The 243793-nt window shown below is 40.0% G+C and overlaps 6 protein-coding genes across 20 annotated transcripts; 5 read left to right on the top strand and 1 right to left on the bottom strand.

Annotated features, from left to right (window-relative positions):
* The first annotated feature begins 649 nt into the window (after positions 1-649).
* Positions 650-56480, top strand: dtna (dystrobrevin, alpha). Of its 8 annotated transcripts, XM_057857752.1 has the most exons (23): positions 650-1174; positions 26950-27017; positions 33338-33418; positions 33498-33711; positions 34856-34941; positions 37905-38059; positions 38235-38340; positions 41373-41539; positions 41705-41829; positions 42561-42569; positions 42807-42890; positions 42994-43047; positions 45832-45927; positions 47016-47097; positions 47392-47486; positions 50558-50671; positions 50885-50981; positions 51940-51963; positions 52738-52897; positions 52987-53076; positions 53162-53388; positions 54560-54598; positions 54795-56480. In XM_057857752.1, exons 1-22 carry the CDS (start codon positions 1158-1160, stop codon positions 54575-54577), a joined length of 2169 nt encoding a protein of 722 aa, XP_057713735.1. In that variant the 5' UTR covers positions 650-1157; the 3' UTR covers positions 54578-54598; positions 54795-56480. The 8 variants fall into 8 exon arrangements, with proteins under 8 accessions (XP_057713735.1, XP_057713736.1, XP_057713742.1 ...); XM_057857753.1 differs by lacking the exon at positions 42561-42569 and having other exon boundaries at positions 652-1174; XM_057857759.1 differs by lacking the exons at positions 42561-42569; positions 51940-51963 and having other exon boundaries at positions 656-1174; positions 54795-56479.
* A 539-nt stretch (positions 56481-57019) lies between these two features.
* On the top strand, positions 57020-78998 carry mapre2 (microtubule-associated protein, RP/EB family, member 2). Of its 2 annotated transcripts, none has more exons than XM_057857762.1 (7): positions 57020-57128; positions 67255-67382; positions 68224-68369; positions 68447-68663; positions 71944-72086; positions 76109-76267; positions 77763-78998. In XM_057857762.1, the coding sequence occupies exons 2-7, from the start codon at positions 67262-67264 to the stop codon at positions 77865-77867; spliced, it is 891 nt and encodes a 296-aa protein (XP_057713745.1). In that variant the 5' UTR covers positions 57020-57128; positions 67255-67261; the 3' UTR covers positions 77868-78998. The 2 variants fall into 2 exon arrangements, with proteins under 2 accessions (XP_057713745.1, XP_057713743.1); XM_057857760.1 differs by lacking the exon at positions 57020-57128 and adding an exon at positions 64736-65023.
* Positions 78999-82397: 3399 nt separating this feature from the next.
* spidr (scaffold protein involved in DNA repair) lies at positions 82398-158164 on the top strand. 6 transcript variants are annotated; one of them, XM_057857747.1, is made up of 20 exons: positions 82398-82540; positions 83059-83214; positions 83301-83364; positions 93441-93614; positions 93715-93845; positions 103821-104044; positions 104431-104534; positions 110726-110933; positions 127286-127484; positions 127574-127812; positions 138886-139044; positions 143622-143712; positions 144505-144633; positions 144716-144775; positions 145624-145822; positions 150378-150521; positions 153462-153555; positions 153621-153729; positions 156138-156197; positions 157807-158164. In XM_057857747.1, the coding sequence occupies exons 1-20, from the start codon at positions 82400-82402 to the stop codon at positions 157924-157926; spliced, it is 2805 nt and encodes a 934-aa protein (XP_057713730.1). In that variant the 5' UTR covers positions 82398-82399; the 3' UTR covers positions 157927-158164. The 6 variants fall into 6 exon arrangements, with proteins under 6 accessions (XP_057713730.1, XP_057713729.1, XP_057713728.1 ...); XM_057857751.1 differs by lacking the exon at positions 82398-82540 and adding an exon at positions 82683-82904 and having other exon boundaries at positions 157807-158098; XM_057857746.1 differs by lacking the exon at positions 156138-156197 and having other exon boundaries at positions 110729-110933; positions 157950-158164.
* Positions 158165-158180: 16 nt separating this feature from the next.
* cebpd (CCAAT enhancer binding protein delta) lies at positions 158181-159531 on the bottom strand. The gene has a single exon (XM_057857763.1). It carries the CDS (start codon positions 159392-159394, stop codon positions 158543-158545), a length of 852 nt encoding a protein of 283 aa, XP_057713746.1. The 5' UTR covers positions 159395-159531; the 3' UTR covers positions 158181-158542.
* A 4136-nt stretch (positions 159532-163667) lies between these two features.
* mcm4 (minichromosome maintenance complex component 4) lies at positions 163668-175900 on the top strand. Of its 2 annotated transcripts, none has more exons than XM_057858442.1 (17): positions 163668-163761; positions 164891-164965; positions 165063-165224; positions 165297-165436; positions 165519-165617; positions 167912-168007; positions 169809-169904; positions 170049-170187; positions 170295-170515; positions 170591-170711; positions 171726-171985; positions 172066-172431; positions 172504-172631; positions 172707-172914; positions 175066-175294; positions 175374-175507; positions 175584-175900. In XM_057858442.1, exons 2-17 carry the CDS (start codon positions 164905-164907, stop codon positions 175677-175679), a joined length of 2556 nt encoding a protein of 851 aa, XP_057714425.1. In that variant the 5' UTR covers positions 163668-163761; positions 164891-164904; the 3' UTR covers positions 175680-175900. The 2 variants fall into 2 exon arrangements, with proteins under 2 accessions (XP_057714425.1, XP_057714427.1); XM_057858444.1 differs by lacking the exon at positions 163668-163761 and adding an exon at positions 164079-164106.
* A 2956-nt stretch (positions 175901-178856) lies between these two features.
* Positions 178857-198384, top strand: ube2v2 (ubiquitin-conjugating enzyme E2 variant 2). Its single transcript, XM_057858055.1, has 4 exons — positions 178857-179018; positions 197109-197257; positions 197402-197527; positions 197605-198384. The coding sequence occupies exons 1-4, from the start codon at positions 179003-179005 to the stop codon at positions 197746-197748; spliced, it is 435 nt and encodes a 144-aa protein (XP_057714038.1). The 5' UTR covers positions 178857-179002; the 3' UTR covers positions 197749-198384.
* The last annotated feature ends 45409 nt before the right edge of the window (positions 198385-243793 follow it).

The following is a 243793-nucleotide window of genomic DNA, read 5'->3' as shown; positions in this document are numbered from 1 at the left end:
ACTGTACCAAATATTGACATTGATTTTCTCAGGTGTTCAAATACTTATTTGCAGCAGTATAATACACATTGTTTAAAAAAAAAATCATACACTATGATTTTTTGGACTTTTTTTTAATTGTCTCTAACAGCGGTCAAGCACCTACCATGAAAATATCAAACCCGCTCATCATTTCTAAGTGGGACAACTTGCAAAATTGCAGGGTGTTCAAATACTTATTTTCCTCACTGTACTGTATAGCTAAAGACTATATTGAAAAACTATAAATGTGAAAAATAGAAGTTGAAAGCTTGTTGATGTCATTTCTGCTGACTCATGTGACTCACTTTCTTTCTCTTGCTTGAAATGGCTTAAAAGGGTTTCTTGACAGAGAGACACAATCATTTACACGGAGTACATAAAATAATGTCTTAAAATCTGTTTTAAATCATTTTATTCTCTCCCTACCTGTTATATATGTAAGTTGTGCGTTAGAAAGATTTTAGGGGTTGCTCAAAAGCTTTTTTAGAGTATTTTATTAGAAGCCTCTGTACAGAAATAGTTTGCATTTATCTCAGGACCACTGTAGTTGACTCAACAAGTGCTCGTTTGTTTATATTGTGCATGGATTAAATGGTCGGGTGTACAGAAAATATCCTCCAATGACCCATCAATAATTTGGTGTAAACTGTTGTCTAATTTTTGCCCAAGTAAAAAAAAAAAAAAAATCACTCCACGTTCCTTGCTGTGCCTCTTGGCAGGATTTATACCCGAGGCTGTCTGTAGTTAATGGTATGTATGCCATGGTTTTCTCTTTTAAGGGCATTTATTTTCCAATGCTGCCAAAGTGACAGTAGCACAGAGAAAGAAGTGGGTTGAGGTTGGGGAGTGGGAGAGAGTAATGTGTGTTGGGCACATGCCAGGAACGAGGTTTAGGGTCTTGCAACTGGAGCGCCAGTAAAGCTGCACAAGAATGTGGAGCCTTCTCATTTGATAGTTAAAGATAGAGGCAGCACAGGCCGCGTCCGAGACATGTTCTAATTTCAGACGTATCTTCGGTCCAACAGTCCAGCTCTTTAGTCGTAATGTTTCCTCCTTAGTGATTTGGCCTTGTGTGTGGTTCTTTCTGTCAGGACTTAGTAATAAGTCAAGGCAAGGCAAGCGGAAGGAGTCACAGCATGGTGTTTTATGAGAGGTACAGTGCACTATGATTTGTTTTGACTACTTTAATATCTACTCATGCGTTAGATTATATCAATCTCTGTTATTTCCCAGAATGAAAACAGTCTGGCGAAGGTCACATGGCCTGGGCGTGACGTGTGGGCACTGCTATCGTTGTTAATCTTTTCAAATTGCATATGTTTGCATTTATATTCACCCACAGGAGAAATGATGAATTGTGCAGTCTTGGAGTTTGACATTGGGCTACTGGCTGCTTGAGGTGGCCTCAATGTGTACGCATCTAGAAGCACATAAACTATAGCCTCACAAAAATCAAGCACTACATACCTGCAGAGTCTTGTCTGAGAATTATGCTCATGATATTCAAAACAGTTCTGAATGGTTAGCACTTCTGCCTCACACTCCAGAGGTTTGGAATCTAAGCTTAGCCTTCTGTGTGGAGTTTGCATGTTCTCTCAGTCCTTGTGTGGAATTTCTGTACCTCTCATAAGTATGAATGTTAGTGTCAATGCTTGTTTGTGCTCTACGATGGGCTGGCAACTCTTCCGAGATAAACACTGTGTCTCAGATAGGCAGTCAGATAGGAAATATTCCAGCGCACCCCTGACCTTTACGAGGATAAGCTGTTTAAAAAAAATGGATGGATGAATGGATGAATATAGGCAACGTGAGGCAGTCTTTACATCCTACTTGAGAATTAGCACAGGACATGTTTTAGTGACCTTGAACATGATTCTAAATACAGGGTACCCGCGGGTTATTAAAATTATTAAAAAAGCATTGAATATAGTTTTCCATTACTAAAGGTATTAAAAGTATTAAATTAGCTGTTGTAAGGCTGGAATTTTTTCACCGTGGTCTTAATTTTCAAGAACATCTCTGTGCAACCTAAATTATATCCGTGACGACGTTTTTTTTTGTTTTGTTAGGGCCCGAGCACTCAGCGTGCGAAGGCCCTATTGTTTTGCAAAGGATTATTATTATTATTATTATTATTAGGGCCCGAGCACTAGGCGTGCGAAGGCCCTATTGTAATGCAAAGGATTATTAGGGCCCGAGCACTAGGCGTGCGAAGGCCCTATTGTAATGCAAAGGATTATTATTATTATTATTATTATTATTATTATTCTTCTTTCTTCATGGCAAATGAAAATGGCCAATTTGGAGGCCTGAACATGCACGAAAAGTCACCAAAATTTGCACATACGTGCAGATTCGCGTAAATTTCGATAATCTTGCGTCGTTTTGAAAAAATGTCAAAAAATGGCTCAGTGGCGCCCCCTTGACCCTTAAAATTTTCAAAAAGGCCTCTCCTCTCAGGTTTTCAACGTAGAGCAATGAAATTTGGGGAGTAGATACCTTATGCCTAACTGCTCAAAAAAGCCTCTTGCACCCATATTCCAAATCCAACAGGAAATCGGTTATTTTGGATCGAATCTGAAATTTTTTCGGTTCACAGTTGGAGTTCACATTTGGAGGCCTGAACATGCACGAAAACTCACCAAAATGTGCACATATGTTCAACTTTGCGTAAATTTTGATAATCTTTGAAAAAAATTAACAAAAAGGCTCAGTGGCGCCCCCTTGAAATTTTCAAAAAGGCCTGTCCTATTAGGTTTTTTCAACGTAGAATGATGAAATTTGGTGAGTCGATACATTGTGTAAAACTGCTCCAAAAAGTCTCTTGCACCTATATTCCAAATCCAACAGGAAGTCGGAAATTTTGGATCAAATGCGAAATTTTATTGATTTACATTTGAGACCTTGTCGCTGAAGAAAATAGTTGGATCGTCTTCAAAATTGGTCAGACTATTCAGGAGACATATGAGATCTTAAGTTTTCAAAATGGTGAGTTTTCATCCAAGGGTCTGGCCTGGGCGTAGTCCCAAAGTTGGCCATTTTTAGGCAAAATACCAAATTCAGAAAATGATTAAAAACTCCGTGATACAACGTTCAATCTTTTTCATTTCTAGCATGTATATGAGATATCCCAGCCTGAACACGACTGCATTGAAATATTACTCATTAGGCCTGGCGCCCCCTAGTGGGAACAGGAAATGGCATTCTTTACGAGAGAGGATCCTCCTCCAAGGGAAAAAAATCTATTGACCTCAAACCTGTTTCAGGGGAGCCTCAAGACATGTGTTCAGGTGCCTGATGAAAAATATTTAGGTTTCGTTGAAGCGGAGAGGTCCAAACTGGAAGTGAAAATGACCGTCAACAATTTGTCTCGCCAAAAACTTTGAACAGTCATAACTCGGCAGATATGCAACATATCTGCGCCAAACTTTCCGTGTTTGTTGAGAGTCATACCCTGAAGGTTCTTGTAGGGGTCATTTGCATCAACTCTACAGTGCCAACTAGTGGCGACAGAAAGAAGTTTTAAAAAAGGCCTTTCCTATTGGGTTTTTTCAACATAGAGCGAGGAAATTTGGGGAGTAGATACCTTATGCAAAACTGCTCCAAAAAGTCTCTTGCACCCGTATTCCAAATCCAACAGGAAATCGGGTATTTTGGATCAAATGTGAAATTTTTATCGGGTTACAGTAGGAGTTTACATTTGGAGGCTTGAACATGCACGAAAACTCACAAAAATTTCGACATACATGCGGCTTTGCATAACGTTCAATAATCTTGCAACGTTACGAAAACATGTAACAAAATGGCTCAGTGGCGCCCCCTTGAAATTTTCAAAAAGGCCTCTCCATTTAGGTTTTTCTAACATAGAGTGATGAAATTTGGAGAGTCAAAACTTTGTGCAAAACTGCTCCAAAAAGTCTCTTGCACACACATTCCAAATCCTACAGGAAATCGGGTATTTTGGATTGAATGTGAACTTTTTATCGATTTACAGTGTGCACATTTTACACCTTGGCACCTAGGGAATTAGTTTGATCATTCTCAAAATTGGTGAGACTGTTCATGAGGCATATGAAATCTTAAGTTATAAAAATGGTGTGTTTTCATTCACGGGCCTGACCTGGGCGGGCGGCCAAAGTCGGCCATTTTTTCGCCAAAACACCGAATTCGGAAAATGACTGATAACTCCCTCATACAACCTTCAATCTATTTTAAATCTGCCATGTGTGTGAGGTATACCAGCCTGAGCAGGACTGGATTGAAAATTTACCATTTGTGCCTGGCGCCTCCTAGTGGGAACAGGAAATGCCCTTTTTTACGGGACACACTCCTCCTCTAAAGGGAAAAAATCAATCTACCTCAAACCTGCATAAGGGAAACCTTAAGACCTGTCTTCAGGTGCCTGATGAAAAATATTGAAGTTTCGTTGAAGCGGAGGGGTCCAAACAGGAAAGTGAAAATGACTGTCAACAATTTTTCTCTCCAAAAACTTTGAACAGTCATAACTCGGCAGATATACAAGATATCTGCGCCAAACTTCCCGTGCTTGTTGAGAGTCATACCCTGAAGGGCCTTGTAGGGGTCATTTGCATCAACCCTACAGCGCCAACTAGTGGCGATAGAAAGTCACTCGTTTTTCCAAAACATGTCCAGTTCTTTTCATGTTGGTCATTGTAGTTTCAAGACCTATTAAAATACTTTTTTACGGCCCATGTCCACGTGTCTCTGTCTGTTGCCGTGACGACCCTTTGTTCGCCATTTAAAGGAAATATTTTTTTTCAGAGACTCAGGGAGGTTATAGAGCCACAATAGTTGGCACACTTGGTCGAATTGGCCCAGTTAGAAGATTAATTTTGGTTTTGAATAAGGGCTTGGCTGCACAGCTCAGTAGTGGCTCCTTTTTTGTAGTACTCTCTCCAATAGGGGTTTTTATCTCTTGGGTGTGGGAATGTAAATAGGCGACTTTCGAGCATGTTAGGTTCTAATGAGATGATTAGAGAGGAGGATCTCCCACCACCCTGACCTGCACACAGTCCGAGTTGCGTGACGTCCGAGTTGCGCTAGATTGCGAGGGCCCGTTCAGTCCTGCTTGCAGGCCTAGTTATTATTATTATTATTATTATTATTCTTCTTTCTTCATGGCAAATGAAAATGGCCAATTTGGAGGCCTGAACATGCACGAAAAGTCACCAAAATTTGCACATACGTGCAGATTCGCGTAAAATTTGATAATCTTGCGTCGTTTTGAAAAAATTTTTTAAAATGGCTCAGTGGCGCCCCCTTGACCCTTAAAATTTTCAAAAAGGCCTCTCCTCTCAGGTTTTCAACGTAGAGCGATGAAATTTGGGGAGTAGATACCTTATGCCTAACTGTTCAAAAAAGCCTCTTGCACCCATATTCCAAATCCGACAGGAAATCGGATATTTTGGATCAAATGTGAAATTTTTTCGGTTCACAGTTGGAGTTTACGTTTGGAGGCCTGAACATGCACGAAAACTCACCAAAATTTGCACATACATGCAACTTTGCGTAAATTTTGATAATCTACAAAAAAATTTAACAAAATCGCTCAGTGGCGCCCCCTTGAAATTTTCAAAAAGGCCTTTCCTATTAGGTTTTTTCAACGTAGAATGATGAAATTTGGTGAGTCGATACATTGCGTAAAACTGCTCCAAAAAGTCTCTTGCACCTATATTCCAAATCCAACAGGAAGTCGGAAATTTTGGATCAAATGCGAAATTTTATCGATTTACATTTGAGACCTTGTCGCTGAAGAAAATAGTTGGATCGTCTTCAAAATTGGTCAGACTATACAGGAGACATATGAGATCTTAAGTTTTCAAAATGGTGAGTTTTCATCCAAGGGTCTGGCCTGGGCGTAGTCCCAAAGTTGGCCATTTTTGGGCAAAACACCAAATTCAGAAAATGATTAAAAACTCCGTGATACAACGTTCAATCTTTTTCATTTCTAGCATGTATATGAGATATCCTAGCCTGAACACGACTGCATTGAAATATTACCCATTAGGCCTGGCGCCCCCTAGTGGGAACAGGAAATGGCCTTCTTTACGAGACAGGCTCCTCCTCCAAGGGAAAAAAATCTGTTGACCTCAAACCTGTTTCAGGGGAGCCTCAAGACATGTGTTCAGGTGCCTAATGAAAAATATTGAGGTTTTGTAGAAGCGGAGAGGTACAAACTGGAAGTGAAAATGACCGTCAACAATTTGTCTCGCCAAAAACTTTGAACAGTCATAACTCGGCAGATATACAACATATCTGCGCCAAACTTCCCGTGTTTGTTGAGAGTCATACCCTGAAGGTTCGTGTAGGGGTCATTTGCATCAACTCTACAGTGCCAACTAGTGGCGACAGAAAGAAGTTTTAAAAAAGGCCTTTCCTATTGGGTTTTTCAGACATAGAGTGAGGAAATTTGGGGAGTTGATACCTTGTGCAAAACTGCTCCAAAAAGTCTCTTGCACCCATTTTCCAAATCCAACAGGAAATCGGGTATTTTGGATCAAATGTGAAATTTTTATCGGTTAACAGTAGGCGTTTACATTTGGAGGCTTGAACATGCACGAAAACTCACAAAAATTTCGACATACATGCGGCTTTGCATAACGTTCAATAATCTTGCAACGTTACGAAAAAATGTAACAAAATGGCTCAGTGGCGCCCCCTTGAAATTTTCAAAAAGGCCTCTCCATTTAGGTTTTTTCAACGTAGATGGATGAAATTCGGAGAGTCAATACCTTGTACAAAACTGCTCCAAAAAGTCTCTTGCATGCGTATTCCAAACCCAACAGGAAATCGGGTATTTTGGATTGAATGTGAATTTTTTATCGATTTACAGTGTGCACATTTTACACCTTGGCACCTAGGGAATTAGTTTGATCATTCTCAAAATTGGCGAGACTGTTCATGAGGCATATGAAATCTTAAGTTATCAAAATGGTGTGTTTTCATTCACGGGCCTGACCTGGGCGGGGTGCCAAAGTCGGCCATTTTTTCGCCAAAACACCGAATTCGGAAAATGACTGATAACTCCCTCATACAACGTTCAATCTATTTTAAATCTGCCATGTGTGTGAGGTATACCAGCCTGAGCACGACTGGATTGAAAATTTACCATTTGTGCCTGGCGCCTCCTAGTGGGAACAGGAAATGCCCTTTTTTACGGTGACACACTCCTCCTCCAAGGGAAAAAATTAATCGACCTCAAACCTGCATAAGGGAAGCCTTAAGACCTGTCTTCAGGTGCCTGATGAAAAATATTGAAGTTTCGTTGAAGCGGAGGGGTCCAAACAGGAAAGTGAAAATGACTGTCAATAATTTTTCTCTCCAAAAATTTTGAACAGTCATAACTCGGCAGATATACAACATATCTGCGGCAAACTTCCCGTGCTTGTTGAGAGTCATACCCTGAAGGGCCTTGTAGGGGTCATTTGCATCAAACCTACAGCGCCAACTAGTGGCAATAGAAAGTCACTCGTTTTTCCAATACATGTTCAGTTCTTTTCAGGTTGGTCATTGTAGTTTCAAGACCTATTAAAATACTTATTTACGGCCCATGTCCACGTGTCTCTGTCTGTTGCCGTGACGACCCTTTGTTCGCCATTTAAAGGAAATATTTTTTTTCAGAGACTCAGGCAGCTTATAGAGCCACAGTATTTGGCACACTTGGTCGAATTGGCCGAGTTAGAAGATTAATTTTGGGTTTTGAATAAGGGCTTGGCTGCACAGCTCAGTAGTGGCTCCTTTTTTGTAGTACTCTCTCCAATAGGGGTTTTTATCTCTTGGGTGTGGGAATGTAAATAGGCGACTTTCGAGCATGTTAGGTTCTAATGAGATAATTAGAGATGAGGATCTGCCACCAGCCTGACCTGCACACAGTCCGAGTTGCGTGACGTCCGAGTTGCGCTAGATTGCGAGGGCCCGTTTAGTCCTGCTTGCAGGCCTAGTTATTATTATTAGGGCCCGAGCACTAAGCGTGCGAAGGCCCTATTGTTTTGCAAAGGATTATTTTTTTTTTTTTTTTTTTTATTTTTCAGGGCAAATGAAAACGGCCAATTTGGAGGCCTGAACATGCACGAAAAGTCACCAAAATTTGCACATACGTCCGGAAAATTGTAAATTTCGATAATTTTGCAACGTTGCAAAAAAATATAACAAAATGGCTCAGTGGCGCCCCCTTGAAATTTTAAAATTGGCCTATAACATTAGGGTCTGTCAGCGTAGAGCAATGAAATTTGGGGGGTCTATACCTTGTCCAAAACCGCTCCAAAAAAGCATTTACACGCATATTCCAAACCCAACAGGAAATCGGTTATTTTGGATCAAATATGAAATTTTTATCGATTTACAGGGTGCACATTTGAGACCTTTTCGCCGAAGGAGTTTGTTGGATCATCTTCAAAATTGGTGAGACTGTTCAGGAGACATATGAAATCTTAAGTTTTGAAAATGGTGCGTTTTCATTCACGGGTCTGACCTGGGCGTGGTGCCAAAGTCGACCATTTTTTCGGCAAAATGACAAATTCAGTAAATGACTTATAGTTCCTTGACACAACGTTCAATCTTTTTCATATTTGGCATGTATGTGTGGTATCCCACCCTTAACACGAGTGCATTGAAATATTACCCATTAGGTCTAGCGCCCCCTAGTGAGAACAGGAAATGCCTTTTTTTACGAGACAGGTTCCTCCTCCAAGGGAAAAAAATCTGTTGACCTCAAACCTGCATCAGGGGAGCCTTAAGACCTGTGTTCAGGTGCCTGATGAAAAATATTGAGGTTTCGTTGAGGCGGAGGGGTCCAAACAGGAAAGTGAAAATGAACGTCAACAATTTGTCACGCAAAAAACTTTGAACAGTCATAACTCGGCAGATATACAACATATCTGCGCCAAACTTCCCGTGTTTGTTGAGAGTCATACCCTGAAGGTTCTTGTAGGGGTCATTTGCATCAACTCTACAGTGCCAACTAGTGGCGACAGAAAGAAGTTTTAAAAAAGGCCTTTCCTATTGGGTTTTTTCAACATAGAGCAAGGAAATTTGGGGAGTAGATACCTTATGCAAAACTGCTCCAAAAAGTCTCTTGCACCCATATTCCAAATCCAACAGGAAATCGGGTATTTTGGATCGAATGTGAAATTTTCATGGGTTCACAGTAGGAGTTTACATTTGGAGGCTTGAATATGCACAAAAACTCGTAAAAATTTGCACATACATGCGGCTTTAGATAACGTTCGATAATCTTGCAATGTTACGAAAAAATGTAGCAAAATGCCTCAGTGGCGCCCCCTTGAATTTTTCAAAAAGGCGTTTCCTATTAGGTTTTTTTAACAGAGAGTGATGAAATTTGGGGAGTCGATACCTTGTGCAAAACTGCTCCAAAAAGTCTCTTGCACCCGTATTCCAAATCCAACAGGAAATCGGGTATTTTGGATCGAATGTGAAATTTTTATCGGTTCACAGTAGGAGTTTACATTTGGAGGCTTGAACATGCACGAAAACTCACAAAAATTTGGACATACATGTGGCTTTGCATAACGTTCAATAATCTTGCAACATTACGAAAACATGTAACAAAATGGCTCAGTGGCGCCCCCTTGAAATTTTCAAAAAGGCCTCTCCATTTAGGTTTTTTCAACGTAGAGGGATGAAATTCGGAGAGTCGATACCTTGTACAAAACTGCTCCAAAAAGTCTCTTGCATGCATATTCCAAACCCAACAGGAAATCGGGTATTTTGGATTGAATGTGAAATTTTTATCGATTTACAGTGTGCACATTTTACACCTTGGCACCTAGGGAATTAGTTTGATCATTCTCAAAATTGGCGAGACTGTTCATGAGGCATATGAAATCTTAAGTTATCAAAATGGTGTGTTTTCATTCACGGGCCTGACCTGGGCGGGGTGCCAAAGTCGGCCATTTTTTCGGCAAAATGACAAATTCAGTAAATGACTAATAGTTCCTTCACACAACGTTCAATCTTTTTCATATCTGGCATGTATGTGCGACATCCCACCCTTAACATGAGTGCATTGAAATATTACCCATTAGGCCTAGCGCCCCCTAGTGAGAACAGGAAATGCCTTTTTTTACGAGACAGGTTCCTCCTCCAAGGAAAAAAAATCTGTTGACCTCAAACCTGCATAAGGGAAGGCTTAAGACCTGTCTTCAGGTGCCTGATGAAAAATATTGAAGTTTCGTTGAAGCGGAGGGGTCCAAACAGGAAAGTGAAAATGACTGTCAACAATTTTTCTCTCCAAAAACTTTGAACAGTCATAACTCGGCAGATATACAACATATCTGCGCCAAACTTCCCGTGCTTGTTGAGAGTCATACCCTGAAGGGCCTTATAGAGATCATTTGCATCAACCCTACAGCGCCAACTAGTGGCAATAGAAAGTCACTTGTTTTTCCAATACATGTCCAGTTCTTTTCAGGTTGGTCATTGTAATTTGAAGACCTATTGTAATACTTATTTACGGCCCATGTCCACGTGTCTCTGTCTGTTGCCGTGATGACCCTTTATTCGCCATTTAAAGGAAATATTTTTTTTCAAAGACTCAGGCAGCTTATATAGCCACAATATTTGGCACACTTCGTCGAATTGGCCCAGTTAGAAGATTAATTTTGGTTTTGAATAAGGGCTTGGCTGCACAGCTCAGTAGTGGCTCCTTTTTTGTAGTACTCTCTCCAATAGGGGTTTTTATCTCTTGGGTGTGGGAATGTAAATAGGCGACTTTCGAGCATGTTAGGTTCTAATGAGATGATTAGAGAGGAGCATCTGCCACCACCCTGACCTGCACACAGTCCGAGTTGCGTGACGTCCGAGTTGCGCTAGATTGCGAGGGCCCGTTCAGTCCTGCTTGCAGGCCTAGTTATTATTATTATTCTTCTTCTTTTTTCAGGGCAAATGAAAATGGCCAATTTGGAGGCCTGAACATGCACGAAAAGTCACCAAAATTTGCACATACGTGCGGCTTTGCGTAAATTTCGATAATCTTGTGTCGTTTTGAAAAAATGTCAAAAAATGGCTCAGTGGCGCCCCCTTTACCCTTAAAATTTTCAAAAAGGCCTCTCCTCTCAGGTTTTCAACGTAGAGCAATGAAATTTGGGGAGTAGATACCTTATGCCTAACTGTTCAAAAAAGCCTCTTGCACCCATATTCCAAATCCAACAGGAAATCGGATATTTTGGATCAAATGTGAAATTTTTATCGGTTCACAGTTGGAGTTTACATTTGGAGGCCTGAACATGCACGAAAACTCACCAAAATTTGCACATACATGCAACTTTACGTAAATTTTGATAATCTACAAAAAAATTTAACAAAATGGCTCAGTGGCGCCCCCTTGAAATTTTCAAAAAGGCCTTTCCTATTAGGTTTTTTCAACGTAGAACGATGAAATTTGGCGAGTCGATACATTGTGCAAAACTGCTCCAAAAAGTCTCTTGCACCCATATTCCAAACCCAACAGGAAGCCGGAAATTTTGGATCAAATGTGAAATTTTATCGATTTACATTTGAGACCTTGTCGCTGAAGAAAATAGTTGGATCGTCTTCAAAATTGGTCAGACTATTCAGGAGACATATGAGATCTTAAGTTTTGAAAATGGTGAGTTTTCACTCAAGGGTCTGACCTGGGCGTGGTCCCAAAGTCGGCCATTTTTGGGCAAAATACCAAATTCAGAAAATGATTAAAAACTCCGTGATACAACGTTCAATCTTTTTCATTTCTAGCATGTATATGAGATATCCCAGCCTGAACACGACTGCATTGAAATATTACCCATTAGGCCTGGCGCCCCCTAGTGGGAACAGGAAATGGCCTTCTTTACGAGACAGGCTCCTCCTCCAAGGGAAAAAAATCTATTGACCTCAAACCTGTTTCAGGGGAGCCTCAAGACATGTGTTCAGGTCCCTGATGAAAAATATTGAGGTTTCGTTGAAGCGGAGAGGTCCAAACTGGAAGTGAAAATGACCGTCAACAATTTGTCTCGCCAAAAATTTTGAACAGTCATAACTCGGCAGATATGCAACATATCTGCGCCAAACTTTCCGTGTTTGTTGAGAGTCATACCCTGAAGGTTCTTGTAGGGGTCATTTGCATCAACTCTACAGTGCCAACTAGTGGCGACAGAAAGAAGTTTTAAAAAAGGCCTTTCCTATTGGGTTTTTTCAACATAGAGCAAGGAAATTTGGGGAGTAGATACATTATGCAAAACTGCTCCAAAAAGTCTCTTGCACCCATATTCCAAATCCAACAGGAAATCGGGTATTTTGGATCGAATGTGAAATTTTCATGGGTTCACAGTAAGAGTTTACATTTGGAGGCTTGAATATGCATAAAAACTCACCAAAATTTGCACATACATGCGGCTTTGGATAACGTTCGATAATCTTGCAACGTTACGAAACAATTTAACAAAATGGCTCAGTGGCGCCCCCTTGAAATTTTCAAAAAGGCCTCTCCATTTAGGTTTTTCTAACATAGAGTGATGAAATTTGGAGAGTCAAAACTTTGTGCAAAACTGCTCCAAAAAGTCTCTTGCACACACATTCCAAATCCTACAGGAAATCGGGTATTTTGGATTGAATGTGAACTTTTTATCGATTTACAGTGTGCACATTTTACACCTTGGCACCTAGGGAATTAGTTTGATCATTCTCAAAATTGGCGAGACTGTTCATGAGGCATATGAAATCTTAAGTTATAAAAATGGTGTGTTTTCATTCACGGGCCTGACCTGGGCGGGGCGCCAAATTCTTCCATTTTTTCGCCAAAACACCGAATTCGGAAAATGACTGATAACTCCCTCATACAACGTTCAATCTATTTTAAATCTGGCATGTGTGTGAGGTATACCAGCCTGAGCAGGACTGGATTGAAAATTTACCATTTGTGCCTGGCGCCTCCTAGTGGGAACAGGAAATGCCCTTTTTTACGGGACACACTCCTCCTCTAAAGGGAAAAAATCAATCTACCTCAAACCTGCATAAGGGAAACCTTAAGACCTGTCTTCAGGTGCCTGATGAAAAATATTGAAGTTTCGTTGAAGCGGAGGGGTCCAAACAGGAAAGTGAAAATGACTGTCAACAATTTTTCTCTCCAAAAACTTTGAACAGTCATAACTCGGCAGATATACAAGATATCTGCGCCAAACTTCCCGTGCTTGTTGAGAGTCATACCCTGAAGGGCCTTGTAGGGGTCATTTGCATCAACCCTACAGCGCCAACTAGTGGCGATAGAAAGTCACTCGTTTTTCCAAAACATGTCCAGTTCTTTTCATGTTGGTCATTGTAGTTTCAAGACCTATTAAAATACTTTTTTACGGCCCATGTCCACGTGTCTCTGTCTGTTGCCGTGACGACCCTTTGTTCGCCATTTAAAGGAAATATTTTTTTTTCAGAGACTCAGGGAGCTTATAGAGCCACAATAGTTGGCACACTTGGTCGAATTGGCCCAGTTAGAAGATTAATTTGGTTTTGAATAAGGGCTTGGCTGCACAGCTCAGTAGTGGCTCCTTTTTTGTAGTACTCTCTCCAATAGGGGTTTTTATCTCTTGGGTGTGGGAATGTAAAGAGGCGACTTTCGAGCTTGTTAGGTTCTAATGAGATGATTAGAGAGGAGGATCTGCCACCACCCTGACCTGCACACAGTCCGAGTTGCATGACGTCCGAGTTGCGCTAGATTGCGAGGGCCCGTTCAGTCCTGCTTGCAGGCCTAGTTTTGTTTTGTTTTTTTAAATCCATAACGAAGATGACACATAGAATTTTTACGATGCACTGCACTACAAATCGAAATGCAACTCGTGCGTGCCAAACCACCACAACCGGCAAAACGGGGAATCCATCCACCTCTGCATCGGGAATGCGTCCGTTTGTCGGTGGAACGAAAACCCTGCAGGCAGAAGTATTGTGGATTCTGAACACCAAAACAGACCACCATTCATATACTTCAAATGAGTCCATTGGTGATCTGTTTCGGATATTACGTCATTTTTGGTCGGCATCGGCTGTCACAATGTTGGTCATATTGCGTTTTGTTCCAGAGGGAGCGTTCCCAATGTCTTAACTGTCTTTTGTAACGAATTTTCAGTTGGCAGGGAAAAAAAACGCACATTTTCTTAATGTTTAAATAGTCTACATATTTTTATGACCATTATAAATGCATTTATTTGCACATGCATTTTGAAATAACGCTGAAAAAGTTTGTTAAACATAATGTTCCTCAAATCGTGTTTTTTTTTTTCTGAAGGGAGCATTCCCGACTTCGTAACTGCAACCAATTTAAGCTCATGAAGACATTTAGAGGTAAAATCGGGCCTAAAAAGTCCAACCCGACCCGAACTGGTCCGCGGGTATTAAAGCCCGACACGCGTTTTGTGTGATAACATTTGTGACGATATCTGCATAGAAGCTTGTCTTCTATAACGAATTCTCAGTTGGCAGAAAAAAAACGGACATTTTCTTAATGTTTAAATAGACTACATATTTTTATGATCATTATAGATTATTTACACAACGAAATAACGCTGGAAAAGTTTGTTAAATATAAATAAACAGATGTGGTCTTGCGGACTTGCAGAGGGGAAGATTAAAAAGGGCTTATAGGCACGCTCTGGCTCTGCAATGACCATATAGTGCCTTCTTTTTTTTTTTTAAATCCAAATTATTTATTTTATAACAAGTATTCCTTAGTTTATCATTCATACATCGTTAATATATTGTTATTTCAAAAAAATTGCGAGAAAGAACCCTGCCCCGGCCCGACGTAATAATTGACATTTTAATTTTGGTCATGTTTTCAGTTTAATTTAGCTGTTTCCAGCTTGCTATGTTTATAATTGTGATGTTTGTTTACCGCTTTTCCTCTTACTGCGAAGAGGGAGGAAGTTACATCGGCCGCCGCTATATTTAAGTCATCAGCCATCTGCTGTGACCCGGGAATTTAACGCCTGCTTTCACGCACACTGTAGTCGACACTGGAAATTGTTTTCACACACAACTGCTGCACGGTTAAGTCCCGCGATATTCCCGTTGTTTTGGAGTATGTGATAGGGGCTCAAGTTACATCCAGATACTTTAGGTTGCAGTTTATGTCCTCCTCCTCTTTTTGTCCATAATTATTGTGTGCGTGTGTGTGTTTAAAAAAATTCTGACAGACTTTATAATGTTACTTTAAATGTGTTTTAATTGTATCTTCAATATATGTGCATTCTTTGGTTAAACACACTTAGTAATTGAGGTTAAATTTGATGTTCAGTGCTTTATTTATTTAATATGATTCATTATGATCTAAATAATGGGTCCAAGAAAAGTATTAATTTTCAGTTGAAATGGCATTAAAAAAGGTCTTAAAAGTCTTGAATTTAGATTTATCAATCCTGGGGGGACCCTGTAAATCAGACATGTCCAAAGTCCGGCCCTGGGGCCAAATGCGGCCCCTGGTCAAATTTCATCCGGCCCCCAGCCTCTGTCATAAAATCAATAACGTCTGGCCCGCACACAGAATTAATAAATTGGTCAGAAGTACTGCAACCAGCATATGAAGTAGCTTACACACGAAATGCTGCTCCTCATTTACCCACTAAAAGGCAGCAGCACTTTAACCCTTTATTGCCAAATGTATCATATTTGATACACCTAAAATTTCATGATTTTGAGACTAATTTAGAATTTTGACATTTCTTTTTGGGAAAAAAAAAAAAAAAAAAAAAAAACGATGGATACAAGTCAACACATGCATTTGCAGGTTCTATGAGAAAAAAAAAACATGATTTAGCATGGGTTATAGATATTAGAGCGCTTATTACACATATTCATTTTGACTTATTACAAATTTGAAAAAAATGGTTTCATTAGGACCTTATTTTTCAAATTTTGGGATTCTCTGATAATTGCTTCATGTTGCAGGTATTGAAGGGCTAAGAAACATTACCCCGTGTGACCCATTACTTCCATTTTCTAATATGGGGACAATCAACAAAAAAAAAGAAAGTTGACTGTGATGGCCGACGCTTCGAGAATAGGGGGAAATTGGACTAGTTATTCACTAAAATACGCAACAACTGTGTCTGCCTCATTTGCAAAGAGACAGTCGCTGTTTTTAAAGATTTCAATGTTAGCCAGTATTACCAAACAAGACACGCTGACATGTACGGCAAGATTACAGGGAAGATTCGCAGCGAGAAATTGAAGCAACTTGAAGCTAGTTTAATATCACAGCAGCAGTATTTCGCAAGAGCCCGGGAGTCGAAAGGGAACGCCACAAAGGCTAGTTGTAAGATTGTTGAAATTATTCAATTTAAAAAATAATAAAGCAAATGTGACACACTGAATGGCTTGCTAAAATTTGCCCAAGTATATTGTTCTACGTAAAGGACGTCAGCCAAGGTCGGCCCCCCTCATTTTTACCGCACCAGATCTGGCCCCCTATGCAAAAAGTTTGGACACCCCTGCTGTAAATACTAGCCCATCCACTTCTCAAAAGCTCTAGATGAGCAGTCTGGCACCTTGTGTCGAAGCCTTCACCACAAGTTAATGAATAATCTTGGGAATGTGTTAGCCTCTGCAGTGAATGCTTGGTAAACGAAAAGCGAGGTTCTCATGAAGGCTGAATTTTTATTTTGCCTTTTGAAGGTTTGCAATGCACTTCAGTTTGTTTGCATAATAGCATATTATATTAACATTAAAAAATACATTTCACAATACTCTGGAACCTCAAAGTTTCCAAACATGATCACATAATACCAAGGGCGTAGGTTTGCATAGGGACGGTGGGGACACAACACTACCAACTTTTCAGGATGCTCAAATTGTCCCCACCATTTAAGCAACCTTATTTTAATTGTATAATGAGTTCAGTTGTATAGGTAATGTAGATTGTCTTCCCATACAGTGCTGGCCAAAAGTATTGGCACCCCTGCAATTCTGTCCGATGATGCTCAATTTCGCCCAGAAAATGATTGCAATTACAAATGCTTTGGTAGTAATATTGTCCTTTATTTTACCTGCAATGAAAAAACACAAAAGAGGGGGAAAAAATCATTATCATTTTACGCAAAACGCCCAAAAATGGGCCGGACAAAAGTACCCTCAGACCAATACTTGGTAGCATTACCTTTAGACAAAATAACTGCGAACAACCACTTCCGCTATCCATCAATGAGTTTCTGAAATTTTAGACCATTCTTCTTTGGCCAACTGCTCCAGGTCTCTGATATTTGAAGGGTGCCTTCTCCAAACTGGCAGATCTCTCCACAGGTGTTCTATGGGATTCAGGTCTGGACTCATTGCTGGCCACTTTACAAGTCTCCAGTGCTTTCTCTCATTGTCCTGCTGGAAGACCCATGACCTCTGAGGGAGACCCAGCTTTCTCAAACTGGGCCCTACATTATGCTGCAAAATTTGCTGGTCGTCTTCAGACTTCATAATGCCATGCACACGGTCAAGCGGTCCAGTGCCAGAGGCAACAAATCAACCCCAAAATATCCGGGAACCTCCGCCATGTTTGACTGTGGGGGCCGTGTTTTTTTTTCTTTGAAGGCCTTGTTTTTTTTTCCCTCTGTGAACTCTATGGTGATGCCTTTCCCCAAAAAGCTCTACTTTTGTCTCATCTGACCAGAGAACATTCTTCCAAAACATTTTTGGGTTTCTCAGGTAAGTTTTGGCAAACTCCAGCCTGGCTTTTTTATGTCTCCTGGTCAGAAGTGGGGTCTTCCTGGGTATCCTACCACAGTCCCTTTTCATCCAGATGCCGACGGATAGTACGGGTTGACACTGTTGTACCCTTGGACTGCAGGACAGCTTGAATTTGTTTGGATGTTAGTCGAGGTTCTTTATCCGCCATCCGCACAATATTTCGTTGAAATCTCTCGTCAAGTTTTCTTTTCCATCCACATCTAGGGAGGTTAATCACAGTGCAATGGGCTTTACACTTATTGATGACACTGCGCACGGTAGACACAGGAACATTCAGGTCTTTGGAGATGGACTTGTAGCCTTGAGATTGCCCATGTTTCCTCACAATTTTGCTTCTCAAGTCCTCAGACAGTTCTTTGGTCTTCTTTCTTTTCTCCATGCTCAATGTGGTACACACAAGGACACAGGACAGGTTGAGTCAACTTTAATCCATTTTAACTGGCTGTAAGTGTGATTTTAGTTATTGCCACAACCTGTTATCTGCCACAGGTAAGTAACAGGTACTGTTAATTACACAAATTAGAGAAGTATCACATGATTTTTCAAAGGGGGCCCGTTTTTTTAGTTTTATGTAAATTGAACACGATTTTTTCCCCCATCCTCTTTTGTCTTTTTTCATTGCAAGCAAAATAAATGAAAGTATTAATACCAAAACATTTGTAATTGCAATTATTTTCTGGGAGAAATTGAGCATTATCTGACAGAATTGTAGGGGTGCCAATACTTTTGTCCAGGATAGAATAGGACAAGGATAGAATAGACCTTACCATTATTAATAATTATTAATAATTAATTATTAAGTGAATTATTGTCAATATGTTCAGACTTACATTTCTGCCTTTTCACTTACTGAATGTGACGGTCCATTTTTTCCCCCTCAAACGCATGTTTGATTGGCTGATGACTTGACCCCTCCTGCCACACAGACACGCACACACACACCCACCCACACAGCCCTAACAGATTAAAGACAACATGATGCCTCCTCCGCCCCCTTCAAAAAGGAGGGATATTAGAATTTTTTTTTTCGGCCAGCAGCTGCATCAGCAACAGCAGCCACTGTAAGTAATGTAAAAAGACGTCAATGTAGTGAAGGCGGGGAACACAACACTAATTTTGCTACTGAAAGTCCAACTTGCATCAGAGTTAGCATAACATTAAACTGTGTGAATTTGCTACACTGCAAAAATTGAGTAGGAAGCTGCTTAGAGAGAAGTGTCCTCCTGTATGTGTTTTCTACTGTTAATTAGGGATGCAACGATACAGTTCAGTCACGGTTCGGTACGATTTTCGATACAGAGGACACAATTTTAGATTTGATTCAATACATTTAATGCTCTGAAACAAAAAATACAAGTGTTACTTTTTTTCGATGTTTTTTTTTTTTTTTTTTTTTGCTAACAAGCAAAAATAACAATGCTATCATATAAACATGCATTTTAGCCCATAATATTTATGTGTTCACTTCTTACTGATCTGAAAAAAGTTTGTATAAAAGTGCTGGGAACAATCTTTACTGTTTGTAAAGTGAGGCGGGGCACGATGTTGATTGCTACAGCTCTCTTAGCAGCTAAGTTTACCACATGAGCAAAACATCCTATTTGTGGTCCGAGTCTATCTATGTAACATACTGATTTAACAATATTTGCAGCATTATCTATAGTCACTGGTATGGATTGATTTGGCCTGCTTAACTTCCATTCAGTCATGGTGGTTTTTAATTCATCGATGTAAACAGGACAAGTTTGAAGGACAGCGCTCTTTATTTACCACTCATTCAGTTTCACTCAGTGTCCCGGGTGTCCAGCTGTCTGTCGTCAAATCGAGTTTGTTCATAGCAGCGAAGTTGGTAATAATGTTTTGGCGGACTTCATTGTAAATATCCGGGAAGACAGTCTATGTGAAATATGTACGAGAGGGGATAGAGTATCAGCAAACCCAAAATGCTGCCACACAGCGGATCTGTACGATGCTGAAGCCACCTCCTCAAACTTCTGTCTTTCCTCGCTAGCCATGATTGTCGTGTCTGTTACCTCTGACACAAACAAATGCAGCGTGTTTCACTCCGCCTGCCGCGCAGTTTGGGGGAGGAGAGGTGGAGGGCTGCTCGCGGGGAGGACCTGTCTCAGAGTTTTTCAAGGCATAGCCCTCAGTTTTCGATGCATCCCGGGCTTATTAGAGAGCGTACACAAGAAAAAAATTCGGAAATACATTTTGGAAGCTTTTCATTAGCATCGAATATTTTGGCGGGTTATATCGATTGAGGGCGTATCGAACGGTTCAATATAAAACCGGGTATTGTTGCATCCTTACTGTTAATGTTAATTAAATTGTGAGAAATGTAGTGAACCAAGGTTTACCCCCTTCTCCCTAATTTTCATTTTTGTTTTATTTATGTGGTCTTAAAGCAGCCCAAAGGAGATTTATTTATTTATTTTGGCTTTGCCTGTGCTTGTGGACAAAAGAAGTAGTGTTTTACCTGAAGGAAGGCTCCATTTTATTTATTTTTTTGTTATTCCTTGACTTAGAAGATTTTACAGTTATATTTAATTTCTTTATTTAGATAATGTTCAGTGGTTTTTAGACAAATGCTTATTATTTTTGCATTCCTGAATAGTTAAGAGATTATTAACAAGTTTCTATTTATTGTGTATGTTAAAATAATTATGTCCAAATATTGCAATTTCAATTTGCTCATAAAATCTAGACATTTATTCTAGAAGTTTTCAAAACGTTTCTTTAGTAGTTTTTTAAAACAAATGTTTGAATGGAACGGCGTATCACCTGAAGCAATACATATGAAAGGTTGTATAAGTCAATACAGATTGATTTTTGCTTTGCTCATTTAGCCTATCAATTAATTAGGTTCATATGCGTGATAAATGTAGCCCTGATCGCCGTTCACCCAATCTGTTTCGTGTTATTAATGTCCCATCCCCTGTAAAAAGTGTACATGCAGGTTAAGGCAGAAAACACTCAGGTGACTTGAAGTTCCGCTCTGACGCCCCCAATTTGGCCAACTTTCAAAATTGTCCGATATGCATGTGTGATACATCATTGGAAAGTGTAAAATCTCAATTTTCTGGGAGAAGAAAAATTTTGAACTGAAGGGCATTAAAAAAAATTTTTTTTTAAACAGCAAAACCCTAACTGGAGGTGAGAGCACGCGAGAGCAGAATTAAAGACACCATGGTTTTAACGACATACTATCGCGTACTTACCTCATTTTTATCCAAAAACTCCATATAGCATGTATCATCGAGTGTTAAGACAGACGTGAATGGTCACAGCTGGATTTTTGGGGGATTTTATGGGTGAAACATGGTAATATAACAAGGGTCGCAATGCAGGAATCACAGACATCAAGGAGTAATCGAGATTTTCATTTTTATATATTTAACCTTTTAAACATTTTTTTTCTTTGTTTGGATCGATTATCATCTATAATATTGGGGAAAATGCGACAGTATGAAAAGAAATACAATTAAGCGATAGTTATGAGGGATATATCCATGACTTTTTTTACAGACGCCAATTTTTTCATTGTGACTAATTTGTTTAAAACTTTAAAATATGCGAGTGCAAGTAAATAATTTTTTAAAGTCGTTTTTTTTTTTTTTTTTTTTTTTAACGAAATATGAGACATCAATTAATGATTCTAAGCTAAAGATGACAGACATTTTGAATAATACATAGAATGACTTACCTTCTTTTTATGCCTGGGTTGAAACAAAAGCGGTTGCGCGATGTCTGTAAACAGGGGTTTTCAGGGTAAAACGGACAAATTAAAAATAGTTCGGGGACTTAATCGCCATGAATCTCCTATGGCAGCATTTAGACATATTGTTCTATCAGACACAACAGTTCTTTTGGCTTAAAATACAGCAGTGTATTTTATTGAGGGGCACAAGAGCACAAGCTGCTTTTTCAGCCTTGTCTGTGTTTTCGGCCTTATGCTGTCATATTGTCCGAACCAATGTTGAGACCAAACCTACGCCCATGCATAATACTCATTGACCTCCAAGTTGTTAAAATATTGAGTGTTTTGCCAATTGTGCCAGGTATACTGTGACCATTAATAAAAACTCATAATCCCTACAAATTATGTTTTTTTGTGCCAATGTAAATACCTTAAATACCTTCTGGCAGCAGTTTATAACGTGCAATAAGTGCAGCAATGCACACAAGAATAAACAAAACTGTGACATGCTAGTGGTATCCATAGCGAAATGGAATGAAACACGTGCAAAATACTACATTATGTACATTTATGTTTAAAGAAAAAATAATAATGGCTTGAACTTTTTTTAACCATTTGACTTTGGAAAGTAAAAATTCCCCTTTGCTGCTTGGCACTGAGAGTGTTGAAAGCTGATCTTTAAACTTCTTAAATTTGACCTTGAAAATTTGTCTAAATCCTCTTTAAACTGGGTAAATCCATTCTAACAAATTACCACATTCTTTTTCAACTCCACCCGCGGCTCAGAACCTACAAGTCACTTTTTGCTATGGCTGGGATAAGAAAAAGAAACCTGCTGATTTTAAATCCTGATATTCTTTTAATTGCGCCACATGTGTGTGTGAGCTGAATGTGGCTAATTACTGTCAAAGTAATATAAAATAGTATGCCTGAATGATTATCTCAAGCCGTTCGCCCAAAGAAATCAGTCGTCCCCACTGAGCTTCATCTCATAAACGATATTTATGAGTGAAAAAACTTTCCTCAAACTTTGCCTGTGTGCAGGAGGAGGTGTTGGTTCAGGCGTGTGAAGGGTGTGGGGAGGGTGTGCGTGTGTGTGAAAGGTTTGCTGCCATGGCAACAATGCACATGACTAGGTGTATTAGATTGCCTCGGACAGTGTGCGGCGAGGCGTGGTGTGAGTCGTCTCTTGGCTGCTCTCTCTGCCCCGTTTCTTTGAAAGTCTTGTCCTTGTCTTAGTTATGTTTGCTCACCTCCACTTGGATTGCGTGTGTGTGCTGTACATTCAATTTGGAAATATAGTAAAATCGGTGGAAAAAGTGAAGTGGAATAAGAAGATGCAACAAAACAGCTTTTGTCTTTCCTAATCCGTGCACTTTTTGTACTGATTGTTTAGCTCGACTCTGAAAATAAACTCTTGAATATTTCAAAAGGAAATGTTTTTATTTATTTATTTAATAACATACTGTATTTGCCAAGCTTACCTCAAGGACCAAGAATTGTGTACCACTCCAGAATCCTGTTTTTTCTAAAAAAAATTTTTATGTTTACTCTGCTCCATACACTGCTAGATCTGGGGGGCTAAGGAATAGTCGTTAATTGTCTTGGACTATCTGAAGCAAAATGCAGAGCACTGTCGTGCTTGATGGCAATATATATGTGTTTTTTCTTAATGTTTTTAATTTATTTCATTTCAGACAGTTGCATTCATTCAAGTGCAGTTCATCAGCTTTCAACTGGTTTACATTAAAGTAGTAATGTGAAGTAAGGTTGGCCAACCATGTTTTTGAATAATATCAATGGCTAAACAGTTATAAGCATATTTTCGTTATTTTTTTTTAACGCAACCCTTCCAGATTCTTTGTTTAACCCATAGCAACGCCCTTGACAACGGAAATGCTTTTCTTCGGCAATCTTCGGAAATCTTCGGAAATTACGTCACACCTAGAAGTGCGAAGGAAGTCCGCCATAGAACAGTATTGTTTGTTGCATTGCTTCTCGGCAAGATGCCACGGCGGTGTGTGGCAATGTTTTGTTCTCACTCAAACGAAAAGTTGTATGAGTGGCCAAAGGATAGCAGGGCACGTAAATGGACATCTTTCGTTCGCACGAAGTGAATGAATTTCACGCCATCATCGAGTAGTGTTCTCTGCTGCAAACACTTCGAAGATGCCTGCTTCCTTAACCGGTCTGTTTATGATCAAGGATTTGCCAAAAAGTAAGTGTTATTTTTGGATCGATGACTGATGACTTTGTCAAAGCAGAGCTGCCAACTGTTGTGGAATAAACAGTATAAGCTAGCGACCTTAGCCGAAAGTTAACTCGTGGCAATCCCCGATCATAGTTGTTGTTACGTTCGCTAGGTTAAAAACGTGTTTAAATTGTGCGTCATCTACGATGTTGTCCGAAAGGGTTAATCCACTGTCAATCGGGAAAGAGGTGTGAAAGTGCATATAAGCGGGTCGGCGTCGCGGTAATTCACGGTCACGTTGCAGTAAGAAACACACACCGCCGGTGAGTTTGTGCACATTTATTTGTATTTGTATTATGTATTTCCACATTCATGCTTCAAGCATTGCATTGCATTTGTACGGTTCGGCGTTTCTTTCACGGTGATCGCTTGATAGCCTACTAGTTTGTGTTTTACTGTACGAGAGCCGCTGACAGGTGACCCCAACAAGCGTGTCTGGCAGCGAATCAGCGAGCGCGCAGGTCACGCAGTGAATCATGGGAAATGTAGTCTCGGGACAACACTGAAGTGGTGCTTTGTAATCTGTTCGCTTGTGTGAAAAAACTACATTTCCTCACGCCATTAGAAGCCAATACCTCCCGAGAGCCCCGAGCTGTGTTGTACTGTTAGCTCCATATGTTAATAAAGAAACAAAGTTGTCAGCACGTCGTGTGTTCGATACATTTGTAAACAAAAAGCTCATAACAAGACACTATGCACGATCCGTTTAAGAGACGCTGGAGTAGTAGGAGGCGAGGAGGACATCAGCGAGAAGTAAAACTTCATGGTCGAATGCGGCGGCAGTCCTCTATTATTTTGTTTTCTGATTGTTGCCACAATAAAGTGGAGAAAGCCATCAACGACTCATCTCCTTCTTTCCCCCCATTGTTTTTATATTATTATTTTATATGCACCAGAGGTGCCGGATCTGCCAAAATGAACATGAAGTCTGATTATTATTTTTTTTTAAATGTCATCAGATAGACAAAAACATAAAATTATGTGTAAATGCCTGCATCTTCAAATCATGAAAATAATAACAGCCTATATCTTACCAATCTTGTAATCTCGATTGGTCTTGTATCCATTCCATGTCAGGGTAGTCCAGGCACATTGTTTGCATCCTGATTAGCGTCTGGCTAATACATGTTAGGTCCAACATAAAATTCCAACCTCTTCTTCTTCCTCCAACTCTTCAAAAACTTGGATCACCTCCCTTGCGCTCGATCTATCGCTTATATCGCTGTTTGAATCATTGTTTGAAGGGCTTTGTATGGCGGCCGTATGTATGGAGCTGCCATCGCTGTTCCCGGTGTGACGTATCACTTCCGGGTTCGTCCCCTTTCAGGCTCGAACTTCAGAAACGCGATTATTTTGTCAAATATACAACATATAAATTATTTTTTTCATGCTTTATTTGTTGGACAATGTTTAATTACTTTAATTGTGACCCTATTTGGCATGTTATGAAATTACTTCACATTACTGCTTTAAGTAACAAAGGCAAGGCAAGGCAAATTTATTTGTATAGCACAATTCAACACAAGGCAATTCATGGTGCTTTACATAACATGAAGATCCACAAACAGATAAAACGATTCGTAAAAATCACATTAAATCAAAAAGAAAGTTAAAAACAAAGACGAATGAAACAGGAAATAAAACTATACATAAAAATCACATTAAATCATCGAGAAAATAATTGAAATCTGAAATTTAAATAAAACAAGCATACAAAAAAAAGCAAATAACTTGAAATCTGAAATATATGGCGGAAAACACTCTGGTGACTTGAAGTTCTGCTCTTTTCGATCCAAAAACTCCATGTAGCTTGTATCACCGAGTGTCAAGACACAGCTGTGAATGGCCACAGCCAGATTTTTGGGGGATTCTATGGGTGAAACATGGTCTTATAACAAAGGTCGCAATGCAGAAATCACAGACATCAAGGAGTGGTCAAGATTTTCCTTTTCATATATTTACCATTTTAAACTTTTTTTTTTTTCTTCTTTCAATTTTTCCTTGTTTGGATCGATTATTTATTATCTCAAATAACGGAAAATGCGACAGTAACAAAAAAAATACAATTAGGCAATAATTATAAGGTAGATATCCGTGACTTATTTACAGACATCATTTTTTTCATTGTGACGTAATTTGTTTAAATGTTTAAAATATGCGAGTGAATACATTTTTAAAGTAGTTTTTTATTTTTTTATTTTAAACTAAATATTAGACATCAATTAATGATTCTAAGCTTAAAAATGACAGACATTTTGAGTAATAAATATAAGTACTTAGCTTCTTTTCATGGCTGGGATGAAACGAGCGGTTGCGTGACGTCTGTAAATGGGGTTTCCAGGGTAAAACGGACAAATTAAAAATAGTTCGGGGGCTTAATGCGCCATGAATCTGCTATGGCAGCATATATACATATTGTTGTATCAAAAACAAACGTTCTTTTGGCTTAAAATACAGTTTATTTTAAAGAGGGGTGCAAGAGCAAAAACTGCTTTTTCAGACTTACCTTCAGGTAACTTGTTCCAGAGGTCAGTAGCATTAACCAAATTGCTGCTTCACCCCGCTCGGTTCTTGTTCTTGGAACAGACAGTGGTAATCGGCACATGTCTACTTACAACTATATAAATTATTTTTGGTCAACTACAATATTTTTTGCCCAATTACTTTTACTACTTTAACTTACTATTTCCTACACATTAATCTTTAGTACAACTACTGAGTTGCTCTCGCTTCAACATTTCTTTTATATCTTTTTTTTTTCCCAACTAGAAATTACTTCAATGCAAAATTTAAATTAATAGTTTTTTTTCCCAAAATTTCCCAAAGGTTTCACCAAAAAACCACAAGACCACAAGTGACTAAAAATGCAAAATCAACACTTGAGCATATTCGTGCATCAAATTTTAGGTGTATTTGTAAAGGTGGAATTTTCAATACAGTTCTCATATTGGATCTCATTAGATTGTGCAGGTGTACCTAATGAAGTGTACAGTGAATTTGTGTGATATATGTAGAAAAGAAAAACAAGTATATAAATTTCAGTTGTAGTCACGCAGAATGGCTGTCGTCTCATTATGTCTGCTTGTATTAATGAAGTGGTTAGAGTCTCGCATGCACAATGGTTTTATCAGTTGCCTTCTGACGCTTCAGGGAATTAAGTCGAAAACATTTCGTGTTCAGCCATCAAGCCGTGATTTTTATGAGGACGACGCTAAAAATCAGGAGTGCGTAGATTGACTTTTACTCTCACTCTCTTGATCAGAATGATTGAAGACTGCGGGTGGAGCGAGGACAACATGGCAGACAGACGGCAACTGCTTGTCGAGATGAGTAAGTACCAAGGCGCACATGCTTGCATCCTGATCTATACTGGCCTCCTTTCACCTGCTGTCCATTAAAATGTCCATTTCTCCCAAGTTTGCGTGTAAGGCAAATATGATGGAGATTAAATGGTTCCACTCACGTCATATCCAAATTGATGATGAACTGAAAGAGGATAAAATCACGCCCTTTTGTACACCACTGCAAACTATCTGTACCAAATGTATCCATTTTCTTTGGACGGTTTGCCTGTGAATTGCGTGGCACATACTAAACAAGCATTTACATTAATATTCACTGCTGGCCAAAAGTATTGGCACCCCTGCAATTCTGTCAGATAATGCTCAGTTCTCCCAGAAAATAATTGCAATTACAAATGCTTTGGTAGTAATATCTTCATTCATTGTGCTTGCAATGAAAAAACACAAAAGACCCAAAAAATTCAATCATTAACATTTTACACAAAACTCCAAAAATGGGCCGGACAAAAGTATCGGCACCCTCAGCGTAATACCTGGTAGCACAATCTTTAGAAAAAATTACTGCAAACAACCACTTCTTGTATCCATCAATTAGTTTCTTACAATGCTCTGCTGGAATTTTAGACCATTGTTCTTTGACCAACTGCTCCAGGTCTCTGAGATTTGAACGGTGCCTTCTCCAAACTGCCATTTTCAAATCTCTCCAGGGATTCAGGTCTGGACTCATTGCTGGCCGCTTTAGAAGTTTCCAGTGCTTTCCCTCAAACCATTTTCTAGTGCTTTTTGAAGTGTGTTTTGGGTCATTGTCCTGCTGGAACACCCATGACCTCTGAGGGAGACCCAGCTTTCTCACACTGGGCTCTACGTTATGCTGCAAAATGTGTTGGTAGTCTTCAGGCTTCATAATGCCATGCACACAGTCTAGCAGTCCAGTGCCAGAGGTAGCAAATCAACCCCAAAACATCAGTGAACCTCCGCCATGTTTGACTATGAGAGCCGTGTTCTTTTCTTTGAAGGCCTTGTTTTTTTTCCTATAAACTCTATGTTGATGCCTTTTCCCAAAAAACTCTACTTTTGTCTCATCTGACCAGAGAACATTCTTCCAAAACATTTTTGGCTTTCTCGGGTAAGTTTTGGCAAACTCTAGCCTGGATTTTTTTTATGTCTCTGGGTCAGAAGGGTCTTCCTGGCTATCCTACCATAGAGTCATTTTTCATTCAGACGCCGACAGGTAGTACGGGTCGACACTGTTGTACCCTCGGACTGCAGGACAGCTTGAACTCGTTTGGATGTTTGTCAAGGTTCTTTATCCGCCATCCGCACAATCTTTCATAGAAATCTCTCGTCAATTTTTCTTTTCCATCTACATCTAGGGAGTGTAGCCACAGTGCCATGGGCTTTACACATATTGATGACACTGCGCACGGTATACACAGGAACATTCAGGTCTTTGGAGATGCACTTGTCACCTTGAGATTGCCCATGCCTCCTCACAATTTTGCTTCTTAAGTCCTCAGACAGTTCTTTGGTCTTCTTTCTTTTCTCCATGGTCAATGTGGTACACACAAGGACACAGGACAGAGGTTGAGTCAACTTTAATCCACTTTAACCGGCTGCAAGTGTGATTTATTTATTGCCACCACCTGTTATGTGCCAAAGGTAAGTAACAGGTGCTGTTGATTACACAAATTAGAGAAGCATCACATATTTGCCAATGCCAATACTTTTGTCTGCCCATTTTTGGAGCTTTGTGTAAAATGATTATGATTTAATTTTTTTCCCCCCATTCTCTTTTCTGTTTTTTCATTGCAGGATAAATAAATGAAGATATTACTACCAAAGCATTTGTAATTGCAATCATTTTCTGATAGAAATTGAGTTAACCAATAAATTTGATTAATTTTAACCTTATCATACACGAATTATGATTTGTTTTAAACCCTCATAACATTTAACTCATTGGGTATCATTGACAGTGCTAAACCCCCAATCCTTTTTGACTGGACGGGTTGGATGAACATTTGTTCATTCGCCCTTCCCAGTCAAAATGGATTGGATGTCTAGCGACGTCAATAGCACTGAAACTTGAGCTTTCACAGCCAGTCAGTTTACTGTAAATGAATTGGACGTTTATCGATATGAGTAGAATGCAATGAGTTAAAAACTAGGAAAAATCATATTAATAATATTTAAACTTTTGTAATTGATCAAAATTAGTCACTTGCCCTATAAAGTGTTATAAATCTTACAGTGTCAACTTTTGAATAGATGTCTAGAGTAGTGAAAAAGTTTAATTGTATCATTATAATGTTGAAGTACAGTTTTGTTCATTTTCCTGTATACAATATCGGGGATGTTCTGATCCAATCATGTGACCTGAAATTGGGCCCATCGCGCCATTTTTTAGGGTATTGGAATCGGGTGAAAAGGATTGGGTTTTTGATTGAAAAAATATATTTATGTTTTGGTGCTTAGAGCGGAAGTTCAGATTTTTTTACATTTGGCTTAATCTTCGAGTTAGCGGGGGTTTAATTAGTCGGTGGAGTTGATCTCACCAAATTCCGTGCAGTTTGTTATTTATTAATTTCAGGGCTCTGGAGTGGCTAAGCTAGCACTAGAGTCAATGGTCCTATTCTAGCATGCCAATAAAAAATGATAACAGATCTAACATAGTCAAATAAATTCAAAATGCACATCATTATTCAAAATACCCATGCTGCCAAAACAGTGTCACACCAGACTTCCGTTATTCATTTATTTCTGCAAGACTATTTTTCTAGATTTGTAATGCGATCACAATAGAGAGGAGTGATTCGGCCACTCGTGCTCATGCTGCATTTGAGGAAGGTGGGAAGTCGGACTTATGCCACTCAAATGGCACCAGTTGCGACCTCAGAGCGTTCCAAGCGTTTTTTATTTTGGCCATCAAAACACATGTTGACCTCCAGCAAACCTGCCTTCTCGTAAGCGATCAAATAGTCAAATAGAGTCGGGTCGCGGGGCCAGCAGGTTTAACAGGGAAGCCCAGACTTCCCTCTCCCCAGCCACTTCAACCAGCTCCTCTGGCGAGATCCCAAGGCATTACCAGGCCAGCCGAGAGACATAGTCTCTCCAACGTGTCCTGGGTCGTCCCCGGGGCCTCCTGCCGGTGGGACATGCCCGGAACGCCTCTCCAGAGAGGTGTCCAGAAGGCATCTGAATCAGATGCCCGAGCCACTTCAGCTGGCTCCTCTCAACCCGGAGGAGTAGCGGCTCGATGCTCAGTCCCTCCCGGATGACTGATATTCTCACCCTATCTCTAAGGGAGAGTCTGGACACCCTGCGGAGGAAACTCATTTCGGCCGCTTGTATCTTGGATTTTGTTCTTCAGGTCACGACCCACATCTCGTGACCATAGGTGAGGGTAGGAACGTAGATCAACTTGTAAATCGAGAGCTTCGCCTTTCGGCTCAGCTCCCTCTTTACCGCCACAGACCGGTTCAGAGACCGCATTACTGCAGGCGCTTCACCAATCTGCCTGTCAATCTCCCGCTCCCTCCTACCCTCACTCGTGAACAAGACCCCAAGATACTTGAACTCCTCCATTTGGGGCAGGATCTCATCCCCGACCCGGAGAGGCACTCCACCATTTTCCAACTGAGGACCATTGTCTTGGATTTGGAGGTGCTGATCTTCATCCCAACCGCTTCACACTCAACTGTGAACCGCTCCAGTGAGATTTGGAGGTCACGGCTTGATGAAGCAAACAGCACCACATCATCTGAAAATAGCAGAGATACAATGCTGAGGCCACCAAACCGGACCCCCTCAAAGCTTCGGCTGCGCTTAGAAATTCTGTCCATAAAAATCATTAACAGAATCAGTGACTTGTCGAATATTAAGCCTGCTGTCAAAAACTCTGAGCTTCCCCTTTAATTTTCGTACAGCCTCCAACTCTCCCTCCTGCTGCTTATTTTGGTCAGCAGGCAGCCAGAGTTTGCTACTCAAAGTTAACGATGATTGACAGGTTTGTAGCTTTGATCTGGCAAGTGAAGGGTCTGTAGCTCTACAATCAAAGGGCACAAATGTGACAATCATTATTTAGTCAATCTTCGTTGTCTAGAGCAGGGGTCACCATCTGCCGGGCCGTGGACCGGTACCGGTCCGTGGCGCATTTGCTACCGGGCCGCACAGAAATAATAATTTAATAAACATGGCATTCTGGCTGAAATAACCCTGTGCCCCTGCTTAACACACCAATATCTCTGGCTACTCTAGATATAATACTAAGGGATAGATTAAAATGTGGTCATGGAAATCCATTGATTGGACAGCTAGTAGTACATCTTGTTTATGTATATAATATATCTATGTGTACTTGTCCTTGATAATAACGTATTGCTAGGCCGTGGTCGCAGCACATTTGTTCTCGGAAATAATTAGCCCCGACACGAGCGAAGATGACTGAAAAACAGACGTCTTTGGAGATATTTTTACGGCGAAAAGGGCACATGACGAGCCTACAACCTCGAAGACCCACGAACTGCGAAGGAGTGGATTCCGGACCCGTTTGTGAATAAACCGAGTGATTCGAGCATGTCTGTGCAACAGGAAAATCAACTTGTAGAGATCGCAAATGACGGCGACCTTATTAAGCGTACATTTGAGACAACAACTCTACCGAGGTTCTGGATTAAAATCATTGTGGAATATCCTGACATCGCTACAAGAGCATTGAAAACCTTGCTACAATTTCCAACATCGTATCTTTGTGAAGCGGGCTTCTGTTTAACGACAATGCGACGTTGTTAATGGTGAGAGCGGTGTGCAGTTGTGTGCAGCGTACATGGCAGGATATATCTGAGGAGAACTTTTCTACAAGTCCTTCCATGATCAAACGTAAGTTAATATTCCTTTCTTTCAAGAAAGTTTGTAGTGTTTACTTTGGAATCGCTACATTTGCGCATTTTGCGGCTATGTTTAACGTTACGCGCATGTGCATAACCGCATCGTTGAATTTTTGATGGGTTGCAAAATTTGTCAGAACACCGGTCCGTGAAAAAAAGACCCAAATAACACCGGTCCGTGGTGCAAAAAAGGTTGGGGACCCCTGGTCTAGAGGATGTTCTTGGCAGTGTGAGCGTCAAAGTGTGAGTGGATTTGAGTGGTCTCATATGAATTATATAAATGTTATGGAGAGTGATTAAAAAATGTGAGCGCGCCTACATTTTATGCTGGTGCCCCTTGAGAAAAAAGGTAGGCGCACCAGTGCAACCAAACCTCCAGCTTGTTTATAAAAACGTAACCCCTACTATGATACTACAATTTAATGTTGGTCATCATGGTGGCAGTACTTTTGTTTCAAGAGACACTCATTTGAAGTTTTCTCTGAAGCACAACCCACAACCACGACAAAAACAAGTCCTCCCCACAAAAGAAGACTCTGGACTAAGATTCAAACCCAAGAACTCTGAGGCAGGGGTCCTAACACTAGGACAGTACCCTGCCTCGGCCGCAAACAACCACATTACTGCATTGTTAAACTAACCATTTTACCAATTGTTTATGTGTGTTGTGTATTTAATAAATGTCTTTTGGTCATTCTGAAAGAAGTATCGACTTGAGGAAAAAAATGCAGGAAAAAATATATTGCTGTGAAAAAGTGAACTCATCCGATGCATTTTTAAGACCTTTCACAATAAGGGCTGAAAAGCTTGACTGAACTTTAGTTAATTGCTGCAGCTCTAGTCGTCGGCCCATTAAAAAGTAACTTCACACTAGACTGAGAGGCAGCGCCACGCTTGTATCGCTTTGGACGGCACCCAAGGTCCTCGACAGGCTTGGTATGAAGTGTTTTGAAAGCTTTAAAATTTGTTTTTACATTTTTATATCCTAAAATATGCTTAACTTGTTCGCTGCCATTGATTGTCAGTCACAGCCAACCCTTTCAATTAAATTGCATTGTCTATTTCACAGTTATCGCTGTCAATGGCAGCCAGTGAATTGACGCAATCACTTCCAGTTAAACTGTATTTGATGTTTATCGTTTGCTTTTGCTGACTTTGAAAGTAACAAAAAAATGCTCAATTTAGGGGCTTCCACAGTATTTGTTTAACCCGCGTGAGGATTTGTAATCGTAAATATTGAACAGATTTAATTTAAATTATAATTGTTAGTGAAGATTGTTTACCAAGTACATTGGGTTGAAAAATTCAGGCTCAAATATAGACCCATTATTTGGTCGATGTGTATCCCACCCCACTGACAGTCAACAATCCAAATTATGATCAACACCAAATTTGCCAGATTCATAAAAAAGGTTAAAGATTATTTGATTCTAAGATTATTCATTCCAAAAATCTTCCGCAGGGGCTCAAGATTTGGACTCCATTCGATTGTCAACATACAGGACGGCCTGCAAACTCAGATTTGTGCAAAAGAAATGCAATTGTGAGTACAACGTGTCCCCTCATGCTTCTGCTCTCATTCCTCCATGCAACCTGTACTTTATTCCCCGCTGGTTCCCCAGTGCATTTGATCGACATCTGGAACATCATTGAGGCTTTCCGAGAGAATGGCCTCAACACTATGGAGTTAGACGCTGAGCTCCCTGTGACCCGCCTGGAAGTCGTGCTGTCCACAATACTGTACCAGCTGAACAAGCGCATGCCCACTACGCACCAGATCAACGTAGAACACTCAATCAGTCTGCTGCTCAACTTCCTTCTGGCAGCCTATGACCCGTGAGTCACGCGTCTGGTCTTTATCACCTGAGGTGGGGAGAAAATACAGTCTGGAAGGGAAACCGCGAACTATTGCCTGAAAAAGTGTTGCAATGAGTGCAAGTAGGGAAAATGTGAAGACTGAATATCTCATTAATTAACAACAGGGCCGAGAACCAAAAGTGGTATTTGCCATGTTGCAAAATTGATTTTGCCATGTGGCATTTTTTTGCCATGTGGAATGTTTTTTGCCGTGTGGCAGAATAGATTTTGCCGTGTGGCAGAATAGATTTTGCCATGTGGCATTTTTTCTTTACCATGTAGCATTTTTTTCTGCTATGTGGCAAAATTGAATGTATTTTGCCACGTGGCAAAATGGATTTTGGTTTGTTTGTTTGTTTGTTTTTCTGCCATTTAATATGAATGGAAAATTGGAACATGCATAGCTGTCAATGGCATAGCCTGACTTGGTTGTCAGTTGAATTTCAATGCGCTGTAATGTGAAGTGTATGGTCAAAAATCACAGCCACACATGTTTTTCTGCCATTTGATATGAATAGAAAATATGGACGTGCATAGCTGTCAATAGCATAGCCTGACATTGGTGCCAGTCGAATGTCAGTGCGCTGTAATGGTAAGTGGATGGTCAAAAACACACGTTTTTCTGCCATTTAAAATGATTGGAAAATGTGGACGTGCATAACCGTCAATGGCATGGATGTGCATGGTCTGCAAAAATGCCAGACACCCCAAAAAATGCCACATACCAAAAAATAAATAAATGCTACAAACCAAAATCCATTATGCCACATACCAAAAAAAAATGCCATATGGCAAAATCAATTTAACCACATGGCCAAAAAAATGCCACATGGCAAAATCAATTTAACCACATGGCCAAAAAAATGCCACATGGCAAAGAAAAAATGCCACATGGCAAAATCAATTTTGCCACATGGCAAAAAAAGTGCCAATTGGCAAAATCCATTTTGCCACATTGCAAAAAAAATGCCACATGACAAAATTCATTTTGCCACATTGCAAATACCACTTTTGGTTCTCGCTGTCTCTCTTTATTAATGTGACTACTTATTTCAGTCTTTAACCTCTGATTTCATGTGTCTCTCTATGTGAATGACTATCAGTTTCTAATCTTTGTTTCTAGAGAGGGCCACGGCAAGGTTTCTGTCTTTGTTGTAAAGATGGCCCTGGCAACATTCTGTGGAGGGAAAATTCTGGATAAATTAAGATGTAAGCTACATTTTTCTCAGTAATAACAGTGTGTATAAATGTATAAGATTTTGCAAAATTTTTCAAAAGGACGTAATTGGTTATGTTGTGTCATAGGACTCATAAAAAAACATGAGATGAACACCAACATTACATTACCTGGTGTATTGGTGACTATTATTCAAAACATGGTTGAAGGTCTGGTTCAATTTTTTCATCTACCGTGTTTTTCGGACTATAAGTCGCACCTGAGTATAAGTCGCACCAGCCTTAAAATGCCCAACTAAGAGGAAAAAAACATATAAGTCGCGCCAGAGTATAAGTCGCATTTTGGGGGAAATTTACTTGATAAAATCCAACACATAGAACAGATAAGTCATCTTGAAAGGCAATTTAAAATAAAAATACAATAGAAAACAACATGCTGAATAAGTGTACAGTATGATAATGTTACATGATGCATGAACAACGAAATGCGAACGTGGCCGTATGTTCACGTAACTGGGGCGCCGTATAGGGGTGAAAAGTTAGACTGATTCTAAGGGCCCATGCCCTAATGGGGGCCCACAAAGAAAATTAGAACATTAGGTAATCGTTAGCAAATTTAAATATTAATCATTATCATTTTAATAGGAATAAAACAAAGGATTTCGTTTTCTTGTTTTGTTTTTGGCAAAAAGTAAACACCCAGAGAGCATATTTATTGCCAGCCCCCCCAAATAGCAAAGAAAAGAAAGCAAAACAGGACATGGGTAGAAAAGGCCAACAGGATTTGACAAAGTACTTCACAAAGGAAGGTTGGTGTCTTGTGTCAGTGTAGTGCTGAAAATTAACCTGTTATCTTAGCTCCGAAGCGAGGTCCCAGCTCACGCCGTAAGAAATACGGGATTTTCCCGGCCTCAATGAGCGACATGCACCTATTAAAAAACATGAATTCCAAATAATGACGGCATTTTTGGGTATCCTACAGCTGTTGAAAGTTGGTGTAGAAATGTTCTTTTTTAAAATCGGTTCGAATCCACTTTGTCAAGAATTTATTGAATTTAGTTTGTCATCAATTGAATTTAGTTTGTTAACAAGGGACCTCGCTTCGGAGCTGTAGCCTATGGTGTAGATCACAAATTTCCAGATGAGGCTAAGCCTACTCCATAATGAAATACTGTAACTGTTTGCTAGCTAGTGTTTGCTTCACTTTTAGCTTATATTTAATCATTACAGCAGACAAATCCTTAGCAATCTCTTCATACAGTACTAAAACAGTTTTATACTGTATACTGTAATGTATACTGTAGTATAGTTAAGTCCAAACAAAACATTTATTCTAGTCATTCATTTTAGTATTTGCTTTGAGAATATTTCTAATAAAAATATTAGGGCTGTCAAACGATTAAAATTTTTAATCGAGTTAATTACAGCTTTAAAATTAATTAATCGTAATTAATCGCAATTAATCGCAATTCAAACCATCTATAAAATATGCCATATTTTTCTGTAAATTATATATATATTCTGTAAAATAATTTGTTGGAATGGAAAGATAAGACACAAGATGGATATATACATTCAACATACGGTACATAAGGACTGTAGTGGGCATTTCACTCTACTGTCATTTAAATCTGTCTATGCTGTCCTCACTCCGAAGCGTCTACTTTTTCCAAAGCTAGACAGCTAGTGAATGACGCCTTAATAATCAGACTTCTTCCTTTTTCATCTGATTTATTAATAAAATGGCCTCAAACCACTGTCCTCTTTAGACCGTAGTGAAACTACAAAAAAAAGTACACAAGCATTGCATTAGCAACAACGTTAGCTTAGCACGCTATACAGGTTCACTAAACATAAACAAAAAGCGTCTCATACAAAAAATATAACATTTCGCTTACTAACATAATATGTACATTCTTTAAAACAACCATACTTACGGACAAATCTTGTCCAAGGATCATATAAGCACAACATTACAACGTAGGCGTCAGCCCGAGACGTCATGCAGCCATATTGAACTGGCAAGAAAGCAATAAACCATGTCGCAAAGCGACCACAAGAGTTCGCTGTTAGACAGCACAAAAAACCTTGCTGTAGAACTTACCAAAAGGCAGAATACTGTCTGAGCCGGACATGTGCGTTAATTGCGTCAAATATTTTAACATGATTAATTTAAAAAATTAATTACCGCGCGTTAACGCGATAATTTTGACAGCCCTAAATAATATATTTAGATTGTAAAAGATGGCTTTAAGTACATTTCATATAGATGATATCAGTCTATTCATTATTGCTCTATGCGCTATATGTTTACCTAAATATATTTTCATCTTAAATTAATGCAGAAAATGTACAAATTAGTGTGTAAAGATTCACCAGAATGCAGGGAATTACGTAGTTGATACTCTAAATGTGTGTGTGTGTCCGGGCACTGGTGGTGGGGCCCAAAATCCCTGGCAGCGCCCCTCCGTAACATAGCTATTAAGAGTTATTCAGATAACTATAGCATAAAGAACATGCTGACAAGTTTACCAAACCATTAGTGTCACTCCAAAACACCAAAATAACATGTGAAATGATATAATAATGTGTTCATAATTTCACACATAGGTCGCTCCGGAGTATAAATCGCACCCCCAGTCAAACTATGAAACAAACTGCGACTTTTAGTCCGAAAAATACGGTACTTGCATTTTTAAATGCATGAGAAAGCCCAGAAGACTCCCTGTGGGAGAAATTGCTGTCAGGTATAACCCTGTATTCCCTGTTATCTGAAAGCGATAACATCATCTAGTGGCTGGTAAGCACTAAAAGAAGGTGATGGATTCCTTGCTGTTTGTGTTTTTTAAACAAAACGATTTGAACAGCTGCCTCTCTTTAATTTGTTTCTCTCAAATAAGTGGGCTAATTGCATTGTGTGTGAGACGCCGTAATTAGCAGACTGCGTTGGAAGCCGACAATTATTTTTGATTCGTTCGTGTGATGTCGCTCCACAGATATTTTTTCACAGATATCCGATCCGGCTGGAATCATGGAGTATGCGCAGTTTGACATGTTCCTGAAGGAGATTCTGAAGCTGCCCATGGCAGTCTTTGAGGGGCCGTCATTTGGCTACACGGAGCAAGCGGCCAAGAGCTGCTTCATGCAGCAGGTCAGGCTTCTTGAAATTCATTCACTGGCATTGACGGCTATAGACGGCCAATCCATTTGAACTGGAGGTGGCTGGTAGTAAATGATCATTTTTATTCCGACGCCAAAATTTATGCATTTCCACTTTTTTCTCGACCTTCAATATCACTTGCTATGCATTGTTATACTGTATGCAGAAAAAGGTCTCTCTCAACATTTTCCTGGACACTTTGATGTCAGACCCGCCTCCTCAGTGTCTCGTGTGGTTACCGCTCATGCACCGGCTGGCTAATGTGGAGAATGGTAGGTTTTCAGAGGCGATTCCCTAACAATACAAGTTGTTTATTGTTTTTCACTCATGTAAAACTGGGTGGCGGATTGACAACAATAGGAACATCTGCATCCTAGGTTGATAATAGTTAAGAACTAATGCTTAAGAAGTTCGTCTGTATTTTTATCTTGTTTGTTTCTGTGTATGATGATTAAATTGTTCTATGCATCATACAAGTCATCACACAAGCAAATGTGTGCACCTCAGGCAGAATGAATTATTAAGACTTAACTCACAAACTTTGTTTGAGTTTGAGTTGAATGTTTTGGGGATTTTTATGAATCATAGCCCTTTGAGGATGAATTATTATCCCTATTTAATGTAAATACAATGCACAACTTTTAAGAGAAATACCATGAATTGGAGGTGTTGTATAATACATAGGCATAAATAAAATGAAGAAAAATGGTCATATTGTGTTGAAGTTTACCTCCAGCTAGAGCCCATGAAAAATGTGTAGGCATACTTTTATTCTTATACCATGTGCAATGTTTAAGGTTACAAATTGATAGATAGTAACATTTTGCTACTCATTGTGAATCAGACCATGTGTGTTTGTCTGCGTTGATAACTGCTGTCTTATTGTAACGTGGCTTGTATCCCGAAAGAGCAACTAATCATCATCCAACCTAAAGTACGTATATCCTTGTTCACTTTAGCCTCTTAAAATATCACAATAATAATCCAGATTTTTCATCCAATGTTTCAAACTTTTCACTTTTGAGCACTGATCTCGCTTGCTAAGAGAGTGATGTGTTCATAGGCTCAGAAATGTCAGTACTCCTAGGACGTATCAGATTAAAAAAGAATAGTATTTGTTATTTAAAAAAAAAAAAAAAAAAAAAAAAAAGAAACTTTGAAAACGAATAAAATAAAATACACATTACTACGCTGATAATACTGTGCCTCATTTGTCAAACTTGTATTAAAAGAAATTAAAAACTTACGATGCATGATTTCTCGCATACGTATTATACAGTGCCTTGCAAAAGTATTCGGCCCCCTTGAATCTTGCAACCTTTTGCCACATTTCAGGCTTCAAACATAAAGATATGAAATTTAATTTTTTTGTCAAGAATCAACAACAAGTGGGACACAATCGTGAAGTGGAACAACATTGATTGGATAATTTAAACTTTTTTAACAAATAAAAAACTGAAAAGTGGGGCGTGCAATATTATTCGGCCCCTTTACTTTCAGTGCAGCAAACTCACTCCAGAAGTTCAGTGAGGATCTCTGAATGATCCAATGTTGTCCTAAATGACCGATGATGATAAATAGAATCCAAATGTGTGTAATCAAGTCTCCGTATAAATGCACCTGCTCTGTTATAGTCTCAGGGTTCTGTTTAAAGTGCAGAGAGCATTATGAAAACCAAGGAACACACCAGGCAGGTCCGAGATACTGTTGTGGAGAAGTTTAAAGCCGGATTTGGATACAAAAAGATTTCCCAAGCTTTAAACATCTCAAGGAGCACTGTGCAAGCCATCATATTGAAATGGAAGGAGCATCAGACCACTGCAAATCTACCAAGACCCGGCCATCCTTCCAAACTTTCTTCTCAAACAAGGAGAAAACTGATCAGAGATGCAGCCAAGAGGCCCATGATCACTCTGGATGAACTGCAGAGATCTACAGCTGAGGTGGGAGAGTCTGTCCATAGGACAACAATCAGTCGTACACTGCACAAATCTGGCCTTTATGGAAGAGTGGCAAGAAGAAAGCCATTTCTCAAAGATATCCATAAAAAGTCTCGTTTAAAGTTTGCCACAAGCCACCTGGGAGAACAAACATGTGGAAGAAGGTGCTCTGGTCAGATGAAACCAAAATTGAACTTTATGGCCACAATGCAAAACGATATGTTTGGCGTAAAAGCAACACAGCTCATCACCCTGAACACACCTTCCCCACTGTCAAACATGGTGGTGGCAGCATCATGGTTTGGGCCTGCTTTTCTTCAGCAGGGGCAGGGAAGATGGTTAAAATTGACGGGAAGATGGATGCAGCCAAATACAGGAACATTCTGGAAGAAAACCTGTAGGTATCTGCACAAGACCTGAGACTAGGACGGCGATTTATCTTCCAACAGGACAATGATCCAAAACATAAAGCCAAATCTACAATGGAATGGTTCAAAAATAAACGTATCCAGGTGTTAGAATGGCCAAGTCAAAGTCCAGACCTGAATCCAATCGAGAATCTGTGGAAAGAGCTGAAGACTGCTGTTCACAAACACTCTCCATCCAACCTCACTGAGCTCGAGCTGTTTTGCAAGGAAGAATGGGCAAGAATGTCAGTCTCTCGATGTGCAAAACTGATAGAAACATACCCCAAGCGACTTGCAGCTGTAATTGGAGCAAAAGGTGGCACTACAAAGTATTAACGCAAGGGGGCCGAATAATATTGCACGCCCCACTTTTCAGTTTTTTATTTGTTAAAAAAGTTTAAATTATCCAATAATTTTGTTCCACTTCACGATTGTGTCCCACTTGTTGTTGATTCTTGACAAAAAATTAAAATTTTATATCTTTATGTTTGAAGCCTGAAATGTGGCGAAAGGTTGCAAGGTTCAAGGGGGCCGAATACTTTTGGGAGGCACCGTACATGATAGAGTATTATACATTAGAAATTAGGGTAAATAAATGTCTTTTGGAGACCTAAAAAAGGCAGGGAACCCAAAAGTCTATATCCTGGTGAAAGTTCATGTATTATAGGTGTCCTAACAACCCCACTTAATTCATGTACTGCCACTGACAGAGACAGAAGACCATTTAAAAAGGATTTAATGTCACTTGCTCTCAATCGAAATGAATGAGTTAGATTTACATAAAGGGCTAGATAATATTCTTTCGGGGGTCATAGTTTCCTCATCCTTGGACTACAGCAAGATAAATGTCACCACTTGTGTCCTTACATGACAATAACGACTTCTATGGGATATTCTATGCAAAAAGATCTGTGTTTAATACCACAATTACTTATATGTGTGTTCTCCCCCCTGCAGTTTTCCACCCGGTCGAGTGCTCCTACTGCCACACTGAGAGTATGATGGGCTTCCGCTACCGCTGCCAGCAATGTCATAATTACCAGCTCTGTCAGGACTGCTTCTGGAGGGGGCATGCCAGTGGTTCCCATAGCAACCAGCATCAAATGAAGGAGTATACATCATGGGTAAGGAGTGGGGAGGGGTAAGGGAGGTGTGTCTGCAGCCGGACCAGTCAATGCGGCTATTTTTGCACCGTGACATAAGGGTCGCATTCAAGCTGTGTTTGTGACCGCCTTATGTGTGTGTTTTTAAAAAGAAATGAGTGTATACCTCTTGTCCTCTGTCCTCAGAAATCCCCTGCAAAAAAGCTATCCCATGCCCTTAGCAAGTCCCTGAGTTGCGCATCCAGCAGAGAGCCTCTTCATCCTATGTTCCCCGAAATGCCGGAGAAACCTCTCAACCTCGCCCATATTGTGTACGTTTTTCTTCTTCAGTTATTTTCCATACATTCTCCACTAAAATTGATCTAGATACTGCCTCCTCTAAATCTTGAGTAACTCCAGTCAATCCCATAGGTCAACTAATCAATTACAGCCTGAGAATGATTGCAATCTACAACAATGTCGCCATTGTTTCCTTCGCAGGGGATTTTGTGTCTGTGTGAGAGTATTTCTGGTGTTTTTTTGTTAAATTACATTGCCCACCCAACACAAATCGCCTCAGGAAGGCAAAGCATTCCTATGAGAATTTAGTAGGAAATCCTATGAAAAATCAGGTTTAAATATTTTTTTTGCAGGCACAGCACATAATCCAGACTTTGCAGTCAGAACAATGAATTCATAAGTTGTCAATGACGGCAATCGACTTTTTTAAAATCACATTTTAACTTGGAGAACTGGCCAACTCTTCTCAGTGCAAATGGATTGGATTTCTATCACTGCCACTGGCACTGAAACATCATCATTTATTGCCAGCCTGCCCAGATAAATTATGCTCAACTTCTATTGCCATCAATGGCAGATAATGAATTTAACAGACTCTTTCTCAGCACATTTATCACTTCACAAAGTTGTCAATAAGATGTACCACTAGTTGGCATTTACTCTTTTAATACAAAGTAGTTATTTTCATATAAAAGTATCTGTACTGCTTGTTGATATTAAACAAGTGACTTTTCTCTTTTTCCTTTCCTTTGTTCTCTGTTAGAGACACGTGGTGAGTGTTCTTTGATTCTTTAACACCTCCCAAAATGTGTCCTTTTGAATCATAGTGTATTTTTTTCCTCCAATGCTTTGTAATCACCCACTACTCACCCACTCTTTAGCGGGTGTTAAGTTCTTTTGCTTTGCTGTTCATTTCATTGCATGTATTTGGTAGTTTGTGCTTCTATAGCTTAATATTTCACAAATGTGATTTTTGTATTTGAAACCACAAACCTTGTGCTCTCCCTAGGCCACCAAGACCAATGAACATCCCCAGTGAATACTCGTTTTCCCACTCCATGCCAACATCAGGGAACCCGTACTCTACCAAAAAGTGAGTAGAGCAATGGCTGTCCTGGATTTTTTTTTTTTCAAGAGTTCATTTCAAAACAATTGCGTATGCCTGTATATTACCTCCTCTTGCTGAATGCACCTAGTTTGCCTTACACCAGGAGTCATGATATTGCTCAACATCTGTTGAAAGGCAGGGGGTAAGTGACACAGGTGTGTGAGAGTGCTCTGATGCGTGTGTGCAGTGCACTAACATGGGTTATAAAAATAAAATAGAGATGCAACCCAGTTGAAGATGCCTGATAGATTGGTCAAAGTAGAGCAATATCGTCACCAATTTGTTTTTCAGGTATTGTCAGAATAAAAGTGCATAACAAATGTATTCATAATTTCTGCTAGGTGAATTAGTTACTACCTACCCACATACCTACCCGGTCCGTGTACCCTTCGGCCATTCATTGTTCGTTTCTAATTTTAGAGAAAAAAACTAGCCCAATTATGTTTTTTGTTTTTATGTGTGTTAGCAAAAAAACGAGAAATTAATCATCTCCCGTTTCCCTATTAAAAACTAGGTGTTTCCATAACAGAAAACAATCCTTAATCTATTTTTCCAATATAAGTTTATTAATCTGTTTTGATTTATAAGAAGAAGAACATTGTCTTCGGGGTTCATTTTAAAAGCGATCTTGGTGGAAAAGAAATATTAGGTGCATTTTGTTTTTCGACTTCTGTTCAATAAACTAAAATTGTAAAAACACGTTAAGGCTCATTTTCCGTTACTGAATGACCGGTTTTTAATGGGGAAACAGGAGACGATTCATTTATCCTTTTTGGTTAATACAAATAAAAACAGAAAATGGAATTGGGCTCATTTGGTGTGTTTTGTTTTCCAAAATTTAAAGGAAAAACGAATGGCCGAAATGTACACGGAACCTACCCACCTACAAAAGGCGATTGCTCTAAGACTGCAAGGGAAGCTCACCTGTTGTGTGTACAAAATATGCGCTACCATGTGCTCAACTTTTGTTAAGAATCAGCTTCATCATCACTGGTTACGACGCAGCTTACTTTTCCTTCATTTGCGCAGCTTCACAGTCCTTTAAACAGTGTGCACGCTGCGCATCTCCAGAGATGAGATTGCATTGTTCCACTACTGCGAAACGAAACAAGTCATTGCCTAAAGGCTGGGTTTGTCCAGCCCATCAGACGCGGCACGTCTCTGGAGGTTTATGGGCAGGGCTTGGCTGGCCCGGATACTCTGCTTCTCCACATGATGATTGGTTAATCTGTCTGCGTCCACCAAAATGACGCCAAGAGTTCAGGGCAGAATACTCAGGGAGGTAAAAAAGAACTCGAGTGATTGCTAAAGACTTACAGAAATCACTGGCACAGTCCAATATATCTGTGCACACATCAACTATATGTCAAACTATGGCAAAGAATGGTGTTCATGGGAGGACTCCACGGAGGAAGCCACTCCTGTCTAAAAAAAAAACACATTGTTGCTCGTTTAACGTTCGCAAAAAGGCACTTGGACACTTCACAGAAGTTTTGGCAAGATATTTTGTGGACTGATGAAACCAAAGTTGAATTGTTTGGCAGTAACACACAACGTCATGTAACAGCTCACCAACATGTACACCCCACCCCCACTGTGAAAAGAGAAGATTGGGCCAAGATTAGTCCTGATCGATGTCCAGACTGATCATCAGCTACAGAAAGCGTCTGGTTGAAGTTATTGCTGCCAAAGGGGCGGCCACAAAATATTAAATGTGATGTTCACCTTCTTATTTTCCCCCTTTCTGTCATTGTTTGCATAATATCCTCATTCAAATCTGAAAACATATAAATGTTTGGGCGGTTTTAGTTAAAGCAGACAGTTTTTTTCCATTTGTGTGATTTTGACAGTCAGATCACATTTGATGGGGATTTTATGCAGAAATGTCAGAAATTCCAAAAGGTTCAGATACTTTTTCATACTACTGTAGGTTGTTTTTTTCTGAATCAGACGTACATGGCAAGTCGTGTTTGACTTCAGTTACACCTGCATTTAATATAAGTGCTTCCCCAGGGAACACTTCTCCCTTTCAAAAATAGAAATATACAGTAGGATCATGTGATGAGTGAGTGGTATTCTGTAAGCTTTTGAGCATGTTAGAGCATCTGGGCAGTCTGTATTGACACAGCCTGCCAAGTAATTTATTATATGTCTGTGTGAGCTTATGCAACTAAGACTGACAGTGCCAGCAGGTTTAGGAATTCCAAGTTTATGCAGCATAGATAATGGCACATACTGAGAGAATGATTATGGTGCTACTGGTGAACCACACTATTGAACTCGACTTTGTATTGCATGATCTGCTTTCAGTTGTTTTGGTTTAAAATCGGAACATTTTCAGGGGAATCTTCTGTAATGTACTGTATGGCTCAGCCAGAAGTATAGTCCTGTTAACATGTAGCCACCTATTTCATTATGTGCATCACCTGTGCTTTACCGTGGCCTCAAATTCTTCGAAGTTTAACAATAGAGCAACCATTGTTCAGTCGCTGAATGCTTGCAGTATCGAATTAAACTGCATGCTTGTTTAACGCAGCCAGCTTTCTGGGATGAAACAACTTTGAGCCGGAACATTGAAGCCTTTAGTTTTTTGGGTTTTTTTGCCTTATACACAATTTATTTGCATTGTGTTTGATAAAATTGCATTATGTAGTTTTGGATGGGACACTGCTTCAATACATGTAGTGTGTAAATAGTGCACGCAGCGTGTAGTGTGTCTGCAGGGCATGTCCTTAATCACGCTGGAGGCAGCACGCATAAAGTGGCCTTGTTCCTCTTCAGTCACCCGTGAATGGCTGCTTTTCAGGCGTCTCCTCAAATCTCTTTTGTTGTTTTTTACTCCCTTCCGTTCTTGGGCCAGCTTTTCTTTTGTCACCTGTGTCATTTTTTTGTCACTATTTTGTTTATGAATTCCTGCACGCGTCAGGTTACACTGCAACCTAGATGCCGTTGACAGACTTGCTGACGAGCACATTCTGATTGGCCTCTATGTGAAACTGCTTCAAAACAACCCCAAGACATGGTTAGTGGGTGTGTGCCTTTCTCTGATGAACCTCACTGTGTGAAAAACCAGCATGCATACTATTCAAAGTATTTTCTTCTAATACATTAACCAAAACAATATTTTTACAGATTTACGCTCACTGGCTACTTTATTAGGCACAATGTACCCCGAGTATTAAAAAAGGAGTATACTCATACTCACGCAGGAAATAATTTTGTGTTATCGGAAGATTGCAACTATGAATGCATGATTTATAAGATAACAACTTTTTTTGTAGTCTTGTAAAAACTGACTTTATCTCTTAAGATTTTAAGTGGTTTTATTGTCCTAAAATAACAGCTCTTTTTGCCTCAGAACTTTATTTCTAAAAGATCACATCTTTCATCTAGTAAAAACACTTCTTATATTGTGAACCTATCTATTTTTCTCTCTGACATGTATATAATATAATAATCATTTTCTGATTTTATCTTCATAAGAGTTGGATATTATCATGGAAAAATATGACTTTTCTCATTGGAGTAATGCATTTTTTTTTTTTTTACAGAAAACCATGACATCACGCCATCATTCACATGAAATCAAGATTTTTTTTGCTCCTATTGTCACCCATTCTTATTAGTTCAGTAAAAAAAAAAATTCCCATCATATCATGTTAAAAATTTGACTAAGCATCATTACTTTTCTTGTGAAAAAAACTTTTTTTTCCCCTCACTATGTTGTGATGGGTTAGGCATTGCGGTGAGTTGAGTAATCTTCCTCAGACTAAATTTGTTTTATTTTTTTGTCAGACAGGTTACATAATCTCTCTCTGTCTCTCCCTTTCCCTCTCTCTCTCTATTTCTTCACTTACTAACAACATAAAAATAGAGTTGCCTGCGTGTACACTAATATGTCTGGCTGCATCTTAATGGAAGTTGGCTCCATTGTTATATCGACGGCTATATTAAATTAGTAACTCAGCAATAACATATACAGTATGGTTCGTGTATAGAGTGGTTACGAGTGCTATGCCGGCGCTTCTTTTATTTATTTTTTTAAATGTGTACATATTGTGTATTCAATGTGTTATTTTATGATTGTATCTCTTTTCCCCTCTCCATCAGCTTGCTAGAGAGCACCAACCATCAAGACGAGGAGCACAGCCTCATTGCCCGCTACGCTGCTCGCTTGGCTGCAGATGCTGCGGTTAGACTCATGAACATACAATACACTGGGGAAAATCATTATTTGATCCCCTGCTGAATTTGTGAGGTTTTTCACTTCAACTTGTATACGTAAACACTCTCCAACTGTATGCTTGGTCATTGGTCATAAAACACTAAAAATGGCAAAAAAATATATATAATATTTGATTTAAAAAAAAATTGACTACTCGGTACAATTTACGTTATTTTGTCTTTCATTGTTGGGTTATGTTATTTTGTTTTTCATTGTTGGTTTTAACAAAATTTTGGTTTTAACATGGTATCTCTGCTTTAGGCGCAGCAGCACAGAGTCCCCGCAGACCTGCCGTGCTCTCTGGATGCCAACAAACAGCAGAGGCAGCTCATAGCTGAGCTGGAGAGTAAAAACAGGTGAAGTATGTCTTTGGGAGTGTTACCTAGACCAGGGGTCAGCAACCCAAAATGTTGAAAGAGCCATATTGGACCAAAAAACAAATATGTCTAGAGCTGCAAAAAAATTAAAAGCCTTATACTGTATAGACCCTACTCACCTACGTCACAAAATGACATGTCGCTGTATCCGGCCGCCATTTTGTACCTATTTTTTAGACCTATTCTCATTGTTTTCAATTAGTCGTGCAAGTTATAGAGCAATTCATGGAAGCCCCGGTGTTATCTGACGCTGTAAACTCATTGGATGCGTTGCATAAAAGGCGTTACGTGGAAAAGCTTCAGTTTATCCATTCGCCAGATCCGTATTTGATGCCTAAATCGATGTTTTTCGACCCGCTGTCTTCGCCATCTTTGCCTGACCCTGATATTTACAACTATCTTGTCCACACAAAATCAGCATATTCTCACGAAAGTTTGAAAAACTTTAAGAACTTGGAGGCTTATAAATGCTACGTTGCTGGTTGGGTGAAACAGGTCGTCGTACACGAAAATTCGGCAGGAATCTTGTGCTCCGAAGGTGAGTTACGAAATTTTCAATTCAAAATCTTTTGTTCTTGCTAACATCCACTGTCAAGTCTAATGTATTTCATGTCATTTGTCAATGGAGCTAGGGCTTTTAATGTTTATATGGTTTAGCGATAGCACTCTCACTACATACATATATAATATGTAATAAATATGAAGTGCGATAGCACTACTCCAGATTGTCCCTAGTTGAATTTATTTTTTGGCTTTTGACCTCAATAGTGAAATTGTAAATTAATTGTATGACAACTGTCTGATTATCCCCTTATAATTATATATTTTCAGGTAGTTCATTCACAACGTCTGAGTGTATGTTGTCGGCGATTAGCCTAGCAATGATCTTAATTGTGGTTGTCAGCCCAAAACCCTCTAAATATATATTAAATGCATCTTACCAGATATAAAATGACTACTACATAATCTGTGGTAGTCGTTTGGAGCCCAGTTTTCGAATTGCAGCAGTCAATCTCGGTCTCCTCTCCGGGTCTCTCGGAATACGGTAAAACTTCAAGTCTCTCCGTCTATCTTCTCTGTTTTTGCAACCAACCGCCACACACGACTTCACCATTTTGATTATTAATGTTAACGAGCAGAAAAACACGCCATAATAGGAGGAATTTACGAAGCACTAATGCATTAACATGACGAGTATACGGACAACATGGCGCGGGGGCGTGGCTGTGACGTCACGTGAGTAGGGTCTATAAGCCTTTTAATGAAGGCAACACATATTGTATATATCTATATTAGCCTACTATCAAAATGACTAAGTTGGCTTCAAATACATAATGAGCCTTCATGATTAAATGTTAATTTTCCCTGCAGTGCATCCTATAGAGCAGGGGTACCCAGACCGGTCCTCAAGGGCCGATGTGGGTCCTGGTTTTTGTTCCTACCGATTGAGAACAGATTGCTTAACCAATGAGGTTTCAGCTAAAACAAGCAGCACCTGACTACAATGAAATGATTACACTTGAAAGACACCAGATTGGTACAAAGGTCTCGTCCTGTTTTGTTGGAAAGAAATCCAACACCCACTGCGGCCCGATGTGGAATAGTTTGGGGACCCCTGCTATAGGGAATGATCCACCATGTGACTACTCTGTTGTAGGATGCCGGCTGTTTAACTTCATTGCAATATTAATGAATTAGATATATGTTTGTCATGTTTAGTCCTCCCACAGAAACCATATTAAAACAAAAATATATTTCCCGCCCTCATATTTTTCCATTTCCAAACATTTGTGAAAAAGCTGCAGTGAGGCACTAGGCAGTGCTAAAGAACCGCATGCGGCTTTAGAGCCACGGGTTGCTAAATGCTGACCTGGACAAAGTTGCAGTTTGGAAAATGCAAACCTTAATAATATTAGGCATGAGCATATTTTAAAATTGAAACTATGTTAATTTGATAACGGTTGTATATTTGTTTCCTGTAATGTGTCAATTCAACTGTGAAACTCAGAAATTCTTTACGTGCATCACATACATGAACACGAGGACGCGGGTGCACGTTTTAAAGTCAAAATTCTGCTGCCCCCTAGTGATCAATGAACAAATTTCTTTTTTCTCTCTTCTTTTGTATCCCATTCGAATCCTTTCAATTTTGCCTCTACTGTAATGTTGTTACACCAATTCACAGCAGAGGTTAATCCCCAAAATTGGTTGGCCACCCCACTGGCCACCCCGCTTGCCAGTATATCGTTAGATTGTTGCAGCATCAGGTTATGCATTTCATCCCAAATGAATGCATTTATTTTGTTTTGTTAACTTAAATGTACACCTTATGCCTAATATATACATAACACAATAAAACAGAATTGTTGTGGAACTCAAAATGTTGACTGGGCAGTTATGGACGATGCACATTAAATCATTAGTAACATCAAATATTACACAATACACCAAAGCATATCAGTAGCCGTGTCCTTAAGTCTTTTTGATAGTTTTCCCCTGACCTTTTTACTGCAATAATATAATGAAAACCTGAAATTATGGTATTTAGTTTTGGCCACCCCAAGATTTTAAGTGGCCCCATCTGGCCACCCCTATGAAAGATTTCTGGAGGCGCCACGGGAGGTTATCAGTTTTTAACTTATACAGTATTCAATTGGATACACTTAGAAGACTAGACATATTTGTCTGCCTGTTCAAACTGATGAGAAATAGTTTTTTGTATTTTTATTTTATTTTGTGGGGGCGGTGGGCAGTTAAATTTACACAAATGTCCACAACTTAATTGAAATTGTGAATTTAATTAAGTGTAGCTATAGTTGTTTTGAATGTAAAGGTTTAACACTGCATAATCTTTCTGGCAATATTCCAGTGACACCCAGCTAAGTCTACAAAGTTGCACATTCATCCATTTGTCATCCCGACGGGAGCTCCTCTTGACCCTCGTAACAGTCATTAGTTCTAAATCATACCACTAAAGGGGTTTAAGAGGCACAATCTGACATAGATGTAATCCTTTTCTGAAAAAAGTCTGTTTTGTGCATGTCACACAGAGAAATCTTGCAGGAAATACAGCGACTGCGTCTCCAGCATGAGGAGGCCTCGCAGCCGCTGCCTGACAGGGGTCAGCAGAACCCCACTCTGCTGGCTGAGTTACGACTTCTCAGGTAAGCCAGAACCTCTCCAGTCACCAAAATACACAATACAACTTAAAGGGGATGAGACATATACAGTATTATGGAAAATTGACTCCTTTAAAGTGAATAAAAAGTTAAGTGCAGATTCTAACTGCTTGACTTGGTCTGCTTTTTTCCCTTCATTTTGCTATGAATGTGACATAATAGCACTATCAATCTGTACCTTTTTTTTTTTCCTGTCAGGCAACGGAAAGATGAGCTTGAGCAGAGAATGTCGAGTCTGCAGGAGAGTCGCAGGGAGCTCATGGTGCAGCTGGAGCAGCTAATGATGCTTCTCAAGGTAGCGCAGACAAGAGCCCTCCATCTTTTTCACGGCTTCATCCAGTCACCTTACTTTTGTGCAGTCGGGAGGAACGTTTTTATACATTTTGTTTCTCGTTGGGAAGTTATGGTTGAGATAACTGCATTCAAATTGGTTCATTTTGTGTCTGGGATTTTCAGGTAGTGTCACATAACAAATTACGCTGGCAATATTTTCCAATATTCCAATCTAGAGTTTCATTATTTGAAAAATGTACAATTGTTTAAGTAATTTTATGTACCGGATTTACCGTTCAAAAGTTTACACACACTATATAATAAAAGACGAGTTGAGGAGATTGACAGGAGAACTTGAGTTTGTTATCTTTTGTGAAGTGCAGCAGTCCCTCCTGAAGCAAGACAACCCCACAACATGATGCTGCCACCCTCATATTTCACAGTTGGGAGAGTGTTATCAGGCTTGCAAGCGTCCCCCTTTTTCTTAGTGTGGTCAGAACACACGGCACGAAAAAAAAAAAGGACTGCATTTGCAAACGGTAAACCTTCTGAGTGACCTTAAAGCCCATGTCAGTGCAGACTCATTTAACTGTGGATAAAGATACACTCTTAGCTTCAACCAGCATTTTCACAAAGTATTTTACATTTGTTCTTGGGTTGATATGCACATTTGATACCATAGCTGATTAATCTCTGGGACTGTATGTTTTCGGAATGTGGGCGGTGGTCAGAGTACCCAGAGAAAAGCCTGCGGAGAGCATGCAAACATTATATATGTACTGATGTATTGTACATTTTAGAGTGCTTAGAGATGCACATTACTTGCTAGCTACACTTTCTTTAAAAGGATAGGAAACCTTTCTACATTGTCTAAAGGGATCAATAAGATTCTATCCAAACATGCTCCAGATGAATGCATGCTTATTACATGCTAGAGTAACTCTAAACACACTTAACATTATATGGTTATTTTTTCACAGCTTTCTGAGGAACAAAAACAAGCTGTAAGTGCAAAAAGTGTGAGGGATGAGAAAACTATTTAGCGCATGTTTTGAAGTAAACATATGCACTGTTGTGAAGTGAGCATCTTGTGTCAAAAAATAAAGATTTTCGCATCAATTTCAACAGATTCAATATCCAATCTACTGCATTTTCTTAAGTTGTGGCAGGTTTTTAATCGTCTGGAATCTTTCCTTTGTCGTTGAATAGACAAAAAAATCTATATTAATTTATACTCTGCATACAAATCTCTGATGCTGCCATTTTTGTGGGATTTCTGTGTGAAAGAGGCAACAGCAGAAGTAGTTGCAGATTTCAAAATTTCCCCACATAAAAATGCAGCATTTATTGCTTCTTTGGAGCATGTCGTCTACCAGCAGAGGCCGCTATTTTTGGATTTACAGTGTGAGCCTATGACGCTTCCGTGACACAAGGTGTTCACTGTAAGCAACCACAGCTCGTAGATGTGTTTACAATGTAAATAGTTAAGAAAGTGTAGAGACTTAACAGACTGACTATATTCCTAACCTGTTTAATGCTTCAAGACAAAACAATAGAGGTGTGCACAGAGCTTAACACTGAGTTTCAGAGCTTAACACTGAGTTTTTTTTTTCATCCCCTGCTAAATTTTTAAGTTTGCTCACTTATTAGGAAAGAAAAACACGTACATGACAGACCATTAATTTCCTGGTAACTGAGCAAACTTACAAGTTCAGCAGGTTTCTCTAATTTTCCTTTTAATTGAGAACGATAATATTATTTGACAATATGTTTTTCAGACTCAGGGTACTGGCTCTCCACGCTCATCACCCAGTCACACTGTCAGCAGGCCCATCCCTACACCTATTCACTCAGACTCAGCTGGCACCACTCCAACTCACACACCTCAGGACTCCCTCATGGGCGTGGGAGGCGATGTTCAGGAGGCCTTTGCGCAGGGTAACTAAGCAGGTTTCATTTCCGAAAAGATTGCAATTAAATGTAAGTCATGTTTTCATCTCATTACTATATTTTCTTCATCAATGAAGGTCCCAGGAGAAATTTGAGAAACGACCTCCTCATTGCTGCTGACTCCATTACCAACACAATGTCATCGCTGGTCAAAGAGCTAAATTCAGGTACTGGGGAAGTATATAATGTATATTGTGTATGTTTTTCATTCCTCTCACAATTACACAACTACACTGCTATGTTCATTCTTAGAGGGCGGCAGCGAGACTGAGAGCACTGTGGATTCCGATTTGGGCCGCGGTGACATGTTTGCAGTAACAACAACAACCTCAGATCCCTTCCTCAGCATGAATTCCAGAACGGCTGTGGCAGAACAGGAGGAGGAACGTTATGGGAATGACCTGGAGCGGCAACTAGAGGATGAGCTCAAGTTCGAGGAGCTCATGAAGCACAGGCAGGATTCAGACAAAACCTGCATGGTGAGCTCTTTTTCTCAAGATGTAAAGGTTAAATAGTGCATTTTTCCCCATACGGTGGCCAGTTGGGTATTTAGTTACTGTTAACTGTACATTAAGACATAGACTTCATAATGATATTGACAGGTCAGGTCGCACCTTCACTGTGCCACGCCTTCAAGTAGGAGGCCATTCCACAATCAGCTTCCATTTTTCGCAGTCAGTTGCAGCGACTCATGCAGCGATCCAATGCCCGATTTAGGTTAACAAAGTACGAAAGCTGTACCGCATACAAGCAGGAAGGAGTGTCTCATGAGTGATTTGTTCAAGGATTCAAGGTAATTATTCTATTTTTTGTTTTTTCACAATAATTTTCAACGTAAAAAGCTATTTGTTTTAAGGCTGCCGCCTCATTGTCTAACAGACTAGCATCATTCTTCAACATATTTACATAAAATAAATGCTAACTGCCCGGTTTCTTGCTTTTCTAACCAAGAATCTAGACTGTTTTACATCCATATCTATAAAGAATTACGGGATTTAAGCATTTATTCACAATAATTTTCAACGTAAAAAGGTCTTTGTTGTGAGGCTGCCGCCACATTGACTAACAGAATAGCATTGTACTTCAACATATTTACGTAAAATAAATTCTAACTGCCCGTTTTTTTGCTCTTTCAAACTAAGAATCGAGACTGTTTTGCTTCCATATTGATAAAGAATTCAGGGATTTAAGCATTTAGCCACAAGAATTTTCAACGTAAAAAGCTCTTTGTTTTAAAGCTGCCGCCACATTGACTAACAGACTAGCATTGTACTTCAACATATTTACGTAAAATAAATGCTAACTGCCCGTTTTTTTGCTCTTTTGAGAAAGAATCGATACTGTTTTGCATCCATATCTATAATGAATTCAGGGATTTAAGCAATTATTCACAAGAATTTTCAACGAAAAAAGCTTTTTGTCTGTGATTCCATTTTGTCAGCTTTGACGGCCACGCCAAAAATGCAGGCCCCCTATTAATCCGCCCCATGTCTCTTCAATATCATTATGAAGTCTATGATTAAGAACAATGAACGTCTACTGTACTGTGAATAATTTTACTACTTTTACTGTACTTTCATAAATCTAATTAAATGATACAAGTACATAGGCTTAAAACCTGCTGTGTGTGGTGTTGACTTTATGCTACAGGTGACACTGCAACAGTGAAAATGCTGGTCCAGGAAACTGGTGAATATGCACAATTTAATTTTTTAAACTTAAAAGAAAAACCATTTTAAGTAGCATGGAATTAAACTGTTTCTTCATAATTAACTCTTTACAAACTTCCCATTTGTTGCTACTTGTATAAATACAGTATGATTGAGATGAGAATGTTGAATATTATTACATGCTATGGGTGACATCAATGTGGTCTTGTTTGCAGGTGAGCAATATCAAGCGCAGCAATGAGTGACGACACTGGACGTGACAACACTGGCCAGGATCTCCTCGCTTAGAACAGGGGTCCCCAAACTATTCTACATCGAGCCGCAGTGGGTGCAGGATTTCTTTCCAACAAAACAAGACGACACTTTTGCACCAATCTGGTGTCTTACAAGAGTAATCAGTTGATTGTAGTCAGGCATTGGTAAATGGTCTGTGCTTGATCGCTAGGAACAAAAACCAGGATCTACAGTGGCCCTTGAGGACTGGTTTGGGCACCCCTGGTTTAGAATATACATTTGTGTAAAGAATCTATATATTTTTAACCAACCTCATTTAAAAGGTGAAACTGTGAGCCAATGAATAAGTCAAGAGATTAATAATAACCAAGCGCTCTATTATTATTATACCACAGGTGCCATATCAACCACATAATTATTTTTGCTCTGTATTTGACTCATCAAGCCGATGTAGAACGGTACTGTTTTGTGTGTATATGTCTGTCTTGTTATGATAATTATGTTTTATGTTGCGTTTTTGATGTTGTTGGGTTTTTTAAATGTACAATGCCTATCTGGTCAAATTTTACCACTACTGTGGAACCTTGATTTTCGTGATTCAGGGTTTGAGGTCACTACATTGGACAGCTAGTTGATGATTTCTGATCAAGTTCTAAAAACAGTTGAGAAAAGAATCCTGATCATAATTTGTGGAAATAATGTCAATGTAATAAATCCATCCTAGCTAACCAAAAATACAGACAAAATAGATTTTATGAAAAGTAACTGCAGTTAAACAATGGAATTATAGAAATGACTACTGAAGTTGAGATGAAAATAAAACACCTTTTACACTTTCATTGAACACGCTCTCAAAATAACAAATCATGCAAAAGCTAGGGGATACGAAAACAGGTTCCACAGTATTTGCATTTCTTTCTTACCCTTATTGTATTGTGTTGTTTACGAAACTTTATTTGCTACATTAGTGATGATAATGCACACTGCCTTAGCTTCTTGGATGGCATTTCAATGAAGTTCTATTAAGCTGTCCTAGGAGCAAGTAGCCAACAACAATGTGGAATTAAAAAGTAAAACTTTTTCGCTGGAAAAGAAACACTGGAAAAGCTAAGATGTAGTTAAACAATGTACGTAATTACTTTTTTGTGATGATTACAGTTAGTTCTGCTCACCATGGCCACTTCTCATCTACAGAAAGCAGAAGCATTAGATTGCAATTTGTTACATGAAACAAGTTACCAAACAAAATACGCAACATTGTGGACTGAGATTGGAGAGTTTTTCTATTTGTAATGGCCACTAATCAAGGAAATGCTGTAAATTATATCAATGAACATATTAACCAAATTTACTTTGCACACTGTTTTACTATCAGGTTTCTAAATGTCATGCTGCCCTATCTTTTGTCAATGTATCATGTGCTCCACAGTTAAAATGCTGTAAAATTTGGCCTACTGTCCAATCTGGGCCTCCAAAGGTTATCTGACATAAGCAGTACGTTGTGAGTGGTTGAGTTAATGTAAATTTCGGGTACTGCACTTAAGAGCGTTGAATAAACATACGTGCAAGACACAGCTCAGTATTTCTTTTTCATCAAGTAAAATAATTAAAAATGTTTCGTAACATTGATAGTTTGGACACATCACGACATTTTTGCATTTTATAATTTCCTTTTTTTAGTCGCATGATGGTGATAAATATTAAAGTGTTGACACTTTACAATAACGCTTGCCTGGCAAGTCCTTTCTATTTCATTTGAAGCCTGATACACTTGAGTTGCTCTGCTTCAGCAGTGCACATTTATTAGCTGTCGTAAAAGCAGTGCAAGCTGTCACAGGACATGCGACTGCTCCCTAGTGTCCAATATGAAAGGAGTGTTTTTTTCGGATTATGTACTATGCTGCCATGCATATGCATTTTGTTTACGTAAAAAAATAAATAACTGCACTTAAATGTATTTAATGTGTAAAAGGACTTACTTTCAAGGAATTTCAACTTACAAAGCTTAAAAGCCGGGGAGGGGGGACAGTGATGGGGGGTCTGTTAATTAAAGAAGGCGTTCTTTTTCCCCTTTCAGACTGTAAAATTAGTCTGTTACAAGTGATAAACGCACTCGTACGCGATTGGTCAGTCTGACGACAGATGTTATCTAACCGACCAATCGGGAGCGACCTCAGTGGAAGGCTGTCCAATTTGGTGAAGCTATTCCACTCAGCGATGGTGAATGGGCGTTAAGAGGGGTGGGGTGACTCAGCCGGAAAACAGCCTTTTTTCCTCAACTACACCTGGTAAACCCGCAACTCAGGAGTTCACGGGTGAGTTCAGTCTGTGCCGTTGTGTTTTTCTTCTTTTCCATCTCTTGGAAAACAAACAAAATGCTGAAAAAGACAGGTATTAGAGCACATGTCCCTGTGCGTAGCTGTGTTAGCCACGGTCTCGACATATGTGGGCTGTCAGTCCGTCAAGTGATGCCCAAAAATAAAATAAAATAAGCATTTAATCTGTTTTTTGCCAACTAAACGCTACCGTACCGTAGTGTGTGATGAGTTCCTCGGAGATTCGGTATTTTTTATTTTTTAGAGATTTTAGCTCCTTTATTGTGAAGTTAGCTAGCTTCCTTGCTACGGCTACATCTGGCTTGAAAACTACAGGAACTCCACTATCGCATTTCCCTCCAAAGGGAGAAGGGCCAATCTATTTTTGAGCAGCGGAGGGGTTGCTGACTACTGATAAGACGGGTGTCCATTTATGCATGACGAATACCCGGTTCTATTTTGAGATTAAACTTGAACTCTTGTTTGTTTTGTTGCTTCACTTCACTGACTTGTTGAATCGTCATTAGCAGGCTAATCAGCCCGATTAATATGTTTTGTACTCCCCTGTTGGCACTTGGTTTGGTTACGTCTGAGTTACTAAAGTGGATGTAGACGTGTACAACGGAGCTATCGCAAAGCCCCGCCCCCTTGTAAAACTGTTAACCCAAGGCTCTGTCAAATTCTGTCTGTGACAGTGATTGAATGAACGAACGATTTATGGATGAAGGCGGGGATTCAAATGTCCGATTTGCACTACTACGGCTGGCAATTTCTTTTGTTTAAATAAATGAATTTCGTCTAGAAGCAGTCAGAGAGGGTCGCAGTATGCAGTGGAGCGGCATGTCCATGGTAAAAAATTTTAGAGACAAGACCATTATTATGTTCGAGGCGAAATGCTACCCCTCGCAACTTATAAATGAGAAATCCCACAGGCCGAAAATCTATAACGTTTGCTACTTAGTAACGTTATGTCAAGTGTTCGGTCAAAATTTTCTCCCGAAGCTTTTGTGGTGATGAATAAACAGTCTTTTACGTTCAGTTGGATTCTCAATATTATTCAGAGGTGTTAAATAAACAATTAATTCATAAATATACACATGCAACATGAATACGACGTAAATGAATACTCAAGTTTGAGAGATGCGTTCTAGTTGACCCCAGCCAAATACTAAGTGTGTGCTTGAGGAGAACTTTCCTTCGTGTGCGTTGGTGAGCAAACGTAAGTACATCTGCCTTTTTTATAGAAAGTTTGTGGTGTTCACTTCAGACTTTCAGTGCTGGGGTCTTGACATTTTAAATTATATTTTAAAATCGCCAGCTTCGTCAGGTTTCTAATCATTTATTCCATTGACTCGCCTAGCGTCCACTGCTGTTAATGCCAGGATCGAAGCAGAAAGTCAAATACCGATCTGTTGCTTACAGTCACGTCAGCCCCATGGTGCGTTCAGGTACAGCAAAAAAAGTCCGCCACATTAGAACCCGATTCGTTACATTATTACAGGTATTATTATTATTATTATTATTATTATATTATTGTTATTCTGATTTTTATTCATAATTTATTTGTTTTGCTCTTTGTAATTGCTATTTGCAATAGTAACAGCAGTATTTATTAAGGATTTAGAGTAGGTTTTTGGGCTGTGGAACGAATTAATGGAATTATAATGTATTCTTATGGGAAAATCCGGCTCGACATACTACCATTTCGACTTTCAAACAAGCTCCTGCAATGAATTAACTTCATATGTAGAGGTTCCACTGTAGTTAAGTCTAAGTTTTTACTACATGCTATCAAATATTTTTTTTACAAGTCCATCATTAACGTACCTTTGAGCAACCGTAAGTGTGACTATCTTGGCATTGCTGTTAATGTGGTCGACGATAAAGCCTTATCCATAGCGTGCATTTGACTAGTCTTCTTTTAAACTTTGAAAAAGGCACACACACAAAAATTCTCCCCCCAATCTTTCAGGGTACCTGGTGTCGGAATTACAGGTACCCCACGCACAGCATTAAACAAGCAGGTTTGTACTATTCTAGAGTTAGATAAAAGATGTTTTAAGTCACAACCACTTAGTATTGCTATACAACTCTACGGCTAGGTGACTGACTTTTGTGATTTGGGTGCATGGTTTTCCGATTGGTCCATTTGAGGGTTTTTGGTCACTCACTGCTGCTTGATCATTTTAGTTGTACAGCGCCCCCCAAAACCAAAGCGGGATCAGTTTAGTTTGCATTCAGATGGCTAAAATATCACAACTTACTGGAGCAACTTTGGGTAGTGTCTTGGGATATTTCGCCATGACGTCTACCGTTCTTCCTAGTGGCACATGCCAATTTTTCTCACCGGACAACCAAAGGTCAATCTCTGTTGTGGGGAAATGAAACCCCAGATGTGTTTATAAAAGCCCTGCAGTACCAGAGCTTGCCACAGGAGGCTGTTTTAAAACGGAGCAATCCTTCATGGGGATTAATTATATAACAGCTGATTTAGCCATCATAATAAATCTGTTTAAAGTCTGCTAAAACTTTGAGATTGAACTCTATGCAACACCATGGGCTCACGACACAAGGTTTATGTTTTTTTCCTGTAATTGTTAAATCATAATCTTTAAAAAAAAAAAAAAAAAAAAAAAAAAAAGGCAAAATTTATGACTTTGCTGCCTACTGCAGCCATGAGAGTCTTGCTGTCAACTCATCTTTCTTGGAGCCGATCAGAAGTGGCAAACGAGCCATTGCGTTCCAGTTATTTATTCAAACTTGAACCCGAAACGTTTGGAAACCGGGAGCAAAGGGAGGTCTATGGGCAAACAAATGGGTTTGTCCAGTTCTTTTATACACTTGATGGGTACCCATAAACATGTCATTTCAGAAAATTGAAGAAACATAACTTAACCTCATTCAGGCCGACAATTTAATTTGGCTAGCATGCCATATTATAGCATGTCGTATAGGGATGGGAATCGAAATCCGATTCCAATTCGGAACCGGTTCCTAGTGTTTCGAGGCCTCGACATCACAATGAAAAAGCCTTAACGATCCCTTTAACGAGTCCTGAAGACGCATATTGCATCGTGACTGTCTTGTAGTCCAAACGCATCAAACTAGCATGGCGCCAAGAACCACCCGCTCCAAAGTTTGGCTACACTTCACCAGGAAAGAGGGTGAAAATGAAAGGTTACGATGGTTTAGCACGAACATTGCAGCCGTAAACATAACAATTAAAGCACGTAGGTTCAAACGCTTGAAAGTGTGTCTTCACTTCACGAGGAAAAATTACAACAAAACGACTTGAAATCATTGCAAGGTGGAGATAACTGCATCAGGAGGGAATAGACTGCACTGTCCTCACCGAGACAGCTATACAGCTAGCTAAACTCCGAAATGACGATACAGAAGACGTTGGTATAATTTGCTTTCTTTATTCAACCATCACTTGAAGAGTGAAACTAAAAATAGAAATGAAACAAATCAATTTCTTCCCCAATAACAAACAGGTTTGCATCAGCGTAAATCAGCGATTATTAGCTGCTAATTCAGTAACAACAAAACAGTTAGCATGCGTTCGCTAGCATTAGCACATCGTTCAAACCACTACACAACTGGATTTGAGAGTCCGATCGCGAGTGGAAACGCACAACAACAACAACACAAAAGATGATACATATAGGCGTTGCCTCTGTAGATATTTTACGAGCATTAACAAAGAACGTAGGGTCGTAGCAGTGCTTCCCTCTCTCACTAATTCGCTCACTCGCTTGGATGCGGCATTTGTTCTTCACGTGTAAACGCGCTCTTCTGCACGTGAGCGCATTCTTCTTCGCGTGAGGAAGCGCAAGGGCCCCCCCGCTTGAGCGTGAAAGCACCATAAAAACTAAAAGGCATGCATTTCAATATACTGGTAAATAATACACTTTAACAGGGATCCCCAAACTACGGCCCGCCCCGACATTTGGTCTGGTCCCCTGAACAATACCGGAGAGCATTTTGATTTTTTTTTTTTTTTTTCTCAATAGTGTTATTTATTTTCTGGCCTTTTTCTGTGAAGAACTCAGAGGGGGTTATTTGGTTATTATCTATTTGATTAATAGTGTTATCATTATTAATTATTATTATACTATTATTTTATTTTATTTACTTTTGTTCCGTGAAATATCCAGAAAGGTTTATTTGATTGTGGCTTTCTGAAAAACAATATATTTTTTACATTTAGGCACTCCTGCAATCGTCACACTTTTTCTGTTACAAACTGACACCAGCCCCTCATCAGAGAAGGGAAAAGTTCTGCGGCCCTCACTGGAAAAAGTTTGGGGACCCCTGCAAGTTTAACACATATTGCTAACGGCAGACCAACGACCTATATGCCAATATATATACCAATATTTTTTATTTCTATGTGAAAAATGTTTCAGTAAAATGTTACACATTCTTGTGCATTTGCCACTTATTGCCACAGTTAATATTGAAGCTTTGGGCCTCTTTTGACCTTGTTGTGAGTTTGTAAGCTTGTGACTTCCGACTAAACAAACTCAAAGCCAATCAAAACGTTTGTTCTTTTTCCCCAAATTAGAATCGATAAAGAATCGAATCGTCAAGCAATATCGATAATGGAATCTGAATCGTAAAAATCCTATCAATTCCCATCCCTACGTATATATATTTTCTGTTGAACCTCTAGGGGGTATTGCACAAAAGTATGATTAAGAAATCACAGTTTTTTTTTTTTTTTTTTTTTTAATGTCTTTTTCGCATATGCCTTTTTAATTCATAATGTCTTTTTTAAGAACAATGAGCTTTAACATGATAAAAAGCGGTTTTTCACAAAGTATATTTTTAATTTCAGAAAGTCTTTTTCCACAATGGTCTCTTAACTTCATACTGTTCTATTTCAGCACAATTACTTGGTCTCTGTCAATTAAACACATAAGGCAGAGAAAATGCATCCAATAGCAGAGGGGCAGGCATACTAATATCAGTGCTGGCAGACCGTTTCGGCGGAAGGATACACACAAGTCACAGCTTAGGAAAGCTTGATAAAAGTTTTTTTTTCTAATGAAATTTGCGAGCTCTGGGACACTTAAAAAATGCATTTCACATTTCTCCTTGCTAGGCTAAATTATATATCGATGCTCGTTTGTCTGGAACTCTAGTTCACAAAAAAAAAAAAAAAAAAAACTATTCACCTTCTCACTGAAACTAGTAAAACCCTTTACACCACTATTATAATCTTCCCTACTCCTTACATAAGGAAAACTCGCTGTTGTCTCGTGCAACAATGACAAATAAATGAATTGGTGCTTAGGACTATAGTAAATGGGCTTGCTGGAGTCCCTCCGCTTTTCACTTACTGGCAGCGTCTATGTCAGCCTACGTTGGCTCTCAGCATGGTATTTGATTGTAGTGTAATGAATTTGATAGAAAGAGACAGTCGTTGTGCTGAAAATCGACATTATTAAATAAAAAAAGGCCATTAAAATAATTGTGATAAATGCTAACTAAACTTTTTGCAGCCCTCCCCTCTACACAGTTTTTCCAATAAATCTGCATATGCTTAGCTTGCAAACATTATTCCTGAGGAATCTACAAAAACATGGACAAAAAACATAAATCAGTCACTGCAGTGGTCACATTTACAGTTGAAAAATTACACTGGCGAGTTTAAACAAAAACTTTTTTTTCCTGCTAAGATTTAATGTCTTAAATTCCTACGGTTATTGTTTTGTCTTGGGCCGAAACGTAGAATTCATAATATATTGACGGGACACTGGGCAGATTAATAGGGGGCCTAGCTCTGTCAAAACTGACAGAGTGGAAACACAAAGAGCTTTTTACATTGAAAATTCTTGTGACTAAATGCTTAAATCCCTGAATTTTTAATAGATAAGGACGTAAAACAGTCTCGATTCTTGGTTAAAAGCAGGAGAAAAAAAACAGTCGGCATTTATTCTACGTAAATATGTCGAATGTGCTGCTAGATTTTAAGCCACTGTAACGCCGCCTTATCACCACAAAGAGCTTTTAACGTTGAACATTCTTGTGAATAAATGCTTAAATCCCTGAATTCTTTCTAGGTATGAACGTAAAACAGTCTCGATTCTTGGTTAAAAGCAAAAAAAAACGGGCAGTTTGCATTAATTCTACGTTAATATTATGAATTATGACGCCAATGCCGTAGGTGTTAATTTCTCCCATTGATTTTTTTTCAAAATGCACGCATAGTTCGAAAAATATAACAATTACCTTGAATCCTCGAACAAATCACTCCTGGGACAATCCTTCCTGTTTGTATGCGGTACAGCTTTCATACTTTTTCAACCTAAATCCGGCGCTGGATCGCCGCGTGTCTGAGAATAACTGCGACCGACTTCGACCGACTGAAGTGGAGTGTGGGACAACGGCCCCCATATTAAGGCGTAGCGTAGTGTCTGGGGAATCTTGTCCTGTCAATATCATTATGAAGTCTATGGCCAAAAGAAATTAAACCTTCCAATATACAGTACATATCTAGCAGCGCAAACGCAACAAATCCAGTCATTGTTTCTTTCAGGTCAGAGGTCATCACTTATGTGCACCCACCTTATAGTATGCTGACACCGATTGTTTACAAACAATATGAAAATGCTGCACGCTTTTATGTGCCTTTAAAAAAAATATACAAGACATCCTATTTAAAAATATGTATTTTTATTGATTATTTGGATCGTGCTTTAAACTTTCCGTTAACATGAATGGTAATAAGGGTAATGTTGTTTTAATCTAATAGGATCAGGAAGGAGTTTATCAGGGGGACAGCGCATGTTTGGGGATTTGGAGATCAGGGAGGTCAGATTGAGATGGTTTGGGCATATCCAGAGGAGAGATGGTGAGTATATGTGCAAAAGGATGTTGAATTTCCATATGCCAGGCAGGAGGTCTAGAGGACGACAAGAGAAGAGGTTTGTGGATGTAGATAAAGAGGACATGAACGTAGCTGGTGTGAGAGCAGAGGATGCAAAGGATAGGGTTAGATGGAGACAACTGATTCGCTGTGGCGACCCCTGAAGGGAAAAGGCGAAAGGAAAAGAAGAATAAACATGTTTTAATCTAATAATAAACATGCATTGAGCAGAAAGACATCATTTCTGCCATAAAAATGTTGTAAACAATTTTAACAGAACGACAAAAATAATTGTTTATGTATGTAATTTTTTAATGTGTATCCTTGCACTCTTTGGTGCTTTAATCGAATCCACACAATGCATTTAAGTCTGTTCTTTTTTAAATTGTACGTCAAGCAAGGAGTAAAATCAGTACTTCTCTTACGAAGTTTGTAACACGCATCTGTACTGCCTGATTACAGTGTGAGATATAAATATACATTTCAATTGTTTTCTAATTAAATCAGCGTTCTCTTTAATGGGCGTTGCTGGTGAATTGTGAATGATTGGTCATTGTTGCTGTTGTCAGAAGGAGTGATTAGGTCGTGCTAATTGTTCTTTTCATGCTCTCAGCACCACTGAGTAAGTAGTGATTACAAGTGCTCAATGCCTTTTGGATCTGAGTGAACCAGGCTGCCCACTAAGCGAGTTCGTCACATGATCCAGTCTGCCAGCTACGTCATTTTGGCAGATTGGCATAGAATAAGCAGAGCGAAGGGGGGAAAAAAGAGAATCCCTTACCCGGAGTCTCGCCTCCTCCGCGTCTTTTCCGTCTCGGCCCAACCCCTGTGTTCGCGTGTCTTTTTTCCCGGCTGAGAGTGTGCGAACAGAGCGTCTGTTCAACGATTCCGAGACTCAAATGCCCGGTCCCACCCAAGCCCTTTCCCCGAATGGAGAAAATAACAACGACATCGGCCCGGATGGCTCCAACATTATTCCGTATAGGAAGAATACAGTGCGAGGGGAGCGCGCCTACAGGTACAATTTAACTAATTTAAAAATGCAAAAAAAAAAAAAAAAAAACATGTATTGTTTTAAAGGGTAGGCCAGGTTGTTGTGGCCTCGTCCTGCTGCTCTTGCTGCTGTCATGTTGGCTGTGTTGGCTAGCAACCGCGATTATCTTGCTACCTCGTAAAACTGCATCTTTTTTCTCTCATCACGCGCCGTCGTCATGTGCGCTTTTAGATCTAAGCTAAGCACACACTCGTAAAAAAGCGCCTATTGTGGTTTTTGTGTTGTCGTTCTTATGTTTGACGTCCCCCGACTCATGCTTTCACCGGGAAGACATCAGGCCGGGCCGCGGTGATCTCGAGCCGGCTAACAAAGCCTGCTAACGCCGCTTGCCCCCTACTGCTTTGTTGTCAGGCTTGTCCTGCTGTGTTTAAGCGTGCCGTGTAACCTCATTGCCTGTGATTTAACAGTTTATTGTTGGTCAATAATATTGGAGGGTCAATGGAAACTAGAAACAAGTAGTGAAAACGTCATTGACCTACTAAAAAGGTGTATTTTGCCCATAAATACCACAACGTAATGGAAAACTGCTGCTTTTTGTCCAAATTAAGATCAGCAATTCCAACATACATATGTAGGGCTTGACCTAAATTAGTTCCATGATCACACATGTGAGTTAAAACACAATTACTGTATTATAAAACGTATTTACCCATTGAAATCAATGAAAATAATTGTCATTCATTCACGCACCACATTGTGCGCCCTCTGCTCCTTAGTAGCCAGTTAACTCATGTAAAAAAATTGTCAGGTTTAAGTCAGGTCACTCGTGTGTAGGCACCACGAAGGTTCCTTGGCACCAAAATGGCAGAAAAGCTTAGTTTTTCAGGTAATTGATAGGTTATAAAGTCTGAAAATTGGTAAACATGCAGAAGAACACTGCAAAGTGGTCCTCTGTTTGCATTGTTCTTCTGCATATTCGCCAGTGTACTTATCGAAGCGTAGCAATTGTACTTAAATCATAGCACAACTGATGCTGTTTTTTTTAACGCTCTGATTGCACTTTGAACACATACAAGCCTAGGTAGATGTTAAAATGATATGTTTCAGAGGCTATTTGAACCATCCTTAAATGCATATAAAAGTAATTACAGCTTTAACAAATAGGAAATGTGATGACAACAATTGAGATTCCACTGCACAAAACCTATACCTGCAGTCATAGGTTTTGAGACTTCACAATTCACTTAAATGAGAAAAAGTCTCAAAACTTTTGACCAAAGATATTTGCTAATAAAGTAAGAGCTAGAATTACAGGGACTATACAGGATTTTTAGTTATTTAAATACATTATCCATGCATGCTCCACCTGATGAGTACACAGAGCCCTGACATTTTAACTGACAGTTCCCCAAAAAGCCCTTTTTCGTACATTCTGGGCAAACATCCCCATGGCAGCAGCGCTATTTCAAAGAGTCGTCACTTGGCAAAACACTTTTTTTTTAAAACCCAAACCCACGTAAGACTTGCTACAAACTGTTTTATGTTTCTGTTGCTGTTTTGATGGGCCAAATGTTTGTTGTTCTATCTTTGTGCTCATACAAGCATGCGCACCATGCACAATCTGCAGTTACGCTTTAGGCTGTAAGTGGCAGTCGCAAGTACAAATGTGACAAATTCTGTATAGTCCCTTTTAGATTAAATATTTTTATAAAAAATACTTGCCACACAAATTAGAAAAAATACAAACAAACTAACTACAGCTATAATTGAGAAACGTGTTGTCCCCTGTGACCATGTATTCTTATGCGCTACACAAGGTAATTCATTGCATGCCATTTATAACTTCAAAATGTCCTTTTTGGGACTGTCATAAACTGAGGGCCTTCTCCTGGGCCACATTACTACAAGACACAATTGTGTTGTACTGCTGCAAGTCATTTTAGATGGGAGTCTGGTTATCTCCTGTCAAACTGATTCTGAATGTTGTGAGCTGCAGCCTAAGTGGACAGAACAGTTGAGATGTAAACATGACTCAGCAGCAACGTCACACTAAATTTTGTCTCTTCTGCCTTGTGAAATGTATGGATTAAATTGCATTTCCTGTACTCTACTGAAAATTCCGAACATTTCCTAGGTTGTGAGTAGCTTCCATTTCCTGTGCTTGGGTTGTCATAACACTGTGGCACCAGTAACGTTTATTTTGCATCGCACACTAAAACAGGGTTTCTGAAATGTTGTTATTTTGTGTATTTTAGCTGGGGGATGGCGGTCAATGTGTATTCTACCTCAATTACCCAGGAGACTATGAGCAGGCATGACATCACGGCCTGGGTTAATGACATCCTCTCCCTGAATTACACCAAAGTGGAGCAGCTCTCCTCAGGTAAGGAAGCGTTGCCATCTTCATGCATCTTTTAAAAATGACCACTGTCTGAAAATGCTCACCTCTCCACAAGTGTTTATTTAAAAAAAAAAAAGAAAAAAAAAAGACTGAATCGCTCCTTCCATGTAAATGTATTAGATCTGGTTCTACATGTTGTGGACTACTACACATTGTAAACACGTTAGTTTGATTTGAATTGCCCCTTGAATAATTCCAATGAGTAATGAATAATAACAGGTGGCGGGCGGTCGTCCCCTGCTGTGACCAAGTAGTAATCCAATTCCTAGCAACTACCATTTAAGATGTCAACTAATTCTTAAATCTTGATGAATCTTTATGTTCCCTAGAAGTTGCTTGTTTATGATTGTTAGTTGCCCTCAAGGTTACTTCATTGTTAATCAGTTTTGAGGTCTTTCATGGCATTGTGTGCTTTTCAGTAGCACGCTACTGCAATAATTCCTTTTAAGGTTGGTCATGTGCTTTTTTCCCCTGATACAACATGTCCCAGATTTGTGATGCATTTCAAAATAGCCCAAAAATTACGAGTCAGAGAAAACGTACATCCAGTTTCTTGTCTCATTAAAATTAATAGATTATTCAAAAAAACAAAACTGGGTGTGGGTTATCATGTAAATTAACCCTATTATTATGTACAGAAGGGCACCATTTTTGAGACATTTTCAAGAAATAAATCCCAAATTTCTTTGATAGTTTAATTTCACTCATTGCATGCACTACAGAGGTACAACTATTCTGATACGAGCCATGAAAAAGCAAACGTTCCATGATCTGCCTCCTATATGACTCAATCTTATTTATGTATTTTCATTATCATTTTTAGGAGCAGCCTATTGCCAGTTCATGGATCTTCTTTTTCCGGGCTGCATCAGTCTGAAGAAGGTTAAATTTCAAGCCAAGCTGGAACACGAGTACATTCACAACTTCAAGTTGTTACAAGCATCTTTCAAAAGAATGAAAGTGGACAAGGTGGGTTTGATTATTCACTCGGATAAGGATTCTTTACGGCTGTTACTACAAAACCTCCCTTCCAACTCTTCATTCAGATTATTCCAGTGGAGAAACTGGTCAAAGGCCGATTTCAGGACAATCTTGACTTTATCCAGTGGTTCAAAAAGTTCTATGACGCCAACTACGATGGCAAAGAGTACGACCCTGTGGATGCTAGACAGGGTCAGGATGCCATCCCCCCACCAGACCCTGGAGAGCAGATCTTCAACCTGCCTAAAAAGTCCCACCATGCCGCCAGCTCTCCAACTGCAGGTAAACAACACTCCATATGGGATTTCTCAATCCGTTATTTCCAAACCCCTCCCTGTGAAAAGAAGTAAAAATACATTTTTGGAACTGCGTGGATGAATTTGACCATGTCAGTGCTCCTTTATCTGTGGCCTGCTATTTCAAAATGAGTCGGGAGTTGTGCAAGAGATTCTGAGATTTCAAAAATATAAAATCTTTAATATGTAATTTTTTTCTTCAAAATTGACTTGTCTTTATTCAATATTGCATAAAGTTTTGCCGATTTTAAAGTTCCATTGTCATGAAATAAAAATTTTGTGTTTTTTTTTTTTTTTTTTTCGTAAATATCCACTACTAGGAATCCCTAATTTAAGGGTATCTACTAGAGGTGTGCGAAATTTCCGATTCACAAACATCCAAATTCCGAATATTGAATATGTCAAGTAAAGCGGAACTAAGACACAGTGTGGTCTTCGGGACGCAATGAAGAACTGGCCGCATTGCGTCCCGAGAGTAAACATCATGCTTGTCATTACCCGGGTAATGACAATGCTCAACTCACGGCTCTGGCTCAACTCATGCCGCGAGATAAAAAAACAATAATACCTGACTGGTGGCGACAGCCGCTACAAACTATGTCCACATCATGCTACGGTAGGTAATAGATATCAAATGTATATAGAACTGGATGCAAAATGACAGACTCAATGGCGTTAGCAGCACATGTATTGAAAACTAAATGCGAAATGACAACACTTGCCAGAGTTAGTAAACAGCCGCCATCTTAAAGCAGGAGACTTTTCTAGAAGGCTCGGTTGTAGCGAACCTAATTAACTTTTTATCTAAAATACTCCTAAATCGGCAAACTTTTGACTTGAATCTAGCAAGTAAGAAGTAGACAGAAGGGAAATTATGGAATAACGGGAGCAATTTTAACAACTTTAACTATTGATTCACAACACTAAATTAATTGAATGTAGTTTAAAGCTGCTGATACAGAATGGGGACTTGAGTATTTTATTTACTGTTTTGAACCGTTAACTTGATACTGAAATAGAGGCTTTTTGTACAATTTTTGTAACTAATGTACGAAACAATGAAAGCAGCTAATAGTTTGGCGGGTTTGTGGGTGTCATCGATAATCGATTTATAATCTAATCGTTTGCTCTGAATCGTAATCATAATCGAATCGTTAGGTGCCCAAAGATTCCCACCTCTAGTATTTACCCATTTTGATATTTCTACGTTGCTTTGAGCTAAAATTCGACAGGAAATGTGTAAGAATTTTTCAGAATATACCCATTTAAGCATTGACTTTAGTCTATTGTTTACTGGCCTTTTGATTGGACTATTCACTGCACGCAGTGCATTATGGGATGCCTGGGACTCTTGCTTAAACACAGACTCGAGTACAAATTCTCAAAATATAAACAGATTATAAAGATTTAATAGTTTTTCGGAAGTAGACAAATTGATAAGTCGAATCAACTGCTGACTTGCAACTTGAAAGATGCTGCAAATGCTCACCAGTGGACTGAACTGGTGTCCAAAACGTCTGTGACAATAATGGATGTAAAAACAGCGACTGAAAGGAACCAAAAAATGATGATGGCTCTGGTGAAATTGAAAATTACACTGGTAATGATAAAATCGATCAGAATGATAATAATGGTTCATATTTGGACATTGCTCAATCAATCCCCTTTGATTGTTGATGAGGGTTAAATGCAATCCCTTCATGTGATTATTCCATGACTCCAATGTACTTGTTTCTCAGTATGTTCCAAGTTTCTCTGAGAAATTTGTGGGTTTTCTAGCCTCATTAACATGTAGATTGCAAAGGAAGTGGTAGGGTTCATATAAAAAGTGAAGTACCATTTTCAGAGTTGGTTTTCTCCCATTATTGGAACCCCTGGACAACCCAATTTAAAGTCGCAATTTCTCGATGATGAAAAGTAGCAAAATGGTTGGTATGTCATTGAAAAGCTGATTTTTTTTTTTTTTATTGTACTAAAACAAGTTTTGGAAAATAGATCACTGTGGCTCATTTTTTAGTATTGAATCGCAGCCCTTTGATTGACTGGCTACCAGTCCAGAGTCTATGCTTCTCTTGCCAAACTTTATCTGAAATTACTTAAGACTCTACATTGTGATAGATGTCACTGGTTATGTGCCTTGTGATTGACTTAACACCAATCCCAGATGTACATCTACTTACCAAAGTCTACCATTTTCCTTATTTGGACAAGTGTTATAGAAAATTGATGGATAGATGGGGTGTGAGGCAGTTAGAAACCATGTTGCAGACAAGAATTACTAATACAGTGGTACTAGTGCTGCAACGATTAATCGATTAACTTGAGTATTCGATTAGAAAAAAAATATTCGAATTAAATTTTGCTGCCTCGAGTATTCGGTTAATTAAAGAGGGGTTGTAATGGTTTATTTTGAAAGTGTTTGCATTGAGTTTTATTGAATTGGGTGGCTACACTGCCCTCTAGTCTGCCTCATTTCACATGACTGAATCCAGCTGGTCCATGTTAAGACCAACATAAGCTAAGTTTTTGTTTGAGCTCATGTTTTCTAATGCATTCGGAATATGGTTTACAGGTATATTTCGCCATTTTCTGTTGGAATATGTGTCCGAACAATTTGCTAAGAGCACTGTTTAAAAAAAAAAAAAAAAAAAGTTAGCGTTTTATAGCATTTAAGCTAGCAGACTTTCTCGATTATTCTAACTAGTTCATCGATTATTCGACTACTAAAATAATCAATAGCTGCTGATAGATTTGTATTTCCTTCCAATGCTAAATCTGAATTTATACATTGAACTAAAAAAAAAATGTATACATGTGTGTATATATAGTTTGTTTTTTTACTGATGCGCTACTTTGTGTTTTTCACTTATCGCGGCAGATCCTGGTCCCCTTTAACTGCGAAAACGAGGGATCACTGTAGTATATTATTATTCCGATTTTTATTTTTTACGAATTAACTTCGTATGTGGAGGTATCATTGTACATCACAGGTCCTCAAAGGGCCGCAGTGGGTGCTGGATTTCATTCCAACCAAACAAGATGAATACCTTTTCACCAATCTGGTGTTTTACAAGCGTAATCAGTTGATTGCAGTCAGGTGCTGCTTATTTTAGCGGAAACATCATTGGTTGAACTGTCTGTTCTGGATCTGTTGGAACAAAGACCAGGACCTACTGTGGCCCTTTGTGGAATCTGTTTGACACTACTATTGTGCATGTATGATTACTCTTCACGCACTTACGTCATTATAATTTCACTCCTTACAGGAGCATCGAGGTCGAGCGCCACAACCCCAAAGTCGGCAACTCCAACATCAAGACCCTCCTCAGCCAAAAAAATCCCCATGGCATCAACTCCTGCTAAAGGAGAGAAGGAGCTGGAGGTGCAGGTCACACAACTTACTGACCAGGTAACCTTAACCCAGTGTACCAATAGTAAAAATAGTGTAGCTCAATACACAGATGTTCGTTAGTGGCGTCCCCAAATTGTCCTTGGGTACGTACAGTGCCCTCCATAATTATTGGATTTATAATAATTACTTATTATAATTAATAATTATGTGTTTTTTAGCGTCTAATATTTTTTTTCTAAATAATATGGGACCTTAATGGAAAAAAAGAGAAAAATCCAACCTTCAATACAAGTGCATTTATTCAGTGGGGAAAAAATCCCACATAAAGAAATAATAATTTGACATCAAATAATGTGTGTCACAATTATTAGCACCCCTGGTGTTAATACTTTGTACAACCCCCCTTTGCCAACAAAACAGCACCTAATCATGGGAAAAGACAGAAAGAAGGATCTTCAGCCATTCCTCTTTGCAGAATCTCTCTAAATCATCCAGAGACCTGGGTCCTCTCCTCTGTACTCTCCTCTTCAGCTCACCCCACAGGTTTTCAATTGGGTTGAGGTCTGGGGACTGAGATGGCCATGGGAGGAGCTTGATTTTGTGTCTGGTGAACCATTTCTGTGCAGATTTGGCCATATGTTTAGGGTCATTGTCTTGCTGAAAGACCCAGGTGCTTTTCAGCATGCGCATCTTTCGTGGCACGCCAGACCCACTTAGACTGTTTGTTGCCAAAAAGCTCAATCTTGGTCTCATTTGACCAACGCACATGGTCCCAGTTGAAGCCCCAATACCGCTTGGCGAACTCCAGACGTTTGCGTTTATGATTGTAAGTGAGGAAAGGTTTTCTCCGTGCATGCTTCCCAAACAGTTACCAAACTGTTTTGCTTCCAAAGGCCCTGGGAACCTTGTTAGGGTGCATGGCATCATGAATGGTTTGAAATACCAGGACATTTTAAATCAAAATCTGTTGCCCTCTGCCCGAAAGCTGAAGATGGGTCGTCACTTGGTCTTTCAGCAAGACAATGACCTTAAACATATGGCCAAATCTACACAAAAATTTGAACTGTGAAGCATGGGAGTGGAAACATCATGCTTTGGGGCTGTTTTTCTGCAGAGGGACCAGGACGACAGATCTGTGTAAAGGAAATAATGAATGGGGCCATGTATCAAGAGATTTTGAGTGAAAATCTCCTTCCATCAGCAAGGGCATTGAAGATGAGATGTGGCTGGGTCTTTCAGCGTGACAATGATCCCAAACACACAGCCAGGGCAACAAAGAATTGGCTTCGTAAGAAGCATTTCAAGGTCCTGGAGTGGCCTAGCCAGTCTCCAGATCTCAACCCCATAGAAAATCTGTGGAGGGAGTTGAAAGTCCGTGTTGCCCAACGACAGCACCAAAACATAACTGCTCTAGAGGAGATCTGCATGAAGGAATGGGCCAAAATACCAGCAACAGTGTGTTGAAAGCTTGTGAAGAGTTACAGAAAACGTTTGGCCTCCGTTATTGCCAACAAAGGGTACATAACTTTACAGGGATTCCCCTATATTCAACAGATTGTGGCGCACCGCCACACTAAAATGAAAGCCGCCACGCCTGGCAAATGAGATGTATTTTATTTATTTATTTAAATAAAAAAAAATTTTTAAGGCCGCTTCAAACTAGCGGCAGCCGAGTGGGAGGAGTACAGCGGACACCTATTCATTGTGTATTGTAGCCTAATGTTCGTAACTATGCAGGCCCCCCCTTAAGAGACGCAAGGGGAACGAGTAGGAAGAATGGGAGAACGAGCGAGATAGCGAGAGATAGCGGTCGCATGTCGTAGCAGCCCGCTGTTATTTTGTTATTGTTTTTCTTTATTATTGTTACCACAATAAAGTGGGTAAGCAAATACAGACTTCTCTCCTTCTTGCCCATATCCGGGGCATTACAATAATTTGGATCGGACTTTTCGGCGAAAGTGAGCGGTGGACGGCCGTCTTGGACGGAAAGCAAACTTTGACTAACTTGCGCTGAGAGACTGCGGAGAGGCGGGGCCCAAAATAAAGCCTTGCTCTATTTTCAGAGCGTTGGTCACAGTAAACGATTTATCAGTTCAAGCAGAGTAAAATGATACATATTCACGGTACAAGAACGTCGTTTCTGGTTCCATCGATTGGTAAGAAAAGGCTGTTTGTACGAGTGACGTGTGGGCGCTCCCGTCAGGGGAGACATTTCACGTGGAGTGGCTATTTTTCGGCACAACACCGGCGCGCCAACTTCAGACAATTACGGCTGACGAAACTTTGATAAATGCGCCCCCCCCCACCCAAATTTCGCGAGCTCTGGGACACTCGAAAAATGACTCTCATACCTCTCCTTGCTAAGTTAATGGTACCTCGACGTGCCTTTGTGTGGAAATTTAGTTTACGAACAACGGGGAAAAAACTATTCACCTTCTCACCGAATCAAGTAAAACTCTTTACACGGCTATTAGAATTCCCCCAGTGCTCTAAATGGGTCAGTTGACAGAAGGACTGTTATTGTTGTGGTAATGTAGTACTTATGAGGGTCAAATAAAAGGAAAAAGGAGGACTACGACGGTGGTCTGCAACCCGCGGCTCTCGGGCCGCATGCGGCTCTTTAGCGATGCTTCGGAGCTTTTTTTTTTTTTTTTTTTTTTTTTTTTTATGGAAAAAGATGGGGGAGGGAAATATATTTTTTTGTTTTAATAGGATTTCTAGGAGGACAAACATGACACAAACATTCTTTCAATTCATTAATATTGTAATGAAGTTAAACTTGTGGTGGCATAGTACAACAGAGTAGTCACGTGGTGCGTCATTCTCTATAGGATCCACTGCGGGGAAAATAAACATTTAATCATGAAGGCTAATTACGTATTTCTAGCCAACTTAGTCATTTCTATAGTAGGCTAATATAGCTAGTATCGATAATTATAAGGCTTGTACAAGGCTTTTAATTTTTTGTGGCTCCAGACATACTGTATCAGTTTTTTTTTTGGTTTTTTTGGGGTCAAATATGGCTCTTTCATCAGTTTGGGTTGCCAACCCTGAGTCACTACGAGATGTAAGTCGTACTATTCCCACGAGAAAAAAAGTCGCATTAGTACATCGGGTAACGTAGCTGTAATCAGCTACGCATTTTACATACATGTACTGTAGCTGAGAGGTACAACATTAGCCTGGCTAATGAAATATTTCAAATATATCTTTGTTATGGTTCTTCTTGGGGGAAAAAAATGAAGAAAAAAAAATTCGCTGTGGCACGACATGGTGAGGCTGTCCGACTCCGATGCAGCCCACCACCACAGCTTCAAAAAATCCTAGGGGAAACACTGCAAAGTATTGAGATAAACTTTTGGTATTGACCAAATACTCATTTTCCACCATGATTTGCAAATAAATTATTTAAAAATCAAACAATGTGATTCTCTGTCCCCCCCCCCCACATTCTGTCTCTCATGGTTGAGGTTTACCCATGTTGACAATTACAGGCCTCTCTATTATTTTCAAGTGGGAGAACTTGCACAATTAGTGGTTGACTAAATACTTATTTGCCCCACTGTATGATATGCAACAGGGTAATGTTATGTAATGTTCAATCAATAAATGCATTTAAAAAGGCTTAGAGTAACTGTAAACCATTGGGCCTTTGAGGACGGCTCCTGACCTCCAAAACATGTGCTGTGCAATGTCGTATCAGAATACTTCCCAGAATCAGTTCGAGGTGGCAGTGAAGATGTTGGCACATGTGACTGCTTTTCCAACAAAAAGTTCAACTTTTGTAATTTCAAATGAATGTATTCTTGAAAATGGACTCATTTAATTGCTTGTGAAAAAATAGTTGAGAGTGGCTGCCTGACCATGAAGTGTGAAATTACACAACCACTTTGTTCCTGTAACATCTGGAGGCATGAACCTCGCAAATGAGTTACTTCTACTTTAAGAACTACAGTATGTTAGTGTACAAAAAGCCATTCCAGTTATTACATATTTTATGATAATGGGAAAAAAAATGCATGTTGACTCCTCGAAGATCTGTAAACTAATCAATTTGTGATTGTTGTTGTTGTTGGTAGGTGAACATGTTAAAGGTGGCCCTGGAAGGTGTGGAGAAGGAACGGGACTTTTACTTCAGTAAACTGCGGGAGGTGGAGCTCCTATGTCAAGAGCAGGGTCAAAGTGATCCTCGCTTCGTTGAGCAGCTTATGCAAGTTCTTTACGCTATAGATGATCAGGTCAGTAAAGCCCCAAATCAGTGCTTTTCGCAGGGTGACTCATTAAAATATAAAATAAAATTTAAAAAACAATTAACTTTTTTTATTTAAAGAAATGGTGATACTTTTCCATTAACACTTTTTTAAATATAGAGTTCGCTGATATTATCAGGTAGTCGATAATAATAGCCGATTGAAGCACTTCAAAATGTCGCATAATGTCAACACTGGATTTTCACTATTGTTTATGGGCGACGATGCATATTGTCTTCAAAGCGAATGTAGAAGCCATCTGCCTTTGTACAAGGGCTGGTCACAGCTTAGCACAGCAGTTATGTTAAATGACATTCAGAAGGCTCCAAACTAAGATGCTTGAGATTGGTGGATGATTAATAATAAACTCTTTACATAAACTACTGTGTTACCAGAAGGTCACTAAGAAAATAAAAGTAATAAAATACAAAAATTTGTGCAAAAGCCCAGCAAAATGCATCTTGGGAATTGTCATTGCTTTGGCATGTCCTGTGATTCCTACCTGTATTTTTAATCATTTTGTCGCCCCCCTCGTGGCTCCTAGGGGTACCTGCTGTAAACGGGATTTAATTGTGAATGATTCTTTATTTATTTAATTATGGACATTGTGGTTCATTTCAATTTACATCATTTATGTGGGACATTTATTTACTGGAACTTTAGTTGAATTTGTTCTCTTGTTTTTCACCAAATGTTTATTTTATTTGGAAGGCCTTGAAGTTGTTACATTTATCATTATTAAAGCATCCAGTGGGGTATCACGATACTGTTAGCAATAGCATGTTCAGTGCACGACCGCATATTATCTCTATACTGTAAATCTGTTTGGTATAGGGTTTTTGGGGGATTTATTTATTTAGTTTTTCGGGTAAAATCTTGGGTATCGGTTAAAAAGTAATTATTGGACAACTTTTTTTTTCATCAATTATTTTTTTTTTAGTAGCATGAGCTAAGTTCTACGCATGGAACTGACGTCCTGGGGGAGTTTCTGCACAGACGCCTTGGTTAATATTGTCCTTGCAACCGCTTTTATTTACACATGTTGCTATTTATATTATTAACATTACATATTTACATTATTAAAAAATTAAAGCATTTTAAATAGGGATGCCCCCTAACAGACTGTTTAATCAGAATTTGTTATTTTAAAAAAAGCATTTTAAATAGGGATGTCCCCTATTGGACCAGTTTCTCAGAATTCAGGACGGACATGTGATAGGAAATCGGGCTCAATCACGTCATTTTTCGAAATCAGGTGAAAAAGAGTGGGCTTTTAACATGTATTTATTTACTTTTATTTTTAAGGAGGTCTATAAAGCAACAAATTAGTCAAGATGTACTAGGATATTGTCAAAAGAAACACAATAAAATATATGTTCTGTACTACGCAACACGCCTACATTAGAATTGGGAGTTCAAAACACCTGCAAAGCCTAAATAGTTGGGAGAATATGGCTGTAATTATCAGTTCTTTCTTTCTCAGGAGAGAGGTGACGAACTGGCGGAAGGAGACGGGCCTGATGTTGATCAGGAATCCCATGAGGCGGTGCCTGATGAGCAGCAAGAGGAGGAACAGGATGAATACTGACTGAAACACTCATTCTTCTATTTAATATGTGAGAAGGCTTCCTCTCATGGTTTTTTTCTCTCTCAAAGACTGAGCAATTTGAAGCCACCTCCTGAGTTGAGGCACCGTCACCATTTTTCTTTTACACACTTATTTTTTAATCTGTCCCTCCCTTCACTGTACAATGTTTTCTGACTTTTTGCTGTGGTCACAAAGTGGAAATCAGATCATCACAAGGACTATCAAATGTTTTATTCGATGAAAGGCTGAAATTGTTGCTGTTAGCGTTCCAATTTTTTATTTTTTAAAGATTGTTTTGATGTCTATATTAATGATCCACAAGATTGCAATAAGCAAAAAGCCCAGAAAGGGCTCGTAGTAGCTCTTATTTAACCTTCCTTCCAGCACATGTTGTTGCACTGACATTTTGAGTGTATTGGACAATCTGTCCAGAGACCCTCGCCATATTTATTCTTTTTCTGGAGCCTTAGACGTAGATTCTGAATTCTGTGTCCGTGTGAAGGCGGACACCAATAGACACATGAATTGTAAATACAACACCACTGTATGACTAAACTAGTATGTGTTTGCAGCAACGACATGCCACACCACAACAACGGTTATATTGATAAAATGCCATAAACGTCAGGAAGGAAGAGACATTCTTTTTTGGCATAGTCTTACAATGCAACATTTTAAGTTTTCAAACCTCATTTTGTGATAATTCTTAGCGGTTAGTTTCTGGTGTTAACGGTCAGTCCACTGAGTGTTTTGTCACGCTATATATTCCAGTAAGTACATTGTATACTCTCCTTAGTATTGCATTATTACTAATAGACAGTAAAGCAGTCCACTATAACGCTTTAGTCATATATTATTGTGTAAATGAAAAGGAATGTAAAACATTTTTTGCTGTCTATAAATAATGAATGGTAAATGTATTTTTTTTCTTCCATGTCCTACTTTTGATGCATTCCCTGGAGAGAAAAAAAATCTTTTTTGCATGTTTGCATTTCATTTGTGAATAACTTGACCTTTTTATGTATTTAATAAGAAAAGCAAGTATGTTAAGTGAGCTTTTGTATGTTTAACCTGCTATTTGAAACTTGTTGAGATTCGGATGGATTTGCTGTAATAAAATGTTTGAGTCCATGGAGTCAAATTAATGAGAAATATTTGACATCAATGGCTTCACATCAAAGGAAATCTTTATGAATAAGAAAGTTAATTGGAGAAACTTTATTCAGACGTGTATCAAACTGATAAAAATGTACTTTCCATTACACATTGCCTAGAACAGTGGTTCTTAACCTTGCTAAAGGTGCCGAAGACCACATGCTTCAACATGTGGATTCGCCGAACCCTTCGGAATTAGATACCGTACATTTCGGACTATAAGATGCACCTGACTATAAGCCGCGACCCACCAAATTTGACACGAAAACTGCATTTGTTCATAGATGAGCCACACTGGACTATAAACCACAGCTGTCCTCACTGTATTATGGGATATTTACACCAAAATTTATTGACCGGTAACACTATATCGCATCATAAGGTGGAATGAACCACTATGAAGCTTTGAACCAATTGGCTGCAAAGCTTCAAGAAGCTTCATTTGGCCATCACTGCTCCCTTGGGGGGGCAGTCAACCTCTGCTGCCACCTGCTGTCAACATAGTTGTTGTCCAACATGCCACCTAACATGCATTGCAGCGCTGCAGACAATCAAACTCCTGTGCTAATTATTTCTTCAGTTACTGTTTGTTTCATTAATTGCTAGTTATGTATTTGGTAACACTTTATTTGACAGTGGCGCAATAAGTATCACAAGACCATCATAATTATGACACTGCCATGAGCATTCATGAATGCTTATGATGTCATTATGTGTCATCTGGCAAATTATGTTTTGAATGGATGTAAATGGAGTTAGTGACACAATTCATGTCATTAATGCCCATGAGAGTGTCATGGTCACAATTATGATGGTCTTATGGCAATCTTTTGACACATCTGTCAAAGTGTTACCTATTAATCCAAATAAATAAGATGCACTGGACTATAAGCCGCAGGATTCAAAATGAAGGAAAAAGTAGCGACTTCAAGTTTGAAAATTACAGTAATAAAGCTTTTTTTTTTTTTTTTTTTTTCGAAAACCAGTCTATCCAAGCTAGCAAACTAATAATTTAGAATTCCTGTTCAAAATTCTCATTTTGACAGTATGATTTATAAACAGTTCAAAATTTGAGACCATGCTGCCCATCTGGTCTGTTGCATCCTCTCATACTAAGTGAAAGTTCACCTTCCACTGAGCAAACCAGTTCCGGCTCCCGTCAGTTAGAGTACTAGCAATTACAAGAAATGTAATTTGGGAGCAAACGAGTCCAAAACTTTGTCTAAAAAGCCACTTGGCCTAGATTTATAATATATAGTCAATATACGAAAACAGGGCTCTGCGTTTCTTTACCTTCGCTGAACCCTTAGACTTACTCACCGAACCCCTGGAGTCCGGTCGGACCCAGGTTAAGAAGAACCACAGCCCTAGAAGCTGCTCTAAATTTGAAAAAGTTTGTAAACCACTAATCTAAACCTTTGAAAGAACAAGAAAATACTGTCGATTCGCACTTGTGGATAAAACACTTCCTTTTGATGTTGAGAGAAATGGTGGAGGAAATGTTTTGTATTCATAAATGTGTCCTCAGTTGATGTTGAAATAATGTTCCTATTGCTTGCTATTATTGACATATTATCTTTTCGCCACAAGATGGCAGGATGGGACTTAATTGTCTAAAGTGCTACTTTTATTACTTATTTGTGTTTGACTTTGATTACTTTGATTTGTGGGATTGCCTGTGAAGACAGCAATGAGAGAGGATGTATCCGCATGTCAATGGATATTAAACATGCCAAGTTTTGGCTAAAAGACAACTTATTCTCCGTCAATTCATCCTACGAATGCAACGTTGAGCTGCAACCACCTCAACAGGTTATGGGCCCAGGAGTCATTCGAAGGTAAAGTCAGTTTCCACCGTGTAGAAGGTCGCGAAGGACAGCGTGCTCACGGACTGCTGATTAGCAGAAAAAGCTAACAGGCAACATGGATCCACGAGGAACAAGTAGGTTGACTCGACTGGCATTTGACGGAGATGAAGCTAAATATGAACTCTTGGAAACTAAAATGTTGGGACACTTTCATCTGATCGGGCTAAAGAACACAGTGCTGATAGGACCAAACACTGAAGCCGAGAGAGAAAATGATGAAATGAAAAATGCGGACGCGTATGCTGAAATGATACAACTTCTTGATAAAAGCCTCTCGTTAATAATGACAGATGCGCCAAATGACGGAAGAAAAGCTCTGAAAATATTAAGAGAATATTATGTTGGGAAGGGAAAACCCAGGATTATAAATTTGTACACCATGCTAACATCTCTTCAAAAGGGAACCGAAGAAAGCATAGTGGACTACATAATAAGAGCTGAGACCGCCATCACAGCATTACGAAATGCAGGTGAAACAATGGCAGATGGTCTACTTATCGCAATGGTCTTGAAGGGGCTACCAGAAAATTACAAGCCATTTACAATTCATGTGGCGCATACCGATGAGAACATGACATTTGCAGAATTCAAAACCAAACTCCGAAGTTTTGAAGAAACGGAAAAGTTAAATGCAACAGAAACAAGCGACAGAGTGATGAAGACTAAAGCAAGAGCTTCAAAGCAAACCACAAAAGCAAACGCTCGTGACCGGATCAAAGACGACACAGAGTTGGTGTGCTTCAAATGTGGGATCAAAGGCCACCGTGCAAAATCATGTCGACAAAAGACATGGTGTAGTCGTTGTAAAACTGACACGCATAAAGACACCACTTGCAGACGCAAGGAAACACCGGACGGAGCGAGAAAATTTGCTGAAGATGGAGATCCTGACTTCGCGTTCAAGGTGAGAGATGAACAGCCCGACACCAGGCGGCAGGATACACACAGCATCCGGGAACGAGGTCTGATGGTGGACACGGGAGCGACATCTCATATCACCACTGACGTGACCAAGTTCAAAAGCTTCCAGGAGACGTTCAAACCAGAGAACCACAGCGTCGAGTTGGCAGATGGTACCCGGTGCAGTGGAGTCGCACTCAAAAGAGGAGATGCGGAGTGCTACCTGATTGACAACGGATGACATGATAGCTGATATCATGACAAAACCTGTAACAAAGTTAAAATTGAAGAAGTTTGACAGTGTTATTTTTGGAATTTGAAAAGTAAAATTTCATTTAGTTGATAAGAAGGCATCAACATGAGAACAAGTGGGGGTGTTGAGAGAAATGGTGGAGGAAATGTTTTGTATTCATAAATGTGTCCTCAGTTGATGTTGAAATAATGTTCCTATTGCTTGCTATTATTGACATATTATCTTTTCGCCACAAGATGGCAGGATGGGACTTAATTGTCTAAAGTGCTACTTTTATTACTTCTTTGTGTTTGACTTTGATTACTTTGATTTGTGGGATTGCCTGTGAAGACAGCAATGAGAGAGGATGTATCCGCATGTCAATGGATATTAAACATGCCAAGTTTTGGCTAAAAGACAACTTATTCTCCGTCAATTCATCCTACGAATGCAACGTTGAGCTGCAACCACCTCAACATTTGAATTATCAAATAAAAACGAACAATAATTCACAGCAGGTAATAATACATGAAGAATTAGTGATTTTCTAATTTAACTATATTCATCACAGATTAGAGCTCTAGTCAGGTGGATTTATTTAGGGGAAACTGCAGGCGTCAACCACCACACGGCGCCATGTTGGCTCTCCTTATCCGTAGTGTCGGGGCACGCTGGTAAATAAATCCAACGCAACGCAGCTGTAGCTAATGTTGTGTAAAGTCACTGCAAGTAGTTTCGTTATCCACCATTCAGTTTGGATTCTAAACATTGCGGGACTACAATGTGATTTCTCATCAGTAAGAATTATGCGGTACCAGAATCCTTACAAAGCAGCATTAGTCCCGGGTGAAACTTTAGTTATAAAGCATGTCTTCCAGAAAGGTGAGAAACTAGCTTGCTAAAGTTGATGATGGGTTTACTTAGCTTCTAGACCTATGACCTGTTGCATCTCACATTTAAAAGGGCTTCAACGCCAAAATGTCGGTTTAATGAAAACAAGTGGTATGTTCACCCCTTTGTGCGTTCGTTCGTGTAGCGTAAGTGGACCAAGGATTTAAAGTGTGTGTACTTCCCGGATGATATTGAACGCGGTGTGAGAGAAGTGAGAAAACCATCCACACTTTCGTCAGCCTCTTCAGGCAGGAGCTGGGAGAAATGCGGAGAGAGTTTTTTGGACTCTTCGCTCATGAAGGTGATGTTGTTTTTTTTTAAAATTATTTTATTTTGCTTAGAGAAGACATTACAATGCTTATGATGGCATTTTCTTCTTTGTTGCAGGATGTGAAGACTACAGGAAGAAAACTGTCTTTTGTAAGAAATTTGGCCCATTCGCCAGCCTCAGGTACAATATAGTTTTGGCAAAAAAAAAAAAAGTTCATATTTAGGATTTTAAACAACGTAGTAAACAACAACAAAAATGGTATTTACTAATTACTGATCGAGCTACCAAATTTAATATAAATATGTACAAGGAGGGCGGCACGCATAGGCGGAGTTTGTCTTTTGGGGCGGGGGGGCACTGTCAAGTTCAAATACGAATTTACCATTCATAGGTAGACATTTATAATATTACCCAAAAATAAGGAGAGTAGTCACTCAATTTAGTTTAAACGCTTGCAAGGAGAAGGAGGGGAAAATATACAGCTTCCGCAATCGTTTTAACTAGCCCCTCCTTCACCTCGCTTTTTATTTGGGATGGCCCTAGCAACAGACGGGTGTCTTGCCCTAAAAGAGAAAGGGGAAGCAAACTGGCGACACCCCTTGTATTTGTTTGGCTATGTGTGTGCATGTAGGTGGAATTATATACATGTGTGTCAGCACATTTAAGCAAAGCAAAGCTGCATCTTTTGACTCTGTCCTTGAACAGGCAAGTGGCCTCTTCAAGGCTTTTTGAAGACAAAACATTTCTTCTTAGTAATTAACAATAAGCAGAAGCATTTCTTCATTGCGAGCAGCAATTGATTAGAGCATATATACATATTAATTATCTAGTTAAATACATTTCATGAAGCAATAGCATTTGGCAAATAAAAAAATGCAACAATGATTTCCTAAATGTCCCAGACAGTTTAATTTCCCAATGTTTGTGGCTTGTCCTCAAAGTTGACCAGTGGAGCCTAGGCCGGTTTAAACCGGTCAGAATGACAAGGCAGTTTTATCAAGAACTAAACATCCATTAGTAAAATGTCTCTTTACGGCAATCAATTATGGAACATACTATTATAACAATCAATAATTTATTTTGAGCCTTCATTGGTAAAAGCAAATATTTAATAACCATTTAATAATTATCTTATCAGCCACAACATGTTGATGACCTCGAAACGCAGTGTCAGCAATAAAATTAACTTTCAAGAATACGTATTTATAATAATAAATTGAAATTTTGCGTTTTTTGTTTCCTGTCATTCTTGAGAGGAATTCTAAATCAGGCTGCTTAGGACAGCTATACCTTTTCGCCAAGATTGTTATCCATTGACTATGGAACGCCCGCCAGTGCCGTGCCAATGTAGTTACCCCCGTCAGTCCTCTGGTCTGTCCCAGTGCGCTCCACTGATTTGCTTGATTTCCGTGTTTTGGTGATGTAGTTGGTGTATCTATGAGGTTTTAAAACATGGCACACCCATTAAAAAAAAAAAAAAAAAACTACAGTATAACTGTTATTACTGTAATTCAAGTCCTGTATGGAGTTTCTCCCGATTAATAAACGTCGAGGTCCAAAATATATAACTGTGGTTCTTTTCGGGCTTAATTGAATTAAGTCGATATAACTTGTAACTAATTTGCGTGTGTGTGCGCTCCCGTGGCCAGGGGATACAATTTTTGACTGGGGTAACCACATTGGCAAGACCCCGGTGGTGGCTCTGTTTAAAAATATCTTTTTCTGTTTATTTCATTCATTTTTGTTGCTTGTTTTATTGCTTTACAACTCTTATAGACAATATTTTACCGGAAAACTTTTAATTTTAAAATCATATATAGGAAAGTCAATCACATGCAATGACACTTTTCGGCCATCAGGGGCGCCTGGCCCCCCCGCCCCCCCTTAAAGTCTGTGTATGTATGGCAGCATGGTGTGAGACTGGTTAGCACGTCTGCCTCATAGCTCTGAGATCAAAAGTTCAATCCTGCTCTCCAGCCTCTCTGTGTGGAGTTCACATGTTCTCCCGGTGCCTGCGTGAGTTTTCTCTGGGTACTTGGGCTTCTTCTCAAATCCCCAAAACATCTACTTGAATACTCAAAATCCTCCATTGGTGTGATTGTGAGTGGTTGTCTTTCTGTGTGCCCTGTGATTCGCTGGCAACCAGTTCCGGGTATACCCTGCCACCTGCCCATGGTTGGCCGGATAGGCGCCAGCACTGCTGCCACCCTTGTGAGGATAGATGGCACGGAAGATGAATGAATATGTGCAAGGAGAGCCAAAATACTTTTACGCACTGTTGGCATTGTAATAATAATACATTTTATATCTAGAGCGCTTTCCATGCCACACAAGACGCTTCACAAGAAGGATGGAATCATAATAGCTCAAAAACAATAACAGCACGACAATCATAACGTTAGATTAAAAGCAGGATAAAAGTAAAAAGAATAAGAAGTAAAGATAGAACAGAGCTAAGGATCATGATGGATAAGAAAGAGTAAACAGGTGTGTTTTGCGTCTAGATTTGAAAAGTGAAAGGATAGATATATGGTGAAGATTGGGGGAGTTTAGGGAGTTCCACAGCTGGGGGGCACATTGACTAAAAGCTCTGGAACCAAAGATGGTGAGACTGACATGGGGGACGGAAAGGTGGAGGATAAAGGAAGAGCGAAGTGAATGGGGGGGGGGGGGGGGCTGTTAATACAGAGGAGATTGACATACATAGGGAGGGGCCAGGCCATGGAGTGCTTTGAAGGTAATGACGAGGATCTTGTAGTTGATTCTTTGTTTGACTGGGAGCCAGTAAAGTTCACGGAGCATGAGGGTGATGTGGTGTGTGGTGGGGGTCCGAGTAATGTGGGGTGCTGCTGAGTTTTGGAGGAGCTAGTTTTTGGGGGGACTTATTTGGGAGATCGAAGGGCAGTGAGTTACAGTAATCTTGCCGGGAGGTCATTAGACTACAAACCAGAGTAGAAGCGGTATGGTGGGTGAGAGAACGGAGAAAGCGAGAAATATTGCTGAATGTGGAAGTAGGCTGATCTGGTGTTGTCTTTGATGTGGGAGAGGAAGGAGAGCGTGCTGTCGAGGATGACACCCAAACTCTTAACCTGAGTAGAAGAGATCGGTACATTGTTGATGGTAATAGAGAAGTTATTGACATGAGATAACATGGCGGTGGTTTAAGCCTGTCGCAATATGCAATAATTCCATTTATCGCACGGTAAATAAAAATGAAGGCGATAATTTTTCCGCTGCGATTTATCGCCTCGCGTGCACCTGCGTGCGCGCGTGCGGCTGACGTGCTGTTAAAAGTTCGGCTTCCTTGTTACCAGCTACGCAAAATGCATTTTAGTTCTGTTTTTAGTTTAGTGCAGTTTAAGTTTAGTGCAGGTGGACAAAAAGAAAAGAAAAGGTGACGCTTACCATTGAAATGAAGACGTTAATGATAGCAAAATATAAGTGTGCATCCATTAACTGGGTCGTAGAATGCCGATCTCGGCCGGTGTGGCGGTCCCCCTTCGTTCGCCAGTCTTTATAAGTTAGTGACAGTTCTTATTGTGGTAACATCGCCTAAGAAAATCGCCAGCTTCGTCAGGTTTCAAATCATTTATTCCATCAACTCACCGAGTGTCCACTGCTGTTGACGCCAGGATCGAAACAGAAAGTAAAATAGCGCTCTCCTGCTCACCGTCAGCCCCGCGGTGCGTTCAGGTACACTAAAAAAAAGTCCGCCACATTACGCGGTGCGTTCAGGTACACTAAAAAAAGTCCGCCACATTAGAAGCCGATTCGTTACATAATTACAGGTACTGTACTGTATTATTGTTATTATTGCTATTATTATATTATTGTTATTCTGATTTTAATTCATATTTTATTTGTTTTGCTCTTTGTAATTGCTATTTGCAATTGTAACAGCAGTATTTATTTAGGATGTAGTGTGGGTTTTTGGGCTGTGGAACGAATTATTGGAATTATAATGTATTCTTATGGGAAAATCCTGCTTGACATACGACCATTTCGACTTACAAACAAGCTCCCGAAATGAATTAACTCCGTATGTAGAGGTACCACTGTATTACACATGAAACGCCATAGCAGAAGCTATGAGGGGAAACGTTTTCATTTGCCGAGATGCTTAAATTATTAAGTGGAATTTTATTTTTCTTAAAAAACACATTTTATTTCTTCTGTGTTTGTGTGCAGTATTAATATTGTTGTCTTTTCCTAAAAAGTATTTTTGAATTTAAGAGTAAACATTTATTGCATTTAAATGGGTGTACATGATCTATTAAAATATACTGTATTCTCACAGTGTTATTGTAATTTTTATTTTTTTTTAATTGGGGGGGGGCAATATCGCATATCGCAATAATTTATTAAATAAATTATCGCACTCTAAAATTTGTTATCGTGACAGGCCTACGGTGGTTCCAACTAGGAGGACTTCTTATTTTGAGCTATTGAGTAAGTTAGAGGAGAACCAAGAGTTAATGTCTTCTAAACAGAGGATGAGGGAGGAGGATGGAAGGGAAGATGTTGGTTTTGAGGAAATGTAGAGCTGGGTGTAATCCGCGTAACAGTGGAAGCGAATGTTGTGTTTGCGGAAGATTAACCCGAGGGGGAGAATGTAAATGATGACGAGGAGCGGCCCCAGAACAGAGCCCTGGGGCACGCCAGCGGAGAGCGGGAGGGATTTGGATTTATGAGGGCCGAATTTGACAAATTGTGTGCGGTCAGACAGGAAGGAAGTGAACCAGGAATGGGGTGTGTGGGTGATACCAAGGGAGGACAGCCGGTCGAGAAGGATTGTATGAGAATTGGTGTCGAAGGCAGCAGTAAGATCGAGAAGAACAAGGATAGATGATAAAAAAAATAAGAAGCTATGAGGAAGTCTTTTGTAATTTTAAGTGGCATCAATAATACAGTGGTACCTCTACATACGAAGTTAATTCATTCCAGGACCTTGTTTGTAAGTCAAAATGGTTGTATGTTGAGCAGGATTTTCCCATAGGATTTTCCCATAAGAATACATTATAATTCCATTAATTCGTTCCACAGCCCAAAAACCTACACTAAATCCTTAATAAATACTCCTGTTACTATTGCAAATAGCAATTACAAAGACTAAAACAAATAAACTATGAACAAAAATCAGAATAATAATATAAAAATAGTAATAATAATAATACCTGTAATATTGTAACGAATCGGGTTCTCAGAAATAAACATAAAAATACCTCCTGTTTTTCCCATATTACTTATTACTTATTATAAATCCAATGTATCAGGCGGTCGGTCGCCTGTCGCGTGCAGGATAACGACATTCAACAGTCACTCCAGATTTTCCACTTGTGGAAACAGGTTCCGATACCGTTTCAGGTTCCGTTTGTGCATTGGTTGAATTAGACACAATTACAGCAGGATTCTTTGAGTTTGACACGATCCGGTAAGCTAGACATTTCTGGTATTTTTGGCACATCCGGTAAGCTAGACATTTCTGGTATAATTACACTGCTAGCATCATCACAATTAGGCATGTGCCGGTTACCGGTTTCAAGGTTTACCGTGGTATGAAAACGTCACGGTTTCAAAACCACTAAAATTTTCCGTCATACCGTAGTACGGTATTCGCTATTTTACAAGTCTCAAAAATGCAGCCAGAAGTATCTTGGAGCAGCAGCGCTCACCCCTCCCTCTCCGGTTGTTGATGTGTGTGTGTGTCAGTGACGCTATTCTGCTAAACACCAAAAAAGAAACACTCCAAACAAAAGGCGTACTTTTCTTGAATTTATGGAGGTCTCAAATCATGGTAACTGAAATATACAGTTTTAAAACATTGTACAATAGTATTTTACACGTGTGAGTAGCTTAATTAGCACAAACACAACAGAATGTCAGGAAGTCATCCATGAAAAAGTTTGCCAAAAACAAAACACACATTTTCCTTTCAAATTCAAAATACAAATTAACTAAAAACTTACAAAGACGAATGTTAGCCTAGTCTTAGCTGGGACAGCAACTTCGTCGAGGTTATAAATCTCACGGCAACTGAGATATTTATATATCTCATATATATATAGATATAACTAAGTTATTGACATGAGATAACATGGCGGTGGTTCCAACTAGGAGGACTTCTTATTTTGAGCTATTGAGTAAGTTAGAGGAGAACCAAGAGTTAATGTCTTCTAAACAGAGGGTGAGGGAGGAGGATGGAAGGGAAGATGTTGGTTTTGAGGAAATGTAGAGCTGGGTGTAATCCGCGTAACAGTGGAAGCGAATGTTGTGTTTGCGGAAGATTAACCCGAGGGGGAGAATGTAAATGATGACGAGGAGCGGCCCCAGAACAGAGCCCTGGGGCACGCCAGCGGAGAGCGGGAGGGATTTGGATTTATGAGGGCCGAATTTGACAAATTGTGTGCGGTCAGACAGGAAGGAAGTGAACCAGGAATGGGGTGTGTGAGAAACAAGCTTGAATGAAGGAAAAGGGATAACATCAAAGATCGGTAATTGAGACAGATGATCTTGCCCTAAGCACAAATGGAATAAAGAGGTGTTGTTCCATTTAAGTCTCGGCCTTACATGTACTTAGATTAAGGAAGTACATGACATAAGTGAGGAAGTTCCACCAGTATTTGTATGGAAGGAAGTTAACTCTATTAACGGATCACAGACCACTGACAACGATTTTGGGACCTCATGCAGGAATGCCTTCGCTGGCTGCTGCACGTCTTCCGAGGTGGGCTTTGTTGTTATCAGCTCACTCATACGACATCAAGTATCGTAAATCTGATTTGCATTGCAAAGCTGATGGACTTTCGAGGTTGCCGCTTCCTGTCACGAAACATGAACCTACCTCAGTGGACATATTCTATTTCCGAAATGTTGACCATGCACCAATTTCAGCTTCACAAGTGAAACGTGCAACTCGGAACGACCCCGAACGGTCAGTCGTCATGGACATTGTAATTAAAGGACAAACCAAGTGTGAGAACACCGCTCTCAAACTTTTTTTGGATAGGAGGTGGGAACTTTCTGTTCAATCGGGTTTTTGGTGGCTAGGATTAGATAATCAGATCGAGGATACAGTAAAAAACTGTTCATCTTGCCAGAAGATTCGCAACAATCCACCTGCAGCCCCACTTCATCCTTGGGATTTTCCTCAGGACCCTTGGCACCGCATTCATATTGACTTTGTGGGGCCTTTCGAAAATCAAATGTTTCTGGTTGCTATCGATGCCCATAGTAAGTGGCCAGAGGTAGCTATTATGAAATCAACCACATCGGAAAAGGCAATTGAGAAGTTAGGAGAGATGTTTAGTCGTTTCGGAGCCCCTGCACAACTCGTGTAAGACAACGGGCCCCAATTTGTGTCAAAAGAAATGGTTGAATTCCTGCCAGTGGCAACCAACAACAACAGCAACCAACGGCTTGGCAGAGAGGTTTGTGCAGACTCTCAAACATGTTCTCAAAGCATCACAAGGGCAAAGTACAGTCCATCAGAGACTACACGAATTTCTCCTCAAATACCGAACATCTGTGCATGTAGCTACTAAGGTATCGCCAGCGAGCCTAATGTTTTCTCGAGAGATCCGAACTGGCATGGATGAAACCACCAACCCTGAGCGAGATTGTTCAAATGGATCAACGGAAACAAGTACAGAGACCTGCATTCCAAGAACCGAGTTTTTGCACCTGGTGACTCTAATGGCACGGAGTTATCAGAGTAAGGAAAAGTGGGCCCCTGCCACCATCATTTCTCAAACTGCGCCTGTTTCCTATACAGTTCAGACAGCTGATGGTGTTTGGCGTCGCCATGTGGATCAATTGTTGGGAACACGAGACACTAGTCCAGAACTGTCTATTGTGATTAAGCATGTGCCGGTATGAGATTTTGACGATATGATAACCGTGAGCAAAAATACCACGGTTTTACAGTATCACGGTATTGCAATTATAGCTCCAAAATGTGTTATTTTGAGAGGTATGGGTTAAAAATAATTTAAAAAAAAAAAAAAAAAAAAAAAAAAAAAACTTTTTTTCCGGGATTTTTTTATTTTTCAGAAAATATTTGCAAATTGGAACATGAATATTATGTTAAAATAAATAAATAAACAAAAAATATTTTAAACAAAATTAAAATAAATAGAACTTCTAGACTACCCACAACCACAGCTATGGTTGCTCAAGATTGGAGCAAGAACTAAATTAATTGCTATAAAAAAGTAAAACACTTCTAAATAAAATTGAAAAATATTGACTGTACTTTTTTTTTTTTTTTTTTTTTTGAGGGGGCAAAAGCTCAAGTGAAGTTTCGCCATTTTCAGCCTCTGTGTCAACTCTAGTCTACATGTCATGGCTTTGTGTTAAAAAGACGCAGAATTCACAAGTTAATAAGTTAAAAATGGATAAGTTAGTTAAAATGTGAATGTTGTTGTGCAAAGGTTTCATCTAAAAACACTGGGAGTTTTATTCAGTGTGCTTCTCAGCATATGTGTCACCAACACATGAAGATTCCTTTTATACTGTGATACCACACCCCCAGGAAGTGCACACTATGGCAACGGCAGTGTGATATAAATATGTCACTTTACTTTACACTTTACTTCCTGTTTTGATGCTGGTGCCAGTGTTGCACAAGTTGATGGAATAAATGATTAGAAACCTGGCGAAGCTGGCGATTTCTTTGGCAATGTTACCACAATAAGAATTGTCACCTTAACTTATAAAGACTGGCGAACGGAGGAGGACCGCCGGCTGAGATCGACATTCTAAGGCCCTATTGTCGACCCAGTTTATGGATGCACACACCATGCTGATATTTTGCTATCATTTACATCTTCATTTTAATGGCAAGCGTCACCTTTTCTTTTTTTCAGCACCTGCACTAACCTTTTTGGATCCAATGTTGATTTCTCTCACAAGAAAATCAGCCGTGCTTCCTCTTTCGGTAAAACCATGAAACTGCGGCGATGTCAGAAATCGTCGTATTTCGAGCATGTCGTCGGATGTAGAAACAAATGGCGAGTCAAATTTTACGTAGGATGTCAAAAAGATCGTGTGTCGAAGCGATCGTATGTCGAGGTACCACTGGGCTAACCTAAGCGGTAGGCACAGAGCCGATCAGACAACAAAACAAATACACTGAAATACCAGCACAACGTAGGGGATTTATAAAACAAGGGCAGCAGATAAACAAGCTAGCTGGCGCCCAACAAGGTAATATCTCTGCACCCTTCTCTTGGATCGCCTGGGTTTACATACAGTCTTGATGAGCTTGAATTGGCAGCAGTTACGACGTCGGGAACGCTCCCACAACGGGCTTTGTAACAAAACATGATCTGAGCAACAGAATGTGATAGCCGATGCCGACCAAAAATGACGTTATGTCCGGGTTATAAAATTGTGCCAGCAGCCCTCCCCTCACAGAGAACGCCGAGTGGGCAACACGGGACAAGTCTGTCAAAGTGTCCAACCCGCTTCATTCCGGGGATATCTCTCCATGCGTGAAAGCAATGACGCGAGCAAATCCCGCGTCACCTTACACGGGAATTTACCGGGATATATTTGTGAAAGGGGCTCGAGAGTCTCAGGGTGTGGTCAAACAATAAGCTAAAGCTTCAATGAATGAGGCAAGCACGTTTCAGAATCCGACTCCAATCCAACATCTCACGTTTTACAATCCATTGGGCGTTTACTTTAACCATTCAAGCCATCGGTCAACGAGGAACATAATATTAGGGTTGTCTGTAACTTCTGCTAATTTTATTATCACTCAAAGACTTTGGGGAGAGGGAGGGAAATGTTACACCTTTGTGAGAGCTGTCAACTCTCTCATTGCTAACATGTAACCATTGATCTTGTTGCATTATTGTCGCTGCTAATACTATTATCACGGTCTGCTGCTTTTAATGATTCCTGGTTATTAATCTATTACATTTTTCTCAACACTGTACTTCTTTTGTACACTTTCTAGTGGTTTTATTTTATTTTTTTAAGTAAAAATGTTGTTATTTCTGTATTGACATTAATTCATTGTGTGAGGCACTGAAAGGGAGTTGTATGTATAATGACAAAGTATATTGTATAGTTTTTTATTCTATTCTATTAAATTAGGGTTTCTTGCTTGGTTTAGGGTTTCATTTCAGCAAGGGCCAGAGTTTCAGATTGGGATTCAAGGGCTCTGTTAGTGGAACCATGAGGAGAACAGGCAAAGTTATTACTAGTATATTTGCCCATAACATCAGATTCGTCCTCCTCATCTACTGTAGACCGCCGAAATGAGGACCCGGTGGACATTGCATGGAGCTCCTCTAGTGACAGTGAACAGTCAGAAAAGGATGACGCCCAACAGCAGCGACATCACCGGCCTCTGATTGAGAAGAGACCCCCGGTGACCACTCAGTCATACCCCAAAGCACTTCATACACTTAGCTCTGATGAAGGTACAGTTAAATCTATGAGCACCAGTTTGAAATAATATTTTTTTGATAAGTTTTTTTTTTTTAAATCACAAAAATCATCTTGCATCTTTCTCCGTGGTAGATGACATGGCTGTCATAGAAACAGATGGGTCGGAGCAGGACATAGAAAGAGACAGCGATCAGCAAATCTCTGACTGTGAGTCGCCATCCTGGGATGAGGAACTCAAAGAAATACCCGCTGAGCCTATAGATGTGAGTGAACTACTTGCATGTCAAACTACATTTTCACCTCACAAACAGAAGTTGTTATCAAAAACATGTAACATTTAATCTTGTACATACAGAAAGAAGTTATATTTTTGTCTGAAAGCAGCCCATTAATATAACAATCTTTAGTTATGAATGACCTTCATGTGAAGGTTGTTGCTCAAAGAGTTTAAAATATGCAAATCACAAATTTCTTAGAACTATTATAACAGCGAAAATGATGTTTAACCACAGACAATGACACACTCCCTAGCTGCTGACATTTTGGAATGAATGTGAAGTCAGATACACCCAAGTTCTTTTGTGCCGGAGGTAATTTACAGACTGTCAACCAGGATGTCAGAACGTCAAAGAAGGCTATGAGTTGATATATTTGAGCTGTGAGGCAAATTAAAATGGTGAATGAAGATCCTTAGTTCAAACTATGTATTGGATGCGAGAGCGGTTGCAGGGTGTAGCCTGGGCGAGGCCAGCCGTTGGATATAGCGTCTTCATTGGGTGAAGAATCAGCGTAATGGACAAATTGTTTATCATACTTTTATTACACACTGTTACATATGAATGACAGATATTCTGATGTTTGTGCACAATGTTAGCCGTCACTGTTGGCGCAATAAACACTGATAGACTCGAACACGGCAATAAAGAAACAAAAATAAAATAGGGGCACGCTACTTAAAGCAGAAATGTGAAGTAATTTCATAACATGCCAAATAGGGTCACAATTAAAGTAATTAAACATTGTCCAACAAATAAAGCATGACAAGCATTTGACAAAATAATCGCGTTTCCGAAGTTCGAGCCTGAAAGGGGACGAACCCGGCAGTGATACGTCACACCGAGAACAGCGATGGTAGCGCTCCATACATACGGCCGCCATACAAAGCCCTTCAAACAATGATTCAAACAGCGATATAAGCGATAGATCGAGCACAAGGGAGGAGAAGTTTTTGAAGAGTTGGAGGAAGAAGAGGAGGTTGGAATTTCATGTCGGACCTAACATGTATTAGCCAGACGCTAATCAGGATGCAAACAATGTGCCTAGACTACCTGACATGGAATGGAGACAAGACCCATCGAGATTACAAGATTGGTAAGATATGGGCTGTTTTTATTTTCATGATTTGAAGATGCAGGCATTTGCACACAATTTTATGTTTTTGTCCATCTGATGACATTGTTTAAAAAAATTTTGGCAGAGCCGGCAGCTCTCGTGCATTTAAAATAATAATATAAAAACATTGTGGGGGGGAGAAGGAGATGTGGCGTTGATGGCTTTCTCCACTTTATTGTGGCAACAATAAGAAAACAAAATAATAGCGGACTGCCTTCACATTCGACCGCGAAGTTTTGCTTCTCGCTCATCTCCGCCTCGCTTCGTACTACCAGCTACTACTACTTCCAGTCCCAGCGTCTCTTAAACGGATCGTGCATAGTGTCTTGTTATGAGCTTTTTGTTTACAAATATATAGAACACACGACGTGCTGCCAACTTTGTTTCTTTATCAACACATGGAGCTAACGGTACAAACAAAGCTTGGGGCTCTCGGCAGGAAGTGGCATCTAATGGCGTGAGGAAATGTAGTTTTTCACACAAGCGAACAGATTACAAAGCACCACTTCAGTGTTGTCCCGAGACTACATTTCCCATGATTCACTGCGTGACTTGAGCCGCTCGCTGATTCGCTGCGAGATTGACTCAATGCCAACACGCTAGTTGTCACCTGTCAGCGGCTCTCTAAAACACAAACTAGAAGGCTATCAAGCGATCACCGTGAAAGAAACGCCGAACCGTACAAATGCAATGCAATTCTTGAAGCATGAAGGTGGAAATACATAATACAAATAAATGTGCACAAACTCACCGGCGGTGTGTGTCTCTTAAGGCAACGTGACCGTGAATTACCGCGACGCTGGCCCGCTTATATGCACATCCACACCCCTTTCCCAATTGACAGTGGATTAACCCTTTCGGACAAGATCGTAGATGACGCACAATTTAAACGCGCTTAACCTAGCGAACACAACAACAACTTTGATCGAGGATTGCCACGAGTTGGCTTTTGGCTAACGTCGCTAGCTTCTACTGTACATTCCACAACAGTTGGCAGCTCTGCTTTGACAAAGTCATCAGTCATCTATCACAAAATCACACTTACTTTTTGGCAAATCCTTGATCATAAGCAGACCGGTTAAGGAAGCAGGCATCTTCAAAGTGTTTGTAGCAGGGAACACTACTTGATGATGGCGTGAAATTCATTCGCTTCGTGAGAACGAAAGATGTCCATTTACCTGCCCTGCTATCCTTTGGCCACTCAAAACAACTTTTCGTTAGAGTGAGAACAAAACATCGCCACACACCGCCGTGGCATCTTACCGAGAAACAATGCAACAAACAATACTGTTCTATGGCGGACTTCCCTCGCACTTCTAGGCGTGTCGTCATTCCGGAAGATTTCCGAAGATTGCCGAAGAAAAGCATTTTCGTTGTCAAGGGCGTTGCTATGGGTTAAACAAAGACTCTGGAAGGGTTGCGTTAAAAAAAAAAAAAAAAAAGAAAGAAAATATGCTTATAATTGTTTAGCCATTGATATTATTCAAAAACATGGTTGGCCAACCTTACTTCACATTTCCGCTTTAGATTTACTGTACCTCTTCTCGTGTGGTGCCCCGGCCCCAATATTGGACGCAGACGATGCCTTTTGGTCTGCTAAAATGGAACTCTGTTTAGCGGTTGACTTTCTTTGCTCTAAATATTGTATTTACTCTCTGTTGTCCTCCTGTAGACAAAAGCTGCAAAGATGCAAATTTAGATAGAAATTATGTAATCTCTGCTTGTTTGCGCTGTAAAAAGTTTTGTTTGTTCTTTTATAAGTCAATCTGAGGTCATCCAGACCCACATTTTGCTTTAAAATGGTTCAGGTCCATTTTGCCGTAAATAGGGGGCTTAAGATATTAATTTGGAGTGATGACGTGACTCTCAGCCCCCCGTTTACTGCAAAATGGACCCGTGCTACGTTTGCACTAGTTTTTGGATACGCCTGTTATTGCTAGAGATGGTACAAACCTAGCACAACCGATTGCTACCATTGCGGTTCCATTCCGACGTAGATGGGGGGCTGCGCGATGTCATCACTCAAAACTAATTATCTCAAAAACGATAGCAGCATAAACGATTGGCCCAATTTTTAGCCATTTTAACCAAAATGGGGGGCAGGTTGACCCCAGATTGACCTATAAAAGAATTGTAAATATCTCAAAAATGATAGCAGCACAAACTATTGACATCATTTTTATATAAATTTGCGTCTGATAGGAGGCCAACTTCACGGAGGTCTGAAGTGCCCCTGTTCCCATTTAAGTCCAGAGCATGGCAATCGGCGAATCCTTTTTTTTTTAAGTGAGAATGAGATGATGTTGTTTTCCCAGGTATGGTAAATAATAATGCTGCTTTTTGTGTTTGTGTTTGTTTCCATGTATTGTATCCTTACTTACACACAGTATGATTAAATTCGAAGTATTGCGAACTTTACTGGTTGCATATTGGCTTGTTGACCAAAACAAATACTGAACAAAGATGGTAGCAACACTTGGCCCCTGAGGGTTACATTTGGCCCCTTATTGGCCCCTGTTTCAGAAAAATCCTTGAACTGATACTGGCCAAAAGCTTAATAATATGGCGCATTGGTACTGCCTTCTTTGCATGTACAACTATATAGGTGATTACTTGCAGGTAAACAACATTGCTATCGCAATAGGCTAGGAAATTTGGGGTGTTTCCGACATCACGAGCAACTATCTGAAATAACACTGGCATGTAAATATGGCCAGCTTCCTGGAATTATTGGGTTTTATTGACGTTTTCCCATATTAAACAGCAAAAAAATGAAATCCTGTCAATTTTTATATTCTTAAACAATATTATTTCTGCTGGGAAGCACTTGATCAAAAAGATTACATTTTCTTTAATGCAGATAAATGGTGTAAATTGGCAGCAGCACAGAAATATTTCAAAGCCTTTGCTATGTGCGCACAATAGATGGAGCTATACGCCTGTTTAAGCTTGCAAGTAAACTCTTCCTGCCAGAAGAGGTTTACACGCACTTTACATACCATATTCTTTGCACTATGTGTATCGTAAGATTTTATTAATTTATTAAGGGATGTGATATATATATATATATATATATATATATTTTTTTTTTTTTTTTTTTTTGATAGTTCCATGCTTTGTGTGTGTTTGTGACTTAAGCAGTTCTTCCACTAGGTGAAGCACTGTACTCTTTCCTACAAAAGAATAATGGAACACTGCCTACTGTGCACTTTTCTAAAATCTTCTGGTTGTGTTCCATACTGTCAAAGTTCACGAGCTGAAATTGCAATAAAACGCTGGCCGACACTTATCCACTACAGCTATCCTGCGTAGTGAATGTTTGCTGGGTAAAGAAAATATTTTTGAGATCATGAAGGAGTTCAGCTGTGATGTTGATGACATCTGATATTTAAAACACATTGTTTTTGTGATGATTATGAAACACATTTATATTCAGTGGATATAGACAGTAAAATACCAACTTTTCTTCCCTATGTTCACCATCTGTTTCCCGTCTAACCACAGACCATTTATTTAGCTATCTAGTTGGGTCTGAATGTTTATATTATCGCAGCTGCCCATTTTAGCTGATAATTAGCTAGGTCTGAATGTTTACTATTTGGTTCCTATTTATGCATATACAGTAACTAGTGGCATAGTTTGTTTCCATTAGTGCCGAAGCCGGCTTCGGCAGGTCACTCGTTGGGCTCGAATGTTTCCCATTCACATAGTAATAATAACTACTTTAATGGTTTCTGAATGGGAGGATAAGCGGAATGGAAGATAAATGAGTGTTTACTAAAAATTTTCCTTTATTTTCCTCATACTGGGTTTTCAGTTGTAGTGTAACCAAAAAAAATACATTTACAAGAAGCAAAATGCGCAAAGGCAAATCTCACAATATGTCCCGGAAATCACTTAATACGGCCTCTTTCGGTCTGAATGGTTAATATAACTCTTTTCGGGTAGCCGCTTATTTATGAAGATAATGAACTATCACCAAATGTCTTGTTCCTTTCGTATAGCTGCATATTTATTCATCAAATTACCAATGCAGTCCTTTGGTTGGATGAGAAAAATTACTATCAGGTTATATTCTTAAAGCAGTTCTTTTCAGCAGTTAACTGTTATGTCTGAACATTCACTCTCTGTTTCCTATCTTACGTCATCCCGCTTTACCAGTTGACCAGTTGGGTCTGATTGTATGCTATCAGGTTCCCTTCTGAGAGTAGCCCCTTCTTGCAGATAAGTATAGAAGTTTTACGCTGTTTGGTCTGGACATTTGGATTGTTTCCATATTCACAGCAACCCTTATAACTCATTGGATGCCACTGACGGCAATAGACGTCCAATCCATTTTGAATGGGAGGGCTTTCTATGATGATTCACTGCAAGCCCTTCTTAGTAAAATGGATTTGACATCTATCGCGGTCAATGACAAGAAAAGCGTTTAACCAGCAAACACATTAGCTGTCTTTTTTATTATTTTTTTATTTGTATTTTTTAAACATAAAATCCTGGTATTTTAACAATTGTTTACTCTCAGTATATGCTGTATGCATCAGTGTCATCAGACCTAAGTGCTGGAAGCTTTGCTTTGTTCGCAGGTGCAGTGTTTGTGAAAGGTTGGGCTGGCATGGAGAGAATGTGCAAGGAGTGGCGTGCACCAGCTCACGACTGCACAGTGTTTTTGTTGTTTCAAGTAATTGATGTGCCTCATCAGGACAAATTAGTGATGTTCTGTGGTAGTTGTTTGAATTTTATCAATAAGGGCTCTTGCCATCAATGCTGCCTTTGTGGCGACGGTTCCACAATCCTCTTCTTTCATCTATCTCATTTGGCTCACTGAAATACATGATTGCGTGTACTGGACAAGCTTTTCTGGCAGACTTAACCGTTTTTAAGACCAAAGTAGAGTGTTGGGAGGAAGTTCTCGAGTTTGTTGAAAGGAAATGCATGACAGATTAGCATCCCTCCCTTAGAGCTGGCTACTTCCCCTTGTCAAACTTATATTTTTGCTGTTGTCAGCACTCTGGGGTCAAGTGAAATTAAAGATCATGATCTGTAAGCACGTGGTCACATACTGTCGAGAAAAAAAATACTTTGCTTGGATCTAAACTAATACTTCTAAATAAGTATTTAAAAAATTGATAGCCTGTTAGGACACTAATTTACCGTCAATTTTAGCGATTGGAAGTGCAGTGCAAAACTGTGTATACAGTGGGGAGAACAAGTATTCGATACACTGCCAATAGGAAAACCCATTGACAGTGTATCAAATACTTGTTCTCCCCACTGTATATGTACAGTACATATCCTAGTTTATACAATGTGGAAAACAAACATAATAAGAAATGGCTACTCACAACTGGGGAAATATTTAGATTGTGTATACAGTGGAAACTCAAAAGTCAAACATTTTAGTTCAGTGAAATTGGCTGTTCTAATGCCCAAACTATTTCCACCCCAAGAAAAAAATGCAATATTGCAGCCTCAAACTACTGCTGTATAAAAAGACATAACCTTAAGTAACTTTTTTGCATTCCTAATGGTCTTACACATACAACCACAGCAAAAAAGCAAAATTACTTACTGAATGAAGATTCCTGACAGACACAATGGAGAGAAAATGAAAAGGACTTTGCAGAACTCTTCTGTCACTTGGCATTTCATAATTATTGAAGTAGTGTAATTTCAGTAAGTACTCCTCATGTTGCACTGTACGATTCATATGACAGCAATTAATTTCAACAGATAAGTAACTTGCTATAGGTTTGTTGGTCTGATATTTATGTACCCATGATCACGATTTCACATTTAAAAGGAAGAATAACCTTTCTCACTGATCTGAATCCTCAAGAGATTGGTGAACATCATGACGTTGCTTTGAACTCCCACATTTCAGTTTGTCCATGTTTTTAATTGTGTGGATTCCAAAAGAACAGCACAACACAGCTGTTTGCTTCACATGCAGTTCCAGTGCTTACTGGAAAGCTTGCAGGGACCCTGCCAATCCTAAATCAAACCGGATCTAACGGGATCCAGACGGACAGGTCCAGATCCCAAAAGTTTATGATTCCAGATTAATGCGTTCCTGACTCACTAGAGCAAACCGTGCCAAATTTGTGTGTTGTTGTACTTGCGTTGGAAGTGAACAGGCGGAGTTGTGAGGCTGGTGTTGAGTTTCAAGGACCGTTTTCCAAGCCCCCTGAAGCCGGACACTTGAGGTTCACTAACCTTCACCACATATGGCTTAACTAGAGCCACTCCGTCATTGCAAAACTGTAAACATCTTTGTTTTTTTACTACTGTTTGTTCAGGGAAAGTTGCTCGAGGATGCTCACTCTGTGTACACAGAATGGTTTCAGCGCTGGGTTAAAAGACATTTTTGATCCGGGGCCAGGAACAAAGTGTTCCTCCCTCTTGCTCTCTCTCTTGCTCTCCCCGGCTGGCTACGGCGTGACGTCGCCTGGCGCTCAGCCTAGCAGGGTCAAGTTGATTCAAATGGGAGAGCTTGGTATGCTGGTCTTGCCTACACATGACAGGAACTCTGTTTTATGTGGATTTTTCCATGAGATCTGATTGCATCAGTTGCAATGAGCTGTGACCCAGCAAAAAAGAAAGAAAAAAAGAAAAGGCTTGGGAATAATGCTATGAATAACCTGTGTGTATTTGACATTAGAATATTTATTATTTTTCTTTAAAGAATGAAATCTCATTTTGTATGTACAACAAGGATGGGCTTACAGCCTACGGTGAATTTAAAAAAACGTATTTCATAGGTTTTTAAATTGTTTAAATAAAGGTATTTCTTGTTGTCTATTTGCTTACTATGCATTTTTCTGACCCATTTTAGTAGCTAACCACTTGGTCTTGAATTTTTGTGGCCATGTTTACAGCGATCCATTTAGGCAGCTACAGTAATTAGCTATCTGATAGTTCACTAACAAATAATCAGTTAATTAGTTGAGACTGAATATTTACTGTCTCCCTTCTTGCTGTAGTCTATTTAGGCATCTGAGTAATTGGGTTTAAATGTTTGTTTCCTTTTACATAGCTGCACGTTAAACTCATTTAGTGCCATTAATGGCGATAGATGTTTAATCCATTATAACTGGGAGGCATGGCAATGAATGATCATTTTTCTAATTGAGTCTGAGGCCAGGTTTAGACACAAACGGTCTGAAGCAAAAATTGTGTTTGTTGTTACTTTTATTCAGTGTTTAAACGATAGATTGGTATGGGGAAATCTAGGTGCACGCGGAGATGCAAAACTCCTTGAGATTTCGTTTTTCAGTGTAATATACGTACCCAATGTTTAGGTGGCAGCACCTCCAAAACTATTTCATCTCTGCTCTAAATTACGCAGTGTGATGAGTGTAATCAATTATTGACTTTACATCTGTAAGGCTTTTAACTGCTGCGAAGGCAAGTTTACCGTAAGCTTTTTACATGAAGCAATGTTATTGTTTTCATGAATTGACTTGCGATTGTGACGTCATCAGTATTTTCATTCTCTTCACTGGCAAACATATATTGGAGCATTACCGCCGCCTACTGTTCTGGAGTATTGAAGACAGATGCCACATAAACTCGGTTTTGTGTTTTCAACCATTTGACTACAATGACATGGTGAGTAGGGTTGGGCATTGTTTGAATTTGAACGGTTCCGGTTCTGATTCCACGTTTCGATTCTGGTTTCAAACAATTCTCGATTATGATTCTTTTAATAGGCAGGGTCAAAAAATTGCACTTTATATTAGTTTCTTAACTTCTAGATTATTTTTAAATTGTATGAACTTTCAATTAACTATAATTTCTCATAGGGCTATTTTTAACTTGTGTATAAATTTCAGTCCTTGAGCTTGAATAGGATGTTTCTTTACATAGGAGTGCACTTTCACAAAGATGTTTATTTTTCAAAAGCTCACGGAGAAAGCATTTACACATATTCTTTTGCTTATGTTTTAGAGTGTCTCATGCTGCTAGCATTTTTACATGTTATTGAGGTCCCACTAATGGGCTAACCTAGTGCAGAATATCAAACAAATAAAAAAAGCAACTAGTAAAACCCAGTCCAAATTAGCATCGGGTACAGTATAAATCACAAATGGTTTTTGTTGAGGAAAATGATCATACTATTCCATCCATCCATCATCTACCGCTTAATCCGGGTACGGATCGCAGGGGCAGCAGAAGGCAGACGTAATTTATTGTTTTACTTACCTGGCTCTGACTGGTTAGAGGATTGACGCAGCGTGTCAGATATGCGGCACTCAGCTATGCACTACTCAGCTACTACTATAGCTGTGTCGCAAATGTTGCACTGAGCTGACTGGTCATTTTTCTTTGTGAAGTTGAGCCAAACTTCGGATCGCCGCCACACCGTGTCCTTGATTGAAATCAACTTGCAATGGACAAACACACGCTTCATGTGGCTGCTTCTTGGTGGTGTTTGGCAGCTATTTTTTTCCCGATCGGTGGGCAGGGCACCGAAACATGGAATCGAAATTTAGAAATTCAAACGTTTCTGGGAGAATTGGAGTGTTAGTCCCAGATCCCATTGATGCTCGATGCCCAACCCTAATGGTGAGCGTTGTCAAGATTTCCACTGTGCAACAAGTTTTTAGATCTTTGTGATTTCAGGTCGTCAAAACGCAGTCTCCGTCTAAATGATATGGACATCTGGGGAAGTTTAGTACGTTTTCCCCGTTACCGGTGTCGCATGTTTTTGTACAGTGTTTTTCTTCTCAAAGTATGAAAAGATCTAGTTGTGCTTATTTACATTATTATTCCCTAATTCCCACTAATTTAGGCACAAAGTGAACTAGGTAATTGATTGTGCGTTTTCTATCTGCATGACTCAGTTGGACATCTCAGGCTTCGCATCTGATGGAGAGGCTGGTAACCTACTGACCACTGGCAGACTAAACAGTAAAAATCTTCAAGGCAGCAGTGACGGAGGTAACAAAAGGTCTGTCAGTGAATGGGTCCGAAGTGCCCATGCCATGCTACGGACACCTAAGAAACCACTTGACCGGCAGTCCAAGACCCCAGAAGACTCGGCAAAAAAAAAAAGGAAATTTCAAACGTAAGTTTTTATACTCTGTAAATCCATGCCAACAGGTGAAGTGTAATCAAATCCCGTGTGCACTGAGTGTGAGGCAATGCAGCTCTGGTTCAATAACGCTGAATCAAAAAGTATCCAGATCTATTCAAGCATGTTTGATGATATGCCTTTACAAAAAGGCACAAACATAATATGAGCGAGTGTGAAAGACATCAGGCTGATTACTTGGAGGTGATGTTTCTACATTTTGATAAAAGTGACACTTGCCTGAAGGTCACCAGCACAGTTAAAATCATTTCAATCTGTGGTTTGTCGTCTTCCTGAGAAGTTTCTTGAACTACAAAATGTAGCACATATCGCACTTCACCATCTCTGTGTGATTTTGTATTTGTGTGTATGCTGCACAGTGGAGGTCTTGCGGAGCGGCTGAATCGACTCCATTGCAGGCAAAGGTCAGCTGTGAGCTTCTGGAGGCACTGCTCCACCTCCAACAACCGGACAGAAATCGAAGGTATTGTTTGTCCCGTTAACAATAGAGCCTTTCATACAGTTTGCACAAAATTTGTAGCCTGGCTCTGCCAGACTATTCTCCCTGTATTTTTCAAACAGAGAGAAATAGTCTGGGACCCATCCCATTGACGGCCTTTTCGAGCAGATACAAAATCAATCGACAAATCAGATTCGTTTATTTGCGTGACGTGTTCTTCACGAGCAACGTCACTCTTGCGCGTCGAAAGTCGTCCCTTCAGCAACACAGACGGTGAACGGCAGAGCCGAGAATATGTTCCAATCCACGGTAAAATCAGTTTTAAATGACCAAAAACACATCGACACGAGTCACTGACAACAATCTGTCTCGCGCTAGCCATGTCGAATAAACTCCGCTCTCTTCATATGTTTACTTCCGCGCGCAAGTCCGTCATCCTGAAGTCGCCATTTTACTAACGTCACGTCTGCCCGTCGCTGATTGGTCCACTCCGCTGTCTGTATGCTGTGGCTTGCTCCGCCCTGGAAATTGTTTCCGTGGGAAGGGTGGCCAGACTCAATAGCTGGAACAGCGTTGAGTCTGGTGTACCAGGCTACAAAATTTGAGCTGTGAAGACATTACAGTACATAATCTAATATGTGTCACACTTATGGTCATCAAACTTTTTTTTTTTTTTGCCGAGAGGTCAAGCTAAGGCAAGGCAAGGCAAATTTATTTATATAGCACAATTCAACACAAGGCAATTCAAAGTGCTTTACATCACATGAAGATCATAAAAATCACATTTAAATCAATACAACATAAAAACCAAGACAAAAGATCACATTTAATCACAAATAGAATAAAAATAAATAAATAAAAATAAAACAAATAAAAATAAAATAAAAACTACTACTAATAATAATTGAAATCAGCAATGGAGATAAGCACAAGAGGAATAGAAAGCAGGTAGATTGAAGTATATAGCCAGTTATGGATATGCAGTGCTAAACAAAAGCGTTTTTAGCCCTGATTTAAAAGAGCTAACAGTTTGAGCATACTTCAGACGTTCAGGTAACTTGTTCCAGAGGTGAGGAGCATAATAACTAAATGCTGCCTTTCCCTGCTTTGTTCTTGTTCTTGGAACATGCAGAAGACCGGTTCCAGACGACCTTAGGGGTCTAGATGTCTCATAGGAATCTAACAAGTCAAGCATGTATTTTGGTCCAAGGCCATTAAGTGTTTTGTAGACGAGCAGTAGTATTTTATAGTAATGTAGTCCAGCTTCCTTGTACTTGTGAGGACTCTGGCTGCAGCATTCTGTACTAGCTGCAGCTTCCCGACTGATTTTTTATGAAGACCTGTAAATATACCGTTGCAATAGTCCAATCTGCTGAAAATGAATGCATGCATAAGTTTTTCCATGTCTTGTTGAGTCAGAAGCCCCTTAATTCTGGTTATATTTTTTAGGTGGTAATAAGCGGATTTAGTGACGGACTTTAGACGGCTATAAAATTTTAGGTCCGAATCAATAATTACGCCAAGGGTTCTGACTTGATTTGTAGCTGTAAGTGACATTGTGCTAAGTTGCCTGCTTATCTTTGACCTTTCCTTTTTTGGCCCAAAAATGATTGCCTCTGTCTTCTCCACATTTAACTGGAAAATTCTGGCACATCCATTCATTGATTTGATGAATGCATTTATTGAGGGAGACTAAGGGACTATAATCATGTGGGGACACAGAAATGTACAGTTGTGTGTCATCTGCATAGGCGTGATAGGAGATGTCATACTGTTCCATTATCTGAGCTAACGGAAGCATATAGACCCTACTCACATGACGTCACAACCACGCCCCCGCGCCATATTGTCCGTCAACTCGTCACTGTTGATGCGTTACCGCTACGTAAATTCCTCCTATTATGGCGTGTTTTTCTGCTCATTAACATTAATAATCAAAATGGTGAAGGCGTGTGTGGCGGTCGGTTGCAATAATAGAGAAGATAGACTGAGAGACTTGAAGTTCTACCGGATTCCAAGAGACCCGGAGTGGAGAGCGAGATGGGCTGCTGCAATTCGACGAGAAAACTGGGCTCCAAACGATTACCATAGATTATGTAGTAGTCATTTTATATACCTGGGAAGATGCATTTAATATATATTTAGAGGGTTTTGGGCTGACAACCACAATTAAGATCATTGCTAGGCTAATCGCCGACAACATACACTCAGACATTGTGAATGAACTACCTGAAAATGTATAATTATAAGGGAATAATAAGACAGTTGTCGTACAATTAATTTACAATTTCACTATTGAGGTCAAAAGCCAAAAAATAAATTTAACTAGGGACAATCTGGAGTAGTGCTATCGCACTTCATATTTATTATATAATATATATGTATGTAGCAGAGGTTGCGCTAGACTTTTTCCGTTGTCTGTCATTTTGACTGACAGTGTCATAAAAATCCGGTCATAATCTATTTTTACCCGTCACTTACATTTTTAAAAAGATAATAATGACATATTCAATAGTATTTAGTTTTCATTCATTTTTAATTCATATTCTGTCCGAACAAGCTTAACAAGAGGCAAACAGACAGCGGAGTGCACCAATCAGCGACGGGCAGACGTGCCGTTAGCAAAGCGACGAGGGCAGGACGAGGGACTTGCGCGCGGAAGTAAACATACGAGGAGAACGGAGTTTATTCAACATGGCTAGCGCGAGACAGACTGTTGTCAATGTCTCGTGTCGATGTGTTTTAGCTAATTTAAAACTGAATTTACCGCGGATTGGAACATATTCTCGGCTCTCCCGCCATCCGTGTTGTTGTAGAGACGACTTTCGGCGCGCAAGAGTGACGTTGCTCGTGAAGAACACGTCACGCAAATAAACAAATCTGATTTGTCGATTGATTTTGTACCTACTCAAGAGGCTGTGTCCCAGACTTTTCTCTCAGTGTTTGAAAAATACAGGGAGAACAGTCTGGCCGTGCCAGGCAAACACTCAGTTGCCTTGACATTTTTCCGAGTAAGGCCAACGACGTCATGCATCAAGAGAGACAATAGCTAATTAATATGCTCACTCGCCACCCTGTGGTCTGGGGTGTGAATTGCAACCTGTCAAAATGACGGACGGACTTCAGTTTTTTCCGTCACTAAAAAAACGGTCAACGACGGAAAATATTCGGTTAACGCGACCCCTGATGTAGTGAGAGTGCTATCGCTAAACCATATAAACATTAAAAGCCCTAGCTCCATTGACAAATGACATGAAATACATTGGACTTGACAGTGGATGTTAGCAAGAACAAAAGATTTTGAATTGAAAATTTCGTAACTCACCTTCGCGAGCACAAGATAGATTCCTGCCGAATTTTCGTGGACGAGGACCTGTTTCACCCAGCCAGCAACGAAGTATTTATAAGCCTCCAAGCTCTTAAAGTTTTTCAAACTTTCGTGAGAATAGGCTGATTTTGTGTGGACAAGATAGTTGTAAATATCAGGGTAGCAGATGTCAGGCAGAGACAGCGGAGACAGCGGGTCGAAAAACATCGATTTAGGCTTCAAATATGGAACTGGCGAATGGATAAACTGAAGCTTTTCCACATAACGCCTTTTATGCAACGCATCCAATGAGTTTACAGCGTCAGATAACACCGGGGCTTCCATGAATTGCTCTATAAATTGCACGACTAATTGAAACCATTGAGAATAGGGCTAAAAAAAATGACGGACAATATGGCGGCTGGATACAGCGACACGTCATTTTGTGACGTAGGTGAGTAGGGTCTATAGATGTTAAATAAGAGTGGTCCAAGAATTGACCTTTGAGGGACTCCACACGTGAATTTGGTTCGTTCTGACTGATAGTTTCCGATTGACACAAAGAAATCCCTATCATGTAAATAGGATGTGAACCACTGAAGAATAGTGTCAGTAAGCCCTACCCACTGTTCCAATCTGCTTAGCAGTATGTTGTGATCAACCGTGTCGAATGCGGCGCTGAGATCCAATAGTAACAGAACAGATGATTTGCCTGCATCGGTATTACGACAAATATCATTTAGGACTTTGATAAGCACGGTCTCGGTGCTGTGTTGTGGCCGAAATCCAGACTGAAATGAGAGCCCGAGCATGAGATGTTATAAGCCACCTTTGCCTTCTATACATAACACAACACTCACATGATAGAATAGCCACTGTATACAGTTTCACACAGAGACCTGGCATCCCCAATTAGGGAATTCAATGCTTCAGGAGGGTTGGCGGCGTCTCCTGTTTTATGCTTCAGTCAGAGCTAGGCTTTCTGATCATTCCTTTATCACACCATCCCACCTCCGTTTCAGCTTCTTATGCTGCTTACGATAGTCGGGATATTCGTGGCTCACCTTCACCCCGTCACCCTTCGTTTCTCTAAGTAACCTCCAGGTGGAACAGCGACGCTGAAAATACACTGCTTGGATGTTCTAAATTGTCTGATGTCAACATTTGCTTTCAACACAGCAGCATGGAAGAAGTGAGTGTCTAGTGTTAAAATTGACACGCCTGTCCTGGATTTTCACAAGTCCTTCCACATTGCCGCCATCCAAACTGTTTTGCTTCGGATAAATTCTCAACTCAACGTCATTCTCTGTTCATACTTTTCATGCAGGGCAGTTACATGGAAAAAAGGCTTTGACAGAAACAAACCATTGGTTCAACAGATTCCGCTTGCTAATCTCATGCTACATCTCACGACCCTGCGATTTGAGGCTCAAGTTGAGAACGGATTCTGTGTAAAAGGCAGATGAATGTTGGATACACAGTTACATCTTTGATGCTTCATATTTACAAAAGTCCTGTGTAAAAAGGACTATCATATACATTGAAGTTGTTGCGTTTTTCCTGGTTGTCTGTCCCTTGATTGAGTGAGAGTTCAAAAATACCATGAGAGTTCAAAAATACCAATCAACTATAGGCACTTGTGTAGCTCAGCCATGCTGTGGAAGAATGCTCTGAACTCTGAACTCACTATAAGTTACAGGAAATTGCCTACTATTTATTTTCCTTCTGTGGTATACCAAATTACCTCTCTGGTTGTCTACAAACGGTGACTTATAGTTGACAGTTGGTAGTGGAAAAACAAATGAGGCATACAATTGGTAGCTCAGATTTGTGTAACAGTACATGCACGATGTGCCGCAGCTTGTGAAATGTGTTAGACATGCATGTATCTTGTCCACTTCCAAAACGCAAGGATTTATGCTATACATTGAAATGTTTACACATTATGTCAAACGATTACTACATGATTATATTCTGAAATGTTAGACAATTTTAAAAAATGTTTACCCAGAAGTAACCATTTCCACTGTTTTCATATCAATTGCTTGTATTTTAACATTTCGGCCAGATATTGTATCACAAAAGCTATTGCCAATTGACACGTTTGACCTCATTTTTCTTTTTAGTGACCCAAATTTGGTAACGTCTCAGTCTCACTGCTTTTATCTAGAAGAATTTTGCTTGCAGATCAGTGATATCAGGGACGTGATGATGATGACTTCACGCTACTGCAAACTAAAACCACAACTAAACATATCAATTACATCACTGACAGTTTCTAGCGTAACTCATGTTGTGATCAATTTATGTTGGCTAGAAAATATCTTAACGAAACAGCTTAGTTAGCTTAAGTTCTCTGCGAGAACATTTTTTTCCTACAAATTGCTGTCAGTTGCATTATTCTGACAGGATTGCTATGTGGCATTTAAACCACAGGTCAGAAATCCAGCCCAGGTTTTGAAACATGTAATAATAGGTCTCTTGTTTACTCTTTGATATTGTTTAAAGATATCACACTAAAATACCTCCCTCTGGCCATGCTCAGTAAATCGGTAATACACACAAAGCCGCATTGTATTTAAACTGTCAAGCTGCCATTTCACAAGCAGGCGCAATCAACTTTGCACTCCAAAGCGTGCACCTTGCCAAGATACTTACTTTATTTGGCCGCTCAGAGGTATTATTTGATTGGCTCTTCTCTCAATCAACTAATGATAAAAAATGTGACTCACAATGGCATCTGAAGTACTGCATTTAAAAATGTGCTATTTCCAATCACCTGTTCTGTTCAGTGAATGATAGGATCAAAAAGTGAACAATTTACCCTGATCTCCTTTAGAGGGTTGACCCTGAGTGTACAAAAACTGCATATACTCAACATCTGTGTTGTTGTTGCTGTGCTCTCCAGCAGACAGGCCTGGTGTGCTGGTGTTGGAGGTGCTAGAAGTTCAGGAGGAGTGTGGCGCGCAACTGGTGCGCTGCCAGCACCGCCTGCCACCTGGTCACACCAACCCCCTCCTCAGAGAAAGCGCTCATGTATTAGTGATGCTCTGCAGGGAGACTGCAGCCCAACTCGGCCCGCAGCCTGCAGACATCATCCACATATCCCCACCCTGGTGAGCTTATAACTCTATATTTAAGGTTTCAAAATTTTTTACATTAGGCTTAATCTTCGAGTTAGCAGGGTTTCAATTTGTCGGAGTTGATTTAAACAAATTCCTTGCAGTTTGTTTGTTAGTTTCAGGGCTCCGGAGTGGCTAAGCTAGCGTGAGTCAATGGTACAATCTTAGCATGACAATAAAAAAACGGCATATGCTCGCATGAAAATCACTGACGACTCCTGCAATCAATAGTGTTGGCTATGTTTTCGGTATTAAGTTATTAAAACTTACCATTCCATGTCGATAATTGTAGTATTAACAGCAACATTTGTAATCCAACAGTTCTGCTAGGAGCAGGGCGGAGTGATATCACATTGTTTGTTTCACTGCTGATATTTTATGTCATAGCCAGAAGCAGGTAACCACAGTTTATGTTGTTCCTTGTTCTTCACCGGGAATTTGTGGAATCTTTCCTTTGCCCATTTTTTCTACAGTCTCTAAATGCACATTTCTCCATGTTGCCGTCCTTCAGTCAACTCGGCAGCTGCTTCGAGGAAGGTGGGAAGTTGGAGTTTCCAACCTCCGACCTGGAAATATATCATTGAAACATCACTCAAACTGGGAGGTCTTAGTTACAAAGTTGGGGGAAAAAAAGTACCCTGACGTCACTAGTTGCTTCAATCTGGCGTCACTTAACTAAATTGAGCTGCCTGGTCGAAAAGCAAACGGTCAATGGTAAAACTAAAGAAGGCAGTTTACAGTGTGTGCTATTTATCTCAGCTGTCGTTTTTCCTCCACTATTTCATCACTTATGAGAAGGCAAGTTTGCTGGAGGTCAGAATGTCTTTTGATAGCCAAAATAAAAAAACGTCGCGATCAGCCATCTTTGCTGTTTACTGTTTGCTTGGAACGCTATGAGATCGCTGTTACCATCCGAGTGGGATAAGTCCGACTTCCAACCTTCCTCAAATGCAGCATGAACACGAGTGGCCGAAGCATTCCTCTCTATTGTGGTCTCATTACGCATTTAAAAAAAAAAATCGTGCAGAATGAAATGAATTACGGCAGTTTGGTGTGACATTGGTTTGGCTGCATGGGTATTTTGAACAATGATCTGCATTTTGAATTTATTTGACTTAGATCTGTTAATATTTATTTGTATTGGCATGCTAAGATTGTACCCTTGACTCGCGCTAGCTTAGCCACTTCGGAGCCATGAAACTAACAAATACCTGACAAATTGCATGGATTTTGTTGAAATCAACTCCACCGACTAATTAAACCCCTGCTAACTCGAAGATTAAGCCTAATGTCAAAAATTCTGAACTTCCCTTTTTAATGCTTTGCCAAAGCCAACACAAACCTACACAAACCTAAAGTACACAGCATTCGGTTTGATTTCGGTTAAGGCATAATTTACACGGAGGGCTAATTTTGACTTAATGCCTATGTAGTATCAGATTTGTTTGAGGGTCTTGTTTTATCAAGTACAGTTCAAATTACCTAAGTCAATATATTTCAACGAGGTTAAGCATGTTTTTACCAAGTGTGTCCGATTAGTGCATTTGTGCAGCACTTTTATTTTGATTTATATCCAAAATGTTAAGGAAAAAAATCCTTGCACTCATACCTGCAGAAAAATAATCAGTAAAAAAAATGTCAGACTCATGCAAAGATTCCAATGGGTTCTAACACACTAAGTAATAAACATTTATGGCAGGTTGAAATGCTCAAAGGGTTTGAATAAAATACATAAAAACACATTATTTTAAGAGCACGACCGGCCATTTTCTACTATAGTGTACATAATGGGTGCTTGTTTCCATTTTGTTAAAAGGTTCTATAGTCCAGTAGTAGCATTCCAAAGGTGAAAGATCTCATTGGTAGAGTAGAAAATATGGCAATAGAAAATGCGCAAGTGTTAATGGCAACTGATATTGTATATCTATGTATATATTTGTGATGTCTGTCAAAGTATTGGGCTTACTTAACATGCAGATACCCTGTCTTTTGGAAGAAATGATGAGGTAATGTCAGTTTTTTTGTATTTGCCTGGCAGTAACAAGACCTTTGCCATAGTATTGCTAGCACACATTTGACGTCGGAGTACATGCGTTATGTTTGAAATTGACGACATCTCAGTGTCGGTTAAAGAAAGTACACTCTGTGAGCTGAAATAAGAGGAACAACTTGCACCAGCATGACAGAAAAGTGTGTGTTCAGTAAAACACTTTCCTGTGTTTCCCTCTTTTGGATTTTTTTTTTTTTTTTTGGTATGGGACAAAATCGTTTCTTGGCAGCAATTAAAGACACTTGGAGGCAATTGCACAACAACACATTGAGTGACATGTTGACTCACAGCATGCTAGACAAAAGGGGAACAAGACGCATTGAGCGAGTGCAGTTGTTTCACCGTGGACAGCTAGGATCTATGCACAAATATATAGCAAATCATAAATTAATCATTAAGATTCAAGAAGTAACAATTTGTTCTAGTGACACTGTTGCATTTTTTTCCTCTCAAGGGATGCACTTGGTGTTCTTGTAATGTTGGCGTAAATAAAGACACATGGAATTGTATATTTTCCAATCTAAGTCAGACCTCTTCTAAATGTGGTTAATTTTCTATTCATAACTGACATTGTGAGTGCAGCATCAATACGATGCATAATCGAAAATATACCAATTTCACCTATATCTGTATAAATAACAGATAATACCCACTGTAACCCAAAACCAGATTAAACACAAGCACAGACAAATAATAAAAATGGTCACAAATTAAATCACATATGAGGTAACTTAAAACTTGAGTAAAAGCTTAGACAAATAAAAAATGGTCACAAAGTAAATCACATACGAGGTATATTACTTCAAATGCAGTTCATGCATTTGTGCGTGTAACGTCTTTCATTTGTTCCGTCAGCATAAAAAAAAAATTGGGGTGTCTGAGGTGTCTTTTTTTTCTTTTTATTTCAGATAAGACAATGCTAACCTAGCTCTGACAATAGACCCCAATCACCAACGTCACACAATCACGTGATCGCTGTATTGTGCCGCCATATTGTCCGTCATTGTGTGTCGTATTGTCAGTGATCGTAGTTTGTAAAGGTGGATTCACTTGCAAATTATGGAAGCCCCGGTGCTTTCAGACGCTGTAAACTCATTGGATGAGTTGCATAAAAGCCGTTATTTGGAAAAGATTTGGTCGATCCAGTCGCCAGATCCATATTTGGTGCCCAAACCGATGTTTCCTCCCGTCCGGTCCCGTCCCGTGTGTCAGAGCTCGTCCTGAGACCACAAAATTTCCAATCATACTCCGGTTTATGTCACGATGAGGAGTCGGGTACCCAAAATCGGCACCGGCCCGAATATAAACCGACATTTGGTCAGCTGAGCGTCACCGTTGTCACGATTGTAAAATGAAATTTGATCGACAACGGGCCGGTGTGTGCCGAAAAATAGCTGGCCCACATGAAATGTTCCCCCTGCCGGGAGCGCTTATTTATAACGCTTTATTGATGTGAAAACATCAATAGTGTTAATGGACGCATTACAGTAATGGATTTACGACTGTAAGATCAGTTTTGAATAATTAAATTACACAAAGATGGCGAGATAATGTAAAGCGCTTTGAGCGCCTTGAAAGGTGGAAAAGCGCTCTATAAGTATAACACCAACAAAATATTAGTAATGTATTTTAGTAACAAATCGTGGACTAGGCCACATAACCATCTTTGAACAGAAATGTATTAGTCTACAGGTTTTCACGACCATATCCCAATGACAATCACACAGGTATGACATTTATTAGTTCAAGCAGAGTAAAATAATACATATTCACGGTACAAGAAAGTCGTTTCCGTGTGGGCGCTCCCGTCAGGGGGACATTTCACACAGGGCGGCTATTTTTCGGCACAACACCTGTTGTTGCGCTCACCTTCTTGCTGCGCGACCGTGGCAATGAGCTTCGTAATCTCCGTCTGATGTCTGCGATCGTGTTGGCATCATATTGATGTTTTCGCCGCTGTCTAACGGCTGTCGACACAAACGCATCATGGACCGAGATAAACAAACCGTGCTGCTTTCGATATTTGCCCTTTTAACAATGGGCACACAGCAACTACTAAAATTACCGTTTATCTTCTCTGTCATTTCAACCAACCGCCACACATCCCTTCACCATTTTGATTAATCAATGTTAACGATTGTCAGGAAGGTTTTTGTTTTCGTTTGCTAGGCGGTGATTCCTTAGACAAGCAGAAAAACACGCAGTAATAGGAGGAATGTATGTAGCGGTAATACCGTATGTAAACACGATGAGCTGACGGACAATATGGCGGCACCAGTCAGGGGGGCGGAGTTTTGACGTCACGTGATTTGAGTCTATATAGTGGAAAAATTAAAAATATAGTAAAATATGTGTTATGTGCTACTTGAAATGTACATGGAAATCGAAATAGAATGTACCATATTTTCACGACCATTGGATGCACCATACTAAATATACTTGGGACAGTGTTTCCCACAGGATTTTAGGAGACTGTGGTGGGAGGGTCTCTGACCCTCGGGGTAGGGTGTGTGTGTACATTTTCAAGCCTGGTGTATCTCTTTAGGGCATTTTGAAACCACTGAATGTAATATAAATTGCTGTATGCGGTGTCGCCGGATCGCGCCAAATGCAGCAGAATGCAGCAGACAGTAGTCCCGTAGCCTGGTACACCAGACTTAGCGGCAATATGTTCCAATCCGCGGTAAATTATGTTTTACATGACCAAAAACACATCGAGTCGCTAAAACCAACAGTCTGTCTCGCGCTAGCCATTTTGAATATGTTGAATATGTTGAAATGTCTCTTGCTAGTTTCTTGTCGCTTTACCGACGTCTAGTCAGCCCGTCGCTGATTGGTCCGCTCCGCTGTCTATTTGCTGTGGCTGGCTTCGCCCTGGAAATTTTTTTCTGCTGAATGGTGGCCAGACTCATATTCTCATAGCCAGGCATGAAAATGGGTCAGGGGTTAAAAAGGTGAGAAGGGTGTGGAGGAAATATGTTCCAGTACACTGTACACCCCAACAAAATATTGAGCTCTGTTGACCCACACTGTGTTTCAGCAGGGCCGTGCAGAGACCGGCGGAGGGGCGGGTGCTTGTAGATCAAAAGGGGCACATGAGTATTTAATAAGTATTTAATACACCTTAAAACAACATAACTTCAATCTTAACCAGCTTTAGGTAATAATTGGCTGCGACTGTGACATACTTTAATTGGGAGGGGGTAACAGTGAATAGAAATCAAAACTGTCATCAACACTTTCTGGCTGTGACTCAGTCAGTCTGCCTCTTTTCTTCCTTCAACCTCTGCATCAAAACTTCCTTCCTCAACTGGTTCATCTGAGAACAAACCACATCAGATGGTCACTGAGCCACCAACAGCACAGTTTTTTTCTCAAAACTATTATTTCATTATTATCCATACTTAACAACTCTAGCACCTAATGATTAATAAAGCAATGACATAAAATCTTATAGAAAAATAACATTGTAATTGTGTTTATAATTGTATTTAATACCCGACTATCCTTGCAAAGTTGTTCTTACCAGGTCTGCTATTCACCCAGCTGATGAGGTATCCACTGCCTTTAGCAGCCTCATCCAACTCCTTTTTTTACCCCTCAATCTCCTTTCCCTACGAGGCATGTCTATGTAATGAAATATAAATATTTAAAAAAAAAAAAAAAAACAGACTCCCCGGTGGCTTTTAGTTGTAAAGCTTTCTTAATTTCTTTCTCTCTCAATAACGATGGAGGTAGATTTGTGTTTTTGTTATTCAATCAAAAAACAAAGTTACTTCTATCAAAAATAAAGTTGCTTCAATCAAAATACAGAATATACTTTTAATCCTAAAGTCACTTCAACAACAAAAAAATGTTTTTGATTGCAAAAATAAATTTGAGACAAAAAAAGCATTTGAAAACTATTTTTCTTGATTGAAACAAATTTTTCCATTGAAGTAATGTAGTTTTGTGTTTGGGCCACATTTTGGCTAGGACATTTTTGTCTTTATTATTCAATCAAATAAATTGCTTCAAACAAAAAAATATATATAAAAAGAAAAACTTTGCACATGTGTCAATCACCGTTTAACAAAGCCTGAGAGGGTTTGAGTAGACTCACTATGAAGCATTTAATAAAGCCAAGCATTTTCTTACTACTTTATTCTTGTTTAAAAATAATTCGGTGGGGCAGTAACATGTTTGAAACTGATCATAATTCTTACATTTTGAAGTGCTTGAAAACCATTTATAAATGATACTTTGGTGAAAAAAGTGAAAAAAACTTGTCTTATATATATATATATATATATATATGTATCTTTTTTCCAATGTAAAATCTGAATAAATACATCGAACACGCACAACAAAATGGGGGGGGGCTACTTCGCGGTTTTCACTTATTGCGGCGGGTTCTGGTCCCCATTAATCGCGAAAAACAAGGGATCCCTGTATTTCTGAAAAGCTTTAAGAAGCAAGAGTCATTCCCACCACTCGTCAGCTCAAGTCCCAACCGAAAATAACGTGTCTCAGGCGGACGACGGGAGCGATGCGAGGCGCCCCACTCCATCCGAGAGCATGCCGCTTAATTTGACTCAACAGTGCGTTTCTTCGTTAATATAACCGCTAAATACACGAGTTTGACGCCAATTTAACGGGAGCTATTTTTTCACGGGAGATTTGGCTAGCTCTGGCAGTGTTCAACGCAAGCTGCAACGAATGGCAGTAACTTTATTATATCGCAAAATATGAAAACGATTGAAAGCATTATGTGACATATTTATGTCACACTGCTGTTGCCATAGTGTGCACTTCCTGTGGGTGTGGTATTACAGTATAAAAAGGAATCTCTGTTATGTCTCTGTGACATATATGATGAGAAGCACACTGAATAAAGAAGTGTTGTTCCATTCAAGTCTCGGCCTTACATGTACTTAGATCAGGGAAGTACATAACAAAAGTGGTGACGAGGATGTCTGGACCTGCGTCAGCTTGGACGTGCTGTTTTTGGAGTTTACTGCGGGTCGCGGTGCTCCTGGGGACAGACGGCGCCGACCTCAGCTTCCACGTCGTGACTTCGTGGGGAGGACGAGCGGAGTTTTCAAAAGGAGCTTGAAGGTGCTGTATAACCAGGCGCTATGGCGGGAGTTATCGGCTCTGTTGGTCCTTTTGATGAGCTTGTGGAACAGTGGAGCTCGTACACAGAGCGGTTCGGCTATTTCGTGGAAGCTAACGAAATAGCGGAAGAGAAAGTGGTGCCCACGTTTTTGAGCGTTATTGGGCCAAAGACTTTCAATTTACTGAGAAACTTGCTTCAACCCGATAAACCTGGTAGTAAAACGTACAGGGAAATAGTGCAAACTCTTAATGGACATTTTTCACCCAAGCCCCTTGTGATAGCAGAGAGATTCCGATTTCACAGGAGAAATCAGGAAGAGGGGGAATCTGTCACTATGTTCGTAGCGGCGCTGTGGAAGCTGGCTGAACATTGTGAGTTTGGCGATGTTTTAGAAGACACATTAAGAGACAGATTGGTATGTGGACTGAGAAACGAAGCAACACAAAAGTTACTCTCAGAAAGTGGACTGACATTAAAGAAAGCCTTTGCTGTAAGCATGGCTATGGAAATGGCTTCAAAGGAGGCTCAACAACTGAACATTACGAGCAGAATACACCAAGTGGCAAGTACCCAAAGCAATGTTGCTGGTCCCTGTTTTAGGTGCGGTAAAACAGGGCACCTTTCCTCCACCTGCTGGTGCAAAGAAATGAACTGTCATCATTGTGGGAAGAAGGGTCATGTTGAGCGTGCCTGTCGGAAAAAAACAAGCACAGACAAAGATAAGGAAATGAATGACAAGAAGAAAACAAAGAAATATGTCAAAGCGGTAGAGAGTGCCTCTATTTCCGAAGATGAAAGTGACGTGCACACCGTGCATGTAATGAGCGTGGACGGGAAGTCAGGGTGTTACTGGGTCAGACCAAAGTTAGAGGGTCACCCAGTCAAAATGCAAATAGATACTGGATCACAGGCATCGCTTGTGTCTTACCAAGTCTATAAACAGTGTTTGAGACACCTTCCATTAAGACCATCAGACACTGTGTTCAAAGCGTACACTGGACACAAAGTGCACATGAAAGGAATGACTGACATTACTGTGCAATGCAAGGATCAAACTGCTAAACTTCCAGTGTATGTCACAAAAGGGAATTTTGCTTCCATAATGGGACGACTGTGGATTAATGCACTTCGTGTAAATTGGCTAGAAGTTCGGCAGCTGTCAGACAGTTCTTCACAACTACAAGTCATACTGGACAAGAATGAAGAGGTTTTCCGTGAGGAATTGGGCAGCATGAAAGACATTACAGTGAAATTGCACATTAAACCAGGAAGCAAACCTGTGTTTATGAAGGCTAGGACAGTGCCGTATGCTATGGACCTGGATGCATTGGTCAAAAGTAGGGTTTTGGAACCAGTCACCACCAGCGAATGGGCGACACTAATTGTGCCGGTTCCAAAAAAGAATGGCGGAATTCGCACATGTGGCGATTTTAAAGTGACTTTGAATCCGGTGCTTTGTGTGGAGCAGTACCCACTTCCATTGATCGATGATTTGTTTGCAGGTCTGAGCGGTGGTCAAAAATTCAGCAAAATTGACCTCAACCAAGCTTATCTGCAGATGCATGTGGATGCAGAATCACGGGAGTGGCTGACAATTAACACGCACAAGGGACTTTTCAGATATTGCAGATTACCTTTTGGCATCACATCTGCTCCTGCTCTGTTTCAACGGGCTATGGATCAAATTTTGAGTGGATTGCCAGGAGTACAATGTTACTTGGATGACATTCTCTGCACCGGTGCCAATGACGAGGAGCATCTTCGCAACCTGGATGCTGTCTTAAAAAGGCTAAGGCAGTATGGTCTTCGAGTGCGCAAGGAAAATTGTGAATTTTTGAGACCATTGGTGGAGTATCTCGGGCATGTGATAGACCACGAAGGACTACACAAGGCTCCATCAAAGACAAAGGCAATTGTGGATGCACCCGCCCCAGAATATGTGAGTCAGCTTAGATCTTTTTTAGGTCTATTGAACTATTATGGACGGTTTATTCCCAATTTGGCATCACTTCTTAAACCATTGCATGAGCTGTTGTGCAAAGATGTAAAATGGAAATGGACGAATGAGTGTAACAAAGCTTTTCGAAATGCGAAAAACGCCCTGATTTCATCAGATGTTCTCACTCATTTCAACCCTTCATATCCAATACAGCTGGCATGTGATGCTTCACCCTATGGGGTGGGTGCTGTCATCTCCCATGTGTTCCCGAACGGAGATGAAAGACCAATTGCTTTCACATCGAGAACACTTAACAAAGCAGAGTCAAACTATGCTCAATTGGAACGAGAAGCATTGAGCATTATTTTTGGTGTGAGGAAGTTCCACCAATATTTGTATGGAAGGAGGTTTACTCTGTTAACGGATCACAGACCACTGACAACGATTTTGGGACCTCGTGCAGGAATCCCTTCACTGGCTGCTGCACGTCTTCAGAGGTGGACTTTGTTGTTATCAGCTCACTCATACGACATCAAGTATCGTAAATCTGATTTGCATTGCAATGCTGATGGACTTTCGAGGTTGCCGCTTCCTGTCACAAAACATGAACCTACCTCAGTGGACATATTCTATTTCCGAAATGTTGAACATGCACCAATTTCAGCGTCGCAAGTAAAACGTGCAACTCGGAACGAGTAATTAAAGGACAAACCAAGTGTGAGAACACCACTCTCAAACCTTTTTTGGATAGGAGGTGGGAACTTTCTGTTCAATCGGGTTGTTTGCTGTGGGGGAGGAGAGTGATTGTGCCACAGTCATTGCGTGCTAAAATGCTTGCGCAACTGCATGCAGGTCACAGTGGTATTGTTAAAATGAAAGAAATGGCAAGAAGTTATTTTTGGTGGCCAGGATTAGATAAACAGATCGAAGAGATGGTAAAAAGTTGTTCATCTTGCCAGAAGATTCGCAACAATCCACCTGCAGCCCCACTTCATCCTTGGGATTTTCCCCAGGACCCTTGGCACCGCATTCATATTGACTTTGTGGGGCCTTTTGAAAATCGAATGTTTCTGGTTGCTATCGATGCCCATAGTAAGTGGCCAGAGGTAGCTATCATGAAATCAACCACATCGGAAAAGGCAATTGAGAAGTTAGGGGAGATGTTTAGTCGTTTCGGAGCCCCTGCACAACTCGTCTCAGACAATGGCCCCCAATTTGTGTCAAAAGAAATGGTTGAATTCCTGCAAGCCAATGGGGTTCAACACATTAAGTCGGCTCCCTATCACCCGGCAACCAACGGCCTGGCAGAGAGGTTTGTGCAGACCCTCAAACATGCTCTCAAAGCATCACAAGGGCAAAGTACACTCCATCAGAGACTACACGAATTTCTCCCCAAATACCGAACATCTGTGCATGCAACTACCAAAGTATCGCCAGCGAGCCTCATGTTTTCTCGAGAGATACGAACTGGCATGGATCTTCTGAAACCACCAACCCTGAGTGAGATTATTCAAACGGATCAACGGAAGCAAGTCAAGTACAGAGACCTGCATTCCAAGAACCAAGTTTTTGCACCTGGTGACTCTGTTATGGCCCGGAGTTACCAGAGTAAGGAAAAGTGGGCCCCTGCCACCATCATTGCTCAAACCGGGCCTGTTTCCTACACTGTTCAGACAGCTGATGGTGTTTGGCGTCGCCATGTGGATCAATTGTTGGGAACATCAGACACTACTTCAGAACTGTCTATTGATTGTGATGATGCTAGCAGTGTAATTATACCAGAAATGTCTATGTCGGGGGACGAGACTGTGACGGGCCACCACAGTCTCGTTCATTGGTGGGAAACACTGCTTGGGGGCATAAAAAACATATGCTAGCATGCATGCTAGCATGCGCACTTTTGTAATTTTTTTATTTTTAAAAAGGCTGCGGGAGCAAAACTGAGTTCAATTGTACTTTACTAAAGAATTAAAGTACTCACATTAAAGTCCACATCTTCTGCATCCAAATTGAACAGCTGGGCTAGGTCTCCATCAAGAACGGCAGGTTCCCTCTTGTCATTGTCAGAGTCAGTCTCCTTGCCGTGCGTCTCCTGCTCCAAAGAAATTCCGGCTTTGGCGAAAGCATGAACAACAGTGCAAGCAGACACCTTAGCCCAAGTTCCACAATCCATGTGTAAATTGTGGCATAGCTCACCCCTGGCGCTGCCTTCCAGTCTTTGTAAAGCTGCGTTTGCCATTCGTCATCCATTGTTCCCAGGCCGTTTGCAACTTGACGTTGAACGCCTGGTTTACACTGACATCTTGCGGTTGGAGTTCCTTCGTCAAGCCTCCCGGAATGATGGCAAGCTCATCAGATTCACTTGGGTGTGAGTTGGGTGCGCATGGGGTCCTAGATCAACAGGGATAATGACGCGTGGAAAAAACATCTGGTCGCTTGATGTACACTGCTCTTCGTCCATCTAGCCCTTTTGATTGGCCTTCATGATGACTCTGGCGGTAAACTTTTCTTTTAGGCAGCGCCTTCCTCTTAAAAATCACCATAGGTGGCAGTCTCTTTTTTTTCGTGTCGGCGATAGCCTTGAGTTTGAACTGGGCTTCGTATGCGTGTCTCTTCGCACTAGATGTCATTTTCAAGGGTCCTTCACCAAACCAATGTCGTTTAGCCTGGGCCTTAGCTACTGAGGGTATGCCCCCTCACTGCAACCTACTCCCTTTAAGGTTCTCATGCAGCTCTCACGTCGCCTTTTCAAAAATTACTCAGTCAGACAGAAGCATTTTGGGACTCAGGCGCACCACATTATTTGGCGCACTGTTCATTTTGGAGATTTTTTTTTGGTACTTTTAGGTGCGCCTTATGGTTGTGAAATTACAGTATGTAAAATTGGATACTGGCATTAAATCAAAACTTGATACTTGAACTTGGAGCTTAAATCCCATAACAGCTGTGTCTCCTCAGTGTAAAACCCTGCCTTTTCGCCCTGTTCACCCCCATATCAGCACCAAAGGCCCAGATGTGCCTTGCAGTCGCTCACATGGAGTCCAGATAGGTGGGGGCCATGTATGTTTGAGGCTTGTTTTAGAGTAGGAGCGAGGCAGCGGTGGAGTCCAGCTGTTGGGAGTCGTGAGTGAACTCTGGAATATCCAGGCTGGCGGAAGCGCTGGGGCCTCCTCAACGCGCTGACGTCACGGACAGCTCCAGGGAATGCTTCACATTCCTCTTCCTGGCAGTCGTTAGGTCATTTCCAGCAAGCTGAGGGGGGGAAAAACACTCTATTATTTTCTGGAGTGTTTAGGGAGTGCGAGTTTGAGAGGGAGCCAAAGGAAGGTGATTGGAAACACATGGTGGCTTCAGCACCTTTCACTTTAGTAAATCACGTTAGAAGAGGGGGCCATTCAAGTCCTCCCAGCATTTTTTCTCAAATAACCACTAATTCTTTTAAGCATATTTATTGTACAGTGTATATGTAGAATAATTCTTCGTACTAAACCAGGATCCCAGGGCTATTTACAGTGGGGTGGGGGGGCGCACAATTGAGGCATCATTTTGTCGGGTAAAATTCCACTTTTAAAGCTTGCTGCGTAACACCCGGGGGGGGTTTATCACCCCTATCATTCCTGCTGTGCGGAGGCTCATTCCACCCACACCTCTTTGCTATGTGCCCCTGAGTAGGCTGCGGTTGAAACGGAAATACCTGTGAGCATTATTCACTTACGTGCTGTGACGCCAGCAGCCGGGCACTCCTTACCTGTCAGCTGCCCACTCACCTGTTCCCGAATAGGAAGGAATTTCCTCTTCCTGTTCCACTGTACAGGACAAATTGTTCAGCTTCAATAATACACTATAGTCCACGCTTATGAAGATGACTGATCTTTGGCCAGATGATAGGTGTGATAAATGGTGTCATGCTAAAACATTCTTATCTAATTAGTGTGACGGGGTTTTTGAATAGGCGGCGGATGTCCATGTTTGGTAAATACCTGCTGCTGTGCACTGATGTGTTCATTTAGACATTTGTTTGTCAAAGGACAAGTCTCTTTTGGTGGAAGTGGCCTAGAAAAGTATTCTTTAATGCCTTAAATCTAGCTCACTTGAAACCAATTATGCACTGTATGGGTAAAATAAAAAAGTTGATTTCAGCCATTTACCCCAGAGGGTTCATTGTTTGGATGAAATGAAAGAGTTTTGGTTTGGAGAACTTGTACCATTACTGCTTTCTAAAAGGACAACAATGCAAAGTCATCTTAGTGTGGTTATAATTCGAAACATGATGCTTAGTGGTAGGGCTGAATGATGACCTTGGAATAAAATCACAAAAACCTGATTCCTGACATTCATCGATTTGCCCCCCCCCCCTTTTTTTTTTTTTTTTGACTGCCCAGAAGAGGGTCTCAAGTTTGAACTTGCTTTATTTTTGTTCTACTTTTTTTCTTCAAGAGGACACTAAAATTGCTACTCCTGCATTATTCTTACGTGCATCAGAATGTAATCTGGTACGTATTTTCTAGGCACGTTTACCCAGTATATAACCCCTTTTTTTTTTTTTTTTTTTTCCCTTCCTCAGCGCTGACCAATTTAGCCAGTACTATGTGGTGGGTGGCTGTAGGTCATTTTTGGGTGTTATTTTCATTTACATCACAATTCAGCGATGAATGTTAAAATCATTTTGAATTCGTTTTGTTTGGGTGGTTGATTAAATTTATGTCACAGTTCAAAGATGAAGAAATCCATTCACCCTTCTTCTTCTGCTCACGCTTATGTAAATCACTGCTGTCGAAACTTCAAAATGGGCACCATGCTTTTGGCAGTTGACCATGTGGTTGACTCTGAGTTCCCATTATTGGGCTACTTTCTTGTCATATGCAAACCAACGATGGGTAATCCTCTGCAGGATTGAACTTTCAAATGACCTTTTTGGGGAAAAAGTCGCCCAAGTGATTAGAAAAGTGATTAGTTATTGCTTATACAGTGAACGAATTGAAAACTTGATACAATGTAAATTGCTGTTGTTACCACATGCACAAGCTCCACTTTCTTCACAGCCATGTTGTTGGGGGCAAACCATCAACATCAATGGACTACCACTTTGAGGGTGTGAGCCCCACAAAAAAAAAAATCTATCAGAATAGTCCTGAAATAGTTTGGTTACAAAACCGTTTGTGCACCTAGCGGGTTGTTCAATTGTTTTATTGTTATTGTTTATAATTATTAACATACGAACAATTTAGATTAAAAACCAATGGTCAAGGATTGATTTTGACGAACCTATCCATAAGTTTTTTTTTCCCCTAAGAGGCAATTGTTTGGACAGAAAGAAAAAACAATTGAGTTGGACGATTTTTAAAACTAGAATGCAAAGTCATTGATCAAGTTCACGCATCAGGCTTGGTGGACACCCAAATGCTGTCTTTTAATTGTAGCCCTCCCTGAGTCTAGCCTACGTCCAAGTGTCTACAGATAAACGATACAATAGCTTATGCATGTACAGTGTGGACAAAACAAAATACATGTGTTAACTGGGGCATATAGCACATGCCTGAAGCATTGATTGCCATTTTTGGTCCTCGGTGACATCTGTTGCTAGAGTGAATTTGGACACAACCAAGGACTATAACACTGTATTTAAGAGTGAACTTGATAGGGGAAACAAGCACAAACTACAGCAGTCCCATACCATTACAATTTTTGCAATTGTCAATATCAACAATACATGCTGTATACCTTCCTGTTGTATGTGTGCATCATCTTGCTGCTCCATTTGCACCCATGTCAGAAACATGCTGCAACAAGCAGGGCAGATCCAATCAGAGTGCAATTGGCGCTGACTCAGCAATAATCTACCATTCTATTCTATTCTTTATGTCACATGTGGAAAGACTTAGTCATAAATCAGTACTACTATAAACAATGTGCTGTGTAATTATAAGAGCTGTTTTTCAAGTTCTCTAAATGCTCGGGAGAGGTGCTGCTCGCTCCCTCCCTCCCTCATACACGTACGGGGCCATACCAGAAAGAATTTGCTTGAGTTTAAGAAATCGGGGAAGACTGTCCACTTGGGCATATAAAAATAAATCACATATGCAATGAAAGTTGAGCCAATAAAGATAAAGAAGAAAAAAAACGCCTCGACCAACAATCAGTTACCTGATTGTGAAAATCGTGGATGTGTTTTTCTGATGATGTCACATTTGTAAGGTTCAAACCCCACATTCAAACATGTAGTTATACCTGAATGCATGTAGTAAAAGTTTATTCCAGTAAAAGTTTATTCCAGGGGTCGGCAACCCAAAATGTTGAAAGAGCTTTATTCGACCAAAGAAACAAAAAACAAATATGTCTGGAGCAGCAAAAAATTAAAAGCCTTATATAGGCAACACATGCTGTATATATTTATATTAGCTATATTTGTCTACTCTCCAAATGACTAAGTTGGCTCCAAATGCATATTGAGCCTTCACGATTAAATGTTTTTTTTCCTGCAGTGCATCCTATATGACGCACCATGTGACTACTGTTGTACAATGCCGCCTCAACTTTAACTATTAGTGAATTACAATCATGCTTGTCCCCCTACAAAAACCGTATTAAAACAAAAAAATATATTTCCCTCCTCCATCTTTTTCCATTTTCAAACATTTTTGAAAAAGCTCCAGGGAGCCACTAGGGCAATACTAAAGAGCTGCGGGTTGCTGACCCCTGGTTTATTCTAATCAAATGTTACCATCATGAAGTGTTAGATTTTTTTTGTAACAGATGTGTCAAAATACTATTATTTTTCAACTCCTGAAGTGCTGGTCACGCCACAGCAATGTGTGACAAGGAGTAGGTATTATTTTTGTGTGTCTGTATATGGAGTTGAAAATGAATATACTGCTACATAATCAATTCAGATTTTTGTTGTTACTGACTACAATCCTCCAGCCCTCCAAGAGCACAAAACGGTCAATAGCAACATACTTGGCACATTTTGCAAGGGAGAATTGGACATACTCGGTTGGACTGTGTGTCACACAAATTGATGTTCTTTATGAATGTTGCAATGTCAGAAAGCAAAATGAACAGGCTTTCCAACTGTATAAAATTTATTGGCAAGAAGCATACATCTGTTCCGCATTCTAACTTTCCGTGAACATATCATATATCACAGTTAGACTACATGCAAAGCTGGCATTCTTTCAATCTTATTTCTCTAACCTCTGTTCCTTGTTTTACATGATGGTGCACATGTATGCAAACTGATGAACTTTTTTTTTTTGCAGGCAACGTCTCTCCATAGAGAGCCTAGGCTGTGATATTATTCTCAACACGCACTTCAGCAGGAAAGTTAAAGCCGCTTCAGAAGTAGCCAATGTGCCACCAAGTGTTTCTGTGGCAAAATGTCTCACGCCATACCCTCTGTGTCGGACGTTTGGAATGCTTGAAATTTGCAAGGATGCTAAGGAAAGTAATATGGAACAGGTGTGTACAATGCTGACTAATGTAATTCTTCGGGCTTTTGACTCCATGTCAATGCATTTGTCAAAATCCACAACTTTATAAACCCTCAGGTATCTCCCTATGATGGTGCTAGCAAGAGGGTACTAAGCTCAGGTCTCAAGGCAAAGCAATGCCATTCTCTCCTGGAAGCTATAGAGGGCTTAGGCCAGGCTGGTTCTATGGATCAAGATGTGCGGGTGGTGGTCCAGAGGGTTTACTCCATCCCTGCACCTACTGCATCCATTGCTAGCATCAGATTGCCCTTCAGATCCTCCTCCATTTTTCCTCCTGCAGAGCAAGGCAAACGCAGGTATTGTTAAGCCATTTGTTTCGCCATCTAGGCCTTACGTTTTTTTTCGTTAGTTAAATCTGGAAGAGATTAAACGGAGATCATGTTTTTGGATGCTTTCGGGACCACAGCATGGAGAACTCCTTGGTGGCACATTGTGTCCCAGTGGTCAGGCTATTGTTCGCATCCCCAAAGGCTTAACAAAGTATGTGCACTGTAGCCATATGCTCTTGTTTGACAAAAGGATAAAAACATGTCTTATTGAATCCAGCCGCACTGCAAGTGATGCGCGCCAAATTCTCCACCGAAAAAAATAGAAAACAAAACCAGTGTGATGTGTTGGATCACATGTACCAGCAAGCCAGTATTGAATCATTGCCCACTTACTGGCTGAAACAGGTTTGTAACCGTTACCTCAATGTTCCAAAAACAACAAAAATGCATAATTGTATGAAAGGGCACTTCGTTTATGACTTTTGTGGTCGCCTTTCAGTATCGCTTTAAAGTGCAATGATTCAAAAATCTTACGTTACGAAAACTACACAGTGTTAATCAAACAAAATGTATCCCACTGGAGCAATTCCAAGTGTTTGTGATACTGTGATATTTTGGCGACATGGCCCAGAAATTCATACATTTTCACATTTTATTTTAAAGCTCGATTGCAACTAGAACGATTGTGGTACAACGAAATCCACCCCCATCCTAATCCACCCAATTATTTTGTAGCAATGTTGTTGCCTTACAGACCAAATTCCAAGTTTGTACTTGGCTGTAAACAGGCTTATTTTGATGATGAAGTTGAACGTTTTATAATGCAAGTGAATGGGACATTACTGTGGTACCTCTACATATAAGTTAATTCGATCCAGGACCTTGTAAGTCGAAATGGTCGTTTGTTGAGCAGGATTTTCCCATAAGAATACACTATAATTCCATTAATTCGTTCCACAGCTCGAAAACCTACACTAAATTCTTAATAAATACTGATATTACTATTGCAAATATCAATTACAAAGAGCAAAACAAATAAATTATGAATAAAAATTGTACTAATAATATAATAATAATAATAATAATAATGATACCTGTATTAATGTAATAAACTGGGTTCTAAGGTGGGGAATGTGTTTGCATGGTGTACCTGAACGCATCGCGTGGCTGACGGAGTGTGCCATTTTTACTTTCGTTTTGTTGACTTGCTGCGGGGGACACGAGGCGTGTTGTGTTGCACAAGTTGATGGAATAAATGATTAGAAACTTGATGAAGCTTGCAATTTCTTTGTCGATGCTACCAAAATGATAATTGCCACCTTAACTTATAAAAACTGGCGAACGGAGTAGGCTGTATTGTTGAGCCATATCACTGACGAACACCCCACGCTCATATTTTTCTATCATATCCATCTTCATTTCAATGGTAAGAATCACCTTTTTCCTTTTTTTCCACCACCTGCACTAACATTGTTGGAACCCGGAAATCTGCCACGCGTCCGTCTTGGGGGGAAAACAAAGAAACTGCGGTGCTGTCATAGATCGTCATATTTAGTGCATGTCGTCGGATGTAGAAACAAATGGCGAGTCAAATTTTACATAGGATGTCGAAAAGATCGTGTGTCGAAGCGATCGTATGTCGAGGTACCACTGTACTCTGTTTTGAAGCCAGCCTCCAGTGTCATTCTATGGTACTGCATGGTTTTATAACCCTTGTAGTTCAATTTCCACAAAGAAAGTTGCCCCTCAGGAGTTTTGTCCAATAGTGACAACGGTATGCAGGAAGACTTGCTTAATTACCATGACAATCTTATTATTATGAGCATAACCTGAGAGTGTTTTCATGCAAATATTTAGCATAATTCTGGCTTTGCGAAGATATTTGTTGCACTTCAGAGTGCTTTTTGAATGGCAAACAAAATCATGTTTGGTCACTGTCATAAAGTGAAACTTCACTTTATGAAAAGCTTGATAAACGACCTGCTGTACTTGTATTAATTTTAGAGACTTTGTAACGTTTTATAGTTCAAACGGTAAGTCAAATTGGTCCAAAGATCTACACTACAGGCTGTTAAAATCGCCTGTGACTTTGAAATGACACACCGCAGTGCTGTTGTAGTTAATGAATTAGTGAATGAGCTATTTGAAGTCAAGCAATCCACTGTGACCTTTAGTTGTCTGGCCCTCCCCATGCTTGTTTTTGTTCTGCACTGAGTAATAAAATAGTGGCTTTAGCATTGGGTTTGGTCAGAACAGGGTCCGGCGGCGGTAGCGGCCGCGGTGCAATGACGCCAGGTCAGCTGACAGGCACCGAGCCTGTCTTATGGTTGTAATCCGACACTCACTCCTACCATGCTTCCTCTGTGGCTGGTAAACAAAAGCCGCCCTCCTGAGCTGGAAAGACTTCCTCCCTTCGTTTTCGCGCCTCCGTACTTAACCAGAGTCAACAGATTGAATTAGTAGTTACGGGATGGAGGTGTGGCACACTGATAACAATGACTTCAGGATATTTCTCAGACTGCTCATTGTTACATATTTACCAAGGGACCGTATCTTGACCCACACTTTATATTCCCTTCGCTTCCTGACATTTCTCGCGGTGGTTTCTTAATGGAAAAGAGGTTTTGTCATGCCACTCTTACTCTGATTGAAAGAATAAACAGAACAAATCAGCTAAGAAATATTTCAGGGTGGCCTTGCACTACATGGTTATCGGTTTTTAAAAATTAGATTTGAACGCTGCCAATTTGCTCGCAGGAGCGATTGTGACTGCTCGCTGCCACTGGAATCATTTAAAAAAAAAAAAAAAAATTTTTTTTAACCATCTTGATATGGCTACCTTTGGAGCAGAGCAGCGGGCAAACAAGATTTGTTCGCACATGTCGGCGAAGTGATTCCATGCTATGAAAGAAACTAGTTCCAAGCATTCCTCTTAAAAACTACTGTCTTAAATTTGAATTTTTTTCACAGCGTAGGAGCTGCGCAACCTACCAGTTGTCAACACAAGCTGCCAGTCTTCCTTGTAAACAAGGAATTGGATGTTGATAGCCCCTAAAGGCATCGATTGAGTTAACTTAAAATTGTGTTGCACAACCATTTGAGGAAATCACTATAATCAAATAATTTTTGTACCTTTTAAGGCATCTTAATGACTGTCTGTTTGCATTCTAAATGAATAACATCATTCAGAATCTGAATGAATCTGCAACTTGAATCATAAAATGCTGTTTCCACAAGAAAAAAACAAAACAAAAAACAGGCTTTTGTGGTCCTAAATAAGCCCTTTACATGAGACGACCAGGACAGCCCTGAAAATCCTGAATGAGAATATTCACAGGTAAAACTAATCATGATAAACTGATTTTTAATCTTGTAACCGTATTTGTCGCAAATGGCTTTTAAAAAAAAAATATTTATAGTGTTTTAGTGGATAACTGATTGAAATATTAAACGTGAATGCTGTTAATAGGGGGCAAATTGCAGTTAATTACATTTCAGTGCAAAAAAGTGGAAAAACGATTAGAAAATACACCGGGCTAAATTGATTATACAATGGGGCAAATAAGTATTTAGTCAACCACCAATTGCGCAAGTTCTCCTACTTCAAAAGATTAGAGAGGCCTGTAATTGTAAACGTGGGTAAACTTCAAACATGAGAAACAGAATGTGGGGGGGGGGGGAAATCACATTGTTTGATTTTTAAAGAATTTATTTCCAAATTAGAGTGGAAAATAAGTATCTGGTCACCTACAAACAAGCAAGATTTCTGGCTGTCAAAGAGGTCTAACTTCTTCTAACGAGGTCTAACAAGGCTCCACAAGGCACCCGTTTTAACTCATTATCGGTATAAAAGACACCTGTCCACAATCTCAGTCAGTCACACTCCAAACTCCATTATGGCCAAGGCGAAAGAGCTGTCGAAGGACACCACAGACAAAATTGTAGACCTGCACCAGGCTGGGAAGACTGAATCTGCAATAGGTAAAACGCTTGGTGTAAAGAAATCAACTGTGGGAGCAATTATTAGAAAATGGAAGACATACAAGACCACTGATAATCAACCCCAAAACATCACTGCTCTAGAGGAGATCTGCATGGAGGAATGGGCCAAAATATCAGCAACAGTGTGGGAAAAGCTTGTGAAGAGTTACAGAAAACGTTTGGCCTCCGTTATTGCCAACAAAGGGTACATAACAAAGTATTGAGATGAACTTTTGGTATTGATCAAATACTTATGTTCCACCATGATTTGCAAATAAATTCTTTAAAAATCAAACAATGTGATGTTCTGTTTTTTTTCCTACATTCTGTCTGTCATGGTTGAGGTTTACCCATGTTGACAATTACAGGCCTCTTTAATATTTTCAAGTGGGAGAACTTGCACAATTAGTGGTTGACTAAATCCCAATTTGCCCCACTGTACCTTAGGTAAAAGGGCCTTTTTAGCACAATTTTATTCAGTATCGCCTTGAATTAAATGGTATGAAAAATAAATAAAATCAGCATGAAGTTGCACATTTTTCTTACCCTGGTAACCTTTCTCTCAGGGTTAATGAATCAGTACTTTGGATATTATCAATTTACTGCTTTATATTAAAGATGCAACTGTTTATTTTACTTTCCTCTCGCAGCTATTGCGATTGAAAATATTCTCTATTACCATACCTGGTGACATGGAAGATGTATAAAAACAGAATAATTAAGTAACCCAAAAACTTTGTATTCAAAAACTATGCATAAATAAATGTAATTTTACTGCTAAAATGTTAAGCCCAAAATATCACCTTGAATTTTGATTTACATCATTAATGAACATTTCAGAAATACTGGTACATGCTGTAAAGTTTAAAAAAAAAAATTATTAAACGTTGCTAAATTTTCGAAATTTTCGCGAAGCCGGATGTATGTGCAAATTTTGGTGAGTTTTTGGGCATGTTCAGGCCTCCAAATTAGCCATTTTCATTTGCCATGAAAAAAAAAAAAAAAAAATAATAATAATAATAATAATAATAATCCTTCGAAGAACAATAGGGCCTCGCACGCTGAGAGTGCTCGGGCCCTAAAAAAAAAAAACTTTTTTTTTTTTTTTTCTTTTAATACTTTGCCAAGGTATCAGTTCGGTTGACTCGGACTCGGGTGCAAAAATGTGATCGGGACATCCCTATATAATAGTTTTAGTCCTGAAGTCGGTCATTTATCAGAGTTTGGTTTACAAATCTTCTTGTGCAATTGTACAAATCCACATTCGGGGCTTCATCACTTTTTTCCACTGAAAATTGCCTCTTTAATAAGACGTATCCTTTTTTGAAGCCATCAGCCAAGTTCTGATGTACACGTCAATGTAACCGATGTACTGGGATATCACATACTAACAAAGTTTCTGTGTTGTTTGGAATGAAAAATGTGATTACAATGTGTTCATTTTTTTCCAAATATATTCTAATTAATCTTCATTAACGTGTTAAAGAACCACCCTCAGTATAAATGAATTGTGTGTATAACCTCATAGCTCATTACGTTGTTCGTAGTACTTTTCCAGGATGTTGGAGAAGTTAAGAAAAAGTTTAACTAGCATTCTGCATGGTGGTCCTTTTCAGTGTGACGACAAGGACACTTTGTGCCTCTCATGTCAGGTCCCCAGCCTCAATGACTCACTTCTGCGCTCACAATGTTTTTGATACTTTTGTTGTTAACACACCCAGGAGAGAGAAGATGAGGGCAATATTTACGCCTGGAGAAGATTGTGAGTTCCTGTAAATTTGGAGTAGAATAAACATGAAGGTTAACTGTTTGCAGGAAGTGAGAATAGTCTTTATATTCCACGGTGGTGAAGGAACACAATGTGCTGCAAGGATCCTGTTTCATCCATGTTTATCAGCTTGCTTGCACCGATTGGTGGACAACACTCAGAAAGGAATCCCGCCTGTCCGCCCCCCCCCCCCCCCCCCCCCCCCCCTCCACATACACATACACCAAAGAGGCCTCTCTGCTGTATTCTTAAAACGTGGGTCACTTACTTAGCGCGTTGCCAAGTAATGTGCTTGTGCTTGCTGTGACTGCGGGTGGATGTGTGTGTGTGTGTGTGTGCGTGCGTGCGTGCGTGCGCGCGCGCACACAGAGTAAGTGGATCGCGGTTCCTGGAAGAAAAGTAGTGCTGCTAAGAATTCTGTGCTTGCTCACAATAACAAATTCCTCAAAACAGCCTCTGACTGAAAGAGCCAAGGGTCTCGATATGAGGAAGTGGGACTGCGAACGGCCAAAAGGAGGAGGCTTCTCGAGAAGTTCGTGTCTCGCTGGTACTACCACCCGATTTTGTTATCTGTCAAGTGTTGGATCAGATATTCAGTTTTTTTTTTTTTTTTTTGTTTTGCTTCAAGTTAAGACAAGCTGCAGCAAGAGAAAAATAAAATATTTGTTTTAACCGCATTTGGCTCCAACAGCAGCAGTTGAATACTGTAAACATTTCTAATTAAGGATTATATAGGGAAAAAAAGTCCAACTTTTACAGTTAAAATTAAACAATGCAAATGAAGAGTGACAGTTTTTCTTTGTCAGGGGTTGCCACAGAAAATCTGACGCATAATTTATTTGTAGTAAAATTCAATGCAAAGTGAAATGCTATTGTGGTACCGGGAGTTTGAATCGTCATCAAGTGTAACTTAATACATGATTTCAGTTAATCCTGTAAATTCTAAACTAGGGCAAAAGTGTGACAAGCTTATTAAATCAGTCATTCTTTTTACTCCTAGCCTTTCATTGACAGCAATCAGGGCTGTCAACAGACTTGCAGGGGCCCGGGGACAAGAGACCATTATACGGCTCCCCCCACCCCACCCCTGCCACCGGCTTGTCATGACAACATACGCAGTACTTTTTACGCTTTGCAAGCAATGACCGTGTAAATTTTCAAATTATTTGAGATGGACAGTTACGTACATTTAACAAACCGTAACATGATGTGACACAATATAAACAATTTCCATCGATTGTCCTATGTAGGCTACAGTACAATACAACTGAAAGTGCTGTATCTGCCTGCTAAGCAACAAAACAATTTAAGTAAACATCCTGTACCTGCCCCCTCCACATCCCTGGGGTTATCAAGCTCTCAAACAGTGATGCGGCTAGATTGCTTTTGACAGCAAAGTCATTTATACCAATCAGTGAAATCCAGTTTTTGAGCAAGCTCACGCTTAATGGAGAGCATGGCTAGGTTGTTAAGCCTGCCCTGTGATATGGTGGAACGTAGGTAGTTCTTTTTTTTTTTCATTTTACTGAAGGCTCGCTCTCCTCCAGCTCCAGTCACTGGCAATAAGGCGTTATATTGCTGCCTCTATTCTTAGCAATAATGGATTTTGAGCACAGAAAACACCCCTCCTGCTCTCGCTCAATTTCTGCACACTTGCTTCTGAGCGAGCAAAAATGGATTTTGAGCAGACCTCCTGACCTCGCTAAATTTCTCGACTCCTGCTCTCGTCAGTTTTTTTCCCTCTGAGCGCTCAGTTAACACACACATGCTACTAACGTGTCACGAAGCCAACCAATCAGAGCCAGCAGAGAGCAAACAGCCGCTACTTCCGCTAGCTCTGATTTTCTGTACTCAAAATCCATTACTGCCCGGTCAGAATAGAGGCAGCAATATGACGCCATATGGCAAAGACACAAAAATGCGTAGCAGTGTTCTACGTGTGTGACGTGTGTAACAGTGTGCTTCTTATTAGTGTTTGCTATAATGCACAGTGGCTTGTAAACCCAAGATAAATCCAGCCACCGGACCAGAGTCTGTTCAGCCAGGCGCACCTGCTCCCCAACATATATCTCTGATCTGCCATCACCTTCTCTCTCCTCAGTTCAACGCGAGCAGCATGCCTTGTCATACCGCAGCTCAATAGGCTGCTTCGTACGTAGTGTAGCCTTGAGTGCGCCAGAGCGGGGTCAAACCATTCTCTGCTAAGACAGATGGAGTTGGGCCGTTGTACAAAAAGGGAACATATATATTTTTAAATGATTAATAACGTTTTTAAGTACTGTATGAGTACGAGTAGAACTTAATATTTAATCAGACAATGGTTTTAATAAAAAAGAAATATGTTAATGTAAAGTCAAATAAGTTAAGGGTCATTCAGGGGCCCCTATGGTCCTGAGGCCTGGGACAACATACTTGGTTGCCCCCCCCCCCCAACCCCCGTCGACGGGCTTGTCAGCAATAGATACCCAATTAATTAGAAATGGAAGGGCTAGCAGCTCGTATGGACAACTTAGACGTCTGTAGCTGTCAATGGCAGTGAAACATGTTTATTCACCGTTTACTGCTGTATTCCTTCAAGTTTGAATGATTTGGACGTCCATTACCGACGATCACCATAGGTAAATATAGGGGGGGGGGGGGGGCTTATGCTCCACTCTGATAGTGCCACTGAATAAGTGTTGTTTTTCCATTTCATTTTTTTAAACAATGAACTCCTCCTTTTAAGGCAATTTTCGGAAAATGTAACTTTCATGAGGAACAAAATGTTCTGTTTTTCTTGACCACAATAAAACATTAGTGAAATGTTCATATTTTTATGTTTGAGTGACCAGAAATGATCCTGATGCTTTACTCATTTGGCGTGAGCTATGTTCTGTCAGTGACACATTTTCAAAAATGAGTCCCAGACTGGGTGGGGTCTGTTCATTCTGCCCTGAGCCGCAAGTCAATTCATATGTTGTCTCTTTTAAGATGAATTTAGGTGTTGCATTAATGCAAACGATTGGGAATAACCTTGGTTAGAATGCTGGCGTCCAGCATGATGTGGAGAATGTTGTTTTCACATCTATTTCTAGATGAACAAACACAGGCCCGACCTCATGTTTACCAGCGTGCACGTTTATAGTTCCAATCAGGTTGAAAACTATCTCCAAACTTTCTCAGTGCCTGGAATTTTTCACAAGCATGCACATACATGACGAGCCCTCTGAAAGTTCTCCCTCCCTTTTTTCCCAGTGTTCTACTCCTCTTCCCTGACTCGTCTCAGCGGGGGATTTAACCTCCACTGTTTACTCCTGCGAGTTGGTGCGGTAGGCCCGTGTCTGGACTTGACTGCCAGAGATAGATACCAAGGGCCTGTCGCGGTTCCAGCTCATGAATACACAACACTTAGGCTTGTGTGTTTTTAGGCCAAAGGTTCTTTCTGTCAGCAGCAGCCTGTCAAACCAGCCACCAGCATAAACACAGCGTGTCACCAAGACAGTTTTTGCACTGCGTTATTGCTGGCTAACTTGGACTTTTTTAGGTCTGTCATTCTAAGAATGGAAGCTGGTTTAGCACTCTGTTAGGAATTGCAAAACAATGAGGGGTGCTTTCAGGACATCTGCACATGCTCAAACGTCAAGTTGACAACACAGAATTTTGACAAAATCATAGAGGGCAGGAGAAATGGCATTTTTACCATTTTTGTCATGCAGGTTCCTACACCTAGCATTAAGGAAATGAGGTTGTAATTTGCAGTGATCACTACACAACACAGTATTAGTAAATACCATTTGTATGTGAACTAACAGATTTACCGGTTTGATTAAAATTGTGACTGTTCTCGAAAAATAACTTTTCCAGGAAAAAAATACATTTTGCCACTTTTACTAATTTCATTAATAGTGTAACATTAAAATGTCATTTGTTTTTAGTTTCCTATATTTATCATAACACACACAAAAAAAAAAAATGAAATCAGAGGTGGATAAGCCAAAAATTGTACTCATGTAAGAGTAGTGTTGCTTCAAAATATTACTCAAGTAAAAATAGTCATCCAAAAAATGTACTCAAGTACAAGTAAAAAAAAATATTTGGAGAAAATACCCAACAGTAACCTTGTGAATAACTGCTTGCGATGTTGGATTAAAAAAAAATTTAAGGCTTTTTTTTTTCATGGCACAAAGTTATCTATATGAACTGTTATTATTATACTGTACAGTAACCTATTACATAACCACATTGAGCCAAAGAAATACAAAAAAAATCCGTCGAGAGAAAAAAATCAACAAAACTGAAGCATCATTCGCCCAAAGCACATGAGTCCCTACTTGTGGAGAAAGTAGTTCCTAGTTTGAATAGTTAAGTGGTTCATTATCATAGTTACTATTATGAAATTAAAAGGATCTTATCTGCGGTTTTCCGTAGTCAGTCGATGCCAAATAAAAACTGATAGAGAGGTTAAAATCTGCACTTCTGAGTAAAGGCTAGCATGATCATAGAAAGGCAAGCTAGAGTCTGATTGGTGTGATGGAGTGTGATTATTGTTGTGACGTCTCATTGGTGAAACTGGTAGAGTTACTGTTGGCATCTGGCAACAAAAAAAAAAAAGAAAATCTAATATGTGGAATAAAGAAGAAAAATGTAATGACTAGTGTAGCCCAAAGTATTGGCATAACAGTAGCGTTTCTTCACAAATCTACTCAAGTAACACTATGGCTTTGTAAAACCATTCTTTGAAGTACATTTTCCTCAAAAAGTCACTGAAGTAAATATAACGGAGTAACTATAACAGGAAATGTAACTCGTTACTACCAACCTCTGAATATAATGAATGACTATGGAAAATTTGGAACCCAAAACAATAATTTTACTTAATATTAGTTGTTATTGTTTTTTATATTCTATATAAATGCTAGTCATGTGGCTATTTTCAAAATACTGTTTATATTTAATATTGTGAGAAAAAGTGGTTATTTTTTTATGTAATTTTGTAGTTGGTTAACAGTCAAAATGTAATCTACTGTTTATTGTCTAAGCATGATAGAAACATGCAATGTTTACTACTATGGATAAAAAGCTAATTGTGGCCTAAAACAACTAATACTTGTCACCAACATTTATGTGAAAATACTCTTAAGTACTCATGCCCTCTTCAGTATCAGAGAAAATCTGGATGATCACCCTAATATTTTGTGTCATGAACATTATGGACCGTCTCTCTTCCAAGTACTGTTCCAACCTGCGAGAACAGAGTATGTTCAAAGGCTTCAAACTTTTTTTTTTTTTCTTCAAAATGGAACATTTATTTTATGTGTTTTGTGATATGGCACAACACGGAAATGAAGGTGTGTGACGCTTGCCATTCTCAGGCTTTGTCTGCTGGTCCAGGACAGCTTTGGGATGTTCAGCGTGGTGCAGCTGCACATGCTGGCCTGCTGGGACGATTTAGGCAAGTACTGCCGGGCGTGGCGCGGGCGAATCTGCGTTCTCAGAGGCATCAAGGTGGTGCAGCGTGTCACTCGTGAAAGGTGAGACTTTGGTATTTCAGACGAATATCAACATAACGGTTGTGCTCTTAATTATTTAATGGAATTTTATTGACATCTTATCTCAATCTGTTATCTGTCTGGCAAATAATGAAATAACCACAGCTTGGATAGAAGCGAGGAGGAACACTTCTTGGAGCTAACTTTGTCACACACGTCTTTGCCACTCTATATGAGATGCCGAACATCCCTTTGCTGTCAGACTTCAGCGGTCATGAAACTTGTTATGTTGCTGTCCCAGTTGTGCTCCTGTGTTTATATGTAAGATGATACTGAAGATGCACACTCACGAGTCTCATGTGAGCCACCATGGTCATACTCCCAGATTAGCAGTTACAAGAACCGACACGAGAGCATTTCACAAATGGGTGGGGGGGGGGGGGGGGGTTGAGTTTATGTCCTCAGACTATATAATGTTCCTCGAAGTGCTTAGTGATGGATGAGCCCATCTTTAGTGCTAAAACATGGGCCAAGTTTATAGCTGTTGTTGGCTGTCGGGGAAAAAATAAAAACATGTGACACTGGTTTGGCATGGTGAGGCTTTCCATATTCTTAGAACTGTTTTGGTTTAGTTCTTTGCAGCTAAGTCTTAAGCGTTTTCCATCATCGCCACTTAAATGTAAAAAAAAAAAAAACGTAAAACATTCAAGGTCCAACACCATTTAGAATTAAAACTCATTTTTGCTCAAGGCATTTAATCTTTTTCAGTGTCAGGTGGTATAGTGGCCCAGAAGTTGGCACACTGCCTGACAGTTTGGATTTTAGTTGCAGACTCCTTTTCTGGAGTTTGCATGTTCTTAGAATGCTTTATTCTAGTCACATTCCAAGACCATGGATTTTATCTTTGTAACTTAAGACTTGAAATTGAGAAATAGACAGTCTGCATGCTTGTCTTATTTAATTCAGCCTGTCATTTTTACTTTATTTACTTTAGGTACAATAGAAAATGTATTAAAATGGAGCCTTGTGAGGCTAAGTGGCTCAGAGGGCGAATGAATGAAATTGGAAATCCATTTTATCCTGGGTCCGACTCCCAGACGAGTCCCCATTTGTCACTGATCTGGACCAATAGACAATGAGATCAAATTGAATTAAGCCAACATGTTTATTTCCAAAAGAATACAAATAAAATAACAAGCGGGTGTTGCAAGGTGGCCATGGTGCTGGCTGATGACAGTGCTGAACCTCACACCGATGCAGATAATCATCTTAAGTACGAGGCAAGTCTGGAACACATTGGTGTGACTCATCCAGGTAAATGGATGCAATAGAAGGGGTGACGCCCACACCTGAGGAGGAGGTGACAGAGTAGCAGCCGCACAACCAGGCACCCACAGGTTGACACAAATTTTATATTTTACTTTGTGTCCTCTGATTGCCTGAGTGTTATCCAGGAGCTACCCTACCTCCACTTGGATTGGCTGAAATTCACACATGACCCTAATGAGGACAAACGCGAAAGAAAATGAGTGAATGAATGGATGTTCCAAAGTCAAACAGTTGCCATTTATTAACCATACGAGCAATGCTTTGTGTCACATTTTAACATTCCTAGCCTTCATATAAGTGTAGCTTTAACCTTACCACATGCTGTTAACGTTGCAGGAGTGTTGTTTTTGCCCTAATTTTCGTCCAAGTCTTAAGGCTAATTTATGCTTCTGCGTTGTGGTGACGGCAAAACTACGCCGTTAACGCAGACCCGATTTGCAACTCTATGCGGTAGCCTGACTTGCGCCTCCAAAAGATCCTGACTATGCGTCATGTCAACGCGTGGTGACGTGAACGTAAAGGACTGATTGGTCCACTCAGAACGTTGTTTCTGATTCAGCACAACAACACCGCTGTTTTCAGTTCGGCACAACAACACCGCCGTTTTCAAACATTCACAAACGTCTTCTGTGTCGCCTACGCTTCAACATTTGAATTAACAACATTTGTTGTTCAATATTGATTACACACAAATACACACGTTCCATCTCCATTACCATTGCCTTCTATGACCGGAGGAAAACTAAAGGAATTCGACAAGTCCCCCAAATCCATACAAAGACACAAAAGCCGCACCCCTCCAGTGGCTTGGTTGGCAGTGAATTACACAGCAACGCGTTCCCTTGACGCAGAACTTTCGAATGCCCAATGACGACATAGGGTCTACGCCATCGCTCCGCTGTTTACGGAACGCAGAGGCATAAGTGAGGCCTTAGTCTTTTGGATGATACTTATTAGTCTTAGTCATAGTTGAGTCCTATCAAAAAGTGTTTGTCCTCCTCTAGTTTTTGTTGACGAAAATTAAAAAAAATAACAAAAAATAAAATATTTTCGTCTGTAAAGTATAAACGTTTTACTCCAAAAATAAGAGACGAGCACATATTGTAGCCTCTACAAGGGTAACGCCTGATAATACACACTCAGCAGGAAAACAGTACATTGTTTTCAATTAATTCTACCCATCTGGACGCCACGAACTGTATGTTAAAAAAAAAAAAAAAAAGTTGTCAGTGTTTAAGAGGACACGCACCGTTAGCATTAGCCTAATGCTAACGAGAACAGGAATCCTACCCTCATGCTACGATTTATATTTAGTGTGTGATCACTCAGAACAGACATTTAAAGGCTAACAAAATATTGCATATTCGCTCTTGCCAAGAAAAAAAATCTTACTGTGTGTGCAAGCCTGGAGACTGTAGAGGTGAGTCAGGGTGAGTGGGGGTGGCGCAGCACGTCACATGAGTGACACAACCAAACTCTGCGACAATGCTGGCTAACTATACATAAATGTCACACATGGTGAACATTTGATTGAAACTATGGGGCATTTTTGTCCTTCTTATCTTATCAGACGAAAACTGGCATTCGTTTTATGTTTTAGTCTCCCAAGACATGTTTTTAGCTTGTTATCGTCTCGTCATCCTCATGAAAAAATTGTTCTCTTACAAAATATTTTCGTTAAAGGCATTGTTGACAAAAATATCACTGCGTTGCAGAAATGCAGCAACATTAATATTAGTACATTAAAGCAATAATCAGTCCTTAAAAATTGCACTTTGTACCTCGTGTTTATTTTTACATGTTATGCAAGTGTAAAAAAAGCGAACAACCTCAATATTATAATACATTTTACGCCACACTAACATTGAAGCATTGTAGCACTAGCAGTTAAAGTGAGCAACTATTACATATGTTAGGTTTCCTCAATTGTGGAACTAGTTCAAAATATCCTAAATAGATTAACCACAAACAGAATTTAAGTAATTATTTTGATAATGTAAAAACAAAATTCCTACCACAAGAAGTGGTAATAATCCTTTAAAAAGGATGTCTTTTACAAAAAAAGGTGGGATGGCCTTTTAAATATTAATTTCCTTTGTTGTTATTAATGAATCTCTAAAGTATCAGCTTCACTGTGTAAAATGAAATTCTGGAGAGAGAAAAAAACCACAAACTCTTCTATTGCGTTCTAATTTATGGAGTTGTATCTAAAAATATTGGTATCTTGTATCTGTAGTCTGTTGTTATTATTGTTACTTTTTATATCTCATGGCTAAGAACCCCTCCGAAAGTTGAAGATGCATATTTTGTTCAAATGTCAAGTGTGAGGTGTTGTAAAAGTCAGGCACGAGGCCTGTCTGGCTAGGACGCCAGCAATGCGGCTTACTCATGTTCCCATCACGGGGGTAATGTTTTCTACCCGAGGAATATATGTCAAGCACTGTTTGACGTGCGTTTCATGAATTTAAAAAAAAAAAAAAAGTCAAACCCGTTCCAAGGAGCCGGCTTTGCTGTGCGATGAATAGAGAAAGAGATATTTTTGAAATGCAAAACTCGAAATTACCTGAAGATGAACCTGACAAGTGTGGCTGCATGCATTGTTACTCATTGGTAAGCAGTCTCACCGGACTCGAATGGGCGGCAGAACCAGTTTCGTACAAAGGACGCCTGTGATTACAAGGTTGACTAAGTCACTGATAAGATGGCACAGCACACAAATGAATGAGCAGGATGTACCGACTACCACAAATACATACGATGATAACGTTACTTTTCTCCCTTCTGACAATTCTTCCAAGTTTCGGTTTGACAGCATGAAGCATGTCCAAGCATGAGTCGTCTGTCATTGGTGGGATTAAGACTAATCATGCAGTACAAATACATCACGTCATTATCTAAATGTTTTGTATGTGTGTGTGATGGTCATTAATAAATCTGACTCATTTTAAACTTTCCTCATTAAATTAAGTCCAATTCATTTTTTTTCTAATCTAAGTCAATACTGTAGTTTAATTTCTCACAATAACATGGTAAGCAAATCTGTATCCTTAAGTACTTATTAACCCCAGCAACACTAGAAAAGCAGGAGTGGATTGCCAGCAATACGTTAAACTAGCACCAACAACAGTCATAAGCGGTTGAGAATGCGTTGCCTTCCTTGTGTTTCAGTGGAAGTGAAACTGCTTGCCAAAGTTCCACTGAAGTCCATTATTCAGCAACAACAACACCCCCCCCCCCAACCATCTGCCCCACCCTCCTCTCACTCCTTCTCTACATCGTGTCTCACTCAGGCGCTCCAGTCTTTTCAGCTTGATAGACAGTCTTTGGCCCCCACTGAAGCTTCCCCTTGAGTGCCATGGGAACGCACCAAGCATGGCCAGTGTAAGTTCCGACCCTTGCCGGACAAGTTATTAGGTAGACGTTCGTGCACAATCTAATGTTGCAGCAAACAATGTGGAAAGACAACTAGGCTTTAATGGTGAGAGGAATACATCAAAGCAGCAAATAATGAGCAGGCTTGCATGAAGATGCTAAACCAAAAACAGATTTAGGTTACTTCACCACCATATTGGTGGTGCTATGCATACAATAGTCAATTTCATGTTTTAATTCAATTATTCCGCAATCATTTTTCTCTTAAAGTTTCAAAGGAAGCCATTCTTTCTGGATCAAGTCAAAGATTTATTGTTAAATTGTTATGGCCTCCACGGAACAGTCTATCAGCAAGAATCACAATGACCACACTCGTTCTATATGGCCCACCATGAATCAGGATACAGCCTGTTAAAACTCGTTCCGCTCATCCCTTCCCAGTTAAAATGTCTGTTTGACATTCAAAGCTGCAATGGTTTAAAATAACGGACACAAAGTGACTGCCTGGAAATGCATGTGTTTGGTTATCTCGCTACCAAAGCACAGTACATAACTGTATATTAGTACGTACTCAAGCTTTCCAATTGTGCTGCACAAAAATATTATAAAACAATCAATGTTGTTTAAGCCTGACTTGATTGGGCCCAATGACTTCCTCAAGGGTGGACATTGCTGTTCGGTCGACAGGCATCCAGACTTAAGAAAATCCTAAGCAATTAAGCTAAATTTGCAACGTGTTAAAGTGTTTTCATGTGCCTCTTCTGAGAGAAGCTCATCATAAATTTCCTGGTATTCTCCCAGAGCCGTCCTCCAAGCTTCTGCTACTTCCTGTCAGGTCAAGAGAACTCAGTTGAATCTGTGGAAGAAGGTCCAAGCGAGTCCCTGCTGCACCTTCCGTCCACAAGGCAAATGCTGCAAGACATACTGCAAGTGAGGCCATTTTATCTATTGCAGAAATGTGAACACTTAAGTTGCTCAGTTGCCAAAATGCAACTTTTTTTTTCACTTGCAGATTGACCACAAAACATGTTGCTGCAGTTTTTTTGCCACCGTTATTTACAAGAGAATACAGGTAGGATTTTCTTTCTCTTGGAGTAGGAATGTGACTTGTTGCCATCTTTGTAGGTTTTTCTAAAAGGAAACAAATACAGTATGGAAAAGGCACTTCAATCATATAATATTGCACCAAAATTTAATTGTTCTTATTCAGGCTTCAACTTGAAAAAGCGGGCCTATGACCTAAAAACCCTATTGCAATTCTACTTAGTAACAGGAAATTTGGTCTCAGAAAGTTGTCTCAAGCCATGAAGAATTTTGGTTTGACCAAGCAAATTCCAAGGCTTGCACTCTGACAAATTCGCACTGGGGAATTCACTTAAATGAACCTAAATCAGCAGTAATAATGTGAACAGATAGGTGTTGCTATATTTGAAGCTTTTTGGTGGCATAAAAGTTTGATGACCATTTTAAAAAAGGGGGTGCGAGAGCCAGTTCATTGCAGCAGCTTTAAAACAAGTAGGATGCCAGATGCAGCTCAAACCAACCTTTATGTTAGCTTACTTGACCTCCAAACTGATAAGATTGGCCTCTGACGTTGAGAAAAAAAAAGCTCATATCGCCGCGAGTGATAATGTGCGCAAGGCTCGGCCATTCTTTGCCATTGATTGGCTAAACCTTTAAACTTTGACCAAGATGAGATATCAGCTGCAGGTGGACTTTGCGCACTGCCGCGCCGATTAGACGTGTAAATGTGACTGCGATGGCAAAGTGCTGCTGTGTGTTTAACGGGATAAGTGAATCATCCTGTTGACCTGAAGCAATTACAGACATTAACGGAAGAACCAAGATTATCTAATATTTCCCTTCTAGCACTTTTCTTTCTAGGTTACACTGTAAACATATGCCTTTTTGTACCCTCAGAGCAGCGATATAGGTCAGGGTGAGGTTTGGCTGGTGGTAACAGACCAAAGCCTGCAGGATGCCTTTCCCAATAAGCTCTGCAGGCGAACGGTGGCACTGCATGTGAATGCATCCTGTGGGCTCAATTCCCATGTCCTACAAGCGTTGAATGATCCTGCTGAGTGCTGCTTGTCATTCACAGATGTCATCAAGGAACACGGTAGTACCTTATCAAGTGTTTTTTTTCCCAATCTACATTATCAGGTTATTATTTTTAGACCTACTAACGTTTTACAATACCACAATGCATATCATAATAGCACTTGAGAGAAAAATAATCACTTGAACCATACAGTATAAATCCAGTCTGATAGGCACCATTCCCAAATTCGTCACTGTCCGCTGAAGACAAATAAGCATCTCTTGTCCTTTGAGTAAGAATAACAGGTTCTACCTGTAATTATCAACAATCATATTTAAGATAATATCGTTCGCACATTAACTGCTGAGCCCATTTGAACTCTGTTGCTAACCAAAACCGCAATACGCAGAGACTTGTATGCATTGTATCTGTGTAATTAAAGTGGTAAGCAGAGGTGGGTAGTAATGTGTTACATGTACTCCGTTACATTTACTTGAGTAACTTTTTGAGAAAAATGTACATGTAAGAGTAGTTTTACTAAGCCATACTTTTTCCTTTTACTTGAGTAGATTTGTGAAGAAAAAACGCTACTCTTACTCTGCTACGTTGGGCTACACAGGAGTTGTTACATTTTTCCTCTTTTTTTCTACATATTAGATTTTTTTTTTTTTCCAGCGATGCCAAGAATAGCTCTACCAATTTCACTAATGAGACGTCTCAGCAATAATCACATGACTACAAAATACCAATCAGAAGCAAGCTTGCCGTTCTATAATCAAGCCAGCCTGTTCAATCACATAGCATATTTAAAGCACCGTAAAAAATGAAGTATTTGACATAGAGTGCTGCCCTCAACATGGATCGAAAGCATGGATTTTAACCTCTCTCCTAGTCTTTATTTGGCACCGATTGACCACGGAAAAACGGACATATGATCCTTTTAATTTCATAATAGTTACCATGAAGGAACTATAGTATTCACTATCCAAACTAGGAACTATTTTATCCACTAGAGGGCAGTCATGCTCTTTGGACGAATAATGTTTCATTTCTGTAAATTTTTCTCTCACCGAACCCCCCCCCCCCCCCAATTTGGCTTAAAGTGCCTGTGACACGAAAAAGCATGTTTATTTCATAATACACTCGGTATTTTATGCTCCTGACTGAAATGGACCGCTAGGATGTGTGTGGAAGCGATCGCTATATTTAGTTAGTTTTTTGAATCCCGCCATGAAAATGAGTGACTTCCGGCAACAGTCTCGAGTGAGAAAGAGGGCGCTGTGACGTGTACGGAAGAAAGAGTCCTCTTCACTATACAGCCGTACTGTTGTATGAGTAGGGATGGGAATCGAAATCCAATTCCAATTCTGAACCGGTTCCTAGTGTTTCGAGGCCTCGACATCACAAAGAAAAAGCCTTAACAATCCCTTTAACGATTCCTAAAGACGCATATTGCGTCGTGACGTGTCTTGTTGTCTAGACGCATCAAACTAGCATGGCGCCAAGAACCACTCGCTCCAAAGTTTGGCTACACTTAACCAGGAAAGAGGGTGAATATGAAAGGTTACGATGGTTTAGCACGAGCTTTGCAGCCGTAAACATAACAATGACAGCACGTAGGTTCAAACGCTCAAAAGTGTGTCTTCATTTCACGAGGAAACATTACAACAAAGCGACTTGCAGTCATTGCAAGGTGGGGATAACTGCATCGGGAGGGAACTGCATCGGGAGGAAATGAATACGACTGCACAGAGAGGCTAAGGCTCAGTCCTGGCTATACAGCTAGCTAAACTCCCAAATGACGATGCAGAAGACGTTGGTATAATTTGCTGACTTTATTCAACCATCACTTGAAGAGTGAAACTAAAAATAGAAATGAAACAAATCAATTTCGTCCCCAATAACAAACAGGTTTGCATCAACGTAAATCAGCGATGATTAGCTGCTAATACAATATGGTTAGCATGCGTTCGCTAGCATTAGCACATCGTTCAAACCACTACACAACTGAATTTAAGTGTCCGATCGCGAGTGGAAACACACAACAACAACAACAACAACACAAAAGATGATACATACAGGCGTTGCCCCTGTAGATATTTTACAAACATTAACAAATAACGTAGGCTCGTAGCAGTGTTTCCCTCTCTCACTAACTCGCTCACTCGCTTGGATGCGGCATTTCTTCTTCGTGTGTAAGCACGCTCTTCTTCACGTGAGCGCATTCTTCTTCGCATGAGGAAGCACAAGGGCGCCGCCACTTGAGCGTGAAAGCACCATAAAAACTAAAAGGCATGCATTAATGATAAATAATACGCTTTGCCAGTTGTCCCCAAACTATGGCCCGCAGGCCGAATACGGCCCGCCTCCACATTTGGTCCGGCCCACCGAACATTTTTTTTTTTAGTCGTCGTGTTATTTATTTCCTGGCCTTTTCTGTGAAGAACTCAGAGAGGGTTATTTGGTTATTATCTACTTAATTAATAGTGTTTTTATTATTATTATATTATAATTTCTATTTTATTTACTTTTGTTCCGTGAAGAATCCAGAAAGGGTTATTTGATTGTGGCTTTCTGAAAAACAATAACTTTTTAAAATTTAGGCACTCCTGCAATGTCACACTTTTCTGTTACAAACTGACCCCGGCCCCTCATCAGAGAAGGGAAAAGTTATGTGGCCGTCACAGGAAAAGGTTTGGGGACCCTTGCGTTTAACACAAATTGCCAAAGGCAGAACAACGACCTATATGCCAATATAAACCAATATTTTTTATTTCTATTAGAAAAAAGTTTCAGTAAAATTGTTACACATTCTTGTGTATTTGCCACTTATTGCCACAGTTAACAATGAGGCTTTGGGCCTCTTTTGACCTCGTTGTGAGTTTGGAAGGTTGTGACTTCTGACTAAACAAACTCGATGCCAATCAAAATGTTTGTTCTTTCCCCCCAAATTAGAATCGATAAGAGAATCGATAAAGAATCGAATCGTTAAGCAATATCGATAATGCAATCGGAATCGTAAAAATCCTATCAATTCCCATCCCTATGTATGAGAAGGACTAAGGATTTAGCTGATTTTGCGGATTAATACGTTTATTTTTCGCTGAGTTCGTGTTGACCATTTGGCAGCTACACGCTCCTCCGACGTCGGTCGGTTTGTTCAGCGGTCATTGTCCAGCTGTTTCCCCGGCGAGCTCTCCTGTCCATAGTAGCAGGGGAAAGAACTGTAAATTGCTCTCCGCCGGGCGGGTTGGTGATCGGCGAAGACAATCGACAACCCAGTCGTCATGTGAAATGATTCAGGCTAGTTATGTGTGATTTTCCACTTGGAAGACTTTGAAACATCACTCGGTTCGGTTTAACATGCCGGCTAGCTGTCACGCCTCTTGGTTTGTTTACATTCTCCGAAGCCGGGGAAGGGAAATGACATAAACCCGATTTCGGTGGCATAAAATATCGTTCGGGAGGTGCAACAGTAAAGGTGAAGTCGACAGTTTTGACCATTATGGAGTAATTTTGCCATGTCGTCCTGAATAAATGCATTTTTATTATTTCATATTCCATTTAGCACAAGACTGTTATTTGTCATGACCATGCCATTTATTTAGCTATTGGGGAGAAATACTTGGATAGAAAGAATATCCTGTAAAAATATTGGAGTAGAGAGACTGAAACAATGACATTTTGCGGCTCTCTTCGTCACGTTTTCCTTGTTCTGAATATTCCCCCTCAATGGGCTGACTGGTCCTTCTCAAGCCATTTATTTAGCTATTAGGGAAAAGTACTTGAATAGAAAGAATATCCTGTAAAAATATTGGAGTAGAGAGACTGAAACAATGACATTTTGCGGTTCTCTTTGTCGCGTTTTCCTCATTGTGAAGAATTCCCTCTCAATGGGCTGCATGCTAAATCAGATGAAATCATGACTCCGCTGACGCCATCCACCTGTTGGGGACGCTAGAGCCCTATAATGGTAGGCGTAGCTAACCGGCAGATTAAAAGACTTAATTTCTCGTCATCTGCGCTTTGCTAAATTGTTGTATATAGTCGAATCGTCTAAAAATATGACTCTAATTAACATAATAATCCTATTTAAGACTTTTTTTCTCCTGTCGTACGCACTTGAATGTGGTTATGTAATGGGTACAGTTTCATTGTAACAATAGTTCATATAGACAACTTTGTGCTGAGAAAAAAAATACCGTTGTTTAAAAAAACTTGAGTACATTTTTTGGATGACTACTTTTACTTCATTAAGTTGTGCTACTCATACTTGAGTACAATTTTTGACTCCTCTACCCACCTCTGGTGTTAAGTCTTATTACAAGTTTCCTATGCAAGTCTTTCCATGTACATGTTACACTTTTACCACAAGTTTTAAAAAAATGTAATGCTAAACATTAAGCCACTGGTATGCTCTTGTTATGTTTGACGTGTGAAATTCCCCTGACACTCATTGGCCACCACATTGATTACACCTGCTCAAGCTTTCCTCTGGAGATCTAGTCCTTTTAACATATTTATTAAATTAAAAATGTTTACCTAAAGAAGCTTGACTGAAATCATTTTAGCATCTACATTTTTAGGAAATTTCCCTTCTCACGTGCCATTTACGATTATTTACTGCATTCAGGTGTTTTGCAGTGTGTGGAACATTCCATCATTGATGTCATGGACTCCCCAGTCTCTCACTTGATGCAGGAGCCCCCAGCCCGACCAGCGAAACTGGATCTACTCGATGTAGAGGTCACACCCAACTCGCTGTGCACTTTCACAGGTCTGTCCCACCCCCCATGCTTGTAGCTCTCTCAGGGAAATAGATTTCTAGACAATAAAGGTCTTTAAGCTCGCTTCAGTAAAAACACATCAAATGGTAATTTTTCATTCCTCGCCTCAAGGTCCAAAACGCACTTTCAAATGCACCCATTTTTCAGCACTTGTTCACCAAATTTTGAATGTTTGCTATAAACCAACAATAACACATTTAATTTGCCTAGGGAACATGGCAACCAAGCCATCAGTGAAAATTGTTTGTTTTCTTTTATTCCTTCCAACTGTGAAAATGTGGCTTATAAAAGAAGAAAAAAGCTTAAATCAGATAAAATGCATCTGTTAACTTGTGCATGTCACAGTTCAGGGGCAAAGTGCACGCCCGCCACCCCGCTTGCCTCTTCTGTCCACACATGTTTGCTCAGGTGGCCGAGAAAATAAATACAACATTATCTTTAGCGCTCAAGTGTGTATGGTATCTGGTGGAATTGATGAGAGGAGAAAGCGCCCGGAATGTGCTCAAACTTATCAGTTTCTTATTTAAGGCGGCTTACGTGCATTTTTTCCTGTCAGATGTTTCTGAATTATGTCTCATCTCCATGTAAGATTACAGTTACATGTAAAGCTGCATGCAGCAATAAACTGTTTTTGCGCCAATTTTCTAAATGAAAAGTTTTGCCATGTTCCACCCACATTAGATGGCATACAGTGGTAAGAAAAAGTATCTGAACTTTTTGGAATTTCTCACAAATCTGCATAAAATCACCATCAAATGTGATCTTATAGTTGTCAAAATCACACAGATGAAAAAAAACATGTCTTCTTTAACTAAAACCAGCCAAACATTTATAGGTTTTCATATTTTAATGAGGATAGTATGCAAACAATGACAGAAGGGGGAAAAATAAGTAAGTGAACCATCACATTTAATATTTTGTGCCCCCCCGCCCCATTGGCAGCAATAACTTCAACCAGACGCTTCCTGTAGCTGCAGATCAGTCTGGCACATTGATCAGGACTAATCTTGGCCCTTTCTTCTCTACAAAACTGCTGTAGTTCAGTCAGATTCCTGGGTTGTATGGCATGAATTGCTCTCTTTAGGTCATGCCACAGCATCTCAATGGGGTCCAAGTCTGGACTTTGACTTGGCCTCTTCAGAACGCGTATTTTGTTCTTCTGAAACCATTGTGAAGTATATTTATTTCTGTGTTTTGGATAATTGTCTTGTTGCAGCACCCATCTTTTTTTAGCTTCAACTGTCTGACAGACGGCCTCAGGTTTTCCTGCAAAACATCCTGATGAACTTTTGAATTCATTCTTGTATTAGTGATTGCAAGTTGTCCAGGCCCTGGGGCAGCAAAACAACCCTAAATCATGATGCTCCCTCCACCATGCTTCACAGTGGGGATGAGGTGTTGATGTTGGTGAGCTGGTCCATTTTTCCTCCACACATGACGTTGTGTGTTACTCCCAAACAATTAAACTTTGGTTTCATCAGTCCACAAAAAATGTTTCCAAAACTTCTGTAGCGTGTCCAGGTGCCTTTTTGCGAACATTAAATGTGCAACAATGTTTTTCTAGACAGTAGTGGCTTCCTCCGTGGAGTCCTCCCATGAACACAGTTATTGGCCATAGTTTTACATATAATTGATGTGTGCACAGAGATATTGGACTGTTCCAGTAATTTCTGTAAGTATTTAGCAAACACTCAAGCGTTCTTTTACCTCTCAGATTATTCTGCGGCAAACTCTTGCCGTCATCTTTGGTGGACGGCCACTCGTTGGGAGAGAAGCAACATTGCCAAACTCTCTCTTTGTGGACAACTTCTCTGACTGTTGATTGATGAACATCCAGACTTTTAGAGATGGTTTTGTATCCTTTACCAGCTTTATACAAATCAGCATTCCTTAATCGCAGGTCTTGAGACAGCTTTTTTGAACGAGCCATGATGCACATAAGACGGTGCTTCTCATCAAGACATTTCTTACCAGGTGTGTGTTTTATAGTGGGCAGGGCAGCTTTAAACCACTCATCAGTGATTGGGCACACACCTGACTTAAAATGTTTGGTAAAAATTGGTTTCAATTGCTCTTTAAGTCTCCTTAGGCAGAGGGTTCACTTACTTATTTTTCCCCGTTCTGTCATTGCTTGCTTGCTATCCTCATTAAAATATGAAAACCTATAAATGTTTGCATGTTTTTTGTTAAAGCAGACACTGTATTTTTATCTGTGTGATTTTGACAACGATCAGATCACATTTGATGGGATTTTATGCAGAAATCTGGGAAATTCCAAAAGGTTCCGTACTTTTTCATACCACTGTAGGTATAGGCGAATTATTTGTGTAGGATTCCTGCTTTCGTTTGAGCTTAATTTGGGAAAATCCGTATCAATAGTTAGTTTAGCTTAAGTACGAGCACTGGAATTTTCCCAAAAGAGCTTGATCTTTGATCCACGGTGGCTGACATCCTGTTCAATTTCAGAAATGGCATCCGTGAGACTTTTTTTGTTGTTGCATCTTGTCATGATTGTCCCTCCGCTTTTGTATCAATCTGTACCCCCATTGCGTAATTAGTTCTAATTTTGCAGAGTTCATGTGACTGACTGAATTTTTAGGGGTTTTGTATGTGTGTTTAGTGGGTGCTGTTTGTTCCTCCTGAGATTCCTTAATAATCAAAATGCTCCGCCTACATTAGCCGAGTTCAAACAAAATGGTAAACCCTAAAATTCCTCAAATGCATTGTTGTCTGTTGGTCATCCTATAATTGGGGCCTAGTTTTTCCAACTTTTAGGGGCTGCATACATTGCATACATTTTGCGTTTTGCAAAAATTGGGGATATTTCTGCGGTTTGTCAAATGATTTCAAGGTTCTTGACACATCCACTAGTTTCGGTCATTCATTTTAAAACATGTTTGTAAATGCCAACTTTCAATTTCGCTTTACAGGTGTGATTGTTGGCGTGGATGAGACCACATCTTACTCGTGGCCTGTATGCAACTACTGTGAAAGCGACAAATTAGAGACAATACCTTTACTTGGGTAAATTTTCAATTAGACAAAAGCAGCCTCAGATCCAGTTTTCGTTGACTTGTTTTTTTCTAAAGGTTCCACTGTGGCTCATGCAAGTCGACAGTAGACAAGCCAGTCATTCAAGCGCAAATGGAAGTCTTCCTGAGCTCTGCTTCTCTACAAAACTGCACGATAAAGGTTAAGGTGAGTTGTTTCGCATATTTCTGCAAATCCCCAGGAGTGATACAATTTATGTGAAAAAGCATTCCTCAAAAGCAAAACAAATCTCAAATCATCTCTTCTAAATCCTACAATACCTCAGACCATTAAAATGTTCAAACATGGTCAAATTTGACAGTATCTTTTTAAAGTTTTATTAATTTCTGCAAATGCAGAATGTATTGTATGTACCAAAGTTGTCGGCTGTTAAATTAAGGCTTGGTACCCTGCAAATAAGTAAAGAGCCTGTAAAATTGGGCTTTGCATCAATTAAACTTTTATTTTGCAATGTACAGTGTATCACAAAAGTTAGTACACCGCTCGCATTTCTGCAGATATTGAAGTGTATCTTTTCATGGGACAACACTGACAAAAATGACACTTTGTAGTCTGTGTGCAGCTTATATAATAGTTAATTTATTTTCCCCTCAAAATAACCAAAAATATAGCCATTAATATCTAAACCACTGGCAACAAAAGTACACCCCTTAGAAACTACGTACATCCCTAAATGTCCAAATTGAGTACTGCTTGTCATTTTCCCTCCAAAATGTCATGTGACTCCTTACAGGAGTGCTGTCAGCATTGCTGCAGAGATTGATGAGGTGGGGGGTCAGCCTGTGAGTGCTCAGACATTACGCCGCACTCTACAACAAATTGGTATGCATGGTTGTCACCCCAGGAGGAAGCCTCTTCTGAAGACTGTACACAAGAAAGCCCAACAGTTTGCTGAAGACATGTCAACAAAGCACATGGATTACTGGAGCCTTGTCCTATGGTCTGATGAGACGAGTGGGCTTCCTCCTGGGGTGACAGCACTCCTGTAACGAGTCACATGACATTTTGGAGGGAAAATGACAAGCAGTACTCAATTTGTACATTTAGGGATGTACGTAGTTTCTAAGGGGTGTATTCACTTTTGTTGCCAGGGGTTTAGATTCATTCATTTTCCATGCCGCTTTTCCTCTCGAGGGACGCGGGGGTGCTGGAGCCTATCCCAGCTGATATTAATGGCTATATTTTGAGTTATTTTGAGGGGAAAATAAATTAACTCTATTATATAAGCTGCACACAGACTACTTTTCATTGTGTCAGTGTTATTTTGTCAGTGTTGTCCCATGAAAAGATATACCATAATTTCCCGACTATAACGTGCATTTTTTTCCCCCCAAATCAACTTGTAAAATCATAGTGCGCATTATAAATGGGTACATGGATGGAGACAGAAATATATATATATAATAAATATATATAAACAGACTTTTTCTTATTGACACGGCCACATTGTGTTGAAGAAACGTATGCGGCGATGCGTTGCCGACCATTACGGTACGACCATTTTGTTTCGGTAATACTTCACTCTGATCGGCCGAATGATTTTGTCTGTGTTAAATTCTGCTTTTTTTCACTCTTCATAAAGCACAGAATTTAGTTTCTTGAACTCATTTGAGTCAACGTTTATTGCAGCTCCGCAACTCGGACCATAACAAACGTAACAACACAGACTTCCTGTGTGTGTCCGTCAACTATATCCGTCCCTCGGGAAACTCAAACCCAAATAACATTAGTTCCTATTGTTACTGTCGTGTCGACAGCGATGAGCGCTCTCGGGTTTCTGACTTACGTTCTAACTTTCATTTTACCGTATCAATCCATGGAAGAAACATTTATTCATCATGATGAAACGAGCCAGTTATACAGCAGCCTTTAAAAGAAAAGTCACATCTGTTTTGTTTTCTCCTAGATTCTGGTAAGTTGGAGAAGTTGTCAAATCATATTATTACCGTAAATATTGTCAGTTTATGGTAATGTTTTGAACTACCAATATACTATGCTTGTGCTGTTTCACCAGTCAGTAAAATGACATTTCTGTATCTGTACACGAGCTCTGTTTTCTTGTATTCTTCTATTTATTGGTGCTAAAATTTTACCCGTTATAAACGGGTACAATAATTATCCCTAGATTTTACAAGTCAATTTGGGCTGCGCATTATACACGGGTGCGCCTTATATTCGGGAAATTACGGTACTTAAACATCTGCAGAAATGCGAGGGGTGTACTCACTTTTGTGATACACTGTATGCCTTTTTGGGAGGACAATGAAAGAATTGTTTTAAATATATGTGCACACCAATAGGGACGTACAGTATATTGTTATTGTGTAACTTTGTAATCAGTCTTGCAAAGCGATAAAACCATCAGCACTCTCTGTGCTGATACGCACTATATATTATTTAAACTTGGGTCAATGTGTCACCCAGCATCTGGTTCACATTAGTGGTGTGTCATTAGTTTTAATTTACAGCCTTAAGAGGACTATTAGCAACATTAATGTCAACATACCTTCATCTCCCCTCCCCCCCCCCCCCCCACCACCACCACCACCACACAGCTGCAGCAAAAAACAATCAAGTCCCTTCTTGACACGGCCATGGTGGAGCATAAGACAGCGGTAATTTTTTTTTCTGAATTTTTGTTGTCTTTGCTTTTTAACTATACACACAGTGTTACATAACACTGGACTGAGGCAGGCGTGCACTGCGCCGCATTGATCTTCTGTAATGTCACATCTGGCGATAAACTGAGTTGTTATTGGCTATTGTTGATACATTCAGGTTTTCACTACCTTTGCAATAGTTATGTAATTGACAGAATATCTTTGGAATAGTTAATATTAATAGCATCCTTTAAAGGTTCAGAGTAAACAGCACAGAGCTTGGTACACAGATACACAAGTACAGTAGAAGTATGCGCACACCAGCAATTATGATGATGATGATGATCCTGATCTGAATGTTACTCAGTGTACATTTCATTCTTGTACACGTCAGCAATCATTTCATTCTTGTACACGTCAGCAATCGTGATGATTAATCAATACAGCTAAACTTTCAAGTTAAAAAAAAAAAAAAAAATGGAACAGTTGGCTTTTCTATCTTTACTGACCCCAACCGCTGGATCCACGCAGTAATTTCATTGGTTTTGATGTTGCGTTTGTTCATAGTTTGGCAAAACTACCATCAACTACCAGTATGCCCCAGTGTTGCTCAGATGAAAAAGTGAAAATTGGCATTTTCTATGCTAATTTTTTTTGTTTCAAATTTTCCGCATTAAATGGAGGCCTACAGAGATGAATCCCATCTAACGCTACTCCCAGAAACACAAAGTACAACTGTGTAAAATTTTGTCAAAATCCGCCTAGCCATTTCGCCATCCATAAAACACAAACACGCAGACACCCACACAGACAAACTCGCCTTTATAGAGATTATAAAATATCCAGCCTAAATGAATCCGTTAGTAATATTTTGGAAAACTGTTTTTTATTTTTATTTTTTTAGTTATTTCAGCATCTTATTGTAGGGCACTCAAGGCTGTAACGAATCATGACAGCAACTTTAAATTTGTACACGAAACCTAAAAGTTCGAAAGCGAACTTCAACATTGCAAATGCAAGAAACCGGGTCTTTTGTCGGAACGATGGCGCTGTCGCTTCCACAATCATTGATTTTCTATGCTAATTTTCGGAGTTTCAAATTAATTTTCCGCACTAAATGGAGGCCTACAGACATAAATCCCATCTAAGAACACTCCCAGAAACAAAGTACAAATGTGTAAAATTTCGTCAAAATCCTTCCAGCCGTTTTGGAGTCCATAGGGAACGAACAAAGGGGCACACACTTAAAGTTCTATTTTTATATAAGTATAGATATAGACACAGACGTTGTGTCAATATTACAAGATCTTTCTCCTTCTGAATCTCAATCATAAATCCAGCAAGGTTGCCGTTAGTTGACTGATTGCAGTTTTAGTTGCGCGGACAATTAGGTATGGATTTTCATCGGTGTCCTTATGCTAAACAGTTAAAGTTAAGTGTGATTAGTGTTTATAGTAATGGTAACTATTGTATGTATTTATCGTATTTTGGACAGGTGTTATAATTTTGCAACAGCAGCTAAAGAGGGCTCTTTAGTTTCCCAAATGCTATTGATTTCAATTAACTGAGATAATTTGTTTCAAGAATGCAGTTTCAAATATTTCTTGCATGTTTTTGTTTTCAGTATCCAGAGTATGAGGTGTCCAGTGTGCTGGGGAAAGAAGTGGGCCCCCTTACACTTTATGTTCGCGTAGTCACCAGGAGACCTTCACTGTGGATCAGCCTGGAAGAAATATGCCTCTGAGCTTCTTTTTTGTTTTTCTCTAGTTTCCCTCCTTTTCAAGGCCTCTTGGTGACTGCATGAGGCGAGCACGCTGCAGCAGAAACAGGAAGACAAGGTGGTGTTTTAGTGGTGAGTGGCAGTTGACAGGCCCTGCGTGGACCAATAGCACGCATCCTGTCAAAGCCGCCCACGTGCTCGGTCAAGTGCCTTTTCATTGTTGCAGTTGTCTGTATGAAAAATAAAGTTGTTTGGACTGAAATTTCACTACCCCACAAACCAGTGTGCACATTTTACAGCTGTTTTTTTATTATAGAATCCATAGAATTTTTCATACAAACTTTAGAAAAAGATCATGCTCTGGCTCTTATACAAACTGTGGAATTATAAAACGGGTACCATGGCAGGTATTTATAACATCATGTAAATGAAGGGGTAAAATAATTTAATAATACAAGGAGAGAACAATAAATCCCACAAAAATATGGCAGCAACACATATATTTTCCAGTGCCATTATGGTAAGCTTAAAATACATCTGGTACAGATGGTAAAGAACAAAATGTCTCTGAGGTATGTCTTCAAAATGTTTGTTCGGAAAGGGAGCGCTCCGGGGGCGACGCACTGATGCATCCCCCTGGTCACCGACACTCAGCGCTAACGCTCCCCGCATAGGAGGCACCGGGCATCTGCTTGAAGAACTCGCGTAGGCCCCCGAGCTCCCTGGTCAGCTGCTCTATTGTTTTGTGCAGTCTATCGTTCTCTGAGCTTAACTCGATCAGTTTTTGCTGCATCTCCAAGTTGCGCATCTTGGCTTTGTCCCTGCTTTTCCGAACGGCGATGTTATTCCTCTCCCGCCGCTGTCGGTATTCCATGCTGAACCTGTCCACAGTCTTCTTCGACTTCTCCCGACCGGACTTGCGCGGCGAGCCCTTCGCCGAAACAGGTTCCGGTGTGGTGGGCGGTGTGGGTTGCCCCGTGGGGAGGCTGACGGAGGTCTGGGCGCAGGTTTCAATTTGGCACGGCAGCGACGATGACACGTCGCTGTCACTCCAGTCGGATTCCTGCTTGATGGGCGCCCCGAATGGACCCTTGTTGTCCAGTATGACTGGGTCCGACCTCCGCTCCATGGCATATGGGGTCGCGCACCCGGGCTGCACTGCGCCCTGCGCAACGTACATCTCCGCCTTCTCCTGCTTGACCGTGTTGAAGAGGTCGAGGAAGAGCTCATCGTTGCACAGCTCTAGGTTGGGCACGGATGTCATGGACTCGATGTACTGGCTGAAATCGATGGCGCTCTCGTCGTCGTACATGGCCGGAGCCGTGAGTTCCACCATGGTGGCCCCCTCCTCTGCTCGGACGGCCGGCTTGCACGGCCCCGCCGGCGGACCCCCGAGCTTGGCGCTCTCGTAGAAGTTAGCAGGCTCCATCGCCCAACTCATGTTGCATGGTGGAGACACGCCGTGAGGGTCCAAGCTGTATATGTCGCACATGAACTCTGCTGGCTTGTTCACGCGGGGCTATTGATTCAGTTTGCTGATCTGAATTTACTTCCTGATCCCTGGTCGCTAACTGTCAGGATGCTTTTTAACGCCTTGTCAAGTTGTCGCTTCTGACTCGTCGTTAACTTTGGCGCACTGTTTTGTATCGTTTTGCCTTGACGTCACGCACACCCTCCCTCTGACGGGCCAGTCAAGTTGGGAGCTGGGTCACGTGGTCTCCGGTAACTTCCCACTCGGAGGGAACAGGGGGCGTGCCTTTTTTTTTTATTTATTTTTTTTTTTTTTTACTACGACTACATGAATGGCCCTCTGAGTTGTTTACATCCTGGATCAAGATGAATTCTGGCCCTTGGACAGCTGATATTCATCTAACTGCGAGGGGGGTGTTGCTGCTGGTGGTGGGGCCAAAAACAACCCCCTCACTGGACCCCCACAGGACCCCCCCTTCATGACAGGCATGTATTCATAGGTTAAAATATAATTATAATTACTTTAAAATCCCCAACGCCGACCCCTTTCTAAATCAGTGTACACATATAGATTTTAAACATGTGAATCACGCCTCTCAAGACGAGAAATGTTCTTACTGCTCTTTGAATGATCTTTATTGACCAAGTTTGTTAAAAACACGCGGAATCTGTCTCCAGCAGTGAGTCACTATATTACCTTTTGCAAAAAATAAGTACTATTATGGCGCTGGAAGTCACTCGCAGCTGGGGGTGCTGAGGATCTTTTTTAGTCGCCCCCCCCCCCCAATCCAAAAACAGCCGTTTCGGTCCAAATTTGTCATGCTAGCGCGTTTTCTCCATTCAAGGCACAAGTGCACAATGGTAGTACACACGCATAATTAATAGTTTACGTACTACTACTAGGGTACTAGAAAGACAGCATTCTATTGTTGGAGTTTTTGTATTGGAAATAAAAGCACCTGTGTATTATAATGAAATCTCCGCAGCTAGATAGCGCAATGACGCACGAACACATTTGTCTTATATCTTATGTGGGCATGTATGTTCACTCGTAATGGTTTACTGTTACCGTAACTGTTTAATCCAACATTGAAAATGGTAGTGTCCTATTATTATTATTCTTACAAAAACCTTACTAAAAGGGCCAATAAGCCTCTGTTTAACACCCTCTTTTCACAACGTTAGAATACATTGCACACAAATATCCAACAGCGCTCCGCACAGCGGCAGCTCTAGTGCAGCAACAAACAATAATATGGTTGCAATGCAAGAGTGTCTTACCTATTTGAAGACACCAAAGGATAATCATCTTCATTTTCGACCTCAAATTGAATTTTAAGAATTTATCGCTGCTTTTGTAAAGAAAGAAATCGCTAATTTGTTTTTGTTCCATGGTAACGCCTCCTTTGTCAAGTTTACTTTTCCGTTCCAATAGCGCTTTATTCAACGTGACCCAGTAAGCAAACAAGGCGTCAGTTAATGTTATTTAAATAAATAAATAAATAAATAAATATATAAAACTATTTCAACATATACATTTAATCCCCAAAGTTAAATATGCCATTGTTTCAATGTTTTATTTATTTTTAACACTCACACAAAAAAGAATCTGCCAAAACTCTTTTTTTTTTTTTTTTTTTTTTTCCCACACTAACACCAGGGGGTGCTGCAGCACCCCACCTCCGGCACCACTGGACATACACAAATACAGGGAAGAGTCATTTGGAAATGTGCTGTAATGCAGTAATTCTTAATTTTGAAAAAGATTCAGGGTAACGGCTAACTACGATGAATGTAGTAATAATGGTGTTGAAGAATTTGTAAAAAAAAAAAAAAAAAAAAAATGTCAACTGTTTCTCTTGTGTAGCGTACTCTTTTTGATGATGTCACCCGACCGACAATCGTCTTGAAGTTTTCATACCAAATTTGCCCTGTGAATAGCAGTAATTTGCCACAGGTTATTATATATTCACAAAACTGTTGAAAAGGTTTAACAATTTTCAGCTATGGCCAATTCTCAACATGTGAATGAAGAAAATCACCCTCAATACATTCTACACCACAAGTTAAGAGGCATACGATAATTGAGTCTGTGTAGCCCTCGAGGTTGTGTTCATAGAATGCAATTAGTATTTTGATAAGGGCCACATTACACTAGCAAACTCAATACGGTATGATGCGGCAAGCAATGATATGTACCCGGCAATAATTGGGCACAATTTAAGTATTTTACCACTCTTCTCAGTGGCGGAACAAAAGTGAACAGGGCCCGAGTGCGATGAGCATTAACGGGCCCTTCAACAAGCTGGCAGTGGTATTTTACCACTTAAAACACTATATTACCGCTCTGCGCATCATCTTACCTTTCTGTTTCTGTGTGATGGAACCCCCAGCACCCTCCTAACATCTGCCCCTGACTTTTCCGTTATTACTCAGCAATGGCCCAGTTGTCAAACGCCCTAAAAGATTGTTGGCAGTTTATTATTCAGTGTAGGGTTAGGAGTGATTATGGTCAGGGCTGCCAAATCATGTTAAATTTATTCACCATGTATGATGGCAAATCCTTTAGTGTGTGGTCAACCAACACGTTTAGCCGATCCATAAACCCTGTGATTAAAACGCCTAAGTGAACTGTCTCCAATTAGGAATCGATTCGAAACTCGCGTTGTTGCTGCGCGTTGCCGAACACTGATAGAGGAACAAATAGAATGGGTTTATGGCATCTTTGACTGGTGTTCAGTGTTCTCTGCAATGAATGAGAAGACTTCATGCACAATGTTAGCTGATCAACTATTTCTCTTAAATTACAGCTTTTTCTTTGCAGTGTTTTTATGGGCAGATGGAATGTCTTGTGGAACCATACCTCTCACAGGTCAGACTTGGTGCTGTACAATAACGGACATTTGGTCTGCTTGGGCTTGGAGCTTGTCAGTGGAAATGTCATCTGTTTGGTCATCTGGGGTACATGAGTCACTATAATAGCAGTAAACATAAACTTGACCCCCCCCCCCCCCCCCCCGAATCGTGTGTAGTCTCTCATTTAAAAAAATATTCTCTTTTTCATACTTCAGTCCTTCCCAAAATATCAGAAACAACTCTGTGCCTTTTTCATACACTTAATGCTAAAACTGCTATATTCCACATTTAGGCCGGCTGTTAACATCTATCAAAATTGAGTTTTCTTGTTTTAATTACACTTTTTGGGTATTTTAATCATGCAGACTAGGATTACAGTAAATAATTGTAAGACAACTCCATATAGACAATAGATTTAAGTCAATCATATGACACACCACGTGGTGTCTTGGGCAGAGAGCTAGTGTCAAGTAAACAGTCAAATTTGAAGGCCCACCCAAGTGCATGTATTATAACAACGCCCGACTTCGAAATTCTGAAAAAGGAAATTACACCACCCAGTGGTCAATGGGCACGCTTGCAATGGGAAATCCAACACAAATACTGTACCGTACTGTTTTAAAAAGTGTCTGCGTGTTCTTTTCATTATCTGTTCATTTAATTATCCAAGTCCCTACCATTGACCGTGTCAGGAATCAAATCCATTTTAAATTGGAGGGCTGGCATTGACTGATCATGTGTTAGCCCAATTGACAGTGAGAGACGTCCAAATCCTTATGTCATAATAGATTGGACGTCTATCGCCGTCAATGGCAGCCAATGAGTTAAATTGTAAAATAGCATTAAAGAAATTAGAACGGTTTGCAGGATGCTGATGTGTTTCCTTAGTTTCCGTGTTCAGAATTGTAATATGTCAAAGTTACAGTGTGGTCAATGTAAAAACGTTCTGTCTACAATTATGAATGATGGCCAATGAGTTAATTCCACAATATTGATTTTAAAAAAACAGAAAAAACGTTTTATATTACTTATAACTAGATGTTGTTTTGTCTTTATGAAGCGCACAGGTTAAGTATTTAGATGAGCTACCACATGACATTGTTGAGATGGAATGGGTAAACGTGTTAGTGTTTCTTATTATATGCGCGTTTGAGCATATTAGCAATGGAGAACTCCGAACGAAACAGGAAGTTGGAAGAGGTTGGACGAAACCATATGTGAGCGAGGTATGTGAGCGATGTTAAGCTTTGACATTCAAAAACTATATATTATTGCACTAATCACTGAACAACATTATTTGAAAAAGAATCTAAACGACTACACTATATTTCACTTCCAATGAGGATATTAAACCCTCATTTGACTTCGGTAGAGAGAGTAGAGGTAGGGAGAAAACGCACAGTCGAATCTCCCTTTGAGAAATGAAAGATAGACTTGCCCGACTTGCCATTGGTCCAAAGTTCCCCGCTAAAACTACGTCAGAAGTAGTTTCGCGCCACTACAGCAAACCAACTGACGCGTCGGCACAAAGAGGTAAGAAATTACACTTTTTTTGTTTGACGTTTGCGCCATTAAACTTGATGCTAATGTTACATCTACTCTCATTCGTGTTTATAAACACCTTTTCCGTGGTTTGCATATATGCCATGTTATTGTACCTTTCCATTTTTCCCCGGTACTACTTTAACTAGTTATGAGGTTGTTTTCTGTGCTGCCACATGTCTAATGGTGGAAATATTAGGTATCGAAAACGTTTGTCAAACTCCGTTAAGAATGACTGCACCCTTACTGAATTAAGTTCTCCAATGTTGCCTACCATCAAAATTATTTTGGGCCCTAAAGACATAAAGGAGCATTACCTAACATGAAACCACACAGGCAAGTTATTATGAACCATAATGCGTATCTTACATATTTTTGTGCTTTATTTTTTTATCCTCTAGAACGCAAATATTTGAATGTGTTGCATACTTATTTAAATCGATTTTATACTATCCATCGACTCAAGTGGTACCAAAACGTAGTAGGCCTAGCTGTTGTTTTGAGATTTTTTTTCAGAGCAACATGCTACGTAATTTTGCATTTATTAATATACTGTATATTTTTCGAAAATTATAAGATCCAGTATTATCATATAATGAATTATTTTAATTATTTGAAATATTTTTTCCCTTACATTTGGCCATTAACTTGTATGTGTATGTTTTTTAAATCTGGAAGTGATATTTATTTTACTTTTAAATTTGTGCTATAAATTAGTTTTGAATCCTTGTTTTGATCAGCCCACCACTCTGTCTTCTCAAATGCAAATTCAGGTTGGTCGCACAAAGAGAGATTGTATACACTTTTTAATTCAATTCAGTTTTATTTGTATAGCCCCAAATCACAACAAGGTTGTCTCAAAGGGCTTTGTAGAGGCAATATGACACAGTCAGAAACAGTAGATGAATTAATAAAGTTCAAGTCCTGAGCAACCCCCATCCTTAGCCCCTCCATGTCGGCAAGGAAAAACTCCACAAAAAAAAAAAAAAAAAAAAAAACCTTTGGGGAAAAATGAGAAGCCTTGGGGAGAACCACAGTCAGGAGAGATCCACTCCCAGGACTGATAGTTGTTGTTTAAGTTTTTCACAAACATCATTTAACTATTTTTATGCTTTCCTAGATCTATTCCCCACAATGTCTTCTCCAACATCTACTCCTGGTCGTAGAAGAGGAAGGAATACCAACCCGTCCACACGTATGTTGGACTTGCGTATTTTTTAACAGTACATGAATATGATGTGTCTGTATGATTTGTAGAAAGTATAATAATGTAATTGTGTTGTAACCTGCAGCCAGCAGCGATGGCCTCGCCTCCTCACCAGCGTCTCAGCGGCGACGACTTAATGACTCATCGGCGGGCGACCTAATGCCCATGCCCACCTCGCCCGCCACGGACCTGCAGAGCCCAGCTGCGTCGCAGGATGTCTCCCTCTTATCCGGCCCTAGAGCCTCAGGTGACTTGACTAATATGGCTCACGTTCTTTCAAGGGTGTTGAGACATTTGTTTAACCCTCTTTTGTAACCAGTTCTCTCCAACGACATTGACATGAGCTCCCCACTCATGTATGGGACACCGCGGAGTAGCATCCGGGGCACTCCAGCCCGCCAACGTCCTGACCTGGGCTCCGTGAGGAAGGTCCCGCAAGTAGATCTTCATTCTGAGGCGGTAAGAACAAAACAAATGGATGCCAAAAAATACATATATTTTTACCACTGTGTATTATTTTGGTGTTTTTGTTTGTCCTTAGCCCAGTGGTGAGGGTGCGGTCAGCGAACCCAATGCGGGCCAGAGGCTAGTCATCTGGGGGACTGATGTCAACGTAGGCACCTGTAAGGAGAAGTTTCAGGTATGTGATATCAAAAGTGATAGAAGTTATTTTGCCCTTAAAGCGGAAGTTCAGAATTTTTGACATTAGGCTTAATGTTTGAGGTAGCAGTGGTTTAATTAGTTGGTGGAGTTGATTTCAACAAATTCCGTGCAATTTGTAAGTTAATTGATAGTTTCACTTCTCCAAAGTGGCCAAGCTAGCGCGAGTCAATGGAACCAACTTAGCATGCCAATAAAAAAACGATACAGATCCAGTGTAGTCAAATAAATTAAAAATGCAGATCATTGTTCCAAAACACCCATGCGGCCAAAACAATATCACAAAAAAACTGGCGTAATTCATTTCATTCTGCAGGACTATTTTTTTCTAGATGCGTAACACGACCACAATTGAGAGGAGTGCTTTGGCCACTCGTGCCCACGCTGCATTTGAGGAAGGTAGGAAGTCGGACATCTCCCGCTCGGAGGGTAGAAGTTGCGACCTCAAACCGTTCAAAGTGAATGTAAACGGCAAAGATGGCTGCTCGTGACAAATTTTTAAAAGAAAAAAATATTTTGGCAATATAAAGACATTTTGACCTCCAGCAAACCTGCATTCTCATAAGTGATCAAATAGTGGAGGCGTTTCAATGATATTTTTCCAGATCGGAGATTGGAATCACTGACTTCCCACCTTCCTACAGCATCAGACTGCTGAGGTAACTGACGGCCGGTCACTTGGTGAAATGCGCATTTAGAGGCTGTGGAAACACAGAAGAAATGGGAGAAGGAAAGTTCCCACAAATTCCCTATGAAGAACGAGGAACAATATAAACTGGTTACTTGCTGCTGGCTACAACATAAAAAGCGGTGAAAAAAACAATGTGATATTACTCTGCCCTGCTCCTCTGCAGAGCTTTTGGATTACAAAAGTTGTTGTTCATACTGCAAATATTGACATGCAATGGTAAGTTTTAATAACTATATCCTGAAAACATAGCCAACACTATGATTGCATGGGTCATCGGTAGAGCAGGGAATCTTTGGGCACCTAACGATTCGATTACGATTACGATTCAGAGGCTCCGATTCGATTATAAAACGATTATTGATGCACCCCACTCCTTTTATTTTTTTTATTTTATTTATTTATTTATTTATTTATTTTTTATTTGTTTTGTACATTAGTTCCAAAATTGTTCAAAAATCCTCTCAGGCTAAACCAAACTACTATTTCAGTATCAAGTTAACATATAGCAGTAAACAAATATACAAAAATAACAGTAAATAAAAAACTCCAGTCCCCATTCTATATCAGCAGCTTTAAACTACTTTCAATTAATTTAATGTTGTGAATCAACCGTTAAAGTTGTTAAAATTGCTCCTGTTATTCCATAATTTCTCTTTTGTCTACTTTCAACATGTGAAAGTTTTAAAACTATTTAAAGATAGATTCAAGTCAATATTTTACCGATTTAGGAGTATTTTAGATAAAAAGTTAATTAGGTTCGCTTGGAAGGTTCGCAACAACAGCCTTGCAGGGAAGTGTACTACTTTAAGATGGCGGCCGTTACTAACGCCCACATCTAGTTTTTTGTAGATGTGCTGGTAACGATACCGAAGCTATAACGCATCTAGTCCTATATAAATGATATCTACCGTAACATAATGTGGCTTGTAGCAGCTTTTCGGCAGCAGTCAGGTACGTTGTTGTTGTTTTGTTTTTTTTATCTCGTGGCATGAGTTGAGCTAGAGCCTTGAGTTGAGCATTGGCGTTACCCGAGGGGCCGGGTAATGAGAAGCATGATGTTTAGCTACTCTCGCTCCGTCCCTAATTGCATACCGAAGACCGCGTGGCGCGCTGAGTGTGTCGTACTTCTGCTTTGCTTGGCATATTTCAATAATCGGAATTTGGATGTTTGTGAATCGTTCTCGAATCTTCCACGGCCGAATCGCGAATAATCTAAGAATCGGAAATTTTGCACACCTCTAGTCATCGGTGATTTTCATGTGTGCATATGTTGTTTTTTATTGGCATGCTAAGTCAGCCTAATTGACTTGCTGTAGCTTAGCCACTCTGGAGCCCTGAAACTAACAAATAAATATCAAACTACACGGAATTTGTTGGAATCAACTTCACAGACTAATTAAATCCTCGTTAAGTCGAAGATTAGGCCTAATGTCAAAAATTCTGAACTTTCACTTTAAGACAGTCAATCATTTACTTGTACGGTCACTGAGTATGGGCAGAACCCATGGCTGCTACACCACCAGTAATTCAAATTGGTATCAACTTTGAATGGGAATCTGGTTCATCAATCACTTCTTCTACAGCGCTTTCTGCAAAGGTTCATCGACCCTAACTGCATGGACGATGAGAACGCTGGCCTGGATCTCAACGAGCCTCTCTACATGCAAAAGCTAGAGGAGGTATCACCTGGTATTTTTGTATTATAATGGAAAAAACTGTAGCTTTTGGACTTTTAAGCCGTACTCACCGACCTTTTAAAAGAGAACTATTTGTTCGTATACTGTACATTATAAGATGCACTGGATTTTAAGCCACATGTGTCCTCATGGTATTGGGGGATATTTACACAAAAACACATATGCAGTTCATGATCCAGTAAAACATATAAGCGGGGGTGAAAGTGGCTAGAATTTCTTGCCGGAACTCCCTGACGTGAAGGTCGCCACGGAGCCAGTAATTTATTTTTTCTTTGGTGGTTTTATATTTTTGGGGGGAGGGGTCAAACCTCTTAAACTACTGAAATGCGAAGAAAACTGTTTTAGCACAGTTATTTCTATAACGCATACAAAAACTGATTTTCATTCAAAATTGTATTTTTCAGTGATTTGCAAAATAAAAGTTAACAAGAACAGCAATAACCCCAAACTCCATCTCCTTATTTTCATTTTCCCCTCATTTCCTCACATACTTAATGCCAAATCTCAATTTTAACTACTTAAGATGGGGGGGCGTGGCTCAGTGGTAGAGTAATTGTAATTGTCCCCCAACCCAGAGGTTGTGGGTTCGATTCTCCGCCCTGATGAACACATCTAAGTGTCCTTGAGCAAGACACTGAACCCACGTTGCTCCTGGTGCTGCGTCACCAGTAGGTGGATGGTGAGATAGTGTAAAGCGCTTTGAGCGCCTTGAAAGGTGGAAAAGCGCTATATAAGTGTAACACCATTTACCAAGAATATAGGATGTATATCAAAATTGAAGTTAATGTAAACATTTAGTTTTTTTATTTTAAATAATAAAGATATAAGTAACATACAGTACATTTAGAGAAATAAGTACAAATGACTTATGCAGAAATGGAATATATTTTGAATATCGCGCAAATATTGACTTATTTAAATCATAGGGAAATTAATAAGTAGCCTAACATAAATGAACTAGTATAAGTCAAAAGTGTTCATTGACAGCTAAGATGTTCTGAACCTCCCCATTAGAGCAAATAAAATTAAATATGATAAATAAGCCTCCTCAACTCTTTCGTTGCACTTATAGATTTGATCCATTTTATGTTGCGTTGTCCTTTTTTGTCGCATCAATTCAACTTTTTTATTTATTTTTTTCTGTTCCAGAAAACATGCACATTTGAACCAATCGGAGATAACTGTCTGCTGATCACGTCACTATGTCAGCCAATTGAACGGATAAATGAGTCTAGGCGTTTTGCTTTGCTGTGTGCATTCGCACATTGACGTGACCCATCATCGTCAGACTCTGATAACTGCAGCAGCTGGAGAAACTTCCATGCCGTCCGTGGAATAAAATAAATAATAAATATTGGTGGAAACAGATTATGCTACATAAGCACTTTATCATGCTTGTTGTTAACACTTGGTTATGTAAATCTGATGTTGGTAGATTGTTTTCTTCTTGGAGATGAAATGCATGTGTGGCAGCTTTGTTTTTTTTTTTTTTTTTTTTAAACATAGCGTTTTGACAGTTGCCGTCATATTTTCGGAATCAAAGCACCGTGTACCGAAACAGCATTCCGGCCCTGAATTTTATACTGGAACTGCGTTCTGGCCCTGAATCTTATACCGGAACTGCGTTCCTGACCGTTCTGGCCCACTTTCACCCCTGCATATAAGTCTCACTGGACAATAAGCCGTAGGTTTCAAAATGAGGTTAGGGGAAAGTAGTAGCAATTTTAGTCGTAAAAATTACTGTATGGCACTTATGATTGTTTTTGATCTGGTCCATCTTCAGATCAGCGTCGTTTGTGAGCCCGTGCTCAACGTCAACTGCAACCATGTGCAATCCTTTGATGCGGAACTATACAGGCAGCTCATCAGTTACCCGCAGGTTTGATTCTTTTTGTACATTTGAGTTTTTTTTTTTCCCCCCAAATGTACTTTTTGAGACTTCTAGTAAGGTGCATCTATATTGTCAAATTTGAGCTATGACCAGAGTAATGGCTAATTGACATCAGTAATGATGACTTGGCAGGAAGTGATCCCCACCTTCGACATGGCGGTCAACGAGCTCTTCTTTGAGCGTTTCCCGGACTCCAGTCTGGAATACCAGATCCAGGTTCGGCCCTACAGTGCAATTAAAACTCGCAACATGAGGAGCCTGAACCCAGAAGGTGAGTGGGACTTGCCTGATACCTCCGCCGCGAGATCATACGTAACACGCCACGCGTTAGGAGCGCGATCGACGCGGTAAACGATGCCTTCTGTCACGGCGATGCAGACATCGACCAGCTGATCACCATCAACGGCATGGTAATCCGCACCTCACAGCTCATACCAGAGATGCAGGAGGCCTTCTTCCAGTGCCAGGTGTGCGCCTTCAGCACACGCGTGGAGGTGGATCGCGGGCGCATCGCCGAGCCGGCCGTGTGCCGCCACTGCAACACCACCCACAGCCTGGCACTCATTCACAACCGCTCGACGTTCTCAGACAAGCAGATGGTGGGTTGCCGAGTGGTTTTGTTTATGCTGCGCGTGGGCAGGGTCACGGCATCTGTCGCGTTCTTTCGCAAACAGATCAAAATTCAGGAGTCGCCCGAAGATATGCCGGCGGGCGAGACGCCGCACACCACGGTTGTGTATGCGCACAACGACCTGGTGGACAAAGTGCAGCCTGGGGATAGAGTCAATATTACTGGTGAGATGGGACAATTTTAATTGACTGATTGATTTTGTTGAGTGGAATCACATCTCTTCTGAATGGAATTGGGCTTCGAAATGCAGTTAAAAAACGATTCAACTTGGACATATGTGGTGGTAATGCAGCCAGCAGATATGCCTTATAATGAAAATGACATGCTTCAATGATCACATCTGCCCGGGTTTATGATCGTTTTGGATCTTTTTTTTTTTTTTTTCTTCACCTTGACTTTTTTCCCAGATACATTTTGTGTAAATGAGTGTTTGGAGCATGTCTGTTAGTTTTTTTTCTTTTCAATGATACTCATTTTACTTTATAGGTTTAAGTCTAGTGAGCCTTAATATTTTACATACTGTAATAAAAACAAACGTCATCTACTTGGTTACCCATTAATTACAGGCCTCAACATTACCTGCCTGAAAACATCTTTTGTACATTTAAAATGAGCATTGCAAGCATATGTATTAAGTTCATTGACATAGATAAAAACAAAGGACTTTGTCGCTATAATTAGCTTTAGTTGGATTATTATTATTTTTGTGTGTGTGTGTGAATTTGAGAAGATTGCTTCTAAAAAAACACTGAAGACACCCACTGTCAATCTGAACAGCAGTGAAAGCATTGACAAATGTGGATAAATCTCAAACCGCTCTACTAAATAAGGCAGGTAATTGGCACGCTATGGAGGCTACCTGCATTTATGGTAAAAGAAAAAGAGCCAGCACAGGCCAACTCAACTCTTAATATTTAAAGTCCCTCTGTTATCAGCAACGTTCAGAGTAGCTTGCATGTCTGGCTCATAGTCGAGAGGTTCCTTAGTGGGTGAAGGAAATCTAGTTTACTGCCCCATTCCAAAGCCTTTGTTAATGAAGCAGAAAAAATGGTGTACAATTGTCAAGAAAAATAGCCTTAAAATCAAAATGCTGAATATACCTATCTGCACTTAACATGCAATCGTATGAAATGGTACTTTATAGTAAAGAATCTGCCATCACTGTCTTATTGTCGCAGGCGTCTACCGGGCAGTGCCCATGCGCGTCAACCCTCTGCAGAGCAACGTCAAGGCTGTCTACAAGACCCACATTGACGCCATTCACTTCCGCAAGACTGACGAGAAGCGCCTGCACGGCCTTGATGACGAGGCGGAGCAGAAGCTCTTCACGGAGGATCGTGTGCAAAAACTCAAGGAGCTGGCGGCCAAGCCCGACGTGTATGAGCGGCTTGCTGCTGCCCTGGCGCCCAGCATCTATGGGCATGAGGATATCAAAAAGGTATGTGTACATACAGAAACACGTGGAGGATTGACTTGTTGCTACATTTTTCTTTGACCATATTTCATGCTTCATTTTAGGGGATTCTTCTGCAGCTCTTCGGCGGCTCTCGCAAGGACTTCAGCCAGACGGGCCGTGGCAACTTCCGTGCCGAGGTCAACATCCTGTTGTGTGGTGACCCAGGCACCAGCAAGTCTCAATTACTGCAGTATGTGTACAACCTGGTGCCCCGTGGCCAGTACACATCCGGGAAAGGCTCCAGCGCGGTGGGCCTCACCGCTTACCTGATGAAGGACCCGGAGACGCGACAGCTGGTGCTGCAGACCGGGGCCCTGGTGCTGAGCGACAATGGCATCTGCTGCATCGACGAGTTCGACAAGATGAGCGACAGCACGCGCTCCGTTCTCCATGAGGTCATGGAGCAGCAGACTCTCTCCATCGCCAAGGTATGCTAACTTCAGGCGCATGGGTGGAAACCGGCTCTCTGGCGTCACGCCTTTCCTTTCTTTCGAGCGCAGGCGGGAATCATTTGCCAACTGAACGCCCGCACCGCTGTGTTGGCTGCCGCCAATCCGGTGGAATCACAGTGGAACCCCAAGAAGACCACCATCGAGAACATCCAGCTGCCTCACACGCTGCTCTCCCGGTCTGTTCGCTTTTATCCAGTCGCACACTATTTAAAAACATCCATCTTAATCTCATCTCTTTTGCTCCCTGCCAGATTCGATCTGATTTTCCTGATGCTGGACCCGCAGGATGAGGCGTACGACCGTCGCTTGGCCCACCACTTGGTGTCGCTGTACTACCAGAGTGAGGAGCAGATGGAGGAAGAGTTCTTAGACATGGCTTTGCTCAAGGACTACATTGCTTACGCACGCGCCTATATTGCTCCTCGACTCAGTGAGGAAGCCAGTCAGGCGCTTATCGAGGTAGGAGTCCGATAGAGCTGCCACAAACCATAATATAGATAGTTGATATGAATAGAAACAAAAAAAAATACTCGAAACTGTTCGGCTATGAACTATACATAACTATAGAACTCTTTGTTTTCCAATACAAAACCAGATGTTTGCAAGTAAGTGAGAAGGGATGATAATTTGCTTTTTAACGAGGATTACAGAAATCGAATATTTTTTTCCCACTTTTTTTTTTTTTTTTTTTTTTAAATGTGATTTCATTTTTTTCCATTTTGTTTTTAATGTAAAATGATAAAAACGAAAGAAAAAAAATACCGACTTTTCTAATTAAAATATTTAAAAATTGAAGAAATACAAATATATGTACAGGTTTTTTTCCCTTATTGTAATTTAACCCCTTCAAACCCACATTTTTTTCTGCTGGGCAAAAAAAAAAAGTCTTAGTTGATTTTTACTCAAACACCAGAACTGGTCAGGAATATTTCATGCTTTTATTGGTTATTTTTAATGTTAATGTTTTTGATACGAAATGAGCACCTGCATTTGCCTTTTTGAAGGTGCATTTTGTCTTAGCCATTTTCAAAGAGCCAAAAATACCAAAGAGGCTGTGCTAAACCTCATGATTTGATTTCAATGGATAAAGTTTCATCCAATTATCTCCTAGAACCAGCCCCATAATCTGACACTTGTTCACTGCCATTGATTGCATGGTTGTCTATAGACCCCACTCACCAACGTCACACAATGACGTGTCACTGTATCCGGCCACCATATTGTCAGTCATTGTTTATCCGTATTCTCAATGGTTTCAATTTGTCGTGCAATTTATAGTGCAATTCATGGAAGCCCCGGTGCTTTCAGACACTGTAAACTCATTGGATGCGTTGCATAAAAGGCGTTATGTGGAAAAGCTTCAGTCTATCCATTCGCCAGATCCATATTTGATGCCTAAATCGTCTCTGCCTGACATCTGCTACCCTGATATCTACAACTATCTTGTCCACAGAAACTCAGCAAATTCTCACAAAACTTTTGAAAAACTTTAAGAGCAGCACTCTAAGCAACATTACCCCATGTGACCCTTTACTTTCAATTTTCTAAAATGGCGACAATAAAAAAAAAAAAGTTGACTGCGATGGCCGACGCTTCAAGGATAGGTGGATATTGGACTATTTCTTCAATACAATACGCAACAACTGTGTCTGCCTCATTTACAAAGAGACAGTCGCTGTTTTCAAAGAGTTCGATGTGACGCGATATTACCAAACAAGACACGCTGACATGTAAGACCACATTACAAGGAAGATGCGCAGCGAGAAATTATAGCAAATTGAAGCTAGTTTAATTTCACAGCAGCAGTATTTCACAAGAGCCCAAGTGTCGAAAGAGAACGCCACAAAGGCGAGATTGTTGAAATTATGAATTTAAAAAAATAATAATAAAGCTAATGTGACACACAGAAGGGCTTGCTAAAAATTGTTTAAATATATTCTACGTAAATCAGCCAAGGTAGCCCCCCACGTTTTTACCACACCAAATCTGGCCCCCTTTGCAAAAAGTTTGGACACCCCTGTTTAACTGATGATCCGTAGACGAGGCCAGCTTCTTTCACTTGGTACCAGCTAAATATTATTCAAAAAATAATGATGGCGGAAGAAATAAACATCTTGAATTTGAAACTGTATGTTGTCGGCAATTAGCCTCGCAATGATCTCAATTGTGGTTGTTAGCCCAAAACCCTCTAAATATATATTAGATGCATCTTACCAGGTATAAAATGACTACTACATAGTCTGTGGTGATCGTTTGGTGCCCAGTTTTCTCGTCGAATTACAGCAGTCCATCTCGCTCTCCTGTCCGGGTCTCTCGGAATACGGTAGAACTTCAAGTCTCTCCGTCTATCTTCTCTGGTACTGCAACCAACCGCCACACACGCCTTCACCATTTTGATTATTAATGTTAACGAGCAGAAAAACACGCCATAATAGGAGGAATTTACGTAGCGGTAATGCGTAAACACGACGAGCTGACGGACAATATGGCGCGGAGGCGTGGTTGTGACGTCATTTGAGTGGGGTCTATTGCTGTTAATGGCTGACATAAAATTTTTTTAAAATCTGTTGTCTGTGATAGTTTTTAAAGCAGGTTTGACTTCTTCCTCAGGCCTACGTGGACATGAGGAAGATAGGCAGCGGCAGAGGAATGGTGTCGGCCTACCCCCGACAGCTGGAGTCTCTAATCCGTTTGGCCGAGGCCCACGCCAAAGTGCGCTTCTCCGAGAAGGTTGAGACTATCGACGTGGAGGAGGCCAAGAGGTTGCACAGGGAGGCCCTCAAGCAGTCAGCCACAGACCCCAGGACTGGTTTGGTGGACATCTCCATCCTCACCACTGGTAAACGCTGACATCATGTTAAAGCTTTCATAACCGTCATCAACCTATCAGCAGATGTTAATATATTTTCTGACGCTAGGTATGAGCGCCACGGCCCGTAAGCGTAAGGAGGAGGTGGCCCAGGCCCTTAAGAAGCTGATCCAGGCCAAAGGCAAGATGCCCGCAATCAAGTACCAGCAGCTGCTCGACGACCTACGGGGGCAATCGGAAACTGTAATTCTTATTATTATTACAGATGTTTTTCGGGCAAAATGTCCAGGAATTAAGCCCATCTTGTTTCATCCTCCAGGCCATTACCAAGGAGTTATTCGACGAGGCACTGCGAGCCCTCGCCGACGAGGATTACCTGACGGTCACCGGAAAGACTGTGCGGCTCCTCGCCTGAGATGCCACATAACTTTATGTATAGTTAGAATTAAGCTATGTAATGTCATTCTCCTGTATAAAAAAGTTCGTATCGTTAACATTTGGCTGGAGGGAGACTTGAGTTTGGTCCTAAAAAAAAAAGGCAATTATTAGAGCCTATATATGGAAAATGTAATTGTTTAATGTTCCACTTGGTGCTTAATAGATTCGTTTCTTGTACATAAGTAATTAAAAACTGCACGCTGGAGTCCGTGGTCTTCCTTTTCAAATGGTTTTATATCGAACGTAAAAATCCTGCTTTTGAGTGCTATCTTGTTGCTATTTTAGCAAATAGAATTGTATTTTAAAAAGAGTGATAGTTTTAAATGAATTACACATAACATGAATTTAATTTAGACTTCAACAAATATGGGTTTGTTAGCGTGATATCTTATTTATAAGGTTGTTTAATCCTAGTTTAATGAGCTAAAATTTAAAGCATTTGAAAACTGGCAGGGGTATCCATACAGTTTTAAATGCATTACACATAACATGAATTTAATTTAGACTTCAACAAAATATGCGTTTGTTAGCATGATATCTTATTTATAAGGTTGTTTAATCCTAGTTTAATGAGCTAAAATTTAAAGCATTTGAAAACTGGCAGGGGTATCCATACTTTTTTTTTTTTTTTCTCTCCGAGGGCCACTCACAGAAAAATCGGACGCAAGAACCAACTTGAAAGTTTGAAAGTAAACATTTTCATTTGTTCAAGTCGATGTAAAATATAGTTTGTTTTATATTACTTACAGTGTTGGCCAAAAGTATTGGCACCCCTGCAATTCTGTCAGATAATGCTCAATTTCCCGCATAAAATGTTTGCAATTACAAATGCTTTGGTAGTAATATCTTCATTTATTTTGCTTGCAATGAAAAAAAAAAAAAAGAATGGGGAAAAAAATCATTTTACACAAAACTCCAAAAATGGGCTCCGGACAGAAGTTTTGGGGCAGTCCAAGGGTACAACAGTGTCAACCGTACTATCCGTCGCCGTCTGAATGAAAAGATACTCTATGGTAGGATACACAGGAAGACCCCACTTTATGACCCAGAGACATAAAAAAAGCCAGGCTGGAGTTTGCCAAAACTTACCTGAAAAAGCCAAAAATGTTTTGAAATAATTTTCTCTGGTCAGATGAGACAAATGTAGAGCTTTTTGGGAAAAGGCATCAACATAGAGTTTACCGGGGGGAAAAAACAGGCCTTCAAAGAAAAGAACATGGTCAAACATAACTGAGGTTGCCTGATGTTTTGGGGTTTCTTTGCTACCTCTGGTTCTAGACTGACCGTGTGCATGGCTGAAGACTACTAACAAATTTTGCAGCATAATGTAGGCCCCAGTGAGAGAAAGCTGGGTCTCCCTCCAAGGTCATGGGTCTTTTAGCAGGACAATAACCCAAAACACACTTGAAAAAGCACTAGAAAATGGTTTGGAAAAAAGCACTGGAGACTTCTAAGGTGCACAGCAATGAGTACCGGTCCGGAATCCCATAGAACACCAGTGGAGAGATTTGAAAATGGCAGTTTGGAGAAGACACCCATTAAATCTCAGAGACCTGGAGCAGTTGGCCGAAGAAGAATGGTCTAAAATTCCAGCAGACCATTGTAAGAAACTCAATGATGGATACCGGAGGCGGTTATTCACAGTTATTTTGTCTAAAGGTTGTACTACCAAGTATTAGGCTGAGGGTGCTAATACTTTTTGTATGGCCCATTTTTTGATTTTTATGTAAAATGATAACGATTTTTCCCCCTCTTTTGTATTTCCATTGCAAGCAAAATAAATGAAGATATTACTACCAAAGCATTTGTAATTGCAATCATTTTCTGGGAGAAATTGAGCATTATCTGACAGAATTGCACGAGTGCAGATACTTTTGGCCAGTAATGTATGTTTTATGTTAACACTAATGAAACTTTGAGGAACAAAAAAAGTCCAACCAAAAATTCAAAATCGCAAACAAGCTGGCTCAATTTCCCACACTGGATTATTTTTTCTCTAAATTTATTATGTAAAAACAATAGAGAAGTTTATTGGTTTCAACTAGGTCTGTCAAATATATCGCGTTAACGGCGATAAGTAATTTTTTCAACTAATCACATTAAAATATTTGACACAATTAACGCATGCACAGAATGACCCGTTCATGCTTTGCCTCAAATAGTTTACAACAACGCCGTTTTAGCACATTGAGAGCGAAAAGGCAGAGAAATGCAAGAGGACACAGGCGGATCGCACCGTTTATTGGCTTAACCTTTGGCTGGCACTACTAACAGTCATGGTGGCCCATATTCCCATCATGCATTTGGGCGGAGCAAGAGATGATCTTTTCATTAACACGCTTAATTGCACACAACGCAGAACATACTGTATACCATTTGCAGCCACCACTGACAGTCATAGTTGCCCAACTTCCCATCATGCATTTGGGCAGAGCAGGAGACATTCTTTTTCTTAACACGCCTAATTCAACACACCGCAGAACATACTGTATACCATTTGCAGCCACCAATGATAGTCATGGTTGCCCAACTTCCCATCATGCATTTGGGCGGGACAGTTAAGTCGCTACATTATCATGTAGTGAAAGCACAACAAAAATAATATTCCTATTGCTCAAAAAAATAATGTTCAGAAAGAGAAAAACAAAGAAAAACAGAACTGGCATTCCCAATCAAAATAACTATGCAAAATACACATAAAACTTACTCAGACTTTGCCTTGGCTAGATCTCTAATTAATATAAGAATTTAACAGAAAGAATGTTAATAATGTCCATTTCATCTTGTGGATTTATTGTTATAATAAACAAATACAGTACTTATGTACAGTATGTTGAATGTTGAATGTTTATGTCCGTCTTGTGTCTTATCTTTCCATTGCAACAATAATTTACAGAAAATATGGCACATTAAAAATTAAAATTTTTAATCATTTCACAGCCCTAGTTTCAACATGTTAGGTTTGAACCCTGCGTTTATTTTTTTTAATGCACGGTTTAAGTGACTAGCGCCATCTAGTGTTAAAACTGAAAATGCAACATTGCAGGCTGAACTCAAGCATCTTGTGCATTTTCAATGATCGTTTCATAATTTGCTAGGGGTGGGTGGCTTAGTTTGTACATACCTGCTATATGGTTATGATAAAAATCAGCAGTTGCTGCCACGTCGTCTGGAGCAGAATAAACCTGTCCAGCAAGGAAGGCAGTAGAGGAAGACGAGACGAGGGAGTGTCGCTCGCTTCCCCGCCGCTCCGCGACGTGACGTCACACTTCTCTGCGCTTCTGGACTCTGCTGAAGAAGATGGCGGCCTCCTCAGGTCTGTGTGCCAAACAAACTAGCATTTAGCGGTCTTACAAAGATATATAGCACGAACAAATCATCCTTAACCCCTCGTTTTGTTAATCCCGGTACTCACGAGCGAATTGTTTCAAAAGAAAAACAAATTAAAAACCCGTAGTTGTGAGAAGCGCCATATAATGCGTGCGGCTAGTGTGATGCTAACAGTAGCTGAGGCGTTGGGGCAAGACGGAAAACCTCATGAATGCAACTCACTAAGAACTAGATTGGCTGTGACTTGTGGTAAAGTCACAATTTATTTGGAAAAATAAACTACATAAGTGTAGCGAATGATTGCCAAATTTAATTGGGTGATGGTAGTATTCTGGCCGAGTGGTTACCACTCCATTTACTGCTAACTCGGGTTAGCCTGGCCGCAATAATAATGCGAGCGTGGTTTTTCATTATGTGGAACAATGTGCAGATTATGTTCACCGGATTCGTGTCTTGTGGTTAGCCTGTTAGCTCATCATGTCATGTTCCGTAGATTTCAACATTTGTCAGGTGCCGCGAACACAGAAACTCGCCTTACCATTTTGGTGGCAACATTTTCTTTCCATTAAAAAAAATCGTTGTCTCAATTAGATATTCGCCTTTGTGTTCGTTGGTTTAAATTTATATTAAAATATACATTGTCATTGTGTTGCCATGCTGTGTTTTAGCGAATAGTCGTAAATTTGTAGTTCGTCCTGCGAGGAAGTGCGTCTGTCCGAGTTGCTATTCCTGAAAGATTAACGCCTTAAAAATAATAATTATTATTATTATTTCATTCATGTGAAAACCAAACATATTTAAATAGTATTCGTGACACAGCTTCATATTTAGCTGAGCCAGGTGTTGTATTTCCCGTGCGTTCAAGAACATAGGTTGAAAATAGCTACGGGGTACGCCCAAAATATAACAGCTCGGAAGGTGTCGTAGTCTATCACTGAACCATCCTAACCATGAAGTCAAGGAATTACCGGAAATATTTGGATGTCACACAATTATTTGGCACGAATATTAAACCGTGTGCGTTACGTCTACATTTCATTGTTAATTTTGAATTCTTTTTTGTGTTATATCAAAGAGAAAATGTTGGGGGGCGGACACCACGGACCTGACATCTCTCCTAGATTGTTAAAATATGTAGAAGTTCAAAATGGCACCATGCTTTCATTTCTAAATTATAGCATCTATGAGCTGCACATTTTGATAATCCCTACAATAATTACATTTTTTTGACACACGCATTATATTTCCTAATTTTCAATAGATTGCAAATCAGATGTATTATATTGTAATTCTTGTGATTAATGCATTGATCTCTTCACTGACGTCTCCTACTAAAAAAAAAAAAAAAAAAGAAATGGTGTGTTGAGAGTATTAACCTCTAAAACACCAGGTGGGGTTAGTGACCAATCAATGTTTTGCATGCAAAGCTTCCAACGCGAAGAAATTTGTCGAGAAAGGGTCTGTCTGTGGCTTGCAAGACGAGGGCATTACTGGTAATGCGTCACTGGGACATTACTGGTAATGCGTCACTGGGACATTTTCTATAGCTGACAATACCCGTAGCCCCAAATTTAATAACGTCCCTGGCATGCGGCCTATAGCTAACCTACAGTATTCGTACAGTGGCCTTGAGGTGTCAGGCTAAATGCAAAGTCCAAACAGTTTGCAAATAGAAAAAAGCACGAACCCCAATTGCAAAAGCTTTGCAAAAGAGAAAAAGCACGAATGCAAACTGCCACAACACGATCCCCGATTCCTAAAGCGCGATTGCAAATAGGCAACAGCTCAAACCCCAATAGCCACAATGGGGAAAAAAGACAACCTACTTTGGCCTGCTATAAAACACTGGCAGTCTTCTCCAAAACGCAAACTTGAGGTTAAAAGGTGGCACTTCAAATATGAAAAATCGCTGGTTAACACCATTTGCAAACGAAAAAATGGAAAGAAAAAAAATCTGTTAGTGACACCACAAGCAATGATGAAAAGTGCTTTTTTGCGGAGTATAAAGTTGACGGTTGGTGGTTTAGCGAACGTACTCCCGGTGAACATTTCAAAATAAAAGCACGTCATGTTCGTCATATAGAAATAACGATTTCTGGAGTTAATCCCACATACTTCAGAATTAATATTATAATATGTAAATACTATAATACTACAGAATTCAGATTCTACACTAAAAATAGCTTTAAAATCACTCCCTCTATGAAAAATATGATTGGCACTGAATAATTATTATAATCAGGGGTGCACATATTTTTTTTGCCCAGGTTCTCAAAGGAGGACCTGGAGATGTGACTTGGTCCTCATTGAGCTTGAGAGCCGACCAGCCTGATGCGATAAAATTATGACAAGCTTTACTTAGAGCCAATTACCTTTAATTAATTATATTAACAATTAATGCTTGTTTATCAACTGGCACAACAAAATTGCCATTACTTTGAAGTGAAATGTAAAGAAATAAACATAAAAGCACTAATTCAAAATAAAGGGCATTATGCGGCTCCCACATTAACTCCAAGCCTTTGTAAAAGTGGGATGTCCTCCTCATAAGAGCTCATTGAACGTGCATGTTTAGCTTTGTGAAATGCAAGCAAAAACACGTTTGTCAGTGCATCGCGCTGTTCTTCATCAACTTTATTCCGCCACTTGTCGATAGGGCGAGTGGGGTCCTGTCTGACATCGATAGTTTGCTTAATTGCCACATGCTCTGTTTTTTTCGTGCTTTTCAAAGTTTGGATGGCTGAAATTCTTTGACCCTACATAAAATGCGCTGCTCTTATCAGTGACATTGGGATTCTCACGGCACATTTTGTACCACATTTCCGTGCGTGCATCATTTGCTTCTAGCCATGGTACCTCCTGCAGCCACTTTTCAGCAAAAGTCCCTTTTTTTCGGTAGCTCCGGTGACGTCTCTGTCTTCTGTCTGTCTTTTGACGGGGGTGGGGGAACACGGAAATAATTACTCAGTGGGGCGTGCCTCTTTGACATTTTGAGAAGTGATTTTCTCGTGTCCGCCGCAAGTACAGTGGTCAGCCATCGGTACGCAAAAGCGTATGGAAGCCATTGAGGGCCAGCGCGTTTGTCTACGTCTAGTACGTATGCGCGCATGCGGACTACTTATGTGCACCCCTGATTATGATACTATTATATACTGTATAGTAGTATTCTATAATTTGCAAATTTGGAAAATTCACAAATTTTGCACTAGTAAATGCTATCAGCATTTGACGTCATTGTTTATGTGTGATTAATTAGTTATTTACATGTTTATTTGTACTTTAATAAAGAAAGTTTTTCAAAATGCTTTGTGAATTAATAAGCGTCAACAAAAAATTCATTGCTAAATTAGTAAAAAAAAAAAAAAACATATATTAGATTAGTTGACTAATCATAAAAATAGTCTGCTGACTAATCCGGGGAAAACTCTTTGGGACAGCCCTAGTGTACCAGAAAATATTTCCTCCACACCCTTCTCACTTTTTTAACCCTGACCCATTTTCATGCCTGCAAATGTCTCGCAACACGACTGCAAATGGCTCGCAAGATGAATGCAGAAAGGCACAGCACTACGGCAAGTAGTCACAGCACGACTGCAAGAATGACCCGGAAGTAAAAAAAAACAACAACATTTATACCTGTGTATATACACACACGCACATATATATATATGTACACACACACACACACACATATATATATATATATATATATATATATATATGCTTTGTGACCATCTCTACAGACCTCCAAGAAGTTGCCCCCCCATCAGAGGCAAATTTATATAGAAATTATGTCAATCGTTTGTGGTGTAAACAAGTCGTTTATGTTACTATCGTTTGAGATATAACACATCGATAGTCACATTGATAATCTGAGGTCAATCAGCCATTCCATTTTGATAAAAAATTGTTTCAATAGTTTGTGCTGTAAAAATTGTCGTTTTATAGATATTAATTTCGATTAGGGCTGCAGCTATCGAATATTTTAGTAATCAAGTAATCGACTGAAAATTCTATCAAGTAATCGAGTAATCGGATAAAACTTTTTTTTAGGTAAAGAGCAATTAGAAATATACCTTAGAAAAAAAGACATTTAATCCAATATTGAACCATTTTCAGTCCATTTTCAGTCAATCAATGTCTTTATTTTCGATGTACATTGTTGAAAACGGCCAACAATTGCATCTCAGATGTGACTAGAAAAAAAAAATCACTGCTTTCACTCAAACTTCTAGATCTTAAAAAAAAATTTTAAAAAAACATTTCTTACCTAAAAATGTAATTACGCTTGATAACACACATCACTTGAAAGCTACGTGTTTTTCCCACGTGTTTCAATTGAACTTCCATTTGTGTCAAGCTATACTTAAGTTCTAGTTAAGTTTTAAGTGAGTCTAAACTGTAAGTACTGATAGGATTTTGAGTTTTTGCAGTGTTCAAAATAAATGTATGTTACCTGCTGTATTGGAGCACATTAGGGACCAGTGCTACTTTGTGTTTTATTCAGCAATGACTACTGAGCTAAAACTGACAGTTACATTTATTATGTTTTAATTTTACATCCTCATCACTCTACAGAGCTGTGTTTTTACAGATTAAATAAAGCCTGTATGTAAGACACGTTAGCCACGCATCGACAGTGGTCATAATCAATAGAAACCTAGCCCTCCAAAGGGCTAACGTTACGTGAGTGGGTGACAGTAATATTATATTTATTAGCGCTGAAAAGTCTACTGCTTAAAGATGGCGGCTGTTTACCAACGCTGCCCAGATGCGGCCGAGTATGTCATTTCGCATCTAGTTCTAAATGCATGCGATATCTATGAGACGCATCGGACACTACGTGCTACCACACTAGCATCATGCGGGCGTAGGTTTTAGCAACGTCGGCGTAGTTTGTAGCGGCTGTCGGCTGCCGTAAGGTTTTTTTTTTTTTTTTTTTTTTTTTAATTGCTTCTTCGTCTACGCACGTGACGTCAGCGCGTTGTCCCGCATTAAAAGTAGTGATGCTTAGAGCTGGCAAAATTAAACGATTCCTCGAGGTGAACAATATTACTCTGATCAGTTTTTAAACTCGAGTTACTCAAGTATCCGTTTCAGCTCTAATTTCGATTCAGCTCTAATTTTGATTGAGGACGTCATAACTCCCTTGGGTGGCGGAATGTAGTAACTCTCTCAATAACAGAGGGGTGTCCAAGCAACTAGCACGAACGTATCAGGAACGAATGGCACCAAGTCGGGTACATTTTGCAGTAAATGAGGGGCAGAGAGTGACGACATACCTTGAAATTAAATAGACCTGAATTCGTTTGTGCTAGTTGTTGACACCCCCGTTATTGAGAGAGTTAATACGCGCCGTCAGCCATGGGAGTTATGACATCCTCACAAACTAATATCTCAATATGTATAAAACAATGGCAGCATAAACGACAATTTTCACAAATGATTGACATCATTTTTATATAAATTTGCGTTCGATGGGAGGGGCAACTTCGCGGAGGTCCGTAGACATGGTCACAATGCACATATAGTAATATACAAAGTGTCGTCCCTTTTTTAAAACATTTTTTTATTATTTTTTTTTTACTTCCGGGTCGTCCTCTTGCAGTCATGCTGTTGCTTTTTGCATTTCTCTTGCGAGCCATTTGCAGTCGTGTTGTGGCAATTGGGGTTTGTGCTTTTGCCATGGCAATTTGCAATTGTGCTTTCGGAACTGGTATTCATGTTGTCCCAGTTTGCATTTGTACTTTTTTTTCTTTTGCAAAGCATTTGCAATCGGGGTTCGGGCTTTTTTCTATTTGCAAAGTGTTTGGACTTTGCGTTTTGCCTGACACCTCTCGGCCACCGTATATTTTGGACCACGCCCCCGTCAACCAAGCATCTGGCAGAAGCTAGCTAGTGGACCAATGATTTTTAAGCGCAAGACAAAGAACAAAAACACGAACTTTTCAAGCTGCAGACAGATACAACTGTGATTGATTGTTGGCATTGTGAGATGAGGCGATTTGCATTTTGTGTACAATACGCCATACGAGTACAGAGAGTAAAGCTACATAATTGGGGTTTGTCAATCTCAAATTTGCCTTTTTATGAATTTTGGGGGGAGTGTCCTTTAGCTCTGCTGATTAACAAAAATATTTTGGCAACTTCTGGTGATGTTTTGGGGCTAATTACGATATTTAGTGTGAATTGAGGAATTTTAATTAGTTTTAAGCCTTCTTTTGGCATTTATAAGTACATCCAAATCATTTTGGAGTGAGGGGGACAGGCATAATTTAGTCTGAGATTTTCAATATTTGCGATGGTGGCCCGCCGGGCTTATAAAGAACAATATCCAATATCCAACAAAATCATACCTAGAGCTGAAACGAATACTCGAGCAACTCGAGTTTGAAAACTGATCCGAGTAATTTTATTCACCTCGAGGAATCGTTTAATTTTGCCAGCTCTAAGCATCACTTTTTGCCCGGACTACTTTTAATGCGGGACAACGCGCTGACGTCACGTGCGTAGAGGAAGAACCAATAAAAAATAAATAAAAAAAATTACCGCAGCTGACAGCCGCTACAAACTACGCCGACGTTGCTAAAAACTACGCCCGCATGATGCTAGTTTGGTAGCAGGTTGTGTCCGATGCGTCTCATAGATATCGCATGCATTTAAGACTAGATGCGAAATGACAGACTCGGCCACATCTGGGCAGCGTTAGTAAACAGCCACCATCTTTAAGCAGTAGACTTCTCATCGCTAATAAATATAACGTTACTGTCACATTCTCACGTAACTTTAGCCCTTCGGAGGGCTAGGTTTCTATTGATTATGACCACTGTCGATGGGTGGCTAACGTGGCTTACATACAGGCTTTATTTAATCTGTAAAAACACAGCGCTGTAGAGTGATGAGGGTGTAAAATTAAAACATAATAAAGCTAACTGTCAGTTTTAGCTCAGTAGTCATTACTGAATAAATGTGCTCCAATACAGCAGGTATCACACATTTATTTTGAACACTGCAAAAACTCAAAATCCTACCAGTACTTACAGTTTAGACCAGGGGTGTCCAAACTTTTTGCAAAGGGGGCCAGATTTGGTGTGGTAAAAATTTTGGGGGCCGACCTTGGCTGACGCCCTTTACGTAGAACGATATGTTTAAGCAAATTTTAGCAAGCCATTCTGTGTGTCACATTTGCTTTATTATTATTTATAATAATTTCAACATTCTCGCAACTAGCCTTTGTGGCGTTCTCCTTCGACTCTTGGGCTCTTGCAAAATACTGCTGCTGTGAAATTAAACTAGCTTCAGGTTGCTTCAATTTCTCGCTACGTATCTTCCCTGTAATCTTGTCGTACATGTCAGTGTGTCTTGTTTGGTAGTATCACCGCACATTGAACTCTTTAAAAACAGCATCTGTATCTTTGCAAATGAGGCAGACACAGTTGCCGTGTATTCTAGTGAAGAAATAGTCCAATTTCCACCTATCCTTGAAGCGTCGGCCGTCGCAGTCAACTTTTGTTTTGTTGATTGTCGCCATTTTAGAAAATTGGGAGTAAAGGGTCACATGGGGTAAGGCTGCTTAGAGTGCTGCTGCTTTTTAGTGGGTAAATGAGGAGCAGCATTTAGTGTGTAAGCTACTTCATATGCTGGTAGCAGCACTGCTGACCAATTTATTGAGTCTGTGTGCAGGCCAGACATTGTTGATTTTATGACAGAGGCTGGGGGCCGGATGAAATTTGACCACGGGCCGCATCGGGCCCCCGGGCCGGACTTTGGACATGTCTGGTTTAAACTAACTTAAATCTTAAAAATAGCTTGACACAAATAGAAATTAAATTGAAACGTGGGAAAAACAAAAGTGGCACTAAACAAGCTATGATTAAAGAATGCCTCCCTTTACTGTACCGTTGCATTAGAGCTGGGAATCTTTGGGCACCTAACGATTTCTTTTGACATGTCAAAGTTTTAAAACTGTTTCATCATTTAAAGATAGATTCAAGACAAGATTTTGCCGATTTAGGAGTATTTTAGATAAAAAGTTAATTAGATTCGCTACAACAGAGCCTTCTAGAGAAGTCTACTGCTTTAAGATGGCGGCTGTTTACTAACGCCGGCAAGTCCGTCATTTCGCATCTCTGTTCAATAATACATGTTCTAACACCGCCGTTGTCTGTCATTTTGCATCTAGTTCTACACATATATGATATCTACTGTAGCCGTTTATTTGTAGCCACTGGCAACCGGGCGTTGTTTGTAGCGGCTGTCGGCCGCAGTCAGGTATACTTTTTTTTTTTAATCTAGCGAGTTGAACATGATATTTACTCTCGGTCCGTTCCTCATTGCATCCCAAATACCGCGCTGACTGTCTTTTACTTCTGCTTTACCTGGTATAATTCAATAATCGGAATTTGAAAGTTTGTGAATCGTTGTCGAATCTTCCACGGCCGAATCGTGAATAATCTAAGAATCGGAAATTTCGCACGCCTCTACTTTGCATATCACTGAAAACTTCCAAAAACTAAATACGATGACACAGTCATGGCATTGTGAATCAAATGTGAATCAACGACAAAAACTATACATGTGCCCATACGAACAAATATTGACACTGTAAAAGTCCATATGCAAACCTGTATTTTCACAGTTCTGAGCAAGGAACACTAACATGTTTGTCATATTAGGCTTGCAGCAGCATCTCTCGAGGGTAACAATTAGGCCTGCTGTGCTTTAAAGCGAGTAACAGCGTCAGTGACCGTGTGCCACTTTGCGCTGTCATGTTTGTGACAACATGTATTTACATTACTTTTGCAAAGGCATACTTAATTGTATGCTGCCCGTAAAGGGACGACACTCCATGTCCTGTTGCTCCAGTTGTGCTTTTTGTTCCCAGTTTGTGGACGTGGATGGCATGGTTGTGTTTTAAATTAACTAATACAAGTGTAACACCATTTACCATTTAAGGTTGCTCATGTTACCAGCTTTGGTTACAACTTTCTTGAAGCAAATTATACATACCGTCACGTCGGTGTTTGTGATTTTTCTGCACTGATCTGTCTTAAATCCAAAATACTCTCATATCACTGCTGTGCCCCTTTGGTATTTAAAAATGTTCCATTTTCCACCCTACTTTCCCAACATACAACCACTGGAAAACAGCTTAAACTAAACGCCACTTTTAACAGTTTGTTTGCTGTCAAATAATGATGGTCTGATTGATAAATATTAATTACCAAGGCATTACAAGCAGAGTTGGGTATTAGTAACGCGTCACATTTACTTCAGTAATGTTTTGAGAAATATATACTTCAAGAGTAGTTTTACCATGTCAGACGTTGCAACAATAATCGTATGACTCTATTTTACCAATCATACGTAACTATACCGTAACCGTAAAAATAATACTATTTGACATAGTGCTGCCATCAACATTACTCGAAAGCACTGATTTCAAAATCTCCCACAAAAACAGAGATATGATTGTTTTTATTTCATAGTAGGAAATCTTTTTTTTAATCCACTAGAGAGCACTAATGCTCTTTGGACATGACATGTGAGTCAATTTCTATTTCTATCCTGAATTGGATTTTTGTGTTTTTTTTTTTTTTTTTTTTGTCTAATATGGTCATGTAAAAGTAAAAGTGCAGTATAATAGTAACAGCTCATATAGACGATGTTGTCCTGGGAAAGCATTGTTAGGCGTTACTCACAATGTTACTCATTACTTGTTTTCTTTTCACTATATATATTTTTTTACTTGCAGTTGAATACTTCTTGAATTACTTTTTGAATTATTGTTGAGGTCACGCTACTCTTGAGTAAAATTTTTTGGCTACTCTACCCACCTCTGATTACAAGTATTGGATGAGTCAATATTATAGTCATTAACTATTGTGTCAGACCTACTTTAGGAGGATATCATAAAGTTTAAAAAGAAAAGCTTCATTTATAAGCATCCAGTCAGTGTCCAAGAGAATCAAAATCTGGTGAGACTCTATATATTAATTATTTGAGTCGTGAATTGACGTTGTATTTCATTCAATTAATTTGAGGAAAAGAGGGATCTCTTTTGGTACTTCCCCTCAGGAGTCATTAAAGTGAACTGGATGCATGGTAGATATCGCACACAAGGCTACCTTGCTGACACAACCCACAAGTGGGAATGGAACCCAGGTAACCACAATGGTAGCAGGGCTGTCAGTGTTAAACACCCAGGTATTTGATTCGTTTCTAATCATTTGTATTTCTTTTTTTTTTTTGTTAAAGTAGGGTTATTAATGAAAATATTTAAATTGGTGATATAGTGAGCATACAATTGTCATTTAGTGGTGGAACACTGGAAAATTCACATCTTGGCTGATTGCGGATCACCAGTAGCAACAGGAACTTACTGTGTTCCATTTTTTCCTTAAGTTCATCCGTAGCAGATCTCTCTAGTTTAATTAAATTGGACTTCTATCGTTTTCAATGGAAGCCAAAGTGTTGATTTTGGGTCACTTCCTTGTAACTTCATGTTCCCTGCGGGTCACTTCCTGTTCATTTTGGAGCATTCAGGGGTCACTGCCTAAAATTTTGAATCATTTCCTGTTGATTTTTTGGAATTACTGGGTTACTTCCTATTCCTTTCAGGTCACTTTTGTTATTTTTGGGTGACTTGGGGTGGTGTGGCTCAGTGGTAGAGTAGTTGTTCCCCAACCCAGAGGTTGTGGGTTTGATTCTGTGCCCTGATGAACTCGTCTAAGTCCTTGAGCAAGATACTGAACCCCACGTTGCTCCTGGTGCTGCGTCACCAGTAGGTGGATGGCGAGATAGTGTAAAGCGCTTTGAGCGCCTTGAAAGGTGGAAAAGCGCTATATAACTATAACACCATTTACTTCCATTTACTTTATACGGTAGTTTAAAAAAATATACAGTTCAAGGAAATGGAAGGTAGCTAAAAAAAATTTTTTTTTTATTCTCCTCTGCTGTAAAGTAGTAGTGAAGAGAGATGGCTATTATGAAAGTTTGTCTTTTGTCTTTAAGTGTTGGCCACTTTCCACATCTACATCATTTACAGCACGTTGAGTGAATGTCACACTGCTGTGTTTAGTGCCAAAGTTTCTCAAAGAACAAATTTTCCATGCATTGAACACTCCTTCCTGTGACATTTTGATTCACTGCTGTGCAGCACTGTCATTAACTGGGCTGCTATTACCACGTCAACCAAAAAAAGAGCGGCCATTACTTTCAATCATTAGTAAAAGAAAATCAGCAGTCATGTAGTAATTCTCAGCAGATGGCTGATTCACAATCATGTCCATTGTAAAGCATTTTTATCAATATGAATCAAGATGCTCTGAGTGTTTACACCAAAACTACAGATCTCCAAACTAATCCATCGATTTTGAGGAGTTGATGATCAATTAATTTTGGCATGGAGTAGTTAAGGCAAAATAGTCTCAAACATGAGGGACATCTACCCTGACAACACATTTATAAAATGCATGGGATCCTCAGGGTACCTCGTGTGACGATGCACAATCCAAGGCTCATGATTACGATTATCACACGATACCGCGATATGATTATCAATACACTGGTCGGAAAATCAAACTACAATACAGCTATTAAAACGAAAAAAAATTATAATAGAAAAAAAAACTGTTTATTGGGTCCATAATTAAACAGCGCACCTTAGTGCTGAACAATATACAGTGCCTTGCAAAAGTATTCGGCCCCCTTGAATCTTGCAACCTTGTAATTTTTTTGTCAAGAATCAACAAGTGGGACACAATCGTGAAGTGGAACAACATTTATTGGATAATTTAAACTTTTTTAACAAATAAAAAACTGAAAAGTGGGGCGTGCAATATTATTCGGCCCCTTTACTTTCAGTGCGGCAAACTCACTCCAGAAGTTCAGTGAGGATCTCTGAATGATCCAATGTTGTCCTAAATGATCGATGATGATAAACAGAATCCACCTGTGTGTAATCAAGTCTCCGTATAAATGCACCTGCTCTGTGATAGTCTCAGGGTTCTGTTTAAAGTGCAGAGAGCATTATGAAAACCAAGCAACACACCAGGCAGGTCCGAGATACTGTTGTGGAGAAGTTTAAAGCCGGATTTGGATACAAAAAGATTTCCCAAGCTTTAAACATCTCAAGGAGCACTGTGCAAGCCATCATATTGAAATGGATGGAGCATCAGATCACTGCAAATCTACCAAGACCCGGCCGTCCTTCCAAACTTTCTTCTCAAACAAGGAGAAAACTGATCAGAGATGCAGCCAAGAGGCCCATGATCACTCTGGATGAACTGCAGAGATCTACAGCTGAGGTGGGAGAGTCTGTCCATAGGACAACAATCAGTCGTACACTGCACAAATCTGGCCTTTATGGAAGAGTGGCAAGAAGAAAGCCATTTCTCAAAGATATCCATAAAAGGTCTCGTTTAAAGTTTGCCACAAGCCACCTGGGAGACACACCAAACATGTGGAAGAAGGTGCTCTGGTCAGATGAAACCAAAATTGAACTTTTTGGCCACAATGCAAAACGATATGTTTGGCGTAAAAGCAACACAGCTCATCACCCTGAACACACACCATCCCCACTGTCAAACATGGTGGTGGCAGCATCATGGTTTGGGCCTGCTTTTCTTCAGCAGGGACAGGGAAGATGGTTAAAATTGACGGGAAGATGGATGCAGCCAAATACAGGAACATTCTGGAAGAAAACCTGTTTGTATCTGCACAAGACCTGAGACTGGGACGGAGATTTATCTTCCAACAGGACAATGATCCAAAACATAAAGCCAAATCTACAATGGAATGGTTAAAAAATAAACGTATCCAGGTGTTAGAATGGCCAAGTCAAAGTCCAGACCTGAATCCAATCGAGAATCTGTGGAAAGAGCTGAAGACTGCTGTTCACAAACACTCTCCATCCAACCTCACTGAGCTCGAGCTGTTTTGCAAGGAAGAATGGGCAAGAATGTCAGTCTCTCGATGTGCAAAACTGATAGAAACATACCCCAAGCGACTTGCAGCTGTAATTGGAGCAAAAGGTGGCGCTACAAAGTATTAACGCAAGGGGCCCGAATAATATTGCACGCCCCACTTTTCAGTTTTTTATTTGTTAAAAAAGTTTAAATTATCCAATAAATTTTGTTCCACTTCATGATTGTGCCCCACTTGTTGTTGATTCTTGACAAAAAATTAAAATTTTATATCTTTATGTTTGAAGCCTGAAATGTGGCGAAAGGTTGCAAGGTTCAAGGGGGCCGAATACTTTTGCAAGGCACTGTAGGAAAAAAATAGACATGAAGACTTTTTGTGGGTTTACAATATTAAAACTAGAAGTTTTCAACCGGTTTAATTGAATAGCTCTGTTTGGGAAGACCTTTGTTGACTCACCAGGAACACATTGTATTCATATACAGTGGTACCTCTGCTTAGGAATTTAATTCATTCCCGGACCTGGTTTGTAAGTCGAAATGGTCGTATGTTGAGCGGGATTTTCCTATAAGAATACATTATAGTTTGATCAATTTGTTCCACAGCACCAAAAACCTATGGTGAATCCTTTATAAATCCTGCAGGCACAATTACACATAGCAAAACAACGAAATTATAAATACAAATTGGAATAACGAATCGGGTTCCAATATTCCGGCCGCATTGTTTAGCCAGTACACTGAACACACACCCTGCTTATATTTTTCTATCATTATTATTATTATTTATTCACTGGTTTATTAATATTATTATTATTATTTCACTGGTAAGCGTCACCTTTTTTCACTACCTGCATTAACCTTCTTGGGACCCATGTTGATTTCCCTCACAAGAAAATTCACCGTTAGGCCGTCATAAAACTTCATATTTCGAGCATGCCGAGACAAATAATGAGTCAAATTTTAGGTCTGATGTCGAAAGGATAGTATGTCGATGTGATCTTATGTCGAGGTACCGCTGCAATACAGTTTAATCCAGGCCTGGGGGGTTCATCTGAGAATGATGCTGTAGATATTAGGGATCCAGGAGGCCATGTCTCAGCACAAAATAGGGGATTTATTTAACAATGTAGTTCACACTTCAACAGCAGAAAAAATATTAAACATATTTTAAACAAAATAATAAGAGTAGGTGCTCCACACAGCACACACAGTACACACTTTGACAGTTTTACCTTAATCGCACAGATGTGTGTTAAAAAAAAAAAAAACAATCACCCATCTTGCAATGCGACTATGGCGCATGCACACATCACAATGGGGATGTTCAAACGATGTATCATGCAGGCCTGGTGCACCTTTTCTGTGCAACGTTACTGTAAAATATAAATCTACTGCACAACATTTACCTGCACATACAGGGGGAACAAACCAAAAAACAAAATAAGAAATAAGTTTAAGTCCAGTGATATGAATAAATATCTTCAGAAATTATTAAATTAAAAAAGTGCATCTATAAACATTAAGCGGATTGTAGAGCCTAAACATTTATGTAATATTGAGCACAAAAAATAAGTTCAATATGAAAAATAGCTTCCGGTTTTGGCTGGCTAACTCAGGGTGATGCCGATACAATTGGCTGTGCATATTTGTTGTTTCCAGTGTACCTTATTTTTGTTAGACAGTTCTTGCATAAAGCAAAGTCTTTTACCAGTCCAGTTTAGTGCCTCCCTTATTGGTTTAAAATCCAAAGTGTATCCACACGTGTGATTTGTGGATTGTCATTGCATCTTTTTTCCTCTGCCATTCTCTCACCTGTTGCATTTTATCCCCAATTGTGTATCTTCTTGTCTTCTCTCTTTCAAAGATGAGACACAGGTTTTGCATTGAAAAAATCTCAAGGCACACCACAAGCTCAAAAGTAGTTTTGTGTTCACACAGACTTTACGTCGCCTAAAGTTGAAGCCCATGAAACCAAGCAGCTTTCTGTTCACGTAACCTTAAAATTTGCAACAAAATTACTTTAATCTCTTCTAATATTGTAATATTGCAATGTATGACTTTCATTCATTCATCCTCTGAACCGTAACAATGCATGACTTAATTCTCGAAATATTATAACTTTAATTTCGTACTATCACGACTTTTTCTCAGAATGTTACAAAGTACGACTCCCAAGCAAATAATTTCTGACGACACACTTAACCCTGGGTGATAAAACGATGACAAGTTGTCGTCATATAATTTTTGTCAACAGAAATAATAAAAACTTTCGATAAAAGTCGGTAGAATTTAACTGTAACTACACCACCCAAACACCAGAGAAGGGAGAGAGTGCGACGTGAATGCTACCTCTGAGAGGCAGTAAAGGAGTAGAAGTGACCTGTCAACGAGGAGAATTAAAGACTGATACTGTGGACTGACTTATTTTTCCGACCCATAACCTTGAAAGCAATGCCTGCCTTGTTTATTTGTCTGTCTAATTACTCTGTTGACATTGTCAGACATCTTGACTTCATGCACAAAAGGCTTTAACATGTTGCTAAGTGTAAATTAAAAATAATTTGTCTATTTGTGGTTATTAAATTTTGGGGGTTGCAAGTTTACCTCAGAGCTTGTGCAATATTGTGCATTTTGTTCACCTCGTGCAATGTTCTCCATTTTTTTTTAACTTTTAATTTTGTGCAATGTTCCTCATATTTGTGAAATGCTGTGTAATAGTTTGCCACCATGCATGCATCTTTGTTCTGACATTGGTTAAAGACACATCTTGTTTTGTCTACTTACACTCAGTGGCAAAAATCAGACTTTACTGATTTTTTTCGTTGAAATTAGTTTCAACGAAAAAATTATTGTGATAATTACCGATATCGACTGACAAACTTTTTTTTATTGGGATGACAATTTTTGTCATGTCGCCCCGGCTTAGGCACACCTTGCCTTCTGGTGTGCCATGCTGAACGCCCAAAGCGGAGCACCTAGGAATTGCTCGAAAAACAAACAAACTTGAATGAGCAGTTTACATCATCCATAGTATGGCCACCATACGTCAGATAAAACTATCAATACTTGCTGGGAGAATATCAATAATCTATCAGGTTACAAAATGTCAAGATATATCATCATATTGAGATATTGTCACACTCGTACTTTATATGCCTTGGATCAATCCTGTATGGTCTCTGGTTTTACTATTGGGTTCTATTGCTTTGATGGTGACCCAAATTTGCACGCAACTCAAAACATATATTGCCCATCATTCAACAACACTAATGCTACAGTTATCTTCGCATAAAAACACTGAAATGAAAAACGGGACGTACGATGGTAAATTACTGTGCCTTGTTGTACGTCCAACAAACAAGTTCTTCCATTGCGGCACAAAGTTCTTAAACTTATTTGTCAAATACTAACCCTCAATTTGATGTTTTTCATCTTTTGCTGCTTCATTGACCAAAATCACAAATAGGTTTCGCCCTAAACCGGAAGTCAGAAATTTACTGATTGATATTTTTGGGGGAAATACGATATATAAGTTACCAGCAGCATCTTTAATCAAAACATTTCCACCAATTTGACTTTCACCTTGTAACAACTGAACTTTGAGGCCTAATTATAGTCATTCCGGCCCAACTAGTTTTCTGCATAATTGTTGCTGTTGAAGGGCTTGTGAAAGGAGGTAAAGGTCCTCATTTAAGGTGTCTGTCAACACTTGATGTTATCATGGAGTGATTTGTGATTTAAAAAATAACATTTTGAGTCGCTAGACCAAGTACTTTCAAAGTTTACACTTTCTGCATCCAATAAGTATCAGTATGAACAGTGGGGCAAATATGTATTTAGTCAACCACTAATTGTGCAAGTTCTCCCACTTGAAAATATTAGAGAGGCCTGTAATTGCCAACATGGGTAAACCTCAACCATGAGAGACAAAAAAGATCGAGGGAGATTATCAGTGGTCTTGTATGACTTCGATTTTCGAATAATTGCTCCCACAGTCTTTACACCAAGCGTTTTACCTATTGCAGATTCAGTCTTCCTAGCCTGGTGCAGGTCTACAATTTTGTCTCCGGTGTCCTTCGACAGCTCTTTGATCTTGGCCATAGTGAAGTTTGGAGAGTGACTGACTGACATTGTGGACAGGTGTCTTTTATACCGATAATGGGTTAAAACAGGTGCCATTAATACATGTAACGAGTGAAGCCTCGTTAGACCTTGTTAGACCTCGTTAGAAGTTAGAGCTCTTTGACAGCCAACAATCTTGCTTGTTTGTAGGTGAGCAAATACTTATTTTCCACTCTAATTTGGAAATAAATTCTTTAAAAATCAAACTGTGATTTTCAGTTTTTTTTTTTTTTTTTCCACATTCTGTCTCTCATGGTTGAGGTTTGCCCATGTTGACAATTACAGGCCTCTCTAATCTTTTCAAGTAGGAGAACTTGCACAATTGGTGGTTGACTAAATACTTACTTGCCCCACTGTACTTCATTTTGTCACATTTGAAGAATGTTGATGAACAGACAGACTTGGGTTTTGCCATCTTCCATACACTCTACTGGATTGAACCATGCTTTTAATATGTTTGAAATTGGCCAACAATCAGTTCATGAAGTTAGCTGCTGTCACCAGAAGTTGTCTGGGATTGGCTCCAGCTCAGTCACGACTCTAATGAGAATGAGTGGGATGGCAGATGGATGAATGGCCTGTTTGATGCATTTTTGGTCTTTTAGTCTGCAATTTAAATCAGGGCTGAGCGAATAATTGGAAAGGTGTGTATGCAAATTCCAACATTATGAAAGCACCCTGAACAGTGCAACAGAATGAGGACCCGTGTTGCTGTGTACAGTTTGATAGTAAGCAGATCTAAAAGATTTCGATTTGTTTTAATTGGACTATTCATTGGCACTATAGTTAAACTTTACTGTTAAATTCAACACAGACGCTTGCGCACATGCACACAGATATGTATAAATAATATATGTAGTGAACAATTGAAATTATGGTGAAACAAGAAGGCTTCTTTTGGCTGGGATGAAGGCTACTTTCGTCATCTGCTTAAAATAAAATTGTTAGGGGAAGAACATCATTTACGTCTCCAATTGACAAGTGTTTTTAATTGACACTTAAATTTTTCATCTGTGTTGTTGTTGCAGGAGTTAAGGTCCCTCGCAATTTCCGCTTGTTGGAGGAGCTGGAAGAGGGGCAGAAAGGCGAGGGCGATGGCACGGTGAGCTGGGGCTTGGAGGATGACGAGGACATGACTCTCACACAGTGGACCGGCATGATCATCGGGCCAGCCAGAGTAAGAAGTAACTTTTCGATTACGAGATGAGGAAAGTTATTATACGCTCTTTATCACAGATGTTCAGATTGAATTCTTGAATGGATACCCCGTGATAAAATGAGGTACATTTTTAAAAACATTTGTATTCTCCTGTCTTTTTAGACCAATTACGAGAACAGAATATACAGCCTGAAAGTGGAATGTGGACCCAGGTACCCAGAAACAGCCCCGACTGTTAAATTTGTAACAAAAATCACCATGAATGGGATAAATAATTCCAATGGAACGGTAAGCATGCTCCTCTGTTTCCTAGGTTGACTTTCCTCGCCGACATTAGCTGTTAACTTTTTGTGTTTGTCGTGCAGGTGGACTCACGGAGCATACCAATATTAGCAAAATGGCAGAATTCTTATAGCATTAAAATTGTCCTTCAAGAGTTAAGGCGTCTAATGATGTCCAAAGAAAATATGAAGCTTCCGCAGCCACCAGAAGGACAAACCTACAGCTAATCACCATGGATTGTTTTGACTCTCTGTCTTAAAAAGCCTATGTAGAAATATCATGCCAACAAAAAGAAACAAGAAAACAAAAGAAAGAAATATTGCGCATCAACCGTATCGTCCATGCAAGAGCAGGATTGGACACTCTTATAAAGGCTAGGCTCTTTCAAAACAAACAACAAAAAAATCTCCCTACACTTGAGCAGAAAAGATGCTAAGAAGAGCAGTTAATGAAGTGACTATTATGTTAAAGCTGTACCAGCAAGAGTGCTGCTTACTTTGTTCTCAATGACAGAAAACTGATGGTATTGTATGTACACCGGAGCCTGACGAAGACACTTCCTCCCCTCCCGTTTTTCACATTCAACATGCCGATGGCTCCAAACAACTGTGACTGTAGTCTCCAAGTAGTGTCACGAGGCGAAAAACATTTTTTTTCTTTAATGAATATATAAATATATATTATGTATTTGACACAATACCAATGTTTCTGTTCTCGGGCTCTTTCTTTCTCTCAGACATGTAACAGATGTTGAAGCCCGTTCTGTTCCAGAAATAAACAAACGTGCATTTAACTTCTAGTGAAAATGGCAGGTGTATAAAGTTGTGATTTTACTCCAATTAAAAATCACTGCGAAAACCTAACACCGTCCCAAATGCTTTTTAACTCATTTGGTTTCGTTTTTTGATGAACAGTTGGGTGATAATGGTAGGGATGTCTACCTCACATTGTGAGGTTCCGGACTGGAATATCAGCTCCGGCCTTCCTATGAGTTTTCGTGTTCTAACTGTGCTTTGATTTTTTTGGCTCACACACTCCCAAAACATGCATGTCTCTAAATCCATATTATCTGTAGGTGTGAATCAGTGGCTGATGCTGGCCTTTCAAAGACGGGGAAGCTGTGTTTCAGCCTACATCAGAAAACTTATCGGTGTATTCATACATAAATTCTACTGTCCGAACACAAGCAACTACAAAAGAAAAAAACGCCAGAAATGAAAGCACAATTTTTCACCAGTCGTTTTCAAGAAAGAAAGTTAATGTTTAGGAAAGTCTGGTTCAACTCAGAACAACGACATGAAAATTGAAAAGCGTTCCTGTGGATCGCTGATTCGCTCATTTCGCTGTCAATCAAAGGTCTTCAGCCTCAGACAGATCATCCAATCATCATGCAAAGAAGCCGAGTGTCGGGGCCAGTCAAGTCTTGCCAATTGCCCCAAAGACCCCCCAGAGGGTGTCCAAAGGGCGGGACAAGCCCAGTATTTATCTAATGACTCGTCTCATTTCCCTGCAGTGGAACAAACGCGCTCCTAACTCTCGAGCCTAGACCCTGCGTCCATGCTGTTTAAAGCACCGTGATGTTGAGCTAATGGATGAAAAGAAATCCGCGTTGTAACCAGTGCAGATAAAATGGTTTTGAACAGAAGTTGAGTGCGTTGTCGTGCTTATTTAGTCACTTAAGCGTACACACCAAGGGCGTAGGTTTGCATAGGAACGGTAGGGGGACATAACACTTCCAACTTTTCAGGATGCTCAAATTGTCCCTACCAACTTTTAAGCAACCTTGTTTGCATCACATAATGAGTTCAGTTATTGCAGGTTCCAAAACATAAAAGGCCCCAGCTCAACGCTTTCTTTGCGCGTCTTCCTCAAGCAATCGCTGGAAAGCGGCAAAAAATACTCCCAAACATAAAAAATGAGGAAACGAAAATTAATTAACTTTAAACATTATGCCAACAAAAAGAAATCGATAGCGAAAGAGGTGAAAAAACTGTGGCTCTCTTGGCTTCTGCCTTAATGGAACTGCTCGCTCACAGAGCTCCTTCACCATATACAGTACTGTGCAAAAGTTTTAGGACACCTGCCTAAAACTTTTGCACAGTACTATATATATATATTTTTTAGTTATTACATTTATTAGGATCATGGAAGCTTCCACTTGGGGAAAATATATACATACAGTATATCATGTATATAACTAATATAATAAAGATATACAGTACTGTGCAAAAGTTTTAGGTAGGTGTCCTGCCTAAAACTTTTGCACAGTACTGTATATGTTATCAAACATGACGTCACAAGCGTGTTCTATAAAACCAAACAAATCACTATGAACCTGAACAAACCATTATTTAGGCTCCAACAGTTATATATCTAATTTAGATTGTCTTCCCATATGTTGTAAAGATAGAATTGACCCTACCACCATTGTTAATTGTTTTCATTATGTTAAGACTTACATTTATATTTATCACTTTTTACTTGCTGAATATGCCAATCCCCCCCCCCCCCCCCCCCCCCCCCAACACACGTTTCATTGGCGGATGACTTGCCGCCACCCCACAAACAGACACGCACAGTCACACAGCCCCGACTGATTCATGTCGACAACATACTGCCTCCTCCGCCCCCTTCGAATGGGAGTAATATTAGAAGGGTTTTTTTGCCAGCAGCAGCTACTGCAAGTAATGTAAAAAGACGTCAATGTTGTGGAGGTGGTGGAAGCACCACTAATTTTGCTACTGAAACTCCAACCTGCATCAGAGTTAGCATAACATTAAACTGTGTGAACCTGCAAAACTACTACGGTCAGGACAGCCTCCTCAAGGAACAATGAAGTCAAGCTAGCCGTCCCTCATTTGGATCATCGTTTGCATTATGTGCATTACGGTAATGCAAGGCGGTGGCATCAGAGTGCAGTCCCTTCTGAGAGCTATCCAAGAAAGGTTCCACTTCAGGGGGGGCACTGACATAAACATGAACTGACACGAAAAAAAAAAAAATCTGAAATGAAGTCACACATCAGAATTTCATGAGAGTACTTTGGTTCGAGTCTTGGGGTAGTCTAGTATGCCTCAGATGTAGATCGGTCCTAGGCAGGGGTGAAAGTGGATAGAATTTCTTGCCGGAAGTCCCTGATGTATAGGTCGCCATGGAGCCAGAAATTTTATGTTTTTTTTGTTTTTTTTTTAAAGAAAACTTTTAGCACAGTTATTTCTATAACATACAAAAACTGTTTTTCATTCGAAATTGTATTTTTTAAAAAATGATTTGCAAAATAAAAGTTAACAAAAACAGCAATAACCCCAACCTCCATCTCCTAATTTTTATTTTCCTTCATTTCCTCACTAAATGCCAAATCTCAATTTTAACGACTAAAGAACATTGGCTGTATATTAAAATTGAAGTGTAAACATTTACTACTTTTTTTAAAATAATAAAGCTATAAGTAACATACATTCAGAAAAATAAGTACAAATGACTTATATTCTGCAAAGTGAAATGGGATATATTTTGAAGATCGCGCATTGACTTTTTTAAATCATGAGGAAATGAATTGGTAGCCTAACATAAATGAACAAATATTAGTCCAAAGTGCATAATGACAGCTAAGATGTTCTGAACCTCCCCATCAGAGCAAATAAAACTAAATATGATAATTAAGCCTCCTCAACTCTTTCATTGCTCTTAAAGATTTGATCCATTTTATGTTGCATTGTCCTTTTTTTGTCGCATCAATTCAACCTTTTTTTTTTTTTTTTTTTTTTTTTTTTTTTTTTTTTTGCATGCACATTTGAACCAATCAGAGCTAACTATCTGCTGATCACATGTCAGTATGTCAGCCAATTGAACAGATAAATGAGTCCAGGCGTTTTGCTTTGCTGCGCGCACATTGACGTGACTCAGCATCGTCAGACTCTGATAACTGCAGCAGCTGGGGAAACTTCCATGCTGTCGGTTGAATAAAAGAAATAATAAATATTGGTGGAAATGGATTACGCTACACAAGCACTTTAATATGCTTGCTGTTAACACTTGTGTATGTAAATCTGATGTTGGTAGATTGTTTTCTTCTTGGAGATGAAATGCATGTGTGGCAGCTTAGCATTTTTTTTTTTTAATAATTTTTTTTTACATGCGTTTTGACAGTTGCCGTCATATTTTCGGAATCAAAGCACTGTATACCGAAACAGCATTCCGGCAATGAATATTATACCGGAACAGCATTCCGGCCCTGACTCTTATACCAGAACTGCGTTCTGGCCCTGAATCTTATACCGGAACTGTGTTCCTGACCGTTCTGGGCCACTTTCACCCCTGGTTCTTGGATATCTTGATCTGTTATATCATCCCTACCAATGTTGAGACCAAACCTACGCCCTTGGTACACACAACAGTAGCCTATATATATGTGATCACATTTTTATTATTTTTTTTTTAAACATTTTTTAGGGGAAGCTTAGCTTCCCTTACAGTCTTAAAGCAATCACCTCTGATGTAATAAATGTAATAAGTACAGTAAGTACTTACTGTAGATGTAATAGAAAGATAGAATTGTAAGACGTAATAAAATATATTTTTTTTCCAATTCTCCAAGAACAAGTCTGTAGAAAATGAAAAATATTTTGTCCTTTCGGTCTATGCCACAAGATGGCGGTAGTTGACTGCGGAATTATGTAAATAAATCAACAGTACAAGGCATTTTTAAAGCCACGTTTTCATTGGGGTAATCTAATGAGAGCCACTTATTTTTAACCACACTCTTTGTCTAGCTTCCCCCCCCCCCCCCCCCCCCCACACACACACACACAATGAAGTATTAAATTACACTCTTCGTGAGTGTTCACCAAAGCCAATCTGTGCATTCTTATTTATCTATAAATATTTTACAAGCAGTTCTCACTTCTCAGACATTCTCAGATGTTTCGTTTTTTTTTTTCTTCCAACTGACTTTATTGTGGACCTTCACATTGCCATCAGTTTGAACTTTTAAAAATGTCACTTCACCTCAATGTCTCATCGATTCTGCTTGGAGGAAAAAAAGGAAAAAGACAACTGACTCAAGGTGTCCTTGTAAGCAAGACTGCTAAACCTTCTCCAGACAGATCTCTGGCTGCATTTTACTTAACAGTAGATTCGGCCTTTAGACAGTACACCATGAAGCCAGCAGACCTATCGATTTTCATACCCTGCCATTAACAAACACGACCGCAGTAATAAAGTCATAAATAGTAAATATTGTGGGAAAAGGTTATAGTTTGAAGAACATACAATCAGCCTCTTTGACTGCTATATAGTATTTATACTCGTGTTTTTCCCGCCCGCAGACTAATGTGCTGTAGAGTTTACCACTTACAAAACCACTTATTCCTGTTCCTGTATGTGTCTGAGATATAAACTATTGGCTACTTATCGAAACTCACCTGTTTGCATTTTTTTGTACTCCTGAAATCTGCCGTACAATGCCACTAGATGTCGCTGTCCTATTAGGGTAGCAGTGCGGCCATTTACAGTGCATCACAAAAGTGAGTACACCCCTCGCATTTCTGCAGATATTTAAGTATATCTTTTCATGGGACAACACTGTCAAAATGACACTTTGACACAATGAAAAGTAGTCTGTGTGAAGCTTATATAATAGAGTTAATTTATTTTCCCCTTAAAATAACTCAAAATATAGCCATTAATATCTAAACCCCGGCAACAAAAATGAGTACACCGCATGGGAACTACTTACATCCCTAAATGTCCAAATTGAGTACTGCTTGTAATTTTCCCTCCAAAATGTCATGTGACTCGTTACTGGAGTGCTGCCAGCTTTGCTGCAGAGATTGAACAGGTGCGGGAGTCTTTCCCACCACCATGCTTGACGATAGGCATGGCACACTTACACTGGGGCAAATAAGTATTTAGTCAACCACTAATTGTGCAAGTTCTCCCACTTGAAAATATTAGCGAGGCCTGTAATTGTCAACATGGGTAAACCTCAACCATGTGAGACAATGTGGAAAAAAAAAAAGAAAATCACATTGTTTGATTTTTAAAGAATTTATTTGTAAATCATGGTGGAAAATAAGTATTTGGTCAATACCAAAAGTTCATCTCAATACTTTGTTATGTACCCTTTGTTGGCAATAACGGAGGCCAAACGTTTTTTGTAACTTCACAAGCTTTTCACACACTGTTTCTGGTATTTTGGCCCATTGCTCCATGCAGATCTCCTCTAGAGCAGTGATGTTTTGGGGCTGTCGTTAGGCAACACAGACTTTCAACTCCCTCCACAGATTTTCTATGGGGTTGAGATCTGGAGACTGGCTAGGCCACTCCAGGACCTTGAAATGCTTCTTACGAAGCCACTCCTTTGTTGCCCTGGCTGTGTGTTTGGGATCATTGTCATGCTGAAAGACCCAGCCACGTCTCATCTTCAGAGCCCTTGCTGATGGAAGGAGATTTTCACTCAAAATCTCTTGATACATGGCCCCATTCATTCTTTCCTTTACACAGATCAGTCGTCCTGGTCCCTTTGCAGAAAAACAGCCCCAAAGCATGATGTTTCCACCCCTATGCTTCACAGTGGGTATGGTGTTCTTCGGATGCAATTCAGTATTCTTTCTCCTCCAAACATGAGAACCTGTGTTTCTACCAAAAAGTTCTATTTTGGTTTCATCTGACCATAACACATTCTCCCAGTCGTCTTCTGGATCATCCAAATGCTCTCTAGCGAACCGCAGACAGGCCTGGACGTGTACTTTGTTCAGCAGCGGGACACGTCTGGCAGTGCAGGATTTGAGTCCCTGGCGGCGCATTGTGTTATAGTAGTAGTGTGATAGTAGCCTTTGTTACTGTGGTCCCAGCTCTCTGTAGGTCATTCACTAGGTCCCCCCATGTGGTTCTGGGATTTTTGCTCACCGTTCTTGTTATCATCTTGACGCCACGGGGTGAGATCTCGCATGGACCCCAGATCGAGGGAGATTATCAGTTGTCTTGTATGTCTTCCATTTTCTAATAATTGCTCCCACAGTTGATTTCTATACACAAAGCGTTTTACCTATTGCAGATTCAGTCTTCCCAGCTTGATGCAGGTCTACAATTTTGTCTCCGGTGTCCTTCGACAGCTCTTTGGTCTTGGCCATAGTGGAGTTTGGAGTGTGACTGACTGAGTTTGTGGACAGGTGTCTTTTATACCGATAATGAGTTAAAACAGGTGCCATTAATACAGGTAACGAGTGGAGCCTCGTTAGACCTCGTTAGAAGAAGTTAGACCTCTTTGACAGCCAGAAATCTTGCTTGTTTGTAGGTGACGAAATACTTATTTTCCACTCTAATTTGGAAATAAGTTTTTAAAAAATCAAACAATGTGATTTTCTTTTTTTTTCCACATTCTGTCTCTCATGGTTGAGGTTTACCCATGTTGACAATTACAGTCCTCTCTAATGTTTTCAAGGGGGACAACTTGCACAATTGGTGGTTGACTAAATACTTATTTGCCCCACTGTATCTTTGTACTCTTCACCTGGTCGCCGCAACACATGCTTGAGACCATTTGAACCAAACAAATTAATCTTCGTCTCATCAGACCATCGGACATGGTTCCAGTAATCCATGTGCTTTGTTGACATGTCGTCAGCAAACTATTTGCGGGCTTTCTTGTGTACCGTCTTCGGACGAGGCTTCCTCCTGGGATGACAGCCATGCACACCAATTTGATGTAGAGTACTGCGTATGGTCTGAGCACTAACAGGCTGACCCCCCAACCTCTTCAATCTCTGCAGCAATGCTGACAGCACTCTGGTAACGAGTCACGTGACATTTTGGAGGGAAAATTACAAGCAGTATTCAATTTGGACATTTAGGGATGTAAGTAGTTCCCATGCGGTGTACTCATTTTTGTTGCCGGCGTTTAGATATTAATGGCTATATTTTGAGTTATTTTAAGGGGAAAATAAATTAACTCTATTATATAAGCTTCACACAGACTACTTTTCATTGTGTCAAAGTGTCATTTTGTCAGTGTTGTCCCATGAAAAGATATACTTAAATATCTGCAGAAATGCGAGGGCTGTACTCACTTTTGTGATACACTTAATGTTGAAGTGATACAGTTGAACTTGGAGAAGTTGTTATTGAAAGCAAGAGCGGAGGTTTACATAGGGATGGTAGGGACATAATACTACCAGTTTTTCAGGATGCTCAAATTGTCCGCACCATTTAAGCAAACTTATTTATATAGGTAATGTAGATTGTCTTCCCCATATGTTGTGAGGATAGAATTGACCCTACTATTATAAAGTAAATTATTTTTATCATGTTCAAGTAAATTATTTTTATTATGTTCCGACTTACATTTACCCCTTATAGCTTGCTGATTGTGCCAGTCCATTCCCCTTCCTCAAACCCACTTTGATTGGCCGATGTCATGCTCCCCCACCTTCACCACACATACACACGCACTCACAACCCTGACAGAAATACTAGTACACCATGTCGACAACATGCCGCCTCCTCCGATTTTTCATCAGTCTTTTCATACATGGCTCTCTGACCTCTTTGAAGGGGATATTAGAGTTTTTTTGCGAACGGCAGCAACCACCGTAAGTAATGTAAAAATACATCAATATTGTGGAGGTGGGGGAAATACTACTAATTTTTCTACTGAAAGTCCGACCTGCATCAGAGTTAGCATAACATTAAACTGTAAATTTGCTAACCTGCCAAACACGAGTAGGAAGCTGCTTAGAGAGAGGTGTCCTCCTGTAGATGTTTTCTACTGTTAACGTTAATTAAACTCCTTTTCACTAATTATCATATTTTTATTGTATTTATGTGGTCTTAAAGGAACCCAAAGGAGCTTTCATTTTTTTGTTGAGTTTGGATGTGTTTGTGGACAGAAGCAGTAGTTTTTTACCTGAAGGAAGGCTTCATTGTTATTTTTGTTATTCTCTGAGCTGAACTTTTTTCAGTCATATTTAATTTCATTATTTAGACAGACAATGTCGAATGGCCTTCAGATAAATTTTTATTTTTTGCATTCCTGGAGAGTTAAGAGGTCATTAACAAGTGTGTATTTATTGTAGGGCTGTCAAATTTATCGCGTTAACGGGCAGTAATTAATTTTTTAAATTAATCACCTTAAAATATTTAACGCATTTAGCGTATGCGCGGAACGATCCACTCACGCACTGCCGCAAACAGACTACAATGGCGCCGTTTTATGTATATTGAGAGCTAAGAGGCAGAGACAAGCGAGTGGAGTGGACAAAGGCATTCATTGGGGCTGTGCTATTTATTGGCAAAAGCTTTGGCATCTCTTCCACAACAATTATAGCTATTGTGGCAAGTGACGTGGGGAAGAATGACAGGAGATGATCTTTTTCTTAACACCCTGGTTTGAACACAACGCAGGGAAGATATACCATTTGCAGCCACCACTGAGAGTCACGGTTGCCCAATTTCTCATCCTGAATTTGGTCGCTACCGTATCATTTACTGAAAGCAGAAAAAAAATAATATTCCTATCTCTCAAAAAAATATAATGTTCACAAAAATAAAAGCGCTCAATGCAAAGAGAACTGGCATTCCCAATCAAAATAGCTATGCAAAATAACACTCAGACTTTGGTCAAACTCTATTCAAACATTTCGTTTAGCTCAACAAATACACTAGATGGCAATATTTAGTCACAATATACAAACTCACATTAATCTTTTAAGAATTAAAAGTCTTTCTATCCGTGGATCCCTTTCACAGAAAGAATGTTAATAATGTTAATGCCATCTTGTGGATGTATTGTTATAATAAACAAATACAGTACTTATGGACAGTATGTTGAATGTATATATCCGTCTTGTCTTATCTTTCCGTTCCAACAATAATTTACAGAAAAATATGGCATATTTTAGACATGGTTTGAATTGCGATTACCGGTAATTACGATTAATTTCTAAGCTGTGATTAGCTCGATTAAAAATTTAAATGGTTTGACAGCCCTAATTTATTGTGTATATTAATATGATTGAAGTTATGTTCAAATATTACAATTTAAATTTGCTAATAAAATCTAGACATTTATTCTGGAAGTTTTCAGAATGTGTCTCAAAAGGTTTTTGAGTCAAATGGTGTATCACCTGAACCAATACATATAAAAGTAAGTCAATACAGATTTATTATGCATTGATCATTTAGCCTATCAATTAATTAGGTTCATATTCGTGACAAATGTAGCCCTGACCCCTGTTAACTCAATCTTTTTGGTCTTAGTAATGTCCCGTCTCCAGCAAAAAGTGTACATGCCGGATATGCTCTTATATCGCCCCTACCAATGTTGACACCAAACCTATGCCCTGAATTGAAAGTTTAATGGAGCATGTTTAGAATTGTTTAGTCATTTTTATTATGAATATTATTATTATTTAAATCAGAACATCTGCAGACCTGTCATATTGAATGGAAATGTAAAATTAGTTTCTGGGTAGACTTTTGTCCTTGGGCTGTGATGACCATGGTCCACCTAAAAAAATAGACAAAAATCTTTATTCAATCACAAGACATTACATTTTGATGTGTAGGCAAGCAGTTTTGGTACGGATGATCTCATCATGTGTCACAAGCATAGTTACACGAATGTAATAAGTGTGAGTGAACCTGGGATTTCTGTTTTTTACCGAGAAGCCTGGCCTCTTGACGTGTAATTTCAACTGCGTAACCCTGGATTGTGCTCTGCCTTCACTCAGGCCTTGAGCCATACGGTGAAGTGGTGTCTGTTGTGTGATGCTCAAAGGCTGCTTCAGTGCACACTGTCACGTTAAAGTATAGTGACATGTTTAGCACTTATGCTGCAGGAGGACACTAGGTTGCAGGCATGTGTTGTATCTTGTGTGTACTCCGTTTCACTTGGTGTGCGTTTACGTGGGTGTGAAGTGAGTCATTGTTTTGCCGCAGAGGGTGACCTCGCTCCCCCTCGTGGTCCACGCAAAGGCAAGGTTTTGACTTCGCAAGCCCACATCAAGATTCTGGACGATGACTCTTCATCCTTTTCACTTGATTTGTTTTCCCTCTCTGTTCGAGGAAGTCATGAATATTAAATCACAAGTTGTCTGTTCACCCAGTATAGTCACCCCACACCCTCAGAAAATATATAAAAGAGAGCCTCCCGAGTAGCACAAATTCATGGCTTTTATTCATGCCTTCATGTTTTTCAGCAGCCTACTCTAACGGAAGCAGCGAATCTTTCCTCGAGGCCCGTCACTCGCTCCTTTGCTTCAAACTCACACACCCGCACAAAGGCAACAGTCTATTGCCTTCCCTCAGATGGTGGCTTCTGCATCAATAGATGACGTGCCCCCAATTAATCACAGAGTCCACACCTAAGACACCTGTGGTGTCACCTCAGGGAGAAACAAACTAATTGCATATCTAGCCAACAAAGCGACACGGTTTTAATACGTACGTAAAATACAAGAATATGATTGACAGTCTTGGGTAACTGGACTACAAAACTTGGCGAGGAAAGAGGGCAATGTAAAGCTCCATCTTGGTCCAATAACAAGTGGACAAAGACTGTGTACCAACGAGTCAACATAGAAAAGAAACGTCTGCAGAGCTACATAATCATGAATACAGCCAGCATTTGATGGTCAGTTAAAGTAACATTTTTTAATATGTTCTTTGTTTCTATGTGTTGTTTGTATGTCTTAATGTTTATACGTGACACCACTTTGTGGCGCAAAGGGGTTTGGGGATTACCCTTCTGTTCTGAACTAAATTCAAATGACTTGATGAACTCAGACTTATCCTCAACATGTGTCACATTTTGAATTGTGCAAATCCTCTTCTTTGTGCCTCTTAACTCATTCACTGACAAAGCCATATAACAATTAGGGATTTTCCTGACCTAATCACGTGATCAGAAATCGGGCCGATCGCGCCATTTTTCAGAGGATCGAAATCTGGTGAAAAGAATCGGGGTTTTTAATTTAAATGAAAATATATGTACATATTTTAAGGGCTAAAAGTAACAAAATCATTTGAAAATACAATGGCATTGCCAAAAGAAATAAAAATATATACGTTTTATACTCCGCAGCACTCCTGGAAAAAGCGGAAGAGGAAGTACTGTAAACCAGTGCACATTTGCAACTGGTCCGCAAAGAAATAATAAATTATTTGGTAATCACTGCAATCTGGCCTGTTCCTCTTGACACATCATATGCCTGTCGACTAAGGTTGTAAAGGTACATGTGTTTGTATTGAACTGTTTCGGTACGTGCTGCTCGGTTCGGAACGGAGGCGTACCGAACGAGTTTCTGACGTAATGTAACCCTTACTTTTCGCGGCTGTGAGTCGATCGGGTTACAGTTTCTTTGTGTAGATTATATTTACTCTGTCTTCTCTATTATAATGAGGACCAACACGGTAGGACAGTATAACCCAAAAACGTCAACGGCGCGACAATATTTATTTTGCTTGTAAAACCCAAGATCAATAAATGTAGTGTTTTGTCTTGATTTGCGAGGCAAAAAATTTAACGTGTCTAAGTGGGTGCATTTCGGAGTCATGGGAGCTGTTTAGTGCTCTCAGATGGGAAGGAAGGCATGCCAGCAGTAGTAGAGCGGGACATACATCTCGTCTGCAGTCGGCAGACTGCCGGAGTGCTACCCTTTTACCCTCTGGGGCCAAAAGGTCCACCTCTTGTTTGTGTTGATACTGTAAAAGCCTTTCTTTTCTTTCTTGTCTTTCTTTCTGTTTACATAGTAAAGAATGTGCCCTATTCAACTTGGTAGAGTTCGAGCACCAGGCAGTATAGGTCCCCTCTGGAGAGTCATAAAAATGTTCCCAAGACACTGGTTTAACTAAGTTTCAATTGGCCCCGATTGGAGGCATGTATCTCAGATGGGTAAAATTAAATTATTAAGCTTTTTGCCAATGGCATTAGTGTTGTTGTTTTTTTTTTTTCTTGCCATGAAGACATGACACAGGGTCATTGATTATTGCATGCTGCGTTAACTCTCCTTGTCTTTATCTCAAGGAAAAAGAAATGACTCATCCCACAGATATCAAGGATAAAGAAAACTAACATTCATCAAAGTAACGCTCTGTTACCAAGCAACCAGACCAAAAATGCCTTTCATAATAATGTTACAAGTTTAGTTTTAGTGATGTCATTTTTCTGATTGACACTGTTTATCAATGTATTGTTGTCAGCATATGCACATAATGCAAACAATAATCCAAATGAGGGACGGCTAGCTTGACTTCATTGTTCCTTGTGGAAGCTGGCCTGACAGCAGTAGTTTTGCAGGTTTGCAAGTTCACACAGTTTAATGATATGCTAATTCTGATGCAGGTCAGACATACAGTAGAAAAATTAATGGTGCCCCCCCCCTCTCCACAACATTGACGTCTTTTTACATCACTTACAGTGGCTGCTGCTGGCCGAAAAGTATCCTGATGAATTGGTAGTGTTATGTCCCTACCGTCGCTATGCAAACCTGCGCCCTTGTATTCATGCAAACTGTTGGTAAAAGTCAAGCCACGATAATGTGAGTCAACTTTTATTGTACTCTTAAGTGTTTCTTTTCATAAACAATTATCTGATACATTGCAGTCATCTTTAGCTATGGGCTTAAAATATCATTACAATGTAGCGGGCACCCAATAAAGCAGAGTACTTCTCGATATAGCAAACTGAAGTACTCATGAATTATTAAGAGTGATCGTGGCACACGCGCTCATAACAGTGTTTACTGGAAGTAATTATCCAAGCGGATAAAGTAATGTTGGCAAACGGTGTGCCTGGTGAGTGTTGAAGTGCTGTGTTTACAGTTAGATAAATGAACATGCTTCTCTTTTTGATTAGGCAAAAAAAGGACCCGATTGGAAGCATGTGTGTCCACACTCATTGTAGAGTTATAATTTCAGTGGTAACATTGTTACTCGCTTGTCAGGCTAATCAAAAACTCTAAATCGTCCATAAATGTGAATGTCGTCGTCAAGCTTTCAGTTGAGAGTTGACATTAAAACATTAAATATACTGTGTATCACAGAAGTGAGTACAAACAGTTTGCTGAAGACATGTCAACAAAGCACATGAATTACTGGAACCATGTCCTATGGCAGTGCTTCTCAATTATTTTCTGTTACGCCCCCCCCCCCAAGGAAGACGTAAATGTTTTGCGCCCCCCCAAACTCTCTGCCGCCACTGTAAATAGTATCATTTTTCTATAAAATTACTATTATAAATACGCATCTGCCTAACATTGTGTCCTTTTTTTTTCCAATAAAGAAAAAAATAACATAGATCAACTTATAATAAAGTAAAACTTTATTAACATTGTTTTGTTTGTAACAGAGAAGATTTGACGCGCATCAATTTGCCTGAATTTCAAAAGTCACATCCAAACTGTAAAAAATACACTGAAGGTACATTTTTAACCATTTCATACAGAAAAATAAGATGTAATAAAATCAGTAAATAATAACGAATTAAAATTGATTGGAAACATTCACTCATGAGGACAATATGCCAAAAAATTTGACCGAAAAAACAAAACTGAATAAAAGAAAAAAAGAGTGTTCTTGGACAGAAGGACAGTTTTTAATTTTGCTGCTCACAGTATTACCTCCCTTGCAATGGTGTGGAGTTATTTTGCAATGAGCATGCTAACAATGCTCACTGGTTTACTGATATAACACTGACAAAGCAGGAAGATTGTTGGCAATATTCGGCACGTTTTCGCTGAAAAACAATCAAGCGGCTTATCAATGAGATTGGGTTCTGTCTTTAAGTGGCGTCTTAATTGATTTGGCTTCTGGCTGTCCGCTATAATTATTTTTAGACACAGTAAACAGTGGTCTTTCCTCATCACACACTGTATTAAAAGTCAAAGCTAAAAGGCAAACGGCTTGAAAAAAGCGCATTCTCGGCGGCCGAGGTAGAACCGTAGGTGAGGGCGGTCGTCGCGACGATCCCAAGCCGAAAATGGCACTTCTCGGGCGGCGACGTGAGAACCAGACAAGACAGTGGGTCGCTGCGTGAGTGAGTCCAGTCGGAAAACGGCTTTCGAAAACAGCGGCGGAACACTGCTCTTCATATCTGTTTTCTGTGTGTGCTGAGTGCTCTTGCTTACTTCAAAAATACTGCGCGCACTCTGAAAATGAGAGCGCCACTGCCACCCACTGAGTGGATGTACAAGTACACTTTATTCCAGTACGGCAAAAAAAAAAGCATGTTCCCCGAGGTCACATGCGCCCCCCCCCTGGCATCGCTCTGCCCCACTATTTGAGAAGTACTGTCCTATGGTCTGATGAGACGAGTGGGCTTCCTCCTGGGGTGACAGCCATGCACACCAATTTGATGTAGAGTGCAGCGTAAGGTCTGAGCACTAACAGGCTGACTCCCCACCTCTTCGATCTCTGCAGCAATGCTGACAGCACTCCTGTAATGAATCACATGACATTTTGGAGCGAAAATGACAAGCAGTACTCAATTTGGACATTTAGGGATGTACGTATTTACGTAGGGGTATACTCACTTTTGTTGCCAGGGATTTAGATACTAATGGCTATATTTTGAGTTATTTTGAGGGGAAAATAAATTAACTCTATTAGTCAAGCTGCACACAAACTATTTTTCATGGTGTCAAAGTGTCCTTTTGTCAGTGTTGTCCCATGAAAAGATATAGTTAAATATCTGCAGAAATGCGAGGGGTGCACTCACTTTTGTGATACACTGTATAAATGAATATCAAATATGAGAAATAAAAATCAATAATAGACATGGCCTAATCTTAGTTATACACTGCTGGCCAAAAGTATTGGCACCCCTGCAATTCTTTCAGATAATGCTCAATTTCTCCCAGAAAATGATTGCAATTACAAATGCTTTGGTAGTAATATCTTCATTGATTTTGCCTGCAATGAAAAAACACAAAAGAGAATGGGGAAAAAAATCATTATCATTTTACATGAAACTCCAAAAATGGGCCAGACAAAAGTATTGGCACCCTTTGAAAAAAAAATCATGTGATGCTTCTCTAATTTGTGTAGTTAACAGCACGTACGGCACATAACAGGTGGTGGCATGCGCGACTTGCAGACATTTAAAATGGCCATTTAAAATGGATTAAAGTTGACTCAACCTCTGTCCGGTGTCCTTGTGTGTACCACATTGAGCATGGAGAAAAGAGAACACCAAAGAACTGTCTGAGGACTTGATAAGTAAAATTGTGAGGAAGCATGGGCAATCTCAAGGCTTCAAGTCCATCTCCAAAGACCTGAATGTTCCTGTGTCTACCGTGCGCAGTGTCATCAATAAGTGTAAAGCCCATGGCACTGTGGCTAACCTCCCTAGATGTGGACAGAAAAAAAATTGACAAGACATTTCAACAAAAAAAATGTGCAGAAGGTGGATAAAGAACCTCGACTGACGTCCAAACAAGTTCAAGCTGTCATGGAGTCCGAGGGTACAACAGTGTCGACCCGTACTATCTGTCAGCGTCTAAATGAAAAGGGACTCTATGGTAGGATACCCAGGAAGACACCAGTTCTGACCCAGAGACATAAAAAAGCCAGGCTGGAGTTTGCCAAAACTTACCTGAGGAAGCCAAACGTTTTGGAAGAATGTTCTCTGGTCAAATGAGACAAAAGTAGAGCCCTAGACTTCATAACTATTGACGGGACATGGGAGGCAGGGCCAACTAATAGGGGGCCTGTATTGTTGACGTGGCTGTCAAAGCTGATCGAGTGGAATCACAGACAGAGTTTTTTCCGTTGAAAATTCTTGTGAAAAATCCCCAAATTCTTTATAGATATGGACGTAAAACAGTCTCGATTCTTTTTTTAAAAGAGCAAAAAACGGGTAAGTTAGCATTTATTTTATATAAATATCTTGAAGAATGATGCTAGTCTGTTAGTCAATGTGGCGGCCGCCATTTGTAAACAGAGCTTTTCCGGTGAAAATTCTTGTGTATAAATGCTTAAATTCCCGAATTCTTTACAGATATAAACGTAAAACAGTATCGATTCTTTGTTAAAAGAACAAAAAAACGGGGAGTTACGCATTTATGATACATAAATATGTCGAAGTTCGAGGCTAGTCTGTTAGTCAATGCGGCGGCCGCCATTTGTAAACAGAGCTTTTTCCGTTGAAAATTTGTGTCAATAAATGCTTAAATCCCCAAATTCTTTATAGATATGAACGTAAAAAGGTCTCGAGTCGTTGTAAAAGGAGCAAAAAAACGGACAGTTACGCATCTATTTTACGTAAATATGTCGAAGAATGACACCAATACAGTGGCGGTTCCCATTCTCCCATTGATTTTTTTCACATTTCAAAATGCATGCATGGTACGAAAAATATATATATATTATTACCTTGAATCCTTGACAAAATCACCCTTAGACTTTTTAAATCCGGCGTGTTAAAATCCTGCATGTTTTTACTTGGCGACTGACTGGGAATAACTGAAGCGGACTTCAGGGCGGCCCCATTCTTAAAGGGGTTGCACGGTGAAGGTTGATTCTGACCCGTCAATCATAATGAAGTCTATGGTAGAGTTTTTTTGGGAAAAGACATCAACATAGAATTTATAGGAAAAGAAAACGAGACCTTCAAAGAAAAGAACACTGTCCCCACAGTCAAACATGGAGGCGGTTCCCTGATGTTTTGGGGTTGCTTTGCTACCTCTGGCACTGGACTGCTTGACCGTGTGCATGGCATTATGAAGTCTGAAGACTACCAACAAATTTTGCAGCATAATGTAGGGTCCAGTATGAGAAAGCTGGGTCGCCCTCAGAGGTCACTGGTCTTCCAGCAGGCACACTGACCCAAAACACACTTTAAAAAGCACTAGTAAATGGTTTGAAAGAAAACACTGGAGACTTCTAAAGCGGCCAGCATTGATTCCTGGTGTTCTATGGGATACAGGTATCCCATAGAACACCAGTGGAGAGATCTGAAAATTGCAGTTTGGAGAAGGCACCCTTCAAATCTCAGAGACCTTGAGCAGTTGCCCAAAGAACAATGGTCTAAAATTCCAGCAGAGCATTGTAAGAAACTCATTGATGGATATACCGGAAGTGGTTGTTGGCATTGGGGTGGCGTGGCTCAGTGGTGGAGTAGTTGTCCCTCAACCCAGGGGTTGTGGGTTCAATTCTCCACCCTGATGACCTCACCTAAGTGTCCTTGAGCAAGATACTGAACCCCCACGTTGCTCCTGGTGCTGCGTCACCAGTAGGTGGATGACGAGATAGTGTAAAGTGCCTTGAAAGGTGGAAAAGCGCTATATAAGTATAACAGCATTTACTTATTTTGTCTAAAGGTTGTGCTACCAAGTATTAGGATGAGAGTGCCAATACCTTTGTCTGGCTTTATGGAGTTTTGTGGAAAATGATAAAGATTTTTTTTTTTAAATTTTTTTTTTGTGTTTTTTAATTGCAAGCAAAATAAATGAATAAAATAAAGATGTTACTACCAAAGCATTTGTAATTGCAATCATTTCCTGGGAGAATTTGAGCATTATCTGAAAGAAATGCAAGGGTGCCAATACTTTTGGCCAGCAGTGTAGATTAAATTGTCTTTATTTTCCATTTGGTGTAAACATGAGTGTGAATGGTTGTGTTCATGACATACGTTGCCGGCTAGCCTGAATAGCTGCCGTAGCTGTCACATATTCACCCAAGAGTATGGTTTCTGATGACAGGTCAGGTTAGGTGTGTGATGCCAATATTTGAGAAGCGTTAATCTACCTTGAACACACAGCAGCGTCGGCAAGGCCACTAAGGAGTCTTTGTATTAGTCAACAGGCGGCGGTGAATAGAAGTGACGTCCTTTGGTCCTCAGAGCTGTCAGACTGTTTCCAAACATCTAAAAAGAGAAGTGCGCCTTAGCACAATAGCTGGAAAGCAGAGGAGTGCGGCAGCGCTTTCCTCTTGTCAGCAGGCCGCTCGGCCTCTTTTGTGTAAGGACTTCCGTCCTGTGAAAGCCCCTGACGGCTGGCCGTCGGATTTTCCACCTGCTTGCGGGCGTGTAGGATCTGCGGCTAGGCGAGCCACTAAACCCCAGACCCCCTTCCCTCGTTCGACTGGCGCCAGTGCCGTCCTTGATTATTTGTCTTAACAGTTCATTTAGCGCTGCCGCCAACACGTGCGCCAAAGCTGCGTTCACTTGCTCATGCATCACCGACAAATGGGACTTTTATGAGTTCCTTTTCACAGGGCCCCCTTCACTACCTCCCACATTCCTACTAATATTCTACTATTGTACTGTGGGCCACTGCAACCTCTGATATGATTGTAGACCCAAAAAGCTACAGAACCTCTTCCCTTCCAAGCATTTTTCCAGCCTCCACTTGCTGATTCTTTTCTCTAATCTCTTCTACATCTTGCCTGGAAGAGTTATTTGTGGCCCACTCAGCCCTGTTTGTGTTATGAGGATACATTTCATGACAACTTTAAAGACCGCAAAATGGGCGCCACCGCTACTAACAAGAATGTAAATGCTGTATCCTTAATGTACACTGGCCGTGTTTCCATCAGGGCATCAGCACAATATCAACACAGTTATAAATCTTATGGTACACCATCTAATACAGTGCTTCATGACCAGTGTTGGGCACGTTACTTTAAAAAAGTTATTAGTTATAGTTGCTCACTACTTCTTCCAAAAAGTAACTGAGTTAGTAACTGAATTACTCTATAGTAAAAGTAACTAGCTACCAGGCAAAGTAATTATTTCCGTTACTTTAAAAAGAAGTTGTTGTATGTCAAAGAATTCGAAATTTTCTGAGCAGTATTCGAGTCAGTTGAATACAGAAGAACAGACATGTAGTTGTGTTATAGAACCTTGTAATATTTATTGCACCTCACCAGCAACAGATTTATCCTACACTTGAAGTGCAACAAAAATAAACAGTAAACAATATAATAAAATAACAATCAGCAGTAAACGATATAAAGTGAGTTTAATCAATTAAATCTAACTCTCACAACCCGAGACAACTGGTCAAGTAGACATAGCCTACTGTACTTCAAGTATTTTGACTTGAAATACAGTTTATATCTCCACCTCGTAAAGGACAAATTTTCCTTTGAATGCTCTGCCATCATATCCCTCTGCATCTGTTTTGCGTGTGTGTGTTTGGCGCACACGCTGTTCCGGTTTGTGTGTGAAAACACCTGCTGTGATTGGCTTACCATGACACATGACTCTAACCCTCAGCCAATCACAATCACTTCCATCGCATCTATCCAGGTGGTGCATTCAGGTAGCCTCGTCCCCCTACTCCTCCTGTCACCCTCAAAGCGTCTGCCGTCCTCAAGATGGAAGCAACATTCTTGCTGGCTGACAGTGGGGGATGGGAACGAGGCTAGCATTCAGGTGTAGCAAACACAGAAACGTTAGCAAGCTTTGGAAAGCATTGTCTAAATGAATGAGCAGGGACAAACAGCCTGGAGTCGTAAGAAGTACGTGCTGTAATATTCTGATACAGAATTATCCATGGCACCCTAAAGTGCACACGGCGCCAATATTGTTTTGCTCACATGATGCGGGAGTGAGTTAGAGACACGGCCTGCTGAGAGCCGTATGTTTGTGTTAATGTTGAAGTTATATGTGCTATTAAAGAAACAGAGTGCCAGCTGGTCCTGTGTGGTATATCTTTGCTAAGAAAAAGCACAAAAAAAACACGTGCGCTATTCTCGAACCTGAACGCACCCCAAGTCTTAGATGACAAATAAACAGAGCAGAGTAGACTCGCTATGGTTGTTAGTTTCTTCAATTTATTCAGAGTAAGTAACGCACCGCTTTTGACCGTCTGTACCGGTAACGGCGTTGTAACGGCGGAAAAAATAATTAGTTAGATTACCCCGTTACTGAAAAAAATAACGCCGTTATGTAACGGCGGTATTTATAACGGCGTTATTCCCAACACTGTTTATGACTCACTGTTCCCCAACTCAAAAGTTGACCATGACAGTGAATGTTTGCCAATGTTAAGTAACAAATGCTAACTAATCCTTATGAGTGCGCCAGTACAACTAATTTTACATCTAACGCAAGGTGTCGAATTCAATAGTGGTTAGCTGAACGTTGTTATTGTTGCGTAGAACATTCAAACTGAACCAAAAGAGAAGCCAAACTGGGCCCAACAAAGATGAGTCTGCGGCGTTGGACTGCAGTTGTGGCTTCCTCCTGCTGAGCGGCCATATTTTTTTTTCTTTTCACGTGGCCATTTGAAAATGTGTCTTGGCGAACACTGGAGACGACGCGCCGGTTTGTTCTTCAGACAAGCGAGGAGCCCCGTCCAAATATTTCCACGGCTCCTGCGGCCTCGCGCTGGCATGGCGGACCGGTGAGCTCATTTAAGCGCCGCCACCGCTGCTGTATTTTATGATGGCTCAGCACTCTCTCGTCTCTCCGCTGGCCACTGCTGCCAAGTATCAGTGTCGCAGTCCTCCTTTTGTGGTTTGAGGTTTTTAATAAAGGGCCATTACGTGTCAGCGTGGCCAAGTGGTGAAAAAGCGCAGGTCGCATTCTACAGTTTGACTTCATATCCGGAGTGTTTAATTCTCCTTCTTGGCTAGACTGCTTGACGATTGTGCCATCCATCAGTTTGGAAATGTGTCCTCTTAAGAGAGGCTTAAGTGTGCAGGATACTAATGGAAAAAGTCATCCTCTGTCGTAAACAAGATATCTGTTTTTCTTCCACCGACAGGTTCGCTACAGTGCTATTTGGAATGATACCGATCCATCTGACTCATTAAGTACACTAGCGCACCTACCACCGGCTGTGCACTTAGCCCCACCCCCTCGGCCGCATTAATATAATGTTTAGACCCCACGCTCCTAAAATTTAGATGACATATGTCTGACGCATGTGTACTGACATGATTTTGAACGGGACGTTCAATTAAAATGCATGCCGCATACGTAGGGTGACAATATTTTGATTTCCGAAAAAGAGGACACTTGGCCCCGCCTCGAGATACTTTAATTTTACTCCAAGTTCAATCAAAGGTGCCTATATCAATTTAATATATTTAAAATGTGCCCCCTCTGTCTGGATAGGAAAATTCAGTTTACACAGTAGGCTATGTGCCAACTAAATATTCTTTATAAATTACTATCATGACAACTGTTGTTAACAAATTGATATTCCCACTCAACTGTTTCATCTCATCTCATCTCATCCAATGCTCTAGATTGCATGCAAACAATAGCCAAAATAAATTGACAAACTATTCAACCAGCACGTTTCCAAACGCAGCAGGTCAAAACTACATTTCCCATAATACCTAGCACGGTTTACCTCACTAATAGGTACCCTATTAGCGAGCACCGGTGGCGGAGGCAAAATCAAACATTGCTATAGACCCCAATCACATGACGTCACAGCTCCGCCCCCCTGACTGGAGCCGCCATATTGTCCGTCAGCTCGTTGTGTTTACACATTACTGCTACGTACATGACTCCTATTGCCGCGTGTTTTTGTGCTCATTAACATTAATAATCAAAATGGTGAAGGAGTGTGTGGCGGTTGGACTAAAAGTTCTACCGTATTCCGAGAGACCCGAAGAAGAGAGCGAGATGGACTGCTGCAATTCGACGAGAAAACTGGGCACCAAACGATCACCACAGACTATGTAGTAGTCATTTTATACCCGGTAAGATGCGTTTAATATATATTTAGAGGGTTTTGGGCTGACAACCACAATTAAGATCATTGCGAGGCTAATCGCCGACAACATACAGTTTCAAGTTCAAGATGTTTAATTCTTCCGCCATCATTGTTTTTTTAATAATATTTAGCTGGTACCAAGTGAAAGAAGCTGGCCTCGTCTACGGATCATCAGTTAAACAGGTGTGTCCAAACCTTTTGCACAGGGGGCCAGGTTTGGTGTGGTAAAAATGCGGGGGGCTACCTTGGCTGATTTACATTAAACATTATATTTAAACACATTTTAGCATGCCCTTCTGTGTGTCACATTTGCTTTATTATTATTATTTTTTTAATTCATAATTTCAACAATCTCGCCTTTGTGGCGTTCTCTTTCGACACTCGGGCCCTTGCGAAATACTGCTGCTGTGAAATTAAACTACCTTCAAGTTGCTTTAGTTTCTCACTGCGTATCTTCCCTGTAATGTTGTCGTACATGTCAGGGTGTTTTGTTTGGTAATATCGCGTCACATCGAACTCTTTGAAAACAGCGACTGTCTCTTTGCAAATGAGGCAGACACAGTTGTTGCGTATTTTATTGAAGAAATAGTCCAATATCCACCTATCCTTGAAGCGTCGGCCATCGCAGTCAACTTTTTTTTTTTTTAATTGATTGTCGCCATTTTAGAAAATTGGAAGTAAAGGTCACACGGGGTAATGTTGCATAGAGTGCTGGTCTTAAAGTTTTTCAAAGTTTCGTGAGAATAGGCTGAGTTTCTGTGGACAAGGTAGCAAATGTCAGGCAGAGTCGGCGAAGACAGCGGGTCGAAAAATATCGATTTAGGCATCAAATATGGCTCTGGCAAATGGATCGACCGAAGCTTTTCCACATAACGCCTTTTATGCAACACATCCAATGGGTTTACAGCGTCTGAAAGCACCGGGGCTTCCATGAATTGCACTATAAATTGCACGATAAATTGAAACCATTGAGAATATGGACACACAATGACGGAAAATATGGCGGCACAATACAGTGACACGTCATTGTGTGACGTTGGTGATTGGGGTCTATAAAAGTTTGCAACCAACTGCAGCGCAACGATGCAACACCAGACAAGATTTTACAGATCACGCCAGTACAAAGCTCCAACAGAAGTCAACAGTTGCCATAAAGTAAGTTTACCAAGTGTACCTGTAAACTGTGTGTGAGCTCATGTCATGATAAAAGTTTTTTTGTGAATGAGAATTGACAGTTAACACCATGATAAAGCCAGTCTGTGACTGCGCATGCATTTGTATCCAAAGTAGAATAAATGTTTTTTTGACTTAATTACTCTTTTGGGTACATGAGCATTTGATTATATACATATTGATCGTACAAAAAAAAAAAAAAAACTCTTAACAACTGGGCAGGCTCTCTGGGAACACGTCACAGCCAGCACAGTACCGTTGTATTCTATGCAAAGTGTCAGTCAATTTCAACACACGCAAATTGGTCCCGTGAAAAATAATAAAAACTAGACATTTTCATGAATTTATAAAACCCAGCCGGACGCCACGGACAGGACTTGAAAAGTGGACATGTCCAGGCAAAAGAGGACGTTTGATCACCCTACGCATATGGATGTCTTGATCCTCCTTCTCAATTCATCATATTTATACCGATTTTGATCTATTTGAGACCATTTCTTTCTGACGCTGGGGTATCCGGTACTTTATGTGGCATTGGTGACTGCTGGCTGTCAAGACACAAACAATTATTTGCATCTGATTGGTATCATATTTGTACCGGGAAAAAAAAAAAAAAAGAACTCATTCTTCCCCTGCCCAACATTCACTCTCTGAGACAGACCGACAGATTCCAAAGAATTGTAGTATAATACGAGGGGTATTCAAAAAGTAATGCACCCAACTTTATTATGTACAAACAAATTATAATAGCAACATGTATTATACATCAAAAGAAAGGTACAAGTGTGAGGATTACATTTTTACTTCTCCACATAATCTCCACCTCTCTCAAGAGCTACAGTCCACCGAGGGCATGTATACCAGTGTTGTAGAACTCAGCCGGTTGATCTCTGAGCCAATTCTTGATAGCAGTTTTCACTTCATCGTCATTGCCATATCGGTTGCCCCGGAGTCTTTCTTTCTTTGGACCAAAGAGGTGGTAGTCTGATGGTGCCAAATCAGGAGAATATGGTGGATGTGGTATCACAGTCCAACCAAATGAAGTGATGACCTCCATGGCCCTGATGCTTGTGTGAGGACGTGCATTGTCATGCTGGAGGAGCACATTTGCCAGGTCCAAGTTGGGCCGAACACGTCAAATTCTTGCTTTGAACTTTCTAAGAGTCTCAATGTATACCTCAGAGTTAATGGTTTGCCCCTTCAGCAAAAAATCCTCAAGGATTACACCTTGAGAATCCCAAAAAAACCGTGGCCATAATTTTGCCAGCTGACTTTTGGGCCTTGAACTTTTTGGTCCTTTGTGAATTTGGGTGATGCCATTCCATTGATCTCCTTCTTGGTCTTCAGTACTGTTTTTAAATCGCTGTACCCATCTTTTTACAGTACAATAGTCTATGGTAATCCTTGTAGGCATATTCCAGCAGGTTGTGAATCCTCAGAGGGGTTTCTCCCTCTGCAACAAGAAATTCGATTACAACTCATTGTTTCTGACGAGCTTCAAGAGGGGCAGCCATTTTGGAAGCTAGTTTAAGCTTTAAAAATCTGAAAATAAGAAAAACACATATAACAATCGCAAAAAGGTGTGTCCGATCATGTTTGTGCCAAATACAAACAAGATTGGTAAAATCCTGTTTGAACAATGTACTTGAGTGCATTACTTTTTGAATGCCCCTCGTAGTTTGGATAACTTGATCAACTACTCATTTGCTGCTATTGATGGCAATAGACGTCCAATTAATTTAAAATGGAGGAGATGACAGTGACCATTTACTGCCAACCTTCCCATTTAAAAATGGATTGGATGTCTATTGTCACCAACTAAGCCTGTAGTGATATGCAATTAGTCAATATATCGCACGGTTATAAAAATGAGGGCGGTAATTTTCCTGGCTACAATTGCCACGTGCGTGCATACATTTGTGTTTGCGTGTGCTGCGTGCACTCGGCACACGTGCATGTTGACTGCATAAGAGACTCCAGTTCCTTTTACGGATGTTTATTGGTCAACAACATGCAAAATTAAAAGAATTAAAGTTCAGACATACAAAATAAGGAAACACATCTATATTAAACATTGTAAAATATTAGCATTGCTACTTTAAGGCTAATTAGAAAAAGACAATGTACTAACCACATTAGCCTGCTATATAAATGGAATGGAATGGAATTTTATTGTCATCATCATCGGTATCATTGACAATCATTGACAATTACAAAATGTGATATGATTTGCCCGAAGGAACCAAAGAAGAAGACAAAGGCGGACGAGATGAAGCATATGCTTATCAGTTTCCCGTCCCTCGTACAACTAAAGACGCACATTCAGACATGGAACATAAAACTGTACAATAACACAATCAACAATCTGAGTTTGGTAACTTAGCGTCCAGTTAAGCAGCTCAATTAATTTCAGGGCGTACAAGGTTATGGCTTAGTCATGTCCCTGACATTTTTGCATCTGTTTGCTGTGGAACATTTTGTTGTGGCTATGTGTGTGGCAAAAGTGATTATGTGATATCACAGCTGATGTGAGTAGCGGCAACAGTTGGTGCACACAAAGGTCACTGTAACAGTTTCATCAGACATGTATGTATAAAATCAAACAACATGCTGTACATATTTTATCCCAAGATTAACGTTTCCACAACGAAAACATGCTTATTATTCGTTTTATACAGTATCTTTTCCATATACTAGACATTTGAATCAGGAGCTTGGTAGACACAGCAGATAATTATGTTTTTACAGACAGAGTTTAGGAGGATTAGGGGATTAGGAGCTCAATTGTAACACATTCAAGGTGATTGTCAATCATAATTGCAACACCCCCTCTCCCCTTAGATGCCCGATCCATTCGTGTCATGTTATGTCCGTGCAAATTAAAGTCAGAGCCTTTGTTATCTTTAGTAGATAATCCTTAGTGTGTTGGAGATTCTTGTAGAGACTCCTGCCGTTGATAGGTTTCAGTTTACCGTCCACATCCACGAGTTGTTATACTGATCCGCTGTGTGGTGTTTACAGTTATCCAGCTATTATAGTTAGCTGGTCAAGACTCGTGATAGCTGTTATCTTCATATCTTGCGTCTTGACAAGGATCCTGCAAACCGAGACCCAGGTGTTGGCTATTTTCCCAGCTTTTTTGAGTTGACGTGCTTTTCTTGCAATTTCGGCATTTCGGCGAGTCAAGTTGTCATTCAAAAAATCTTTGACCCTTTCAGGTGGCGGCGCGGGTTAAGCAGGGCAGTCTTGGTCTTGTGGTCTGCCAGCTTCATGAGCACCGTCGCCGGTCCTCTCCCCCCAGATGGGAGCAGAAGGCAGCGACGGATGTCCAGCGGTTCCATGTTTATTCCATACTCTTTCAGCTTGGCAATTGCCAGTTGCGCCACTGTGTCACCTGGGCTAGGCGTCAGTTGTAATCCAGAAATGATGAGCTCATCTGCGCGTCGGCACTGGTCGAGATCGTCAGCCAAAATTTCCAGCCTCTTGATGCGAACATCTCTCTCCTTGACCGCCTGCTTGAGTTTCTCGTTTTCAGCGCGAAGTAACTGGAGCTCTCTGACGATTTCTTGATTCCGGTTTTGAATCAAGCCAGTCAAGGAGACTTCCAACTTCTGTATGGAGGATTTTATTTCATCCAAGTTCCCAGGTTTCAGATTCTTTGGAGCCATACTGGGAGTCGAGCTTGCTGGCCCTGAGCTTTTATCGGTTAAGATAAGAGAGTACTTCAGGAGCTCAGAGTGCGTCTGTACGCGTTGAAGGCTGAGCAGCGAATTAAATAAATTTGGCAGTCTTCTCCGAAATGCAAAATTGCAGTTAAAAGGTGAGACTTCAAACATGAAATCACGCTGGTTTACAGCATTTGCAAATGATGCGAAAAAAAAGAAAAAATCTATTACTGACACCACATGCATGACGGTAATTGAAGACTATTGCACTTTTTTGCACGGAGTGTAAAGCTTATGGTTACCAGCTTAGCGAACGTATTTCCGGTGAGTATTTCAAAATAAAAGCACGTCATGTTCAACATGTAAAAGATTTCTGGAGTTAATCTCACATACTTCGGATTCTACACTAAGAACAGGTTAAAAATAACACCAGTTATGAAAAATCTGATTGGCAATGAATAATTTGGCTTCAAATTTGCTAGCATGTGCACTTTGCAGGACCAGATGACAGCCATTTTGGATCTAATAAACACTTTTGATGGGCTCTTGATTGGCAGAGAACAAAAATGACATTGGGTTTCTTACCTATTTTAAATTCTGCGCTTAGCTAGCTTTCAAATGTCAAATAGTTCGTGTTTTATTTAAGAATAACAATTTATTGTATTTTAATTGGTGATATTTTAGGATGTATTGTCACTCCATTAGTGGTTGAATTGGTTAAACAAACTGACAATAATATCGCATATCGGCAAAAATTTATGAGACAATATATCGCCTACTAAAATTTGTTATCACGGCAAGTCTACCACCAGCTGCAGTCAATGAGTTTAAGGTGTGGAAAGGTGACCAAGGTGCGAGAATGACAAATTCAGTGATCTAGAGGGACGGAAGGACAGGGGCTTCCCAGGGGAACACTGTCTTCTTCTTTGTGGATTCCCTCCTTTTCCTTCCTCGCATTGTCCCACATCCTTTTCTCCTCCTCAGCTGCCACAATAGTGGGCAGCGGCAGTGGCGTCGGGCACCGACAGGGCAGGCAGGGGGGGCACAAGCACTTGGCCCGACAGGAAGCTGCAAGTTTCTTCATGCAATTAGGCAGAACAAAAGAAAGAAGACGATTCAACGCAATAGCTCGGTGTTATATACAAGAATAGCCGATCATTTTCAGTAACACACTTACGTAAATGTTTTAACATAAGAATTATTGTATATATAGTATACACTGTGTATGTGTATTTATATACAGTATATTTTACTGTTAACTAAGGATGTTAATGACAAAGTTAGTCATTGGTTATCATATTTAATATGAAAAGTGCACAAAATATGATTTAATGTAATTATCGCATTTACCCACTCTGCCTTCAGCCTAGGATCAAAATGTCACGATTACCTTTATTAATAATAATCGTAAAATATCTAAAGCACCACTCAATGGCTGCCTCGTGCCATATTAGAAAATAAATGGCAGCCAAAACGGGCAATTAAGTGTATCCTTGAATGAGAGACTCCAGCAGGACGCACCGAGTTTAAATTTTTTTTTTTTTTTATGAGCCATTTCCTCTGCCTTGCGCCAACAGGAGGAATGCTCACTTTTCTACCACGTGCGCACACACAGGCTTTAGTTTAGTGTTGCAACATTTATGTGAAGTAATTAAAAACATCCACCAGTAATTTAATAGTTCTCACCAAGCAGAGACATGAAGTCTACACTCTTACTACCTCCTTCCACTCTCTCCCTTGCTCTCATTTCTAAATAAATAACCTGGAATGTTGCAAGTACACAGATGATTTTGGCCAGAATGCAGCGTTTTTGCAACAAGTCCTGTTCTGTGTCACTGTAACCGCTTCGTGTGCTTACCGAGATGCGATCTGTACAATCTCTGAAACTGTCCTCCAATCCATTCAAAACTAAGTCATATTTTTTCGGAAAATAAAAAGTAGGCTTTTAATGTCATGCGAGTGTCCTAGCTTGACCTCATTTCTGCAAGCATCAAGATACTTTTTTGTGGGTAGAAATTAATCGAGCCAACTTACAGTGGTAGTAAAAAGTATCTGAACCTCTTGGAATTCCTCACATTTCTGCATAAAATCACCATCAAATGCGATCTGATCTTTGTCAAAATCACACTGATGAAAAAAACTGTCTGCTTTAACTAAAACCACCCAAACATTTATAGGTTTTCATATTTTAATGAGGATTGTAAGCAAACAATGACAGAAGGGGGAAAAATAAGTACGTGAACAATCACATTTAATATTTTGTGACCCCCCTTTGGCGGCAATAACTTCAACCAGACGCTTCCTGAAGCTGCAGATCTGCAGGCTGGCACATCGATCAAGACTAATCTAGGCCTATTCTTCTCTACAAAACTGCTGTAGTTCAGTCAGATTCCTGAATTGCTGTCTTTCGGTCATGTCAAAGCATCCCAATGGGGTTCAAGTCTGGACTTTGACTATTTTGTTCTTCTGAAACAATTCTAAAGTCGATTTACTTCTGTGTTTTGGATCATTGTCTTGTTGAAGCATCCATCCTCATTTTAGCTTCAACTGTCTGACAGATGGCCTCAGGTTTTCCTGCAAAACATCTGGATAAACATTTGAATTCATTCTTCCATTTCTGATTGCAAGTTGTCCAGTCCCTGAGGCAGCAAAACAGCCCCAAATCATGATGCTCCCTCCGCCATGCTTCACGGTTGGGACAAAGTGTTGATGTTTGTGAGCTGTTCCATTTTTCCTCCACACATGGTGTTAAGTGTTACTCCCCCACAAAATATTTTTGCCAAAACTCCTGTGGAGTGTCCAAGTGCCTTTATGCGAACATTAAACGAGCAAAAATGTTTTTTTTAGACAGCAGTGGCTTCCTCCGTGGAGTCCTCCAATGAACACCATACTTGGCCATAGTTTGACATATAGTTGATGTGTGCACAAATATATAGGACTGTGCCAGTGATTTCTGTAAGTCATTAGCAGACACTTTAGGGTTCTTTTTAACCTCTCTGAGTATTCTGCGCTGAAATCTTGGGGTCATCTTTGGTGGACGGCCACTCCTTGGGAGAGACGCAGCAGTGCAAAATTTTCTCCATTTGTAGACAACTTCTTTGAATGACGATTGATGAACATTCAGATTTTTAGAGATGGCTTTGTATCCTTTCCCAGCTTTATACAAATCAACAATCCTCGATCGCAGGTCATTAGACAGCTCTTTTGACTGAGCCATGATGCACATCAGACAATGCTTCTCATCAAGACATTTCTTACCAGGTGTGTGTTTTATAGTGGGCAGGGCAACTTTAAACCACTCGTCAGTGATTGGGCACACACCTGACATAAAATGTTTGGTAAAAATTGGTTTCAAATGCTCTAAGTCTCCTTAGGCAGAAGGTTCACTTACTTATTTCCCCCCTTCTGTCATTGTCTGCATGTTATCCTCATTAACATTTGAAAACCTATAAATGTTTGGTGGTTTTAGTTAAAGCAGACACTGTATTTTCATCTTTTGACAAAGATCAGATCACATTTGATGGTGATTTTATGTAGAAATGTTAGAAATTCCAAAAGGTTCAGATACTTTTTCATACCTCGGTAGGATAGAAGGAGAGAATAATTGATATCTATTGGAAATCCACTGCAAACATTTTGAAGAAATGCTGATAAAGCACCAAGATAAACTGTGCTAAAAGTGATTTTCATTCCACTGTGCGGGGGAACCAATGTTAGGGTACTGTATATGTAAAAGTAGACTTATACACTAATATCACACAACATATACACATAACATTGATACAGTCACTATGTGACGGTAAGAGGTAGGCTGTTTTTTTTTTCTTCATTGAACTTAGCATCTTGCTTAAACATCATGTCTGTTAAAAATGAACAGAAGCCTCACAGTGTCTTGTATATTCATTTTTCCTCTTCATCCCGCTGCTGTCAGGAGAGGAAAATAAATAGAACAATTTGCTAAGAAAAAAAGGTCCTCGCCAGCACTTTGGTGACATCAGCACAAACGCAAGTACGCCGGCCGTTTAATGCTCTCCATTTCCCATGCAGCCCGCAAGCAGAGCGAGGTTGCCTGGCGCCACAGTCATCACGCACGTCCATCACTCGCAATGCTTACTGTTTTCCTTTGCAGGATGAGCTCAGCGCCAGAGTCCTCCTCTGGCGCTGAGCGTTTATTCCACCAAGATCCTAACGCTTTATCTTGGCCGTGTTGTTTCAATAGCGGCCGGCGGCGGAATGTCCCCAGAGACTTGTCTTGCCCTCCCAAAAGGCTCATTCATTTCGAGGACAACGCTTGAACATGTGCTTTATGTTAGCACTCTCAACAAGACCCACCCAACCTTTACACTAGCGACCCACAGCCATTTATTACATCCTGCCATCGAGCCTCCAAAAGTTCATGTTGTTTAGTGACAATTAGATCACAGCACAGCAGTCATAGTCAGCTGGGCCTCACAGCTGTTAGCTTTTGGATGCTATTGTACATGACCTCTTAGAAAATCTGATCTGAAGTATTCCTAAACCAATGCCATGAAGCATTATCATTTACAGTGTTGTCACAAACGCGTCACCGTAATCTGATTACTTTCTTTCACTAACGAGTAATCTAACGTGTTCATTTTTTCAAACCAGTAATCTGTTTAAAGTTAGTTTCCTTAGTGTCTCTGAGTTACTATTTTATTATTGCCTCATAATGTATGTAGAATGAAGAATATTGTAGTCATGTACGAAGAGGATTTTAAATAGAAAATGCTACAAAGGTTCCCGCTACGTGTTAGCTCCATGGTAACCGCCCACAGTTAATTCCTGTTTTGGTCTGGAGTCACACGCGCCAAGTGTTTTGGGACTGAGAAAGGCATGTGCACATTCGAGCCGAGTGCAGCCACCTGTTGAGATGTGCGAGGGAATGTTGATCTGTGTACGTCCATGAATGAACGTATTTTTCCTTCATCCTGGAGGGTTCCAGCGAATCGTATCTCTACCGTTGCAACGGCGGGTAGTCATCACTCCTAGTTGGCAAGCATTGTTTTTACATCATATTCGTGTTGCATATTTATGCCAAAAGTTGACGTATTCATTTAGCATCTTTGGGATGTGTTGTTAGTCCGATTGAGTAGAAATTGCTTAGTTGCCACCCATTTTGTGGCCAAATTGACCGCGTGTGTGTAAGGCATACCTCCGGGTTGAGCGCGCGCATCTGCGCCCGCCCCCACCTTTGTGTTTATTGCACCGTGCAATTCATTTGTGTGTTGTTGATTATTGTGCAGTCAATCTGCATTGTTTTAAGGCCGAGTTATGCTACTGCGGCAGACCTGCGCTGTCAAGGCAGACCCGATTTATGACGCTCCGCCGTAGCCTTTCGTGTTCCCTCATAATTTTCTGACTTCGTGTCGCGTCAACACGTGTGACGTGGTGGAAATAGACTGTGATTAGTCCGCTCAGACTGTTGTTTCTGGTTCAGCGCGAAATCACTGCCATTGTCAAACATTATTTTGCAACACGCAAAAATGGTCCTAGCCGACGAGAGTATCAATGAAGAGCAAGTAAGACAACTTCTACGATGTCTCGTCAAGACATTGTGAAGATTGCCAAATGGCAAGCAATTCATGGGAGGAGATTGCTAAAAATACAGGGCTGGAGGTCAGCCGGTGATTGAATAAAAAAAATGGAAGAACCACCGAGACAAGTATAAGTGTTCGGAATCGAATGGCCACACGAAGTGGTGACCCAGTCTGCCAAAAACTGCCAGCTTTTTATCACTTTATGTTGTATTTTTTTGGTTGGTGCACATCATCATTTATTGTGTACATATGTTTGCTGTGAGTCTTATTTACGTGTCACACTTCAAGCACAGTATATGAAGAATAAAGAACAGGTTTAGTATCAAAAGAGTTGTTTTGATATTTAATTTTCAACTAGACAGTTCACACACTTGATACATCCTCACTGATTGAGAGTGCCTAGGTGCTTTTATGATAACGTGTTTAACATCAAGGCTTCCAACGCAGTTTGGGAAGTAGTGGTAAAAAAACAAAGGGCTGTCCACAATTCCTTTCAGACCTTGGACAAAACGCTGGACACAGTGCTCGACGCCAGTTTGAAGCTAACTGCCACAGCTTGCTGGCTTCCACCCGAGGCTAGAAGTCTATGTGCGGCATAAACAGTCAGACAGACCACCTCCGAAATCGTCTTCTGTGTCGCCTGCGCCTCAACATTTGTATGATCAACATTTGTTGTTCAATGTTGATGAGTTGAAGATCCACTTCCAAGTGTTTTATCTCCGTTGGCATTTTAGCATAGCAGTGTAACCGGAAGAAAACTAGAAGTTGTCAAGAGTCCCCCAAAAGCCTAAAACACAACGCCACACCCCTCTATTGCTTGGCGGTGAATTACATAGCAACGCCGCAGAACTATCGAATGCTCATTGACGTCGTAGTCGCTTCGCCGTCACCGCAACGCAGTAGCATAACTCAGGCTTTACATTGGCACTGATATGCTGTTAACCCTAACCCCTATAAGGTACTATAAAGCGCATCGGAGTATAAGGCTCACCTTCAATGAACGGCCTTTTTTTTAATGTTGTTTTCATATATCTTCCGCACCGCATTATATGGCGCAGTAGTAGTGGTTGTGTGATGCATCCACTAGATGGAGCTGCTCTAATGGGGTTGTCATGCCATGATTAACCAATATACATATAAGGTGCATCGGGTTATAAAGTGCACTGTTAGCTTTTGAGAAAACTGAAGGCTTTTAGGTGCGCCCAGTAGTGCAGAAAATACGGTAGTTAATTTTCCTCGTTTTAATTGTAAGTCCACTAGAAATAAGTGAAATCTTGAAATAAGAAACACAGCTTGCTCAAAATCAGTCTAGCAGATTAAGCAATAAATTAGTATATTCAATCTTAAAGAAAGCTTGTGTGTTAGAAACATTCTTAATTTAAGAATAGATATTTGTATTGAGTTCATTTTGTCTACAGTTATAGATTAGTCGAATTTTTCTTTTATTCCAGACAATAGTTTTAGGTGGTTTCATCAGAGGTGAAGGCGGAAGTGTTCGCCGAAACAGGTATTTAAACTACCTATAACAATTGTCTGGGATAAAAGAAAATTCGACTAACAAATAGATATTGTTCAAAACATTATTTTAAAACATTTTTTTCTTGATTTAGGTGAAAAATTGCCAACTTTTACATGTATGGGCTTAATAAGAACAAATAGTAATACAGTGATCCCTCGCTACTTCAAGCTTCAAACTTCGCGCTCTCTGTCCATTTAAAAAAAAAAAAAAATGCAGATGAGCTGTCCCGAGCCGATCGCGTAATCTCACTCTCCCTCAATCCCTCCCTCCCATTCCCTGCTCTTCGTTGGTCAGGCAGCGAGTGCACTGGAGTTGCTTATTAATGTTATTGATGATTGACAGATGTTTAATGTTTGATCTTGCCAGAGAAACGAGCTTCAAAGCGCCGCATGCAACAATTATCGTTTAACTTGTTAACCAGTTGCTGTAATAACTCATTGTGTGTAAGTGAGTAGCTTGAGCAGATTTGAGTGGACTCACTCAATGAAGCAAGGAAAAGCAAAATGTTTAAAATATATATATATGTATGTATATAATATATACACACACACACACACACACACACACACACACACACACATATATATATACATATATTAGGGGTGTAACGGTACACAAAAATCTCAGTTCGGTACGTACCTCGGTACGGTTCATTCTCGGTACAGTAAGAAAACGAAATGCAAAATATAAATGTGCTAGCTGTTTATTACACACTTTTGTGCTTTCAACAGTAGCCTATACAAAGCTAGAATTCTGCTCAAAAAGTAGCGAGTATTTAAAGATAATAATCCAACAACAATTTGCCTTTCAGACCCCGCGTATTAGTCAGTTTTCTTTCAGAAAGAAAGAAGAAAAAAGAAGTCCTGTGCTAAAGAGAAAAGCAATCCCAATGACAAAGATATTAACATGTATTTTACAAATTAAATGCCTCAATGAAATTTTTTTTTCAATGGCTTTATTGTTGGATTTTCTCAAGTTAACGTGCCACACAGAAATTAATATATTTAATTGTGTAAGCAGGATCTGTGTATTATTCTTATTATTTAATTACAGATGTTTTAGCCCATTTCAATTTATTTTATTTAAATGGCCTATTATTTATTTTGTGTTTGTATTTTACAAATGTGATGTAGTATTCATTTATATTGTATATTTTATGTTGTATAACTTTAGTTCCTATGTGAATTTTAGTTCCTACTTGTTTTGTTGTGGTATGAGGGTTTTGTATTGAACACGGGGCCGTGTTGGTTATCATTGTAGGAGAGAAGACAACTGTAAATCAACAAAGACAAGTCAACTGTGCCCTGATCTACCTACCACTCAAGGGATCTGATGGACTCAAAAAGTGGGTTACGATTGCATATTAGTTTGCAAATGGACCGGATCCACCGTATTTTTACACGAGTGACTTCCGGTCTGCCCTTTCTGCTAGCTAGTAGCATTGACGCAGGAGGGCCGCGTCTCCCGTCAAATATTAAACTCTGCCGTTCTTTTCGCGTGCATCGCGTTGAGCTGCTTCTGGGACGCGTCTAACACGCGGCCGCACTGCGACTGGTGTGCATTGACTGATTGACTTTAACGGCCGCGTTTCACTGCGTTCTCGCGGCGGCAATGTTGTTGTGCCGTTGACGTTTGTTACTGTACTACCGTGTTGGTCCTCATTATAGTAGAGAAGACGGAGTAAATATAATCTACACAAAGAAACTGTAACCCGATCGACTCACAGCCTCGAAAAGTAAGAGTTACTGTACATTTGCCTGGTACACCAGACTCACCGCTGTTCCAGCTATTGAGTCTGGCCACCATTCATGTGGATACAATTTCCAGGGCGGAGCAAGCCACAGAAAACAGACAGCGGAGTGGACCAATCAGCGACGGGCAGACGTGACGTTAGTAAAATGACGAGGGCAGGACGAGGGACTTGCGCGCGGAAGTAAACATACAAAGAGAGCGGAGTTTATTCAACATGGCTAGCGCAAGACAGACTGTTGTCAATGACTCGTGTCGATGTGTTTTTGGTAATTTAAAACTGATTTTACCGTGGATTGGAACATATTCTCGGCTCTCCCGTTCACCATCTGTGTTGTTGTGGAGACGACTTTCGACGCGCAAGAATGACGTTGCTCGTTAAGAACACGTCACGCAAATAAACTAATCTGATTTGTCGATTGATTTTGTACCTGCTCGAGAGGCCGTTAATGGGCTGGTTCCCAGACTATACTCTCAGTGTTTGAAAAATACAGGGACAACAGTCTGGCAGAGCCAGGCAAACTGTACATTACGTCAGAAACTCGTTTGGTATGCCTCCGTTCCGAATCAAGCACCAAGTACTGATACAGTATATATATATATATATATATATATATATATATATATATATATATATATATATATATATATATATATATATATATATATATATATATATATATATGTATATATATATATGTATATATATATATATATATATATGTATATGACGGACACTCAGGTGACTTGAAGTACCGCTCTGAGACCCCAATTTGCCCATATTTCAAAATTGTCCTATATACATGTGTTTGATATATCATTGTAAAGCTTAAAATCTCAATTTTCTGGGGGAAGAAAAATTTTGAAGAGGAGGGCATTTAAAAAAAAAAAAAAAAAATTAAACAGCAAAACCCTAACCGGAGGTGAGAGCACGCGAGAGCATAATTAAAGACACCATGATTTTAGCGAGATATTATCGTGTGCTTACCTCTTTTCGGTCCAAAAACTCCATGTAGCATGTATCACCGAGTGTCAACACAGAGCTGTGAATGGTCACAGCCGGATTTTTGGGTGATTTTATGGGTGAAACATGGTATTATAACAAGGGTCGCGATGCAGAAATCGCAGACATCGAGGAGTGGTCGAGATTTTCTTTTTCATACATTTATCTTTTAAAAGTTTTTTTTTTTTTTTTTTTTTAATTTTTGGATGTTGATGTAATGTTTGGATTGATTATTTATCATCTAAAATATTGGGGAAAATGTAACAGTAATGAAAAAAAAAATACAATTAAGCGATAGTTATGAGGTAGATATCCGTGACTTATTTACAGACGCAAATTTTTTCATTGTGATGTAATTTGTTTTAAAGTTTAAAATATGCGAGTGAATCATTTTTTTAAAGTCGTTTCTTTCTTTTAAACTAAAGTTTAAAAGAACTAATTAGACATCAATTAATGATTCTAAGTTAAAAATGACAGAGATTTCGAAAAATTAATCTGATTACGTACCTTCTTTTTATGGCTAGGTTGAAACAAAAGCGGTTGCAAGATGTCTGTAAATGGGGGTTTCCAGGGTAAAATGGACAATTTAAAAATAGTTCGGGGGCTTAATGCACCATGAATCTGGTATAGCAGCATACCAGCATACGGACATATTGTTCTATCAAACACAACAGTTCTTTTGGCTTAAAATATAGCAGTTTATTTTAAAGAGGGGTGCAAGAGCAGAAACAGCTTTTTCAGGCTTGTCTGTGTTTTCCGCCATATATATATTTCCAATGCTAAATCTGGATAAATACAATGAACACACGCACACACAAAAATAATAATTAAAAAAAATGGGGTGGGGGGGTACCGTTTTTTTGTTTTATCGCGGAGGGTTGTAGTCCCTATTAACCGCGAAAAATGAGGGATCACTGTAAGAAAAATAATTAAGATGTCATAAATATGCAGTGTACTTCAAACCCTTCCAGTTAAAATGGATTGGACGTCTATAGTTGTCAGTGGCATGAATCTCTCGTCCTAGCATCATGCTACACTGCAAATTTATAACCTCTTAATCAGATTGTTTTCTTAAATCTAGGCAAATATTTTTCCCTATCTTATTTTGTGTGTTAAAGACTAGTTAACAGATCAATGTGTCAGATTATTCCACTTACCTTAAGTATATACTGTACTACTATTTGTCTTTATTAAGACAAATACACCATACACCTAAAAACTGTTTTCAAATAATGTTTTGAACATATCTGTTCTTGAATTAAGAACATTTTTGATATTTCAAAGCTTTCTAAAGATTAAATATAGTTATTTATTGCTCAAAATAAGTCTGTTGAGTTTATCTTCAGCTAGGTATTTTTCTTATTTCAAGAAATCCACTTGAGTAAAATTTTCTTGAAACACTGGTAGATAATTTCACTTATTTTTTGCAGATTCACATTCAAAACAAGGCAATTTAACTAGTTTTAAAGAAGTGTGTTTTTGCAGTGTACAAGTGTGGTTTGACATCCTTTCATTTAGACTACACTAACCTACTTTTTTGTAAGATCATGTAAGTACAAGAGAGTTGACTGACAGCATCCATTTAGCATGTTTTTCCTTTAGTGTGAACTAAGCAGGGCTTTTAAATTGGATGAAATTATTTATACAGCGTTTCTGGCTCACAGGGCCATTCATTGTTAATTATCCCACAAAAGATTACAGCAAGACTCCATCTCTCCTTGAAAAAGTCTCCCAGAGCTACAGGCATGTTCCCGTTTCTATAGAAATGTTGTCACCTGTCGATTAAAAGCATGTTTCCGAACTTCCACAGATGCTTAATGGATATTAGAACACGGATCCTAGTGTGGATCCTTAGAACACGAATCAGAATAGTCCATTGTTTTTGCTCTGATCTGTTCTCTTGTGTTTTAGCTTTTTTTTGGGCCACTGGGTCATTATCTTGACGTGCAACTGAGATCAACTGTGGGCAGAATCTCTTGCTCAAATAACCAGAGCCTAAAGACATCCTTAGCCAGATGCAGCTAAGTAGCCGGAGAACATAACAGAACCCACACCATGTTTCACAGTGGGGACAGTGTACATTTCTGTGACCACTGTGGTTTTAAACCATACTCTGAACATACAAACTACTATTACATTCTCCCAGAAGCTTTGTAGTGTCAACATGCAATTTGGAAAATACCAGTCAGGCTTTTTTAGGATTTACACACACTTTTAATATCTGGCCTCAGCCATCGCAGATAAGATTGGCGACCGTCTGGAATTTCCATATCTTCAAGCGTCGCTGACCATTACTGGAAAATGCTTTAGGATGAAATATAACGGATTACCATGTGGCCTGATGGAACTGATGATTCTGTGCTGCCAACGCGAGATAAAAGGGCACTGAATGAGCTTTTTGTTGATATTTATTTCCCAATTAGCTGCCTTGCCATGAGTGGCTGGCAGAGGCCGGACAATTGGACATGTTGTTTGGAATTAGCATTGTGGAGCCCGAGGTGACTCCCCCCACTGTGCTCTTTTATTTGTAACTTGGGAGCGCTGCTCTGAGGCCAGGTCACGGACCGACACAGCGGGGTGCCCCCACGGCAGCCCTCTGAATTGCCCGTCGCTGCCGACGAGACTGTCCCGCAACAAGACCACCATTCAAAGACTCCCCCCTCTCACGCTGTTTGTCAGGAATGTCTCTTGCGCCGGCAGGGGGGCTTCAACGGAAGTCAGATGTGCTTTAAACGGAACACACGGCTGAAGCGTGCGCAGACACTGTTGCCTTTCAAAAAACATTTAAAAGCCTCCTTTGACGCTCACTCTTGTCAGCTTTATTACTTGAATGCCAAATCACCCTTTATTCCTGCTGTGTCATCAGCTGTCATCTGACATCACTGATTCACAACAATGGGCCTTATACTGGCAAAGTCAATTTAGAAAAATACAAAGAGCTGACTTTGTAATCATAGGATCATGCAGTGCTGGTCTGTTGTAAGGAGGTTCCCATGATCATCATCAGCATCACGGTGCCGTAGTTTTCGGACTATAAGCTGCTACCTTTTCCCCTCATTTTGAATCCTGTGCGTTATAGTCCCGTGTGGCTTATTTGTTGATTTATTTGAGTTCATAGCTATCACTTTATTTGACAGCGGTGCAGTGGTGTTACCAGGATGCCAGGTGTGGGTGGGCATTAGTCTTTCCTTGGGGGTCGCAAAAAAAAAAAAGAAAAATAAATAAATAAATAAATAAATAAAAGCTACAACGCTCAAGTATGTCGAAATCCAGCGTAGGGCTACTGCACCTTAAAACAAGTTTTGTTTTCTCCTTGAGATAACTGTTGTTGTGGTTTGGTCTAAACAAATAAAATTTTATGTAATTTTATTTGACTTAGAACACGTCCATAACTGAACAGTATGGACATGCAGGTGACAGTGTTTTTTTTTTAGGTAACCTATTGTCGTTCCTCGGTTTTATTATTATTGTTATTGTTATTCTTTGTTCCGCAGCCCCTTTGAACTCAATTTGACCCCTTTAGAATGCTTCAAAATGCACCAAAATCACCAGGCAGGTCAAGACAATCACAAAAAAGCCCGCCAAAAATGACTGTGTGTGTGATTTTGTAGAGACAAATTCCAAATACACTATGTCCCGCCCCCTAGCAGTCATTCTTTGTCCCGCTGACGTTTTGAGCCCTACTTTGACCCCTCAGAATGCTTCAAAACTCACCAAACTCAACAGCCCGGTGAACACTGGTGAAAACTTTGATAAAATGTAAAAAAAAAATAAAAAAATCAAAAATCAAAATATGCATTAATGTGTGTAGCGCCCCCGAGGAACAAAACCAACATTTCATTTATTATTATTTTTTTTTAAGGTGAAAGAGGAGGTAACAACACAAAGGTTAAAACTTAGAACACATCAGCACTATATGAATGGAATACCATACGCTGTGCCCAGACTGCCCTTAGTACTACATACAATTTTCTTTGGGTGGGCAGAGCATGTCCGTGGGTGTGCACCTCCCCCAATTAAGTGTAATCCGGCAAATTATGTCGCTAACTCCATTTATATCCAGCTCGGATCTTCAACATCAATTCAAGAGAGATAATTTGACGGATGACACAAAATGACATATGTCGTAAGGATTCATTAATACTCATGACTTTGTCATGTCATAATTATGATTGTCTTATGACAGTCTTATGGCACCACTGTCAAATAAAGTGTGGCCAAATACCACAACTAGCAATTAATGAAACAACTGGAAGAGTAACTGAAGAAATAATTAGCACAGAACATGAATTTTGATTTTTATTTAAATCTTTAGCACTGCAATGCATGCTAGGAGGCATGTTGGACGACAAGAGTGTTGACAGCAGGTGGCAGCAGATGTTGACTGTTTCCCCAAAGGGAGCAGTGATGGCCGAATGAAGCTTCTTGAAGTAATGAAGCTTTGCAGCCAATTGGTTCAAAGTGTCATGGGGATTCATTTGGTCTTATGAGACTCTTATGATGCCGCCGTCAAATAAAATGTTACCGGTTAATATCTTTTGATGCACAAATGTCATTTTCGTTCCAAATTTGGTGGGTGGCGGCTTATAGTCAGGTGCGCCTTATAGTCCAAAAATTACAGTAGTTCCTTGGGGTGTGGGGTAGAGGATCCAAATTAGTTTATTATTGTTTAATTACAAATTTTCATTGGAACTTTTTTTTTTTAGGTTCTAATTATATTCCATATACTTTCTAAAACAAAGTACTATTTTCTCATCCTATTTTTTTTCTTGGTAAATTCAGATCTAAATCTAAGAATATATATTTTTAACAATCCTAAAAACAATACTTTATTCTGGTATCGTTGTCTTTTTCAATAAAATATTAAATGTGATGGTTCACTCACTTATTTTTCCCCCTTCTGTCATTATTTGCAGACTATCCTCATTAAAATATGAAAACATATAAATGGTTGGGTGATTTTAGTTAAAGCAGACACTGTTTTTTCATCTGTGTGATTTTGACAAAGATCAAATCACATTTGATGGTGATTTTATGCAGAAATGTGAGAAATTCCAAAAGGTTCAGCTACTTTTTTATACCACTGTATAAGGTCCGGGACGTACCTGGGATGCATCATGTGTGAAAGCAGCTGTTTAATTCCCGGGTCACAGCACAAAGGCTGATGACGTAAATATCATGGCGGGCCAATCGTCATTTCCTCTTTCTTGGCAGTAAGATGAAAAGCGATAAACAAACATCGCAATTATCAACATGGCAAAAAGGAAACAAAGCAAAATTAAACTGCAAACATATCGAATTAAATTGCTGCTGGATCTGGGAGATGAGGAAGAGACAGACCATCGTTCATCTTTGGAAATGTGTGGTTTATTTTGTTGCCGATGCCGACCAAAAATTATGTAATGTCTGAGCAGAGATCTCATTGGTTAAACGGTCTGTGCTCGATCGGTAGGAACAAAAACCAGGACCCAAAGTGGCCCTTAAGGACTGGTTTGGACACCCCTGCTGTAAGACCACTCATGAAAATCATTGACGTAACCTCAGATTCAGTTCAGTCGGGTTTACAGTGTGGCTTAAACCGACAAAATTATCGAGAAACTGTTAATGTTTCTTTTTCTCAGTGTGGCCCTTGTAAATCTTCGTGATTAATGCAGATTGTTTTCTTCAAACAATGAATCCAGTGCTCCATTTTCTTTCAGGAAACAATGCCTTTCCTAAAGCTCTAATGAGGTTGCTAATCGATATTTTAAAGTAGCCTGTAAATTAAATGGACGTGCTGTTGCAAAATTGTCTCAGCAGCGTGAAATCCAATCTTGATTCGCTTCATGTGACTCAAAACTGCCACTTAATTGTTAGTACATTGCTAATATCATCAAATGATCACGTTTGGTGCATAGGGATTTTTATACATACATTATAATAAGCACTCAGGCATGGCGATAGGGTAATGATGACACTTCTTTTCTATCCAGTGGGTTTATCGGACCACCACTGTTCGATCAAGTCAAGTGGAAGTGAAACGAATTGAAAAAGGGGTCACTGAGATGGAAAGATGAAACTGTGTGGGGACGTGTGTATCATCAACTTTGCAACAAATGTGGCCGGTCCACTTGTCAGAGTATGTCTTGATGGCAAAATGATGAATGCATGCTATTGTAATAGTATATAGTATATTTTTTTAATTAATAAATTTATTAGGTTCATGGAAGCTTCCACTTGGGGAAAATATATACATACAGTATATCCTGTATAGCGAGAGTGCATGCTGTTGGGATTCGGGATAGCAGATATTCAAGGTAACCATATTGCATTTTCAAACGTTTTCCCAATATAATTATGTAGATTGTTAGCATCCAGAGCTGTCGTGTGCTTTACATACAGTACAGGCCAAAGAGCACACCTTGTGTAATCCAGGTCTTGTACATTGTAACGCGTGGTAGCTAGGATACGTGTATAAAAGTACCAGAAAGGGAGAAGCTTCCACTTATGCACATTTATTCACAAAAAATAATATTTCCACCTTGACCACTCTTGACTCGGGAGCTCAGCAGTACGCAAACACGCATTCCCTGACGAACTCCAACATTGTTGTAAGGTCCACGTCAGAGTCACTGTCGTCACTGTAGCGTGCCATAGTGCTTTAATTATTTAGTATGATTTGGGGAAAACTCCCACGAAGAATAGTCAACAAAAAAGATAGCAATACTAATCCAAATCCGCGTTTTTTACTCACTCGAAGATCCAGGAATTAGACCGATCCCATGGCAATATCGCAGCCGCGATTAGGCCGTCGATTCCACAAAATAGACTGATACGAAAAGCCGCTGTGGGACCAACGAATAAAAATAAATGGACAGATCCAAAACCATTATTGCAGACGCGATGGGACCCTTACTTGACTGAGGATCCAGGAAAAATGTTCGGGCGCCAGTGGTGCGCGTGGTGGGTAGGATACATGCATACAGGGACCAAAAAGGGGACCAAAAAGGGGGAGAAGCTTCCACTTATGCACATTTATTCACTAAAAATAATAATTCCACCTTGACCACTCACTTCACTCCCCTTTTTTCCATTTGACTGGAAATTGCATCCAAAAACAGCACATCGTGGCATTTTACTTTGCGAGTTTAGGCAGCAATAAGCAATTGTTGAACACGCTACACATTCGGAAAGATACCAGTGACGTCATCACTGCGTGCCCGCAAACCATGGCGCCAACTAACGGTCAAAATATGGACTAAATATTATAAAATATTGCCATTGATTTAACATTGTATGTGTTTCTAACAACATATTTTAGAACAAGAGAAGAAATGTGGTTTATTAGAGTCTACATGTATTTAAATCAGAGGATCACTTTAACATCCTATGTTATTTCCCAACGCAGAGAAGATATATCAATTGGTAGCACTACGCGCAGTCATGGTTGCACTTCTCATCATGCATTTGGGCATGGCTACAGTATCATTTACTGAAAGCTCAACAAATACACTAGATGGCAATATTTAGTCACAATATACAAAGTCACATTTGTCCTTTAGGAATTACAAGTCTTTCCATCTGTGGATCCCGGTCACAGAAAGAATGTTAATAATGTAAATGCCATCTTGAGGATTTATTGTCATAATAAACAAATACAGTACTTATGTACTGTATGTTGAATGTATATATTCGTCCGAGTTTTATTCGTTTTTTCTTAATGCATTGCCAAAATGTATATGATCGGGAAAAATTATCGGGAATGATTGGAATTGAATCGGGAGCAAAAAAAAGCAATCGGATCGGGAAATATCGGGATCGGCAGATACTCAAACTAAAACGATCGGATCGGGAGCAAAAAAAACCATGATCGGAACAACCCTAATTTTCACCTCCACAGATTTGACTCATACAGTACGACATCGTCATACGACATCCTATGACAGCCCATTCAAGCAGCAGAAAAAATTAATCGCCGCATCAACTGGAAAATTACCAAATGAAAACTTAACCTTGTTGATTTGATCACTGAAATGATTAAATTCCATATGACTGACTGAAAATCCAATTCTTGTGCCTGTGTCTTGTTGGAACGTTATGGTTTTAATGATGCCCGAAGCACATTTTCACCTGTTTTGCACTTCCACATCAAATTTAACTCTCATGTATTTTTTAGAGTGGGTTGGTGGCAGCTGTCACCACCTTCAATAAGACAAAATATTCATGTGTTGCTTGCTTTTCTTACATAATCAACAGTCAGGTGTCCAGTATGTCAAAAGTGTGGTGTGGACGTGTGCCAGCAAGTGCCTGTTGCCGGGTAAAACAAATCCAATCAGTTTGAGAGAGGATAGACTTCCAGTGTTTGGGAGGGCAGAGAAGGGAAGTCAGATCGGGTTGTGGATGACCGCAGCTGGAAGTGCAAGGGTTGTGGTAGAGGGGGAGTAGCGCGGTGGTAATGTGGAGACTGTAAGTCATTGTAGCCTGACTCCACTGGCTTGGGTGGCAAAGATCATGAAGTCCTGGACATTCATCAACCTGCCGAGGAGGTCCGACTCACTGGAGCCAGGGGCTACACCAAACCCCGCCGCCCCCCATCATCTTCGCCGCTCCCCCTCCTTCTGCTTTAAACAGAGTCAATGGGATCCAGTTCAACTGTGCCCAGGCCGTCCGCCCCGAGGAGCCAGACCCGGGTCAGTGCAAATAATCAGGCCTCTGACGCCTTGCCTCGTTACTGAGCCAGTAAGGGGAGGCCTGGGGGTTGAATGCGAGTGATCCCAAAGGAAACTGGGGGTCACACACTGCTTCTGCCTTTGCAGGAGGTAAAGGTTACGACGTGACCGAGAAGGACAACAACAGTGTGTTTTTAAATCAGGGGTATTCAAAGTCCAGTTCAGGAAAATTACTTGTGGCCAAGGTCTGGCAGATGATAAAGTTAAACTATTTATTATCATGC

Source organism: Corythoichthys intestinalis, chromosome 14, assembly GCF_030265065.1.
Source record: "Corythoichthys intestinalis isolate RoL2023-P3 chromosome 14, ASM3026506v1, whole genome shotgun sequence".
Classification (NCBI taxonomy): domain Eukaryota; kingdom Metazoa; phylum Chordata; class Actinopteri; order Syngnathiformes; family Syngnathidae; genus Corythoichthys; species Corythoichthys intestinalis.
This window is presented reverse-complemented; position numbering and strand designations above follow the sequence as displayed.

Coding starts and splice junctions, on each gene's coding strand:
- dtna (XM_057857752.1), top strand. Junction 27,018..33,337: donor GCAACTGCTTGTCGAGATGA/GTAAGTACCAAG, acceptor AATCTTCCGCAG/GGGCTCAAGATTTGGACTCC. Junction 34,942..37,904: donor AATTCTGGATAAATTAAGAT/GTAAGCTACATT, acceptor GTCGCTCCACAG/ATATTTTTTCACAGATATCC.
- mapre2 (XM_057857760.1), top strand. CDS start 64,905: ATGCCCGGTCCCACCCAAGCCCTTTCCCCGAATGGAGAAAATAACAAC. Junction 65,024..67,254: donor CGAGGGGAGCGCGCCTACAG/GTACAATTTAAC, acceptor TGTGTATTTTAG/CTGGGGGATGGCGGTCAATG. Junction 72,087..76,108: donor TCACACAACTTACTGACCAG/GTAACCTTAACC, acceptor TGTTGTTGGTAG/GTGAACATGTTAAAGGTGGC.
- ube2v2 (XM_057858055.1), top strand. Junction 197,258..197,401: donor TGATCATCGGGCCAGCCAGA/GTAAGAAGTAAC, acceptor CTGTCTTTTTAG/ACCAATTACGAGAACAGAAT. Junction 197,528..197,604: donor TAAATAATTCCAATGGAACG/GTAAGCATGCTC, acceptor TTTGTCGTGCAG/GTGGACTCACGGAGCATACC.
- mcm4 (XM_057858442.1), top strand. CDS start 164,905: ATGTCTTCTCCAACATCTACTCCTGGTCGTAGAAGAGGAAGGAATACC. Junction 165,618..167,911: donor CCTGTAAGGAGAAGTTTCAG/GTATGTGATATC, acceptor CTTCTTCTACAG/CGCTTTCTGCAAAGGTTCAT. Junction 172,915..175,065: donor CCAGTCAGGCGCTTATCGAG/GTAGGAGTCCGA, acceptor CTTCTTCCTCAG/GCCTACGTGGACATGAGGAA.
- spidr (XM_057857745.1), top strand. CDS start 82,400: ATGTCAATGGATATTAAACATGCCAAGTTTTGGCTAAAAGACAACTTA. Junction 83,365..93,440: donor GGCCCATTCGCCAGCCTCAG/GTACAATATAGT, acceptor CATCTACTGTAG/ACCGCCGAAATGAGGACCCG. Junction 153,730..157,949: donor ACTGCACGATAAAGGTTAAG/GTGAGTTGTTTC, acceptor GTTTTTCTCTAG/TTTCCCTCCTTTTCAAGGCC.
- cebpd (XM_057857763.1), bottom strand. CDS start 159,394: ATGTGCGACATATACAGCTTGGACCCTCACGGCGTGTCTCCACCATGC.